The sequence below is a fragment of the Acomys minous genome (genome assembly GCF_964271855.1).
Source record: "Acomys minous genome assembly, chromosome: 7".
NCBI lineage: Eukaryota > Metazoa > Chordata > Mammalia > Rodentia > Muridae > Acomys > Acomys minous.
This window is the reverse complement of record NC_140488.1, coordinates 82,079,061-82,367,418: the sequence shown is the minus strand read 5'-3', so window position 1 is coordinate 82,367,418 and position 288,358 is coordinate 82,079,061. Positions and strand designations below refer to the sequence as shown.

The window sequence follows — 288,358 nt, the reverse complement described above, 5'->3', positions numbered from 1 at the left end:
ACTAGTACTAAAGGACTTTGAAAAGCCAAATGGAGACCCACAACTGGACAGTGTGCAGAGAACTAGAGTCTTGGAGCACTCAGTCTTCATCAAACCCCTTCCCTCAAGGCTCAAGGATCTATGTAGAAGAGGAGGAAAGACTGTAACAGCCAGAGGTGGTGGATGACTCCAAGGAAACAAGTGTCTTCCAGACACAGCAGGACTGATGCACACATGAACACAAAGACACTGTGGTTATACAGACAAAACATGCACAGGTTCAAACCACACAAGCCCCAAGCATGAGAAGGGGAAAATAAGAAATTATTTTCAATTGATACTTGCTGGCAAAGGGAGGATTCGTTTTCTCCAATGGCATGTTACTAGGTATATCAGCCATACTCGGGGGGTGGGGCCCATACCCAAGAGAAGTTGGCCAAGATGAAATACACTCTATGGACTTGTTTTTCCTCTATGCGTACAATTTTTGTTTTGTTTTGATTTGTGATTTGTCTGAATTTTTGTATTTGCTGTCCTACTTTCTTAAGTAAGTTTGTTTCCATTATCTTTTCTTTTGCTTTTTGAGAGAGATTGGGAGAGAGAAAAATATGAACTTGGGTGGTTATAGAGGTGGGGAGAGTCGGAAAGGAATCTGGAGAGGGGAAAGAATATGATAAAAATATACTGTATAAAATAATTTAATACAATTTTAAAATGAAAGAGCTATTTGTTAGCCATTTGTGTTAACCTTTGTGACTCAGTACTCAGATTCTTGTAGTCAGCATTTTTTGGAGTATAGTACAGAAACTCTGAGTCTCTGGTTTCTAACTTTCACTTCCTAGTATACTTAACTTGTATGAGATTCCTTTGTCATATTAGCAAATTGGAAACAGCCTTATCTGCCTTTCCACATACTAAAGTGCTCTGAAGAACAAGGTAGGTAATATCAGTGAAAGCACTAGGTAGGCTAAGTAACAGGTTACTCAAGTCACAGACATGATTTAGAAGAATGGTATGGACAGTAAGGCAAAGTAACCATATCTCCATTATGAATTTTCAGCAGCATATCATTATAAGGTTGTTATTGTGCCATAAAATTATTTAATGACATGTTAAAAGATTTATATGTCTTGAAAATGTGGGTTGCTCTCAAAGTACATCAATACAAATACTATGTTACATGAAACATAATATTGGTTTTTATGTAATGCCTTATGGTCCCTTTTATTGAAACTAAAATGATGCATTTTATCTTTGAAAAAGCTCTTTTGTCTTTTATTTCATAGAGACTTCTATGTAGAAAAATGTGTGTGAAGTGTCTCTTGCAAAGACAACATCTGCTGAAAGATGTCCATGGATCACATTACAAAAATTCTTTAGCTCTACTATGAAAATTCAGACCTTCTTTCCCAAAGTAAACCTGTACCTACACTACATATAATAATGAGAACATAGTTTATTATTTGAGAAAAGAAATCACAGATAAGTCAACATGCTTTTTCCATCTGACCAGTCATAGGAAAGGAAAAATCGACTCTAAAACAAAAGAGAATAGGACATGGAAGGAAACAAGAGATGAAAAATAAAGGTATGATTAGAAAGTTTTTCAGTGTTTAATAGCAAACTTAAAAATAATGTTTGTTGTGCTAGCTAGGGTATGTCAATTTGACACACACTAGTCATTTGTGAATAAGGAATCTTAATCAAGAAAATGCCTCCATAGTGTTTGACTATAGGCAAGTCTGTAGAGCATTTTCATGGTTGATGATTGATGTGAGAGGGCCCAGATCACTGTGGGCAGGGCCATCTCTGAGCAGGTTGTTGGTCATGGGTTGCCTTAAAAAACAAAAACAAACAAAAACCCCCAAACAACAAACAACAAAATAGAACAACAACAACAAAACAGGTTGAGTAGGACATGGGGAACAAGCCAGTAAGCAGAACTTAGCTGTTTTATAGCCCATGCATCATTTCCTGCCTCCTGGTCCTGCCTTAAGTTCCTGTCCTGGCTTCCCTTCAATGATGGAGTTCAAGCTGTAAGACAAGATAAATCCTTCCTCTCCAAACTGCAAGTCATGGTGTTTAATTGCAACAATAGAAACCTTAAGACACTCATTAATTAAGCAATGGTTTTACCTAGAAATAGCTGGCTAACTAGCAGTTCAATCATCAATAAAATATCAACTATAACTAATGATGCTCTATGCTGTGTTTAGAACATTAAGGATTCTTGAAAATTAGAGTCTATGTCATTTCATATCTAATGGTGCATATTTTGCTACAAGACATTAGAAGGTGTTTTCTCTGTGAAAAATTGCCTTTGAGGCAAATTGTCAGGCTGACACTTAACTTATAGCTTGTTCTTTTACAGCTTCTGTAACAGCAAGCTCTTACATTCCAGAATTCTGGCTGTACATTTTATTACAGTAATAAAGTAATAGGAACCTAATCTCTTTTGAAAGGGCTTGCAGAAAGGATGAGGACAACATTAGTACAGGACAGATTCTCTGACCTCTCTCTGGTGAAGTACAGACAATTGAGGTCTCAGACAATCTGATTTTTTTCTCCTAACCTGCCTTTATTCCAGTATGTCCTAATGTCTTATGTAGAAATGTCTAGTATCCATTACTATTTCAGAGCAATAGGACATATTTAATATAATATTTGAGTCAATTCCACTAGGTTGCTACATCAATACTGAATTTCAAAGGACTTCAGTGTTTTGGGGCCGAGTTTTCTTCACTCCACAGAATACGGATAACTCTTTTGATCAGGCAAACCATCAGAGAAAATGTGCAAAGGGAGATTTGTCATGACCTCAGCAGACCTCTGCCTTTGACTGGGAGATAAGACACACACATCAGGAAATCACATATAATAGTTCTGCTTGCTCCACATCACCCAGTACACTCTTCTATCAAACACTTGACCAGGTTTTCAAATTACTACACCCTTTTCTCCATCTTTGTAATATTTTAACAAACCAGACATTAGAACAATTATGATGTTGGAAGTTCAACGGTTTTCATGTTTAGGGCTGGGGAGGTGACTCAATGGGTAAGAGTACCTGCTGCCCAAGTATAAAGACCTGAGTTCAGATCACTAGCACTCACATAAAGAAGCCATGTGCCACACACTAGGAATCACAATACTGAGGGGACATTCAGAGAAAAAGGATCACTAGAGCTTTCAGGCTACCAACCTAGGCACTAGACAGCAAGTTCCAGCTGCTTCAGTGAGAGGACCTAGCTGAAGTGGCTAAGGAAGTGTTAGAGGAAGATATCCAACAACCTCCTCTGGTCTCCAGACACATACATGGAAGCAAAAAAAGCTGCGTACACACACAGACACATGGGCACATCGGCTCCCACACACTTTTCATCTTTAGTAAAATCATGCAATAAAGCTAAAGGTGGAGGTAAAAACAGATGCCACAACTGGATTTAAATCCTTTGTGACATTTGGTAGCTTCCTGTTGTGGTTTAAATACCAGTCCTAGGCTCCTTTGCATCAAAACTTATTTCCCAGCGGGTGGCACTATTTCGGAGTATTATGGAAGCTTTCAGAGGGCCTCACTAAAAGAATAAGTGAGTCATCTGAGAATGGGCCAACTTCTTTTCTTCTCTATGCTTCCTGGCTAGACACACAACGTGACAAGAATTACCTCATGTTCCTACCACCATGCCTTTCGCCTCAAGATAAATTGTGTTCCTTCTGAAACTGTAAGCCCCAATAAACTTTTCTTCCCTAGTAGCTTCTTGTTATTATTTGGACACAATAACAAAATTAGCTAAGAAAACTGGTTTTAAGAACCGGGGTAGGCGGGGGCACAGAGCTATGAAAATCCTGACTGTTGGATGATACTTTGGGCTATAAAAGTCTTAGAGTGTTGTAAATAGATAATAATAGCTCAATGAGATGGCATTTTGGAAGATCAGGAAAAAAAAACACCAACAACTGAGATCTCCTCCTGGGGGTTCAGAGGGAATGAGGACTGGGCTAGAGGTCATTCATGTTACCTATGGCAGAGAATCTGGATGCAGTTTGCTCATGACCTGAGAAGTCTAGTTAGGCTCATTTAAAAAGTAATGGACTAATTTATTTCCTGGAAGAAATAGTACAGTAGTTGCCCTGTGCCATGATTATTATTCTCTGTTTTACAATGAGGAAGAACAAGTGGGACAAGAAAATATGAAAAAAAACTGTGTCAATTGACAAGGAAAGGAATGGATTTAAGGCTATCGACAAAGCAGCTGCAAAGGCAGTAATAATTGTTAAAGGCATTAATATCAAAGAGAAACATAGTGCTCCACAGAGGAATGGTAGAAAAACCACCCTAAGAGCAAGACCTTCCCAGCCCAAAATGAAAATTAATTTAAAAGGATAGAGCCTAAAGTGAGAATGCCACTGACAGGATTCAACAACTGCTCAAAACCAGTGACCTAGTAAAGTGTTTCCCCAGGATCTGCCTGGAATGTACACAAAAGGCAATGCAACTATGGTCCAAAGACAAAGTCAAGTGGCTAAATTTAGTAAGATGGCATGAGAAAATGAACTTTAAATAGCAAGTCAACTAGTAAACAGTGTAGCAGTGCACAGGAATACACACTCACGGAAAGGAACGTAAGCCTTCACACTAGGGATGGAGCTCAGTTGGGGGAGTCCTTGCTTAGCTTGTATGAAGACCTGAGTCAATGCCTATCATGCCATAAACCAGCTTTGGTAGCATATAACCTTATTATATGCATTGGGGGTGACAAGCAATAGGGTCAAAGTTCAATATAATCAGCAGCTACGTAGTAAATGCGAGGTCCACCTGGGCTACAGGTAATCCCTTGTGTGTGTGTGTGTGTGTGTGTGTGTGTGTGTGTGTGTGTGTGTGTGTGTGTGTGTCTGTGTGTGTGTGTGCCTGTGCGCACACACATGAGTGGGACAATGTATGTACTCTGTAGTAAAAACTTACTACAGAATATTTTTGAAAAAAATCTTGTTGGAATCTCAAAATTCAGCCTCAAAGCTAAAATTGTAATAATCAAGTGGCACACCAAACAATCCATGGAACTAATTCACTGAACTAATCTAAACATAGAAGAAATATTAAACAACTGACTCCTCAAGTATAAAATAATGACCATCTTACTATCCTTTAATCTTAATTTTTATTCAAGTTTTTTCAGATTTCAATCTATTAAAAGATTAAAATCCATTTACTTATTTTAATTTTATGTGCACCCTGTGTGCAAGCTCAGGACCTGTGGAGGGCAGAAGATGGCATCAGATCCCCTAGAATTGGAATAACAGAAGCCGTGAGCCATCAATGTGTGTGTACTGGAAACCAAATCTAGGTTCTCAGAAAGAGCAGCAAGGGGTCTTAACTGCTGAGGCCATGTTTCTCTAAATTTTTCAGATTTTAATCAATTAGAAGCTTAAAGTTATTTTTCTTCTCTCTTATTTCTTACCAGCATTTGGTTTTACTTATTATCTTTTTGTGAAAAACAAAAATGAGTAGAACTGCAGCATGTTGCTGTTCTCTTCCCTCCTCCAGCTCCTTCTTTTAAATCCATGTTTTCACTATCCATTTATTTAGCTAATACTTAATGGTGTTTAAACACATTCTCTCCACCAGGCATTGTCTTTGCTACCTGAAGTGAAAAAAAAAGTAATGATTTAGAACTTCACACATTTGTGATCGCTTTTGTAGAAAGAGATATTTATATTAGTATTTACACACTTTCGACAAATACCACAAATATCTCTAGAACTTGTTATAATATTTAGTTAAGCTACAATGAGGGTTACATAAAGGAGAACAGGATGGGAGAAATTATGTGAACTGGGATTGAGAGATTATTTCAAGGAAAATACTACAAGGAGAAATAAGAGGGCTGACAATTAAATATTAGCAAGACCAATGTAAGCAGATACTTGAAAAGGCAATTGTGCATATCTCTTTGCTCTTCTGGGCCCCCATGGCTCAAGTCTGAAGGTATACTTGGACCAGGCTGTGGGAAGAATGCAAAAGAAGTACACTAGTAAAACCTAATTGTCTCAGTTAGTCTCTCTATTAGATCAGTCATCCCCTAGGCCAAACCCGTGGGAGTACAGGTGACACTACCACAGGGCATAAATATATAGAAGCAAGTTCAAAATTTAGGCATATAATCAATCTCTTAGGATCAAAATATCCAAATAAGTGAAAAAGAACAACATTGAATTTAAGCATTTTACAATGTGACTCACAAAATTAATCCACTTTAAAGAATGATGAATGCAATCAAAATTCTAACTCTTTAAAGGGAGGAAATGGGAAACAGCATCCAGCTCTTTATTTAGCTAAAACAATATTGTTTCTATTTCTAGTACCCTGTTAGTCATAAGACATAGGACTTTTACTTTCTTATCGGTTGCTATCATTGCCTCCTCTCTCATTATTACCATGCATTTGTGTTTTTCTGATAGCTTACCAATACAATTTACTCAAGTAATAAAAAATTCTTAGGGAGGAATATTCTATTGATGTTTCCAGACAGGGTCTCACTACAGAAACCTTCGTTGGCCTGGAACTTGCTACGTCATCACACATTTCATTGATGCGATTTTATTAACACTATCTCATTTTACTCTTACAAGAGCCACATTCAGAAGGTAGAACTTCTAGTTCCATTTTGCAAATTAAATAACTTTTTGACAGCAGCTTATAAAACACAAGCATGACAAGAGAACTTGGGCTTGAATTCAGGCCTTACCATTAAACAGACTACATCTGTCTGGTAGTGAATTATACTCTGTTTATAGAGTCACTCTTTAAAACATGAGACGAATATATTCAATGCTATGAAATCCTATTGGACATTTCTCTTTTTTTCTCAAATCGTTTCATTATATTGTGTATCTAATACTTATAAATCTTATTCAATTAAAAAAACAAATTAGTACATTTCTAACACAAAGCATTTAAGAACCAGATTTGTAATGAAAACAAGCTTTGTGTCTTTGTGGATACTTGTATATCCAAAATGTATTACAAACCATCCCCAAATATAACTGCTTGTAGACAATGAAAACACAATGAAAAATTTGGGAAGATTTGACTTTACACATTAAAAAAGACTTTATATGTTAAAGAAAAAAATCAATCTCATCAAATGGAGAAACTCCATATGTGAATTGCCTTTGCTGTGAATATGTGAATAGAGAAGAATTGTAGTGATGTGTGTCAATAGATCTATTTCTTTGTCTTAAGGATCTACCATATTTTATGTCTTATAGCCTCTGTGTCCAAATAGAATCTGTATTTATTCCTGTGTTATCTTCCACCATTTACAAGAGTCAGGTGCCTTTTTATCAGTTGGTAGCAACCTTATTCTGAAGGTCTCAATGTCCTTCAATCAAAACATTATGTGAGCTGTTTTCTTAAGTCATCTGTGATTAGAAATTAATTTGAATTTTCTGTGACCTCTATCAAGAGGACAATTCTCTCATCAATGCTACTGTTCCCAAAGGAAATGCCCTGAACTTAAATGCACAGTAATGTTTTACCTCACAATCCTAGGCTTTGGTACCATGTAGACCTTGAATCTTAGTAATGCCATCATATTTACATGAAGGGAAATGCAGTGTGGGAGCTGACAAAAAATGGGAAAGAAGTAAATAAAACACAGAAAGAAAGCCATTATGGTTTTACTTCCCACCTCCCTCTCTTCATTCAGTGAGCATCCCTAGTGCCTCAGTTACTATGTATGGATTGGTGTTCATTGCAAGGTTGCCATCACATTTTGTAGTGACTTTAGATGGATAAGGTATTAAGCAACATAAAGTTCTTCGAAAAAACAGGGCATGGTCTTTGTGCTCTTGGGAGAACAGAGGCAGAACCTTATAATCGCTTGCTAATTACGCCGAATAAAGTAATTTGTTTTATCTGTCTGCCATTTGGTTCCTGCAAAGTGAGGGGGAAAACTATTACAGGATTTTGCTCAAACTAATTACTACTATTTTATCATGAAGTCTGTTCAAGCGTAATCTTCTTTGCTTGGCTTGCTTTCTCCTTGAATTTCAACTCTTATAGAAAGCCAAGAAGGAGTTTAAACATCCCAGACTGTAACAGATCCTCCTGATTTCTGGCCTCCCACTATAATAATGTGCAATGATACCTTGGTAATGTAAGTCACCAGCTGCTAATAAGTGGTTTATGTGGCTTTTCTTAGTATAAGGTTATAGAATGTTTTATGGGCTCATAACAAAGCATTCATAAATGCCATAGTTACATAGCACAATTTAAAATAGATGAAGTGCTCTCAGATACCCAATTTCATAGAATTCTCAGCTGTAGTGGGGTGTTAAGTATTGTAGATTATACTAGATTATCTTTCAGAAAGTATTCATGTCATATAAAATGTAGGTCCTCATCCCATTAATATTGAATGAGTGACTTGCTTTGCATAGTAGGATGTTAGCAGACATGATGAAGGCAAAGGCTTGAGAGGGGTGTATATAGTTATGCTTTTACCATCACCATGAAGAGAACATGCCCCAGAATGCTGGTATCAGAAGAATAAGGAGGCAATGTTGCTGACCCAGACCCAACTTGAGCTTGGAAACAACTTCAGTAGAGCCCATGTCACCCTGCTGATATGCTGACATATAAAGTAGAATAATATGTTTTCTTATAAGCCTCAGAAATACTATTGCTATTATGTAATATAATCTGATATTCATGACATCATCATTCCAATTTTACAGCAAATGAGAGCATCATTCAGAGAAGTAACACAACCAGAGTCTCTTGGAAATTGAATAGCTGTTACAGTTATCTATTTGAAAAAGAAGAGAAAGGGCCAGCAATGGGTAAATGCTGCTGTGCCAGGGCAATTTTAATCCCCAGAACCAATTAAAGGAGAGAATGAGGAGAATAGACGTTACAAAGTTGTCCTCTGACCTTCACACACACACTTTCTTTCTCCTCCTCATCCTCCTTTTCTTATTTACTCTTTCTATTACTCTCCTACATGCAATAAGTAATAATAATTTTTAAAGGAAGAGAACACCTGGTGGTGGTGGCACACACCTTTAATCCCAGCCCTCTGGAGGCAGAGGCAGGAGGTTATCTGTGAGTTTGAGACCAGCCTGGTCTACAAAGTGAGACCAGAACAGCCAAGGTTACACAAAGAAACCCTGCCTTGAAAACCTAAAAATAAATAAATAAATAAAATAGAATAAAAATAAAAAATAAAGGAAGATAAAAAGGAAAGGCCAATGACATTTATGCCATACACGACATATGTTTTTATATGCTTTTGATACCATGACAGAGAAATCTACGTGTTGCTGAATGAGAAATAATATAAAGCTGGTTTTCCCTTTTGTCTTATCTAGTCAAGATGAGTTCTAAACACTGATAGCTTTAAAAATGGATACTGACAGTCTCAGTCACAATATTAATGAAATATATTGGCGAATAGAAAGTGCTGAAGTGCTATATCCTTTGTTGAGCCCATTAAGATGGCATCCAGCTCTGGCAGTGTTCTCTCACTTAAAAGGCTGGTGTGCTTTCCCTGACTGAAATGACTGCTCTGTTGAGTTGAATGAATGACACTGCTAAAAAAAGTACTCTGTCAAATATTGGTAGCTAATTAGATGGGTTTTATCATAATAATCAAGTATACACACACACACCACACACACACAGAGAGAGAGAGAGAGAGAGAGAGAGAGAGAGAGAGAGAGAGAGAGAGAGAGAGGAGAGAGAGGGAGGGAGAGAGAGAGAGATTAAAGATCTTGACAAGAAAATAAACTGAGCCCTAGTACTGTGCTGTTTATTCAAAGTTCATTTCTAAGTTTACCAACCAAGTAGAGAGATGTTTACAAAAATCAGTGAAAGAAAATGGAAGCTCTCCCTACCAACCCACACCAGCTCATGAAGTGGGGCATGGGGAATGTGGGAAGAGTGAGGGAAAGGTGAGCCCAGGAGGAGAGGAGGGAGGGGGATTAATTAATTAAATTTAAAAAGCAAAGGGAAGCTGGTAAAATCAATTTTAGTACTGTTTATTTAACCCAACACACTACAGCATTGTCAACTTGATGTAATTGATTATAAAAATTGAGATGTTTTAAAATGAAAGCAGTGAAAGATAAAACCAAGGATATTTCTAAAAATGACTTCATTAGTAAAGTTATATTTATTGGAGAATTTCTGAAATTCTTTACTAACTAGCTTTTTAGAATCTGTGCAATTTTCCAGTTGCTAACACTGTTCTTGCTTGCTTGCTTTTGGGAGTTAGCTTCCTGCATTTTTAGAAACAACCCAGGGAAGATTTTAGTTTTCATTTGTGAACAGCCAAATGACTTCAGTAGTTTCACTAGGAAGTTGCCATGGTGAACTAAGTAGAAGGCCAAGCTCTCACAACAAATGACAAATATCAGGGGGGAAAAAAGGATGATCTAGAAGCAGGAAGGCCAACAGAAAAAAAGGGGGGGAAACAGATGGATGAACACTGAGATTGTTGAATGAATTTTCATTTTCAGACATCTGGCTCAAATTACCATAAATAAAGCTACTCTCTGCTCTTCAGACTACACTGGGAATTAAAACAAATACCACAGGCTGGGATGACTTGAACGATAAAGTGCTTGCTATGCAAGAATCAGGACCTGAGCTCTGACCCCCAGAACCCATGTAAAAATCTGGGAGTATCATCAGGCTTCTGCAATCTCAGGATGACAGAGACAGAGAAAGGAGGATCCGTGAAGCTCATAACCTGAAGTCTAGGCCATCAGTGAACTTGAGATTCAGTGAGAGACCTGGTCTCTAAAATAAGATTAAAAGTTACTGAGAAGACACCGAACTTAACTCTGATTGCCATATGAGCACCAGGATGTGCTTGTGAACACACCCACACAAACATGTGCACCATAGTCAACAAAAGAAATAATAAAAATAACAATGCCTATAAAACATTGAACCATAAGAAGGCTTTGAGGCAGCTCAATTGGATGCTGCTCCTCAGATTCAAGAATTATTATCAAATACACACAGATCACTTAGCCAATTCGTAGGTTTCCTTTCAATATTCCCTTGTTATAGCATTTTCTCCTCTACTGTGAACTGCACTGCAAAGAATAATGAAGGAAGAGATTACAAAGTAGATTTAACAAAATGCATGATTGATAGACTAGGTGATAGTATTAATAGAAATACCATTATTTCTTGTATGTTGAATATTTGCATGCCCGATAAAGATTGCTTTGCAGTCAACAAGAAAAAAAGAGTTGCTTTCACAGTGTATACTTACGTTAAAGTATCGTATTAGGCTATATATCACAAATATATGTAACTTATGTCTCACTAATTGTATAAAAATGTAGAGTGACTAAAAATGACATTTAGAGACTTTTCTAAGTTCCCACTCAAACCTACATATTCAACATACCAAACTCCTAATAATATAGAGTGATTTTCTTTTTTCCTTTTTATTGAAAATAATGTTCTTATTATAGCCTGATGGCAGTTTCCCCTCCCTCAACTCCTCCAAGCTCTTCTCCACCTCCCTTCCCATCAAAATTTTCTTGAGTTAATGAAAAACACATTAAGGTTTAAAATTTTCAGAACTTCAGTTTTTCTGAGCATAGTACCTATATGTGCCATTCATCAACCTCAGCATACTGCCCCCAATCCTGATGACATTTATAAGGTACTCTGCCTAATGTGTTAGACCAGGAGTCAGGAAGTTACAGTCCAACAGCACAATTCAGCCTTTAGCATTTAAAAAAAATGTTTCATTGGGACACAGGCATATGCGTCCATCTATATACTAACTGGCTTTTTGTGAACTACAATGGCAGGGCTTTGTTGTTGCAATAAAGACCTTGTAGCCTGCAAATCCTCAGCTATTTACTAGATGTCCCTTTATTGAAAATCTTTTTCTTATCCTTGGATTATGAGATGTTTTTAGAATGTTTACCTGGTTTCATGAAAATCTTGTGTTATTTTCATCAAAAACATCCCCATGATCTTATACAATGACCTTATAATACTTAAAATAATGCCCAGAAAACCATACTATCTTTTGTCAAGTAAAGTAAAAGCTGATCTAAGTGAGATCCTTCTGTAAGTCTACTGCTTGTTTGTTTCTTTGCTTGCTTCCTTGCTTGTCTTCAATATCACTCTAAGCCAGATGTTATAGTACAGAAAGATTTCTAATTTCAGGCAAGCCTGGGCTCCATATTGAGAATTCATCTTCCAAAAAGATAATGAAAATACTTAGTTATTGATGCCAAAAGTTATTCATCTCCTTCAAGCAGTAAGTATCTATAAAGAAAAGACGCTTTTGTGAGAGATGTAAAATTTACTTTAAACAAGATATAAGAATACTCTCTAAACTCCTGTACTCTGGAATAAACAGTAAGAATACTAATATAATATGAAGTGGTTAACAAGATATATCAAAGCATGATGTAGCAGAATTTCATCTAGAGGCTTCTTTTGGGGGAGGGCGTGGTTGAGACAGGGTTTCTCTGTGTAGCCTTGGCTGTCCTGGACTCGCTTTATAGACCAGGCTGACCTCGAACTCACAGCGATCCACTTACCTCTGCCTCCCGAGTGCTGGAATTAAAGGCGTGCGCCACCACTGCCCGGCCCAGAGGCTTCTTAACACCCCATCGACTTCACTGAAATGCTACAACGAGCATATTCACAGTGATGCTTCAAGTCTGAAAGCGGGCTCCCTCAGCTAGCTTTCCCAGGTAGACGTAGCAGTTACCTTTAACGCTCTTTTGTTTTCACATGCCCTGAGAACTTTCTCACACATTCCCACACACAGTGTCTGTTGATCTAGGCAACATTGTTCCAGACTGAAGCTTCTATAAATCAAACGTTACGGTTTGGAAGATTGGGTTATCTTCAATGATACAATGATGTTCTAATATCTTTACAGCATGACGTATTTTGATAATGGGCCTGTGAGAAAATGCAAAAGTTAAATAAGGGCATGGGAACAAGGTCCTAATCTTGTAATATTGATGTCCTTAATAAGAGAAACAGAGACTAGAATTGTCTCTCTTCTCATACACAAACAAGGGGTGATGTGAGCACACAGTAAGAAAAAGCCATCTGTAAACTAGGAAGAGAGGTTTCACTGGGAACTGGATCCTTGAATTCCTACTCATGAATTTCTACCTGCCAGAATTGTGAGAAATTACACTTTTCGTTGTGTATACTTCACATTATCTGGTGTTTTGTTCTATTGGCTAGAGCAAATCAATACATACAAAGCTTTAAAAAGTGATATTTGGGGGCTGGAACATGGTTAAGAATAGCCTGGTGGTTAAAAATGCTTGCTGCATAATTATGAGGACTAGAGTTTAGAATCCAGCATCCATGTAACAAGCTGGACATCCTGTTTACACCTATAGCATCAGCTCTGAGGGCAAAAACAGGACTTCTGGGGCTTGCTGGCTTCTAGCCTTACTGAGAAAATGGCAGCTCCAGGTCCAGGCACAGACCCTGCCTCATAGAAATAGGAAGAGCATGATAGGGGAGGACATCAGATGCCCTCTTCTGTTTCCATGTGTGTACACAGGCTCATGCATCCACATACAAATGTGCACATACAGACATATACACAGATAGATAAATAGAGTTATAAATAAATAAAAGTAGCACTTTGAGTATGTCACTTTTCCCTCAAGAGCACACATTATCAGAAATATCTCTATCAATTTTGTCATCTTTAAAATTCTTTTCTTCTTGATAGCATTAGTCAACTATAGAAGCCTACACTTACATCTTCTTCTGAATGAAGCCTATTGCATAAATCACTCATTTATACTAATCATAGACATTAAAATAAAGCAAGTCTGGGTTTAAAATGATTTTTTGATCCACCAGCAACATAGAATATATAAGGGGGATAAATAAGAAAGAAATTCTGTGATAGGCACTATAGAAAGGCTGAGTTATTGAATATATTTAATATATTTCAAATACTTCCAAATTAAAGTATATTAACAAACAATATTAGACTCTTAATGTAATCATTTGACTCAATGAAATTATCCTAAGTCTTATTAAGCATAAAAAGATCCTAACAAGTAGTAATATTTGTAGTAATGGAAGGCTCAGGGGAATTGGCTATGTTAACTATTAAACAACAATGAAATTTAATAAACATTTGTATTGCCAAGTGAGACAACCATATAAGCATACTACATAATTTACAAACAAGTGGTACTCTATGAAAGATTTGGGGATTTAGAAGCAAGAGGGTCAGGAATTCAAAAGTCTCATAGGGGAAACAATAACAACAAAGAAGTTTAATATTTCCTTATTTAAATATCCCTAGTCTACGGCCAGAACACAATTGATTATAATTTAAGAATAATGGCTTCTGGGAAATCATAGACACATGACATTAAATCAAACAAGACAATATGACCAACTTTAAAAATTAAAGCACAAAATAGGATGAACCAGGCATAGTGGTGTATGCCCATATAAAATTAAGAACATTTAAGCAGAAAATCACATATTCAGTATGTACCATATATCAGCAGACAGTTAGAAGCTAGAATTTAAAAATCCATTGTTTGTATCCTGCCTTAAATAACCTGTGTTGAAAATTAAACTGTCATTGGATTTGGGTTTTAAGAATAGAGTAAAATTTAAGCCACCATTCTAACAGTTATAAATAGACTACTTTTTACCTCTTTCATATGGCAATGTCAATACAATGGAAAAAACCTAAGTATTTCCCCATTGTGTTAAGTTTCTCAGCCTATTAAGTGTTACAGAGAAGTAAACAGGCAATTATGGCACAGAACAATTTGGGCTGGAATGAACACATAAAGCTTTGATGGCACAATAAGGGCCATTTATCTCAGATACAAGTGGACAAGACAATTTTTTAAAAAAAGAATATACTTTTAACCTGAGACCTGCAACAGAATGTCTTAGTTGGATTTTGTGCTACTGTGACCACATGCCTGAAATTTTAATTTAAAGGAAGAAATAGTCATCTTGGTTCACAATTTGAGGAGTCTCTGTGCATACTTGATTTAATTGATTTTGGTCTCAAGCAGTGATGCAGAACACCATGGCAGGGTGGAACAAAGTGGACAAGAGGCAGAGATAAAGCCCAAGGACGGCACTGAAAAGACATACAAGATGTATCCTTCAAAGACTAATCCCCAGTTCTTAATCTCTTCCCACCAGGCCTGACCTTCAGATGAATAGCACATTGTGTATGAGCTCAGCAGGAGTGCACCAGTGGAGCCACATGATCCAATCAACTCTCCCTAGTGCCACTAGCTGGGGATCAAGACCTAAACAGGGCTTTGCTTTGGGGGCAAGCACTTCACATCCAAACAACAACAGAAGCAAATATATATATATATATTATGAAGAAAAGAATTATAGGCAGAGAAAAATTTATGAATGCAAAATAACCTAGGAAAACATGCAGCTCATTATTGGAGCATAGAATATGCAAAAAATGGTGAGAAAGGAGGAAGAGTTTAATAAAGGCAAAAATTTGGATTTATTTTTAAAGAGGTTTAAAAGTTTTTATCCATGTGTATGTGTTATGTGCTCATGGAGGCTGGAAGAGAGTCAGATCCCTTGAAGCTAAAGTTGCAGGCTTTGTGTTGTGAACTGCCCTATGAGCATGCTGGAAACCCAACTCAGGTTTGCTGAGCCACCTCCCTAATTCCTGGATTATTATTATTATTATTAAAATTTATTTATGTGTATGAGTGTTTTACTTGCATGTAGTCTGTGCACCATGTCCTTGCTTGCCTGGGGCCCTCAGAGGTAAGAGGAGACACTACAGAATGCCACAACTGCAAAAAATGCAGGGTAAACCTGACCATGGAATGCCCAACCCCAATTGATACATCTACACTGAAACCCCTACACCTTCGGCTCAGGAAACATTGCAGAAAAGGTGAGAGAAAGATTATGAGCCAGCAGACTAGGACATCTGCTGAGAGATAGTCTTTCTTTAAAAAGAGAAGAAGTGGGAGTAAATATAATCAAAACACATTGTATGATGCTCTCAAAGAATTAATAAAGCATTATATTAATGAAAAGTTAAAAATAAAATTAGAAGGATGCTTTTAAGTCTTTTAAAGCCATCTTTCCCCTATTTAATTAGTACCTGCTGATTCCAGCTGAGATGACTCAAAGTATAATGTGCTTTTCAACATTACCCTTTGACCTGAGCAACTTAGAGCCCTTGTCCAGGTTTCCCATTTTGGAAGTATTAGCTCCGACCTTCACAGAAACTCAAAAACTTAAATCATATGCATGGATGGAGGTAAAACTTCAGGGAAAATACCAGGCTTCATTCCTTTATCCTTGTTTCACCTACTTCCTTTCATTATTCAGTAGGTGGCTGTTGAATAGTCCGTCAATATAAACCGATAAGGCCACGAAAAGCTAAGGAACTAAGAACCATCCTTCTTCCTCCAAGTTACATGGGTCAAGTACCATATCTTAAAGAAAAATAAGAGGAATTACAAGATCTAAATCCATCTTCTTTTTAAACCTTCTTTCAATCTCCCGTTTTACATTCTGATAGTATTTAACAGTTATTTTTGATAATTTCATTCACGTTTAGAATGGATTCTTATCATATTCATGCCCCATTACCTCTCCTGTTCTTCTCCTTCACTTGCTGACTCCCCTTCTCTCCTATTAAGTGAAAAATTAAAAAAAATAAACAGGATTATTAAGTACTTCTGTGCTTAACACAAAGCAATAGTAAAAGTCGGGGAATATGAGAGACTGCTGGATTCCAATTAACTTTGCCACTTAACTCTGATTGCTGTGTTACTCTTGGTGAACTCAGTGTTTATTAGTAAATAGGGGTGAAGATCTCAAAAATTAATGATGGCACTGATTGCAGCTACACAATGAGACCCAGATGTTGCTATACTTACTACTTCCTCTCCTTGACCCTCTTTCCTACAATTACTACAGAGAAAACACAAATATGGCATTTAGTAAGCTGAGCTACTGAGGTGGTTAGGATTTAAACTTTCAATAATACTTTGTCATAAACTCAGATTTCATAAGCTACAAAACACCATATCAGAAATACTAAAAGGAAGAAAAAAGCCAAGCTTCATATTTGAATGCAGGCACAGGTAAAACTAAAGGCAAACTGAACGTCCATAGTTATCTGACATTAAAACTAGGCAACTAAGGAATGCTGGGTGCTAGGGAAGAGCACACCAATTTGTTTTCCAATGCCAAATGGTCAGCCCTGAAAACATAAACAAGTAACATTACGTTGATCAGGGCATACTTATGTATTTAAGAATATATGTATATACGCATATGTGTGTAAAACAATTGCTTTAAAATGAGACCATGAATATGAAAGAAACCAAAGAAGGATATAAGGGATGGTTTGGAAGGAGGAAAGGGAATGAAACAATATATAATTATAATGCAAAAAATCATATAAAAAATTAAAAACTAGTAAAACCACCATTTTGTATGAACCTTAGTCTTATTAAATTATATTGTTTATGGACTTCCAGGTAGCTCGCATTTGGGGGGGCATAATTTTTACAGCAGTATAACAGGCTCTCTATTGTTACATTCTGATGAGAAAATTTCTCAGACTATTTTCAATTTTTCCCCTATTTACAAAATTTTCTTCCCTTTACCTAATTTCTAATATATATCCATATTTTGTTATTGGATTTCTTTCACAAGTACTGTAAATGGCTTCTATTATTTTCCTAGCATAAGAAACCATAATAGCATGGGGCAGATGTTTTTATATTTCTGAGTTGACAATTAGAGAAATACAGAAAACTGAAGGGAAGGTAAGAGAACGCTTTTTTTTTATAGTTTACCTTTTTAAATTTAATTTTATTAATTTATTCGTGTTACATCTCAATGGTTATCCCATCCCTTGTATCCTCCCATTCTTCCCTCCCTCTCATTTTCCCCTTATTCCCCTCCCCTATGACTGTGACTGAGGGGGACTTCCTCCCCCTGTGTATGCTCATAGGGTATCAAGTCTCTTCTTGGTAGCCTGCTATCCTTCCTCTGAGTGCCACCAGGTCTCCCCATTTCTTAAGAGAATAAATTTCCTGCCCATAATATAATGTTAGTTGAGGAATTTTAGAAGTTATCCAGCCTACCTAGAGTGGTCATCAAATTTTATTGCATTGTATCAAAAGTTCTTACCAAATATCTGAACCCACAGTATTTACAATGTAAACTTCAGAGTAATCTACAGGAATGAACACAAAGAGAAATTACTGGTACTCACCAAACTTGCTTTATTTTTATTTTATTTATTCTTCTTATGTACCTAGTCCTCTTGCAATTAGGTAGGACCATGGGATAAATTCTGGAAAATGGAACTGTATATGGAAGGGAATGAGAAAAACTCTGCTTTTCACAGGTTTTTTTTTGTTTGTTTGTTTTTCAAGACAGGGTTTCTCTGTGTAGCCTTGGCTGTCCTAGACTAACTTTGTAGACCAGGCTAGCCTCGAACTCACAGCGATCCACCTGCCTCTGCCTCCCAGGTGCTGGGATTAAAGGCATGCGCCACCACTGCCCAGCTGCTTTTCACACTTTGAAAGACATTATCTTTCTACCCTTATGTCTGTCCTTAGCAAACGTGTTAGAGTCACTCTCTGCTAGAAGGAAGCATCCCAGGAGAATGTCTGAAAGTACAGCAAACCTATGTGACTTAGAATTGTATGGTTCTGAGTGGTAAAGGAAATCATTAGACTAATTTGTTACCAAGTTGATTTGATAGTATACATAAAGTACATATCCATGTATATGTGGCCATATATGCTAAATTTTTGTATCAATCCAAAACAAGCCTCTAAAATCTATGAAATTTCTTTGCTTTGATTGATATTTTATTTTGAGGACCTACTCCCTAGAATCACCCTGAGGAATTTCTGGCATCATAAATCCAATCACTGAGTTTTATTTTCCTTAAAAAGAAAAGAACAAAGTATCAGATACTTTAATATATTGGAGCTGCATTCCACATGCAAATACATGTTTCCATTTCACATGTGTGTTCATGCATAGGCACACAGAGACTTGGGAAAAGGTATGTCATTGACTCTCTGTCAAGAGTTACATTCAAGCTGGGCGTGATGGCACATGCCTTTAATCCCAGTACTCAGAAGGCAGAGGCAGGCTGATTGACATGAGTTCAAGGCCAGCCTGGTCTACAAAGCGACTCTAGGACGGCCAAGGCTAACACAGAGAGAACCTGTCTTGAAAAACCAAAAAAGAAAAAGAGTTACATTCAAGAAACACAGATTAAATAAAGCGTCATCACTCACTGCCCTCCAGGAGGAACAAGGATCAAACCCATAAAACAATCAGAATAATTTTAAGGAAGGAAAACCTGTGCTCTGAAAGTACAATGGGAGGTGAGTGGAAAACTCACACTAATTCTATCCAGAGGGAAATGAAGATGGCTTCACGGAAGTGAGCAAAGCTGAGTCAAGAAGAATAAGAATGTTCTGGGTGGGCGGGGGGAAAGGTATATTTAGGAAAAGGCACAGCACAAGCAGCGTGCACTCACAAAAGAACTCAGTAAGTGTTTAAAGACTGGCTTAAATAGTGTGCCTGTAGGATAATTGTAAAATGATAGTTAAAAGCAGGTCAGAAGAGAGCAAAAGGTATATTTTAAGCCAAGTTCTCAGCTCAAAACTGTGGTGTAAAACAATAGTTCAGTGTTATTTGTCCTGTTTCTCGTTCATTTTTCATATGTCCTGCTTTTATTATTATTTTTTGACTGGGCTCATGGCTGGTTCTTTTCTGAACTTTTGTGTACTGAGATGTTGCAGTCAAATATTGACTGAGAATGCAGTTCATATGAAACCCTCATCAACTGCATCAACTGGCCTAGCGGTTCAAGATTGCTTAATCCCAAGACTATCAGTCGAAGCTGAGAGCACATCTGGAGCTGTAAACTGGAACACATATACATGACCTTTCCAAATGGCCTGCAGTTTGCATAACTGCATTACAAGAGGGAATATCCTAAGAGAAAGTGGTCCAAGAAACAAAAATTACAAACAGCCAATTCCTTAACTCATGAGCCAAGAAACATGAACAGCTTTACATTAGTCATATTTATTTTTTCATGAAAACTCTCACAAAGTCCACCCATATGCAACAGAAGAGAGCACAGAACACTGCTGCTCAATGATACAAGGTCCAAAGAATTTTAATGTGTGGTGTGGGACTTTTCCTGGAAAGATATGGACAAAAGTCTGTTCACCTCAGATAGGGTACTAATAACAGAACAAAGAAACATTTACAACCAAATGCAATTTAGCATTTGATCATTACTTACAGGAGTATGGGCAAGGGGTTACTTACCCGGACAGCTTGGATGTCTCACAGCCAGCTGATCAACAAAAATCCCACTATAGCATGGGTGACGACTCACCAAAGCTGCATCGCTGGAGCTCCTTTCATGACTTGCAGGCAGCTCTGCTGGGCGGAGAGTCTCCTTTGTCCAGCAAGTGTTACTGTTTAGATAACCTTGGAAAGGAGCCTTATGAATCTTATAAGTTCCGGGGCGTTCTGAAACTTGTTAGTTTATTTACTTCCTGGGTCTTACGAGCCTCCCTCCCTCCTTCAGGATGGAATGTTTCAGTTGCTACACAACAGTCTACCACATAGCTCCATCAGTGAGTTTCATTATGAAGGCTTCCAAACAGGAGAGTGTTATGACAGTTACATCTGAGGAAGATGACAGACAGCACAGGGAAGATTAATTGGATGGTGATGGAGACAAACATAAGATAATGATTAAGAAAAAGTGAGTTCACATTAGCCAGCTTCTATACAGTTGGAGAGGAGAGAATGTAAAAGAAAATTCTCGGAGGCACAAGTAACATGACGTGATAGGGACAAGGACAAGAGAAGACAAACATCCAGGAATCTAGGCTAATAGCTAAGTGAATAGTAATCTTGTTGTGTGAAATAAAGATATCCAAGAAAAGTAGAATGGTGAAGATGACAAGGATGAATTACCAATGCAGATTCATTCTCTTTATAAATCCATAAAAGTATCTTCCAGCAGACAGAAAACTTTATTCTCATAGGAATAAGCATTGGATATTTTATGTCTCCAGGGCTCAGTTATCTTATTTATATTAAAAAGTAGATATTTCCATTCTCTTTTAATTTTATCCATAAAAAATCACTAGCAAAACAACCACATTTTATTACATAGAAAAATTGAATTAAAAACACCATTATTAAAAATAGAATATTTAATAAATTCTAAATAGATAATTCAATATTAAAAACATTTCTTTTCATACAAGGAAGTTTTCCACTACCTGCCAACTTCAAAGCTATCTTTCAATACATACCCACTTTACACTTTTGATCATCTATAAGCAATTAGCTTTAGCCATTTCAGGTAAACCTTCACTTGAACTTCCTGGCAGCAAAAGACTGAGATCAATATTTGCCATAAACATCTACCCAGCCAACCTAGCAATGTTCATTTATTGTGAGTAGGATGCCAGCTACAAGAATAGACAATCCAGAAATAAAATACATACTACAAACAAGATTTTGACAAGGATCCCAAGACTACACAACGGAAGAAGGACAGTCTAACTACTATTGTGGTAAAGTGGGCATTCTTGTGCAGATCAATGAGATCGATCATCATCTCACATAGTTGTATGCTCAATTTTCTTAACCAATATATTTTATTAACAACTTAGTGACCAAGCATACATCACTTATAACCCAACTAACCAAAACAATAGGAAATGAGGATTAATGGACACAATAACAAAACCGTAAGGATATCAGTTCCGAGTAATGATTCTCCTGGCACAATCTGCAGGATTTCTTCTGTTGGAACCCAGAGTAACCAAAACCCAGAACCTCAGCAGGAGCCAGAGCCCCGAAGCCTTCCCTCGAGCAGTTCTCTCTAGGACCGTCTCGAAGTGAAGCGATGAACAGCCAAAACTATCCCAAGTCTCCAAAAGGCCCCGCCTCCAGTTCTGGGCTCATTTATATATCTCTTCCCAGAGTCTGATCACAGGATCTTTTCAGCTGGCAACAATCAAGCTCCTGCACCAGGTAGTCGGTCTTCTAGTGGATTAACCTCACCTGTTCTCTCACAAGACTGTTCCAATCCCACACTTGGGATCCTAAAAAACAGGTTTATCTCTCCTTCACATAGTATACAAAAAAAATCAATCCAAAATGAACCAGAGGCTTAAATGTGACCCAAAATTAAGAGAAACTTACAGGGTATCAAGTCCCTTCTTGGTAGCCTGCTATCCTTCCTCTGACCCTATGAGCATATACAGGGGGAGGAGGTCCCCCTCAGTCACAGTCATAGGGGAGGGGAGTAAGGGGAGAATGATAGGGAGGGAGGAATGGGAGGATACAAGGGATGGGATAACAATTGAGATGTAATACAAATAAATTAATAAAATATATTTTAAAAAAAGAAAAACTTACAGGAAGAAAACATTAGAGAATAAATACCTCCATTACATTGGCAGTGGAGGACAACCACAGTGGATACCCCTGACAAATGAATATCTGTGCAAAACTCCTCAATATAATACTAACAAACAGAATTGAACAATATATAAAGAAGATTAACCACCATGAACAAGTAAGATGGCATGCTTTGAATACAAGTATAAACACATGATAATTAGTGCTATCCATCACATTAGCCAAATGGAAGATAAAAATTACACAATCATCTAAATAATGGACAAAAATTAACAAAGTCCAACATTGCTCCCCAGTAAGACAATAAACTAAAAAAAGAAGGAAATTATAGCTATACAATAAAAGGTATATATAAGAGGCACATAGCTAACAACACATTTAATATGGGAAAACTGAAGGATTTCACTTTAAGATAAAAAAAAAAAGGTTGTCTGCTTCTGCCATCCCTATTCAACATAGCATTGGGAGTCCTAGCTCCAGCAATGGGATAGGCATAATATGGTCCTGCAAATCATTAACAAAGAAATGTAAATATCTTTGTTCACGTATGACATGATCATCTGTGTACAAATACCTAAATTCTATTGTGCCATTTTGATACCTGAAGGTTTTTTTGTCAAATTGTATACTCAACCCCTCCTCCTGTTGCCCCTCCCCCTCCCCCTCTCCCCTCCTCCTCTTCTTCTTCTTTGATTTTTTTTTTTGATGAGACAAGATTTCTCTGTGTAGACCCAGCTGCCCTGGACTCGTTTTTGTAGACCAGGCTGACCTTGAACTTACAGAGATCTGCCTGCCTCTGCCTTCCCAACCTTTGGTATTAAAGGCATGTGCCACCACACCGCGGTAACTATACTTCTAAATAACCAATTTGTATCTTTCTCCACTATAATTTCTTTGCATTTCCATGAATTTTATTCCTAGATGCTGATCAACAAACGCTAAGAAAATAAAAACACTACAAGCAATTAGCAAGATGCATAACTGACACTCTAAATCAAATATTGATAGTTTGAAGTGAGTGCACACACAAGGTATTCTACGTGTATGGTGTTTATGTAGTGTGTGCATGTGGATGCACATATATGTGGCCAAAGGTCAACACCAGGTAACTCTTCCTCAGTCAACTTCCCATATGACAGTTTACAACCATCTGTAACTACAAATTCACGGGATCTGATGCCCTCCTCTTATTTCTGCAAGCACCAGACATGCACAGGGTACACACGCACGCACACACACACACACACACACACACACACACACACACACACACACGAAGCAAAAACTCTCATACACACAACAGAAAATAGTAAGAATATTTTAAAATGCAACATTAGGAGATATCACAACTCCATAGGCAAGTAAATCCCTTTGGGAAGCCCTTCACTACTGTCCAGTTTTACTGATATCAGAGTGGACTTATTATCAATGTCCTCAAGCATACTCGGACTAATAACATGCCACTTTTTGTTTTGTTTTGTTTGTAGATAATTAATTTGCACATATGGGACAGAGAGTTAGAGGTCATGAAGGCAGAGGGACTCTATAGTAGCAGGAGCCAGAAAATGATGACACACATCTTGAACCATAAGTAAAAGCATAAAGAGTGAGTTTTTAACCTCTGAAAGCCTACTTTTATTAAGGCCACAATTTTCCCCTCTATCTGGAAATATTTTCTTTTCTCTTCCAAGTGACTATCTCCTACTAATCCCTCATGATGCAGCCTAAATCTGCTATATACTTCTAAAAGCATAGTTCTCTAGCTCCAAGAAGTGTATGTGCATATATTTGGAAATATACTTTCCTTATCTCTCATTCCTCTATAAGTAACCACCTAGCATTCGTCTCTCATAGACTATAAGATTTTCAAAGGCAAGGAATGTAGAAGAATCTTTCTAGCTCTGAGCCCCATTTCTTAATTGGGTTATTTGGTTTGGTGGTGTTCAATTTCATGAGCTCTTTATATATTTTGGATATTAGCCCTTTGTCAGATATAGGGTTGGTGAAGATCTTTTCCCAGTCTGCAGGCTGTCGCTTTGTTCTGTTGACAGTGTCTTCTGCCTTACAGAAGCTTCTCAGCCTCATGAGGTTCCATTTATTAATTGTTGACCTTAGAGCCTGAGTTGCTGGTGCTCTGTTCAGGAAGTTGTCTCCTGTGCCAATGAGTTAAAGGCTCTTCTCCACTTTTTCTTCTAAAAGATTTAGTGTATCCGGTTTTATGTTGAGCTCTGTAATCCACTTGAACTTGAGTTTGTGCATGGTGGTAAATATGGATCTATATGCATTTTTCTACATGTAGACATCCAGACATCCAGTTAGACCAGCACCATTTGTTGAAGATGCTCTCCTTTTTCCATTATATAGATTTGGCTTCTTTGTCAAAAAAAAAATCAAATGTCCGTAGGTGTATTGATTTATTTCCTGGGTCTTTGATTCAATTCCATTGATCAATCAACCTATTTCTATGCCAGCACCATGCTGTTTTAATTACTATTGCTCTATAGTACAGCTTGAGATGAGGGACGGCGATTTCTCTGGAGGATCTTTTATTGTACAGGATTGTTTTAGCTATTCTAGGTTTTTGTGGAGGCCTGGCACACAGAGGAAGGGGAAGTAGGCTATTTAGATGAGACCTGATAGGCTGTGATCATATGGTGGGGAAGGAGGTCCCCTTCTGTCACAGGTCTAGGGGAGTGGAATAGAGGGGGGAATGGGAATATACAAGTGAGGGGATAACAAACAGAATGTAATCTGAATAATAAAATTTAATAAAATTAAAAATCTTTCTAGACCCTACAGTTGAAAAAAATTCCTGGTATACAAAGCTCTTCAATAAACTCACTTGGTTTGGTTGGTGAATTTATTAATGTCTAGTGATTACTGAGTGCAATATTAATTTATTGTGCTAAAAAGTTTTAACTTACTAAGACCTGCAACAACACCCTGAGTTAATAATTATGACCAATTTGTGGATTGGTAAACTTAGGTTAATAGGACCTAACTTTAGTGTTAGAGGTGAGAATATAAATTCAAGTTCGATATTGCTTCAAAACTTCCTGGTTTATTTATTATTTATTATGCATATATGTGTGTGTGTGCATAGGTACATATAAGTATAAATTCACCTACTATATAGATAATTGGATAGTCTCAGTAGAAACTGTATAGCCTACAGAAATTAATATGCTCATTAATATGGTGTCTTCTGCAAAAGATCACTAAAATTCTTACCTAGGAAAATAAGTGAACCAAGTCAGAAAGGCAAAGAAAAATTCTGCAAATGAGTATGGCTCACAATCATGCCTTGATTTAAACCATGACTGGTTTAAAGTGAGAATAGAAAGTAAATTTATTCAAAAATTGGTGCACAAAATACAGTGGATTAGTCAAACAGGCAGTAAGTCAATAAGGAACAGAAAACTATATTTACAAACTGATAAGCAATAATATAAAAAATAGGAGAAATGTACTCTGAAAAGAACTCAGAAAATACCTAAATGACAGGACACAGCAATAAATGTAAGCAGAAATTGGAAGAGAATTCAGACCATACATTCTAAGTTAAAGAGATGTAACCACTTACATGATTGATGGAAATTATGCAACAGAGTGAACGTTCCAGGAAGAAAAAATACAGGAAAAGTGCAATAGGATTAGACTATGAAAAAACAATGATCTGAGGCCAGGCATGGTGGCACACACCTTTAATCCCAGCACTCGGGAGGCAGAGGCAGGTGAATCGCTGTGAGTTCAAGGCCAGCCCGGTCCACAAAGCTAGTCGAGGACAGCCAAGGTTAAACAGAGACAATCTCTCTTGAAAAACCAAAAAAAAATCATTAAAAGTTTATTCCCAAATAATTTCCTAACATTGTAAAAGTATTCTCATTTTATATGCTCCTTTAAAAACCCTTTTTGAGCACAGGAGAGATATTTCATCTTTTAGAAGAGTAGATTCATGGCCATTCGAGATTCCTCTGTTGAGAATCCTGTTTAGCTTTGTACCTGATTTTAAATTTGATTATTTTGTTTGGTGGTGTTTAATTTCTTTTTATTAAATATTTCTGATATTAGTCCTTTGTTGAATGAAGGGCTGGTGGAGATCTTTTCCCAGTCTTTAGACTGCCATTTTATTCTATTGACAGTGTCCTTTGCCTTTAAAAAGCTGTTCATTTCAAGAGGTCCCATTTATTAATTGTTGATCTTAGAGCCTGAGCTATTGGTGTTCATGAAGTTGTCTCCTGTGCCAATGAGTTCAAGGCTCTTCCCTACTTTTTCTACGAATCAAAACGATTCTAAGATTCCATCTTACACCCATCAGAATGGCTAAGATCAAAAACTCAAATGACAGCACATGCTGGCAAGCATGTGGAGAAAGGGGAACACTCCTTCATTGCTGGTGGGAGTGTAAAATTGTACAACCACTTTGAAAATCAATATGGCACTTTCTCAGAAAATTGGCATTAGCTCTACCTCAAGACCCAGCTATACCACTCCTGGGCATACACCCAAAAGATGCTCCACCATACAACAAGGGCAGCTTTATTTGTAATAACCAGAATATGGAAACAATCTAGATGTCCCTCAACCAAGGAATGGGTATTGAAATTGTGGTACATTTACACAATGGAATATTACTCAGCTATTAAAAACAAGAAAATCATGAAAATTTCAGGCAAATGTGTAGAACTAGAAAAGATAATCCTGAGTGAGGTAACCCAGACTCAGAAAGCCACACATGGTACATTCTCACCTATAAGCTATTTAGTACTTCAGTTTATAGACCCAAAGAAAAGTAACATGGAGGACCCAAGGGAGGATGCTTAAATCTCACTCAGAAGGGAAAATAGAATAGACAACAGAAGTGGTTGAAGACAGGGTGCAAGGTAGGAAAGGAAACACTGGGAGAAATGAGGGTGCAGGTCAGACCTGGGGAGAGTGGAGCAGGAGAACAGAGGGCCTACAGGGAGAAGAGAAACAGTGGGCAGGGACATCTCTGTAACAAGATGGAGACCTATGACAGCATAGGCTTCTGGAAGGATATGGGTGTGATTCTGAGACTCCTAGTAGCAGGGGCCATGGATGCTAAGGAGGACATCCTCTAACTGGACAGGACTCCTAGTGGAGGCAGGGGAACACCAACCCACCCAACAAACTTCAACCCAAAATTTACCCTGCCTAAAAGATATGCAGGGATAAAGATAGAGCAGAGATTGAGGGAATGTCCAACCAATGCCTGGCCCAACCTGAGACCCACTCCAGGAGATAGAGCCACCCCTGACACTATTAATGATAGTTTGCTGTGCTGGCAGACAGGAGCCAAGCATAGCTATCCTATGAGAAGCTCCACCTAGCAGTGGTTCGAAACATGCTAAGACTCACAGCAAAACATTGGTCAAAGCAGTAGGGAGTCTTGTGGGAAAGTGAGGGGAAGTAAGTTCCACAAGAAGACCAACAGAGCCAACTAACCAGAGCCCAGAGGGGCTTGCGAAGACTGAAGCACCAACCAAGGACCATGCATGGACTGGACCAAGGCTACCTACACGTATGTACCAGATGGGCAGCTTGGTCTTCATGTGGATTCTCTGGTAAGTGGAACGGGGGCTCTCTCTTACATGGACTCTGTTGCCTGCTTTTCAATCACTTCTCCCTGGCAGGGCTGCCTTGCCTGGCCACAGGGTAAGAGGATGAGCTCAGTCCTGATGCTACTTGATGTGCTAGTGTGGGTTGGGGGGGAACTCCCCTTTTCTGAGGAATGAGGGGGTAAGTGGGGGAAGAATAAGGGAGAGCAGGACCTGGAGGTGAGGAGGGAGGGGCCTACAATTGGAATGTAAAGTGAATAAATAAATTTAAAATAAAATAAAAATACTAGATTCACACACTAATTTCTTACTGAATATCTAGCAAGTATAACATATTGGACCAAATAGTGGAGTGACATAGTTTACAGTACTCAAACGAATTCAACATATTAGCGAAATATAGGGAAGTTTTAAAAGACTCATGAATCTGGATGGCAAATTGGGCAAGAATAAATATGGAGATGGTTGAACAAACAAATAACCTCAGAGTGGTTACAATTAATGTGGAATCATTAAAAATCTCAATGTATTGCTCCATTGTAGTTGAAGAGAATGGTCCCAATTTCAGAGAGATGAAAGTGATAGCTCTTATACCTTAGTCATCTTCTCTATACAGCCAATAATACATACATTAAATATCTTCACAGAAGTACAACAGGAGCACCAATACACTGATTTTGAGTTATGATTCCCCACCCACCCTATAACATACACTTTGAGTTATTTTTTTCAGTGATGCTCTACTTAACACAATTTTTGCCCATTCATTATTCTGCTCTTTCATGAAGTAAAGTAAATTTATCAATTAACCCCACAATATAGATGCCTTCTCAACTATCAAAAACCCAAGGCATTAAGGTATCAAAGCTCACCCCAACTGTGCTCCTTTTCTTCAAGATAATGACAGAATTGCAATACAATAAGGAGAACATTTTTCTTTAGAACTGAATTTTAATAGCATTGTTTTATGATGTAAAGACAAAAGCAGCTTATGCTGACTCTGAGTCCTTGGCCCCTCCTGAGGATGCTGTACTTTCACTGCTCTACCTCTCTTAAGATTATCCAAGGGTAAGGAATAAATGTATTGAAATATGATACATACTGCTTATAGAGTGTGTAAGAAAAAATATGCAAAACTTCCATTCTTAGACAAATACTCTGATCAAACAAAACAAACAAACAAACAAACAAAAACACTACCAACAACAAAAGCTTGACAGACCAATTAAGAAAAAAGCACTACTTTTGAAGTGACGCAACTGCTAGAGAATTTTTCACAGATGATAACAGTCGTAAGGATGGAGAGGGAACATTATACTTTAAAATGTAATGCCGTTAGGACAGATGTGGCTAGGAGAAGAAAAACAAACACTAAAATAGAGAGGAAAATGCTTGCTTCGCTTATTTTTCTAAGATGTCATGCATTTATACATTTTTAGTTAAGGAGAAAATGGTTTCCATCGAAAATATCCTCCCTGCTAACAGGTTAAAACATGATCAACAGTTCAACGAACTATCACAAGCCTGTGGAATTTTATGTCATTCAATTATTTACTGCCACTAAAGGTCCTCTTTCCCCATATAACAGGAAATTGACTTCCTTAGAAATGAAAAACATCCATCAATCTTGCAATAAAAGTTTTATATACACATAAAAATCCATATAATACCCCCAGCCAATGTTTCATGGGGTCATACCACCCTGGCTAACCAAGAGTGACGTTGGAGAACTAGAGTTTCTAGAACAGTATTCACATAGTTAAAACCTTCATGGATTTCTAATTCACAAGCCATATAACAAATGAGTTACCTAGGGAATTTAGGTCCAAGTATGGCTTGATTTTACATTTCCTTTAAGGAGAAAGACTAAATAATTTCTCCCCCCATACCCAGAGCTTCTTAGATTAGGCCTAGCAAAAGCTAAGATGGGAACTGGATTTGAGATGGATCTAGAAGATCTAAAGTTGAAAATAACTTTAGTAAAGTTATTTTTGTTTCATTAAAAACATAGTTCTATCATATGATACATAAAACATCTCACTGGAGAATCAGATGTGGAGGGAAAGATAGTGCATATTGAAAGCTCTTCAGAGTCTTTATTTTAAATAAAGGAACATTGGCAAGCATGTGATGATGTGAACAAATCTTTTGTTTATTCACAAAGGATATGCAGTATGAGATTATACACAAATTTTAGTTCATGTAACCACATCAGTCAAGTGTCTAAAGTAGGCAGCTTGTATTTGAGAACAACTTGGCCACCCTTTGTGCCCCTCCAGAGATCACAAGGTTGATTTGGCAAAGCTATTTTGCAGGTGTTTCCTTCTTTTTTTTCACATGTATTTCTCCAGAAGCTATGTAATTCATCATGGAAGGGACACACATTTCTCAGGCAAAGAACAAAAGCAGCCAAGTGTTGGGGTCATCCATTTTTCATGGTGCCTTCCAATCCTCTTTGCAATCTACCACTTTTCCAAACCCCACCACCAGAAAATGTATAGTTACTATCTTGGCACTACTGAGTAAAAGTGATTGCAGTGATTTATATCTGTAACTACTTTGAGTTGATTATTCTTATAATTTTACATTAAACTTTCTACCTTCTTACTTTAAAATAAAAACTTAACTATTGGGACACTGTGGTATTTGACAGTGGCTACATACTTCAGTCATTTCCATCATAAGAGACTTTCTCATTGTGAATGATGACTATTTCTCATTACACATTGCTTGTATAAATAATTCCTGCCAAATTCATCTTTGAAGCCTCCAGTCTGGAATGATTCTACTCCATAACATCTGATTTTAGAAAGCAAATATTTAATTCTAATATTTTAGTTTCATAAATAAAAATATATTTCTTGGTTCTTGGAACACATGCTATTAACCTTAATAAATAGCTACACAATTTATTGTTCTCAAATGCCAATATAAAGTGAATCAACATATTAACTACTACACATTAAAGTTACAATTCACCTGAACAACACACATTGTATGTTCTTACCACCAATAATGCTATTATTTGGGAAAGCCAAGAAACACTGTATTTAGTGAGGAAACAGTTTACTTAGAAATTGACCTATAACAGAATCTAAAGAATAAGGTGTTTTAATTTCAGTGATTGAATTATTATTTAAAGGGGGAACTGGGAGAAGTGGAGGGAAGGTAAACTGCACTCTAGATGTATTGAAAAATAAGAAAATAAAATAAAAATAAATTCATAATTATTTTAGGCTTTAAAAGTCCTAGAGTACAGATGCCACAAAGGTGATTACTGAACTTCACTTTATTGCTACAGAAACAAAATATCTCAAAGGAAGTAGCAAAAACACACACAATAATTCAGCAAGATAGCATCAAGGGTCAAGTGTACAATAAGATAATCTTGATTAAACTCTCTGAGCAATCAAAGAAGTATATTCCGCAGAATAAACATGAGACAGCCATGCAATTCAAAACTGTCAACAACTCAGAATTCTGCAAAATCTGCATTTTCATATTGCAAAGGATGGATCTCATGTACTGATTACAATACCAAAAATGTTAGAATGTTACTTTCCAATAACTTGGAGGGGAAACCTAGTGCTTACATTTTGTTTTCTTTCATATGGACACTTTTAATTATTATTTTAATTTTGTGTACTTATGGGGTACAGTATGGTATATTGATGCAGGTGTACAATGTTTAATGATTAGATTATGTGTATTTACATACAATTATATTTTATTGTATATTTGAAAAAATGGTAATTTCCTATATAAATAATTAAGATCAATTTGTGCTTGGTTAGAGGTGGTTACCTTTAATGAGTCAAAAGAACAGTAACAGAAGCCACAATAGAAATAAATTTTTAATCCTTTTTGAGATTTTTGGCAGAGCATTCTAACTGAAATCAACAATAATAAAACTAATGTAACATCAGCTTACATGAAATTGTATCAATATGAAATCATTCCTTGTCATCATTTTCTTCAGATTGGGAGGGGCTGCATTTGTGTTTATGTTTCTCTTTTGAGAGCATGCAGAGTATCTCCCTATAACAAAGACACTAGATCTTACCGATGAGGGCTCTGTGGAGGCACCAGCTCAATTTCTCCATGTTCAATGAATTGTGTAGATGTTGTCTTCAGCAATAAGGCCTTGCTGTTAGTTTGTGGAGAGCAACCTACAGTCTTGGCAGTGTTCTGTTTTTTGGGGGAGTTCCCGTGGGGCCGCTTTGACCAACAACTCTAATAGATGTAACCCAGTCCTAGCACAGGAAGCATCATTGAATGACAGGAGACATCTTGTTGGAATTCTATCTCCATCATTATTTATTTATTTATTTATTTATTTATTTATTTATATTTACAGGCATATGCAAGGCTTTTCTTTAATCAAAGATTCAGAAGTATAAAAGGTCCAATCATGAATAACCCATATACTTCTTTCATTAAAAATAAATAAGATATATGTTGTATCCTGTTGACAAAATTACAGCATGGAAATCCTTTAGAAAATAAAATGCTAAGTGCAAGCATCTTAAAGCACAAGGCACACCAGAATCCACGAAACAGGGTAGGTTACTTCAGTCATAGCTGAGGACAGATACCTAGTTTCCTATTTTCAAATGTTAAGTCCATATATATATATTCCATTTCCAAATGACAAAGTAAAATTTATACACGAATCTTAGTGGGTAATCACAAGGAGGAATAAGTTTTCTGGCTTTAATATGTACCATTTTATTAACACTATATTCTACTGAATATCTGCTTAACATTCTGATTATTTCCTACTTAGAAAACCAAGCCCCTTTCTACTAGTGAACATAAGAAAATAAACGGAAACGATTTAAAAATAATGATTGATCCTTGTTAAAATAAGACTACATCTGTAAAATATCCTTGCTTTATAAATACTTTAATAAAATCTCATAGTAAATTTTAACTTTGATTTAAAGTTATATATAATATGTTTATATCTATTACACCATATCAATTAAGTTAGATTTATTCCAGTTCCTTACACTTAGTAAGAAGGAATTATTTTTGTGTGATTGAGGGTAAATCTTTCTACAAACATAAATAAAATTTGTAAACTTTTGTTTCAAATTTTGTTTTTCCTAATTTCAGTTACATTTGTAATTTAATTTAAAAAAAAATACATTTATTTTATTACACATGTATAAAACAGTTTGTTCATCTTGAAGTAAACGTCTTTCCTGTCTTCTTGGGTCTAAATTTCTGAATGAAATTCAATATCTATCCTATCTCAACTCTTATAACTTAACTTCTTTATCTTGATCTAAAAAGATCTTATCCCCTAACCAATTAAACTTGATTGTAAAATTATACTATCTGGCTTTCAATGCCCCTCAGAGACTTGAGAAGGAATAAAACTTAAATTCCTTAGTGAACCAGCAGTGCAGGTTAGCAACTTCCAAAATGTATAAATTGACAGAGACGGTTTACTGCCCTGAACGGTCACCCAAAACTCTCTATAACGTTGGAGCATCTTCTTCAGCCTTCTGGCCCAATATATATGACAGACATATTTGTGAGGCAAGAACTATTGAGGACTTGTTTATCCTGTCTTGGCAGAGTGCGGCCCTCGACTCTGCCTGCATCAGATAACCTTTATAATGCACATGTTTTATGAAGCTTATACTGTAGTAGGCTTCCGTACTACCCTAAAATACCCCTTAATTGTAGCTGTTTCACCCTCTTTTCCCTCTGCCCTCTCTTTCCTCCCCTCTCTGCTTGATCCTCTGATTCTAGTCCTTATTATCCATCCATAACTATCTATTCTATTTCTCTTTCCTAGGGAGATCTTTCTATCCCTCCATAGTATTTTACCCCATCCTTAAGCTCTGCTATTCTACAGATTGTAGCTTGGTTATCATTGACTTAACAGCTCATATCACATATGAGAAAATAGATAACATATTTACTTTTCTGGTTACTTCACCTGGAATGAGTTCTCTCTAGTTTCATTCATTTGCCCATATATTTCATGATATCATTTTAAATATATTTTATTAATTTATTCATATTACATCTCAATTGTTATCCCATCCCTTGTATCCTCCCATTCCTCCCTCCCTCCCATTTTCCCCTTACTCCTCTCCTCTATGACTGTGACTGAGGGGGACCTCCTCCCCCTGTATATGTTCATAGGATATCAAGTCTCTTCTTGGAAGCCTGCTATCCTTCCTCTGAGTGCCACCAGGCCTCCCCATCCGGGGGACATGGTCATATATGGGGCAACAGAGTTCGTATGAAAGTCAGAACCCACTCTCCACTCAATTGTGGAGAATGTCCTGTCCATTGGCTAGATCTGTGTAGGGGTTTGAAACTGCACGTATTGTTCTTGTCTGGTGCTGTAGTTTGAGCAGGACCCCTGGGCCCAGATCTGCCCAGCACACTCCTTCATTGCTGGTGGGAATGCAAGCTAGTACAGCCACTTTGGAAATCTATCTGGTGTTATCTCAGAAAACTGGGAATAGGGCTTCCTCAAGACCCAGATATTCTTCTCCCTGGAATATACCCAGAAGATGCTCTAGCACACAAGAACATTTGCTCAACCATGTTCATAGCAGCCTTATTCATAACAGCCAGAACCTGGAAACAGCCTAAGTGTCCTTCAGTAGAAGAATGGATAAAGAAACTGTCATACATTTACACTATGGAATACTACTCAGCTATTAAAAACAAGGAATTCCCTAAATTTGTGGACAAATGGATCGAACTAGAAATGATCATAATGAGTGAGTTAACCCAGAAGCAGAAAGTGGTATATACTCACTTATATCTGGACACTAGCCCAAGGGATATGTACCATAAAAGTCTTCTCTTACCAGGAAAGTGGGACAGAGGGGAGGACATCTTTTTGGGACTCTAGGTGAGAGAAGCATGAGAGAATGGGGAAATAGAAGGATCCAGAGGGTCCTAGAAACCAACATGATATCATTTTTAACGGTTGAATATTACTCCATTATGTAAATGTACCACATTTTCTTTATCTAGTCTTCTGTTGAGAGACATAAAGATTGCTTCCAATTTCTGAATAGAGCAGCAATGAACATGGTTAAGCAGGTATCCTGTTGTAGGATGAAGTATCCCTTTGAGTTTGTACAAAAAGTAATATAGTTGGTTCTTGAGGTAGATTGATTCCCACCTTTCTCAGGAACTATAATACTGATTTCCATAGTTTCTCTACAAGTTTGCACTCCCATCAGCAATGGAGGAGTGTTCTCCTTGCTCCACATCCTTGCCAGCATGAGTTAGCATTTGTGGTTTTGATCTTAATCATTCTGATGGGTGAAAGATGGAATCATAAAGATGTTTTGATTTGCATTTCCCTGATGGCCAAGGATGTTGAACATTTTAAGTGAGTCTTAGACATTGGGGTTTCTTCTTTTAAGAACTCTCTGTTTAAGCCTGCACCAATTTCAGTAGAGTTATTTGTTTTCTTGATATGTCATTTTTTATTTTTTAATATATTTTATTAATTTGTTCATATTACATCTCAATTGTTATCCCATCCCTTGTACCCTCCCATTCCTCCCTCCCTCCCATTTTCCATTTACTCCCCCCCCCTATGACTGTGACTGAGGGGGACGTCCTCCCCCTGTATATGCTTATAGAGTATCAAGTCTCTTCTTGGTAGCCTGCTATATGTAGATTTTTAAGTTCATTCTCTATTTGGATATTACCCCTTCTATCAGATGTGGAGTTGGTAGGAATCTTTTTTCATTCTATAGGCTGCTTCTTTGTACAAATGACAGAGTCCTTTGCCACATAGTTTTTCAATTTCATGAAGTCCTACTCTTAGTTGTTGATCATAATGCCTATGCTTATAGTGTTCTTTTCAGAAAGGCTTTCCTTGTGCCAAACAGTTCAAGGCTATTCCCCCACTATGTCTTCTATTGGGTTTAGTATATCTGATTTATTTTGAGGTCTTTGATCTATTTGGATTTGAGTTTTGTGTGGGATGGTTAAGCATGCATCTATTTGCATTCTTCTACATGCACCCACCCAGTATGACCACCATTTGTCCAAGATGCTGTCTTTCTTCCAAAGTGAATTTCTGGCTTCTTTAACAAAAATCAATTGTCCATAGCTATGTGGGTGATCACTTCAATACCTTTGATAGATATGTCTGTTTTGTGATGATACCACACTGTTTTTTTATTAATATACCTCTGGAGTACAACTTGAAATCAGGCATAGTGATATCTCCAGCAGTTCTTTGATTATGTAGGATTGCTTGTGTGTGTGGAGGGGGGGGGGTTCCATATGAAGCTAAAAATTGTTCTTTCAATACCTGTGAAGATTTTTTTCCTTTGAAGAGGATGTAGTATGTTTCCTGGTCTCTGGTCTCTTCTGATTAGTTTTGGGTTGAAGTCTATTTTGTCAGATGTTAAAATAGTGCACCAGTTTCCTTCTTAGGTTCATTTCCTTGTAGTATCTTTTTCCATCCTTTTGCCCTGAAGTGAAATCTATCTTTGATGTTAAGGTGTATTATATCTTGGATATAATACAAGGCTGTTTAGCCTGTGTCTTTTTTGGGGGGAAATGAGACCACAAATATTGAGAGCTATCAGTGAGCAGTGTCTGTTGATTCCTGTTATTTTGCTGTTGTTGTTGCTATTGCTGCTGTGGTGGTGGAGGCAGGAGGTGGCAGCGTGTGTAGGTACATGTTCCCCCTTTTTTGGGACTAGAAGATTGGCAGGGAGAGGTGAAGATTTGTCTACCTGTTTCCCTGAAGATAGTCTCAGATATTTTCTTTCTTTCTTTCTTTTTTGTTTGTTTTTTGAGACAAGGTTTCTCTGTGTATCCTTGGTTGTCCTGGACTCCTTTTGTAGAAGCTGCGAGTTGAGTTGTATACAAGAGATGGGGATGGAAGGACGGGCTGGGGGTGTCAGAAGCTCCACAGACTATCAAGGCTGACAGATCTGGATCCAGGGGGGCCTGCACAAACTGCTGTACCAACCAAGGACATTGTAAACAGAGAACATAGACCCCCTGTTCAGATGTAGCCAATGGACACCTCATTCTCCACATGGAGAAGGGGAGGGGAGAGTGGAGGACTGCCTTTGACATGAACTCTGGTGCTCGCGATTTGATAGCTGTTCCTTGGTGGAGAGGCCCTGTGGGAACACAGAGGAAAGGGGATGCAGGCTATTCAGATGAGACCTGATAGGCTGTGGTCAGATGGTGGGGAAAGAGGACTCCACCTGTGAGGCGTCTAGGGGAGGGGAATAGGGCAGAAGAGGAGAAGAGGGAGGGAGAGTGAGAACCGGAAGATAAGAGTAAGGCAGAGAGCAATCGGGACATAATGTACATAAATTATAATTTAATAAATAACCTACACCACAAACACACACACACACACACACACACAGAGAGAGAGAGAGAGAGAGAGAGAGAGAGAGAGAGAGAGAGGGAGAGAGAGAGAATGCAAATATTCTAGAAGAGGCAAAACATTCCCCAGGGATGCAGATCTCATACGTGATGAGTTTCTGTGTGAAAAAAAAAAGTGTCCTGTAGATATTGTGCCAGTGGCTCCAAACGATGCCTCGAAGTTAGATGTCAGCCATCAACAATCCCCAAAGCCTGCATTATTTATATATGACAATATGAGTTTTCCTACTGATAGTCAATAAACTTGATTTGTATTTTTTTCAGTGCCTCCACATTCTTGTTAATGCTATCAAAGAGTAGTCTTTTTCTTATGATAGAAAAAACCTTCTTAAGAGACACAAAAATGAAATTCTATCAGTATCTGATTAGCAATCCTGGGGGAAAATCATAATTTAACCGAACATGTCTTGCATCAAAGACATTTGATCTAACTATACTTCATCTCTGGTATCCTTGGGGGCTGCCCTCAAAAGGAAACCATTTAAGTCAACTAAGCTTCTTTAGTTTTCACTAGAATTTCCCACTACCAACAACTGTTGCCGTGTAAATTCTTATGCAAAATTTTATTTTCCCGGTTTTGATTGGAGACATGCAAAAATTAGCTCATAGAAGCTTGCTACTCAATGTATGCAATGCCTTCCAATGTCACATTTTGTAGCATTATGTTGAGAACTTGCAATCACAATGGGAGTAATTGTACCATGAAAATCAGGGAGAATGGTGGATCAATGTTTCTTAAAACAAAGACCCAGATTTTAAACATTAACTAGTACACAATTGCTCTGACTCAAAATTTTTCAAAAAAGTTTCCACCTTCACACAAAAGAAATTTCTATTTTTTGTCAGTACTTACAATTTTTTATTCATCCAACTTTTGCTTGAATTTTATAATAGTTCACATGTAGAAAAGACTGTATTTAATAGTCCATTATATTTCTAGAAATAGTTTCTAAGCAGCTAACCTCTGGTTGTTTCAAGATTTCACCACTTATAAGGTCCTTCAAACAGATGTGGGTTATTCTATTACATACTCACAACATATCCAAGTATCTTTTACAAGTATAACATTTGAGAGATATTTTTCTTTTAGCATTACAGCATTCAATGAGTGGTCTTTTTATGATTTCTCTCCACATATTACATTATGCAATAACCTCCCTGATTTGAAGGAAAGATCTTTGTTAAGTAACATTTGAACAGCCAGTAGCTGACCCTTGTTTCCTGTTGTTCTCAAAAATCATTGTTCTCATCATTCTTCCAGAGACATGTTTCTGCTATGATTGTTTTTCAAGATGGAGTTTCTTTGTTCCTGGTTGTCCTGGAACTTGCTCTGTAGACAACACTGGCCTAGAACATAGAGATCTGCCTGCCTCTGCCTACCAAGCGCTGGGATTAAAGGCATGCACCACCGTATTTGGCAACTATAAAATGTTTATAATCTAGTTCTACTTAATCTACACCTCTTCCTTTTAGTCACATGAATATTTCAAGTAACTCCTTATAGTCTTTGTTTCAATCTTCAGCCCTGCTCTTACCTTGTGCAGCAGAACATCCTTGTGACCCTCTCATACAGTTCCAGTCTATTCCTGTAATGTTCTTTGGAGGACCCACATAGTCCTAGCATCAGCAATGTTCTGAGATTTCCACTGCAGCTGAAGCTTCACACTCACAGCTTCATGCCATGCCTTCTCAGAGCCTCTTTTCAGGGACTCTGGCTCGGTCTCATATTGCCACATTAGGTCCTTTCTGAAACTCAGCACCATCTCAGTCTTCCATATTCCATGCTTGCAAAACCAGTACCATCTGGAAAAACACAGTCACTATCTGCTGCTAGCTTGAGATGGAGCCTGGTCCCCTTCGATCAAAGTTGTATCAGCTTTTAGGTACTGAAACAGAGAGACCACTGCTCTAGGCAATGCTTTGGAGGAGCACGGCATACCGTCAGCTAAATTCTTAGTTCAGGCTTTCTCCTTTCACATAAATTTTCATCTTTCAATTGGGGAACTTTAATGAGTATAATCTTGCTCACATGATACATTTTCTATTTTCTCAGTGGAGAATGCTAGGTTTCTCTTTAGTGCTGCTAACTTCTTAACGGTTGCAGCAAATTTGTTGACTGAGTCCTTCTTGTCCAGGACAGAACCATGTTTATGCAGCTTTCCTGTACCAAATACATTATTAGTCCATTATCTTTATAGTCAATTTCAGTCAAGTTTTCAGGGCAAGAACAAAATGAAGCCAGATTCTTGGCCAAAATTAAGCATGAATGGCTTCTAGGTTACTTCCTGATAAAGATCTTGTTTTCTTGTGAAACTTCACAAGCCACACCCCCACTGTCTTTATGTCTCACAGCATACTTTTCTCCCAAGCTCTGACAAGAATGGACCATTCTGGTTGAGAATTCAACAATTGGTTGAGCATTTAGAGAATGGTCTGACTTTATGACTTTTCTAAAGCAAAATTTCAGGTTCTTCCACATTCCAGCCACAAAACAGGGCTGAAGAAACACATGATCAGGTTTATCACAGCAATAACCCCACTGCTAACTACCGATTTTAATCTGCCTTAGCTTTTTTTCTTGTTGCTGTAGTCAGATATAGTAAGGAGAGCATCCTAAGAGAGGAAGGTTTACTTTGGTTCACAGTTCAAGGGCTCAGTCCACCATGATGGGAAAGTCAGGGTAGCAGGAACTTGAGGTAGCTAGTCACAGTGCATCCACAATCATGAATACAGAGTGATAAGTCAATACTGCTGCCCGGATCCCTTTTACATTTATACAATCCAGGATCCCAGCCAAGAAATGATGTCACTTATTGTAGGTATCTTTTTTCATCCACCTAAACTTACACAATCAAGATGATTCTCTGCACACATTCCCATGTGATTCTAGATTCTGCCAAACTGATTAACAGTAAACATTAACACTAAGGTATAACCCAACCAAAGCTACATGTGTCTTTCTTTTCTTCCCAGATCAGAGCCACACATTTATCCACTGAATTTCAAATCCTAAGACTCATTTTAAGTATATTTGGCAACATTTCCAGATAAGTCAAGTTTCTGTGCTTCAATAGCAATTACCTTGATATCACTAAGCTTGTAAGAGGAAGTAGGAGTTACCCTCTCCCCTCAAATATCTGGCCTGTGGAGTCTGCTGAGAGAAAGAAAAAGAAATCTTTGTTCAGAGAAGTTTGATGGAAGAGTCATGATCTCTAACTGCAGGTTGTCCCCGTGTTTGCCAAGCTCTAAGTTTTTGCTTTCATTGTTGTAGTAAAACATGTACCATATTTATAATTTAAGTATCATGCATTAAAATTTAAAGATGCTTTTCTGAACATACACAATTCTCTTTGAAACCTTTATTATTCTTTTCAATTTTTAGCAAAAAAAAAAACTTTATAATTGAATATATAACCTGAAGTATCCAAAGAAGCCAGAAAAGTAAAAGGAGACTCTGGGGGAAGGGGTGAAACAGAAGTGCTGGAGAGGGAGATAGTAGGTACAAGTACTGATGGAGCAATGGAAATAATTGGGGGAATTTAAATTGGGGAGTGGGGAAAGAGTGTGATAAAAGAGAAAACAAGGAATAAATAACACTAAGGAGGTTTGAAAAAAGTGAGACAACATAATATTGTATAAGCCTACTTAAAATAATACATATGTATATACAAATATATGTATGTGCACACATATATTTTTAAATGGATTTATGCCCCATGAGGTAATAATACACCCCCAAAGATCAAGTCACTATCTAATAAAACCTTTAGGGCAAAGCATGGGAAACCCCCCTTCAAGTTGTTGGTTGGAAGATTATAAGCATTTCTTAAAACAATAATGGGTATTGCCATTGGCCTTCATTGCTTTCCAGAACTTGAAGGTAAGACTCTATGGTTGAAGACACCATATATTTAAGACATAGGAGAAAGGCAATCACCAGTCTTACCCAGTTGAGAACCATTATGATCTACAATAAATGCACACTAGTCAAATAGCACGAATATCATGGGAGTGATCATCTACTATCTTATTGGATTTAAGGCCTACTTTGCAAGTAGAATCCCATACTTAGCAACATCATCAGACTAGAACCCATGGCTAGAAAGGTCATAGAGTAGAACCAACTACTATTACTTTGCTAAACAGGCACAGTATTAAATTGATTTCTAATGGGTCCCTTTTAGACCTGTCAATTAGTGTATCTATCACCACTTATCAGAGAAGATTCTATCTACAGAAGATGGTGTTGAATACAGAGACCTACAACAGGTTAAGACTTGAGGCCAGGGGTGGTAGAGCACTCTTCTGATCCCAGCACTCAGAGGCAGAGGTAAGTGGATCACTGTGAGTTTGAGGCCAGCCTGGTCTACAGAGTGAGTTCAGGACAGCCAGGGCCACACAGAGAAACCCTGTCTAGAAAAACAAAACAAAACAAACAAATGAACAAGATTGAGAGACTTGGAATAGTCAGCCCTAAATGGAGCACTTACACTACACTTTCTCCTTCAAGATTCAGAGATCTTTGCAAAGAAGAGCAGAAAGATTGTAAGAGCCAGAGGCACTGGATGAGTACAAGGAAACAGTGTCTTCTGGACAGTGTATAGCAGTTATACATATGAATTCATAGTAATTGTAAAAGCAATACCTACTCCAGTTCAAAGGAGATAAATCCTCAGCATGAAGAAGGGAAGAGGTCTTACCTATAGCTAAGGACCTATTTATAATAGGTGCTGGAAGAGGGAAAGTCAATCTTCTAAATAATGTGGACTCCTGGAATGTATACCATGCTACAGTGGAAGGCCACACATTCAAGTGTATACATGCAACACAAACTGTATTTATTTTTTAAAAAAGAAGACACAAAGCTGTTTGGATAAAGAAGAAGGTGTGGGTCTAGGAAGAATTGAGTTATAGTGGTGAATATGATAAAAAACATATTGTAAGAAATTCTCAAAGAATTAACAAAAACGAAGGGTTAAAAGCTCAGTAGAAAGCCTCCACAACAGAATGAGCATGTGGAAAACAGAATATCTGGGCTATAAGGCAATGTAGCAAAATTGTCTCATTCAACACAGGTAAATCATAAACTTTGAAAATGTATGAATAGAACATGGGAGATCCCTGGGACCTCATAAAAAGACAAAATCTTGAATTATGGGCATAAAGCAAGGAGAAGAATACCATACTGAAGACATAGAAAATATTTTTAATATAATCATAGATGAAAATCTAGAAAAAGAGATGCTCAGCTAGGCTTACATAACACCAAAATAGAAAGGACAAGAAAAGAAACTTCCCACAACATATTATATAAAACCTAAAATTATAGACAAAAGAAAGGATATTAAAACTATGAGATGAACATGAACTATTATAAAGACAGGCCAATCAGAACAACTCTTGATTATTCAACAGAAGCATTTAAAACCAGAAAGGCATGGGAAGATAACATTCCAAGTGCTGGAAGACCACAGCTGCCAACCCAGACTATTAAATCAGCAAAGCAATATATTAAAATTGAGAGATAAATAAAAAGTTTTAACAATAAAAATAGACTAAAGGAATTTATGATCACTTCTATAGAAAATACTGGAAGGCTGAAAAGAATGATAAACACATCTGGAGTGAAACTTCACTTGGAAAAAAATTCCTTAGTAAGGCTCTGGTCTTTTGCCTTGGTCTTCATATGCGCTTAGAACAGAAACTTCAAGTTATTCTGCTTTGTGACTTAGTGAAGCACTCAACATTCTCCCTTTGTTTTTACACATAAATACCTCATCACTTATATTGATAAAGAAAAATCATGCTGTGCATTTTTGTAATATGCTGCCATGTTATATAAAGTGTATACATTTAAATAGGGTAAATATCAGATTGTTTGCTCTAAGATTAAATGCATAGCAAACCCTGCTTATTAAAAAAAAGGTGATTATTAAATACTACCTTAGAACATTCATCTCTCCCATAATATATATATAAAATAAATAAGAAAGGAGAAGGAAGTTACTACATAGGTAACTAAATTTTGATTTTATGCTATATCAAAATACAAATCTTGCAGCTTAATGTGTGTAAAGAGTTAAAATTGTCAGTGTTAAAAACTCAAAAACTTCTGTGTATATCAATCAGTTTTTCCTGCGTAACAAAATTGCTCCACATTTTCTTGAAATACATCATGAGGCATTTATTTTCTTGTCATGTCATTTGATTGACTAGATATTAACCATTCTAGACTAAGTTCACACTTAATTCAAATTTGAAGGTTGGGTTCAAAATGTGCTTTACATAAACACACCAAAGAACTAGTTAAAACAAGAGTGATTCATAACAGCAGCACAGGTACATGTGACATGCCCAAATGCATGGGAATATTTTAGCCTGTATTCATATCTCATTCGGCTGTATTCTATGGGCCACATCAAGTAATGTGGCCATACCCAACATGAACGATATAATATAGTATGTAGTCCCGTTTACACATATAGGGAGAGACTGAAAAGTGGGTCAGCAATAGGCTATTTTACCCTAAGAGAGAACAGTCTGTTGATTTCTACTAAGAATGACCCTCTCCCCACAAGAACTGGACACAATTAGAGCACAGATGTTCTTCTATTTGCGATGGGATTTTAACCTGTTCAGAATACTTAGCCTATAGGTAGACAAAATCACCTAATATGAACTTTGTTTCATGAAACAGGTTGAGCTTTCTCATGTAATTAACTAAACACAGTATTGGAAATACAATATTATATTGATTTTCTGGGGAAATTTTCCTGCTATTGTGAAGTTAAGAGGTCAACAGTTGAACTGTTTCATTTCTGGGACTGTCTGTACAATCAACAGTTACGACTGTGCTAGTCTGGTCTATGAATATTTTGTAAACAACATCTAATTCATCTTCACATTTCTGTGTTTTATAAACAGTTCAACAAATTAGATGTCAAAACGTCCTAAGGGCGGAAGTTTCCTGATAAGAGGAATCTCATAAAGAAATTATGGTATTTTTAGAAACCAGAATGACATTTCCATCTTTTATTTGTTTACCACTTGAACTTTAGAAACTATATGGCAATGCATTAAAAGTCTTCCCAGTCATTTTCTTGGTGGATTTCCAGCCTGCTGAAAAATTATAAATCCAACAATAGTTCAAGGACTTCACAATTCATGAAAATTGTCTAAACTTCTGGAAAAGCTTTTTCTTCCCCCCAAATATTCAGGACTTATAGCCTCTAAAACTATGATCACCTTTCAGCTTGAAGTCTTTCTCAACCTGTGGAATGTATTAATAAACCCATTATGTTCCATTTATCTTTAATTTTAGCATATTTAAATTATGGTAAAGAGATAAAAAGTGTTTCTGATTTTTGAGATGTCATCAATAACAGCAGTCTTTCCTGCAATGGCAATTCCAATTACAGACATGACCAGTGGCTATAAAAGTGCCTCTATACATAAGCCCCATGAAGGTGCCCCAACATAATGGAACAATTAAAGGAGCCGTTGGGTCTGTTTTGTTTAGTTTTGTTTTACTGGTACGTGTCCTCACATTTTGGGGGATTTATTTATACCTTTCTTCCCCCAGCACTCTTTAGATTTTTGATTGGTGATGTTTTATTCTAGATAGGGAAAAATACTTCATTAAATACTTAAAAGTTTTGACTTCAGCTGTAACTTTAGTGATTTTATCACAACATGGGCAAAGGAGGGAGAGAAGCCAACATGAAGTAGTGAAAGAGAACTATCAGAGGGTAAGAGGGCAAAAATTTTTAGTGACAAAATTATGTTGCACAGGATGCACACAAAGTACAATGTACAGCACAAATAATCTATGGAAAAATCTGGGATTTAGATGTCATCTTTGATTCTAAGAATTCAAGAAACTTTGCAGATATAATGTACACTTTCCTAGCAACATTCATGTGAGTTAAGAAGCAAGTATTTCAGAGTATTTGCAACATACACTTGCAACAAAGTCAACAAGAACATGTGAGTTGTCTTATCAAGTAGAAACATTGAGACTCAAGATTCTTAATATTACATATAATACTTTATACAAACCAATGAACATTAATCTGTTTAAAATCAAGTGATTCTAGAATAGTAGAGTATGACAAACAAGATTATGAGTATGTCAAGGAGCAGTGGCCTTCATCTCAATCAGCAGAAATCATAAACTGCAAATATTTTTTCCAAGGGGGATAGTTTGGCATTTTTGAACATTGAAAGTCACTGTAAGAGAGGACTTCATTTGGGTACTGTTTCTGAAAGAAATCTCACAAAATACTCACAAACACACAGACACACACACAAACACACCAGATTCACCATTATGATTCAATATTTAAATGTCAAGAATATTGGTAAGATTTAGTAAGCAATTAACTAAATAGAAAAATTGCAGAAATAAAATAAAAATTAAAGTAAATTGAGTAAAACTCAGTGCTAACATAATTAGCTGTGTCATCTATTAAAACAGATTAATTTTACTTATTGTGATATTTAGTTTTTAGATAAAATTTATAATCAATGTTAATAAGCAGACAAATAATAATCAGACTTTTTATGAAAATGTAATACAGAATAAGAAACTTCATTGTGACATTTTGATGTTGATATATTTTTTAATTGATCCCTGACCCACCTTCTTGATCCCCTCCTACCAGTAACCTCCTTTGAAGGGAACTGAATTTTTCATTTGCAAGTGGTTATCAGTTGGAGATTGTTTCTGAGTTAGGGATGTGTACATCTGCCTACTTCTCTTCTCAGCTCTAGTACCTTATCTGGTGCAGAACCATGCAAGCCCTTTCCATAATGCTTCAGTATCTTTAAGTTTATATGAGTTTTGCTCATGTTGATTGAGAGATCCTTGTTTTCACGATGCCCTCTATCCTCTCTGGTTCTTACATTCTTTCTGCCTCTTCTTTTTTTTTCTTCTATTTTAAAATATATTTTATTAATTTATGCATATTACATCTAAATTGTTATCCCATCCCTTGTATCCTCCCATTCCTCCCTCCCTCCCATTTTCCCCTTATTCCCCTCCCCTATGACTGTGACTAAGGGGGACCTCTTCCCCCTGTATATGCTCATAGGGTATCCTTTCTGCCTCTTCTTAAACAGGGTTCCCAGAGCCCTGATGTGTGGGATGTGATGGAAATATCTCATTTAGGGCTGAGTGTTCAAAGCTCTGTCTCTCTCTCTCTCTCTCTCTCTCTCTCTCTCTCTCTCTCTCTCTCTCTCTCTCTCTCTCTCTCTCTGCAATATCTGGCTATAGGTCTCTGTGTTTGTTCCCATTTTCTGAAGGAGGAAACTTCTCTCAAGATGGCTGAAAAGGGCATTGTTCTGTAAGTATAGCAGAATGTCACTAGAAGCCATTTTATTTTTTTTGTTTGTTTGCTTGTTTTGTTTTTAAAGAACTGTATCTTTTGGTTTTACCCTAGGACCCTGAGCTAGCTAGTCTCAGGTTATTGGTCACTCAAGCAGTGAGGTATGGTTCCACCCCACAGAGTGGGTCTTAAGTCAAATCAGATATTGGTTGATTACTCCCATGAGCTTTGTGCCACTATTACTCTAGTGTATTGCCAAAAAGCAGACATATTGATCAATGCAATTGAATCGAAGATCCAGACACAAATACACACTCATGATTTTTGATCAAAGAATCAGAAATAAACATTGGGAAAAGATAGCGACTTCAACACATGGTTCTGGCCAAACTCGACAGCTGCATATAGAAGAATGTAAAGAGATCCATACTTATCACCCTACACAAGACTCAAGTCCAAATGAATCAAAGACCTCAACATAAAACCAGATACACTGAACCTGGTAGAAGAGAAAATGGCACATTTCATTGAACTCATTGGCACAGGAAAAACCTTTCTGAACAGAATAGAGTTAGCATGGGCCTCTTAGAACCACCTTCATTGTGTCTCAGAAGTTTGGGCATGTAGTATATTAATTTTCATTCAATTCTGTAGAGAACTGGTCAGTTTTCATGAGATTGTAAGCTTCCTCTTGTTGATACCCAGCTTTAATCAATCCATGATGATCATATAGGATGCAGGGTATTATGTGAATTTCTTGTATCTGCTGAGTCTTGTTTTGTGTAAAAGTATATGGTCATTTTTGGAGAAAGTTTCATGAGGTTCTGAGAAGAAGGTATCTTCTTTTGCATTTGGGTAAAATGTTCTGTAACTATCCATTAGGTCCATTTGATTTATACCATCAGTTATCTCAAGCATTTTCCTTTATAGTTTTTGCTTGGATGCCCTGTTTATTGGCAATAGTGGGAAATGGAAAACTGCTATAATCAGTATGTGAGAGTCAGTGTATGATTTAAGCTTTTGTAGTGTTTCTTTTATAAACTCAGGTACCCTAGTGTTTCATGCATACAAGTTAAAATGCAATAGGATATTTCATTTGATGAGTATGTAGTGCCCTTTCATATCTCTTCTGATTAGTTTTTGTTTGAAGTCTATTTTGTCAGATATTAAAATTGTTACTCCAGCTTGCTTCTTAGGTCTACTTACTTGGATCTTTTCCCATCTTTTCCCCCTGAGATGATGCCTATCATTGAGGTTAAAGTATGTTTCTTGGATACAGCACAAAAATGGGTTCTGTTTTTAGTATCCATTCTGTTAGTCTGTGTCTTTTATTGAGGAATTGAGATCATTGATGCTGAGAAACACCAAGGACAAGTGTTTGATGATTCCTGTTATTTTCTTCTTGGGTGTGGTTAACCTCTTAGCAATTTTCCTTCTAGTGTTTTCTGTAGGGCTGCTTAAATTTGGTTTCATCATGGAATGTCTTAATTTTTCCATCTATTTAAAATTTTGGTTGGTATATTAGTCTGGCATGTGTTCTCTTAGAGTCTGTAACACATCTGTCTGGGACCTTCTGGCTTTTAGAGTCACCATTAAAAACTCTGGTGTAATTCTGCCTGTTTGTTATTTGGTCTTTTTCCATTGCAACTTTCAATATTCTTATGTTACTTTTATGTAAATGTATCAAATGTTTTTGAGACCAATGTTAATACTCTCAAAAAACTGTGTACATATTGCCATCGAGAATTCAACACCTGGAGCAATTAAGATGGCTGAATGCCCATTGTTTTCCTAGCTTCTACCCCTTATTAGCCCTCTAATTATCTTGTTTTATTTTGATGCTTGCCCCTTGCCTCATACAGTTCCTCTGCTAACAGATTACCACCATTGCTAGAAACACCACCAAACAGGCTATGGTATATTACCAGACCCTAGATATCTCTGATATAGATGATAGATTTCTCAAAGCTCATGATGACAATTCTACATTATAAAATAAAACAGGGGAAGATGTTAGAAGGACCCTGCTGTGTGAGGTTGCAGTCCTCTCAGTCCACATAGCCTTTGTGAGCTTGGCACTAGATAGAGGACCCCCTCTCACCAGCAGGGACTCCTACTCTCTGCTTGACCTCATCTGGAGAGGGTGTTTAGGCAAAGACGCTCTTAACCACATTTGATTTATGGACTTGACACAGTTCCCTGCTAGCTCTTCTCTCCCTGTGCCTATAGGATAATTAGGTGTTGTGTTCCTGTTCATATAATTAGGAATCTGCTGCCAATGCAAATCAAGCATCCTTGAAGTGCCTAGTTTTAATCAATTATGTACACTTATCCTGAGAGCCCCCCCCACTCACTTTCCAAGAACTATATAGCCTTTGTTCTCTCTAAATAAAGTTGAACTATCTCCATGCAGTGGTTCCTGGAGATCATTCTCTGTCTTGCTTGTGACTTTCTGAGCCCTGCACCTCACCTTCTTCCCACCTTCATGGGCTGGCAGCCAACAGCCCCCAGGGAAGAGGAGACCTACAGTTCTGTTCAATTACTGTTTTAATTATTATGTGCCAAAGGGACTTTCTTTTCTGGCTCAGTCTATTTGGTGTCCTGTAGGATTCTTGTGCCTTGGTAGGGATCTTCTTGTTTAGGTTAGGGAAATTTTCTTCCATGATGACATTTAAAATATTTTCTGTGTCTTTGAGCTTGGTTTCTTCTCCTGCTTCTATACATTTTATTCTTAGATTTGGCCTTTTAATAGTGTTCCAGATTTCCTAGATGTTTTGTGCCAGGAGTGTTTTAGATATAACTTTTGTTTGTTTGTTTAGATATAACTTTTGTTGTTTGTTTCTCTTTCTTTGTTTGTTTATTCACTTTACATCCTGGTTGTAGCTCCATCCCTCCTCATCTCCCAGTCCCACCCTCTTTCCTTCACCTCCATTCCCCTCCCCTATTCCTCAGAAAAAGGGAGCCCTCCTTTCCATCCACCCAAGCTCATTAAATTGTATCAGGGCTGTGCTTGTCTTCTTCCTCTGTGGCTGACAAGACAGTTTCCCCAGGGAACTGCTGGCAAGAGAATCTATGTTGGAGAGAGTCCCACTCCCTTCACTATGGGGATCCACATGAAGCCTCAGCTGCCCGTAGGCTACATCTGTGTAGGGAGTCTAGATCCAGTTCATGCATGGTCCTTGGTTGGTGCTTCAGTCTCTATAAGGCCCCCTGGGCCCTGGTTAGTTGGCTCTGTTTGTCTTCTTGGGAAGCTTCTATCACTTTCAGGTCCTTTTCTCCTTCCCCCCCACTTTTCCACAAGACTCCCTATGCATCGCCCTATGTTTGGATATGAGTCTCAGCATCTGTTTCAAACCACTGCTGAATGGAGTCTCTCAGAGGACAACTCTGGTTGAATCTTGTCTGCAAGCATAGCAGAGTATCATTAATAGCGTTAGGGGTGATTCTCTCTCCTGGGGTGGGGCTTAGGTTGGGCCAGGCATTGGTTGGTTCTTTCCCCAATCTTTGCTCTATCTGCTCTACCTATTCCTGCATGTCTTGTAGGCAGGGTGAATTTTGAGTCAAAGTTTTTGTGGGTGAGTTGGTGTTCTCCTCCCATGGGAGTATGAGGCCTAAGTCTTAGCCTGACTTAGGTCTCCAGCTTGTCACAGAGATGCCCCTGGCCACAGTTTCTCTTTTCTCTGCAGGACTTTTGTCCTCCCACCCCCACTCTCCCCAGGTTTGGAGTCTATCTTCATATCTCTCTATGCTCCCTTTCCTACATTGTACCCTCTCTTCAAACACTACCTCTGTCTATTCTAGTTCCCCTTCTGAGTGAGATTTAAGCATCCTCCCGTGGGTCCTCCTTGCTACTTATCTTCTTTGAGTCTCTGCATTGTAGTATGTTTATCCTATACCAAATGGATAAAATTTACTTATAAGTGAATACATACCATGTGTGTCTTTCTGGGTCTGAGTTACCTCACTCAGGATGATCTTTTCTAGTTCTAGCCATTTGCCTGCAAATTTCATGATTTATTTGTTTTAACAGCTAAATAGTATTCCATTGTGTAAATGTACCACAGTTTCTTTACTATTCTTCTGTTAAGGGACATCCAGATTGTTTCCAGGTTCTGGCTATTATGAATAAGGCTGCTATGAACATAGTTGAGCAAATGTCCTTGTTATATTGTGGTGCATCTTTTGAGTATATGCCCAGGAGTGGTATAGCTGGGTCTTGAGGTAGAATTATTTCTAATTTTCTGAGAAAGTGCCATATTGATTTCCAATTTTGCACTCCCACCAGCATGTGCTGTGCTGTCACTTGAGTCGGCCATAGCACCCTGAATGCGCCCAATTTCATCCAACCTCAGAAGCTAAGCAGGATTGGGCCTGGTTCATGCTTGGATGGGAGATTAGCCTTATTTTGACTGATATATCCATTTCTTCTATAATGTCTTCAATGCCTTAGATTATTCCTTTTATCTCTTGTAATCTGTTGGTGAGGCTTGCCTCTGAGGTTCCTATCCAAGTTCCTAAATTTTGTATTCCCATATTTCCCTAAATTTGGGTTTTCTTTATTGATTTCCACTTTTATGTTTTGAACTTTTTCTTCATTTTCTTCCATTATTTGTGGTTTTTATAGATCTCTTTAAGGGGCTTATTCATTTTCTCTTTAAGCACCTCTACCATATTCATCAAGGGCATTTTAAATGGTCTTTTTTGTGCTTTAGCTACGTTGAAATACTCAAGGCGTTCTGAGGTATGGTTGCTGTGCTCTAGTAGAGACATATTCTGATGGCTCTTATTATATTTTTATGTGGTCGTCTAGGCATCTGGGTTTGGGAAGATTGTAATTTCAGATTCTGATATCTGGTCTTGTCTTTGTTGGGTGGATATTTTGTTCCTTGGTTTCTGTTGACTTGTAGGAAATTCTTCTGGGTTACAGATAGGTGGGGTTGCTGGGAGTTCCAGGTAAAATGTGTTTCTAGGTATTGAGAAGTAACACTTGGGGATGTGGATGGGCTACGAGGTGGGCACAGGGGATGTGAGAGAGTCCACAAGAGAGATGAAGCTGGGTGTTCCACCAGGAGGACCTTCTTAGTCCCCTGGGATTGGGGCAGAGAGTGAGGAGCGGCAGCAGCAGGTGGTCTGCTGGAGAGCTGTGGCTGAGACTAGGGTGTCGGATTTGAGGGGAAGGAGGGAGAGTGAAGATCTGAAGCTTGCCTACCTACTTGCTTCTCTGACAGGCTTCACTCATGGGTTTTTAAAGAACGCCTGCTGGAATTGGTGGTTAATATATTGTGAGTTGGAAGAAGGAAGTTTGAAGAAGATATTGTGTTCCACTGGAGATGGGGGCAGGAAGAAAGGGGAAGCCTTAGCTGGTCTTCTGCTATAGAGATGGGGTTGAGGCTGGGGGAATTGGATTTTGGAGAGGAGGAGATGTGAAGATCTGCAGTTAGCCTCCCTCCTTCCCTAGCTGGGGTGGCTTATAGTTTTCCAGGAAATGCCTACTGGAGTTGGGGGTTAGGATAAACCAATAAATGGAGGAAAGGAAGTGACTGGAGTTGCTAGCGGGAGAGGAAGGAAAGCTGCAGGAGGCAGTCTGCTACTGAGCTGGGATGAGACTGGCAAATGAGTGCAGGGAGGGAAGCTTGTGTGATCCACTGGTTATTTCCTATATGCAATGTATTAGGATATTTTCCTTTCAAGTAGCTAATACTATTTACAAAAATTACAATGTTAACATTACACAGTTCAATCTTGTGTGCACAAATGAATAAAACAGCAGCACCAAAAATTATCAATGTTTATTTTATAGAGGTCTTGAATAAATTTCTTATACTGTGTATAAACCAATTTGACATATTTTCTCACCATCCATTGAATACTTTTGATAAAAATAAAGTCTATGAAAAGATTTATAATGCTAATAGAAATGCATTTTAAAAGCATCCACTGTTTCTTATTTTGTTTTGTATTTTAACCAGAGGGCAGGGAAGGGTATTGTAGTTCTTGCTGGAGTTTATGTGCCAGAAATCACACACACACACACACACACACACACACACACACACACACACACACACACACACAGAGAGAGAGAGAGAGAGAGAGAGAGAGAGAGAGAGAGAGAGAGAGAGAGAGACAGAGAGAGAGAGAGACAGAGAGAGAGACAGAGACAGAGAGAGACAGAGAGAGAGAGAGAGAGAGAGAGAGAGAGAGAGAATTAGTTTTCAAAAGGAATTTACAATACTTATCTGTCATCCACAAAAGTAGAATAACAAAATAAAGACAGATGGCAAAGAATTAATCTAACACCTATCTCTAACACTTTTCAGCTCTGTTATCATTACATACTTCTCTATGGTACTAATTCAGACTTCATCTTGACATTGACTACAAAGTTGTATGCATGTATTCAACACCATCTGCTGCATAAGTGAAATTCAAGGGGTTGGGCATAGCCACCATGGGATGGCAACAATAAAAGCTGATTCCAGGCTAACATCTCTCTAGTGGAAAAAAGGTAGACATCGTTGTGTTCCCAATTATTGACTAAAATCCACTGGCACTTCTCCTCTTCAAATGATTTTGAAAAAACAGAGAGGCAAAATGCAAACAGTTGTTTCTAATTTATATATCTTTAAAGTTAGTTTTCCACTTGAATTGAAAAATCAATAAAGTTTTATAAACAGACATTTCAGTTGCTTTTTCCTGTCAGAAAGATTTCAAGCCAACAGAGAACAAGGAGATTTTAAGTGTGCCAAATGTGGAAATTGGACTGAGTATTCTGTGTACACAAAGCTCAAAACACGCATGCAAACCAAATGCCATGCTTCCAAACAAACATCAGTAGCACCAAGCTTTCCAGAGAACCCTTACCTGCCCTTACCAGATTATTCACTCAACACCCTAGGGAAAATATAGAATTTTGAGCTCATTCTTAGTCAGGATTCAGGTTGTAGCAATGTCAACAATTACATACGAATCATGCATTTTAGGCTGCCCATGGAAGAGAAAATGAGACATTCGATCATGATGATGCAGGGATGTTTAATGCACTGTTTTGACAGTCCTCAAATACTTAAAGTAAGAGAAAACCTTTTAATAATCAAGCAGAAACAAAAATGAAAATATAGAGGCAACAAAGACTATAATGGAATATATTTGAATATATTTTGACACTTCCCCCAATAGCACTCTTCTTGGAAATTTGTAAACTTAAGCAAATGTATTAATGAAATGAAGAGAGAAAACAACAAAAACATTTAAAAAATAGTTTTATTACCCTACCAAGCAGTATATTTCCAACATTAGCACTAAACATAACTAGGGAAAAAAAGGAAAGGAAAGGAAAGGAAGAAAAGATTGTGACACAGTTTTAGTTTTATTGGAATACCCATAGTAACCATGTATAATTCAATAAACCCCAAAAGACCCATACAAAGTATCCTCTTTCTACATTCTTATTTATAAGTAAAACTATTGAGTAATTAATGCAAATAACCAATACCCCAGGAAAGATGCTTTAAGGATACCTTTACCAACATTTACTCAACCCTACTTCCAAAATAATCTAGAGTATTAGAAAACTTAAATTCCCTTGCCAAGACTATAGGTTGTTTTCCACAAACAGAATTGAAGACCCCATTGTTGAAGGCAACACTTACACAATTCATTAGACATAGATAAAATTGAGCTTTTACCTACATTGAGCTTTCACCCCCAAGTTCTAGTGTCTTTGGTACAGAAAAGTACACTGTAGGCTACCAAAAGAGAAAATTTATACATCAATCCAGCCACAAACCCTTTCATCTACATTGGTGTTCTGCCTACAAAATATTCTAGGATAATGGTGGCACAAAGCTTGTGGGATTAACCAACCAATATCTGTTTTGACTTAAGTCCCAAACCATAAGATAGAACTCATATTGGACACTGCTTAGGTGATGAAGAACTTGAGACTAGATAGCACAGAGACCTAAGGTACAATGGAATACTACTGTTCTTAACATCAAAAAACAAAGCTGTAGCAATAAAATGACTCCTAATGGCATTCTGTTATACTCATAGACCAGTGCCTTGCTTAGCCATTATCAGAGAAGCTTCTTCCTGCAACATATGGGAACAAATACAAAGACACACAGGACAGACATCATGCAGAGAGAGAGAGACCTTGGAACACTTAGGCCTAAATGGGATGTTTTTATTAAATCCCTCCTCTCAGGGATCAGGGGACCTTGCAGAAGAAGAGGCAGAAAGAATGTAAGAGACAGAGAGGAAGGAGAACCCCCCAAGAAAACAAGGCCCCATAATTCAACACGCACAAAGCTCATATGAATTCACAGACAATGAAGCGGCATGCGCGGGGCCTGCATGGGTCTGCACCAGGGCCCTCTTCATAAATATGATGACTTCCAGTTAAGTGTTTTTATGGGATTCCTGACTACATAAATGAGTGAGTCCCTGATTCTTGTGCCTTCTCTTGGGCTCTTTTTCGGCTATTGGTGTGTCTTGTCTAATTGTGATGTATAGGGTTTTGTTTTATTTATTTATTATCCTAAGGGATAAGCCTGTTTGTTTTCTAATGAAAGACATAAAGGGAGTGGATCCAGTTTGGAGGGAATGTCGGGAGGAACTGATTGGAGTACAGGGAAGGGATACTATAACCAGGATATATTATGCGAGAAAACAAATCTATTTTCATTAAAAGCGAAAAAGAGAAAAAGGTTTCCCCAACATCTTATCAAATAAAGAGTCAAATAAATTATTCTCCTTATAAAAAGATTTCCTGTATTACAAAAGGATTAACATAAAACAACACCTGAGTGCAGCTTTTAGCTGGTTGGTTGGCTCGGTTTGGTTGGCTGGTGTGTGTCAGTGCTGAGGGTCAAATCTAGGTTTTGCCATACACTGGGCAAGTACTCCACCACTGAGTGACATCCCCAACCTTTCATTTAACATTTTCTCAGTGTATTCATGACCCAGAGGGGGTTATCTACCAACCAGAAATTACAGTAAATGTTAAAGCAGCAGGCAGAATTACTGAACTGTAACTCTTGTGTGAATATTCTAAAAGAAAGTGTGCATTGAACTGCCTTGTTTATTTTAATGTGTTTGCTGTTTTGTTTTTAATATGAAAGTACCCAGTAGGGAAGTGAGAAGAAGACTGTGTCTGACCTGTTGCTGAGATGTGCTGCAACATAATCTCAGGAAAGGCCTCCCTGTATGGTACCCGGGGTGTGGGCTTGATTCACAGGCCTGGTAGACTTTGCAGCTCTGCTTTGTGATCTGCTTGACATTTCCAGTGTTAAGGACGAATTCAAAGGAGCCAGCATGATGTGATAGTGGCTTTAGGGCTCTTCTGAGTCAAATGTGGGTTTTCAGTCCCCTGGAGCAATCCTGGGATATGAATATTAAACTGAACACCAAATAACTTTTATACTCACATACTGGGTTTTGACAATGAAAAATTTCAAATTATAAGTATCTGTCAACTACTTTGATGTGATAATACATAAAAGGATGCAATCTAAAAAAAATCCTAACAATCATATAAGGTAACAGTTAAAGGCTCTGATATTTTCTTGGGCTACATGGCCTACTGTGAAATTCAAAGAGATTATGTTTGTCTGAGGTGTTGCATTGATAAAAATATAAATACAAAATTAAATGTTAAAATATATGATTCATGGCCTCATTGTGCTTTATTCTTAGGTGAACTAAAATGTTGTGTGCATACAAATGTGTATACTTTGCTTCTATTTGGAGACAGCAAATAATATTACCTAGCCTTGTAAACTATGCTTGCCTGAAGAAATTCAGCCATGTTCACTGAAATGTACTGGAGGTGTTTTCTTTCCATCACATTTAAAAATGAACCTGTTCCTATTTAATTTACAACAATAAGACTAGCAGTTTATAAGCATTTCATAACTTTTGATAAAATTATGGCTTCATTTTAAGAAAACTTTAGTTTCACTGTCTATGCAAATAATTCACAAAGGTTATTCAAACACCCCCAGGAAACTCCCTATAGCTCTGTATGAGAAACTGGAATGGAGTAAAACTGCAGTAAACCCTTCCCTCTATAAAAGCTTTTTATGAACTTGTAAAGGTTTACTTGTACATTGTGAAAATACATGGGCAAGTAAGTATAAAATGGGTTTCTAAGCCAGGGCAAAAACCAAGGAAGACCAAGAGGATGCCAAAACACTCCCAAAACCATGCATGAAATTAGAAATACTTTTGCACACCTTGTGGTACATTGTAGAAAGTGGGTATTCTGAATGTTAACAAGCAGAAAGATTAAAAAATATGTAAGAAGTGCAATGATTTGATAAATTTGTGTGTGTTATACATTAATATCTCTCTCTGTGTGTGTGTGTGTGTGTGTGTGTGTGTGTGTGTGTGTCTGTGTGTGTGTCTGTGTGTGTGTTGGGGCATGTGTGATGTACTTTAAAGCCTCATAAAGGCTTTTTTTCTATGAAAGGTAATACATTTCATTGCTCTTTAATATAGGTGGAAAAAACTGAACTAAAAACTAAGGAGTGCTAGTCATTTGAAAAATTCTTAGCCTCCCTGCTTTTTCAGTAGAGGGCACTCTGCAATGAAAAGTGACTGGAAGTCAAAGATGCTGTATTTCTAATGTATTATCCAAGAATACAGTAAACTGAGAGATAGATGCAAGAGATTTGCCTCCCCGCCTTAGCTCATCTACGTAACATGATAATAATCATGCTTCAGTGGTCAGAATTATTCTGTTGCTCACTCTCAGTTCCAATGTTCCCTAAGCCTTACACGCTGCCTTTTTTGTTCTATTATGGACATGTATGTGTAGCAAACAGATCAACGAATCAATCCTACGAAAGCTGAGAAATCACTAGAAATTGCTAAACATGTCAATGCTCCTACACATACACACACACACACACACACACACACACACACACACACACACACAAATGCTTAATAAAAAAGATGGCTTTATATGAACAATCCTATAGAATTAAGCCTTTTGTTTTGTAGCAAAACAATACTGGAAGTAGAATATCCCTTTGCTATATTTTCCTAGCTCCATTATATGATTATGCTTACTCCTGTGCTGTAACTTTCACTGATGACACAATTGGGAACACAGAGAATGCTGTGCAAGAGGCACATCTTAATAAACAATAGTCCAGGCCCAAGATCTACTGATTATTTACCTAGTCTGTGACTTGGAACAACTTAGTTAACTTTAACCTTATAATAGTTTAGTTCCTTCTCAACTTTTTAAGAAAGAAGTATCTTTAAGGAAATCAGGTTTTAATTTAAATATAAAAACTTAAATAATACAATATATGTCAAGGGCCCAGTCTTTGATACAGCAAGTACTCTGGATATTTCAGTACTTATCATTATTAATAATTATCGTTATCATGTCCATCTCTGCTGTTCATCATTTCTTTATTTCACCCTTGAAACATATCCATTTTCCTTGTTAAGTACTTATTTGGATACTTTTAGAATAAAACATTATCTTATTTACATAAACATTTTAACAATAAATGGCCTAAAATAAAGATTTCACTGTCCATCTCTCTACATTTACTTATTGATATAATGTTATCAACATAGCACTAAAATTTAGAGTTTACATCCCCATAAATTTTAAATTATATGTGTGTGTTGATTTTATGATCAATTATTGAACATTATACACACACACACACACACACACACACACACACACACACATATATACCACATCATAATTTGTCCTTTCTGTATAAAGGTTCGCTGTACATGGATTCATTGAACTATATATAGAAAACATTCCAGAAAAATTAAATTGTTACAGACATGAACTATTTAGTTAGGCTAAAGATGTATATAAACAATGTCTTTCTTCCTTGTCAATATTCCATAAACATCTAGAGATGACTTAAAGCGTACAGGCAATCATGCGTACTTTATACACAAAACACAGCCCATTTTATACGGGAAAAACTACACACTGACTTTGTTAGTATTGTACTACTATTTTGGGGATATAATCTATGATTTCAATCAAAATGCAGAAGTTTTAAAAGCAAAATCATAACCTTTCCTACTTTAGTTAATCTTTTACATAGATAGGGATACATTTGCCTTATAGACTATTTCTCTCATAAATGCTCTCAAGATTTATTAACTTGGTGAGCAACTAATGGAAACTCTAGAGAGATGAGAGAAGTAAATGACTTCTACAATGTATCTATAGGGCTGTATATAAATTAACAGTAGCACACTTGTATAAGGCTCAAGATTTAATCCCCAGTACTACCCAAAAAAGTATTTAGGAAAGCTTAATGCTGTATAAAAGCTTATTCCTTTTTCTTTCTTTCTTTTTAAAACTCTTTTCATATCTCTCTTTAGTTTCTATAAAAGTATTATCTGCCAATAGTTTCAGAGACCAATTGTCATAAGAAATGTGGCCTGACTAAACTTCTTTTCCAAACTTGGAGTTTAGCATGCAGGTTTTTTTTTTTTTGTTTTTTTTGTTTGTTTGTTTTTTGGTGTGTGTTTTTTTTTTGTTTTTTTTGTTTTTTGTTTTTTTTTTGTCACTGTAGTGCACTGAGTCATCAGGTGGTGGCACATTAGTGGCTTCAGAAACATTACCAAGACTAAATTACTCCCCAAAATTTTTGGATGGAGAAATTACTATCAATTAATGCAATTAGGATCAATCTAAAAGCCTGCATGAGGTAGCATTTGAACTGTTCACACCCCAGTAATTCAGATTTGGCAAAAAGTTAAATGGAGCACCGAAAATAGGCCAGAGAATTGTCGGCAGGTATTATAAAGCATTTCAGTGATCCTGAGAGCAACAGAGTACTGTTCTACCAATTACACAAGGTGGCAGCTAATGGCTTAAGGAGCTACAGTATTGGGTGACAACTTGCAGCATTTAAAATGCCACCTATTAATTTTGTTGTCTGTTATTTATTTTAAATATTAGTCAAAGAGTGTCAACTGGACTTCAGGCTACTCGAAATCCTCTAGATAGTATAATTTCTCTGACAGGAAATTTACTTATCAGTTTATCATTTAATGACATTTGTCATCTCTGACTGATGGTGAGAAGTGAGATGTTTTGACTCTTCAAAGGGTGCTGACTTATTTGCATTTTCTCATATTTCAGATTCAAATTGTGTAGAGCATTCTTCTTTAGTGTGTGTTTATATAAAGCTTAAACAAATGACTACTAGGAAATAGAAACTTCGAGCACCTAAACATACCTCAGACCCATCCTCCCAGGCTCTGAATGCCTGTCATTGCATTTTACCCTTACCACAATCAAAACAAATTAGTACCGATATGTTTTTCACACATACGGAAGTGGATACAGTGAATCTGAGTGATTTGGTCAGGGATTCCAGCATATTATCTGCCTTCCCAGCTCAGATGCTCTTCCTACTGCACTGCTACTTTTTCTGCAACTATCAAAACTTCAAGAAAATCTTTTTAAATAAGAGCCTAAGCAAAAAGGAGACAGCATTTTAATTTCTGGGAATATTTAGCATTGAAATTAGCCAGTTCCCCCAATCAAGAAGGAAAGATAAGGAATGATGAATGCAAATGCCTGATTCACAAACAGACAGAGGAACACTGAACATCATTAGTCAATTATGGATTGCTTACACTAACAGAACAGAGCAGACAATCTGGGAATACAATCTTCTTAAAATTATATTTGACCTTGGACTGCTTATTTTCTCATTTGAATCTTATTTCCTACACATTAACATTTTGTTAAAGGAACATTTGTTCCAGACTGCATCTATCTGCTTCAGAGGCAATCTATAGCATTTCCCATGCAGGCCTCAAGTTCTACAATCAAACCACATGCTGACTTTAAGGACATATAAGGCCTACAGAAATGGCTCAGTAGGTAAAGGCACCTGTAGTCAAGTAAACAACCGAAGTTGCATCCCTGGAACCTCATGCTGGAAGGAGAGAAGTAACTCCTACAAATTGTCCTCTGGCTTACACACACACACACACACACACACACACACACACACACAGAGAGAGAGAGAGAGAGAGAGAGAGAGAGAGAGAGAGAGAGAGAGAGAGAGAGAATGAATATTTAAAAAACACATCTCAACACAAATCTGATTTTAGAAACACAAAATATAGGCAAAATAAACTAGATAAAACATCACAGCTGATCTTATTAATTTATCCACGTAACAGCCGGGCGTGGTGGCGCACGTCTTTAATCCAAGCACTCGGGAGGCAGAGGCAGGCGAATCCTGTGAGTTTGAGGCCAGCCTGGTCTACAAAGCGAGTCCAGGATGGCCAAGGCTAACACAGAGAGACCCTGTCTTGAAGAAAAAAAAATAGAAAAACAAAACAAAAAAAGAAAAATTTATCCATGTAATATGCATTGATTAAAATAAGTAAAAAAGGAAATGGCCAAGTATAAATCAATGAAAATGTAAAATATTATGCAGCTTGAATGAGGTAACTAACAGGAAATACCTACTAGATGATAGATTTAATATATTTGCTATCCATATGTAAATATAGAAAATTAAATATATATATGTGTATATAAAGAATTCTATACTCAAATTTTTGTACAAAGAACAACACAGCTCAGGAAAGGTGTGACTGCACAATTCCGAGCATTGGAAGCTCTTCACTGATTTCAGTCTGCTGTACTGAACTCAGTTTTCTAGTTCATTCTTAGGATAATAAACTCTAATTAAGGTCTTCAGTCCTTTGAATTATTTCATCCAAAGATAAAATGAGAACACTATTTTAAGTTGCAAATTGCTTTTAAAATTTCACAACAGACTTTTAAGTTTACTTTTAATAGTTGTATAATAATGGCGAATTTATAAGAAGAGAATTTTTAGGTATGGCTACAAACTCTACTGCCAATAGTACTAAAGGTGGAAATATTTTCTTCATTCATTCACATCTCATTACCTTATAAAAGAAGATTCTTATTAGTCTGTGTATTAAGAGTTATGCAATTAAATAAAATAGAATAATTCCAAGTGAGCCAGTGGCTTTGAGAGAAAGAGCACGGTAAGTGGAATACTTACTATGAACAATACAATCTACTAAGTACTTTCTATGTTTTTTTTTTCGATACTTAAGACAATCCTCTGAGGAAAGTAGAAGTATCCCACATATTAGGAGGGGAGAAGATGAGTTTGAGAGAAGTTATGTACTGCATCCTGCTGGCAAATACAGCAAATAGCAGCTACCTGCTGTCTATTTCATCACACATATTGAAAGAAAAATGAGGCAGAAGTTAGAGTAAGATATGTCAGGTACAGCTGCTGGTCCACAATTTTATAATTGAGTGACCTTATGACCTTTAAGATAATTAACATAACTTTTTAATATCCTATTTTGTAATAGACCAAAAGATTAATATGGATACAAAGGCTGAATGAGTATATATTTAATATATACAAGCAATATTGTGAATTTTAAAAGGACTTTACATCCTACTACAGAGATGCTTCCTCATCCTCATTTATTTCTGCTTAGTCACATTAGCTAGAAGTTGGAAATGGCTTAGCTGTCCATCAACTGATAAATTGATGAGTAAAATGTGGTGCATTTATACACTGGAATATTATTCAGAGGACTATCCACAAATCTTTACTTTTCAACATTTGAAAAGACTTTTCTGTTTTCCCATATTTTCTTTAATGAATAAAATTGTGTTTCAGTTAAGTATATTTTAAATCTAAATATTCAAATTTCTCATTGCCAGTTTTAAATAAATCAAAAGTATTCTACTGAATACAAGGCATTCCTCATCCTTTTAATAATCTTGAGAAGTCTGTCAGAAAATTGGGACCACTTATTCCAACTGACCTTGGATTGAGGCCCAGAGTCATCTTATAGCTATAAAACAAAACAAAACAAAAATCAAGACATGCAGACTCACTTAGCAAAAATTTTGGTGGGAACTTCTATATAGTTTATTAAATAAAAAATAAAAATGTCAGTCTTGGATCCAAACTAATGGAGGCCCATAGATAGGAAAACCATGTGGTGAAGTTATAATAAGAGGCAGTTTTAAGGCAGAAAAACAACTCTGAAGGTATAATTCGGGAAGGCTTTTGTCATAGCACAATTAGTAGAAAGAGAACCAGTTTTGGGTCTTCATTATACCACTGCTGATAGAGCAAGGTAACTGAAGATAAAGAAAGTGTTCCTTATTTTCCAAGAAAAGATTCAGTAGTCATGCCTTTTTGAAGAATGAAATAACTTTAGGCTTTTAGTGAATTCTTTGAGCATACAAATAGGTAAAAAAGTAAATTTTCTTTTCCTTTCTTTCCCTTTCTCTTCTTTCTTTCTTTCTTTCTTTCTTTCATTCTCTTCTTTCTTTCTTTCTTTCTCTTTCTTTCTTTCGGCAGGATCATACCGTGTACCTTCAGCTGACCTGGAACTTACTATGTAGACCAGGCCATGAACTCATAGAGATTCTGCCTGTCTCTGCCTCCCAAATGCTGTGATTAAAGGTGTGTACCTACTCAGCAAAATGTAAAAGTTACACTTTAATGGGAAGATTGTCAGGCTCATTTAGGAGGATCTACCACTAATTATCTGGAATAATTAGCTAAATCTCATAATAAACTGGAGTTTGTTTTATATATAGTTGAAAATTAATATTTGTGCTTTTCTTTGAACAGTACCTCTCACTTCTTGGAATACTTTTTTATACTATCTCATTTCATCCTAACAATAAAGTGATAAAATGAACCAGGCAGTGATTATCTCCCTTTCGTAAGTGAGGAAATGTAGCTTATAGAATGCCTTTAATTCAGGTTGGATTACGTAGCCAGTAAGTTGAAAGTGTGAGTCTGATCTTAGGTTTTCTGACTTAGTTCTGTGCTTGTCACACATCGTCACAAAGCTATCTGGAGATGCCTTGCAGCCCTAAATCCCATTACCCTTTGACTAAGAAATGGCTTTGAAATTTTAAATTCAAATCTTCTCTCTCCATCTACATAAATAGGAATGTTCCACTGAAAAGAAGTCAATATGTTTTTCTAGTTCAAAATGAGAAAAGAGATTGGAGGTTTTAAAAGCATAACAATCAATCATAATTTTATCATCTCTCATAGATTTAAAAGATTTTATATGCTTCACAAAAATGTGGAGCAATTCCTCAAAAGAGCATTAATAACACTGCAATCAAATTTTAGACAATGTATTATCACAAGACAATAGAATCCAAAGAGTTCGTGATTTCATTTTGTCCCTTAGTCTAAACTATAGTAGGTGATAGACAACAATTCTTATAGGAACTTAAATGTAATTTTTTAAAAGACAAGGAAGCAGCTGCTTTCCTTCATAAATCATGGTTTGATACTACTACTATTTTTTATTTTGGCATGTCAACTATAAAATGAGAATCTGGGAAATGATAATTAAATTACAAAAAGTGAAAAAAATAAATCCAGAGAAAATTCTGACACTGTCACTCTATAATTATTGATTTCACAATTACTAATTTCAATTTGTGCTAATTGATAATCTAAAGAATTTTAATTACCTTAGTAATTTACAATATGAGATGGGTTGGCCTTAAAGATATTAGATCTGTCTTAAAATAGCTACAAGTTTAAAGATATAAAATTGTTACTAGTAAGAGAAAATACATGCAAACAACTCCATCCTCAAATAGGATTTAAAATCCAGAAAATGTAACAATACAAATCTATGTTAGTGCTACGAGTGTTAGGAGGTTAGTGCTAGGAGGCTACTGTCCTGGACAGTAGAGAAATTCCCAAAGACAGAAAGCATCTCAAATTTGCAAAAAAGTACAAAACTATTGAATTCATAAATATGTCAAGAAAACAGGGTAGCAATGTGAATTTTCCCAGCTGAAGCCTGAAATAATTGTGACAAAAGAAGCCATGGTGGCTGAGAATTATCAATCAAAAATTGTAGAGTTGAATGTATCCCCTAACCACAGAGACAAGACTATTGCATTTGCTTCATACATTAAAACACTTGGGCCATCTCTATACAAGTTCTGAAAAGTAACCCTGGTGTGTTTCATGGGGTGGGAAAAGTAGGACAGTACCTGGAGATCATGTTAGGCCATTATGAGAGAAAAGAAGTTCCCACACCCAGAAAACAAAATACATTCACAAACTATTATAAAAAATGAGAGGGGACCAGCTGTATAAACTCAGAATCCTCCACATAAGTGTTGCATTCAGGAATCATACCATCAAATGTTCACTCATTGTCAGGGAAACAGGACCTCTCCTCATATTATGCCTCTAGAAATAGTTATCAGTTTATTCTGGCAACTATAACTCTGAACAGACAACGAAGAACAAGAAACCGTTTGAGGGAAAATTACAGAATTTTTAAAAAAGCACCAAATACACACAAATGGTAAGAAACAATACCACACACAAAATAAAATAGAAGAATCATCTAAACAACTATTAAATACAGAACATTTAGTGAGGCTGATCTATTTAAAAATAGTAATCGTCTCTGAAAATGAAGCAACAAAACATCTGAAAATTTTCAAATTTCACAGCTACTTCTTAACATCTCAGTGGGTTGGCTAAGATTATATTTAAAATAAGAAAAATCAAATTAAGAAATTTCCCTGAGTAAAATGCAGAGGGATAAAAGTAGGACACAAAAACTAAAAGGCATGTGGGATAAAATCACTGGTTCCCATACTAGAGGTTGTGGTGGTGAGGTGGGGGTGGGGGGCAGATTGAGAGAGATAAAGGAGAAAACATTTGTTGGGCTAAGGAAAGTCAACTCTTCAAATTGTAACATCCAGAAAGTGTTAAGCAGTAATAATCAAATAACATGTAGATACAATTCAATTACTGGTAAGAATTTCTAAAACATAATAAAAGCTATCTGAAAGGTAATGGCGGCAATAGGACTGACATAGTTTTTGCCAGTGGCATGGGATTTGAAAAAAACTAAAGAAAAAAGTCTTTAAATTACACAAGTATATTTCTTCAGAGTATAAATTGATAACATATACAGTGATCAATCTAGTCATAGATACCAAAGTTAAAATAAAATATTCTTTAACAACCCAGCTCTACTCATAGGAATTTATCCTACTAGTGCATTTACACAGATCCAAATTATATACAGAGAATCATACTGACCTGGTTAACTAGAGTAGGCAAACATGCCTATGCCAGTTGCAGTTACCTAGTAATCACTCTTTCACTACCTCCATTTCTTCAGACATCCAACAAGCTAACTACATTATTTCTTACCCCAAAATTCATCTTAGACTCCCAAATTCATTCCCATATTTACCAAACTTCCTGAGCTTGTGAATATTTGTTCACAACTGTAAATAGTGTAACTATAAGCTATAGTGTTTGGGAAGCATATTTTATCTACATCAACATATTTTTCTTTCAAGGTAACTAGTAATACTGGAGGATGCCAACCTGGAGGAATCCAAAAGATAAGCTTTCCTCATATTGAATAAATATATCTTAATTGTCCTATCTAAATTTATGAGTTTCCTTTTAAAAAATAGTACAAATAATGGCTGTTACAGGCCACCCTAAATAGTAAAATATATCTACACATAGTCTAAAGGGATAAAAGAATACAAGTATAAGACGAGAAAAAACAGAAAGAAGAGACTGAAAAATTAAGTCTACAAACTCCAGGTTGCCTGGAAAGAGTAGGAGGATCTCTTGTATGAGCTCAGCGTGGGTCTGTTTTAAGTTAATTCAAACCCCTTCCAAATGAGCTTATTAGATTCTAATTTGGTGGCTCAGAACCTAATAAGAATTCAGATCAAACTGTTCTTCTTTCTTGAGGAGACAGCATTGTCAAAGAGCCAAAATTGGAGTGGGTGTTTGGGGGATTGAGTTATACAGCTTTCACATTATGATTCACCTCTCCACAGCAAAACCCTTCCCCTGCTGCAATAACATCTGTCATACATTTTTATTCAAATTCCTCACTACTAAGGGCAATCAGAAGCTGAAGAGATGCTCCTACAGAAGTGACCCCAGCAAAAATAGAAGTCAATAACATGGCCAGCTGACATAGAAGATGTCAGGAAGTGTGACATGATGAGGGCAAAGAAAAAAGGAAAACCTATGTAAGGCAGAAAAGTAATGATCACAGGACAGGATGAAAAATTAGGGCAATTATGTGGATAATTCAGCCTCAAAACTCTCTTCCTGATGATTGACATAAATGTGTATTTTCTTCTCTCAGCTCCATTTTCACAGTAGATGGCACACTGGAGCTGCAATAAACAGCATTCTATTCTTCATCATTGATATTTGTAAGAGGTTTAAAGGAAATACACCTTCTTCACTCACTTCAAGCTTTATATCTACTCTGAATAAATGTTTTAAAAATATGATGTTATGTGACAGTATAGAAAAAAGATAAAATTACCTTCTTGCCTGGGCTGTTTCTTGCCTGTGTTATCTGAATAGTGATTCCACTTCTCCAATTCTACTGACGTCTAGAACTAGGTTACAAGGAGTTATACGTTTAAAGCCAACTTGTAGATGATGAAGAAGTAAAATAGGGCCTGTGCCACTACCATTTCCATTGTAGTTCCACTTTACACAAATTTGCATACACCTCTCATATGGACACATCCTCAAAGCATTCATGATATTGGTGAATTATAATCTTACTTTACAAAAATGGAGAGTAGGAGGAGATGAACCAGTATTTGCTAAGCATCTAATTTATCCCATGTTCAATCTGTCCTAGTATGTTATTTATCATTAAATCTTTGTATGCAGAAGGTACAATCAGATAAATAAGTAAAGCTAACAAAATTCCAATAGCTCAACTTAAGTCAGACACCTAGTAAATGGCATGGTCAAGAGAGCAAATGAGAGTATTCTTGCTCTGTAGCCTGCATGTCTACTAATAGGTAAATGAGGAAAATTATATATATATATATATGGAAATTTTATTCAGCCAAATATAAAAGTGAAATCAGGATATTTGCAGGAAAAATGATACAACTGGACATCATTATGTTAAGTGAGAAATAAGTCTGATTCAGAAAGATAAATACTACATTACCATATTATTTCTCTCAAATGTGGAACTTAGGAGAGAGAGAAAGAGCAAGAAGAGAAAGAGGGTGAGGAAGAAAGGGGAAAGACATATTAAAGGAGATGGAGAGAGGAATAAAAGAGAGAACAATGGAATATATATGGCATGAAAGAAGAAAAGAGAATCTATTTGTGGGGGCGGAAAGGACCAGTAAAAGGTAGAGTATTAACTGAGAGTACCTCATTTATAAGCCAACTAACCTAAACAATAGGAAAAGAAGATTAAAGAATAATGAAATCGTAAGGATATCAGTTCCAAGGAACGATTCTCCTGGCGTAATCAGCAGGATTTCTTCTGCTGGAACCTGGAGCAACCAGAACCCAGAACCTCAGCAGGAGCCTGGAGCCCCGGAGCCTTCCCACCATTGGTTCTCTCTAGGAGCATCTCAGAAGTGGAGAGATGAACAGCCAAAACTATCCCAAGTCTCCAAAGGCCCCGCCTCTTGTTTTGGGCTCACATTTATACCTCCTCTCAGAATTTGTTCAAGGATGTTTTTCAGCTGGTTAATAACCAATCTCTCCCACATGGTGGTTCGACTTTCAAGGGGATAAACATCACCTGCTCTCTCAGAAGTCTTTTCTCATCCTGCACTTGTGATCTAAACAAAAAACGTGTTTATCTCTCCTCCAGTAAAACATGGACAGAAAGGAGGAGTAGGGTGGTGGTGGAGAAAAAGAATGAATGAGAACAAAATAGAATGCCATATATATGAAAATATCATTGTATGTTAGCTTTAAAATATTTTAAAATTCTAAAATCAGATTCACAGATACTCAAGACCATTAAGGGATGTATACAGGTATCTAAGGACACATGAAGTGACATAAAAAGGAAATATAGTGTCCAAATAGAATGTGAAAATCCTTTAGTTTCTGTTTGAGCAAAATGGCATCTTGGCATCAGCAGTGGTGACATGAGTATAGAAGGGAAATGCCTTTCCTTCTCTTTTAGGTTGTAAACATGTACAGACTCCAGCAAACAATCAACAATCTCAGATTTTCAACAAACACATTCTGCTCTTCCCAAGAGACACTACAGACCTATGACACAGAATAACTCAAGTTACCCTGAAGTACAAACATGAACTAAAGACCAGGAGGATAAGGATAAGCAAAGACAAGTCAGTTAATGATTAAACCTAGTCTACTGTTGAGTGTTCTCCTCCATGTGCTGTTATCTGTAACGGATCCTATGTTTATAGTGATGCAGTTGTAGGATGATATGGTAGCTACTCATGGACCTCAAGACTATTATAGGTGAGAAGGGAGAGACCCACTAAAATGAAGAGTTGGCCTCCTAGATTAAGTCTATAAAGAGAAGCTTAGTTAGCTACTATATTGGTTATATTTATCATTATTATGATCAAAGACCTGACAAGCAGCTGTTTAAATGAGACAAGGTTTATTTTGGCTCCCATTTTGAATGTATGTTCCATCATTGCGAGAAGCATGATGCATCTAGGCAATTGCTTTCTTAGACAGGAAACAGAGGCGAGTACTAGAGTTTTATTTATTCTGTCTAGGACCACAGCCCACTGCCAACATTCATGATGGGTCTTCCCACCTTATTTTATATGCTCTGAGTAATCCCTCATCTGTATGCCAAGAGATGTGTCTCCTAGGTGGTTTCAAATCCGGTTAAGTTGACAATAAAGATTAACTATCACAGCTACTGTTAAGAAAAGTTGTAGTATTTCCTATACCTTATCACTTCCCAGACTAAGACACTGGAATGTAATGTACACTTGTACACATTGCTCCTATTGAACTCTGTGTTGGGTGCAGGGTAAATCAACAGGCATTTCATTTCCCAGAGTTACTGGGGCTAATGAAGTGGAATTGACTCCAGATGACATTCTATACTGATTGACATCTGCTCATTTTCTAATAACTATTGTCCAAACATACAAATGATCCATGGGTAGCTGACTCTTATCATGGCTGCTGTACTAAGAAACCTTGTCAGTTGCCTTGGGTTTTGTTATTGTTATTGTTGATATAATACAATGCCTGATATCCTCACTATGGGTTCTGAGAACAAACCCAAGACATCAGAGCCTCTCACGCAGTTCTTCTGCCTGGCAGCTCCAGTGACCTGAGGTGACTTAGTCAGTGTAAATATTATCCTATGGTTGAGCCCACTCTGGGTCTGGCACTCTGAGGGTCTAGATGAGACTGACTCCACCCACTCCCACTCTCCCTACTTTTTACCAGGGTCTGGTCTCAGCAGTTCTGTGTATGAGTTTCCCAGACGATTGCTGGTCTTGGTGGTGTAGAGCACAGGTAGAGACTCTGGCCTTTCTACACCAAGAGGATCACAGGGTTACCACTGATCTGGGTTGCAGCTGAAGCTCTGGAAAGGTGTTTCATGATGAAGTACTGGAGAACCAGAAGGAAAGCAGCTGGAGTCAGGATAGCAAAGAATTCTGAGGTGTCTCAGCAATGGCATCAGGGCCTGGTGCTACTCCTGTCTTTTTATGCATCCATACTTATCCTACTCCTCAGGTTTGAAGTAGCTCTTGTTATTCTTGTAGCACTCCTCTACCCTGGGTAGACACGAAACAACAACCCTTCATCTGATTGAGTAATTTATAAATAAAAAATGATTATTTTGCCTCATGGTTCTTGAAGCTAGGAAGTCTAAAAAGGTCACAGCAGCAACTTTTGGTTTCTGGCAAGGGTCTTGTGCTGCCTTACCTTATGGCAGAAAGTGGAAAGGAGAAAAGGAGGGTGAACTGTAAGAGTTAGCCCATTCTCAAAGAAAAGGCATGAGCTCATTCACAAAGTCTCTGCCCGTATTACATACCTCACAATACACCTCACCTCTCATCATTTCTACATTGAAAAACCGAGGCATAACATTAGGGTATTGGTGGAATAAATCCATATTCCATATATAGCCACAGTCTCTCTTACCATCCAATGATTCACATCCAGTGGGAATCACATGGATAAATTGGATATTCTCCCCCAGTGAATCAAAAATAATTGTATTAGGCACTCCAGTAGTGAGGTGGAAAATGAAGAGAAAGTCTTTCTTTTTTGTTCATTTTAAGGTAAATTGTTCAGCTCCAGAATCAGCAGGCAAATTAAACTTAATTTCAATATATTAACCAAAATGAATGTCTGCATATTTGTTTCTGAATATTAGTAAGGGAGTGTCCTAACAGATATAGACAGGATTTCTCTTTTTACGCAACAGAAAAGACAATATGTTAGAAGTATTGAAAGTATGGCAACTTTTTGTGGTACTGTGGATCAAACTTGGGGCCTCAAAAAGACACCTGCCAAAACAGGATATGAGACTAGAAAGCTAGCTTATCTAAATCATTTCCCAGCTCTGATAAGCTGGTTGCTATTATGGCTGCAAACCAAATGCCAACCTCCTCATCTCGGAAAATAACAAATGACATTCATGATGATGATCTACTAATGTAATTCAGGTCCATCGACTTTTATTTTCTGTTAAACTAATATATATTTAACTCAATAAAAATGATACTTATAGTGAAATTAAGTATATCTACTAATCATATAGACTTATAATATACAAAACACTAAAAAAAGTATATCAAATATTGATAATGTGTCATGGTCCCTAACATGTGACAATGCAAAGGGGCAAATAAATTAACTTTCATCCACTAAGTTTAATCAATACCTAACCCTATGTTGAATTTTAGCTGAATCCAATTCTGCATAGCTTTATCACAAAATCATAGTTAACTTCCAGAAAGGAAGTAGCTTACCCTACTCCTAACTTTTATGATTAACTGTCTGCACAAACAAGTGGGGAATTGTCTTTTTGTCAAATACTGTATGAGTTCTTTTAAGCATAACTCATAGAACAATGCATCAAGATTGGCGTTATAGTACATTAAATGCAGAATCAGCTTGGTACTCCTCTTCTCATTGTCAAGTAAGAAACTGTGAAGATAAATGAACCCTGGGAATTTCAAGATCTTCAATGTGGTGCCAGCTGGTGCATGGAGGAAACAAATTCAATCAGGCTACCTGATGCTTCCTGCTGCTGCCTGGAGCAGGGCAGTCTGCAAGCTTGTAAAAGGACCCAATTTATCCTTGTCTTGCTTGTGGTTTAAGTGTGAAGAGAAAAAGGCCTCCAACTCTGCTGATAAGGAGGGGAAATGTATAAACTGGTGGAAACTTTCTAACAGGCCTAATACACTTCATTTTGGAGACTGAGAAGAAATTTTGACAAGTGATTTTAACAGTTATGGTCTGGCACATCGGAAAGCTAGCATTGCACAATGGCTAATGTTTAAAAGATGGAGATGCGTTTTTCAGACTTTCCTTGTGCACTTAACCCTCTGGTTTTTATAAAAGCTATGAGTCAACAGAATGATAAAAACGGGATTTCAGATGTTTGAATGAACTGTACTGTCTTACTAAGCATTTTCATTCATTTTGCATCTTTGCTTTTACAGATTTTCTGAAATCCATTTGTGTGAGAATCATGCATTAACTACCTAGCCTGTAGTGAATACTGTGCTGAATGTTCAAAATAGAAAGTTAAATAAGATAGGCTTACTCCAGAGGCCTAAAGTTTCTAGCACACGGAGAAGCTGAAAACTAAACCACATATCTATCAGTCCGCTGTTTCACAAAACCATGTGGCAATAGCAAAGAAAATATGTAGTGTGACTTTTAAAATGGTATAGAGGTGCCGTTAAATCTAGAATGGAAACCAGTATGACTTTTCAGTCTACAAGGAATTGTCAGAGGAAGTTGATGCTTCCTTCAAGTGTACAAAAGTGGGAAAAGACATAAAGTTCAAATTAATCATGATCATCCTGTAAGACAAAGCCTCCTGCTTCTCTCTGTTATGATTTCTTCCTTAGAGACCTGCTTCATAGCCATCATCTATACCACCGTCCACCCTTTCAGGACAATGAACTAACCTTATTGTCTCACATTGTTTCTAAAGAATCTGTAACAGACTATTTGAGGTAGTGATTTAGAAAAAGAAGAGGTTTGTAAGGCTCACAGCTTTGGATGCCGGAAACTTCCGGCTTGTGGTTGAAGGTAAATCCCTCATGCTCCATCCTAATACCATGGAAAGGGCAGCGGTGAGCAGGCTTCTGCCCAAAGGACAGAACTCCCAAGGGAGCAGACTTGTTTTCTAACAACCCATTCACCGAGCAGCCAATCTAGTCCTGTGACAGCAAGATCTCCCTCCTCCTTCCTAGAATTAAGCCACTCATATAAGAGAGGCATTAATATCTCATGAAGTTCACAGCAGCAGAAATCAGATTTCTATATGACTATGAAAAGAGGCAAAGCACACTCCAATTACAGCACTTATTCTTTGCCTTGTGTTAAACAATTGTGCTAAGATGTCCTACCATTATTAGTTCAGATCTAGCATAATACAAAAATTACCACCTGAATCCCCAAGACAGCTCTTGCCTACTCTATTTTTTGTTATGCCATTCTTAAATTCATTCAGATGTAAAACTCTGGTATTACCTTTGACATTGTTTCCTTCTGTACAATGAAAAATGTCACCAAATTCCCTCAAATCCTCTGAAGTCAGTGTACTTTTCCCTTTTTACTCTTGCCATGCAGACCCAGCGTATATAATATAATTAAAGTGCAACAGTACCCTCTCAGTTGGTATCTGGTCTTATAACTCTCCAATCTCCTTGTTTTTGAAAAAAGGCCTCCTTGGTGTACAAGAAGAGTATTGCTAAATAAATTTATGCCAAGATAATTTTTCTAAATTAAGTTCACAGCAATTCTCTCTATCCAGTCAGTCTCTAACAAGTCATTGTCCAGTTCTGTAAATATGAAGTGAAGCTTCCTAAGTAGGCATTAATAATTCTCCTCTATAAGTTGTCAAGATGCTTTTCCTTCATTTTTCTTCCTGAAGTACCCTCCATATAGACCTATGCCCCTCCTGAAATCAGACCTTCTATTACTACTTTCCAAAGTCATCCTGATTCATCCACATCCTTTGAGTTGCTTTAATTCACATTCAAAGTTTATTGCGTGCTCTTCTTTGCTGTTTACACTATATGAATGCTTAAGTTGAACCATAAGAAACTGACAGTATCCTACCAAATTTTACCCAAAAATTAACTAGCAAAATAAGAGTTTCAAATAGTTTATCATGATAAATGTCATTTTATTATTCACCAGAGTTCCTAGACTGATATGATAAAGTATCAGTTTTCTTTATTATTCTTATCTGTAAGCTGAGCAAGTGAGTGAGAAAATTGTAATTTCCTAGGAGAGAAACAACAGTCTCCCTCCAATCTGATAGTCCTTCATCACTTACCACAGTTTCGACTAAGTTACATTAGCACTTCCACACTGAAAACACTATTTTCTGCTTCACTTAGGATAAGGTGGCCCATTTGGATAGGATTCTTCAGTCATAACCCTCTGGCTACCATAATAGGTTCTGTAATAGTTTCCAAGGGCTGCTATAATGAGATACCAAAAACTTATTTAAAATAACAGAAATCTATTATTTTGTAGTGCTGAAAGTGTAAGTCTGAAATCAAAGTGTCTATGGGGCCATGCCCACCGAGACCCTGCAGTGACTACTTCTTGCCTCTTCTTAGTTCCCGGAGGTGATTGCTGAGCATTGGTGATCCTTGACTTCAATGTGCAGCACTCAACCACTGCCTCCATCATCACATAATGTTAATTCTCCACTCATGTTTCTGTGCCCTACTCTTTTCTCTTCACAACGGACTGAGGATCCATATGGTATTGTAACCTCATATTGATTGATTAAATCTTCAATGACCCAATTTCTCGATAAAAACTATATTGTGAGGTAGTACCTCTTAGTAATAGTTAGGGCCTCAACCCATATAAAAAATTCAACCACTAACAGGTTCCTTCTTGAAAGGTGAAATTCATCTAAACTGAGAACAGCATGTTTTTCATGTGAATGCATACAGATATATTTTTTGAGACACAGGTTCACTATAGAGCCCTGACTGACAATGAGCTAAGACTCCTATTAATGGGGGATATAGAACATGGTCTGACCATCTCCTATAACAGGAAAGACTTCGAGTGGAGGGTTTGGGACACCAACCCAGTCACAAAACCTTAGACCTACAATTTATCATGCTAGTATGATGTGCTGGGGTAATGCTGGCACAAAAATTTTACTAGTAGCTAACCAATGACTGGTCCAGCTTGAGACCCATGCCACAAGAGGAGTCTATCCCTGACGCTGCCTGGAAGGCCAGAAACCAGAGGCCAGATGGCCCAGAGATCTAGAATAGAACCAAAGACAACTGGCAAAAAAATAAAATGCCAATGAGATGATCCCTAATGATATTGTGTTATAACTCATAGATTTGTGCCTAACACAATTGCCATCAGAGAGGCTTTATCCAGCAACTGATGGAAACAGATGTAGAGACCCACAGCATAATATTAGGTGGAGCTTGGGGAATCATGCAGAAGGGCGTGTGGAAAGGATTATAGGAGTCAGAGCAGTCAAGGACACCAAAAGAAAATCCGCATAATCAACTAACCTGGGCTCATAGTGGCTCACAGATATGGCTGACAATCAGGAATCCTACATGGGTCTGACCTGGGCCCTCTGCATATATGTTATAGTTGTATAACTTGCTGTTCTTGTGGGACTCCTAACAGGGGAAGCAGGGGCTGTTTCTGATGCTTTTGTCTGCTTTGGGGACCCTTTTCCTCCTACTGGGTTGACTTGTCCAATTTTAACACGAGGAGTGGCGCCTAATCTTATTGCAACTTGATATGCCACATTTGGTTGAGAACCCTGGGAGGTCTGCCTTTTTCTGAAGAGAAATGGAGAAGGAATGGATGGGGCACGGAGGAGGTGGGGAGTAGTGAAAAGGAGGGGAAACTGCAGTTGGAAGGTAATATACGAAAGAATAAATTAATAATAAAAATAAAATTTAAAAAGTAAAGAAGGTAGGAAGAAAGAAAGAAATCCACAGACTACTGTATTAAACCATAGGAAATTTAAGCATTTTTATTGTAAGGTCAAATTCCTGGTAGTGTCCATCTCACCCCCAAGTTCAATCCTTAACATCATAAAAAAGTTCTTAAAATGTAAAAACTACATTTCTATGAATTTCAGCACATCTATAGATGTAGTGCAACTTAAAGATTGGTTTTATTGTCAGTTCTGTCGGGAAAGAGAAATTTTAAAAATGCTTTCATTGCTAAGATGCACTCAAAGACTATTTTAAAATATTTTGCATTGACTGACAATCAAAGTAGCACATATGAAACACTGCATTGCCAGCCAAATAATACTTAGAGGAAACTTCACTGCCTTTAAAAAAAGGTTGTATTTAGAAAGCAAAAATGCTTAAAATAGCATCACTCCTAAATGCTTTAAATAGTCGACAAAATAATTACAACAATAAATTTAAACATCCACTTACAGGAAATGAGAAGAAAATTATTAGGATATAGATGACCTCAACAACAGTGGCAGCCTACTTGATCTGATTGGCATTTATAGAACATTTTTTTCAAATGCATGCCAGGACAGACCATCTTTAAAACCATAAAATAAAACTTAATAGATTTAAAGGAATTAAAATCATGCAAACAAAATCCTCTGAGAACAAAAGAATTGAACCATTTATAAACTTTAAGTAGAACACATCTAGTTCCTGCTGATTTCCTCAAAAAGGCTCATTAAAGTTATATATTTCCAAGGCCACAGAAGCCAGAAAAAAACAAGCAGATTGGGGAAGCTGAAAGTAAATGAACAGCCAGTTCTTGGTGTTATCAAAACTGAGAATGCTGATCCATAGGAAGAAGTACAGGAGGCACCTTATCTTACAGAAAGAGTAAGATTTGTTCTCATTAACTTCTAAAGACAAAGTACAGATAAAAGAAGATAAAGTCATATGCAGTGACATAATGGAGCTTTCCTCTCCATAAAGCCAACTTAACTCCCTCCATAGCTCTGAAAGAACACTATTTGGGATTCTCTGCAGGGGAAAAGACCCAGGTTCTTTGAGCTTGCTGTTCTCACACAGAGTTGAAAGAAGGCTACCATATAAATTGAGTGGATGGTATTGGAGGTAAGTATAAAGACTGAGTGAGCATTTGCAAGCAAAGAAGTGTGGACAAGAGGGTAGACTGTGGGACTCACTGTGAGACACTACAGCGTCCATGACAAGATTTCTTTTTCTGCAGGGGAGGGCTGCAAGGGCAGAGGGTGGGTATGAAGGGATGGGGATAGGAGTGGGATTGGGGTGCATGATGTGATCTTCACAAAGAATCAATCAAAAGTTAACCAGATAGTTTAGTTTTACAATTGAGCTTAGTTGTTTAGGGGTTAAGATGTTTTTAGGTCTAGGTAGATGGTTTAAGTTGATAATGATGAGATATGATAGATACTGATTTACATTCAGAATTTTAGAGGCACCAAGATTGGAAATATGTTTTCTTCAAGGCTGCCAAATACAAATAGCCAAAACACTATGAATGTAACATTTATATAATTCCTGATTGTTTCATGATTTTTCTTGCTGTAGGTAGTTTATTGTATATATGTGTAATAATATAAATATATATGTAAAAACTAAAAAAATGAAAAGAAAAAGTTAACTAAAAATAAAGGATTTCTAACCTTCTTCCTCTACTAAGTTCTCAAAATGTAGTAGCCAGACTTAGACTCTCCAGGGAGAAAATATAAAGAACACTTTTCTACAAAATCTGACTCACAGAAAGAACTTTTTAAAAATTGATATGGCACACTCTATTTTCAAGTATGCTTGTCTGGAAGCCACAATTAAGCCTTGATATCAAGTTACCAGTGAGTGTTTTTAGTGAAACTGAAATGTGCAAGTGAACAGCCCCATCCTGATGTGGAGCTCATACACTCACCTAGACATTCTAAAAGCAATTTGGAAGTAGACCATATACGACAAAGGAAGCTTAAATGAAAGCCTTATTTACCTGAACAGGCAAAAAGAAGATATGGCTTTCATGAAAGAACAAAAGTATTCTATGAAAAGAAGATCAAAGAGCTCTTGGAAATATAGAAGAGATAATATATGGGTCACAATTTTAGCAAAAGAACTGAAAATATTGTTGCAGATATTTTAAAAGACTCCAAGTAAAGAAATGGAAAAGGAGAAAGAAAATAAAATCATAAGACTCTTCGAAGAGTTTTTGGCATCCTAGAGAAGAAAAAGAAAAGAGAAAACAGAGATTAAAATATTAATAAAAAATATTTCCTTTATGGCCAAAAAGATTGTGCAGTGGTTAAGAACACTAGCTGCTCTTCTAGAGGACCCAGGTTCAATTCCCAGCACCATATAGCAGCTTGCAAACATGTGTAACTCCAGTCCCAGGGGATCTGATGTTTTTTCTGGACTCTGTGGCCACAAGCATGCACAGGATGCACAAACATACATACAGGCATATCACCCATACACATAAAAATAAAATATAAGTTTTTCTTATAACTAAAGAGCCTGAGTTTCTAGATAGAAATAACCTATTAGATAAAATAGATTCCCCTCAAACCACATCATCATAAAATAGAAACACTAAGGAGAAGATCCTTAATATTTTTCAGACAAGAAGAGTAGATTTCATTTGAAATGATGATTTCAGACTTCTTAGCAGTATTACTGAAAATTAGAAAGCAATAAAGTGGGGTGCTACGTTTTAAATTCTCATTAAATGACTTCTATTTCACATTTAATTTTTGTCTTTACTTTTGAAAACTCAATACATGTATATAATGAAACATGGTCAATATCTACACCTGCCAACTTCTCTAGATCCCCTCCAATATGCCGGTTCCCTCTCAACTTTGTCTTTGTTTCGTATAATCTTCTAAGTTCAGGTAAAGCTGCCCATGTGTTCATGAGTGAGGCACCATTTACTGGATCATGGGAGAGCTACCAGTGGCCATATCCTCTATAAGAAATAATTCTTCCTCTCCAGCAACTATCCACTGCCAATATATACTGTAACTCTGGTCTAAACCATATCTCTATAACCAGGTAAATTAAAGTGTATAAACAACATTGAAAACTTCATAGTAGAGAAATATTTTATAGCAAAGCTATTAGGGGACTTGGTCTAATAATGAGGGTATACCAAGAAAGAGGAAAGGAAAAGATCCAATATACTTAAGCTCCAACTGGAAAGAGGGAAAGATCCCCAGATAGTGGTGGAGTAACGATGTACACGCTAGACAACCAGCAAGTCAGGAAGACAAAACCTTTTCAAAAGGCCATATAACTGATTTCCAAGAAGAAACTAAGTATTCAATGCATGTGTATGTGTTGAGAAGATTTTAAAGTTAAACCAGGAATAAGGATGTAAAAAATTAAGCAAATATAAAACCAAGATAATTATTAGTTCCAAAGAAAATTAAAGGGCTTTCTATAAAAGAAAGCAGAGCCATCAGTTGTGAATAGCCATTCCTTGGATCACAACCTTGGCTGAATATTAGAATTGCTGAAGAAGCTTTATAAAAATATGCCCAAGCCACACATGGATCATCACACCAAAAACAGGCATTGGTATTTTTAAGCTCCCCATGCATTGTAAATGGGCACACAATATGACAATGATTATGCAGAATACAATGAATATCAATGTAAGCACGACTATAATAAATTGGAAGCATAGCAAGTTAGTAGAAAAGTGTGGTGGGATAAGGACAGGCAGTAGTGAGACAGAAAGCTAATTTGTGACTTCTGTGATAGGAAATCAGTTTGAACTGCCCCAAGCTGAGCGTTCAGGATGTAGACTGATCAAAAGGCACATAACAATTGATTCACCTGAAACAGAGTGTGTTTGTCCATGAAAACTGGAAAACAGAAGGGTGTTCAATGTTTCTCATAATATGCTTTATAGAAATGCTTGACTCTAAACTGTATACATATATGACTAACTTTTAAAAAGTAAATTAAATTACAAATAAAAGCTAAAATAATTTAAAACCTAAATAAGGAAACCTTGGGCTGAGAAACAAAACACATATAGATATATGTATATAGAGAATACACATACATACATATGTGCATATATACACACACAATCCATTCCGCACACTCAAACCACCAGGTGACACATGAGTGATATGTAATATCAAATAAAATTGCAAAAAGTGATATAACATTTTATATTTAATTTGTGTTTTTATGGAATTTTCTCTGTGTGCAAATATATCTCTTTGTCTATATGTGTCTCTTTTGCTTCTCTTTGTTTTATTCTGGTTTAACTTTTATTCTGTTTTATCTTTTTTATTTCGTTTCATTTTTAGAGGTTTATTTTATAATGAGGGAGAGGGTATTAATTTAAATGAGAGGGAGGTGAAAAAAAGGAGGGAGGAGTTGGGAGAGGGAAATATATTGTATAAAAATAGATCTACTTTCACTAAAAGAAAAATAACTCAATAGAAAAAATGCTCATCTTAATATTAATCATAAAAGTAGAAAGTGAGAAACAACATAAATATCCATCAATATGAGAATGATCAACTATATCATGTTCAAACTGTTAACTGAAATACAATGCAGCAGGGGTTTTTTTTAATCCAATTTCTATTTTAAGTGATGTTAATTTACAGCACTTGAAGGGGAGGAGCTAATTCCACATAAAATGGAAGACTCTATAATGTACCCATTAAACTGCTTTTAAAAAATCACTTATATGGCCTTTTGAAAAATTTTTGTCTGGCTGGCTTGGTGGTTGTCTAACCTGTACACAGTCACTCTACCTCTATCTGGGGAGTGTCAGTGTTGTCCTTCCCTTTTTTCCTCACCATTATCTGAGGAATGCCATCCAACCCTGGGTACCGAGATCACCTCGGAATAGAAGAGTAAGGCTATAATAGAAGTCAGTTTAGATTCCTAGTGTCGTCAGGGTATGACTACAGTCATCTTCTCAGCTCACAGCTGGAGAACCCAGAAGCTATTTCATACTCTGGTGCAATGGCAAAAAAAAAGGGGGGAGGAATTTAAAAAAGAAGAATGAAAGAAAGAAAGTGAGAAAGAGGGAGAGGAAGGAAAGGGGAGGGGAGGGGAGGAAAGGAAACTACACAACAACACAAGAAAGAATTAAGTCCTGAATAACTGATTTCATCATGTCATGCCCACCTTCCTACCCTAAAATGGCACAAAAGAAATACCTAAGCAAACCTGATGGATACTTGGTTGTGTTGTCATTTTTTCCATGTCTGTAAATGTCAGTCGTACTCAGCTCATCTGTACTTGGTTTCCAGGCTGCTGTTCAATTTGGTGGTCTCTGTGTTGGTGGGGCCTGAGCTGATAAATGCTAATCCATTCTGAAACTTCGTTTTCAAATCAAGTTTTATTAAGCCAAAGCAGTAGCTCTTCGCGAAGACATCTCCGGGGGATTTTCCAAGATCATTATACATCAGGGGCACAGCCATTTTCTTGGAGGCAGTGACTGAGGGAACAGCGGCAGCTACTGCAGGGGTTGCAGTGAGGAGGTCCAATGTAACAGTTTCTAAAGAAAAGTGTACTTCAGTGAAAAGATATTGTTACACTACAAATATTTGTTGCCCAAATGACATGTTAAAACATAGATTTATTTTACAGTTGTTCATATATGTATTAAATTACATAGAAATAATTAAATGTATGCACATTAAGAACTTAATAATTGATGAACTAATAATTGTTGTAAGGTATGAGGAGAAAAACAGCAAGTGAAAAACATCTTCTGAAAATATCTCAGTGTGGGCTAAGGAGAAAGCTCAGTGAGGAGGTGTTTGCTATGCAGCCCTTAGGACCTGAGTTCAGATTCCCAGCACTCACATAAAAGTAGGGCACAGTACGCATTTGGAACCTGAGCCATGAGGGTAGCAGAGAAAGATGAGTCCCCAGGCTCTCACTGGCCAGCCAGTCTAGGCAAACCAGTGAATTACAGGTTCAGTGAGAAGTCCTGTTGGAAAAAAACAAGGTCATGAGTGATAGAGGAAGACACTTGGTAAAGATCTCTGGCCTCCACATGGGCAGGCATGGACAGTCATACCTCAAAAAAACCCCACATATCATACACACATTAAAACAACCTTTGTGATAATAAAATTAATGAATTAAAATGTAACAATCATGTACAAAGGTGGACTGAGGCTGAAAAGAAGAAATTTTGGCAAAGAAAATAATGACTTTGTTTTTATTTGTTTTAAGGTGGTGTGGTCTTATATATTTAAGATATATTTTAATTAAATAAAGAACTCAAAAACCAGTCAAGAAAACAAATGACTCATTATAAAATGGGCTAAGGATTTGAACAGAGGTTTTTCAATTGAAATAAAAACAACTAAGAAACACCTCAAATGGTGTTCATTATCATTAACAATTAGAGAAATGCAGACTAAAATAATATTGAGATTTTACCTTACCCCAGTCAGAATGGCTAAGATCAATAAAACAGGTGGTGAGGATGTGGGGAAAGAAGCATTCTCATTCACTCTTCCTGAGAATGCAAATTTGTATAGCTACTCTGCAAATCAGTATATAGAACTCTTCACAAGCTAAAAATAGATCTAGGGATCATATGACCCAGCTATACCACTCCTTACTATATGCCTAAAGGACTCAACATCCTATTCCACAGATATGTTAGCCAACTTCATTGCCTCCCTATTCACAATGGATAGGAAATGGAAACAACCTAAATGCCCTTCAATAAATGAATGGGTAAGGAAAGTGTGGTCCATGTATAGAATACTATTCAGCAGCAAAGAAAAAACTAAATCATGAAATTTGCAGGTAAATGAAGGGAATATTGTAAGAGGTAACCCAGACTGAGAAAGACAAACACCATATGTTCTCACTCATCTGTGGTTCTTAGCCCAAGTCTTCAGATGTAAGTATATAACATGAAATAAACACAGAGATCAGGAAAGTTTAAAGGGACTAAAGTTGGAGGAGGTTGTCTGGGAATAGAATAGTAGGATACAGGAAATATGAAGTAGAAAACAGAATAACTTGGAGGGTCTCCTAATGAGGAGGAAGGAGGGGAGCCAATACAGAAGGAGAAGGAGGGGCGGATGAGAGGCAAATAACACCAAGGTTGTTTGATAAAGTTCCAAGGAATTATATTTTATATTTACCTAAAATTATAATATATATATAAAAGAAATTCACACATATATATACTTAAAATGCACACACACACACACACACACACACACACACACACATACACACACACACACTTTAAGGGAGATATGCCACCACTTGTGCTGTCCTAACATTGCTCCCCACAAGAGTCATAGGCTATCTAACAAAAACCCCAGTACCAGTCATGACAAGCCTTCATTTGAGTTTTGTCAGGGTAGTCCTAGTGATTTCCAAAATATAGGATATTGCTTTTGCCCTTGGTCTTCTCTGAGAGGTGGATGATATGTCCCTATTACTGAAAACACTGCATACTTTAAGTACAGGACTTAGATGATTCAAGCTGGATCTAATATGAAAGACTCTTTGTGGTAGATTAGCTTACATAGTGTCAAAAAGTATATGCGAGCTACCAAGGGAGGAAAGCAATCAACAGTCATATTCAGCTGTGATGCCTATAAGCCACAACAATGACCAGCTTGGCATGATATTCCTAAAGGTACAATAGTGGAACTCATATATTGGTAGTAACCAACAGTGGTATAATTATACTTAAGGCCCACACAATAGGAGGGAAATCATGTCTGGTACTAGTATCATAGCCACCTACTCAGATAGTCAGGTTATGGGTCTTAGAAGAGAACCCACTATTGCCACTTTACTAAACAAACATAATTCCTAAAGAGATTCTAAAACTTTTACTTACACCCTCAGATAAACATAGCTCTTACCTGCATCAAAGAAGCTCATCCTTATTACAAATGGAGACTATTAAAGAAAAACACAAGTGGACACAGTTCAGAGATCATTGAATTGTGAGGAGTTAGCCAAAATTGATTGAAGACCCAGAAGACCAGGAAGTTTGCTGTTGACAGTATCTCTCTCCGGCAAATGGCTGCCTAAAAAGATATGAACAATAACAACATCAACAGACATGCTAATGCAGAATGGGAGAACCTTACTGCAAGGGTGTGTCCCTAGACAAAGAATGATGGGTAACTAATGACTTCTGAGATAAGAAGAAGTCATATGCACACAAACAACAAAAACTGGTTCAGCAGGCTGTATTTATATATGTGTGTGTTTATACATATATTTATTCATTAATAAAAATCAAAGAAAATTATTATCAAAGGTCATCAATTTGAGGGGTAATGAATGAGAAGACATGAGAGGCACTGAGTAGGGGGCATAGGAGTTGGAAGGAGGGAAGAGAAGGGGTAAGTGATGTAATTATATTTTAATTAAAATTATTTTACATGTAATTAAATTAAAAACTCAAAAGCAAAAAGTATTCTAAGGTTTTGTGTGAAGATGAATTTACAAAGCTGACTCAACTCACCAAGACTCTTAAATACTACTAAATATCATGAGAAGATTGTAGAAGTGCAAAAAAGCAACAAACAAATTTTCTTCCATTCCAAATTGTGCCAGATACACAGCCAATACAAATTACAAGCATTTCTTTGTAGTATGTAAAACTTTATATCTCTGTCCACAAATTGTGACAATATAGTGATCCCTGGGCCTGACCTAAGGCTATTTCTGGGTTCAAAGAAATATCTTCAAACTAAATAAGATGATTAAAAACAAACAAACAGCTTATTGTCTGATAATAGAGAATAGGAAATTGTTTATGGAGCATTTTCATCTTATTTGATATTAAATAAATCATCTGATCTATATTTTTTAAGTGTTACAAATCAATTCATGGGATGTAATGTAAAATACCTGACTTTGAGGCAGCCTCAGAGAGAAATAAATTTGGTAGAATCATAACCTGACTTTACCATCCTCAAAAAATCCAATCTTCATATAGTAAATTCTATATGTAATTGTGCATAGTTTTAAATATGTAGTTTTAAAAACATGGGAAGGGGATTAAATATAAAACTTTAGAAACAAAATTTCGTGATATTGACATCTGTTTTTGCCCTCTTACCAGTCTGTGGGCTGGAGAGATAATTCGGGGTTAAGAGCACTGACTGCTCTTGCAGAGGACCCAGGATAGATTCTGAGACCTCAAATGGTGGCTAACAATCATCTGGGCGCTAACCTGTACTCCCTGTCTTCTCAGGTAATCAATTTTATTCCTTCTCAAGTCTCTGATGGGTTTGAAGACCAGATAGTTTAGTTTTACAATTAAGCTTGGTTGTTTAGAGGTTAAGATGTTTTTAGGTCTAGATAGATGTTTTAAGTTGATAATGATGAGATATGATAGATACTGATTTACATTCAGAATTTTAGAGGCACCAAGATTGGAAATATGTTTTCTTCAAGGCTGCCAAATACAAATAGTCAAAGCACTATGAATGTAACATATATGTAATTCCTGATTATTTTGTGGTTCTTCTTGCTGTATGTAGTTATTGTATATATTTCTAATAATATAAATGCATATGTAAAAATATTTAATGAAAAAAAAACTTTTAAATCATCTGGGTCTGCAGCTCCAGGTGATAAGATGCCCTCTTCTGGTCTCTGATAGCACTGCATGTATGTTATGCACAGATATATACCCATACACAGAAAATAAACTATTTTAAACAACTAGAAACATGCCTTGCTTTTACAATATTTGTTATCCTGAGCTGCTACTCCTGTAGATATGTCAGCAGTTTCTTCCCACACAAATAACTGACTTGGACCAATATTAATCTCCAAGGTATACTTGCTACTGGTAAGACAGCAGATTGATATATTCTCCTTCTGGACATACCCTCACACTATCATTCTGGTTCTACAACTATATAAAGCATCAGAAGAAAGATAAGAAAGAGTACAGGGGGAAAGAGCAGTGTAGGAGGAGGGGAGCAAGGGGAAAGGAAGTGGTAGAACAGATGGGATTCCAGTCAGGAAGCTGGTTGGAACTAACTGCTTAATTATATCTCTTATTCACAAGTGTTATAACACAAACTTTATATGTTAGAAAGTCTTATAACACTGCAAGACAACATTGCCTTCAGTTAGCGTGTGGGAAATCTGAGCCTTTATATGATTAAATTCTATTCCAAATTTATATATACAGCAAGGAACGGAAATGACATATGAACTCATTTGTGACCTTCAAAGCCTATGTTTCTTCTGAAAGGGTGGGTTTCTTTCTCCACAGAGCACATTTCCCCTCACCATTATACATAAATCAGTGGACTGCTTCCAAATGTTTTTAAATGTTTAAATTGTAAGAGTAATTTACTTAATTGATCAATGAAAATCACTCCCAGAATGTGAACTTGAATATCATTTACCTGAACCATAGTAATAACTAGCAATTATTCAGAGTTCAGTATGTGTTTGACACCATTCTATTTATGTATATGAACTCATTTAATTCTATGAATCATAGAATTATCCATATTATCCAGATAATGTTAACATTCCTGTTTTACAGTTGAAGAAACCAAGGCCAGAGAGGTTAAATAAATTACTCAGGACCACACTGGTACAGATGTGATCAAAATCCATGCAATCCAGCTACAGGGCCCGAGCTATGTTTTACTCCCTCTCAACAATCAGAATAATTGTGCCAAACTCTCCACTTAACTTTGCATGTAGAAAAAAATGGAGAGTTCTAATCAATTCCTTTGATATCCGAAGCTACCAAAAACCATTTATGGAAAACTAAGAAGTGGCAAGTTGGTTGCAGTCAGGCTCCCTGATTACTCATCATGCGGATCTTTTCCTCCACAAAGACTGAAGCTATAAAATTCTACATGCTACTCTAGATGTCACACTTAATCTAAAGAGGATGTATTTTGGGATAAAGTGGAACCGCTTCCAAGAAAATAATTTCTGCTACTATAAAATTAATATTACGTCTCTGAGTAGAAGTCTTCAATTCTGGCAGGAGGGAGTACACTGAAGTCAGAGTTTTTCAAAATAGCTTCAAAATAAAGTAGTTTGCCTACCACTTTGAAAATCTGAAAAAGAAATTATATGCTACATACTCAAAATTCTGTACATCATAACTTTCTGTTGTGAACAACAATTAAATAAAGTACTTAAATTCTGCAAATCAGGCTTGTATTGTTTTTATATTGTATGAATCAGTGTCAGGCACATGTAAAGTAAGAAAGTGAGCTTATAAAGCATAGTAATCTCCAAGGTAATCGTTACTCATTTACTGAAGGGACAATATGCTCACTACATGAGACTTTCTTATAAAAGATGCCAAGCTACAATTAACAATATAGAGATCTCATTTGCTTTGAATTAGTAAGTACTCTGATTCTAATAAATTTTGATACCTATACACATTATTATTCTGATTATTTTTAATCTAGTGTTCTTTGCCTGTGTCCAAATACCAACTGAATGTATTTTTCTATATTTCTTGTACATATACAGAGGGAGGTATTTGAACCAAAATAATGTCAAAACACATTCATTTCTTAGAGAAACTGACAATATTTCCACAAACCTCTTAAGCTGAACATATACTCATCACAATAATTCTATGATAAACAGTATTTAAATTGCCCTTAGCTAATTAAAAAACCTCCTAAAGGAATTCTAAATAATTAGAAAAAATAGTGCATTTGGCCTTATTTTGAATTATTTCTATTATATTATAATCCAAATATAAACTGTGATATTTCAAAAATATTAGCTGTATACAACATTAATTTTCACATATGTAAATGTAATTGTCCTAAAGATATGACTGTATGGGCAGAATGGAAAATATAAAAACTCATTTTATCATTTCATTTACCATAACAAAATAAGTATTATTTTACTATTCCTGGTAGCCATTAAGCCTTAATAATTGCAAGGTGGAAAAATTATCAAAGGACTCAAACTTGAGACAAAGACGACTGAATGTATGCTAGATTTTGGAATAAAAACATTCATTAGGCTAAGTTCACAGAAAGCTTTGTCAGTGTTATAGGCATGAATCTCAAACAAAGGCCTAGAGATGAAGTATGTAAAATAGATAATGCAAATAGCTCTTGACTTTAGTGACATCTTCCTTGAAACTCTTGTACCATGAGAGTCAAACGGAGGAAGAAGTGAATGTGTAAGCTGGAGAGCAAGAGAAGAAAGATAAGGCAGAAGTTCAAATATATTAGCCTGGGCACTCACGAAAGCTGGAGGAGCAAAGTTAAGTGATGTTGAAGGCCAGGACACCAGTACAAGTTGTTGAACTGTATGCTGCTGTTAGTAATAAGTCTCAGTGCATCTTGGACATCAACATCTGCTCGCTGAGACCACCTGAGAGATTGACTACCTTCCTTACAACCAAAACAGTCCTGGTGGCCCATGCCCTGGATTTTTGGCATTCTGGACTAGTTCTAGTCTCACTTGTGACCAAGTGTAACTCATGTACAATATATTATCTTTCTCACTGTCTCAGCTGGAAAAAAAAGAAGAAAAAGAAGAACGTAAGTAGAGTTCAAGACCCAAGAGTTGAAAGTTTATAAAGATTTGGGCAAGATGAAGTTCTCATCCTGGGAGCATCTCTCCTTTTAAATAAGAAGAGGTCATCCTAACTGTACAGATCAATAGAGTCAATGTCTGTAATGCAAAAACAGAACAAGAAGTTTGTTGAAGCAAAAAATCTATCATAGGTCCCTCAGAGTAAAAATGTCACTTCAGGAGGTATCCCAAAACTCATTTCCTTCTGATTGGACTTTCTAAAAATATAGATGATGATCATCCTCCACCCAGTGATGGTGTGGTGGTGGTATCTCGTCTAGCACATTATAGCACAGAGTGGCACACATTGGGGGAAAACTAAAGTCATTATCCAAGATGGTAATATAAATCCAAGAAAGGGCACAAGGGACCTGTAGGTATAGGAAGAAAACCCAGGTACTTCAACACATGTGCCATGTGCCCCACCAGAACAGATCAGATCATGTCCCTGGGCTGATGAGATGGCTGAGGGTGGGAGAGAACAGTAATGGTGATTGCTTTCAAGTCCGAAGACATGAGTTCTCCCCCAGGCACACATGGTAAAATGAAAGCACTATCTTCTGCAAATGTTCTCAGCCCTTCACACAAGCATATGGTGTGTGTGTGTGTGTGTGTGTGTGTGTGTGTGTGTGTGTGTGTGTGTGTATGTGTGTATGTGTGTGTGTGTTTTGTGTGTGTAGAGATGTAGAGAAGTGTAAGAGGGAGGGAGGGTAGGAGAGGGAGGGAGGGAATGTAATAATTTTAAAAATTACATCTAAAATACTGGGAAGACTGCTATGAAAAATCCTTCTTCTAGCACCTGTGACATTAAAAAGCATTCTTTGCAGAACTCTGAAAGGCAGCAGATCATTAAAGGCATTTGTTATCATACCCTACCAACCGCAATTGAAATGCATCTGCCAAGCAGATAAAGAAAATACTTTTTGCGTGTTTTTTTTTATGAGATGTGAGCTCACATCATAGTAAAAGTAATTGGAGGATTGGGCAATTTTATCCCCGCCCCCCAGCAAAAGTTATTTTTTTCTGCCCTCTCATGTAAAACATTAATGAAATTATTTTAATCTAGTTTTGGTAATGAACTGTCTCCATTCTGAATATCAAGAGTCAGTCTTTTACTTCTTTTAGGGTCTGTTGTCTTTCTCCAACATAGAAAACAAATGCTCACCCCCTGCCATTGTCAGTTTCCTATCTCTATCAGCCTTGCATATACTTTCTAGAATAGGCTTCTCAGTTACCATATTTAAGGCACAAAACATATGCAAATGCATTAAATTAACATATTTAAATACATTGATATTAGAATAAAGTCCCACATTTGTTTTGACTTTACTTATTTCCTTGCTTAAAGCTTTTAAAATTTCTCAGCAGCAACACCACTTTTTTCAAAGATTTTTTTAAAACACACGGTAATTTATACAGCAAAATAAGAAAAAATAAAATTGAAAAAAAGACAAAATCATAGTAATAAGATCAAGTAAAATATAATTCAGATTTTGTGGATAAATCCAAATGTGCAAAAAAGTAAAACATATCTGACCTAAAGTATAACCAGAAACTATCTGAAAACAAATAGAAACTCATGATCTGTCAGATAATATTGAGACGTTTAATACATTAGCCTTAATTGGCATTACAAAAAAAAAAAACCAGAGAGATAAATACAAAAATTATTCAATAATGGCTGAAAGTTTTCTAAAATTATGAAAACTTTAAATCCACATAACCAAGAATGCCACCAAATTATAAGGAAGATAAACAACAACCACAAAAAGGAAATCACACAAAGACATACCATGATAAAATTTCTGAAAAGAAACAATAAAGACAAAGTAGTCAATGGAATCACAAGAGAGTAAGCAAACTGTGTATAGTTATTAGGAAAGAAAAATAACTTCAAATTTGTTATTAAAATCTATTCAAGCCTAAAGGCACTATAAATGTATCTTTAAAGCATTGAAAGATCTAAAATTGCACACTTAATAAAAATATCTTTTAGCCAGGCATGGTGGTGCACACCTTTAATCCCAGTACTCAGGAGGCTGAGGCAGGCAGATCTCTGTGAGTTCGAGGCCAGCCTGGTGTATAAAACAAGTCCAGGATAGCCAGGGTTACACACAGAAACCCTGTCTCAAAAAAACAAAAACCAGCAACAACAACAACAAAAATCTTTCAAAACTCAAGATGGAAGAGACCTAGTTTCAATTGCAACATGTAAAGAGTTTAAAAAGTCATCATTACCATCCTTTCAACAAGATAATCTTGGACAAATTAAAAACCAAGACTTTGTAAATCCATCAAGGAGTTGCGGTCACAAGAGCAAGAAGGAATGATGGTAGTTTTGACAAGTTGAGGGGTACTGTGTATTAGACTGAGATAAGAGCAAACAATGCCTGGGAGTCAAGAGTTAGAGAAACTCACATTCTTATGAGATTTTATCTTCAGCAAGCTCATCCAGTTCTCAAGATAAACTTACTTACAGCTCTGGCAGAGGAATAGGGGGGCAGACAAAATCAGCAGGAAAAGCATTCTGCAGCATTTTCAACAGTGAAAGCCGACTCTCCATATACAAAGGCCTTTCTATAGCTTTATCACACCTGGCAAAAGTATTTCTCCCACTCCAACCACTTTTGAATCTCATCTCAAAAACTGGATAAGTTTTGCTACAAAAAGCCTTATTTTCATTTGGTCCAACATCATGGAAAGGTGCCAATGTATTAAAAAGATGTACAGTGCCTGGGGATAGAGGCTTAAGCTAGGCCCGAGAGCCAGGAGCTAGAGAGGACCTGCTCAGAGGCTACTGGGATTAAAACATTCTAGTGATGCTTGAGGGTGAAATTCTTTTTTAAAAAGTATTAATAACTTTACATCCCTATCACAGCCAACTCTTTCCTCTCCTCCTAGTGCCATTCTCCCTCCCTCGTACCTTTTTCCCTTCCTTGCACACTAACCCACCTCGCACATCAAGTCACATCAGGACTAAGCACATCCTCTGAGTATGAAACTTTTTTATTATAAAAATTTAAACTTATGCATTGATATTATTACACATAAATAAAATAAACTACACACAGCAGGAAGAACCATGAAACAATGAGGAATTATATAAATATTACATTCATGGTGATTTGGCTATTTGTGGCAAACTTGAAGTAAACATCTTTCCTATCTTGTTGAGTCTAAAATTCTGAATGAAAATCAATATCCATCATATCTCATCTCTATTAGCTTAAAACATCTATCTAGATGTAAAAGCATCTTAACCTCTAACCAACTGAGCTTAATTGTAAGATTAAACTATCTGGTCTTCAACCTCATCAGAGACTTGAGAAGGAATAAAACTTAATTATCTGAGTGAACTGGAAGCGCAGGTTAGCAGCTTCCAAAGTGAAAAAAAAAAATGACAGAGACAGTTTAGTGCCTGAATAGTTACCCAAATATATCTGACAGACATATTTGCAAAGCAGAAACTATTGAGGACTTGCTTACCCTGTATTGGCAGAGTTTGGCCATCGGCTCTGCCTGCATCCAAGCTTGCCCATTTTCAGGCAGAATTCTGTCTGTGGCAGAGATGAGGACCTTTTGTCCAGTGGCTGGTTTGCCAGATTTGAAGCCATCTCCATAAGGAGGTTCACTGATGCTCAGCATCTTCTTTGAGGTAGGCTGGGTGTTGTCAGGAATTAACCTGTCTTGTTGTCAAAGAATCTTTAGAATAAAAAAAAAATTTAAATGCCCTATTCTGTAGGTCCCTGAGGTTTTTGCAGACCTTAGCTATTTTGTCTTATATATCTATAGAATCATATCTATCTGTTATACCTAGAAAGTATGAAACTCTTTTAAAGACAAATCTATTCCATAGTATCAAAAATCAGAGAAGTGATTATTTGGGGGAAGAGAGGCAGAGGCACAAAATAAACAAAAGAAAAAAATGTTTATGTCATAGAAATGTTCCAAAAAGTTACTTTGGTAATGAATGTTTACCGTGATACAGAAAAAAACTAACAATTAAAATTTGTGCATTCAGACAATATTTAGACAGGGGTTCAGAATTGAAAACTGAGCATTTGAAACTTAAAATTGTTTAACTTTAACAAATAATAATAATTCATCTTGTTCTTTTTTTAAAAACTACTCTTCACTAATGCTTATCTTTCCTCAACCAAATGATTTCTAGAGTTGAAGTTACCAACCTAGTAACCCCACATCCTTCTCACCTTGAAGTAAAGCAAGGGGAGTTAGATTAATCTTTGTTATTCCTTGAATTTTTCAAGCCCTTAAATTACTTTGATTGCTTTCTTTGTATTACCACCATAAATTAGAATTTTTGGAGGCCAGGGGGTGCTCTGAAAATTCCTGTCTATTGTTTCTCATACCATGAGTAGATATTTTATTTTAAATTACTTATTTAAATGAATACACTATAATTTTTAATGATCTTAAATTATATGTAAAAGTACTAAGAGGCAGCGAAGATATTGTTCTTCGTTATGGCTAAAAACACATATATTTTTACTTTAAGTTAAAATTTACATTTTTGTGAACTATCCTCATTTCATCTTCTACCAAACAAACTTGATAATCTATTTTAATTGGTTGATTTGGAGTTTTGATGTCTCTGGAATCAAACCCAAGGCCTCTCGTACTCTATGCAATTAGGTGCTCAGTGTACCATTCAGCTACCCAACCCAAGCTCTTGCTAAACAGTCTCTTACTTCTTATCTCTGGCTTCTTTTCTGGTTTGGGTTTCTTTTGAGTAGTACAAACATTTTTTAAGAGGAAAAAGAAATCTTTGCTCACAAACACCTTATCTTCTCCTTTGAAAGCAAACCTTTTGCTAATGTCTTTCTTTCCTGTTTTTTAGAAATTATATGAAAGATCCCTTAACTGAAGAGACTATCTCTTTACCAGCCAGTACATTTATAACTTCTCTATAATATATCCCTCATAAATAATGGTAATGAGTTCATAAATAATGACAGTGGGCTTCCCTCTGTTCCAATGACTATATGTCATTTATATTGAGCCCTGAACATCTAGTATCTATTGCTTAATTTGTAAATGAAACTTCTTAATGAAATGAATGATTAAAAAATGCCTATTTCACATCCTAAAGTCTACTACATGTTACATGCTCTTAAGCCAATCACCAGCTACCATTAGCTAAATAGATACTAATTTATATAATGCTTATAGTCACCATACTACATAACTGTGTGCAGTGTCTTTGTAGAGCACAATATACATCTAGAGCCTATGAAAAGAAATTAAAGTAACCCTTTATTCAATCTGCCAAGGGACTATGGAACCTTGTAATTATCTGGCTTTAGATAGAAGAGATACATTGCAATTGGGTACATACAAGGGCACAGGTTTATGCCTCTGATGACAGATGGCGGGGAAAAAAACTCCAGAGTGCAAGCTTTCTACCAGACCTTTTTAATTTATTTTCCCCAAATGCATCACATTTTAATGCTGGCTCTCTGACCCAGTATGTTAGCTTTTTATGAACTTATGATTAACTAGTACCATGGTTGTAAGAGTGAAATTGTCTTCCATTTAAAACTAAATTTCACTCATAAAAGTTATAACCCTTAAACACTGGGTGAAAGAGACCAAATGAGGAATGAAAGTATTTTAAAAGGACAAATGAGAACAGAAATTGTAGTCTAGTACTATAATTATCAGAGCATCTGGAATTCCGTGAGCCAAATTTAGTCAGTTATAGGCCTAGACAATTCAATCTGAGAAGCAACATTAAAGAATTAACCATAGCAACCACTGCCAAACAGCTCAATCCCCCAAATACAGATGATACTCCCAAGGTATTGTTGTAACATAGTGAAAACTAAAATCACTCTTACATTCCATAAGATGAAGTGCTATAACTCAAGTGCCTAAATCATGTGAATCAAATATGGACTTCCAAACACATGTCAAGAATATGAGCTTGGCTAATAGTTTGTCATGAAAAGAGGAGCTGGGTTAAGTTGTCAAGCATTTGGTAGGCTTCTGGCCAGATAGTTTGTCATTTTGAACACTCTTCCTGTGCATAACTCTTTCTAGTTATTGTGAAAATAATTTGGAAAATAACTACTATATGTCATAAATATAACACAATGAAAAAGCTTTCCATGTGGATAACTAATTACTGCATAACTTTAAAGAAAATACATTATTGTCAAAATTGAACAAAGGGCTCATGATATGCCTCAGTGGGTACAGGTGCTTGCTGTCAAGGCCAATGACCTGAGTCATCATACTGGCAGGAAAGAACCAACACCTGAAAGTTGTTCTCTGACCATCTTAGCTACACTGTGACACATGCGCGCGCGCACACACACACACACACACACACACACACACAGAATAAATAAATAACATGTATGTTTAAAATGTGAATAAGCACCCAAATGAACTAATCTTCTTTAATTGTTTTGTTATCATTCTAGTCTGTTTTATAACGCCAGTCATATACATTTCAAAACCTCTTTCAATACCAATCTCTACCAGCAATTCCACTACAACTAATTTCTCAAATTATTTTCTTTTTTAAGAAACAAGTCCTTTGATGTAATTATATTTTTATTTCAAAAATTAAGAAACTAGAGTACGTGTGAAAGTCATACCCCACTCTCCACTCTACTGTGGAGAGTGTTCTGTCCATTGTCTAGATCTGGGTAGGGGTTTAACGTTTACTGCCTGTATTGTCCTTGGCTGGTGCCTTAGTTTGAGCAGGACCCCTGGGCCCAAATCTGCCTATCATAATGTTCTACTTGTAGGTTTCTAGGACCCTGTGGATCCTTCTACTTTGCTATTCTTTCATGCTTCTCTCATCTAGAGTCCTAATAGGCTGTCCTCCCCTCTGTCCCAGTTTCCTGGTAAGTGAAGGCTTTCGTGGGACATGCCCCTTGGGCTAGTATGCAGATATAAGTGAGTATATACCATTTAACTCTTTCTGCTTCTGGGTTAACTCACTCTCTGGTGCCCCATATTTGACCATGTTCCCTGGAGGGGGAGACCTGGTGGCACTTAGAGGAAGGATAGCAGGTTACCAAGAAGAGACTTGATACCCTATGAGCATATACAGGGGGAGGAAGTCCCCCTCAGTCACAGCCATAGGGGAGGGGAATAAGGGGAAAATGGGAGGGAGGGAGGAATGGCAGGATACAAGGGATGGGATAACCATTGAGATGTAACAAGAATAAATTAATAAAAAAATTTAAAAAATTAAGAAACTAAAGTCTCTTTGTGTATTAGTAAATATTTGAAATTAAATTTACTCTCAATAATAAAATATAGAATTATATTAAAAATCTAAAAAAGAGATCAACTTCCAGAATTCCCAAGAATTTATGACAAGTTTTGGTGTTCATTTTTTAAAAACTGGTTAATTTTCTCTCAGGCTTTACAGAAAAACTAGATGTGTTGGCTGTTACACATAAGTGAACTATCTCAAATTCTCTTTAGTTTTTCTATGATATCTACCTTCCCAAAATTCATAATTAATAATATTTACTGTAATTTTTATCATGTTCATGTAAATTAAAGTACATCCTATATGTGTATTAAACATTTCTATTTACTAGAAATAGGAAAAGAAATAAAACATGGTTTCTGTCCTTAAATATCTCACCATCTCAAGAGAAGTAAGTAGTAGGTCTAAGCAACTAGATATTTATGATATTGTATGATAATATGTCTCTGTCATCATTACTGCCATGATGGGTTGAGTCCTTACTACATGCCAGGCACTAGTATAAGAACATAAACTGTACTATTTTAAGTTGCACACTTGCTATAGCATTAAGACATAGGTTAGCATTTTACAAAGAAGGGAAGGAGATCATGAAAAGAATGAGCAATGCACTGAAAGAAATCTAATTGGTGACTGCATTAAAGCCTAACTTTAAACTCCAAAAGTCATGATTGCAGAAGTCCAAATTCAAAAGAACTAGACAGTAATGTGTCTTATAACTCACAATTAAGTCTGTTAGTGGCTTAGGATAAAAGACCAAAGGAAAGAGTTTCAGCCACTCTCAACCAGCGAAGGTCACTACAAAATATCTTCCAACATCAGAGACATCAAAATGACAAGAGGACAACGAAAGAATGCTAACAAAAACCAAAACAGTTTGGCATCTCCAGATCCCAGCATTCCCAATGAAAACAACCTGGAGAACCTAACAGCAATGGATAGTCAAGAAAAGGACCTCAAAGCCCTAGTAAAGACAATGATAAAGGAAGAAACAATTAAAATCTGTAAACAATTGCAGGAGGAGGCAAACAAGAGGGCTGAAGAGTTAAAAGAATCATATAAAGAGGCATTTGAAGAATTTCAGAAAAATATAAATAACCAGATGAAGGAAATCATTAAAACAGTCCAAGACATGAAGATAAAAATGGAAGCTATGATACAGGAACACACAGAAGAAAAACGTGATCAAGAGGCATCAAAGAAGAAAACAAAGATCTCAGAGGTGGCATTATCTAACAGATTGCAAGAGATGGAAGAACGAATATCGGGACTTGAAGATACAATCGCAGAACTGGAATCAACCATCCAGGAAAATGCTAAATCTGAAAAGCTCCTGACACAAAGCATTCATGAAATAAAAGATAACATGAAAAGACAAAACTTGAGAATAATAGGGATAGAGGAAAGAGAAGGCAACCGACTCCACAGTCCAGAAAATATCTTTAATCGAATAATAGAAGAAAATTTCCCCAATTTGAAGAAGGAGATGCATACGAGCATACAAGAGGCCTACAGAACACCAAACAGAATAGACTTGAAAAGAAAATCTTCCCGTCACATAATAATAACAACGCAAAATATACAGAACAAGGAAAAAATATTAAAAGCGGCAAGAGAAAAAGGCCGAGTAACGTATGAAGGCAAACCTATCAGAATTACTCCTGACTTCTCAGCAGAGACCATGAAAGCCAGAAGGGCCTGGACAGGGGTTCTGCAAACCCTAAGAGAACACAGATACCAGGCAAGACTACTATATCCAGCAAAATTATCAATAACCATTGATGGTGAAAACAAGATATTCCATGACAAAAACAAATTCAAACAGTACCTAGCCACAAATCCGACTTTACAGAAGTTACTAGAAGGAAAACTCTACCCCAACTGGTCTACAACCAAAACTACATAGGAAATGGGTAACTATACCATTGCAAAATCACAACCTCACAAAATCTTGACTCTTACAAATACCAAAAATGAAGGGACTTACCAATCACTGGTCATTAATATCTCTCAATGTCAATGGTCTCAATTCTCCAATAAAAAGACACAGACTAATGGAGTGGTTGCATAAACACGACCCAACATTCTTCTGCATTCAAGAAACACATCTCAACCACAAGGACAGACATTGCCTCAGAGTAAAGGGTTGGGGGAAAATATTCCAAGCAAATGGTCACAAGAAACAAGCTGTGGTAGCCATTCTAATATCTAATAAAATAGACTTTCAACCAAAATTAATCAAAAGGGATGAGGATGGACACTTCGTACTCGTCAAAGGTAAAGTCAACCAAGAAGACATCACGATTTTGAACATCTATGCTCCAAATACAAGGGCTCCCACATTTGTAAAAGAGTTATTAACAAAGCTTGCCCCACTTATTGATACCCACACATTAATAGTGGGCGACTTCAATACCCCACTTTCACTCAAGGATAGGTCTTTGATTCAAAAACTAAGCCAGGAAATAACCTCATTAACCAATGTCATGAATCAAATGGATCTAACAGATATCTACAGAACTTTCCACCCAAACGCAAAGGAGTATACCTTTTTCTCAGCACCCCATGGAACATTCTCTAAAATTGATCACATAGTTGGTCACGAAGCAAACCTCAACAGATACAAGAAGATTGAAATAATACCTTGTATCTTATCAGATCACCATGGTCTAAGGCTGGACTTCAATAACAACAGAAATAACAAAAAGCATACTAACACGTGGAAACTAAACAACTTTCTACTTAATGACACATGGGTCATGGAAGAAATAAGGGAAGAAATTAAAGACTTCCTGAAACTCAATGAAAATGATGGAACAACATATTCAAATTTGTGGGACACACTGAAAGCAGTGCTAAGAGGAAAATTCATAGCACTAAGTGCCTTTAAAAAGAAAATGGAATCATCCCACATAAACAACTTAACAACACATCTGGAAGCTCTCGAAAAAAAAAGAAGCAGAAACACCCAAGAGGAGTAGACGCCTAGAAATAATCAAACTCAGGGCTGAAATCAATAAATTAGAAACAAAGAGAACAATCCAAAGAATCAACAAAACCAAGAGCTGGTTCTTTGAGAAAATTAACAAGATAGACAAACCGTTAGCCAACCTAACGAAAAGACAGAGAAACACTATCCAAATTAACAAAATCAGAAATGAAAAGGGAGACATAACAACAGATACTGAAGAAATACAAAGAATCGTAAGAACCTACTTTAAAGGCATTTATGCCACAAAATTCGAAAATTTAAGGGAAATGGACAAATTTCTCGACCGATTCCATTTGCCAAAATTGAACCAAGACCAGATAAACAAATTAAATAGCCCTATTTCGCCTATAGAAATAGAAGCAACCATTGATAGTCTTCCAACCAAAAAAAGCCCAGGGCCAGATGGCTTCAGCGCAGAATTCTACCAGTCCTTCAAAGAGGAGTTAATACCGATACTAGTCAAGCTATTCCGAAAGATAGAAATGGACGGAACATTACCAAATTCCTTCTATGAGGCCACAATTACATTGATACCTAAACCTCACAAAGACCCAACAAAAAAAGAGAATTTCAGACCAATTTCTCTTATGAACATTGATGCAAAAATACTCAACAAAATACTCGCAAAGCGATTACAACAGCATATCAAAGACATTATCCACCATGACCAGGTAGGATTCATTCCAGGCATGCAGGGATGGTTTAACATACGGAAATCCATCAATGTAATCCATCATATAAACAAACTGAAAGAGAAAAACCACATGATCATCTCTCTTGATGCAGAAAAAGCATTTGACAAAATCCAACACCCATTTATGTTTAAAGTTCTGGAGAGATCGGGAATACAAGGCACTTATCTAAACATAATAAAGGCTATTTACAGCAAACCAACAGCCAACATTAAATTAAATGGAGAGATACTCAAGGAAATCCCTCTAAAATCGGGAACCAGACAAGGCTGCCCTCTGTCCCCATATCTCTTCAATATAGTTCTTGAAGTTCTAGCCAGAGCAATAAGACATCAAAAGGAGATCATGGGGATCCAAATGGGAAAGGAAGAAGTCAAATTATCCCTATTTGCAGATGATATGATAGTGTACATAAGCGATCCCCAAAATTCCACCAGAGAACTCCTGCAGCTGATAAACACCTTCAGCAAATTGGCAGGATACAAAATAAACTCGAAAAAGTCAGTAGCCTTTCTGTATACAAATGACAAACAGGCAGAGGAAGAAATTAGGAAAACTACTCCCTTCACGATAGCCACAAACAATATAAAATATCTAGGAATAACTTTAACCAAGAAAGTGAAGGACTTATTTGAAAAAAACTTCAAACCTTTGAAGAAAGAGATTGAAAATGACATCAGAAGATGGAGGGATTTACCTTGTTCATGGATCGGGAGAATTAACATAGTAAAAATGGCCATCTTACCAAAAGCAATTTACAAATTCAATGCAATCCCTATCAAAATACCTACAAAATATTTTGAAGATATTGAAAGATTAATTCTCAAATTCATATGGAGAAATAAAAAACCCAGAATAGCAAAAACAATCCTATACAATAAAAGATCCTCCGGAGGAATCTCCATACCTGATCTCAAGCTGTACTACAGAGCAACAGTAATTAAAACAGCATGGTACTGGCAAAGTAATAGGCTGGTGGATCAATGGAATCGAATTGAAGACCCGGAGATGAACCCACACACATTTGCTCACTTGATTTTTGACAAAGAAGCCAAATCTATTCAATGGAAAAATGATAGCATCTTCAACAAATGGTGCTGGTCTAACTGGATGTCTACATGTAGAAAAATGCAATTAGACCCTTATTTGTCACCATGCACAAAACTCAAGTCCAAGTGGATTAAAGACCTCAACTTAAAACCAGAGACATTAACTCAGTTAGAGGAAAAAGTGGGGAAGAGTCTGGGACACATAGGCACAGGAAACAACTTCCTGAACAGTACACCCACAGCCCAGGCCTTAATGTCAACAATTAATAAATGGGACCTTATGAGGCTGAGAAGCTTCTGTAAGGCAGCAGACACTGTCAAGAGAACAAAGCGACAGCCTACTGACTGGGAAAAGATCTTCACCAACCCTTCATCTGACAAAGGTTTAATATCCAAAATATATAAAGAACTCAAGAAATTAAACACCACAAAACCAAACAACCCAATTGCAAAATGGGGCTTAGAACTAAACAGAGAATTCTCAACAGAGGAATATCAAATGGCTGAGAAACACTTAAAGAAATGCTCATCCTCGTTAGGCATCAGAGAAATGCAAATCAAAACGACACTGAGATTCCATCTTACACCCATCAGAATGGCTAAGATCAAAAACTCAAATGACACCACATGTTGGCGAGGATGTGGAGAGAGAGGAACACTCCTTCACTGCTGGTGGGAATGCAAACTAGTACAACCACTTTGGAAAGCTATCTGGCGTTTTCTCAGAAAAATGGGAATAGGGCTTCCTCAAGACCCAGCTATCCCACTCCTTGGAATATACCCAGAAAATGCTCGAACACACAACAGGGACATATGCTCAACCATGTTCATAGCTGCTTTATACACAATAGCCAGAACATGGAAACAGCCTAAGTGTCCCTCAGTAGAAGAATGGACTAAGAAACTATGGTACATTTACACTATGGAGTATTACTCAGCTATTAAAAACGAGGAATTCCTGAAATTTGTGGACAAATGGATTGACCTAGAAATTATCATAATGAGTGAGTTCACCCAGAAGCAAAAAGAGACAAACGGTATATACTCACTTATATCAAAACACTAGTCCAAGGGATATGTCCCATGAAAAACCTTACTTACCAAGAAAGTGGGTCAGAGGAGAGGACATCCTATTGAGACTTTAGGCGAGAGTAGCATGGAAGAATGGGGAAATAACAGGACCCACAGGGTCCTGGAAACCTACAAGAAGAACTTTATGACAGGCAGATCTGGGTCCTGGGGTCCTCCTCAAACTAAGGCACCAGCCAAGGAGAAATAGGCAGTAAACTTCGAACCCCTACCAAGACCTAGCCGACGAACACGATATTCTCCACTGTTGAGTGGAGAGTGAGATCTGATTCTCACGTGAACTCTGGTGCCCCTTTTCTGACCATGTCCCCTGGATGGGGAGGCCTGGTGGCACTCAGAAGAAGGATAGCAAGTTACCAAGAAGAGACTCAATAATCTTAGAGCATACATAGGGGGAAGAAGTCTCCCTCAATCACAGACATAGGGGAGGGGAGAAGGGGGGAAGTGGGAGGGAGGGAGGAATGGGAGGAAACAGGGGAAGGGCTAACAATCAAGATGTAATATGAATAAATTAATTAAAAAAAATAAAATAAAAAGAGAAAAAAAAAAGAATGGAAGGATATGAAAGAAAGTAAAAAAAAAAAAAAAGAGTTTCAGAAAAGGTGGTTTGTTATGGACAACTCAAGGACAAAATATACCTTGAATCTTCAGCCATATCTTTATATCTAACTAACTTCTGAAATTCAAGTTTTGTTTTGTAATTACTTCAGATAATAAAAATTAAGGGTTAAACATCTAGATAGAAAAAGAGCAAAAAGAAATCCCATGTCATTTTTACTTATTTCTGATGAAAAACAAATGGACAGAAGTGTGAGGAAAAAATGATGTATACTGTTCAAGTAAAGTCTTCAACAAATATAACCTTCAGTACTATATGAGGATTCACGGTCAACGCAATTTAAGAAAGAAACATTTAAAACAGTCCACCTCAATTCTGTACATGCCTTTCCAGTCTTACCACCATGAGGTTTAATATTTAAATGTGCTTCCATGTTTGCCTGCTCTTGCAGGAATATTCCCTTTGCCTGAGTCTCTCTTCAGACTCTCTTCTCAGCTGAAGAGCTGGGACATGATTTGTATTCATCCTGAAACCACTGGCATTAATTGCTTTACTGCTTTCTGATTACTGTGTCAGCAAAGTATTATAATTTAAATTCTAGAAGGAAGGGGTTCCTATTTGGCAAGAGTTAACTAATTCAGGGTGAAAATGGAGAGGAAGGGTCCCTGCAAATTATACAGTAAGCTTTCAGTAAAGATTATCTTAAATTTATTTTTGATTTTTTATTAATCACATGAGTTTTAAATCCTTAATTTTAAACATTAATCTCAGTTTTTTATACATTAAAATTATAATTCCAAATACCTGTTTGGTGGTAGGTATCTTAACATTTTTATTACACAGAGAACTATTGCTGACTTGACTTAGAAATTACAGTCTATTTTCCTTGTTTCAAAACAAAACCACATGGAAAACCACTACTGCAGAAGCTTCCTAAAATATAAACCTATACATATATAAAAAGAACTTAAATAGAGTTACCCTTTAATGGGGCAACAATTCCCCTACCAGACATCACTGGCTATCAACAATAACAACAACAAGAATTTCCAATGTCAGAAATGGGTTACCTTTTTTGGAATTGTTGGTTAGTGATGCCGGATGGATCCTCAGTTATTATATGCTATTTCCATTATTATTGGCTACTCTCCAAAACAGCCAGACCCTATTGCTGAAGATACCACATACTTGATTCATAGAACATGGAGAAAAATCATGCTAGCATTGATCTGGAAGCTTCAAGCCTAATGACCAGCTTTTATAGTGCTGGAAAGTGCTATACATGCTACCAGAGGAGAAAAGGAATTATTAGCCTTATCCAGATGTGAATTCTGTGGGTGACAATAACAGCCTGCCTGCTAAAATATGCCCACTGGTACAATAGTAACTTGAATGTCATGGGAGTAACCAACTACTTTCTGGTTGGATTTAAGTCCTGCTCCACAATATCAAACCACAGCTCATACAGTTATTTGGGTCAAATACCTATGGCTAGACAAGTCATTGGCTGTAGAGGAGACCCTACTATAACCTCCTCTCCTCCTAGTTCCATCCTCCCTTCTTCTCCCTCCCCCACTACCAAACCACCTCAGCATATCAAGTCAAGTAAGGACTAAACATATCCTCTTTCCCTGTGGTCCAGAGAGGCAGCCACACCAGGAGGAAGTGACCAAAAATCAGGCAACAGAGTCCATGTCAGAAACATCACCAGCTCCCCTTACTAGATGACCCATATAAAGCATGAGCTGCCCATCGGCTACATCTGTGTAGGGGACCTAGGTCCAGTCCATGCATGGCCCTTGGTTGGTGCTTCAGTCTCATCAAGCCCCTCTGGGCCCTGGTTAGTTGGCTCTGTTGGTCTTTTTGTGGAGCTCCTGTCACCTCCAGGTCCTTTTATTCTCCCCCCAACCACTTTTCCAGAAGAATCCTTACATTTTGCCCAGTGTTTGGCTGTGGGTGTCTGCATCTATTTCAATCTACTGCTGGATGGAGCTTCTCATAGGACAGCAATACTAGTCTCCTGTCTGTAAACATAGCAGAGTATCATTAATAGTGTCAGGAATTGGCTCTCTCCCATAGGGTGGGTCTCAGGTTGGACCAGGCATTAGTTGGACATTCCCTCAATCTCTGTTCCATCTTTATCTCTGTACATCTTGTAGGCAAGACAAATTTTGGGTTGAAGGTTTTGTGAGTGGGTTGGTATCCCCATCCCTCCACTGGAAGTCCCACCTGGCTACAGGAGGTGGCAACTTTAGGCTCCATGTCCCCTGCATTTTAATGGTATAAAAATATAGCTTCAGGTGTTTTTCTATGTAGTAAATGACAATGTTTTCTGTTCCTTATTATTGAAATAACTATTATTCCATGCGTGGCATTCCAAAAGGATATTGGACTTAAAAATTTAATCCTATTCAGTACTTTTTAATAATGGAAGAATCTGTGACTTTTTTTTAAAATCACCTTGCTGTATCATTTACAATAAAAGAACAGGAAACTATTTACAAAATAATCTTATCTTCTGACTAACAGATACACAGAGGAAAATAATAAATATTTTTTTAAAAAATTCAGGTAACTTACCTTTGCATTTCCACAATACATTTGTCAAAACTAAAAAGGCCATCATAGGAACATAAAATTTTTATTTATATTTTACTGCTATTTCCTGTAGTAATATCTTTCTTTTTCAGGATTGTCCCATGATACCAGACTGAATAAATCACTTGTCACCTCTCACCAGTCTCTGGACTCTAACAGTTTATTAGTTTTTTTTTTTGTTTTATTTTATTTCGTTCCATGTTTCTCTCATACTGATATGATATCCTGTAGAAAGTACCTCAAAGTGGATTTGTTTGACGTTTCTCTTATGACTAGACTAATATTAGGTATTTGGGGTAAGAGTATTATAAAGATGGAGTACCTTTCTCATCACATTACATTGGGGATATTAGATATCCCCAGTTATTTATATTTATCACCTAATAACTTAATAATTCTCAAATTTCCTAACTGAAAATTTACTGTCTTTTTCTTTAGTATATACTTTGAAAATAAGCCAGTAAATTTTCATTGCTATCTTATAACTGTAATTTTGCTAGTATTATGAATTATAATATAAATATATGATATGCAGGATATATGATATACAACCCACAAATGTGTTGCAACCCACAGGTTGAGAACTCCTGCCATAGTGGACGGTATTTGAGTAGGGTTAGTAAAAAAGTGAACACATACAAATACAAGACTGTAGTTTTCTTGTTGCCAGCATTTGAAGAAATGTAGTTAATGCTGATGTGACCACTACTACTGCTGCTGCATGATTTCTTCTGCAGAGCATGTGGAATACATGAATTGGCAGGGCACAGAGTGTGTTTATAGCACTGAAACTATTCTGTGTGGTACAATAAAGTTGCACACATGTCCAAACCCAAAGTATGTGCTGTATCAGGAGCCAGGCTTAATGTAAACTGTGGGCTATGGGTGATAATGGTGTATTAGTTTAAGTTCACACAATTAGGATAAAGTACCATTCCAGTGGAGAGATGTTGTTAATAAGAGAAGGCTTTGCATATTGAGGAAGGGGTCAATGAGTTCCATTCAATTTTCTGGCAACATAAAACTGCTCCCTTAAAAAGAATGTCTATTGTTCCCAAAGCAAAGGCCCATGAACCCATATTATTTTATAATAGATAAAAAGATCTACTTTAAAGTTTTACTAAATTGATTGCATGTGAATACCAACAGTGTATTTGTTCTGAAATCTTCCTCTCAATAATTCTTCTGCCTTTTTGTCTCCTCTTCCAAGCTAAGAAGGTCACTCGTTCTTATGATAGTTCAGCCACTGATAGTTTTGTCTTAAATATTAGTCATCAAATTAGTCATTTCCAACTTCCTTAAAGCAATATTAAAACACTCATTCCCAAATTATTACCTGCTATGACTAGAACTGAAATCATCCCTTCTTGACTCCTAGGCCTGCCAAATTCTCAACCCATTATGTACTGGAGGTATATGTGAAATGGAGTATGCCCAGAGGAGAGAAAATAGCATATGGAAACAAGTGACACAGTATACTATTGCAACTCTGCCGAGAATAATCCCTCATCAGGAAGAAATTTTCTTTCCACTGCACAATTTTCTCAGCGGCTAAGCTACTACTTTGCAAAATTAAATAAGAGTTATGCTTTAAAAAAAAAAGCTGAGTGTTTCATTGAGCCGCAAGAGATGTGTATTGTGGCACACAGTACCATTTTTTAAAGAGAGAAAGACATCCCCATACCACTCCCCCAAACAATATGATTGTTTCAGAAGATCTAAGTTTGCATTTCAATTTCTTCCTAACACACAGTGGAAAAATTGTAAAACTGGAGCTTGAAACCAGAAAGTCATGCAGGGCTTTGTGTGTGCTTTGAAGGGAAAGGGAAAGTGATGAACAGAAAGGAAGCAGAAACCCATTGTGCTGCTCTGGTCTGCAGCCAACCCACCCCACTTATTCCTGTTTCTGGTACCTCAGGGAGTTTGTTTCTTTCAAGCTTTTGTGGCAAAAAGAAAAAAAATGTATTGGGAAATAGGGGAAAATCTACTTTGCAAAATGATATTATTTAGTCCAATCCTAGCAATTGGTGATACTACAAAAAAGAAAGCATTGAACTGACTTTTAGAAAATTGTATGTGAAAGACTTTTGTATGTAATTGTTGTAGCCTCTAAAGATCAAATAACAGTTCGCTGATGCTAAAGATTAGCTTTTAATTTTTCTCAACAACTATATGAGAGTCTTTTGTCCCCACCTTGCAATTTTGCAAGTAGAAAAAATGGTTCCTGTGGGCTTTCTAGGAGTGAGTCACATAGAGCTACTTGCTTCATAAATTCATGGTAGAACAGATGAGTACCATGTTGAAACACCAAAGTCCATCAGTGCACTTGAGCATCCTGAAAGGTCATCTCTCATCCAGTTCATTCTTCTTAAGGCCAAGACCTTCTCTTGGCCTGTAATCTTTGAAATTCTGTAATTTCTGGAAATTCTGTCAACCTAGAAAAATACGAAGTTTCAAAAGTCATCTAGCTCTGTCATATGTCAAACTAGTATTTTTTTATAGGAAAGAAGTCATAAATTATCCATTTACACATTTTGAATAAATGTTATAAGAACATAACAACATTATAAAATGAATCATTTGGTCACAGTCTTTCCTACAATAACTTCCCTGGAAAGATGACAAATGTACAAATATATAAGTATATACATACATATATATATACATACTCATAAACATTTACCCACATGATAATTTATAGCAAATATCTGTTATATACAGATGTATATCTATGTCTAATATGGTATTCATTATTCATTTATGTATATTATAATTGCATTTCAAGCATCTAGCAATAATTTAACGACTTCTAATTTTCTCAAATGTATGAAAATGTGAACTAAATTATGTGAAAATATGACTAAAGTATAGCTTGGTGATAGAGTACATGCCTAGCATAGATGAGACTGTAGTTTCCATTCCTAGTATAAAAAAATAATGCAGATCATTTCTAGTGAGCAAAAAAAAAATACTAATGGGAATGCAACTTGTACTTTTATAAATGCAGTATTACATAAGGAGTAAATAAGAGATACTTTAGATCTAGGTAAACAAAATAAGGTGACAACACAGAATCTCTAGCCACCAACCAATTGATTTATATCTATATATTGTCAGAAAGCTTTGTGTTACTCTAACAGATGCTCCACTGAGAATCGTTCCTATGGACTACTAAGATGGCTAATTCCTACCAATGAAGATGCTACATTCTAAAACTTCAACTGCCCAGTGTGCACATTGAACTTTGAAATAAAGCACCAGTAAGTAGTTTGAGATCCATTAGGCAAATAAGTGTTCATTTTGAGTAGATTCAATTAATGGCAGTATTTTCAGGGGTATGGAAATACATTAAACCACATGGCACTGACAGAGATTAAGTTAACTTCACCAAAAACCCATTCATTCACTCATCCTTTTTTAAATATTTAAAAATGCCATATGTCATGCCATATTTGCTCTAAACTTTGTCCTTCAATGTTTCACTAAACAAAGTTTTTTTTCCATTGGGTTTCACTGAGAATTTAAGAAGCTTTAGACTTACAAAGGAACAAAAATAACATTTTCTCTTTTATTTGTCATTATTTATGTCATTAAAGTTATATAATATAAAATATTTATGTCAGACATTTATGGCATTGGAATCCCCTCTAACCTTCAACCTCTCTTCCTTGTAATAATTTCTTATGATTAATCTCTCAAATATCACTTTATTTTAGCTCCTCCAAAATAGCTGTGATCATTTTTCTCTTATCTTTCCTTTAGACTTCATCCTGTGGTGGTTATCAAAACCGTGGCTTTTTATGTTGCAAAATTCTGCAGAAATAGATGCAAACTGAGTAACCATAAGAATATTAATGTTTGATTCTAGAACTGAGAACACAACACTTGAAATATAAATAAGGAAATTTCCACGCCCTTTCCGGAGTAAATTCAGAACATAATAGCAGAAAGTAGAACCAAGGGAATGAGCCACCAGACTTCTTTCAAGGTAATTTATATGGACAACTTATCAGTCCTCACCTATTTAAGAAGTATCCTTGAAGTAAAAAAAAAAAGAAGGAAACCTGAGAAGCTACAAAAGTAACTGTTCCAGAAGAAGGAACTGTCATGGCTTCAAACCTCAAACAGCATACCTTAAAAAGGCTTTGCCTGCTCTTGGGACCCTTTTCCTCCTAGTGGGTTATCTTGTCCAGCCTTGGTTTGAGGAGAGGTACCTAGTCTGATTGTAACTTGTTTATGTCATGTTAAGTTGATATCTCCCAGAGGCCTGACCTTTTCTAAAGGGAAACGGAGGAGGAGTGGATCTGGAGAGAAGAGAGTTGGGGGTGGAGCACCGGGAGATGTAGAGGAAGGGGAAACTTCAGTTGGGTTGTAGTGTATGAGAGAGGAACAACTAAGAAAAAAAAAGAAAGAAAAGGCAAATCCCCAGCCTTCTTAGGCCTATTTTAAGGCCACAAAGTCATTGAAGTAGTGACATTTTACTTTGTGTTCCACTGAGAAACTTACCTCTTCATAGATATTAAGAAGTCACCTACTTCAAATGTCAGTCACTACTATTAGAACTTCCTGCCCTTGCTTGCTATGCTGTGACGAATCTACTGATTCTTTTCTTTCTGATTTACCCGTTTGACCTTTTCCACTCTCTCCACACCAATTTATGTTGCATCTGTACTATAATAATTAGTATAAGCCAAACTCTTGTCTATATCAACCTGAGTTTTAGAAATATGGAAACACTCAGTTTTAGGCTTACAGGGATATCAAGCACATAAAGCCATCGGTACACGCGAGTCAGCGCCTTAGCTTAGATGTTTGGTAGAGCAATATTCCTAAGTAAAGCAAAGTCTTCATTCCTAGTCTGAATAGATACACAGAGACAAATGAACACAAGATAAATATGCTAATGATGTCCTCAAACACTTTGGCTTGATAATGTTCGACAATCTCACTGGCCTTAACAGCATATGTCTTAAAGGCAAAATTTCCCTCTCCAGTCTTTGGGTGTTACAGGGTAGATGATTGATCCTAAACCTTTCTGGCTGCCTAAGAGAGAAGGATATAAGTTGCATTTATTATCTCTGCAGTGCAGAAGTCTGGGAAATGAAGAGGCTAGAGCAGAGAGACTCAATCCAGCTAGCGTTCCTTTTTGTTTTTCAAGCTGCCCTGACAATAATGCAGCAGGGTGAAAAGATCAGGAGCACTTTATACACATTGTGCTAATTACTGCAAGTACTTAAAGTTGTAATTAGCTTATTATACTGCAGAGATCCTAACATGGCATGTCTTTCAAAAGAATTTCTCTCCAGATCATTAGTGGGAAAGCTAACAACATCTGCTTCAAATAAAATCAACCAATTAGCACAGGCAACTCCACATAGTTTGCAATCAGAGAATTATATTGTGCCAAGTGCTAATTTCAATGTGAATGCTATCTCCTTCTCATATCCCACGCTTCTCTGCCAGCACAGCTGGTGTTTAACACCACTGACTTCAGCGAAGTCTCCAAAAACTTATGTTAATTTGAAATAACCTAATCAGAAGTGTGCAATACAGACTGAGGTTGATCTCAGCTTAATTAAAACTGACCTTGTCATTTCACTGCCTGTAAAACACCATTATCTCACCATTTATCACTCAACTACCACAAATATTCCATTTACATGAAAACCCAGGAAGATGGGTCCCAAGCCACTAGAGCTATTTTCAGGAGTACTGTGAGCACTGGAGCTTAATGGAAGGAGAGGTCTGCCTATAAGTATGGGGTAACAATAAAAGTAATTCAGCACACTCAAAATAACTTGTCAGGCCTACCCATGAAGGCTGATCTGCCCACTTCCGTTGGCTCGAATGACATATTCACTCCAGAGACTGACAGGCATTAGCAGATGTGAAGGCTTTCATTTTAAAATTAATATCTCACCCAGTACCTTTCAGGGAGCTGAATCGTTCAATCAATAAGCATGACATGGCAGGTGTGATGTGTACAAGGCACTAAATTCTTCTGCCAAAGGTACTAGAAAACATCTGTTCACATGCGTGTGTGTGCATGTCAATGGATTAACTGCTGAGGAAAAAAAAGTGATTGCAAGTAAAATGTGAAATATACTTAGATTCACTAAAATAAAATTAAAAACAAAGGAACATCATATTTGTAGAGCATACATACCATCAAATATACCTTGCTGAGCCTGCATAAAGTCCCCAACCCTGTACTCTCTCTCTCTGTGTGTGTGTGTGTGTGTGTGTGTGTGTGTGTGTGTGTGTGTGTGTGTGTGTACAACTGCCTGTCAAATTAAACAGTTGCCATTCTTGTTTTCTGCATATCGATATGAAGTTAAAAATGGCTTCAGGTTCTCGTTCCAAGTTTTGTTTTAATATTTTCATACATCTCAGCCAAAACCATATTGAACGCAAGGCTAAAAGCATTATTTTATTTGTGAAACCATTACAATCAGGAAAAGTAAATAAAATAAATTTTTAATTGATTATTTACTTTACACCCAACCATAGTTTCACCTCCCTCCTCTCCTCCCAGTCCTTCCCCCCACCTCTCCGTACTCCCATCCACTCTCCCTCCAGTTTTCTTCAGAAAATGGCAGGCCTCCCATGGATAGCAACTAGCCCTGGCATATCAACTTGCAGTAAAACTAAGTGAATCTTTCCTATTGGCTGGATGAGGGGGCTCAGTAGGAGGAAATGGTCTCAAAGGCAGGCAACAGAGTCAGAGACAGCCCCTGCTTTCACTGTTAGGAGTCCTACTTGAAAACAAAGCTACATGACTGTAACATATGTGCAGAGGGCCAAAGTCAGTCTCCTGCAGGCCCTCTGGTTGGTAGTTAAGTCTCTGTGAGCCCCTACGGGCCCAGGTTAGTTAATTCTGTAAATCTTGTGAGGTTCTTGATCACTCTGGCTCCTCCAATCTGTTCTCCCCGTCTTCTTCTGAATTCCCCAAGATCTGCCTAATATTTAGCTGGGGGTCTCTATATCTATTTCCATCTATTTCTAGTGAGGCCTTTCTGATGATTATACCCCTGTTTGTATCATTAACAGTGTCAGGGGTTGGCTCCCTCTCATGGCATGTGTCTCAAGCTGGACCAGTCATTGGTTGGCCACTCCCTCAATTTCTGTTCCATTTTTACCCCTGCACATCTTGTAGGCAAGACAAACTACAGGTCAAAGGTTGTGTGGCTGGATTGGTGTCCCAATCTTTTCATTGGAAGTCTTGCCTGGCTACAGGAGATAGCCAGTTCAGGCTCCATATCCACCATTGCTACTGGTCTTAGCTATAGTCACCCTCATAGATTCCTGGGAGTTTTCATTGCCCTTGGTTTCTAGCTCATCCCAGAGATGCCTCCCCAATTCCAGTTGCCTTTCCTGGTACTCTCTCCCTCTGTCCTCCTCCAATCCAATTCCTCCTGTTCCCACCTCCACTCCTATCAGGTTCCCTCTCCCTGTCTAACCATGATGTTTATTCTCTTTCCCCAGTGAGATTCATGTTCCCCACGCTGAGCCTTCCTTGTTACTTAGCTTGTTTGGATTTGTGGATTGTAGAATGGTTATCCTTTACTCCATGGCTAATATCCTCTTATAAGTGGGTACATACCATGCTTATCTTTCTGGGTCTGGAAGGCCTCACAGAATGATCTTTCCTATTTTCATCCACTTGCCTGCAAATTTCATCCTGCCATTGTTTTTAATAGCTGAGTAATACCCCATTGTGTAAAAGTACTACATTTTCTTTATCTAGTCTTCAGTTGACAGACATCTAGGTTGTTTCTAGTTTCTGGTTGTTGCCAATAAAGTGTCCTTGCTATAGGTGAAGCATCCTTTGGATGCCCAGGAATTGCATAGCTGGGTGTTGAGGTATATTGATTGCCAATTTTCTGAGAAACTACCAAATTGATTTCCAAAGTGGTTGTACAACTTTGCACTCCCACCCTTGTTCCACATCCTCACCAGCATGTGCTGTCACTTGAGTTTTTATCTTAGCCATTCTGACAGGTGTAAGATGGAATTTCAGAGTCGTTTTCATTTGTATTTCCCTGATGGCTAAGGATATTGAACATTTCTTTAAGTGTTTCTCGGCTATTTGGGATTCCTCTATTGAAAATTATCTGTTTAGCTCTATACCCTATTTTTAATTGGATTATTTGGTTTGTTGATGTCTAGTTTCTTGAGTTCTTTATATATTTTGAATATCAGCCCTCTGTTGGATGTGGGGTTGGTAAAGAACTTTTCCCAGTCTGTAGGCTGCAACTTTGTCCTAGGAAGTTTTATTTGTCCTTAAATCACATGATTACCATCAACTCAACATAATTGCTAATGTTTTCCTCCATTCAAGGAAATGTCTGTTTTGGTTTTGTTCTCCTCACAGTCAATCTAATCCAATCAATATTACCATTGACCACATAAACTCTAACCCTGTAGCACTTATGTACTGGATTAATGCAGATATTAACTATCTTGAATTGTTTAATGTGTGGCAGTGTATTCTTATTTCATATATATGACAGTTGTGTCTGTGTATCACATGCATGTCTGCTATATACTCAGATTAGAAGAGGGCATCAGATCCCCTGGAACTATAGTTACAGATGGGTGGGAACTAACCCTGGGTCCTCTGTAAGAACAGCCAGAGCTCTTAACTGCTAAGACATCTCTCCAGCTCCATTTGTGGCAATTTTATCTTAGCCATACTTTAGGAGGCATATACTCTTAATTTATGCAAATATTTGTTCTTGTTGGGTAAATAATGGTCACAGTATAAAAAAATTGAATCTAATTTTTCCTGAGTATATGACCTTAGACAAATGTGATCTTGAACCACATGTCAAATTTTCCAAGTTCAAATTTGTACATGAGATGAATAATATCCACTTTAGACTGTTCAAGTTTTTTTTTAAAGAATGGTTATAAATGCACCTAAAACAAAGAGTACAATAGATATTTACTGAATGAGTCCCATAGAAAGTAGCCAAACATTCAGTGAAATATAAAACAAAAGAAAATGTAAGACCACTTAAGGAATTTTGTAAGGAAAAATGAAGTAGCCATTGCATATCACTCATATGATAAGCCTATAGGCAAATAAAAGGAAAACAAATACATTGACAACATTATTTTTAAGCTGGACATAGCTGGATATGCCTTTAATCTCAGCACTTAGGAGGTGAAGGCAAGACTATCAGGAATTCAAGCTCGTCTTCAGATTGATAGTAAATTTCAGGTCAGCCTTGGCCATATGAGATCCTGTCTCAAAGGACAAAAGTACCCACTGTTTTGAAAATTGAAAAGTGATGTTCAGGCTTAAATGTATCATTAAAAATACCAATTTGATTTCGGCCAATACAGGTGGTAAACTTTAAACCCCTACCCAGATCTAGCCAATGGACAGAACATTCTCCACAGTTGAGTGGAGAGTGGGGTATGACTTTCACACATACTCTGGTGCCTCATATTTGACCATGTCCCCTGGAGGGGGAGACCTTGTGGCACTCAGAGGAAGGACAGCAGGTTACCAAGAAGAGACTTGATACCCTATGAGCATATACAGGGGGAGGTAATCCCCCTCAGTCACAGTCATAGGGGAGGGGAATAAGGGGAAAATGGGATGGAGGGAAGAATGGGAGGATATAAGGGATGGGATAACCATTGAGATGTAACAAGAATAAATTAATAAAAAATTAAAAACAAAACAAAACAAAAAAAAAAACAAAGAAATAAGTCAACATGTCTTTTTCCACCCAGAAGATAATGGTCCTGTGAGAGGTTACTGTAATTGGTAGGATGTTTTGTAATGCTAAGGGATAGCCTTCCTAAAAGAAGACTAGATGGACAGCTTCTGATTCCTTCCAAAGAGAAGTGGAAAATACTTAGGCCATATTGTTAGATAATGTTATATTAGTCACACAATCTCTCAAGACATTATAATTTGATGGTGAGATATTTCATCTCCCATTTTATGAATGTTGTGTGATCCCATTCATCAAATGTTTTCTGCCTCTGTGATCCTGGGGAAATTGTTCCAAAAATTTCAGTCTTCTTATAATAGCATCATCTATCATTCTGGTTAGTAGATAAAATAGTTTATGTCAAGTATTCAGTGTTTTGCCTCTGGAAAACAGCTACTGTTGGTATTTTTGCTGTATCTACTACCCCTGCTGTGACAAAAGAGTAACATTTCTTAGAATAATCCTGAACATTGCTCCCTTGTGACATATCATATATCACCTTCTCTGTGTCTTCCACATCCAGGCTGGATTATTCACTCTCTCTTTGATTTCATAGAACTTTGTGCATATTTTACTGAAAGGTTTTGTAATGATTTGTGTACTTGTCATTTTTCGTATCACTGCTTTCCTGCCAAACTTTTTGAACTATTCAAGAGCAGGAATTTGCATCCTTAATCTTGATCAAGTATTTCACATAGTAGAAATACAATAAGTATTTATGGAGTGAATGGATGATGAATAGAAGTATTAATATGTTATATAAAGATACATAAGCATTGCATGCATTCTTTGAAATACCAAAGTCTTAAGTTCATACCAATCTCAGAATTTCAAGAACTTAAACTACACACAAAGTATAAATTTTACTTATATATTTATTTATTCATGTTATATCCTGGTAGTAGCCCCCTGTCTACTCTCCTCCCAGGCCCTCCCTATTTCACTTCCCCTATTCCTCAGAAAGCTCTCTTCCCATATATCTAAGCTTATCAAGTCACAACAGGATTGAGTTTGTCCTCTTCCACTGAGGCCAGGCAAAGCCATCCTACCAGGGAGAAGTGATTGAAAACCAGGAACAGAGTCCATGTCAGTAACAGCCCCTGATCCCCTTACTAGTGGACCCACATGAAGCCTACACTGCCCATTGGCTACATTTGTGTAGGGGGCCTAGGTTCACTCTATTCATTGTCCTTAGTTGGTACTTCAGTCTCAGCAGGCCCCACTGGGCACTGGTTACTTGGCTTTGTTGTCACAAGGTGTAAATTTAACCTTCAGAAATTCCAAAAGTTTTCCCCCCAGTATTGTGTTTCTTTTAGAATTCTTTGACTTTCACATGTACTCTGGTGCCTCATATTTGACCACGTCCCCTGAATGGGGAGACCTGGTGGCACTCAGAGGAAGGATAGCAGGTTACCAAGAAGAGACTTGATACCCTATGAGCTTATATAGGGGGAGGAAGTCCCCGTCAGTCACAGTCATAGGGGAGGGGAGTAAGGGGAAAATGGGAGGGAGGGAGGAATGGGAAGATACAAGGGAAGGGATAACCATTGAGATGTAATATGAATAAATTAATAAAATAAAATTTAAAAAAAGAAAAAAATCTTTGTGAACTCAATGAGAGACTATCAAAAGAGTTCTCTTGAAAATTTTCATCCTTGTTAGCAGTAAGGCAATTAAATAAAGGACTTTCCTACATGAGAATTTCTTCCCTCAAAAGGTCTACTTTTGTGAGTATAGCTATTATATGGCAAGACAACACATGAACAAAATAAATAACTTAATACAATTAAAATAAAAACAAAATAAATAACATGTAGACTGGATAATTGTTTTCACTGGCATTCAATCCTATGTTAAATTTACTATGAATAATGCTATGGCTACTCTTATCACAAATTATCTTAGAATTTTATAGTATGAACTCTAAATCAGAAATTAAGAATTCACAACCATCTCTCTTCCCTCCCTCTTCCTCTATATTAATCTACCTCTTTGGTTGACGGTCTCTTTTACTTTCCTTGCTCCTGTGTTTATATCAGGTTATAAACTCAAATCTAAGATTTAGAGTTATACAAATAAGAGAGAACATGAGGTGTTTGTTTTTCTTAGGGTGGGTTACATAACTCAGTATATTATTATTTACAGTCCTATCCTTAAGTGAGATGAGAGAGAGAGAGAGAGAGAGAGAGAGAGAGAGAGAGAGAGAGAGAGAGAGAGAGAGAGAAATAATTAACAAAGAGGAGCTCATGAACTTGAGAACAATTGAGGGAGACTTGGGAGGAGTTGGAGGAAGAGATGAAGGGGTAGAAATGAAATACAGCATGTATTAAGTCCTCAAAAATATGAAAATTGAAAAAGAATTTGCAACTAGTCCATCTTTTAAAAACCCACTTCATCATTTCTCAGAGAATCTATTAGACAAAAAGTATAACTGGAATTAGGGCAAAATAATTTTTGGCTTTGGTGCTTGCTGTAGAATTCAGGATATTGTACATAGTCATCAACATACTATTGCAGTAAACTACAGTCCCAGGCTCTGCACTGAAGACATTTTAATTGTACCCACTGAAGTACAATTTATACAAAAGACACAAACTAAAACATCCCAATTTTCAAACAATATTTTAAATATTGCTCATATGACCTGAGGTTTTCAGACCACCAGATAAACTGTGTTCTGTAGATTGAAACCAAGTGTATTTAATCATATATTAATATTAATGAGATTAAAATGTATACAGCTGAACTGAATGGTGACTATTTTGGCTTTTCTAGGATTGGCTAAATTTTCTGTGTTCTGTCATTGCCTAAGTGGGTATGTATTCCTTAAACAAAATATTCAAAGTTAGAATGTAAAATCTTTGACATTCATATATAATTACAAGTCATCAGTTAATTAGGATATGCACTAAACCTGAAACTCTATTTTCCAGATATTGATATTGTACTTCTAAACTTAAAATCCGATTTGTGTTTTTAAAACAAATATTTGTGGGCCACCTGTATGCCACTGAATCCATGGATTCATCCAAAACTTACAAGAGATCTCAACAATGGATTTAGGGCAACATTTCTTCAGTATAGAATGGTGATGGAGATAATCCTCTATCGTCTTTTTTTTTTTTTTTTTTTTTGTCTTATTAGCTCTCTTTTTCCTTCCATTTTTCTCACTGCATGGTAAACCTTCTTACTGCCCATGTTATAACAAGCTCAGACAATGGATGATGTTTACTTTTTGTTTGCAAACAACAGAATCCACAGCATTGCCAGCAGATGCCCTTGATTCACAGTGAATGAGAAATGGAATTATAGGAAATCAGTGTGTATTGTGTGTCCAGCTGAGATGGATACTGGCAGAGCAGACTCCAGGAAATATTTTAGAGCACAAATGTGTATCCTTAAGACCTTTCTCACTCTAGGGCAACTCTTTGAAGGTGACCATCTCCTTCATACTTTTGTTCAATATGTATCCACCTCTCAATTCTTAAAAATAATTTTTTGTTTCTGTAGACCTTCTGTGCTATTTCATCAGATAAAATTAAGATGGATAACTAAGGCCATACTTTCAGATAATGTTATTCTTTGTTAGAAAACATCTGAAGGTTTAAGATCCTAAAATCAAGCAATGGGTTTCTAAATATGTCAAATAACTTATATCTCTCAAGTCAGTGAAGAAGTATTTATCAATAACTATGAAAGGCATGAGATTTTACACACTTATAAGCTGAGAAAGTAGCTTGCCATGGTTTCTCAAAAGCTGGTGAGAGACAAGAGACTCCTGGATCAGAGACAAAAAAATTCGGCCTACCAACAAGTGAGTGTTAGGTATGTATCATTTCCCCTTCATCAGCAAGTCACACAGTATGACACAGAAGTGTCATGCATGACTTCAATCGGTATTCAGAACAGCAGAGGAACACTGGGCATAGGGAATCTTAATTTTTTTTTCAAGACAGGGTTTCCCTGTATAGCCTTGGCTGTCTTGGACTTGCTTTGTAGATCAGGCTGGCCTCGAACTCACAGAGATCCACCTGCTTTTGTCTCCCCCAAAGTGCTGGGATTACAGGTGTGTGCCACGGTGCCTGGCTAGGAATCTGAATTTTTATGATGAGAAGCATAAGATGTGTAATTCATGAAAGACGGAAAGAGAATGACCTCTGACCTGTATGAGGAAGATGCATTTACCAGGTGTCCCAAATAATAATCTTATAGACTGCTACTGGCACATGGAAAAGCAATAAACATGCATGTACATGGGCCACAGATACAGAGGTTTTAGTTCTGTGGATCTGGTGTGCATCCCAACCATATGAATTTGTAAAAAGATCCCAAGGACAGTTGACGTTGCTACTTCCAACAATAACCAGTCTTCTATGTCATCTATGCTAGTATATTTTACTGATTTTATAGAAAAAAATGAATTAGAATGGAAGATGACAAAGCAAGTACATATACATAACAAAAACAAAGACAAAGAAGTAAAAGGGAGAACTGACCTCTACTCTTACTCATGGTAAACATTAATGGCATGTGACTTCCAAGCCTGTACACATGACGTAAGTTCCTATTTTTTGACTTTCATCTGGGAAATAATAAGATTGCTTTGCTCTCCTGAGCTCAGAACCCAGAAGCAGGAAGTTATGATCCTATACACTAGTGGAAAGTGAAGGTAATATCCATACCTAGTAAATGTCCTTGACCTCGACTATATGTGTGTGAGTGTGAATGTATATCTTATAACTCATGAAGTTTTAAGTGTGATATAGTTTGCATTAGTCTATAGTTCATACCCTCTAAGATCAAAATTCAAACTGCCACATGGACTCAAGGATGCAAGACCTATACCCTTTGCCATCAGAGAGATACAATTAACCCATTCATTTTAGTCTTTGTCGTTTTTAACATTTTTGCTGTTTGATATCACTCATGTACATTTTGAGGTATGCCCTTCTTTTCCAAGACATTAATTTATAGAGTATTTATATGATTATTTTATCATTTAAGTAAAATGGACTCTTGTCTATCACTTTTCTAAAAGACAAGTAATAAAAAAATTAAAAATCAATTAATTACCCTAAACCATATCACTCAGAAAAAATCATTAATACTATATGATTAATATTCCAAACATCTCACTATACTTTCAGAGTAGGATAAAAAATGGATAAATATAATGTTAGAAAAAAACACCAATGAAGAAACATTAACTAGGAAAAGACAGATTAACAGAGACTACTTCATAAATGTGACAATATTCCAAATGGTTTTAATATGATATATTAAGACTATACAAATTAAAAAGAAAAAACCAGGGAGCTTCCCGACTTAAATTGACAGGTTGAACACAGACATTTACCTTCAATATATCTGATATGTGACCCCTGTAAAAGAGTTCTTCAACCTTTCTAAAGGGGTCTTGACCCTCAGGTTGAGAACCACTGTCTTAAAGCCTAATTAAAATAATAATGAATCACTATTTCTATGATCACTATTTCTATAATAATAAAGAAATTGGTTGTGAAACAATAGCCTAAAACTTTGTGTACATAGAAATGAATACCTATAGCCAAGGCCGTGGAAAATAAATCACTAAAATATGACTTGGCTCCTTTGATACTACAGTTAGTGACAGAGAAGGTGGGGTTCACACACTGAAAGTCTCAAGTATAGCACGAAATTAGAAACCTCATCTACTATAATTGTAAAATAATGCAACTTACTCTTCAAAATAATCTGTCAGCATCACCAGCAGCTAACCTCAAAGTTACTTACTATGTGACTTAGTAATTCCACTCTTAAGAAAATTGGACACATACCCACACAAAAATATACACAAAAATATTCATAGGGCAGTGCTGTTTATAATACCTAAAGATAGGAATAACCCTTATGCTCACCAACTGGGTGAACCGCTTGTTGTATAGCCATACAATGGAATATTATTCAGTCATTAAAAGAAGAAAGAGTTGACATACGTTACGATATATAGAGGCCATAGATACATCATCCTAAATGAATGACACAAATCAGAGAAAAGGTCAATTACATGATTATATTTATATAAAGTATATTCTATCTGGCAAATGTACCCAGCCAGAAATGATCTGATTAATATTTGTCTAGTGCTAGATTCTGGGGTGAATAGTGAATAAGTGCTCATGAGTGAAAGATTTTGTTTGAGAGGGAAAATCTTGTTCTAAAGTTGATTATAGCTATGTTTATATAAAGTGGATGTGTTAAAATGTTATATTTTAAAAGTGTGAATTATATTTCTTTAAAGCTATTTTTAAAACAAAAACAAGATAAAGAGAAGTGCAGTTAGTTACCTTCCCAGATAGCTTCTCCAATTCAGCATTTCAATCCACTGCCTCACCCACCTTCCGAAGATCAGATGCTTGTCTTCTGGTAAGGATAAACTTACAAGCTTCTAGAATGAATGACAGGGAGTCAAGTCAAGGTAAATGCAGGGGAAGAAAATTAAAACCAAGTGCACATGTTTGTTGCTGAGCTCTCAGATCCCCATAACCCTGGCTAATAGTCATGCTCTGTAAAAGGGTGCTCTAAGACATCAAGTTCAGGGCCAACCTGCAGCCACACTGCAGAAAGTTTGTGAGCAGATAGTAGAATATGCATGTTCTATGTACTGAGTGTGGGTCTGAAATCTCTCCACTGTTAACACACTAGCTGTGATGGCTATTCTTGGTTGCCAACTTGATTATATCTGAAATGAACTAAAACCCCAAAATAGAGGGCACACCTGTGAGGAATTTCTGCTTAATTTGAGTGGGAAAATCTACTTCTAATCAGGAACTTTGAAGTAGGAAGGCACACCTTTAATCCAGACCTTTAATCCAGATCTAATCAGGGACACACCTTTTGCAGGAAGCCTATATAAGAACACAGACAAGGAACCTTTTGCTCATTGCCTGCTTGCTAGTCTATTCCTTCACTTGGCATCAGAGCCTACTTCTTTGGAATTCCAGCACCTATTGAAAACCAACTGAGATATCCAGCCTTGAAAACTGAGCAAGCCAGTAAACAGCACTCTCACCATAGCCTCTGCATCAGCTCCTGCCTCCAGGTCCCTGCCCTGCTTGAGTTCATGTCCTGACTTCCTTTGATGTTGAACTTTGATATGGAAGATGTACTGTTTTGGATGAAAATGGCCTCCATAGGCTCATAGGGAATGGCAATATTGGAGGTGTGGCCTAATTAAAGTAGGAGTGACCTTGGTGGAGGAAGTATGTCACAGAGGGTAGGCTTTGAAATTTCAGAAGCATAAGGCAGGCCTAGTAGATCAGGGCCTCTTCCTGATGTCTGCTGATCTGGATGTAGAACTCTCAGCTACCTCTCCAACACCATATCTAACTACACACCACCTTGCTCCCCACCATGGTGGAAATGAATTAAATACATGAACCTGTAAGCCAGCCCCAATTACATGCTTTCTTTTATAAAGGTAACCATGGTCATGATGTTTCTTCACAGCAATAAAAACCTAACACAGTTATCCTGATACCTAATCACATAAAGATGCAACAAAGAAAAGGAATTATAGAAAATTTCCCTTAAGAAAATGGATGCAAAACTTCTCAGAAAGAGGATCCAGATGGTCCTAGAAACCTACAAGAACATCATGATGGGTGGCTCTGGACCCAGTCGGGGGTCTGCTCTAACTACTGCACCAACCAAGGGCAATACATGTAGTAAATATTTAACCCCTGTTCAGATCTAGCCAATGGACAGGACATTCTCCACAGTTATGTGGAGAGTGGGGACTGACTCTGACACGAACTCTGGTGCCCCATATTTGATCACTTCCCCATGGTGGGAAGGCCTGATGGCACTCAGAGGAAGAATAACCAGGCTACCAAGATGAGACTTCATAGCCTATGACCATAGAGTGGGGGAAGAGGGCCCCCTCAGTCACAGTCATAGGGGAGGGGAATAGGGTGAAAGAGGGAGGGAGGGAGGGATACAAGTGAGGAGATAACAATGGAGACGTAGTCCAAATAAATTACTTTAAAAAAGTCTCAGGAAAAAAACTTGAAAACTGAGTCCAAGAACACCACAAAAAGATCATTATGGCATTTTTGAACTACAGGGAGGGAGTGAAATCCTTGGTGGATGTGTACCATTGTCAAAGCACTTTTGTGTCAGGGACCCCAATGCCTCTGAGTCAGAGATGTGGCAAAGTCTTCTGCAGATAAGGCTCAGGGATCTGGCAAGCCTTTCCTCAGGTACAAATGTGAATATTACAGTTTACAGAAAATACCCGTTTTATTTTTATCCTCTGAGATGTTCACAGCCTGAAGTCTGCTACCCTACAGAGACTGCTCCTACAAAGTTTAGGTAACTGCGCCTCTGTGTTCAGCTGTATACCATAATCCTTGCCCCCTTGTTTATCTGTATATAATAATGCCTCCTCCTTGCCTAACTGTATAGAAGAAACATACTGAGTCTCTGGGGAGCTGTGGCTTTTCCATCAAAGAAACTAGTCTACTTATCCCAGCTTCTCTGGGTGTCCATGCATTTGCTTTTTCTTCATTTTCTCACTGTTCCAGTTAGGTCAATCCCTTAAGTCATGAGAAGACTAGACAGTGAATATTGTTTATTTTTCTTGGCCCCTTTTTTTTTGTCTCCCACACCTTGGCCCCTTTTATACTTTTCTGCTCTCAGTAGTTTCCTTTCTGCTTTCACATGCATTTTTGTTCCCCGTCCCACACACACTTCTTGAACATCTCTTTTTTTCCCCCTCTAGGGTCTTTTTTCCAATTTTATTAACTATAGTTATACTCATAACCACATATACACATATACATGCACATAATAAACATTAAAAGCTATAACCTGCATAATAGAAAAAACAGAAGTCATCATTCTGAGTCTGGGGCACTTTACTTAACTTAAAACTTCCATATACATTCATTTTCCTGGAAATATCATAATTTAATCTTTCTTTACAGAATAATAAATTTCCATTTTGCAAAAATATCGCATTTTCAGTATCTGTCTTTCTATTCATGGGCATATAGCCTGGTTAAATTTCTTTGCTAATATAAATATTGAGACAATAAACATGGGTGTGCAAGTATCTCTGTCATATAATAGTCCTTTGGTATATGCTCAGGAAAGGTATAGGCGGTCACACCATAGTTCATTTTTCTTTTTTTCTTTTTCTTTTGAAACCATGACCCTCTGTGAAGCCTAGCTGGCCTCAAACTTGATGTAAAGACCAGGCTGGCCTCGAACTCACAAAGTTCTACATGCCTCTGCCTCCAGAGTGCGAAAATTAAAGGCATATGCACCACGGTACTCATTGGGCCCATTTTTAATTTTTTGAGAAACCTCTATGATGTTTTGTATAATTGTTGCACCAAATTGCACTACCACTAACAGCATCATTTTTAAAAGGATAAAAAGAACATATGGGGAAAGAGGAACACTTATTTGCTGCAATTTTCCTTCTTATTCCACTTAACAAGTGTCTGTTTTATCTTTCTTGTTCTGGTACCTGGAGGCATATCATGTTAAACTCATATTTTACTTAGTATCCAGTGAAGTGTCTTGCACACAGTTAGTATGTTCATTATTTATTCGCCAACTCAATAGAAAACTATTTTATGTCAAATGTGCATTGAGACCTACTAAGGAGAATGTAAACAGGCCTAGATATGGAGTCAAAAGATTTGCATCCCAAACTGTGGTGTGTGTAAGTCTGGGCAAATTGTTTAACCATAGTAGGCTTCTGTTTCCCCATAATAAAATGTGGATGTCATAGGTTAGTGATTCCAATGAACCATAATATAAGTACTTATGTACAAGCAATTTATTAAGAAAAATATTACAAAGTGGAAGAGGAAGGAAGGAAGACAAATAATGGAAGAAGCAGAAATGATATTGAGATTAATTGGTTGGCCCAAGGCTAGGCCCAACTACGTCTGTCACAGTTTGGACCCCTCTCACCTGTGAGTCACCAGTACTGGTGTTTTGTGGTTTTCACATCAGTCCTTAGGTTGCTGTATAGTCACTGCTGCCCTGCTAATCAAACAAGGTGTGTTTTCGCCACCCCCATCTTGGATACTCCTAGTATTCGTTTCAGAGGAAGTGGAAATTTGTTTTTGTAGCAGTTGAATGTCTGTTAACCTTCTCTTTTTCCTTTATAGACAAGGCCTCATTATATAGCCCAAATGGAGTGAGACGTATGCTATTCTAGTATCTGCCTCCTGTGTGTTAGGACTGCAGCTCTATGAAGCCAAATCCCTCAAGCAAAATTCCTTTTCCTTATCATAGCCTGACCTGTTTTATATTCCATGCAACCAAGAACCTTAAAAGATTCAAACCTCAACCCAAATGTGATATCTTCTTTCAACATTGTAGACCAAATTCATCTTCCAAACCATTAACACTCAAATAGGGCATCACTTTTACAACTTCGTCTTCCTTACCACCCTGTCATTTCTGTCTCTTTACTGTGTCAAACACCTGTCTGAAATAAATGCATTTTTCTGTGAAATTATAGAATCAGACAAACCTGTTTAATTCTTATTCATCTTTTGAAAACTAATTCAACATCAGCTCTTGCCCTTGCTTTATCTTTTATACTTTGCCAAATAGAGCCATGCCTCACTCTGAACTTTTACAGGGCAATTTCACTGTTTATCTGCCCTTCTTAAAGTATTTGACTAAATTTTATTGTTCAACCAGCACGTTTTAGATTTTTTTTTCCTTAGAGCTGAAAATACAGAAATAAACCAAGTAAACATCATCCACTGTGTAGTGGGGAGACAAACAGTGAGCAAAATGATAAGTGCACTGCAAAGGAGGTTAAATGGTGATAGCCACTAAAGAGGAAAAATCAAACAGAGAAGAGGCTAAAAAAAAATGCCACTGAGTGTGCCACTTCTGATAAGATGAGCACAAAGGGGTTTATAGAAGAGATGACATTTAAGAACAAGACATAAGTGAGGTAGCAGAGCAAGTGGTTATAGGAGAAAATATCATTCAAGGCAGAGGAAACAGCAAGTGCAAAGTTCCAAAGTCTGAAACCTTCTACACTTGTTATGGAAAAATGGGAATTCAAAGGGGAAAAAAAGAGGAGAGTAGGATGAGAGGTAAAAGAGGTAGGATTCTGAAGAACCTTACTGATCTTAGTAAGGATCTTGGCTTTCTCGGAATCAGATTGGGAGTCATTAAAGAGGTTTCCAAGAATGTGGTCTAACATAGCTTCAGTGAATCATTCTATGTCCATGTAAACTGTGGTAGATGAAGACAGAAGGAAGATGGTAAGAAATTATCATACTTTATCAATATGTTGATGGGAATTGCATAGACTTGAGAGCTGCTTGAGCTCCTTTTAAAAATGGAAAAAGCAACTAGGACAGCATATGAAAACTGGGGAAAGACAGACATTCAAAGGCCACGTGGTTAACTTTCCATTAAGCAAGAATATAGGATGGCGGCAAGGGAAATTTGGGGATAGAAGCTCTACAGAAAATCAGGAATGGCATGGAGATTTATATTACTGCTGAGAGCAAGGGAAAACAGATATTGCCAAAATTAATTACCATGCAAAGGAGGAGAATTCTCAGTCTCCCATTTGAAATGAATGCAGGGGGACTGTCAAGCCCAATAGGGCCACTAAGAAAGCAAAGAACTCCACTGTAAGGACCACCTCCAAGGAAGGATCTCTGGATTAAAGAGTAAAATAAGAAACAAAATGGAGCAAAAAAAAATGTTGTGGCGATGGATACACATTTCAATAATAACTGAAGAGACAAGAGAGGGGTCTACCAAGAGATCATGTTTTTGTTGATGTTGTTCTTTTCAATATGCTAAAACATAATGCTAGAAAAAGAAGCTAGAGATGGAAAATCACCAAGGTCCAGTCCTCAGGAAAAATCCTTGTAAAGGCACAATTACATGTATCTTACCTGAAGGAATTCACACTACTCTGAAAAGAAACCACGTGTATACTATTTGGAAACATGAACACTAGCTTATTTGGAAGCATTAGCTTGTTATGGAAGTGTATGGAAATGTGACAGGATCAGCCCCTCCATATGCTTCTAGGAGTTTAATATAAATGATTTACATAGGAGACAAAAGATTTGTTGCATAGAAATCAATGGCTACTTTTTTTAAGCACGAGAGTTGTTAATAGCTTGCAAAAGGTAGAATTGCTGAATAGAGGAAATGTGGGCTTGAAATTGAACAGACTTTATTGAGTTACAGTGGATAAAATTTGACCTTCTCTGAGCTTCTAATTTTCCTGTCTCTACAAGCTCTCACACACACATTCACAATCTTTGTAAGCAAACGCATGTTGTGGTGTCAGACACATACAAGTCTCCAGGTCCTCCCGTCTCCCATACTCAGCATACTCCTTAAGCTTGAAATGAACAAGCATAACAATATCGTGACACTTTGGACAACCATGCCTTGATTTGTCCTCAGTGCTTAAAATCGGTAGCTCTCAAAAGATGTAGTTTTCTAAAATCTTCAAATTTGTTTGTTAACTAATACTTGCTATTTAAAGTAAATGTGGATGCTTATTTAGCAGCTGTTTATAGCTCCTGTTACATAGTGTTTTCCCATGTTCCATTAAACAGTTGTTACATTCCTTTAGTGATTAAAGACTTTGACTGTGTTGTATTGGTTGTCAGATCATGTGGAGAAACCCCTGGGTAAAAGAGTCCTCAGCAGTGCAATCTATCCTTTCAGAAGAGTCCACTCTCTGGGCATATAGGATTGAATCTAATTAAGGGCATTTGCATCATTCAGTTCTCGTAAAAGCAAGGTTGCCATTCTGTCACATTAATTTCATTCTGTCACTTTTATGTTTAATGCCTGCATCCCAAAAGCTATGCTGCTTGGCTGTGTTGGAGAAAATTAAGGAAGATGTTGGGAACATTCTCATCATTTACCTCGCACTTGTTGGCTCCCCACATTCAGCTCTCATAGTATTTAGACAGCCATGGGAATCCAATTGCATAGCTTTCCACAATGTAGTCCAGCTCCAGGAGAATGGAAAATTGCTCTCAGTAGACAAATACACAAAACAGGCTGATTAAGAGAAATCAGGCAATGTGTGTGCTATAGCTTTGAGGGGAAAGCCTTCCCCCAAAGTGTTACAGTTCTGAGGAGACAGGCTTCTCCAACAGAAGTGTTATGGCTCTGCTCCAGGGGGTGGGGGCGGGGGCACTGCAAGTGTTATCAGTTCTGGTCAGGTGGGGGAAGGTTTCTCGAAAGTGTTACCGCTCTGGGTTTCCTGGCAGTGGAGGTGGGGGAAGGTTTTCTCCAAAGTGTTACAGCTCTGGGTTTCCTGGCCATGGGGAGCCAAAGTCACACCACACAGCAAACCTCACACCCGGGAGGGTGGCTGCCTCTGCTGAGGCAAAAAGCAGCAAAGAACTGAGAAGACAAGGTTTACATAGGATATCTTGGATGGTGCGGAGCTTTCCAGAGGGGAGATTTCCAGGGTGGGGATTGGTGGGATGTCAAGTCCTAAGCTTGTCTTTTTTACTCTGTAGGGTGTGGCCTGGGTGTGGCTGTTAGGGCAATTAGAGTGCTCTGTGGGTAGCACCTGGCAGTTGGAGGTCCTCAGGGGAGGGGCCTGGCCACACTGAGTCTCAGAGGCTTACAATGTAACCTTTTTCTGCTTACAAAGTAAAAGAGGAGTATCAAAGAGTTGCCAGATAACAACTAACCACTACATCTAACTTGAAGAAACAGCTATTTGCAAATAAGCACATTGCCCTTACAGGGGCTAAATACACTTCACCCGAAAGGCCAAATTTCCATGACTTGTTTCCTTATTTCATAACTGTCCTCACTGACCTTACTGTTAAACCAGAATCCTTAGTGTGTGTGTGTGTGACTTACAACATGGATTTGAAATTGAGGTCTAATGTCCATTGATAAATAGCAGGAAATCCAGGCCTGTATGTCAGGAAACAGTAAGAAGTAGGTGGGGGGGGGGGGGGTGGTACCAAGGCTGCCTGTACCACAGCAGTTCTACCTGAGCTATCCTAAGTAGACTTACTGCAGTACTGAGAGACCTTCTGGCTGTTCAAATGACTATAAAAAGCCAGACATTTTTTATTGAACTTTGAACAATGTAAGATCAAAATACTGCTTAAGCCAAAATTATAAACAAACAAAAGCAAATATAGCTTATAAATCACTATTTTATAAATTTTATACAGAACCAAAAGAAGAGAAGGACAGAAGGGATGGAGGATAGAGGAAGAATAGGAGGGAGGAAGGAGGGAAAAGAAAAGAGGGAGAGAATAATTTGTGTAGGTACATTGTAAACAATCGCTATATGAGAGAATCTCCAAACCAAAGCATGAACATATAATGAGAACAAAATTTGCATCGTCTTTAACATTTTTGACCATTTAGGCTGAAGTATCAAAGAGAAAGTAAGATTTTAAATGAGCAAGTCCATAAGTAAATTCTTAATTTTATCCAGTTAACTATACCAAGAAACCACTACATATACATGAACATATAAAACACAGTTTTGGATTGGTCAAGACAAAAATATCATTAAAGCATATATTACATTGGTGTTTTTGTCATATGTTCAATATAACCCAGTATTCTTAATTACTCTAAGACCTTAACAGTTCAAATATTTTACTAACTTACACAGATATCTCCTGACATTAATTTAAAGTAAAAATTTTCCAGCTAACTCTGACTTTAATACTTTTGACTTTTTCATACCAAACTTAAAATCAAATTTAAAAAATTGCTTCAAGTAACTTGGGTTTTTCTTCCTCAGGATTGGAAAACTGACTGAATTTCATAAGAGATAGCAATCGGTATACTCATTTGCTAGTTCTCTGGTAACTTAAAGTATGACTGTTCCTTTTCACATGACATTAAATAGCTGTGAAGAAATTTCAGAAAAATTTCAAAGATGGAAGTAAGGCCTTTAAACTGAGCCCTCTGGGAGCAGAGGCAGGAAGAACTCTGTGAGTTCCAGGCCCTTCAGGTCTACAGAGTGAGACTGTCTCAATATGAAAACACCATCTCCACAAGGGAAATGGGTGAAAAATAAAGTTGTTTGAATGTCTGAGTCACAGATCATTTGTATGCATCTGCGTAGGCCAGCCATGAACCTTAAGTGTCATTCCTCAGGAGCAAGCTCCATTGCTTTTTGTTCTGGAGCCTAATCCAGTTAGGCTGGATGACCAGTGAGCCTCAGAGATCAGCCTGTCTCCACCTCCCCAGAACTAGGATTAAAAATGAGCACTACCATGAAGTTTCCCCCTAGCGTTTTTACAGTTTTGGGTCATACACACCACCTGGCTCTTTTACTGCAGTTTCGGGAATTGAACTTCAGAACCTCATGCTTCCATGGCAAACATTTTACCAACAGTTATCTTCCCAGCTCCACTATTTTTAAACACCTTATTTCTTTGTGCTTACATTTTCAACAGTAAAAGCTGGTAAAGGTGAAAGGGAATACTTTTGCATTTATGATTCTCACCAGGTAAAGATAAATAACAAATCAATCCTTGTGAATGTAAGGGTTCTTACCATTTCCTCATGAATGAATTCTTCATCACTGAGTGATTAGATAATGAACTATTGGCCTGAATAAGCAACTTAGTATATTATGCAACAGTAGGAATTAAAACTTAATACATTGCTACATTTTTAAACACTTGTTTACATTTGTTTACATTAAAAACTATTTTAAATTTTTCTCACAGCTACAGAAATAAAGCTGGAATGATTTATGATTGCTGAATTGAAGTCTTATACTATAGGTTTCTAAATAATCTCCAGTACTTAACAAATGGAGCAGGAGAATGAATTACCTAAACAGAAAAACTGGGCCAGGCCATAGAAGTCTCTAGGATGATACAGGCATTTATATGTAGATACTATCATCATGAAAAATGCCAGAGTTTCTCTGGGTCACCCAATGTCTGCAATGATGAGTGTTGGTGTCTTCTAATTCAGGCACAAATATAAGGACATCAACAGGTACCCTTTTATTTTATAGTTATTATTGCCTAATGGGGACAAAAATGATTACTGAGAATCTGCCAAGTTGATAAAAAGCTGCCATTATCCCGACCCTATGATACCTATTGTCCCTTTAATAGGTGTGTGAGCCAGTGGTGGTGCACACCTTTAATCCCATCACTCAGGAGGCAGAGACAGGTGGAGCTCTGTGAGTAGAATAGCCTGATCCATAGAGGGAGTTCCAGGACAGCCAGTGCTCCACAGAGAAACTCTGCCTGGGGAGGGGTGGGTGGCGGGGGTGTAAATGGAAACTTCTCAAAGCAAAATGACTTAAAAGTCAGCAGTTTTAGGATATATTTTATTTAGGGTTTCTGTTCTTGCAATAACAAAAAAGTGAAAGTGGCTTTCTTATTTCAGACAAACTTACGCATACAAAGATATGTAATTGTTTGACTTGGAAACAAAATGTATTGTTCCAAACCATTATAGTCTCATCATGCTGGTACTAAAGATTGGAAAGGCTTCAAATTTTGAATGTTCATTTGCCAAATGAGTGTCTAACACAATATGACTTTCTGATATACTGCTAAAAGTACTTACTATTATAGATTCGCTTCTTCTACTTTTTGTACCATCTTAACCATGTTAAGGGTACAATTCAGTGGTGTTAAATAAGTGATGGCATTGTATAACCACCACCTCCACAGCTCTTTTCATCTCATGATACTGAAACTCTCAATTCATTAAAGGATAATTTAATGTTTGTCTCTCACTGAAGCACCTGGAGTTTATCATAGAGCTCATAGAGGTTCTGTGATATTAAATATTTGAAGCACTTCATATAAGAGACTCATATGATGTATTTGTCTTTTTTGATTGGGTTATATCACTCACCATAATGTCCTCTAGGTTTATCTATAGTATAGCATGGCTCAGAATTAAGGTTGAATACAATTCTGTCATATGTATTTTGTCAACTAATCCATCAAGCCATGAACACATGGATTGCTTCTACATTTTACCTACTATAAAATGCTGTTATGAAAATGATACAAAGTATCTGTTAAGACCCCACTTTTGACTTAAGGTACCATGGTAGGTTGGGACCCCTTAGGGGCCTCCCTTTCTCTGAGAAGAAGGAGCAGGGAGAAAGGGGAAGTGGGTGCATGAGGATGGGTCTAGGAGGAGAGGAGGGAGAGGGCTGGTATTGGGCTGTAAAGTGATTAAATAAATAAAATTAAAAACCAATAATGGGTAAGTACCTCTGTGTTCATGGACCTTACAGTGTAATGATCTTATTAGCACCTTTCATAATAACTATATTATTTCTCTTTACATTACCTAATTTGTCAACATACGGAGAAAACCAACAAAGGGAACGACATATCTGTTCACTGTTCATCTCTGTAGATAATCTAATATCCTTTGGACCATCACACTCCAAAAGTTAAGAATGTCCTCAAATAATACCTAAAAGCCATGTAGTTTTTCCTGGTTTGCTGTAACTCACCTACCTGTTATTCCCACTGATGTGTTTGGAGAACACCTTGGTTTGTGACTTTTTGGTTTAATAACTGTAGAGTTCATGTAACAAATTCCATATTGGAACATGTCATTCAGAGATACCCAAATCCATTTTCCCAGATCATGCTTACACACATCTGGCTCAGAAAATGAGTGGTTAATCCCTTAGAGGCCAGATAGGTGCTTTGTTGTTGACAACTATAACCCCAATATGGAATAATATATAGCCAGAATGTACTTACACAACTGAACTTTCTTTTTTATTTATTTACTTTTATTTTATATGTATGGGTGTGTTTTGCTAGCATGTATGTCTGTGCATTATTAGAAATAACAAAATACCCAATGCTCTATATTTTCAAATGCAAAGTAAAACAGGAAAGTTTAAAAAGCAGAATAAGGAAGGTCTCAAGTCCACACAGGAAGGATTGATTTGAGGAGCGCTCCCCTTCTAGTGAGAGGGAGCACAGCAGAGGGCAGAAATCAGAGATTAAGACAGAGAACTTAAAAACCTCTGCACTATACTTTCAGTACCAGATGTTTTGAATAGCTGGAGCAGATGGAGACAAAAGTTGCATGTGGCAGCAGTAGAGGGAGGAGAAATTCCAGGAAAACACTCTTGTTTAACACTCCCCCAGTACAATTGCAAGAAACATTTTTGAAATATTTCCTCCTAGTTTCATTCATCTACCTGCAAGTTTCATGATTTCCTCATTTTTAATAGCTGAGTAATAATCCACTGTGTAAATGTACCATATTTTCTTTCTCACATTTTTGGTTGAGGGGCATCTAGGCTGTTCCCAGGTTCTGGCTATTACAAATAAAGCTGCTTTGAACATAGTTAACCAAGTGTCCTTGTGATAGGATGAAGTGTCCTTTGAGTATATGCCCAGGAGTGATATAGCTGGGTCTTGAGGTAGACCTATTCCCATCTACCTAAGGAAACACCACACTGATTTCTATTGTGGCTGTATGAGTTTTCACTTCTACCAGTAATGGAGGAGTGTTCCCCTTGCTCCACCAGCATGTGCTATCACATATGTTATTAATCTTATCCATTCTGACAGTTGTAAGATGTCTCAAAGTAATTCTAATTTGAATTTCCCTGGTGACTAAGGATGTTGAGCATCTCATTATGCGCATCTCAGCCATTTGAGATCCCTCCACTGAGTGAGGCAATCCAGATCCAGAAAGATAAACATGATTGATGCCTAGCCCAATTGTCATCAGAGAGGCTTCCTCCTGCAGCTGATGGGAGCAGATGCAGAGACCCACAGCCAGACATTAGGCAGAGCTCTGGGAACACCATGAAAGAGGAACAGGAAGGATTATAAGGAGACAGAGGAGTCACAGACACCATGAGAACATGGCCCACAAAATCAACTAAGCAGGGTTCATAGGGGCTCACAGAGACTGAAGCAGCAATCTTCATGTTATGAAGTCATGTTATGGTTGTTAAGCTGGGAGTTTTGTGTGAGCCCTCACATTGGGAGTGTGGGTGTCTCTGACTCTTTTGACTGTTTTTGGGACCCTTTTCTTCCTACTGAGTTGCCTCATCCAGCCTTGATATGAAGGTTTGTGCGCAGTCTCAATGCATCTTGTATGCTGTGTTTGGTTGATATCCCTTGCAGGCCAGCTCTTTTCTGAAGGGAAATGAAGGAGTGTCTCTGGTAGAGATGGGAGGCTTGGGGAGTGTCTGGGAGGAGTGGAGGGAGGAGAGGCTGCAGTTGGGATATATTATATGAGAGAAGAATAAGTAAAAAGAAAATGAGGAGAGTTTCCTCCTAATTGACTGGCTTGGCTGGCCTACCACTTCCATGAACCACATTCTCAAGAAATTCAGAGCAAGTGTCACAAGACTACACAGAACCTGAGGCTACAGGATACCTCTATGCTGTAGGGGAAAATTTTGTATCAGAACTGCACAGTATTCAGCAAGGAAGAAGCCTAGAATAAGACAGAGACTGCAGGAGAATATGGACACAAGATCTAAGGCAAGCATTGGAACACAGGGAAGGACCACCACCCAGGCCGGTGACCAGTATTAGAAACCCAACAAGGGAAGCTTCTGTGATCTGCCTATAAAAGTGGCTCTCCATGGGGTATCACTGGAATCTGGAAACCATAAAAGGAATATCATGGCTCAAGAGTTGAGTCTGGAATAGGCAAGCAGGCAAGAGTCTCATTAAGACTCTATACCTTAATCCAGGTCTCTCCACTTCATATTAATTCTCATTTTTTTCATACGCAATGCCATTTAACAAGCCAGCTCTGTCCTCTTATGTTTTTTCCTCCCTTGATTTTTTTTTCCCTCCTTTGATTTCTTTATTCTTTGGTACAATACTGATCTCAGTATTTCTCGGCATACCTGGTAATTAATAAACACAAATTACTCCAGGATGTTATAATAGAATATTTCCTTATAACATTAGTGGTTCAATAAAATTTATGACATATGAAAAACTAAGAAATGAGAAAAATTTGATCAAGAATATCCACACAGAACACACAAATCCAGAGGAAATAATATACCAACAAAATAGAGAATTGATAAAATATGAGGAACTATTTGAAAAATATTCATCTGAGAAGGAGTTAATATTAATATGTAGAATACATTAAGTCTCAAAAAAAACTCAAGAAGGAAAAAGAGCAATAGGTGAATGGAAGTCAAGGCTATAACTCAGTCAGTAAAAGAAAGCCTGACAACCTGAGTTAGAGTTCCAGGACCCACACAAAAAGCTGTATGTGGTGTTGCACCTCTGTAATTCCAGCACTCCTGTGCTGAGATGGGAGACAGAAACAACAGAAGCAGCCAGATGGTGCCTGGCCAGGTAGAATTGAGTGTGCACTATAGCAGCAAAACCAAGTGGAACCCTGTGTAAACAAGGCAGAAGGAAAAAAATGTCTCCTGAAAGATTGCCTCTGATCCCCACACAGCACATGCTCACAGATGTGTGTATGCATACACATAGACATAATAAATAAACATAAATAAATTTCAATGGATAAATTATCTTAACTCACATGTTTAAAAATACATTGATTACAAGTATTTGAAAATTTTTAACATATTAATCTAAGACTATGCTGTATTAGGTACTATCATTAAGAAGACAAAATTGCTGATGAGCTTATGGAGGCAGGAGAAAGATAGATATGTTGTTCAGGAGTGGTAATTAATATGTGCATTATGAACATATACAGGGGGAGGTAATCCCCCTCAGTCACAGTCATAGGGGAGGGGAATAAGGGGAAAATGGGAGGGAGGGAAGAATGGGAGGATACAAGGGATGGGATAACCATTGAGATGTAACAAGAATAAATTAATAAAGGAGGAAAAAAAATAAAATAAAAAAAACCCCTACCCAGATCTAGCCAATGGACAGAACATTCTCCACAGTTGAGTGGAGAGTGGGATATTACTTTCTTACATACTCTGGTGCCTCACCTTTGACCATGTCCCCTGGAGGGGGAGACCAGGTGGCACTCAGAGGAAGGACAGCAGGTTACCAAGAAGAGACTTGATACCCTATGAACATGTACAGGGGGAGGTAATCCCCCTCAGGAACAGTCATAGGGGAGGGGAATAAGGGGAAAATGGGAGGGAGGGAAGAATGGGAGGATACAAGGGATGAGATAACCATTGAGATGTAACAAGAATAAATTAATAAAGAAAAATGCAAAAAATAAAAAGAAAAAAAAAAGAAATTGAAGAGACCTTATACTAGCAACTTAACAGCATACCTAAGATCTCTAGAAGAAAACAAAGAAACCATACCCAACTGAAATAGATGGTTAAAAAATAATCATGCTCTAAACTGAAATAAGCAGAAGCAAATAAAATAATCAATACAAAGAATCAATGAAACAAAGTGTTAGTTCTTTGAGAAAATCGATACAATTGACAAACCCATATCCAAATTAACTAAAAGGTAGGAAAAGAAGATTCAAATTAACAAAATCAGAAATTAAAGTGGATATAACAACAGATACCAAGGAACTCCAGAGAATCTTAAAGATGTACTTTTTAAAGGTATATTCTGCCATATTATAAAAACTAAAGGAAATAGTTTTTTTTTATTAAAATCAAGATCATATAAGCAATTTAACCAGACCTTTTGTCCCCGCTGAAATAGAAGCAACCATTAAAATATCCCAAACCAAAAAAAGCCCAGGGCCAGATAGTTTTGGTACAGAATTCTACCAGAGTTTCAATGAATAGTTAATACCAACGCTGTTTAAATTTTTCCACAAAATAGAAAGAGGAAGAACATTGCTCAATTCATTTTATAAGGTCACAGTTATCCCGATACTCAAACCACATAAAGACCCAACAAAGAAAGAGAATTACAGGCCAATTTCCCTTATGAACAAAGATGCAAAAATACTCAAGGGACAATAGAAATGACACAGGGAGTGGTTGGGTACAGGGAACACAGTAGGAGAGGGAGCGCAGAGAGATACGAGGGTGGAGCTCAGACCTGGGGAGGGCAGGGGCGGGAGGACAGAAGGCCTGTAGAGAAAAGAGAAACTGTGGCAGGGGCATCTCTGTGACAAGCTGGAGACCTAAGTCAGGGCCGGCTCCTCGGAGGATATGAGGGTGACTCTAGCAGAGACTCCTAGTAGCAGAGGCCCAGAGGCCATAGTGACTAAAAAGGATACCCTCTAACTAGACAAGACTCCCAGTAGAAGGAGCGGAACACCAATCCACCCACAAAAACTTGGACTCAAAGTTTACCCTGCCTATAAGATGTGTGGTGTGATAAAGATAGAACAGAAATATCAGAGACTGAATGTCCAACCAATGCCTAGCCCAACCCAAAACCCACCCCATGGGAGAAAGCATGGCACTATTAATGATACTCTCCTATGATTGCAGAAAGTAGCCTAGCAGAGTTGTCCTCTGAAAGGCTCCACCCAGCAGTGGTTTAAAACAGATGCTGAGACTCACAGCCAAACATTGGGCAATGCATAGTGAGACTTGTGGAAAACTGGGAGGAAGGAGAAAAGGACCTGGAGGAGACAGGAGCTTCACAAGAAGACCAACAGAACCAACTAAGCAGGGCCTAGAGGGGCTTGCTGAGACTGAAGCATCAACCAGAGATCATGCATAGACTGTTCTCTAGCCTCCACATGCACATTTACATTGGCATACAAACAAAAATAATGAAAATAATGAATAATTTGTAAAGCCAACATGGTGCTACAGTCCTATGATGGGAGATGGGAGGCTGAGACAGGCAGACCCTAGGAACTCACTAGCTAGCCGCTCTAGAGCCCCAGCTTCAGTGAGAGAACCTGTCTCAAAAATTAAGATGAAAGGTGATAGAGGAAGAGACTTGCAGTCAACATTCAGCCTTCACAAACACACATAGGCACACACACACACACACACACACACACACACACACACACACACACACACGTGTACAGAAACATACAAAAGAAAGGGTGCAATTAATGCATCTAGGAAGAGGAAAGAGGAAGAACTATGATACTAACCCCTCTAGCTCTTTTCCTTCTTTAAGGAATACTTTTAACATCCACTTCAAGAGCCCCCAGTTGAATACAAACCTCTGCAGCTTTGTGCACCTCGGCAGCAACTCTCTGCACTGTTGTAAAACAAATGTTAAATTCCTGAATGATGGAAGGATATAAACTGTTGAAATCCAGTAGCAAAATGAACTTGTCATAAAAACCTGAAACAAAAAAAGCCACATAATGTCAAAAAAAAATCTAAAATGCCATCAAAATATCTCATTAGAAGTACCATATATAGAAAATATATACCATCCCACACTGTAAAGAATATAAAATGAGGGGAAGTCAACTACAAATCCATAAAATGACTCAGATTACAATAAAAACAAATCACAAAATGAAGGGTGAAAAGACTGCCTTTCTTTGGAACCAGTGACAACCAACTTGTTCCCCAGAGCTTCCAAAGCACACCCATATTATATGCCAACACCTTCTCTTGTCAACTGTTATGGAAATGGATCATGTTCATTTCCAAAAATAGTTAAGCATTCTTTCCCACTACTCTGTCACCGCAAAACAAATAACAAATAAACTCAGTGAGTAGTTGTATGTATATACCCACATACATACATATACACACTGTGCTTAAGATCGGCCAAGAAAAAGATACATAAATGTCAGTAGTGAAACGATCCATCCTCTCTTCACACAAAGGATGAACAGGAAGCTACTCAACTTCCCCAGAACATTTATGAAAAGTTCTCTTCACCTTTAGAAGAAACTGACATATAAGTAAGTGCCCAGGGAAACAACACTAACTGCAAACACGCACTGGTAGCTTACTCCTCGTCTCTAGACCACACAATCCCACTTACTCCTTCTGTTCCTCTGTGCTAGATGCTATCATCTCCTTTTCATAGAAAAAGAAAGTGAGGTTAAGGGGCATTAAATAGGCAGCACCCAAACCAATATCTAACTCCAAAGTATCACTCCTTGTCATTGCAACTAATCAAATTGCTTAACCTACAAGAAGAACATCATGATGGGAGGATCTGGACCCAGGGGGCGGGGTCTGCTCAAACTACTGCAACAACCAAGGACAATATATACAATAAATGTTGAACCCCTACTTAGATCTAGCCAAGGGACAGGACATTACCCACAGCCATCTGGAGAGCAGGGACAGACTCTGACATGAACTCTGATACCCCATATTTGACCACCTCCCCTTGGTGGGGAGGCCTGGTAGCACTCAGAGAAAGAATAAGATGGCTACCAAGATGAGACTTGATAGGCTGTGACCATATGGTGAGGGAAGAGGTCCCCTTCTGTCATAGACTTAGGGGACAGGAATAGGGTGAAAGAGGGAGGGAGGGAGGGAGGAAGAGGAGGAGACAAGCAACGGGATAACAATTGAGATGTAATCCGAATAAATTAATTAAAAATGCCTCCTCAGCCAGGCAGTTGTGTGTGGCATACCCCTTTAATCCCAGCACTCCAAGGCAGAGGCAGGCAGATCTCTGTGAATTCCAGCCCAGCCTGGTCTACGGGGCTAGTCCAGGATAGCCAGGGATACACGGAGAAACCCTGTCTCAAAAAGCAAACAAACAAAAGAAAATGGATCCTCATTGAGACTCCACTGGTTATGCTGTTGTTGCCCTATGTCATGGAGATCTTGAGTCTTTGGATCAGCGGGACTGGCCCTTTCACATGTCCCAACCACTCACAGATGATAAAGATTTTGCGGTGGGCCAGCTCAGAGCCCTGGATCTGGGCCTGGGTGGTAGCAGAACTGTTCAGCCCACTGCCTTTCCCTTATCCACACCAGCTGGCCACCCGATGCTGTCATCAGCAGGAAGTAGAGTCAGCTCATACCCAGGCTTCCAGAGCCAGCTCTACTCTACTTCTCAGTCAAGGCAAGTGGCCCACTCTCCCAAGTGCTGCAGTTCTTGGGCTAGGCTAGTTCTCCCACTCTCATTCCCTGGGGGTGGGGCTATCTCACCTGTGCCTTCCCCCCACTGTGTTACTCAGGAAAGGTGCAGGCCCACTCTTCGAGTGTTATAGCCAGTGAGGGAGCAGGGCCAGCACTCCTGACTACTGAAGGTGATGAGGGGGGAGAGGAAACGGCATCACCTTCACACCTTTGCTACCTTGGGGCCAGCTCTCCCATGCTTTTACTTTCAGGGTGGATCACCTGCACCCACTCCATCAGGCTCAGCTCTACTGTGCTGCCCAAGCAAGGTGCAGGACCTGCTCTCCTGAATGCTACAGCTGGCAAGGGACACGGCCAGCTCATCCCATCTGTTCTCATGGCCCTGGGACCAGCTCTCTTGACTGCCACAGGTGGTGAGGGGTAGGAGGAAAAGGCATTACCCCCGTACCCATCTCATCTCATGGCAAACATATAGTGGTGTCACCTTTCACTTACTCTACTCTTCGGGGCTGGCTTATCCACACCCCCTCCACCAGGGCCAGTTCTACTGTGGTGCACAGGCAAGGTACAGGGCCCGATTTCCCAAATGCTGCAGCAGGCAAGGGACAGAAACAGCTCACTGGCTCTCATGAGCCTGGGGCCAGTTCTCCCAACTGCCTCGGGTAGGGGCATCACCCTGCACCCATGCCATCTCATGGCAGGTGATTGGCTAAGCCAGCTTTTCCACACTCTGGCCCTCGGGGGTGGCTCACCACCAGGCAAGGTTCAGGACCAGCTCTCACAATTGCTGCAGCTGGTGAGGGGCACGGGTAGCTCTCCCAAGCTCATGACCTTGTGTGTAGCTTTCCCGACTACCTGGGCAAGGCACAGGGCCCACTATCCCACGTGCTGTCAACAAAGAGATGGGGCCAGTTCTCCGGAGCACCACATCCAGTGAGGGGCAGGGCCAGTCTTGTGCAGCCAATAACATCTAGGTAGTCCCTGGCAGCGGTCCTGACCAGGCACATCCTTATGTTCTCTAGTGGAAATATGAGCCAAAGACATCAACGTCTATCTCTGCCGTGGCATAGCAATAGATTCAGACATGGCCCTCAGTGGCAGCTCAGGTTGGGACCTCACCATGGCTCCATATGGTAGGCTACTCCTCTCCACCCTCCAGTTCCATCTCTCTTCATAATGCTCAAGCTGCTCCACTTTTCTTTCTTTCCCATCTGACCACCACATACTCACACATTGTGGTGGCTCCAGCTGGTGGCAGATCTCTGGATGACATCCTCCAACCGTGCTATGTAGTATTGTGGCAAGTGGATGGATGTCTGTGGCCCACCTGTACCATGTGCTGGAGGGCAAGTCTGGGTTGAATGGTGGTCTGCAGGTCTCTGTCTTCCTCCTCCTGTGCTGCATTGCCTGGATTTGATTTGATTTGATTAGTCCTGGGCATAAAACAGTTTTGGCCAACAAGTTAGGCATCAAGCTAGGGTAAACAAAGGCCTGCTATCTGGCTGATAGAGAATACTATCAACAACAAGGTGTCTCTTTGCCCATTGCCAGGGTATTTAAAATTTATTATTTTATATGATAATTTAAGAGTTAGTAAAAAGAAAAGGCAAGACTTTTCTTTATTTATATATTTACATAGCCATACTCTGTTATTAAGCTTATAAAAGAAACAGATCCTCTCATATTCCTAATGCAGGGGCCCCTTTTAGTCTTTTAATTACCAACTCTGATGTTGTCACTTTTTCAGAGTAGATTTCATTTTCTGCCCAACCCAAGGAATCTAAAATAGTCTTGCTAATTTGTTTAATTGCTCGTTTCTTTACACTATTGTAATAAATAAGCTCACTGGAGACAGAGACTCTGATGGCCTCATTAGATTTTGCATTTACATAATAAATGTTCAACAACAACACAATGAAGGAAGGACTGAAAGAGACTAAAATGAAAGTTAAGTGAGGAAGATTACAAAAGTCTTTTAACAATCATATATCTTTTAAAAATCATGTATATAATACTCAGCAACTTTAGAAGGCAGAATTTATTGTAGAAATATGGTTTCAGAATTCTGAAGGCTGTTCTAAATATTAGTATTTCTTAAAACATAGAAATGGAGCAGGAACAAGTTTCCAGTTTCTGTAGGTTACCCTTAACATTCCTTCATGGATCTATGATGACTTTTTCTCGTTAAGTACTCATTATATATTGCATTTACAAGCCTTTAGAATCACGTATCACTGCTTCTTTAGAAAATATAGTGAGGATATTATCTCTGGGTGTTTTGTTTTGTTTTCTCCTGGGGACTATTGGAATTGAGTGCGAATTATTTTTGCAATAGGAACAAGGAATAAGTGCTATGCTTTCAAAGGGTGAAAAGGGGGTATGGTTCAAAAAAGAAAATGAGGTTTAATTTTGGTGTGAATAAATTTTATTGCAGTCTACCAGGTCAAGCAGCATAGCTGTGAAGAAAAATCTGGATGTTTGCTTTTCAGTTAATTCAGCTCAGTGCAGACATCATTTTAAAAATATTTCTCCCAAATGCTGAGAACTGAGACCTGATCACGCAAGAAATCTACTTGGTAAAAAAAAAAAAAAACTTCCCCTTTCAATATATACACCAAGTGTTTTTCAAAGGAGTAGAATTAAGTTTACAACCTTGGGTGCTTATTAAAAATTCGCATTCTTAAATCCCATCACAGCATCGTGGGAAAACTCTTTGAGATCAGTCTAGTGCAGCAAATAGGGAACCACACCCTGGTACAAGCTTGCTCCAAGCTTTCATCTACCTCAAGAACCCTGTGAGGGATGGTTTTTTTTTTTAAAGTCTAGGTTTTCCCCTGCAAATGTAGTAGTTGTTTTCCTCTCAAACCCTAGGCTTGTCAAACGGCATTGTACAGCACATGCCAAAAGGAAAGTAGACACCAACAGAGTCTCTGAGCTCATCACAATAGATGACTCCTCATATATTGCAGGAAAGTGATTTTCACATTTTATTTTTGTCTAACTTCCTAAAATGGTTATTTGATTATTCAGTAATCTTTCCTGTGAGCATTTAGAGCTTTTTAGATTCTCTAACAAATCAATATGATTTTTCTATAGCCTCGAGGGAGAATAAAAACCTTGTCATCAGTTATCAACAGAGCATTCTGCCACATTGATGCTGTCTTCTCGAATATCTCCAGACAGAGTGCTTCCAAATGCTCATCAGTTCCTCTGTTGCCTGTGATGCTTGGAGAAAGGAAAAGGCTGGGCTTGCCCGTTTCTCCTTACTGCCATTATGCATTCTTTGAAACTCATGTGTTTGCATGTGCCCTGAAAGAAAACTAATGAAATCCATTTCTTCACTGACGGCAATCGGAGCTGAGCCCAGGCAGCAGTGATGCAATTGGTGTTTGATTCATCATGCCCACAGTTCTGCACCTGTGCCACTGCCAGCAGGGGCGAGGCAGTACAACATAACACTTTGCTCATCCACAGCCCCAGGGACAGGAGAGTGTACACAGCAAGGAAAACAAATTCCTGATGCAAATGCTTTCTGTTAACAACCAATGTGTACAGTTTACTAGAGCTGTGCCCTAACACCTTGTATTTTGTTACAGTGTTTATACAGGATTGTATAAATATCTGTAGCTTGTCTGCTCAGCATAAGGATTCAAACTGACAAGGCTGTGGAGTTTTTTTTTTCCCCTGGCTATCAACAAGGCCTCCCATGGTTTAAAGGCCAGAATAGATGGGCTATCACAGATTCCTGAACCAGTTCTCACGGTTTAACTAGAGACACCAACCCCACATGGATTCAGTAATCTGTTCCATTTTCTTTGAGACAGTAATCAAAAGGGCTCTTCCTCCTTGATTACTTCTGCTCCAGTAAGACAAATCTCCTGTCCATACCACATCTCTAAAATCGAGTCCTAACAGAAGGGTCTTGAAGGGTACCAGTGCCCAAGCACTCTTCACGTCTGGGGGGTCATCTTGCCTACAGCTCACTCTCGCCCCACACAGTCACACACCTGAGAACAGTACAGAGCCAGAAATCCCGTTGCTGCTACCACAGCTAGACCTCCTTTTCCTATGCTCTCTTCCTCCTCCATCCAAATGTAGTCACTGCAGTTAAGATTAGAGACAAAGGGGAAAAATCTGCTTGAGGGTTAAAGTTGACCATACATTCAAAAGAAGCTGTGTCACTCCTTTCAGAAAAGAAACAAAACCAATCATTTTGAATAGGAAAAATATAAGAACCGATAGCTAGTAAAAGAGGTTAACTCCTAAACATACAAAGTCTACTTCTCAGGAATACCAGAATAGGGAAGATGAAGAACAGGATTTCCCTCTAGACTTTAAGGAAAATATGAAAGACTGAGTTTGTTCCCATGGCAGCTGACTAGCAGAGATCACTGAGGTGTCACCGACATGGCTGGTTCAGGATGGTGAAGAAGAGCCTACCCATTAAATTTCTACAGAAACCTGAATGCTGCTCAGTCTCTCATACACCACTGACAACACGAGCAATCCTCTTCCACTGTGATGCCTTGTAATACACCTACAATGCCCTCTACTGACAAGGTTTATGCTGTGCCTACTGGCAGATTAAATGTTTACAAGAACAAGCTCCCAGGTTATTCACAAAGCATATATTCTCACATTCCTATTCAGCCTTAGAGAATGAATTAAATATATAATTATTGAAGCAAAGATTATAACTGCCTTTGTTTCTACAGGATATAATTGTCTTCGTGGAAAATGATAAAATAAATATATAAATGAAACCTTTTGGAACTAATGAAAAAATATATAAAAGTACAGTACAGAATATCAACTTAATATATAAAAACCAATAGGTTCCTATACATTTTAATGAACAACTGTAAATTTGAAACTAAAAATACAATATTATTCACATTAGCCCCTAAAAATAAAATAGTTGGGCACAAGTATATATATATATATATATATATATATATATATATATATATATATATATATCCATGTTCATGGATAAAAAGACTCAATATAGTCCAAGTGTTTGTTCTGCCCAGCTGAGCTATATATTCAACCCAAAGCAAATAAAACCCCAAGTGACTTTGTGTATGGTAACAAATTTATTCAAAAGTTTATGTGGACAACAAAAACCTCCAAAGATCTAAGATACAATATTGAGGAAAAATATCACTTGAGAACTGGCACTACCACATATTAATACTGTGGGACTACAATGACTGTGTGATGTTGGTAAAAGAATAGACAAACAGATCAGTGGGTTAAAATAGAGATCCCAGAATTAGATTCATATACTCAATTAATCTTTGACAGAAGAGAAAATGCCATTCAGTTAGGCAAGGATAATCATTCCAGTCAAAGACCTTCCTATGCGATAAAATTAATTTATAACCCAACTTTACATATTTTCAAAACTTAAACCTCTCACAAAACAGACTATAGCCTTAAGTACAAAATGCAACACAAATTTCTAAAAGAAAATATAATAGAAAGTCCAGGTTTGGGGGTTAATGAAAGTTTTTAGATCCAACACTAAAAGCATAGTCCATAAAGGAATATATTGGAAAATTGATTTCATTAAAATTAAAAACCTCTGCCAATGACACTGAAGAGAATGAAAAGATATACCACAGACTATGATGACGTATAGCTGCAAAATATTTATCTGACAAAGATGTATTTGGGTGTGTGTTAAGAATAACACTGATGGCCAGAATATAGGATTGCCTAAGATGTGAACCTCTAAGAGAATCTAGACTTGAGGTGGAAAGATACATCCTAAATATGGGTAAAACCGTTCCACAGATATTGGACTGCACAAAAAGGAGAAAGGAAGCTTAATAACATTCATCGCTCTTTTCCCCTCTGACTGCACTACAATATGACTAGTTGCCTAGTACGCCTATGGCTACACCCTCCCAGCAAGGATGGGTTATATCTTCCAACTATAAGCTTCCCTCAAGTTACTTTTGTTAGGCACTTAATCACATCAGTGAGAAAAGTACCTAACATAGTGTGTTTTTATTTGTATGCATATAGCTATAACGAGATATGGACATGTATCTAAAGTATACAAATACTTCTCAAAACCAAACAGTAAGAAAACCATCTATTTCAAAAGTGGGTGAAATTTGGAAACTTCGTGAATATATGCAAGCAGAATATAAGCATATTGAATGGGTGTTCAATATATATCAGGAGAGAATTGTAAATTGTAAACAATTAGATGCCACTAAATACTTACTAGAAGAGCTAAAGTGCAGCACACTGAACACCAAATTCTGGCAAGGATATGAAACAAAAAAGAAAAAACTCTTTGAAAGACAGTTTGACACCTACTTATCATGATCCACCAATTACATTAATTGATCATAATGTAACTATGAGAAACTTAGCACATATTTATGATCGCTTTCTTAATGATTGTTTAAACTTGAAAACAACCAAGATACCCTCCAGTTGGTAAATGGACAAGCTATATATAGTACAGCTATACAATAAAAAGAAATTAATTATTAGGCCAGGAAAATCATGGAAAAATAACCATGCCTAAGTGTGAAAAGGCACACACTAGGTGATTCCAACTATAGATAGTGTATAAAAGGCAGTATATAGAAATCAGAGAAAGGTCAGTGGTTATCCAAAGATCTAAACAAAAGATAGGAGAACAGGTAAATAGCTGGAATGCAGGAGACTTTTAGGAAATTGAAATTATATGAGGCTATATTATTAGGCATATACAGTATAGATTCATCAAAATCCATTAAACTAAACCATGCATGATGGTGCACATTTTAATGAAATTTTTCCACTAATGGGAAGATAATCACAGAAAACTTCAGGGAAGAAAAAAGTATATAGGAATTCTTTTTTTTTTTTCTTTTTTGGACAGGGTTTCTCTGTGCAGCCTTGGTTGTCCTGGACTCCCTTTGTAGACCAGGCTGCCCTCCAACTGACAGTGATCTGCTTGCCTCTGCCTCCCAAGTGCTGGGATTAAAGGTGTGAGCCACCACTTTGTGCTATCTCAGTTTTCCTGTAAACCTAAAAGTGCTCTGTAAAACAAAGTCACCTCTTCTTATAGAGTAGGCAGATAAAGTTGGATGTAGAACTGAGGCAATAAGCTGAAACCTCACACAAATGCTCTTTTGGCTGCTGTGACTGCTCATAAAACAGATTACACCATCAAATACACTATGAAAAAAAAAAGACATAACCAGTGTTTCCATATAAGGTCAGACAATAAGTGGAACATTACAGTCAGTTTATGCAGGCTATTGGTCTAATAAAAAGTATCCAGACTGGTTAGAAGCCCAAAACTCCTAGCTGGTTAGAGCATTTGAGGAAATTCACAAGTTTATCTTGGAAAAAAACAAATGTCAAAACATATAACAGTTGTCTTCAAATACTAGAAATATGGTCCCTTGATGATAATAAACCAATAAATATATTTATTAATATATTAAAACATTGACTACCCAAGTGGATTAACTTCTCTTAAATATATGTGTAAACATGTGCATGTATATGTGTATTATAATTAGAGGTAAATATAAAATAATATGATTCCTTGGAAGTTATAGTGACTCAAACTCAGCATTTAAAACTGCACCACTTAGCCATGTTTTGATCTCCTCTAAGTCTGTTTTTGGTTCATGTTCTGTTCTTCTACCCTCTGCTCAGACTTCTAGTCTGAAGTGTCATCTTCTATCTCTCTACTGATGTAAATTCTATTTTCATTTAACAATTATCTAGAGTCTAGTCTTCCACATGACCTAAGCCATTTTAATAAATTCCTATAAAAAAAACCCTATGCTGTTGCAACTTAAGTGCCACCTGGTAGTGTTAATACTAGCATCTTGTTAAGTAGAAGTGAGGTCTTTACAGAAAGTTCTATTTTAAAAAAAACAGTATGATTCTTCAGTACCTCATTTGAGCTACCTTTACATTGATGGTAATGTGTAAAACATCACCACATATATTAAGGCTTGGGTAAATATTAATTGACTTATAATAAGAACAAAATAAATAATATTGATTAATAATTTATGTTCCGGATGCCTCTACAAAATCATGTGACCATGTAAATTTGGGGAGGGGGCGGTCTGGATAGTATCATATTTCTTTAATCCTAATGCTTGGGAGGCAAAGACAGGTAAATCTCCATGAGTTCAAGGCCAGCCTGGTCTACATACTGAGTTACAGGACAGCCAGAACTATATAGTAAGACCCTGTTTTGAAAAAACAAGAGATAAAAACTAAGTAACTTACTAAATGAATGAATGAATAAATAAAAATAGTTTGTGTTCTGGATCAATAGCAGACACATTGCTTGCTATACAGAATTTCTATCACAAAATAAGAATAATTAAGAATTTGAACTGCTGGGTTGTTTTAAACATCCATAAAAATTAAACAAAAATAAATAAAAAGGTTAGGCAAGGTAACAGAAGATAGTTTAACACATAGTAAAGCTCAAAACTAGTGGTATTATTGCCATCAATAAGATGCAGCATGATCCTCATCCTGCCTATAAAACTACTGCAACTTTTTAGAAATGAGGAAGTTTTATTAACCAATAAACACACATGAACCTCCAGAATGATACTTCACTCTCTGGATTTGTAAAAGCTAATTTAAAATTCATTCTTTAGAATTTCCAAAACGGGCTTAGCATGTCCAAAGGGGGGAAATCCTGTATAAAGAATACTAGATGATACTAATAATGAGCTTTCTGCATAATTCTGCTTTCCTACTATTAACATGCATCATGTCTAATATGTTAAAATAAAAATCCAAGGAAATAAGTGCATTCAAGAGAATCATAACTTGTTGAATTGCTGGATCTGTGTTTTATCATCAAATACACGGTTTCTTGTTTTGTATGATATGATTTTACCTCTGACTAAGTGCAATGCTATCCATGACTACATTTTCATTTAATTCAATGATCATGAAACATAAACTAGATAAGATTCAAGGCAATGGCTTGGACCAGTGGTTCTCAAACTGTGGGCCATGACTCCTTTGGCAAATCTTCATCTCCAAAAATATTTATATTCTAATTCTTTTTTAGTGCTTTATGAAATAAGTGATTTTTATTAGATATTTTATTTTTTACATATTTATTTACATTATTATACATATGTACAATAATCTACATACAGCATGAAGAACCATGAAACAACCAGAAATTATATAAGTATTACATTCATAGTGTTTCGCCTATTTGTATTTGGCAGCCTTGAAGATAAACATCTTTCCTATCGTGATGAGTCTAATACATTCCAATTTTTAACAATAGCAAAAGTTACAGTTATGAAGTAGCAACAAATAATAATAATAATGTTATGGTTGGGGATCACAACATAAGGAACTGTATTAAAGGGTTACAGTATTAGGAAGGTTGAGAACCACTGTTCTAGACTGTCTGAAGCATTTGATGATGAATATATTTTCTCTTATAGGAAATTAAACAATATTCAAATATCCATAATTGGCATAGGGTGTTATATTATTTATTAGCTTTGTATTGCTACGGTCAAATACCCGAGAGAACTCAATAAACAGAAAATGTCTTCATTCTGGTGAGAATCTCAAAGAAAATCTTAGATGGTAATGACAAGAACAGATGTTGGCACACATAGTCACATCTTGAAGAGGAGAAAAAGAGAACAGGTGAGACACACTTGGCTTCTGTTATAATAATGCCTTACTGAGATCAAAGAGGTTCTTGTGTGAAATGTCTCATCCCCCAGTGATATGAGTGGCTTCCAGTAGGTCCCACCACCCAAAGGTTTCACCAACTCCCAGAACCACTTTAGTTCACATATATTATCACAATTGACCCTTGGGGGACATAAACCATATTCAAACCATAGTAGCTATGAAAAAGAGAAAGCTAACAGAATTCAAACAAAAAGTAAACTGCTTCCGGATGAAAGAGCAAATAAAACTGCAGGAGAATCTGAAATGACTCTGAATTCCCAGAGAATCAGGAACATCTGTAAGAAACTTTCCCAAATAAGATACATCAGATGATGTGTTTACCTCTTCAAACCTGAATCTACTGCAATACTGTTGGATATAACCAATATATAGGTTGTAATTAACACTAGCAAATGTTTTTGCTAAATATAATGTAAGTAGAACACTAATTATGAATTCTGTTATAGATTCAGTAATTTGAAGACTTTGGCACGAATAGGTAAATAATTAATTTGTAAAAAAAATTATAACAGAACCTTGATAGCAGCAGACATATTTTGAATCAAGGAACACACACACACACACACACACACACACACACACACACACACACACACGGCCCTTGAATTCTTCGCACTTATTTAAAATCTGAGAGGAGATACTGTTCATCTTATTTCTCTATCTTCTAGAATTTTATTATATACAGCTCCCACCAAGCAATGAATCATGCATTGTAAAGACAATATATGGAAACGATATCCAATCCTAGTCATGTTACAATTTAAGGACACTGACAAATAGTCATTTGCACAAAAGAATGGCCAGAACAGTGGGTGCCTAGAAACCATAGTCTGATAAATGAATGGGATAAGAGTACATGGAAAAAACACAAGGAGAAGGCAAGGGATGGGATATTACAGCTATTTTCAAAACCTTAACAAACTGTGTTTTGTTCTGCAGATGGGTCGCATACCAGTTTTTATTTGTAAACATTTGCAAATGATTTACTTCAACATAAGCTACAAATGGGTCGCTTTACAATGTTACCAAGCTGTGCTGAGGCTCTGAAATGCTTCTCTCTCTCTCTCTCTCTCTCTCTCTCTCTCTCTCTCTCTCTCTCTCTCTCTCTCTCTCTCTCTCTCCCTCCCTCCCTCCCTCTGTGTATGTGTGTGTGTGTGTGTGTGTGTGTGTGTGTGTGTCTGTTTGTCTGTCTATCTGTCACCCTTCCATACCTTCCGTCTCTCTTTATTACTTTCTTAAATTATCTGAAATGTAGTCACACTAAAGCCAGCTGCCTATATTAAGCTATATTATTAGGTGCTTGTCAGATAGTCTCTAAGACTAAAAGACTTTTAAAGATATAACCAGTATAACCAGGATGATACTTACTGCTCTAGAGGTATTCAAGAAGCAGGTATATTTGAGCTCAATTGAACAAATAAACTGAATTGTTCCATCCTGGAAAAAAAAATCTTCCTCGAAAGTATTAAGGTTCCCCACAATTAAAGTATCTCATGAGTCTACAAGGCAATCTGGCAGATTGCAAAAAGGGTCAACATATTCTGAATGGAGAATAATGAATAATTTATAATATTTTAATAAATATATGAAAATATCTGAGATATACTATAGCTCTTTAATTATAAATCAAATGCTTCTGAAGGACAAATAATATAGCAATATTTCAGTTCTTTTTCACTAATTGTATTTACTATGTGTTTTAGTATCATTATTTTATGTGTATAAGCATTTTGTCTACATGTCTGTGTACCACATGTGTGCCTGGTGCCCATGAAGGTAAGAAGAGGGCCCTGGAACCCCTCGTTTTATAGTTTCACATAGTTGTGAGCCATCACGTATATGCTGGGAATAGGCCTGTGTCCTCTGGAGGAGTAGCCAGTGTTCCTAACCACTCAGTCATCTCTCTAGCCCCTCTTTCCACTTTATGAAGGGTTCAGTGAAGGTAAACTTTACAACTATGTGTCCTATTTCTTACTTGTAATATCTTTGAACTCGATTACAAATACAGCATCAGAGGAAATGCTGACAATCACAACTTTTTTTAAAAGAAAGGGAATATAGTTTCTCTGTGGAAAAATCATACAGAACCAACATAAGAAATTATGTGAATAAGGGGCAATCCACAGATAATTTGTTTAAAAATCTTAATTGTTTTGTCAAGCATAGGAAGATGAATTAAAGACAGGCAATCAAAGGCAGTGATTATAAACTACTTATCCAGTTGGCATCATGCTAACAATGGGATCCCCTAGCCATCATGTAGCACTGATATTATTTTGACATTTTTATAAACAATGTGTGAGAGAAAGACGTCTTCAGATTTAAAGAATACATTAAGCTATTGCAAGTACTGAACTGTCAAACTAGTTGGGGGAAAACTGCCTTAAAATGTCATATGATTGAAGGAGTGGGATGCAGATAAGAGGCAGATGGGCTTCAAGGTAAAGTTTCTAGGCAAAAATTACTGCAAAGGATCAAGAATCTAATAATTCCCAACTTCTGTTCATGAAGACCAGGCTTGTAAAGCCATCTCCCAGTTACATATTTCCAACTGTGTGGCTCATATACTTATCAAACTCAAGATATCATCATCTGTATTTATCTTCCCATACACATATACACATTTTAATTTTGGATTTTATTATCTCTAACATGTTGGCTAACAATGTCATTCACTCAAGATAGACACACAGGAATCACAATGTTCTATCTGTAACAAAGGCCATCAACTGTCTACCATAGAACTCACCAGAACAATATCTTTAATTATTCTCCTATTTAAATAATTTTCCTGTTTAAAATCACCCAAAGCTCCAGCATACTGGGTCTCTCACTTCTCTCTAAACTCATGATATGGCCTTCCAAACTATATCATCCATACTCATAAAATGCAAGGATCTCTGTTTTAGAAATACTGAACTGTTTCTCAATACCACATTGCTTTCTAGAGCTGATTTTATTCTGCCAAAGCTATTTCTTTCTCTTCAAAGGGATACAATAAATTTTGAGATATATATATATATATATATATATATATATATATATATATATATAGTGTGTGTATGTGTGTTTAAAAATGGATAGACTTCTTATTAAGAGCTATTCATTGAAGCACTGTGTGCATTGGTAAACAGTTGGCAACAAATCAAATGCATATCCACAAGACAATGCATAAATGAATTATGATATATTTATATAACCCTAAAGCAATAAAGTAAATGACACATGAGTGTGAATAAATCTGAAATACATGCTGATGAGGGGAACTGTCAAAGAAAAATTTACATAATATCACTGAAACACACAAAATAATATTTACTATGGAAATAAAGTGTGCTTGGTATCATACTTCTGGTGAATGAGGCAAGTAAATGATGTCAGGAAGGTGGATATAGGCAACTTCAAGCATGCATTTAATATTTCAGTTCTAAGAAAGGATCTAAAGCAAATGTTGCAATATCAAAGATATTGGTGCAAAACAACAGGGTGGTGTTATACAAGAATGTTTGTCTAAACATTTAAATATGTTCCAAAATATATTTGTAATCCTGGTATGGTTGTATGTACCTGTAATTCCAGTACTGAGAAGTGCAGGCAAACTTTCTTAGTTGCATGACTAGCCAAAGTACTGAAAACAAGAGATTGTGAGTCCTCACTTCTAAAGGGAACATCTGTATTACTCCTACCCCGACTAAGACTCAGGGAACAACTTGGAAGAAGGGGTGAAAAGATTGTAAGAGTCTGAAGATTGGAAGGAATGCAATGAAATGCTGTCTTCTGGACATGACATAGGTATCACACTCATGAACTAATAGCAGTTAAGGTTACCTGCACAAGACCTTCACAAGATCAAACTATCCAAAGGTCCAGGATGGAGGAGCTTCTCTCCAGGACCAACTCCTAACTGAGGAGTTATTGAAAGTTGATTGTTGCTGGAAAGGGGGAGAGTTATTATTTTTTGACAGTGCAGCTACTGATAGGTTTCCCATGCTATAGTGGATGGCCCCATACCTGCGCACATATAGGTATCACTAATTGGATGTGGTGGGTTATCAAAAAGACAAAAAAGAGAGATGGAGAAAGAAGGAAAGAAAGAAAGAAAGAAAGAAAGAAAGAAAGAAAGAAAGAAAAGAAATAATAAGGAAGGAAGGAAGCTGGAAAGGGGACATAAAGGGTATGCTTGATATTATTATGTCAACTTGATATGAGCTAGAGTCATTTTGGAAGAGGGAACTTTAATTGAGAAAGTGCTTCCATAGTATTGTCCTATAAGTAAGTTTGTTGGGGATTTGTTGTTGTTGTTGTTGTTGTTGTTGTTTGATAATTGATGTGGAAGGCCCCAAATCATTGTGGGAAGTACATTCTTTGGGCCTAGATAGTATAGTCCTAGATAGTATAAAAAAGCAAGCTGAGCAAGCCATGCGGAGCAAGGCAGTAAGCAATACTCCTCCATGGCCTCTGCAGCGATTTTTTGCCTTGAAGGTTCCTTTGGGTCCCTGCCCTGAATTTCAGGGATGATACACTATAAGCTGTAAAATGCAAAAACCCTTTACTCCTCAAAATGCTTTTGGTCTTGGTGTTCTATCACAGCAATTCAAACTTAACTAAGACATAGGAGTGTATGAGGAGAATTAGAGGGAAAAATCAGGATATATGTGAATATATATGAAAATCTCCAAGGAATAAAACAATAAGAAACAAGAAGTATGGTGAGTAGTCTTGGCTATGCAGCATAAAAACATACATGTGCATTACATATTATATACAATGTAATTTTAATTTCCCTTCCCTCTTTTAGCACATTAAAACTGGCTCTATGACCAATGGTCAATGGCCAGAATAATAATGAAGAACTGGTCTCTAGATTGCAGAAAAGATATAAGCTAAGGAAAGTTCACATAAAGTGAGTAAAACAGTGCTGCATACTGAGAAAACAATGAAGAAGCTTTTTAAATGTTCATAAGTCTATACATTTATATTACCTGTAGCAAAGTGGCTTTGCCATGGATATTGAACACACAGAGAATAGAGGTAAAGAGACTGAGTCAATTGACTAGGCTTTTTAAGGAACTGTTTTGAGCTATTCATAAAGGCTTCAAGGAATATCAAATGGTTAATTTCCTAACCAGTTGGCTATTATTTTGTGTTGCACTGGTGTTTTTGTTTGGGGTTTGGGTTTGGTTTGGGGGTTTTGTTTTGTTTGTTGAGACTGGGTTTCACTTAGTAGCCCAGGCTGGCATCAAACCTGTTCTTTTTAAGTTTTATATGTAACAGGAAATATGAGCCATAAGGTTTCCCTATAAAATCTCTAACATTTAATTTCTACTTAAATAGCAGCAAAAGTGTTGCTAGGTTGTTACAACTAGCTTGCTACATAAGACTAAATCTGGCTTTCCATGTATAAATCAAATAATTTCAAAAGGTCTAAATAAAGTTAATAAAAAACACTCAAGCAGGAGTGTGTGTGTGTGTGTGTGTGTGTGTGTGTGTGTGAGAGAGAGAGAGAGAGAGAGAGAGAGAGAGAGAGAGAGAGAGAGAGAGAGAGAGAGAGAGATATTTTAGGTGTGAACAGGCAAGTTTATGCTAACCAACGCTAATCAGGTTGTTTCTGATTACTGAGTGTAAAAAGTCACAATAAACATGAAACAAGTATCTCATTGCAGATTTTCCTAAACACACATATCTTGGTTAGTACAATGATTTGATTATATCAATCACTAATGTTGTGAAACTCTATCATAAATTAGGAATATACTAGGATTCTGAGTACTTATTGTGTGTGGGTCAACACTAGCTTAATTATAATCTCACCATGCCTTTAAATCATAGCTTAATTAGGGAGGAAAGGAGGTTTGCAGAGAATTCTGAGAAGAAATAAATCTAAATTTATGAAGTGAGACAAGACACAGAAATATTCCATGATACAAACAGATGGAGAAAGTGGCAAATCTTCTAACTACTGATTAAAAGCATCACCTACTGTAAATTTCAGTTTTCTTAAATATCATTAACCTTGAAATTAACTGGAAACCTAAATATCATGTTTGTTCTGATTCATAGAACACTGCTTAAGAACACTGGTATGCCACAGTCGGATTTATAATTATTTATTAACCTCTGCACTGCCCATAATGTGCAATATAAAAATTCTATGGAGTTGCAAGATGGGTTGCTCAATGCTATTGACTGCTTGCCTGTAAACTATCAATCTACAACTCCTCCCAGAATGCCAAAGGAGAGAGATGATGACAACCAAAACAACTGTGTTAGAATGGCTCATTTACTAGAACTTATAGTTGATATTAGAATTTTAAAACTCGTCCTGTGGTTCCATTCAGAAAAAAATATATGAAGCATATGTGTTCTCTTAGGAACTGGAAACACACAGCAATGCAAATTTCTCCTTCTCCCTCATAAAACCAGTTGCCACATTTCATAAATTCTGCTTCATCTCATGGTTGTCATCTTGTTTTTTTCCTCTTCTTCCAAGATGTCAACAAATTAGTTCTAAATGTTTATATCTGGTCAAATTAACACACACACACACACACACACACACACACACACACACACACACACACACACACATACACACACATTTTGTTCATCATAGCATTGTTTTAAATTGTAGTGACTGATTATAGTACAGATATCTACATAATCATTAATAGGAAACAAGCTAATACATTGTTGGTTCAATAATGGAATTTAAAGAGGCTATCAAGAGCAAAAAAACACAGCTGGAAAGATGGCTCAGCTGTTCAGAGCAGTGTCTGCTTCCAGAGGCTGTAGGTTAGATCCCCAACACCCACACTGCAGCTCACAACCATCTGTATCACTCCTATGGGGTCTGATGCCCTCTTATGGCCTCTGTGGTTACTGCATGAATGTAATGTATAACATATGTTTAGGCAAAATGCCCATGTGAATAAAAAGAAACTTTAACTACAACAAAATTTGATCTGTTTATGAGTCTTTGTTTCCCACTAAAGGTCTCATATTGTATGAAATTTATATTAAATATATCTGAGTTCTTTTTCTTGTTAATCTTTATTTTATTATATAAACTTTAGTTGTAAACCTAGATCAGATGAACCAACCTTTCCTCCACTACAAAGCATACTACAGACATACATTTTGCTTTCTTCACAGAATATATCATAGAAGTCTATCAATATCAGTATATAATTATTTCCTGCTTCATTTTAGTGGCAGTGATATTTAGCACAATACTCATTTGTTAAATAAATGAACTTCCAGGATTGAAACAATACAACTGAACTTCCATTGAATTCTCTCTAGAGATATAACTTCATACAATGACTGTGATTAAAAATTTTCTAAGAAAATACAGCATGAGGATTAAAGGAATTAGGTGAGGATTTTTCCCCAGGGGAACCCCATGTGCACTGAGGCTGGATATTAAGTACATCTTTTTGAAGATCATTCACACACACACACAAAAAAATGGTTTGGATTGGATGAGAAGCCATTCTCCCTATAAAAGGAATCAGCATTGTAAGGCTGAGATGTATGTGTTTCTCAGAGAGGCAAGTTATTCCGGGCAAGCTCTCATAAGAATCATGCTAAAGACATGCGGGCATTGTTTGCTTCTATGTGCTTTCTATGCTCTGTGGGCGATTGTCACTCCCCATTCTCTACCATACCCCAGCAATCCAGCTTTTCATTAGAAAAGCTAACATGTCATCTTAGTGAGATGGGAACACCCCATTCTCATAGTTTTTCTGTATAAATAAGCTAGGACCTATGATTTCTACTCATCATCTTAATTGCCTGGGGAAGAAGGATAAACCATTAGTGGATGTTGTTGTCCCCAAATTTTGCACACAGAAAACTTTTAGTGATACACCCTTGATAACTTAATCACAGCTGAAGGACCTATATGTGCTAAGATATATTTATTTGTAGACAAGAAAGTGAGAGGAGCCTTTGAATACATCAAACAGGGACAGCCTATTTGATTTGCTTGTGAGGTGACTCATGTACCCAAATAACAATATTTATACTTCTACTAACGAATTTTAGGAAGTGAGGAAAGAGAAAGGAGGAATCTCAAGATAATTCTTGAAAACTGAACCTGGAATGTAAAATAAACAATGTTTAAGTGTTACCCCCAAACACCAGGCATTTCAAACCGTGGGGTTCAGTTTCTGGCTTGTTGGATTGTTTTGGGAGCTTTCACAACTTATATTGATTATTGTAACCCTCCTTTTGAAGGAACATGATATTATGAGATATTAATTTCACAGGTGATCGAACTTGACATGTAATGACAATATTCAGAAGGGCTTTCAGCGCCAGAGGGCTGGCAAGAATTTCAGAGTCCATTTGCTTTGTTAAATCCCTTCTCCAAAGCTTCCCATTCCAATTGCACTGGATACTGTTTTGTTGTTGCTGTTGTTGTTGTTGTTGTTTTAACTATCTTGTGTCAGTGACCACTTGTGTCAGTGAAGTGGTCCACTTCAGCAACTGCACCAGCAGTTTGTTCCTTTGTAAATGAATGATGGCTATAAAGCAACCAATGCTGTGACTAGGAGCAAAATCAAGCTGAGACTTTAAGCAGCCCTCTTGCTACTCTTTGAAATGACATGACCCTGTAAGATCAATTTGCAAAGATCTCTCCATTCTCCAAGCATGATTTTTATCATATACTTTAGTTTCTATTCACCTGTAACCCTTTGGAGTTATTAACCACAAATAACACATTGATTAATATGTTGAATTGATGGATATGATATATTTGAGGGATTTGCCTCTTCCTTGGCAACCATAGATTGAAGGAAATGTTTCAAGCATCATCTCAACCTTTGAAAAACATAAAATTCAATAAAAAGTCAGCTAGATTTATCTTTAATTTTAATTTATTAAATTTTATTCAGATTACATCTTAATTGTTATCCCCTCCCTTGTATCTTCCCATTCCTACCTTCCCTCCCTCTTCTGCCCTATTCCCCTCCCCTAGACTTCTGACAGAAGAGGACCTCCTTCCCCACCATATAACCACAGCCTATCAGGTCTCATTGAGATAACCTGTATTCCTTTCCTCTGAGTGCCACCAGGCCTCCCCACCAAGGGGAAGTGATCAAATAGGGGGCACCAGAGATCATGCCAGAGTCAGTCTCCGCTTTCCCCACAACCGTGGAGAATGCACTGTCCATTTGCTAGATCTGAACAAGGGGTCTAGGTTTACTACATGCATTGTCCTTGGTTGGTACAGCAGTTTGTGCAGGCCCCCCTGGGTCCAGATACACTGGCCTTGATGGTCTCCTTGTGGAACTCCATAAAAAACATAAAATTCAATAAAAAGTGGGGTAGATTTAAATAATAATTCTCCCCCATATTTCCTGTCTCTACAGCTACTATAATTGTTCCCACATATGTTGAAATTTGGTAATAAGAAGGAAATAGATGGAACTATATAAGCCAAATACATTTTCATAAAAACAAAGATTTCTGGGAAATGATGTCTCTAATGTTTAACAAAAAGGTAAAACCTGGTTTAAAAGAAGTTCAATGCTACATGAAATGCTACATGAAAGATGTATTGAAAACAGAGGAAAGAAACAAAATTCTGAAACAAAACAGCATAGGGCAGCAACCATCAGGACCTAAGTTGTAATTAAAACATCCTAGAAATTATCACATTTCTAATATCTGACAAAATTAACTTCAGTTTAAAACCAGTAAGAAAGGAAAATAGGGTCACTTCATATTGATAAGGAAGCACTTCATCAAGAAGATATTATGATTCAAAACATGTATGTCCCAAACCTAGGTGCAAATGATGAAGCAAACCCTGACCTCATGCTGCACAGTCTACCAAAGGTTTTTATTTTATTCAAATTCACTCACCTGAACTGGGGCCTCAGTTTCCACAGGCAACTCTGTTTAATGGCAGACAAGCTGAATTCATGAGGAGGTAACATAGCCAATTACATTTAAGGATAACAACATTTTCATTTCAGTACCATAATCATTTTAATCTGCTTACGTTTTTCACAGATTGACTTGGGTGCCTGAAAGTGGTGAGGAGGGAAGTCAGGACAGATCTACCACATAGTGCTAGTGAGGCCTTAGGGAGTTGAATCTGAGATTCCATTTCTTTTCCTGTGAAAACTGAAGCTATAAATGTATAAAGTTATAAGGGGATAGTTAAGTTTTAAAGCCTAAAAATCATTGAGAACAACCTGTGAAGCGCAGTAGAAACCAAATGTTTGCTATTGATTTTGTTTTAATTGAACTACCTCTGTCAAAAACATAATTTATTGAGATCGATTTTGACATCATTATAAGTTCCACTGTGATCAAGGTAGTATAAAATGCACAAAATATCTCTAAACTATGCAAGCTGTTAATAAAATAATAAAATATTTACAAGTAGGGTGAGTCCTTTTTGGCCTAAAAATTACACAAGAAAATTAGCTCTTTAATCTTTTTGATAAATGAAACTCAGTATATGTGGTTATATTACAAGTAACTAAAGGCATATAATAAGAGATTTGTAGTCACCAAATTGGACGGTCTTATTACAAAAGTGTAGACTGTTCTGATTAGCCTTGAGGCAAAGAACTTAAAGTAGCTTAACTGCTTGTTACTTTTTCTCTACTTTTCTATTGATAAACATGATGATAAAAGAGAGCAAATTTGATTTCCTCAGGCAAAGAGAGCAGATGGTATGTGCTGTAAATTTTGCTAAAAGCCTGTGAGATACAAGAATGCATTTACATGGTTTTCTAATTATTTCCAATTTTATTTATGTGGTACAAGTAGAAACATTGGGAAAGTTTTGCTTTTTTCTGGACAGTGCTGATTAACTCAATCTAAAGCATCTCCCATTAAATGAATCACCCTGAAGACATGTTCTTTATGGCCTCTAATGTTTCTGTGACACAAAGAAAACTTAGAATCATAGATTTCAGATAAGAGCCAGAGAAGAAGCCAAGGAAACAGAAGGCTATTTAAAATAAATGAGAATAAAAACAATTTTTAGATTAAACTTGTATTCTTTAGGGTTAAAATTCTCAAGAGAAGAGAATAACTTATCCATCCCAGTAAAGAGTGATTTGCTATACACAGCCTGAAAGTGGATAGCTAGAAATCAGAAAAATGTAATAGAGAAGGAAAACATTTGAGAGTATAATTATATATTATATATATATTATATATATTATTATAATGTGAGCTTTAAAAGAAACTCTGCTGTTCCTCGAATTTTCAACCTCTAAAATTCTCCTCAAAGAAATATAATCTGCAGGTTTCATAGTCACAGAAAAATTAAAAACACTTATTCTTCAATCCTTCAATTTAATCCCAGATAAAAAAGGATGCTTATAACATTAAACACCCAAACAGAATCAGGTCAAGTGATACAATATAACAGTAAGTGTTTGAGTTATACCCGAAGTTGATATTGAAATTTTATTCTGGAAACCTATAAGCATTTTAGAAACCTAAGTTTGTAAGTAATTTTGTTCCAGGTGTTGGTATAAGGAGTCAAAATATTAAAGGCCAAATTTATTATTAAATGCTAATATTATAATGTCAATACTAATTAAGTGTTGTATAATACTTATTAGTCTTTGAATACAGGGTAAAATCCTTTATACATATCACCTATCTATTCCTTCATAAAATTCGTAGGAGGTATACATTATTATGTCTGTTTCACAGATGAAAAAAAAAAAAAAACCTCCAGGGTCCCAGCAATTAATTACCTGAAAGTTGGAGAATTTGTGTGACTTCACAATTCCATTCCAAGACCACTGTTCTCCTCCAGCAAACACCTTTAAGGGCCTATAAGATATTGGAATAGACAAATAGAAATGTAGGAACCACCCTTATCTTCTCTTTCTACGGTTTCAGTTACCCATGGTCAACTAAATTTCTAAAGTATTAAGTGGAAAATTATACAAAGAATTCATGCTTTGGGGACTGGAGAGACAGTTCAGTGGTTAAGAGCACTGGCTGTTCTTCTAGTGGTAGGTTCAAGTCTCATCTCCCACAGAGAGGCTTACAACCATCTGTAATTCTAATCCCAGGAGATGCAATGCCTTCTTCTACCTTCAGTGGGCACTGTTATACATGGTACCCAGTCATACATTCAGAAAAACCCTCATACACATGAACTAACAATATCAAAAAGAAAGAATAATTTGTGATTTATTACCCAGTTGTTAATCTTTAAAACTACAAAATGTAGGCAACATAATGGCACTACTTACTGTTATAGAAATAACAAACTTCTTTCTGCTTAGATTTGAGGCCTACTCCCCAGGAAAGAATCCACACCCAGTATTGTAAAACTAGTCAAAAATCCATGATAGGGAAGATCATGGGCCCTAAGAAAGAACTGAAAATTGTTGTTTAAATAACTTACCATTGTGCCGAACTGCCTTCCAGATATTTATTTGCACCCATAGACAAATGCTACTCTCAGTTTTAAACAGAGAAGCTCCTCTTTCCAGTAAACAGTGGAAACTCATGGCTCTAAAAGGTACTGAGAATTGGTGACAGATGATTGTTCAGCCCTAACAAGATATTATTATCATCACTTCTATGGAAGAGAAGGCAGAGAATGTGTAAGAGCCAGAAGATAGAAAGGAGGGTTATAAAATGTCATCTTCTGAGCAAGATCTAGTCATTGCAATCATGAACTCACAGCAGCTGCAGATGCCTACATTGGGCCTGAACAAGATTCAGCCCAACAACTGTCAGATAGGATGGAGGAAGGGTTCATGGGACCCTATCTCTCACTGATAAATTATTTGCTACTAAAAGAGTCAGGTAGGTACTCCCCGATAACTCCACCAGGCTCCATTACAGCTCTCACACAGATATCCCTGATTAAATTAAATGGGTCATACAAAAATATAAAAAAAGTAATGAATCTGGAAAAGAGATTGGGGGAATCATTGACAGGGGTGGGAGAAAGATAATAGAGGGTGGGGAGAGAGTAATCAGAATCTATTACTTACATGTATGAAAATATCAAAGAACACAAAATTAATCCATAAAAAATTGATGTTGTAATTGATTCTATTACCACATATTGAGGTTATTGTCCTTCTTTATTAGTTGCTATTTCTTACTATATTTAATTTATGTATTAAACTTCGTAATAGGTGTGGAAGTATAAGTAGGAGGGAGATAAAAGAATGCACTACATACATGTATAAAATTGTCAGTGAAAAAATATTTAATTTTTAAAGTTTTTTTTTTAATAACAAAAATTTTGAGCAAGAGGAACAATCCCCCACTGCTGGTGGGAGTGCAAACTTGTACAACCACAATGGAAATCAATCTAAAGGTTTCTCAGTAAATTGGGAATAGATCTACCTCAAGATCCAGATCTACCACTCCAGGGCATATACCCAAAAGATGCTCCACCACAAGGATACTTGATCAACCATGTTCATAGAAGCTTTATTTGTAATAGCCAAAAACTGGAAGCAACCTAAATGTTCCTCAACTGAAGACTTGCTAAAGAAACTGTGGTACATATACACAATTGAATACTACTCAGCTATTAAAAACAAAGACATCATGCAATTTTCAGGCAAATGGATGAAAGACAGTGAGGTAACCCAGACCCCAGACCCAGAAAGACACACATGGTATATACTCACTTATAAGTGGACATTAGCCATAATGTACAGGATAACCATGCTACAACCCACAGACCCAAAGAAGCCAAGGAGGGTCCAAGGAAAGATGTTTGAATATCATGCAGAAGAAGAAATAAAATTGACATCTGAAGCAGATAGAGGGAGAAAGTTGTGTGGGAGATGGGACTGGGAGAGTAATGGAGGCAAGAATCAGGTGTGGGGAAAACAGAGGAAGGGGGAGGATGGGGAAAGAGAATGGAAATCAGTGGGGGAAACATCGCTGGGACAGGGGCGGCCCCTGGGAGTCTATGGGGGTGACCCTAGTTAAGACTTCCAGCAAGGAGTCTTCAGTTAAGACTTCAGTTAAGGAGCCTGAAGTTGCCATCTACTGTAGCCAGGTGGGACTTCCTGGAGGGAGGGCGACATCAACCCACCCATAAAACTTTTAATCCTGCCTTCAAGAAGTGTGGGACTAAAGATGGAGCAGAGAGTGAGGGAATGGCAAACCAATGATTGGCCTAACTTGAGACCCACTCCATGGGAGAGAGCCAACCCCTGACACTATTAATGATACTCTGTTTGCTATGCTTGCAGGCAGGAGCCTAGAGTACTGTCTGCTTAGAGGCTTCATTAAGCAGCTGATAGAAACAGATGCAGAGACCCACAGCCAAACAATAAACGGAGCGTGGGGGGTGAGTCTTGTGGAAGAGTGGGAGGGTGGATTAAGGGAGCTAAAGGAGTCAAGGACATCACAAGAAGACTTAAGAGTAACTAACCTGGTTCCATGGGGGCTTTACAGAGACTGAACCACCAACCAAAGAGCTGGCATGGACCAAACCCAGACCCCCTACACATATGTGCAGGTGTGCAGCTTTGTCAACATGTGGGTCCCCTAACAATGGGAGTAGGGGCTGTCTCTGACTCTGTTGCCTGCCACTGGATCCCTTTCACCTAGCTAGGCTGCATTGTCTGGACTAAGTGGGAGAAGATGCACTTAGTTCAGCTATGACTTGAGGTACCAGGGTGGGTTGGTATCTATTAAGGGTCTCCCCTTTTTGAGGGGAAAAAGAGGGGGAAGTGGTGGGGAGTGGGATGTGAGGGTAGGACTAGGAGGGAAGGAGGGGGTGGGCTAGGATTTGACAGTAAAGTGATTAAATAAATATTTCTTTAATTCTTCTTTAAACTGAAAAAAGGGGGAAATATTATACAGGACTCAATAGTATTCACTTTTTCAGGCACCTCCTGGAAGATTTGCAACATATACCTTATGGGTAAGGGAAACTACTGTGAACTTATCAAAGCAGTATTTCATAAAGAGTCATTTTGCTGACTATATTTTTCTGACTTTGAGGTACAGGAATCTTGGCACACATGGTCTGTAAGTTACTTCTGGTCTACAGTACAATTTCTGTTAATAAACTACACCTGGATCCTCACTATAGAATAAAGTAGTTGACCATTGATCAAGCAAAACAGTGTAACAACTGTCTAGCTTGTAGATAGGGTGTTCCGGGTGTGGCTTTTTTGAAGTAAGAGTCAATCACTGACATAGGATCTTCATGGTTCACATCCTGGGTGTCATGTCCTTCAGAAAACAACTTCTCAGAAGTATAATTTTTTAAAAAGAGTTCTCCATAATATCTTCTAGGCTCTTCTTGTTCTGCCACACCCACCCTATTTTACCATTCTTCTTCAAGGTGGTATAAGATTTAAATCCAAACTCGGTGTCTGAAAACCTTCTTAAACTTTTTAAACTGCAAAATGTAGTGAAAAGGAAAATGGCAAGCAGGGCAGCAAAGATAAGAATGAAGAAGAAAGGGGGTCACACTTAATAGAGCAAAGCAAAACGCAGGAATAAGCTAGCAGGAAATGTGACCCTAAGGGCACCCTAACTCTGTCTGGGTCTTGTTGGTCTAGGCAGGGCTCCAAAACCATCCCTGTGGTGTCTGGGTCTCAATATTCAGGCTGTTTTGAGCATCCATCTATCCTCCCACCAGCCGAAAGTTCCCCACCCCTTAGTGAACTTCAGACCTAATGTTGAGTCTAAAGCCCTAACAGCATGGCACTTAGGATTCCTGTCTTAAAGCTTCACTGTGGCACTAGTAGGGAAAATATTTGAAATTATAAGCTTTCAAATTGCTTGATTCTAGGTACTATTATATTTATTCAGATTAACATTACCCAAATGATTTTGCTTGAGATTTTAAACAATGAAATTAAATAATAGAAAGAAATTTAGGTATATTAGCTAAAGAAAAAGAACACAATATATCTTGAGTTGCTGTTGATATGGTTATATACCTGGAATATCTAAGAGAATCCACTGGAAAACAAGTAGAGCATTAAAATTAATACTCAGAAACAGCCGTCCTACATATAGACAAAAACTGGAAGATAAGACCAAATATGCGAGCAACCCTTAAGCCTGCCCAACTGGATGGGGAAGTTGCACCCATACCCCTAAGGTGGAGCGGCTGCTATGGCCAAGTACCTGCCCCAGATCACTGTGATGGGTGTACAGGTGGTGGGCAGAGCCTTTGCCTGGGCCCTGAGGCAGGAGTTTTCAGCAAGCCAAGCAGCCGCTGATGCTCAGGGTCATGCTGGGCACCAGTCTGGAGCTGCATCCAGTCTCTCCGGCCTCAGCCTACAGGAAGCCCAGCAGATTCTCAACATCTCCAAGCTGAGCCCTGAGGAGGTCCAAAAGAATTATGGACACCTGTTTAAAGTAAATGATGAGTCCGTGGGTGGTTCCTTCTACCTTCTGTCAAAGATTGTCCGTGCAAAAGAACGCCTAGATGAGGAGCTCTGAATACAAGCTCAGGAGACAGAGAGAAAGGGCAGATGCCCAAAACAGGACCGCTGGGTTCTCCCCACCCCACCCACTGCCTCATAATTTATAGCCTGGTAATAAATGTCTCTTCCAGGTTTCTCTAGGGCGTATTTTAAAAAGATTATATATGCAAGAGTAACAGAGGGGATAAACACATTGGGAAGGTGATTTGACAAATTAAAAGCCTGTGTGAATTGGGAAGGTAATTTGACAAATTAAAAACCTATACCAAAAAAACTTATAAATCATCTCAAAAGATAAAAAATCAACTTGGAAAAATTAACATTATTGCACCAATGATATTTTTAGTTTGATTTGATTTGTTTACTTGTTTGTTTATTGTAAAACAAGGTCTTACTATGTAGATCAGGCTGTCACCCAACTCAAAAAGATCCATGTACCTGTCCCCCAAATGTTGAGATTAAAGATGAATGCCACCATAGGTGACTATACCATGTTCTTGATTATAAACACATTACTTGTTCTAAAATAGTCTTTAAATTTACTATAATCCTTATTTTAAAACAAAACCAACATATGAGATTGCAGGAAAGCTCAGCAGGTAAAGACGCTTGCTGCTAAGACTGAGAACATGAATTTAATCATGTAGTAGAAAGAGACAACCAATGCCACAAATTATCCTTGGACCTCCACAGTGGCAGATACACAGATACACAAAAAATAAATATGACTGGTCCAGCTTGAGACCCAAGCCACAAGAGGGAGCCCACCCCTGATACTGCCTGAAGGGACAGGACACAGAGGCTGGATAACTCACCACTGGCAAAAAAAAAAAAAAAAAAAAAAAAAAAAAGTCCATGAAATGCATCTTAATGGATGTTCTGCTGTACTCGTAGATTGGTGCCTAGCCCAATTGTCATCAGAGAGGCTTCATCTAGCAGCTAATGGAAACAGATAGAGACTCACAGTCTAGCATTAGGCAGAGCTCGGTAATCTTGTAAGAGAGAGGAGGAAGGATTGTAGGAGCCAGAGGATTCAAGGATACCGTAAGAAAACTCAGAGAATCAAGTAACCTGGGCTCATAGCGGCTCACAGAGACTGAACGGACAACCAGAGAGCCTTCATGGGTCTGACCTTGGCCTTCTGCATATGTGTTACAGTTGTGTAGTTTGGTCTTCTTGTGGGACTCCTAACAATGGGAGCAGGGGCTATCTCTGACTCTTTTGTCTGCTTTGGGGATCCTTTTCCTCCTACTGAGTCACCTTGTCTAGCCTTAAAAGAGAAGGAGGTGCCTAGTGCACCTTGATATGCTATGTTTGTTGATGTTTATGGGAGAATTGGCCTTTTCTGAAGAGAAACAGAGAGGAGGACTACATGAGGGGGTGGGAACAGAGTAGAGGCTGGGGGAGGGACTAGGAGGAAAGGAGGGAGGGGAAACTGCAGTTGGGATAATAATAATAAGATAAAGTTGGGATAAAAATAATAAGATTGTTTTAAACAATTTTTAAGTTACTACTGTTTAGTGGCTGCAGAGATGACTCAGTGATGAAGAACACTTGCTGTTCCCAACACCTATGTTGGGTGACTCACAACTGCTTGTAACTACATCTCTAGAGGATCCAATACCTCTGGTCTCTGGGCACCTGCATAAGCATGCACATAGTCACAAACAAACAAACAAACACACACACACACACACACACACACACACACACACAATTAAAACAATAAAAGTCATTCTTAAAAGTACCAATATTTAATACCTGACATTTACAGGCTGATTCTAAAATCCATATGGGGAAAAATGGAGCAAGATCAGGAAAAGCAGTCTAAAGAATGGAGAATTGGCAATAAAAGATATGTTAGTAGCTATTTTGTGTGTGTGTGTGTGTGTGTGTGTTGATCTATATAGCACATGATATACTATTACAAAATGAAATGCCAAACTGTCATGTGTATATCCCTAAACCTTAAATCACTAAAGTACTAAAAGAACATGTGAAGGTGAGGTTTATAACTTTACTGTGGTGAAGGCCTTTCTTTTTTATGTTTATATTAGATACCCTGCGGCTGGGGCCGTAGATAGTTGTGTTTTGACTTAGATCACATCCCTAAGAAACGGCACTAGTTGGATCCTGCATCTTCTAATTAGTGGTTTGAGACCATTTCCATCTATGGTTATTATAGAGTGGGGCTTTCCATTTCCTATAACTTTGTGGGTTGCTGATCTGGTTAGTTAGGTTCGGGAAAGTTCTTTTGTCCTTCTATTAATATTAGGGCTTTAGCAATACTGTGTTGGACATGATTGCTTCCCTCTCATCTATCCTATGCTTATCTAGTCTCTTAATCAGATGTATTCTTTCCTGTGCTTTCATGAATGAGACTATCTTCCCTATACCATTGTGTGTACTATTCCTTTACATAGTTTCTGTAGTGGTGACTTGATTGTCTTGAATTGCTAGAACTTGTGTTTATTTTGAAATGTTCTTATTTCTCCATCAATTTTAAGAGATAGCTTTGTTGGGTATAGTAATTTTGGTTGACAGTTATTTACTTTCAAAGCTTGAAATATATTGTTCCATGCTATCTTGGTTTTCAGTATTGCTGACAAGAGCGCTAATATTATGCTGATATTTCTGTCTTTGAATATGATTTGCTGTTTTTCCCTTACAGCTTTTAATGTTGTTTGTTTGCTTTGTATTTTTGACATCTTAACTATGATATATTGTGAGAAAGTCTTCTCTAGTTATGTCCATTTAGAGTTATAAATACATCTTGTATTTGAATGTCCATTTTTTCTGAGTTTTTAAATTTTTTTGCTATAATTTTATTGAATGTCTCTTTTTTTTTTTTTACTTTATCTTAGCTCCTCCTTGTACTCTCAGGGATTGTTATTCTGGGTCTCTTAAATGTAATACTTAAGGAATGCTAAGAGGAGAATTAGTCTTCCACAGAGAAGGACATATCAATTAGCTATCCAACACAAAATGGTCACCCATAACAACATGCACACAAGTCACTCTATACAAACTGAACAGGTTATATTTCAGAATATGTGTATATATATATATGTGTGTGTGTGTGTGTGTGTGTGTGTGTGTGTGTGTGTGTGTAATTAAAGAAAAATAAGGCATGAATTTGAAACAGAAGTGTCCCAGTTAGGGTTTCTATTGCTGTGATAAAATATCTATGATTAAATACAACTTGGAGAGGAAATAGATTATTTATTTGGTTTACACTTGCATATCATAGGCCGTAATTGAAGGAAGTCAGGGCAGGAACTGAAAAAAGGCAGGATCCTGGAAGCAGGAGCTGATGCAGTGGTCATGGAGTTGTGCTGCTTACTGGCTTTCTCCCGCTGCCTTGCTCAGCTTGCCCTCTTGTAGAACACAGGGCCACCATCACAGAAATGGCAGTAATTGAAAGTATCCCATTAATAAAATATATTTAAAAAATAAAATAAAGTATCCCAACTTTTTTTAAAAGCCCAAGGCAAAATGCTATTAGCACAGAATTCTACCAAACTTTCAAATAAAGTCAATACTTCCCAAATTATTACACAAAATAGAAATAGAAGGAACATTAGCTAATTTGTTTTATAAGGCCATAATTATTCTGATACCCAAACCACATAAAGACCCAATAATTGAAAGAGGGTTACAAACCAATTTCCCTTATGAGCATAGATGCAAAGATGCTCAATAAAAAATTGCCAAACCAAATCCTAGAACATATCAAAAATATCATCAGCTATGATCAAGCAGGCTTCATCCCAGGGATGTAGGAGTAGTTTAGCATATGGAAATCAATAAATGTAATATACACAATAAATGTGATGTAAACAAATTAAAAGACAAAAACAACATAATCATCTCAGTGGATGCAGAAAAGGACTTTGACAAATCCCAACACTCCTTTATGATAGAAGTCCTGGAGAAATTAGGGATACAAAGGGCATACCTAAGAATAATAAAGGCAATTTACAGCAAGCCCATAACTAACATCAAATTTAACGGAAAGAAACTCAAACAATTCCACTAAAATCAGGAACAAAACAAGGTTGTCCACTCTCTTCATACCTATTCAATATAGTGTGAAGTTTTACCTAGAGCAATAAGACAACTGAAGGAGATCATTGGGAATACAAACCGGAAAGAAATCAAAGTATCTTTATTTGTAGATGACACATAAGTAACCTTAAAAATTCTACCAAGAAACTTCTATATATACTAAAGATTTCAGCAGAGTAGCTGTATATAAGATTAACTCAGTAAAAGTAATAGTACCCCTATATAAAAATGACAAATGAGTGTCCTGACAGCTGCATCCTGGCCTGAGAGTCTGTCAGAGATGTGCCCCGCTGATGCCCCCAGTTTAGACTGGTGTGAGAAGTCGGAAGAAACTCATGCACGCCAGGTAGATATTGAGCCGGTCATCATGTCAGCCCAGGAATCTTCCAATCCTTCACAGTACTTTTGGCCAAGAGACTTGGTGCTGGTGGTATTTCCTGGGCCCATGAGCCCGGAAGGCTGCTGCCAGTTTACTTGTGAACTTCTAAAGCATATTGTGTACCAACGCCAACAGCTTCTTCTGATCTATGAACAGCTAAAGCACTTCTATTGAAAGTCTTCTCCTGAGGCAGAGGACACAGCAAGGAAGAAATCTCGGGTTACCACTGAGGTGAGCAGCCAGAAGTGTCAGCAGGCTCTGGCGGAACTGCAGAGCGTCCTCAGTCACCTAGAAGACTTCTTTGCCGAACAACACGAATGTTGATCTTGCTTGGAGGCAATGCCCTCAGCCCTAAGTAATTCTATGAACTCGACTTGTCCAGGCTGGCCCCCTTCAGTGTGGACCAAAGTCTGAACTCAGCCTCTTGTTTGCCGCGTCTTTTCCGAGCTATCTTCCTGGCTGATGCGTTTAGTGAGCTTCAGGCTCTTCCCCTCATGGGTACCATTGTCATGGTACAGGGGCACCGTGACTGTGGAGAAGATTGGTTTTGACCCAAGCTCAACTACCGAGTGCCCAGCTGGGGCCACAAATGCACTGTGACGCTGTCCTGTGGCAGACCTTCCATCCCAACCATGGCTTCAGAGGATTATATCTGGTTCCAGGCACCAGTGATACTTAAAGGCTTCCATGAATAAATGAATAAGGATGATGGCTGAATTCTCTCCTGTGGTACCACGCACCTATCTCCTGTTTGGGATTGAAGCTGCTTCCTAGTGAAGGAGGAGGCTCTGTCCTAGCTATGTGCCTCTTCTCCCCAGACTTCCTGGTGATTGATGGTGCAAAGCTGTGATTGTGATATCATCGAGCAAAGTCCGTGCATGAATCAACAATTGACTCACAGAGGCCCCTGGGCTAGGTGGTTGTCTTTGGGATTAGTAAGCAAAGATGAGTCAGTAGACCGTCATGGAGGTGGCCCTTCTTTGCCCTGTGCTATGACCTTTCAAAACTGTTACCAGAGTCATAATGTGGGTGTAATTCATGAATTTTGATATGAGATGAATAGAGTTGTATTAAATTTTCCTAAGACTTTTCTCAAAATGACAAATGGTCTGAGAAAAAATTCAGGGAAACACCTGTCACATTATTCTCAAATAATAAAAAATATGTTGGGGTAATGGTAGCCCTAACTAAGCAAGTGGAAAGCCTTGTATGACAAAAACTTTAAGACATTGAAGAAAGAAATTGAAGAAGATATCAGAAAATGGAAAGATCCCTCGTACTCATGGATCAGTAGGATAAAATGGCAAAAATAGCCATCTTACCAGCAGCAATCTACAGATTCAATGCCATTCCCATCAAAAGTCCAACACAACAATTTTTGCCTTCATATGGAAACACACAAAACACAGATGGCTGCACATAGAAAAATTCAAATAGATCCATACTTATCAGCCTGCTCAAAATTCAACTCCAAATGGATAAAAGTACATAAGACCAAATGTACTGAATCTGATAGAATAGAAAATGGGGAATAGACTTGAACTCGGTGGTACAGAAAAAGACTTTCTGAATGGAACACCACTAGCACAAGCACTAAAATCAACAATTAATAAATGTGACCTCAAAAAATTGAAAAGCTTCTGTAAGGCAAAGGAACACCATCATTTGGACAAAGAAGCAACCTACAGAATAGGAAAATATTTTTAACAAGTACACATCCTATAGAAAGCTAATATCCAAAATATATGAAGAACTCAAAAGCTAGATATCAAAAAACAAATAATATTTTTAAATTGGGTATAGATTTAAACAAAATTCTCAAAAGAAGAAACTCAAATGGCTGAGAAACAGAAATGTTCAACATCTCTAGTCATTAGGTAAATGCAATTCAGAACTACTTTGAGATTTCCCCCTTACAACCTTCAGAATAGCTAAGATCAATAAAAATAAGTGACAGCTCAGACTGGTGATAATATGGAGTAAGAGGAACTTTCATCCATTGCTAGTGGGAATGAAAACTTGTACAGCCACTATGAAAACTAGTGTGGTGGTTTTCAGGAAGATGAGAAGTGATCTAACTCAAGAATCAGCTATATCAAAGAACACTTCATCCTACTACAAAGATACTTGCATAACTATGTTCATTCCTGCTCTTTTCATAATAGCCAGAATCTGGAAACAACCTAGATTTCTGTCATTGAATGAATGGATAAAGAAAATGCAGTACACTTACACAATGAAATCATTAAAAAAGAAAATTATGAAATTTGCTGCTAAATGGGTGAAACTAGAAAAATTCATCCTGAGTGACGTATCCCAGATCCAGAAAGACAAATACTGTATGTATTCACTTACATGTAGATATTAGCTGATAAGTCAATGATAACCAAGCTACAACCCATAGAACCACAGAAGTTAGGCATAGAGTAAGGGACTAGGGGCACAGATAGATCTCTTTAGGAAAGGTAGATAAAATAGAATTATGGTATGGAGGCGTTAGAGACCTGGAACAAAAAGATCAAATGGAGAGAAGAGGGGGCTGTGGGAAGGAATACAGGAATGGACAGCTAAAATTAAGGGATATTTGATGAGTTGTACAAAAATGTAATACATATTAGATTATAAATCCTAAAATATATACATATAAACTGGGTGCAGTGGTACATGCCTGTAATCCCAGCACTCGGGGAGGCAGAGGCAGGGAGATCTCTGTGAGGTTGAGGCCAGCCTCATCTATAAAGCAAGTCTAGGACAGCCAAAGCTATGCAAAGAAACCCTGTCTTAAGAAACAAACAAAACAACAAATGATATATACATATATGAAGACAATCTAAATGAAATGCCAAATAATGGAAGACACAGCCCCTACTATCCATCTCATCATCAAATGAAGCTTCCAATACCAGGATTTGGTTATATCTAATTGAACTGTTGGCCAAAGAGGTCCCATGGGAATTCTCAAACAGTCCAGGCAAGTTCAAGGCCAGCCTGGGCCATTTATGATCCTGGCTCAAAGAATCTAAATGGTGGTTCATGTCTGCAATCTGGGTGCTTGGGAGGTAGAAGCAGGATTCATTACGACTTGAGGCCAACCTACTCTACACAGTTTTAGGCCATCCATGCTACATATTTAGACCTTCTTAAACAAAAGAAAAAATAAAACTACATTTAATCAAATAAAATTGTGCCTTTGGTTGTACTTTACTTTTGTTCAGTATATTAAGTTAGTAATTTTCTACCTTTTAAATACCTTTACTAGTGATTTGCTCTGACTTCTTCCTCAGTAAGTTTTATTATTTGAGTACATTTCAAGATACTTCATTGAACCAGCTGCACATAGTCTATACTGCATATAAAATCCCAAGCCTTTGTTAGCTTGCTGTTATCAAAATTGTAACATGCAGAGCAATAAAGAATTCACACATCAAGTACATAAGAGATCAATGTCTACCAGAGAAAATAAGAATTGTGAACCTAAAAAAATAGTGCCTATAATATTCTCAAAAACATTGTTCTTCTACATTTTCTTCAAGTGATAATTTTCTAATTCATGTATAACTCTGACATCAACTGGAGGGCTACAATAAAACACTAACAAAATGAAATAAATTATTTTTATCTCATCTTCAACCACTGTGAGTATAACTTTTGAGAATGAATTGTCTGGGTTGGTAAGTATTGAAACAGGGAAGTTTTGTGTAAGCATTGAGGACATTTCTATCCACACATTTGTCAGTTTCCTTGTGTGAAAAGGATATAGAATACCTTCCCTGCCTACCTCTCAATGAGGTTGTTGAGAATCAGCTAAGTTGGTAATTTTGAAACCTATTAAGTATTTTAACCTTTATGTGATGTTCATGTGTGTATGCATGTTCATGCATGAGGGTAAAAGCATGTGCGTGACACAGCATCTTGGGTGTTGGTCCTTATCTGAGGCAAGGTCTCTTATTCTACAGTGCATATGCTAGGCTGGTTGTCCCATGAGCTTCAGGAGATTCACCTATCTATATTTACCTCCCATCTTATAAGAGGAGCACAGATATTATAGGCATACACCACTACATCCAGCTTTACATGAGTTCTGTGGCTCCAAACACTGGTCCTTGTATTTAACATGGTAGATATTTTATCCACTGAGCCATGTCTTCATCTTAAAACTTGTATGATATTTGACAATATAATGCCCACATTATATTAATTTCAGAATGAAGTAGTTTATTCCCAGACATAGACAAGTGGGTGAGCCATCAACAACCATTTGCATTAAAGAGTCCAACTTTCTTAAGAAACTGCATTCATTCCTCAGTAAACTAAATGCTAGGGCAATGCCTAGTAAGATGGGAAACAGAACCATATGTCTAGAGCATATTAAAAATTTCACCAAAGGTTTGGGACTATTTGAAAAGAAGTTTATGTATTCAACAGATTAGAGAGAAGTATCTAATTTTCTAGAGATAAAATTAAAACACTAATTTTTCAAAATGTGAGAAATAATAAAGATATCAAAAAGTTGTAAGTTGTATACAAGCTAGTATCTTATAAACTACATGGTGTTCTGAGTTCAGACAGCCAATATCTAATGATAGCTTTCTCCTTGCTGAAAACTGTAGTAAAGGTCATGCTCATTACGAGTCTGAACATTTCAATTGAAAGCAATTTATTCTAACTGAGCCAAAAAGTCTTGAATGATCCCTTAAGTAATTGTATAGCATTGACTTCATCAATGTTTCATTCTAGTCAACTAAGGTAAGGTCTTCGCTCTTTCTCTGTCTTTCAAAGATGCAAGCAAATTTTCACTTTTTCTGAGAGCATGGTATAGGGAGGTTAGGACATCCCTAATGGGAAGAAGTCTTTTAGAATAACAATGTTAAAAATAAAAATAAAAGTTGCAAAGTTCAACTTTTAGAGGAAAAAAAATCTTCTACTAAGGAAGCACAGAACACAGTCTAAGAAATATAGTGACATTACTCTGCCATAAAAGATAAATAAAAAGAGTTGAACACCCAAAGTAGACATTAATACTGAATTGCCAGTTTGGTTACACAAGTCAAATAAATTTACTTCAAAATTCTCAGGGTTAAAAGATTTACTCCTAAGAAACTCTGTACCTGAAAATGTTATTGTTGAGAACAGACTTTAAATGCACTAAGCATATTCATAAAACTAAACAGAAAAATAACAACACTAATTGGGCTGACCCTCTTACCTCTGGAAAGTATATATGTTTGACAGGTAATTAAATGCAACATTCTAAAATGAGAGATAAATCAACAGAGAAACTCTACAGAATACCAATGGCAGAGTAGCTTGTTTCTCTTACTTTCTTATGACTTCCACATAATTCTTTCCACTAAAGCACCATTAAAACAGACATCTTAGCCTCTGAGAAAAAGAGCTTCTCTTTATAATTAATGTACATTTTGTATGATGAGGCAGCATTATGATACAAAAACATTGAGTGGACACAGGCCCAAATTCTAGCATTGTCACTTAGCAGTGCATAATGTAGAGTTATTTAATCTCTCCAAGCCTTAGAGTTTTTCCTCAATAAAATAAGAACAGTATATTCTTTGCAAAACTGTTAGAATAGGAAATTTTCTGATTATTGTTATAAACCATTACAGTGCCAGAGCAAAATATTGTCACAATAAACGTTTTCTTTATATATATATATATATATATATATATATATATATATATATATATATATATATAGAGAGAGAGAGAGAGAGAGAGAGAGAGAGAGAGAGAGAGTTAGTCTCAGAAGATACCCCCTCAAAAAAAATACCACCATCATTGCAATGATAATAGCTATTCTTTTCCTGAAAAGGATATAGTTAACTTCTATTGGGACTATTTTTAGCACCAATAGCTTTCAAACACAGCTCTAACTTTTGCTCTTAGCACTCAGTCCCATCAACAAGCACAGTTAATCCCTGTTAGTCTTCTCTTTAAAAAGGATTATGATGGTATCAAACACTGAAAGTTTTGATTGGATAACTCAAAGAATTTCCTTCCTGCTGTGATTCTGATTTGTTGAGTGGAAAAAATAAACCAGATACATGTGGGTTGACCTACAAAACTCATTTTTCAAAAAAAAATGGACAATAGGATTTGCAAATGAAATAGGAGTGTTATGCTACATTCACCATTTAAGGGCACAGAAAATGCTAATGTTATTTTTAAGTCTAAAATCATCATAAAATAAAGATACATTAAAAGGAAGTCTACAAAAAACCTGCTCAAATAATTAGAGAACACTTCAGACATTTATTGAGTATTATAGGCCAATGAGTAAGTCTGCTTGGGTTTAACAACAATAAAAAAAATGTATGGCCTATTTGTGGTGATTTCCTTCAGTTTGAACATGGACAAATTTTCTCTCCACTAAGAATGGATTCTTTTATTCTCAGTTTCATTCAAGTAATAGTGGACTCAACTTTTCCTTAGTGCTGCAGGATACCATGCTGTGGAAATGGCTCTACATAATGAGCACTGGAAGGGTTGCTGAAATGCTGCTCATGTTTACACTGGAACACAGGTACAAACAAAAGCTCCAGCACACCAGCAGCATTCTGTTGATCTGCTGATTTTCTCCAATATGGTTCCTGCCGAGACACAATAACAAGGGAAAATAACAAAAAGTCAGCTAAAAGATCCGTTATGGGGATGGTGAGCAGCGTCTTTTTAGAATAAGACTGTAATATGCTCATATAGTGCTGAAATTCAGCCAGACTGCTCAAAATAATTCATGAAGATGAAGTTTCAAGTCTATTGAAAATATTCCCACAGGGAACTCTATTGCTGTACACATGTCAAAAAATAGAGTCCAAGGGTGTAAGCTGGTCTAAAGGAGATGCTAGTTGTCTATGCTAGTCCTCCTATCCAGCCTTCTTACACAGAACCCTCCTCTAGGGTATTGTGAGGGAGCTACAATTGGTCATGTGGCCATAAATAGTCACAGCTTATAATGGGTGTACTGTGCATAACATGAACATGGTCATTTTAGGACTGAGGTATATCATGGCCATTTCCCCTTTTGTGAAATGGTAGCAATTTCTATTAATTTACGAGAAATTAAGCCTACTTCCTATCAGGAGGCTTAAGTCAATGTCATTATATAGAACTGACCTCCCCATCTAAAAGATCGTTAATTTTGTATGATCCTTTATCAAGGATTAAAGTTTTATAACCTTTAGAGAAAAGGAAAGGAAAGACTTAATCTGGGATTTTTATTTCTATAAATCATTTTGCTGTTCAACCTCAACATCAGTTACCACAATAGAAGGCATAGCAAATTTGGAAGTTATTTGTTCTGATATCTTAGCAATTAATCAATAGCTGTCACTAGTACTGATACAGACATAACAACAACAACAATCCTAGGCATAGGAAGATGGCTGGCCTTAACCCTCAAATTGTTAGGTGATGGAATAAAAACGAAAGCAACACAAGAAGCCATGTAATGAATTTAATGACACTCAAATAGCCTGGTCTCTGCTGGATGCTACTGGCCTCACTCTAAACATCCTATTCATGCTACTCACAATACCAGTAGCATCACTTTTACTGACAATTTTCAATTTGCCCTGACTCTGGACCAATTCTACCATCCAATCACTCTAACTGAGAGTTGGAACAAAGTAAGTCAGTGGTTTAAAGTAGCAAGTGATTTTTATTTCTATGTTCTTCTTCCTCTTTCTCTACCATTATGACTTTCCCCTCCATACTATCCTAATTTGCATCCTTCTTTCTACTATATATGTGGTAGTTATATATAGGAAAAGTCAAAGAGAAATAGAAGTCTGGGCAGAGGAGAGCAATCCAGTAATTAATGATTGATAACACCCAATACCAGAATCTGTGGTGTTATTCTATCAAAAACTCAGAAATAATTTTCTCAATAAAAGCCTGCCATGGAATAGTCTTGACTTTTTCATTTGACATTACTTAAACTCATACATTCTTAGATAGGAAAGCAATTGAGACCTAAAGGAATTGAAGTTTAGTAGGAGTGGTTTATTATGACATCTTCCATTGCAACTAATAAGAATCTAATACATCATGGCTCAAATGAAGCAAATAATAGTGTTTTAAATTTTTAATTCAAATTTCATGGAGAATGGTTTGAAATTTCAGGAATGGTTTGAACTGAGGACTGAAACAATGTCCTGAGGACTCCATTTCTCCCCCAGTCTCCGTCTTCATTTCTGTTTTCCTCTGGAGATTATTTCCTACTCTTTAACCTACCAGTTAGATGTTGCAGAAGGAGAAAAATAAAGCTTTACCTTTTCAATATTTGCAATGAAATGTGAAGGTGCATCAGGGCAAAGTCACATACAATTCCCTATTGCAAAGAAACGTATAGAGAAACATGGTCTGAGAGTTTTCCAAAGGAAAATTGAAGTGCTGTGACGTCAACAGAAAGGAAAGAGCACAAGTCAGAACAAAGTAAAAATATTCACCATGTAAGACTACATATTTAAGGGTAAAATTCATCTAGATATATATAATTTTGTTAAAATAACAGAAAAACTATGATCTTCCAGTGTCTGTGTTCTTTCCTTTGCTAACAGTCTTCAACAGTTTAATTTGATATGCGGCTGGCTACCCTAACAGCTAGGTGTAGCTGTTTGACCAAGATTGGGCTGATGACTGTATTTAAAAAAAAAAAAAAAAGTCTTAACGCGCAACTCTCAATTCATCTCAAAATGTTTCTATGGATAACGTCTATCTCTCTTCTTGCTAAGAAACAGCTGTAACTATAGCTGCCTCTTTGGATCAGAACCCACATATTGAACATGGAATAGTTTATCCACTAGCCCAAATCACAGAATAGCTGGCGTGTTCCCTTCAGGTTGATGTGATGAAATGAAGTTGGGAAAGGAAGTGTTTCTATCACAGTTCAAGGGTACAGTGTGTTGTAGTGAGGAAGTCTTGGTGGTAGGATCTTGGAGTGGATTCTGTCATCTTGAAGGTCAGGAAGCAGGGAATGATGAACACTGGTGCTCAACTCTCTCTCTCTCTCTCTCTCTCTCTCTCTCTCTCTCTCTCTCTCTCTCTCTCTCCCTCCCTCCCTCCCTCCCTCCCTCCCTCCCTCCATCCCTCCCCCTCCCCTCCCCCTCCCTCCTCTCCCCCTCTCTCTTTCTCAGAGTCCAGGACCTAAGCTCAGGGAATAGTCCTGGCCACTTGCCACTTGTAGGATGGGTCTTCCCCCTCAATTGAACTATACAAAATAATCCCTAACCGGCAAGACCAGAGGCTAACTAAATCAAGATAATCCCTCACTGTTGTGTCTAGAGCTTTGTCTCCAAGATGGGTCCTGTCAAATTAACATTCAATGCTACCATCCTTCCTGTTGAAACAGAAATGACTTTTCAAAAGTCTAAATTACCTCTGGATTTTTACCTGAGAGGGAAATGAACATTTTATAACTACCTTCTATCTTATTTAAGCTGCTATATTTGGGTATATTCATTTTGTTTAACTTATACTTTAAAAATTATTAAAAGACTCAATATGGAAAAATAATAGAAGAAATTGACACAGGTGTGTTAAAATAATGAAACTATAATGCTTTCTGAGTTCATGTATATTTTGTATAACTACAATATTGGGATATTTAATAAGAACATCTTCCTTAATCTAAGACTTCTGTCTTCAGCCCTAAACAGAACATAGCCCTACCACCAGCAGACTCAAGGAATATTGTGGAAGAGGAAGGTAGAAAGAATATTTGAGTCAGGAGATGAGAAGGAGTACAGTCTTTTGAACGTAGCATGGATATTGCAGTCATGATCTCACAGTAGCTGAGGTTACCTGCACAAGACCTATACAAGATCAAGTCAGCCAAAATCTCAGCATGGTTATGGCAAATTATTTCCACATTCCACCTTATACTGAGAAGCTACTGGCAATGGATAGTTGCTGCTGGAGGAAGGAGAATCAGTTTTTACTGACTATATAGCCATTGGTAGGTTGTCTATGTTCTAGTTGATGGTCCCACACCCATTCACATTTAAACATCTCTAACTGGACTTAATGGATTATAAAAAATAAATGAAATTGGGAGAAGGAATATTGGGAAAGTTATAGGGTGAGTTATGGTGTGAAAGAGGGAGTAGATATGATCATATTTCACTATATACATGAATGGGATTTTCAAAAAATGAATTTTTCCAAATTAAAATAGAAAATAAATTAAATAAACAAATATAACATATTTCTTATGTTAGATTCTTACAAAGTAACAGAATAATATTTATCGCTGGCTGAAAAAATTAGACATTATTTTGAATCTGGCTTCCTACATTTATTCATTAGAAGTTTTCTAAAATTAACTTATGTTTGAAGTAAAACAGGAGCTTTTATCAATCTTATAAAACAGAAGAAAATGGCTTTTCCAAGGGAATTCTGTTTAGAAAATTAATATACATTTACAAATCATTGAGAAGTGGCACAGTAATGGTCACCAAACAAACATATAATCGTAGATACCATGATAGACTGCAAAAAAAAAATAGGAGAAGTTTTGTCCCTTTCTGTCTATACTCCTTTTGCAATGTGACTTTGCAGCTCTTCCCATCAAAAACTGAAATCTATCTCCTGATCCCTTGAAATTGGAGCTTGGTCAAGAGACTGGCTTTGGCTATAGGGCAACAACAAATGCACTGTCAGCTGAAGATTGAAATGCACGGACACTGAGTTTGCTTTCTCAGTGTTCTTTGGAACCTCAAATATACAATATGTGGAACCAGTAATAAAAAGACTCGGTGAGTAAAGGTGCCTCCTGCCATGACTGATCATCTGAGCTTGATCCCCTGGACCATGTAAAGGTAGGAGGAGAGGAATGACTACTGCAAACTGTTCTATGAACTACATAGGTACGCACATACACACACACATGCATGTGCACATGTGTGTGTACACATACCCACATATAATATACCCATGTGGAGGGTCTCTAAAAACATAAGAAAAAGGAAAATCTAGCCTACCTAATTAAAACACTTGTCCAAGTTATCCCCATTATCTCAAGTAACATCAATCAAACCATCAAATATGTGGAATGAAATCATACTATGCTGACCTAGACCACTAGAGTCAGCTATATAATCCACATAAGTGAGAGACACAATCAAATTGTATTACAGATGATAGTTATGAATGGTGTTAAATACAGAACATCCTATAATTTAATCATTTAAAATAGTAAAGTATATGTTATGCACATTTCACTTATAAAAACAACAAATTCATCAGCACACACACACATATACATCTATTTGAATTCATTTGGTCTAAATCACAGAAAAAAATTAAAGCAGAAAATTTAAATAAAGAAAGAAGTATAATAATAATAACAAAACATTTAAAATGATATAAAATTTAAGAAATAGGTAAAAAAAACATATGTTCACAACAAACAAAATGGAAAGGAAATCAGAGATGTTTTGAACTAGAAACAAATTTAGGATTGATATGGCTTGTGCACCTTGCTCTACAGCTGAGGAAACAGGAACAGAAAGGTTAATAGCTCCTTTATGTTTTACAAGCCTTACACCAACTCTTAAAAAAAAAGTTCTGGTGCCCACTATTTGACCCCTTCCCCTTGGTGTGGAGGCCTGGTGGCACTCAGAGGAAGGAGAAGCAGGCTGTCCAGATGAGATCTGATAGGCTATGATCATATGGTGGGGGAGGAGGTCCCCTTCTGTCATAGGTCTAGGGGTGAGGAGGAGAGTGAAAGAGAGAGGAAGGGGGGAACAAGAAGATACAATTGAGGGGATAACCATCACGATGTAATCTGAATAAATTATTTAAAAAATAAAAATAAAAAAAGTTCTACGGCACTGTGAATGCCTCTTGATTCTAACCCCCAATCATATAGCAATTTCAGAACCTTGGGGAAATTGAGTTTTGGAGTTTTAAATCAAAAAAACTGTCTGACACTTAGTAAGAGTTCAACACATGAAAATCACAGAGAACTAAATGATGCAACAAGCTCACAGCTAATCCAAGGAGCTCTCCATAAACATGGGCTCAATTCCAAAATTGTGCCCTTGTGCTCTTCATTTGAAATACAGGGAAAAAAAACAACTAAAGTAGACACAATTTTGGAAGTGGGGAGGATAGATGCATTCTTATTGGCAATCAGAGATAAAAAGAACTTTGTTAAAGCCTTAGAATTCTTTTATGTGCCAAGCACTCCTAATGGAAAAAAAAATGTGCACAGCTGAGGTAAAACTCCTCTAGAATTATGCATTCAGTTTATTGCTATAAACCAACCACCTCACAACTCAGTGGCTTAAAACAACAATTTATCACTGCACACAATCCTATATGGTAATTCTGTACTTCTTCTGCTGATCTCTACGGGACTTACATTCGACCAGCTATGAACTGGTTCAGCCAAAACTCATAGCAGAGCTATGTGAGTCTTCGTTTTACTCCTTTTGTAATGTTAGTCCCAAGGCAGCGAGTAAAGTGAATGAAGGCTGAAGCCTGCACACCACATTCTGTTAGTCAAGAAAAGCTAAATGGCAACTCATACTAAAGGGGTATGGCAAAAGTATGAAAAACCCCAAAAGTCTGTGCCTCTCTTTTCTTTTTTTATGAACGAACACATACTTTATATGTTTCTCAAGTAAACAGTCTTTATTGCTCTATTTACAGAAAACCATATAGCATTAGCCAAATGTTCCTATTTGTGCAGCTGTCCTTTGGCTTATCTAACCCTGTGACATTTTTTTTTTAACTTTGGTCGAATAATCGCAGAGGACAGCCCTTTACTAGCTATATAGCTCTAATAAAACACAATAATACAAACTATCCCTCAAAGATAAGAAAAGTTTGCCCCAAGTATTTAGTCAATAACCACTACAACAGCCCAGATTTTACATTAATCTTCCCTTAAGTCTCAGATTATGCCACCCTTTCCAACCTATCGAAACCAACTCTGAGCTGTGTTCAGCTGTCTAGTTTTCTAACATAGCTGGAATGAGAATCCTCTGTTATTGTACAACTAAATGTACCAATTGCACCAAACCCATCTTTATTCTACAGCAGCAGTGTATTTGCCTTAATATGATTGTCAAATGCCAAAAACCTTCATGAATAATATGTTTCATCATCCCAGGATGTTTCCAACATCAGCATCACCAATAAAAATGTAGCCAAAAAAGTGCTAGAGTTTTTCAATCTACAAGATTTAAGATTTGAATCTCAAAAAGGGCTTTTTTTTTTTTTAAAGAAAAGATCTTTAGCAGAAGATCTTTAGCAGAAGATCTTTTTTAGGCATGAAATACAGGCAGAAAGGTCAGGTATAAAAACCTGATAGATACAAGACATCTTTTTTTGCTTAGGTTTTAGTTTGGGGGGCTTTTTGTTTTATTTACATTTTTGTTTTGTTTTGTTTTTGTTTTTGTTTTTTGAGATGGATCTTGCTAGGTAGTTCAGGCTGGCCTCAAACCTGAGATGCTTTGTTCAGCTTTCTAGGCGTTGGGGCTACAGCTGTGTACTACCACACTCTACCTGAAAAAGACTAACTGATATATCACAGTGAACAAGTGTGCTGGCTGCTTGTGTGTGTCAACTTGAAAAAAGCTACATCAGAGAGGATGTAGCCCCAGCTGAGGAGATGCCTCCATGAGATCCATCTGTAAGGCATTTCTCAGTTAGTGATCAATCAAGGAGGTCCAGACCATGGTGGGTGGTGCCATCCCTGGGCTGATTGTCCTGAGATGTATAAGAAAGGAGACTGATCAAGCCACCAAGAGCAAGCCAGCAAACAGCAGGATCCCTCCATGGCCTCTGCATGTACCAATTTCTGCTTCTAGGTTCCTGCCCTCACTTCCTTCAATGACAGGCTACAATGTGAAAGTGTAATCCTAATAAACCCCTTTCTCTCCAACTTGCTTTTTAGTCATGCTGTTTCATTGCAGCAATAGAAACCCTAACTAAGACAGCAAGTAATTAAAAAATAACAACCATTTATGGTGTTTACTAAGTGCCAAGTACTGTTCTAAATATTTTATAATTTGAGTCATTGTATCCCTCAGTAGCTCCATGAAGTTGATATTATTTTCAGGCAAGTAGACTAATGTACAAAATTTCTGTACTAATGTAACAGAAATCAAGGTTGGTTGCTAAACGGCAGAGCTAGTTTTTGAACCAAAACCTTCCCACTTTCAGGATTTCAATTCCTAATCCCAGAGTCCTACAAAAGACTGGGAAACATGACAAAATATTTATGAAGGAAACTTAATATCATGGGTAGGGTAAGGTTTCTTGGAAACAAAAAGAAACATGAAAGTGTACTGGACAAGGTCTGTGAACGACAATGCAAAAGAAGAAAATATAAGATGCCCTGTAAAACATGAGAGCATTTGATTATTAGCCAATAGAGCAAAGACAAAGAGAATGATCATGTCTATTGATACTATCTCCATGCTTGTTGAGAGATAAATTAGTTATAAACTCTTCCTAAGTGCTCTGAATATGTACATGTATTCAATTATAAGTACTTGAGTAGGTATAGAGTTTGACCCAACTATTTCACTTGTAGTGATTTTCCATAAAAATAATCAGATAAGGGATGAGTTGATGACACACAATCTTAATCCCAGCACTCAAGAGGCAGAGGCAGGCAAATCTTCATGAGTTCAAGGTCAGCCTGGTCTACATACCATGAAGTGGGCAAGCACAGCTATACAGTGAGACCCATCTCAAAAAACAAACAAAAAGCAGCAATAAAGAATCTTGTACCCGTAGTCTAATTAAACTTACTCAACAATTATTTATAATATTTACCAAATATGGTGAAATGAAAGACATATTGCCACTTAATGACATATATAGAGGATCATAAGATACTGTTAAAGAAAACAGTAGGTTTATAAAACTGTTTAAGTAGTATAATCCCACTTATAAACTTAGATATATGTTGCATGTGTTTGCACATTATATACCCTTTTAGGGGGTTCTAGAAAGTTTTTAAACTTTTATAAATGTTATATTTTAGTGTCTCTATTACTTTTCATATATTCATGTATCACTTTTCTAACCATGTAAAAATCCAATAGCCTCATTTCTAAAAGTTTAGAGAACTGAAAGTTTTCTTATATAACATGATTCCTTCCTTCAAAGAAACACTGAGAAAGGAGACTTTTTGTTCCTCATCTCAGTAAATGTTTACATGGCTGATTTTGCTAGAAATATGGGAAATCATATTAACTGTTACACAATTAGGGGCTGCTTGATAGTAGGCCATTGGGCCATGACTTCATGACCTCTAACACCATATCTCCTACTTTGTCTGCTTTCTAATCACCAGTCATCTAAGAGCTAAAAATAAATCATAGATATGACAAGTCACAGCTGCCCAGAGCTCATCAGCCAATCCAATTCAGGAGACAAAATCAGCCCAGTGATATAAACTTTAAAATGGGTCTGGAGGGAGACAATGAGAGCCTAAGAAAACTCACTTCATAAGTGCAGGCAATTAGCAGTCACCACATTGCAGGCCTTCTTAAGCAAAGATGTCACATGCTTAGAGCCAAGGACAGTGAGAAACTGCAGACTGTCTTCGCCTGCTGACTGATGAAAATGACTGACGCTGGGGTGCCAGCTGAAAAATCAATTATTCACATATCCCAGACAGCTGCCCCCTACACAGCAAGCAACAGCAGGTCGAAGGAAGGGGAGAGCGTTGTGGTTTGTTGTTAACATGCACTATCCATTTCTCTGGACTTGGAGCTCAACAACAGCAAAATCAATAGGCTGCTCCAAACTAAAGAAGAAAAAAAAAAACAGTTGAGCACCACCTGCATAACAACTAACAATGCAGTCTTGTACTACTGGCAAGGAATCCTTATCTAACCATCATTCTGGATTAGATGCCTATTGTATCTCCTAGAGCAATAAGAACTGAGAGGTTTGTGGCATTCCTGATTACTAGATTACTTCTGCTACAAAAATAATTCATTATAATAAATATTCATGTTCAAAAACTCATTAGCCATTTTTCTTATTATTTCACCCATGTCCTTTCAGTACCTTGTGTCCTGTTGGTCCAAAAGTTACTTTTTATAGATGTAAGGATTTCTTGTCAAAGACCAAACATAGTAAGGTTAAGAAGCTCCAAAAATGAATGAGCAAGGAAATATAGCTTCTTTGGTCAGATTATTTATGTTTGGAGTGTATTTTAGAAAAATGTTTATTTGTATGGTTCTAATATCCACTGATACTTACAAACACCTAATATGACTTCCTTGTGGGGAAATGTTGGAGTGCAAAATAGTACATACATCTTATAAAAATCATTTGGCAGTTTCTTATAGGTATAGTCTCAGCATGCTATTGGCCTCCCACTCTGAGATGATTTTCATTAATGTTCACATAAAAACTTGAGCATGGCTGATGACAGTAGCTTTCTTCACAATATCTCCAAAGTGGGAATAACTAAATTTCCTCTTGCTGATAGATGGGGGAATGGACAAATATTGTGCATAAACAGATTAGAATATTGGTCAGTAATAACTAGGAATAAACTACTGATACAAACAAATAGAATGGATGAATCTGATACATCATACCACTGGTCCTCAATCTGTGGGTTGCTACCCATTTGGCAAACCTAAATCTCCAAAAATATTTACATTTTGATTAATGACAGTAGCAAAATTAGTTATAAAGTAGCAACAAAATAATTTTATCGTTGGGAGTCACTACAACATGAGGAACTGTATTAGGAATGTTGAGAACCATGGTATTAGACTAAAAGATGAAAGGTACATTCTAAAGATACATACTATGTGATTCCACTCACATGATATTCTTGGTAAGTCAAAATTGTAAGACTGGACAAGAGACTATTAACTTAACAGGCAGTGCAGGCATGGGGAAGAGGAGGCAGAGCACTAATGGCTAGCTGTCAGGAGTTGTTTAGAACAAATAAAACTGTTTTGTATCTTTATTGTGGTAGAAGTTATATGATTGTATGCATTTGTGAAACCCCACAGAGATATAGCCTAGCAAAGCAAATTTTACTATATGTAAAGTATACTTCACTATTCTTAATTGAAAAAACTAAGGTGGGTAAAAGAACTCCAGGAATCCTCACTTTGGCAGCACATATACTAAAATCGGAATGATTACACAGATCAGCATCGCCCTTTTTGCAAGCATGATGTGAAAATGCATGAATCGTTTCATATTTTTTTAAGTAGAACTCTAGGAATCCATCTACAAATCTAAATCGCTTTATTGCGCATACCAGTACATTTAGCTTGCATTTCATCATCTTTATTTAGCCTCATTCTCCTGTCACATCTGCAGCTGGAGCAGACAGGACTCTGGAGAATGTATTTCTCCTGGCAGAGCTCTATTTCCATGAAGAGAACCTCCAGCCAGGGCCTAATACATTCATGGCTGCTCAATTTTTAAAGACTTTGCCCAGAAAACTTCGTGAAAGCATTAAAAGAAACAGGCAAGTCTGTGACGTAGAGTGATGGGCAAAAATTCATAAGTTGGGTGGATTTACCAAATTTGTTCCTGCTTCCCAGAATGATCTTCAACAAATGCTTCATATTTTCTATCATCAAGGTTTCAGGAGAGAAAATGGCAACAACAGAACCCATGTCAAATGACTCAAGAGATTTCCAAAAGTGCAGGTAGAATGAAAGGAATCCACAGGAGCTAAGGAAACACCCTGAAGTTAGCAATAATCGGAAGCCTTTAACACAAGCCAATGATACTAGGGGAGGAAAGGCTAGCTCTGCCAGGGACTCAGTGAGATTATGTAGCTATAGAGGAGGATTTTCCTGGCATTGATTGTGATCATGAAAAATGACCCAAAACCAAAATTGCAGGCCCCAGGTTGGGAGACAACAGGAAATATAAAATCTGCCATTTCTCTTCTATATTACTCCAGGTTCTTAGAGTTGCTTTCCATCGACCAAATCTAATCTAAGAGTTGCTGGTGATGGAAGCTGTAGTGACAACGGCCTTGGTGATCAGCCTCTAGCATCAAGACCAGAAAGGGAAAGAGAAAAGACCGTAGAAGGAATAAAATCAGAAGCATAAACTAAGAATAGCGAGGGCTTACTTAATCAAAAGTGGTATGTTTTTATAACTTTTAAAATTCTTTGAGCACTCTGTAAAAATTCCCCTCTATAGTCTTCAGAACCCCACCCTCACATGGAATAACTCATAATTCCTCAAAAACGTGATTATCTTCACCTGCTTGGCTGAACTTTGTCTTTGATCCAGGTAGATTGGATTTTATTCAGGGTGTGTCCTTAGCATCAGAGCTTGAAGTTTGCTGAAAAAATCTCTTAGAGTGATTATTGGTAGCCTATCAAAGATTTAACCAAGAGGCTACAAAAGAATAAACATGGGAATGTTAGCGCTACAGAGATGAGGACCCAGATATTGGTTCCAGAAAAGGTTGCATTCATCTGGTAGGACTTCCTTGCTTACTTTAACATCTCACATATAGAATTATGGATATATGTACAAACAGAATAGGGCATGAAGCAGACAGAGTCTAGAATCATTTCATTATATTTTTCACTCTATATGTTGTAGTTCTTTCCTGACTCTATAACTCTGTAAGAAGCCATAGATAAAAACATATATACCTATATAAATATCATATATATTATAACACACACACACACACACACAGAGAGAGAGAGAGAGAGAGAGAGAGAGAGAGAGAGAGAGAGAGAGAGAGAGAGAGAGAGAGAGAGAGATACATGGCAAACCAGTTCATTTTCTGTTTGAAACACTGCTTAGGATTGACAAATTAACATATCTCCTTTGATTTTATTCCCCCAAAATTTCCAAAGTGAAATGCTTCATTCTTCTATTTGACTTTGACAACTCTTCTTAATCTGTATATATTTCTAGCCACAATAGGAATGAAAAACACCATGATGCAAGACCAAGAACTATAAAAAGAGAGCACTTCAAATATAACCTCAAGCAATTTAACCTCTGTTGTCCTCAGAAGTCCACAAACTACATTTGTGATGGCACTGGTGCTGCCACCCAACAGATCATAAGCCCTCCAGCTCTCCCACTGGACTCACAGTGGTGGTCATGTCCAGGGCAGTTCTTGAGAGGATCTGAATAGTACCGGGACTAATCATTCTGTCAAAACTTTAATGCTTTTTGTCCGTCAGGTATTGAGCTATTTGGCTGATGTTTCTAAGTGTAACCGTGCATTAAGCAGGTGTACACATTGAAAAAGAGGAGAAAAATAGTGCAAAATTGTTCATACCATTTCCAATTAGAGTCTTCTTCCAATTTAAGGGCTGCCAGAATTACACAGAACCAAATAACCAATGTAGTCTTTCAATGGTTATGTAGCCAGCAATCCTCATGTTACTTGCCAATTTAACAACTGCTAGAATTAAAACACAGCCAGATAACCAATGATGAGTTTAGAGCCACACTGACTTCTAAAAAGCTGGCTCCATAGAGTGAGAAACTATTTGGTTTATTTGTCTCATAACTGTATAGCAGAGGTTCTGTGGCAGTATTGAAAGAGCTACAGTGGGTAGAATTTTGTTTGTTGTCAATGTTGTTACTTTTAGACAATTCTATTATTTCCCACCCCTATTACCATCCTTCTGAGCTCCTCCTTTACCTCAACCAGTGCCCCTTCCACTTTCATGTTATTAGCCAAGGAGAGAGAGAGAGAGAGAGAGAGAGAGAGAGAGAGAGAGAGAGAGAGAGAGAGAGAGAGAGAGAGAGAGAGATATTCATTAGAGTGGCTTACAGGCTGTGTGGTCTAACTAGTCCAACAGTGGCTGCCTCCCAATAGAAAGGTCAAGAATCTGATAGTTGTTCAGGCCATGAGGTTGGATACCTCAGCTGGTCTTTAATAAATTTTGGAATCCCAAAGAAGTAGGTTCTAAATGTCAATGCCTAAGCAGCACAATAGATGAACTGTCATCAAGATTGAGGGCAAGCAGTCAAAAAGCAAAAGCTTCCTTATTCCATGTCCTTTTATGTAGGCTGCTACCAGAAGGTGTGACCCAAATTTAGTGTAGGTCTTCCAACCTCAAATGATCCAATCAAGAAAATCATTCATTCAATGGTGTTCCCAACAGTTTATGTTTTAGTTGATGCCATAGGTAGTCAAATTACCAACCAATACTAGGCATCACACATGTCATTTCTTTCATTCTTTTTTGACCCACTAAGCATGTAAAGTATCTCCAGCCCACAAGTGGCCACATCATGGAATAAAAGGACAATTCCTACTGTGGTACTCATCGATTGCTAGTGGTTTCTCAAAAAGAAGTGCTGCCTTATAATCCCCCCTTCATCATAATGGACTACTAACCAGGCCAATCTTGAGGAGGCCCTGTGCAAAAAACCATAACTGATGGGTGTTTATGTTTGTAACACTGTTTCACATCCAGATGGCAGAATTTCAAGCACTCATCTCCACCCCTTTCTCTTTTTTTCTGTCCCCTCTTCTGCTATGTTCCATGGACATTAGAAGAAGTGACATACTAATCAAGGACAATACAAGTAGTAAACATCAAACCCCTACTCTGATCTACCCAATGGACAGGACATTCTCCACAGTTATGTGGAGAGTGGGGACTGACTCTGACTTGAACTCTGGTGCCCCATATTTGACCACTTTCCCTTGGTGGGGAGGCCTGGTGGCACTCAGAGGAAGAATAAGCAGGCTACCAAGATGAGACTTGATAGCCTATGACCATATAGTGGGGGAGGAGGTCCCCTTCGGTCATAGACCTAGGGGAGGGGAATAGGGTGAAAGCTGGAGGGAAGGAGGAATGGGGGGATACAAGTGAGGGGATAACAATTGAGATGTAATCTGAATAAACTAATTAAAAACACTGATAAAAAAGAAGTAACATAGATGTCCCATTCAAGGCTGAGCACTCAGAAGTCCCCCATTCTCAAAACATTGGGCAGAGTAATCATTGTCTATCACAAACTAGAGCTTCTCTGTCCAAGGCTAAAAACTTCCTTGGTCTGTGGATATGACCATAATTACTTAGAAGGCAATTTTGGTAACATGTTAGAAAACTAGATTACCAGGTTCCTCCCTAGTGCCTATGATTTACTCAGCCATAGGTTTTCTGAGTTTTCAGTACCTAAGGTATTCATTCTCTGTCATGGAATAAATTTCAAATCCAATCAGAAAACAGTTGGCTACTCCCAAAACAACCATGTCACTATTCTACCAGTGGGCATATTTTTCCTGGAATATCAGTATTATAGCCTCAGGGACCACAGCTGGGTAAGACTGCTAATGATTTTTCTTCACTAACAGCCTAAATAGTACTTCTGATGCTATAAACTCTAGCCAGCAGGGAGGAAGCTCCCAGCTTAGTTCCAGCTTGATTTTTTCAATGTCCTATGTGTGATTATTTTCAGCAATAAGATCTTACTTTCTAGTTCTTATGGGCAAACAAGAACACTGACAATGCCCTTCATTATTTGAAAGGGAGAGTCTTTGGTCAGAGAAATTCATGGGAAGTTGTATGTACCTACCACTGGGATTTTCATTTACAAACTATGGATTGAGGAAGCAGGATTTTGCACCCATACATGATAGGCATTTTCCAAACTGTTTTGAATTATATTTTCTTATCTTACAAAGTAGTAAGTTTCTAATTTGTTTTTAATACATCCTTAAATTTCTCCCCTACTCCACCCATCCCCCACTATCCTGCCTGATCTCTGTTTAAACCTTTCTACATATTCCTCATACTCTATTCTTTTTCAAGACAGGGTTTAACTGTGTAGCCCTGGCTATCTGAAATTCCCTCTGTGGAGTTTGAGGCTGCCCTTGAACTCACAGAGACCCATCTGCCTCTTCCTCCCAAGTGCTGGGATTAAAGGCATGTCCCACCACCTGGCTCCCTCATAATTCTATATCCCAGGTATTTTAATATCCAAAGCATCATAATGCCTCCCCTTATGGCTTCTTTCAAGATTCCTGGGCTCTTCAGACACTCACTCCAACTGACCCTCAAAATTCAAAACCTTGAAAATAGAATATGCTTATATAATACTATGTAGACATTTTCCTAAAAATTTATAATGCTATTTTCTGTAGTCATGATTAGAAATCCACTTTTCTGTGCTATATTTCCATTTTCTATGCTTCATTTAATGGACATCTAGGCTGATTCCATTTCACAGAGAGCAGGAATAAATATAGATGTGCAACTATCTATACAGTAAGATACAGAATTCTTTAGGTATATCCAGCCATATTGTTAGTATCACAAAAATAATTAAAATTCTGTTCTTGTAAACACCTTTCTGTGTGTGAGTGAGTGTGTGGTATAAATGTGTGCATATGTGATTAGATCTGTGTATGCACTCCTCTACACATGCAGAAAACAGATACCATTAGGTGTCTTCTATCATACTTCACTTTATCTTTTAAAGACAGAATCTAGCATTTCTTTCTTTTTTTCTTAGCTAGATGATGGCTATGAAGTCCACGTTATCCCCTTGTCTCTACCTCAGTGCTGGAGTTACAGGTATGGGCAGGCACACTAGGCTTTTTAATGTGGGTCCTCTGGAGCCAAACTCAAGTCCTCATGACTTTGTACTAAGCATTCTTGCCCACTGAGCCATCTCTCTAGCCTCTATTTCTTTCTTTTTGAAGTGCTCTTCCTTGCATCTCCAGCCACTCTTTTTTCCTACCTTCCTGATCCTGCCTTTATAGTAATCTGTGGCTCTCAAAATTATCAATTGGTAACATACTCATGGGTGGCTAGCCTTCCCATAAATACTCCCTTGGTTTAAAATCATTTATCTTTTTCTCCTTAATAACTCCATAAAATGCATATGACTGAGAAATATGTGAATTTGATAATATCATACTTGACAAAAAATAAAATTGCTTCCTGCTTCCTAAAGCAAAGACAATGGAGAGGGAAGGAACTCTCCATCACACCAAACTTTCTCAATGGGAGAACAGAAGTTAGATGTCTTCCAAAAAGTTCCCTCCTTCCAAAAGCTATCATCCACTTTGTTATGAACAAAGTTCTAGTTATTCATTGAATTGATCTCAATAATGATATTGAAATACCATTTTGTAGTTGTTTATCAAATGTGCATCACAGATCTCCTATCTCCAAATGTATGCTACTAATTACATAATTTCAAATTACTGTTTCTCAATTAACCTCAATTATGGGGATAGTTTCTCTCACATAATTATTCTAGATTTCAGTTTTCTTCCATGTAATCTATCTTAAATAACTTCTGGAAGTAGAAAAGCTGTAAGTAAATATTAGTATAATATTTTAATATATTTGCTTTATTATGATTTATTCACCCATTACATTCAGATTGTTATCCCCTCACTCTTATCTTCATGTGTCCACTCTCCCTTCCTCTTCTGCCCTATTCTCCCTTAAACCTCTGATAGGGGGGCCCTCATACCCCACTGTCTGGCCATAGCCTATCAGGTCTCATCAGGATAGCCTGCATCCCCTTCCTCTTTGTGCCAGCAAGGCTGTCCTGCCAAGGGCACAGAAGCGTATATCAGAAGTTCAGTGGCAGTCCCCCTTCCCAACTCCCACTTGGAGAATCAGCTGTCTAGGTTCTCTGCATGCATTGTCCTTGGCTGTGAGTCAGTTTGTACAGGCCCTCTGGGTCGAGATCTGCAGGCCTTGATGGTCTCCCTGCAGAGCTCCTGAACCCTCCCAATCCTTCCATGCCCCCACTCTCAGTGCTCTGCCCAGAGTCCAGCTGCAAGTTGCAGTATCTGTCCCAATCTCTCAGAAGACATCTATGTTGAGCTAGTATCTGTTTATAAGTGAGTATATACTATTTGACTCTTTCTATTTCTGGGTTAACTCACTCAAGATGATCATTTCTAGTTCCATCCATTTGCCTGCACATTTTAAGATTTCCTTGTTTTTTATAGATGAGTAGTATCCCATTGTGCAAATGTGCCACCGTTTCTTTATCCATTCTTCAGTTGAGGGACATCTAGGATGTTACCAGATTTTGGCTATATATGAATAAAGCTGCTATGAACATAGCTGAGCAAACGTCCTTGGTGTATGGTAGAGTATCTTTCAGGTATATGCCCAGAAGTGGTATAGCTTAGTCTTGAGGTAACCCTATTCCCAATTTTCTCAGAAAGTGCCAGATTGATTTCCAAAGTGGTTGTATAAGTCTGCACTTGCACCAGTAATGGAGAGTGTTCCCCTCTCTCCACATCCTCACCAGCATGTGCTGTCAACTTTCGTCCTTAGAGATGTGTCCATCTAAAATGGTATCTCAACTTCCCTACCAACGGCATCCTGCTCCTACGAACACTTTCAAAATGTGAGATTATCATAGAACATTCATTGTCATATTGGGAGTTTTTTGAAAGAGACGGTAAGATTGGCAAATGGCTCCTAAAATCTATTAAATAAATCTACCAACAAATTGCAGAATAAGCATGAAAAATACTGAAGCCATTGCTGAATGAAGCAGATGGCTTGGCAACCCTAAAAGACTAATATCAAAACAAACATTCATTCGAGTCTTCATCAAGCTTCACTAAATTAGTATGTGAATTCAAACATTTGTCTTTCTACATTTCTTTCCCAGTGAGAGGAACTGTATGAGTAAGGACCACTAGCAAGAGGAGGAGGAAATGTTAACCAAAGAAAAGGGTACTTGTGAGTGATGCTGACACTAAGCCTTCTGGTGATATAATAGAAACTACTGGAGACCTTCCATCTATACCTCAAAGCCCTAAGGACATATTTGAGTTCTTTCCTCATGTGTAATTATCCATAATTAACATTGCAAGTTTCTCAAACTTTGCCACCACACTCTCCTTGTATTGAAGTGGAATCTTGGTCATGCTATTGGTGAATTAGTCTTCAGTGCTAAATGCATTCACAAAGAGGAAAAACACATTTTAGGTTACACGAAAGTTCACAGAGCAGTATGTGTGGTGGGGAGAAAACTTCTTGATCTTGCTCATAAAATAAGTAATACAGTCATATTAAAAGAACATATCCTTCCAAGATTTCAACATTTTGAAATCTGGCCACTGAACTATGCAAAGAATATAGTGAGGATGCCTGTGTGTATCCCACAAGATTCACTTAGACTTCCACATTCACACACAAGATATAGTCAATACATTAAATCTTTATATCATAAAGTATAATTCAGAATTTAATGGAAAAGCTACTATTGAAGCAAGGATTTGCCATTCACCCTGGGAGAGTTGGAGTGTATTTAAAATGTATCAATAGAGCATGTGAGGGGCATTAAAGGCAAATTAAAGGTGGTGGTTTTAATATCTTTGGGGAGCTGTCAGTCAAAAGTATGCCTATACCTTTCTAGCTATCACACAGAAGTCATGGTCCTAATGCAAAGAAACATGATGATATATAAGCATAGCCTATTGGCACATGTCTTTGGGGAATTAGTATTTCTAGTTACAGAAGAACTAGCCTAATTAAAGGCCTCTTCCCGATATCCAAGTTGTGATTGTGTATAATCTGGGACCAAAATCTGAAAGATTCATCAGGTGATTGACTTTCCAATAAACATAGAGGTGATTCTTACAATATATGTATATATTATTCCATCTGTTGTGAAACTAAATGAAATTACCTGTTTGTTTTTTTTAAGAAGTGGTAAAGAATCTATTTTGTCTTTCCCTGGACTAAAGGCAACTGGGTAAAAAAAAAAAGAAAGAAAGAAAGAAAAGGTTTTCTTCATATTTTTCCTTCTCTTTGTGTGTGTATGGGAGGCACTGATTATAGTATTTTTGATTATTTGTTTATGGTTTTTGAAACAAGCTCTCAGTGCAGAAGTCATGCAGGCTCACCTCAAGTTCATATTCCTGAGATTCTGGCTTCTTGAGTGCTACAATTACAGACATATTTTACTACACTTGATAATGTATGCTCATTCTAAGGCATTTTCAAATAAAACACAATAAACACTGCAATATTTCAAATAACTTAAATGTCCAACAATAGGAAGTATTTAAATATTCTCTGGAACATCCACTTAATACAACGACATTTGTGGTTTATCTTAGTAGAACAAAAAAAAGCAAAAAATAGAGGTCACCTCAGTACACATATATAGTAGTCATTGGCATTCTTTGCCAAATTTTTACAGTTTTCTCATTGTCTCACCAGATAACATGATTGTGCTTCCTGACCCACATGGTCAGTAATTCTGGACAATAAGTTGTAAGTAAAAGTGGTGTCTGTCACTTCAGACCAGAACATTTCATTTCAGGTATAAGAGCCTCCAGGGCTTTTTTTTTCCTCTCAGCCACAGCAACTTCCAAATAACAACTTTCTATCAGCCTAACTACAGTGCTGAGAAAACGGCACTATGGAGCAAAGCACTCAACATGTCTGTGACAGACCTGCAGCAGGAGTGCACTGCTTAAACCCCCATTGATTTGAAGGTTGTGTATTATATTAGTGTGTCCTACCATATTTTGACAATAATAAGCTATATACTGAATTATCACTTATGAGGAGATTTTACCTAGAAGCAAATACACTAATATGCTAATGTAGGATAAACATCCTTGGGTGAGACATGGATAAATCTTTATCAACATTCTGAGTCCCCATAGCTTCATAATGCCTATATAACTTCATAATTAAAAAAATACAGTCTATGCTTCTAAATGGTAAGATATATTCTAGAGGTAAATTCTTTTCATTGGTTTCCATATTTTCCAATTAGGTGAATTAGACCAGCTTCTACCATACAACTCTCCCATGAAATGAAGCAGACTTTTCCTAGTATCACTAAAAGTTCTTTTTGTAATTCTTTGCACAAATTCCAGGATAGCCAGAGTTACAGAAAGAAACCCTGTCTAGAAAAGCCAATGAATAATAAATAAATAAACCCTCCACATGAAATGCCAAATGAAGAAGGTGTTTCTTTGCTTGAATTTTTAAGTGTCCAAGGCATCCTCTGCATATAGAATTATAAGTCAGAGACTGAAATGCAAAAAAGTTTCTGTGTTAGCTCTATTTCTTATGGAACACAGACCTAATAAAGGAGGTGTTAATAGATAAAAGCTTTTTCTTCTAGATACCAATTGTATTACATCGATTACAATGTAAAGCTCAAGTATATAGAAATTCACTTGACAGCTACTAAACAAGACAGCATGAACAAGAGTAATCTAATATATACTAATTTCAGCATAGAAAATAAATGTTTGTGGGAGAGGGAATTTAAAGTGGCATTTAAATATAAGTACCACTGTAAGTATTATTTCACTGCAAGTTCCCACTGTTTCATACAATGCTCCGTACACAGTAACTAGTCAAGTGGTTTAGTGGAAAGAACATTGCATTAAAAGGCAACAGGCCTGGGTTTTTGCTCCAGCTTCACTAATATGCAATTAGCTAGGTTTTAATCTACCGTTTTATCCATTTCATCAGTGAGTCAGGAATGGAATCTACACTGCCTTCATCACATTTGGAGAGTAAGATGATGAAGACAGTGAACGATTTGTATAAAGTTATAAAGAAAGGATAAGTTTATATCCTTTTATATAGCCTTGATGTACAAAGAAAACCTTATAAAATTTCATTTTACCTTCACTAAGATCAATAATAATCAAACATGACATGCTTCTATAAGTGAATCTTGGGACATTAACTACTTAGATGTTAATAACTCAAAGATACGGAGGTCTGCTCTTCATGCTACTTGAAATTCCTACTTACTACATTTTTTTGTCTCTGTCATCTTCTCATTTGGAAAGCTACTAACCCGCACTCCGGGCATAATCAGGTAATCAAGTTTATTCCTTCTCAAGTCTCTAATGGAGTTGAAGACCAGGTAGCTTAATTTCACAGTGAAGCTTAGTTGTTTAGGGGTTAAGATGGTTTTAGGTATAGATAGATGTTTTAGGTTAATAATGATGAGATATGATAGATAATGATTTATATTCAGAATTTTAGATGCACCAAGATAGGAAAGGTATTTTCTTCAAGGCTGTCAAATACAAATAGTCAAAACACTAAGAATGTAACATTTATATAATTCCTGGTTCTTCTTGCAACAGGTAGTTTATTGTATACATGTGTAACAATATGTAAAAAATAAAAATATATTTTTTAAAGAAACAGTCTCTTTTCTGAAAATCAAGCCAATGTCATTGCTTAATGTTTTGACAATTAACATAGTACAGTAGTTCATTTCTTCTATCAAACATCTACTGCAGAGTGCTACAGCTATCTTCCTTTAATACAGAGTATTGGTGCTAATATATCCTAAGTAATCTATTTTTATTTCTATCTGGAATGACAGAAGGACACTGGAAAGAGTTAGAGGTAACATAAGAGCACTGCAAAGACTGAACAAACAATAAAAATTAATAAGACTGAATCAATAAAATGTCTCCTATAAAAAATCTTATTACTAGATAGTTTCATGTTGCTTCTTACCAAACTTGTGAAGAAGTAATACCAATATCTCTCCAATTACTCCAAAAGATCAGTAAATACATTCTTTTGAACTCATATGAAGCTAAATCTCTGATGAATATGGATGCAAAAATATTCACCAAAACATTCAATTCTTCAGCAAACCAAATACAATATATTATCAAAAGTATTGTTTACCATGATCAAGTGGTATTTTTTCAAAAGATATAAGGATGATTCACAAGCAATCAGTAACTAAGATAAGCTATGTCAACAGAACCAAGTACAAAAGCCATATAAACATCTCAGCAGAAACATTAAAAGCATTTGATAGGAGTTCCTTGGTAGAATTCCTGGGGTCAGTTATGTATACTATCATCTGTGACTGGTGATTCTTTGACTTCTTCCTTTCCAATCTGTATCCCTTTGATCTCCTTTAGTTGTCTTATTGCTCTAGCTAGTAATATATTGAAGAAATACAGAAAGAGTGGAAAGCCTTGTCATGCACCTGATTTCAGTGGAATTTATCTAAGTTTCTCTCCATTTAGTTTGATATTGGCTATAGGCATGTTGTATATTCCCTTTACTATATTAGGTATGTACCTTGTATCCCTGATCTCTCCAAGACTTTTTTTTTTTTTTTAATACATTTTTATTAATTTATACATATTACATCTCAGTTGTTAGCCCATCCCATGTATCCTCCCATCCCTCCCTTCCTCCCACTTCCCCCCCCTACTCCCCTCCCCTATGTCTGTGTCTGAGGGGGATCTCCTCCCCCTGAATATGCTCATACGGTATCAAGTCTCTCCTTGGTGACCTATTATCTTTCCTCTGAGTGCCACCAGGCATCTCCATCCAAGGGACATGATCAAATATGGGGCACCAGAGTTTGTGTGAGAGTTAGATCTTCTTCTCCACTCAACAGTGGAGAATGTCCATCGGCTAGTCCGGGTAGGGGTTCAAGGTTTTTACTGCCTATTTTTTCCTTGGCTGTTGCCACAGTTTGCGGAGGACCCCAGGGCCCAGACTCGCCTGTAGTTTTCCAGGACCCACTGGATCCTTCCATTTCCTCTTTCTCCCAGGCTTCTCACACCTAAAGATTCAATAGGATGTCCTCCCCTCTTACCCATTATTCTGGTAGGTACAGTTTTTCATGGGGACGTACACCTTGGGCTAGTGTCTCGATATAAGTGAGTATATACCATTTAGCTCTTTTTGCTTCTGTGTGAACTCACTCATTATGACAATTTCTAGTTCAATCCATTTGTCCACAAATTTTGGAAATTCCTTGTTTTTAATAGCTGAGTAGTATTCCATAGTGTAAATGTACCACAGTTTCTTTATCCATTCTTCTGTTGAGGGACACGTAGGTTGTTTCCAAGTTCTGGCTATTATGAATAAGGCAGCTATGAACATGGTTGAGCATATGTCCCTGTTGTGTGGTAGTACATCCTCTGGGTATATTCCAAGGAGTGGAATAGCTGGGTCTTGAGGAAGCCCTATTCCCATTTTTCTGAGAAAGCACCAGATAGCTTTCCAAAGTGGTTGTACTAGTTTGCATTCCCACCATCAATGCAGGAGTGTTCCTCTTTCTCCACACCCTCGCCAGCATGAGGTGTCAGTTGAGTTATTGATCTTAGCCATTCTGATGGGTGTAAGATGGAATCTCAGTGTCGTTTTGATTTGCATTTCTCTGATGACTAAGGAGGTCGAGCATTTCTTTAAGTGTTTCTCAGCCATTTGATATTCCTCTGTTGAGAATTCTCTGTTTAGCTCTGCGCCCCATTTCTCTATTGGGTTATTTGGTTTGGTGGTGTTTAATTTCTTAAGTTCTTTATATATTTTGGATATTAGACCTTTGTCAGATGAAGAGTCGGTGATGATCTTTTCCCAGTCTGTAGGCTGTCGCTTTGTTCTCTTGACAGTGTCACCAGCCTTACAGAAGCTTCTCAGCCTCAGAACACCAACAGCTCTCCAAGACTTTTAACATGAATAGGTGTTGAATTTTGTCAAATGCTTTTTCAGCATCAGAAATGATCATATGGTTTTGTTCTTTCGGTTTGTTTATATGATGGATTACATTGATGGAATTCCATATATTGAACCACCTGTGCATGCCTTGGATGAAGCCTACTTGGTCACAGTGAATGACATTTTTATGTGTTCTTGGAATCAGTTTGTGAGTATTTTATTGAGTACTTTTACATCAATGTTCATAAGGGAAATTGGTCTGAGATTCTCTTTTTTTGTTTGGTCCTAGTGTGGTTTAGGTATCAAGATGCTAATGGAGCCAACAAATCTGGTTGGGAGGGAAGAGTGCACAGAGACTGATGTACCAACCAAGGACTGTGCATGGTGATGACCTAGACCCTCTGCTCAGATGTAGTAGATAGGCAGCACAGTCTCCTTGTAGGTTCTATAATATGGGGAATAGAGGCTACCTCTGACATGAACTCTGATGCCCACTCGTTGATAACATCCCCTGGTGGGGTGGCCTTCTTGCCAGGTCACAGAGAAAGAAGATGCAGGCAGTCCTGATAAGACTTGATAGGCTAAGGTCAGAAGATACAGGAGAGGGTCTCCCTTTTCTGAGGACTAGGGTGGGGGTAAAAGGGAGGGAGGATACTGGGAGGAGATGAGGAAAGGGGCTCCAATTGGGATATAAAGTGAACAAATTTATAAAGCATTTGATAAAATTCATTATTCTGTTTTAATAAAAGTGGTGAAATAAGCAAAGAAAGAATAAATGTCAGTATAAGAAAGACCACATACAAGTCAACAGCTACAATTATGTTTAGTGGGAAAAAAATCTAAAAGGTTTATAAGATCTAGAAGAAGACAATCAATATATCACTGAAAGTCCCAATTAGGCAAGAGAACACTAAATTGTTTGCAGATAAGTCTTTTTACTTATTCTTTAGCACTTTCATACATATATAATGTACTTTGATCATATTTCCCTCTCTCCCATTATCTTCTATTATCCTCACCACTAAATCCCTTCTTCTGTTTAGAATTCTCATTCATTTATTTAGCATGATTTTTTCTCATATATTACATCCTGACTGCTGTTTCCCCCTTTCTTCTCCTCTCTCCCCACCATCACACCCATCTATTCTTCCTCCTTACCCTTCAGAAAAGGCCAAGCCTCCCATGGATATCAACCAAGCCATGAATATCAAGTTGCACTGAGACTAGGCACCTCCCCTTGTGTTAAAGCTGGACCAGGCAAGCCAGTGGGAGGAAAGGAATCCCAAAAGCAGGCAAGAGTCAGTTACAGGCCTTGTTCCTACTGTTAGGAGTCCCACAAGAAGACCAAGCTATACAACCATAATGTATTAGCAGAGGGACTAGGTCAGGCTTACACAGCCACCCTGGTTGGTGGTTCAGTCTCTCTGAGTCCCTATGAGCCCAGGTTAATGAATTCTGTGGATTTTTTTTGTGGTGCCCTCTGCTTTTTTCCTCCCCTTCTTCAGTAGGATTCTTGGAGATTCACCTAATGTTTGGTTGTGGGTCTCTGCATTTGTTTCCATCAGTGACTGGATGAAGCCTCTCTAATGACAGTTATGCTAGGCTCCTGTCTGCAAGTATAGAAAAAATATCATTAGACCCATTAGAAATCATTTCGTTAAATTGTTTGTTTTTGCTGGTCATGTTTGGTTCTATCCTATTCTGCCCCTGGTTGCTGGCCCTCCAGCCAGTGGCAGGCTCCCTCTTATAGGATGGATCTCAAGCTGGAACAGTCATTGGTTGGCCATTCCTACAATTTCTTTGCCACCTTTACCCCAGCACATGTTGCAGGCAGGACAAATTATAGGTTGAAGATTTAGTGACTTTGTTGGTGTTCCAGTCCCTCCACTGAAGACTTGTCTGGTTACAGGAAATGACCAGTTCAGGCTCTTTATACCACATTGATAGGAGTCACCCTCATAGACTCCTGGGAGTTTCTATCACACTAGGTTTCTAGCTTGTCCTGAGATGCCTGCCCCCAATTCAAGTTGTTTCTCCCAGTACTCTCTCCCTTAGTCTTCCCCCAAAACTGATCCCTGTGCCATTTCCGCCTGTCCCCAGTCTACCTGCCCCTTCTTATTCTTAACAAGCAGTTTTATACATGAAAATAATCCCAAAGAGTCCATTAAAAACCTTTAGAATTAAAGCAATACTTTTTCAACAAAGTTGTAGGATACAAAACCAACATCCAAAAAAAGTCTGTAGTTTTTTCTTTTACTTTGTTTGTTGTTTTTGTTTTTTTTCTACAGAACACAGCTAAAAGTGAACTGGTGTTCTTCATTCTTCACCTTGTCTGGCTCTTATATGATGCCCAAAGTGAAGGAGTCATTGGTTATGGTGAGAATACATTTTTATTGCTTTGCCGTCTGCTTAAACATTAAGTGATCTATTAATTTCCTTCTAGATTTTTCTGAAATTTGCTGCCAAATTGAATATCCAGCTGATGCAATTGTGTATAGAGAAGAAATTGTGCTTTTAAAATAATCAAATTAGCTTAAATTTATTGAGTTCTCAGGATATAATCCCTGCTGGGAAAAGGCTGTGTTTCTTCTAATTTCTCCATCATAATTATGATTTAGAACAATGTATTCTTACCAAGCATGAAAATAACTTTCTTTTCAGTTAGAGTTTACTTTTCAAAATAATTGTACTGATGGAAAAGTCTGTTGAAACTTAATCGTATTTTAATGTTCACCAAAAAAGCTAACACTTAAAACAAACTGTTGGAGAGAATAATTGTATATAAAAGGGAAATACATTTAATTTAGCTTAAGCCCAAGTACTCAAATTATCAGACTAACTTAACTGAGGCCTGTTTTTACAGATTTTAATGATCAGCTAGGAATTAAATAAGTTTTTTTCCTAAAGGACTATCATGCAGAAAGTTTATACAGATAGGATGTATGTGTGTGTGTGTGTGTGTGTGTGAGAGAGAGAGAGAGAGAGAGAGAGAGAGAGAGAGAGAGAGAGAGAGAGAGAGAGAGAGAGAGAGAGAGACAGATAGGTCTTTCAAAGTTTTTGGCAGGATTTCCCCACCTGAAAGGCGTCTCAAGCTAAGCAGCCACCACACATCTAAGTACCACCAATTTCCATCTGAAAGCCCAGCCAACAGAACTTGTAGTGTTAGAGCAGACAGGAATATTGCTTTGGGGGCTATTTGAGATTCCTCTGTTGAGAATTTTCTGTCTAGATCTGTACCCTCATTTTGAATTGAATTATTTGGTTTGTTGATATCTAATTTCCTGAGTTTAAATTCTTTATATATTTTGCATACTAGTCCCTATCAGGTATGGAACTGGTAAAAACAAAACAAAACAAAAACAAAAAACTCTTCCCGTTCTGTAGGTTGCTGCTTTGTCCAATTATTGACAGTGTCTTCTGACTTACAGAAGCTTTTCAGTTTTGTGGTGCCCCATTTGTTAATTGTTGTTCTTAGTGCCTGCACCTTCAGTGTTCAGGTTAGGAAGCTGTTTCATGTACCAATGAATTCAAGGTTATTCCTCACTTTCTCTTCTATCAGGTTCATTGTATCTGGTTTTATAAAGAGGTCATTGATTCACTTAGACTTGAGTTTTCCGCAGCGTAATAGATACAGATCTGCTTGCATTCTTTCTTACATGCAGATGTCTACTTAGACCAGCACCATTTATTGAAGATGCTTTCTTTTCTTTGGCGTGTTTTTCTAAGTTCTTTATCAAAACATCAGGTGTCCATAGGTATATAAATTTGTGTTTGTATCTACAATTTTATTTCATTGATAAACCTGTCCGTTTTTATTACTATTGCTCTGTGTTATAGCTGGAAATCAGGTATGGTGATAACTCTAGCAGCTCTATTATTATTCAGGATTGTTTTAGCTATCCTGAGTATTTGTTTTTCCATATGAAGTTGAAAATGCTTCTTTCAAGGTCTATAAAGAATTGTGTTGGTTTGATGGGATTGCATTGAACCTGTACATTGCTTTTGGTAAAATGACCATTTTTTTTTACTATGTTAATCCTACTGATCCATGAGTATGAGAGATCTTTGCATCTTCTGATAACCTCTTCAATTTCTTTCTTCAAAGACTGGAAGTTATTACCATATAGGTCTTTCACATGCTTGGTTAGAGTTACCCCAAGATATTTTATATTATTTGAGGCTATTGTGAAGAGTGTTGTTTCCCTGGTTTCTTTATTTTTCCATTTGTATGTATATGTATATATTTGTTGGGGATGTGTATAAATATATATTACTAATACTTTCAGTTAATCTTGTATCCAATCACTTTGCTGAAAGTGATCAATGTTTCTATTAGAATTTTTAGGGCCACTTATGTATACTATCATAACATCTGTAAATAAAAATACTTTGACTTCTTCCTTTCTAATTTGTATCCCCTTGTCTAATTCAGTTGTCTTATTGGTCTAGCAAAGACTTCAAATACTATGTTGAATAGATATGGGGAAAGTACAAAGTCTTGCCTTGTTCCTGATTTTAGTGAAATTGCTTTGAGTTCATCTCTATTTAATTTGACACTGGCTGTAGTGCCTTTATTATATTTAGTTGTGTCTCTTATATCCCTAATCTCTCGAGGACTTTTATCATGAAGGAGTGTTGGTTTTTGTCGAAGGTTTTTTTTTGTTTTTTTGTTTTTTTTGGCACTTAATGAGATGATCATGTGTCTTCTTTTCTTTTAGATTATTTATATGGTCGGGATTTTTGCATGTTGAGCCACACCTGCCTCTCTGATATGAAGCCTACTTGATTGTGGTGAATGACCTTTTTCAATGTGTTCTTGGATTCAGTTTGCAAGTATTTTATTGACTACTTTTGCATCTATGTTCTTAAGGGAAATTGGTCTCTAATTCTCTTTATTTGTTGAATCTTTATGTGGTTTGGGTATCAGGGTAATTGTGACCTCATAAAATGATTTAGCTAATGTTCCATCTGTTTCTATTTTGTGGAATAATTTAAGAACTATTATTAACTTTAACTCTTTTTTGAGAGTCTGGCAGAATTCCGCTCTAAACCTATCTGGCCCCAGGCTTTTGGGGAAAAGGGATAAGACTTTCAATGACTGCTTCTATTTTACTAGGTGTTTTAAGTATATTTAAATTGTTTGGTCTTGATTTAACTTTAGTAAGTGATAGCTATTAGGAAAAAGTTCTATTTCTTTTAGATTTTCCAATTTGGTGGAGTATGGTGCTTTGTTGGTTTTTTTTGTTTTGTTTTGTTTTTGGTTTTTTGTTGTTGTTGTTGTTGTTTTGGGTTTTTTTTTTTTAGTATATTCTTAGGATTCTTTGGGTTTCCTCAATTTTTCCTGTTATATTCGTGTTTTGTGTATGATTTATTAATTTGGATATTATCCTTCCATCATTTAGTTAGTTTGGATAAGGGTTTATCTATATTGTTGATTTTCTCAAAGAACTAACTATTTGTTCCATTGATTCTTTGTATTGTTCTCGTTGTTTTATTGATTTCAGCCATCAGTTTGATTATTTCCTGCCATCTGTTCCTCTTAGGTCTGCTTACTTCTTTTTGTCCTAGAGCTTTCAGGTGTGCTGTTAAGTTCTTAGTATGTGGTCTTTCTAATTTTTTTTATGTAGGCACTTAGTGCTATGAACTTTCCTTTTTGTACTGCTTTCATTATGTCCCATAGGTTTGGGTATGCTGTGTATTCATTTTCATTGAATTCTAGGAAGTCTTTAATTTCTTTATTTCTGTCTTGACTTTTTTTTTTATTCAGTAGAGATGTGTTCAGTTTCCATGGATTTGTAATCTTTCTATTGTTGTTAATAAAGTTTTAATCCATAGTAGTCTGAAAGGATATAGGGTATTACTTCAATTTTCTTATGTCTATTGACACTTGCTTTGTATCTCATGGTCAATTTTGGAGAAAGTTCCATGGGATGATGAGAAGAAGGTATATTCTTTTGTTTCTTGGTGGAATGTTCTATAAATATCTGTTAGGTTCCTTTGGTTTATAAAGTCTGTTAGCTCCATTATTTCTGTGTTTAGTTTTTGTCTGGATGGCCATTGGTGAGAATGGGTTATTGAAGTTTCCCACTATCAGTGTGTAAGGGTCAATATGTGATTTAAGCTGTAGTAGTGCTTCTTTTACAAAAGTGGATGCCTTTTTCTTTGGAGTACAGATGATAAAATTGAATTGTCATCTTGGTAAATTTTTCTTTGATGAGTAGGCAGTGTCCCCTATATCTTTTGAATAATTTTGAATTGAAGTCTATTTTGTTATATATTTAAATAGCTACACCAGCTTGTTTCTTAGGTCCATTTCCTTAGAATATCTTTTTCTAACTCTTTACCCTGAGATGAAGTTCATCCTTATGTTGAGGTATACTTCTTGGATACAGCAGAAGGATGGATCCTGTTTTTACAGGCATTCTGTTAATCTCTATCTTTTTATTGGGGAAATGAGACCATTGATATTGACAGACAGTTATTAATTCCCATCATTTTGATGGTGGTGGTGATGGTTGTGGTGATGCTGGTGCTGGCGCTGGTGGTGGTAGTGGTGGTGGTGGTGGTGGTGGTGGTGTGTGTGTGTGTGTGTGTGTGTGTGTGTGTTTTTCCTTTACTTTGGTTTTGTCTATGTAAGATTATTTATTTCCTCTGTTTTCATGGGTATAGTGAATCTCCTTAGATTGAGATTTTTCTCTTTTTTAATTTAGTTGTTTAAATTTATTTACTTTACATGCCCATTGCAGCAGCCTCAATCATCTCCTCTTGATACTACCTTTCCTCTCCTTTTCCCCTTTCCCCCTCCTTTAGTCCTCAGAAAGGGGGAGCCCTCCTCATCTACCATTTGACCCTAGCCTATCAAGTCTCATCTGTACTGCTTGAATCCTCTTCCTCTGTGGTCTGGTAGGAACACTCCACCAGGAGGAAGTGATCAATGAGTAAACAAGAGAGTCCATGACAGAGGCAGCCCCTACTCCCCATATTATGGGACTCACATGGGGACTGTGCTACCTATTGACTACATATGAGCAAGGAGTCTAGGTCCTTACCACTCATGGTCCTTAGTTGGTGCATCAGTCTCCACAGGTCCCACGGGACCCAGATTTGTTGCCTCTGTTGTTCTCCTTATAGAGCCCCTGACCCCTTCAGATAAAATCAGACACACTAAATCTGTTAGAAGAAAAAGTGGGGAAGAACCTTGAAGTCATTGGCCACAGGAGACAACTTCCTAAACAGAACAGCAGAAGCCCAAGCTATAAGATCAACCATTAGTAAATGGGACCTCATGAAACTGAAAAGCTTCTGTAAGGCAAAGGACGCTGTCAACAGAACAAAGCAACAGCCTATAGACTGGGAAAAGATCTTCACCAACCCTACATCTGACAAAGGGCTAATATCCAAAATATATAAAGAACTCAAGAAATTAAACACAATAAACCAAATAATCCAATTAAAAATTGGGGTACAGAGCAAAACAGAGATTTCTCAACAGAGGAATATCAAATGGCTGAGAAGCACTTTTAAAATGCTTAATATCCTTAATCATTGAGGAAATGCAACTCTGAGATTCCATCTTACACTCATCAGAATGGTTAAGATAAAAAAACTCAGATGACAGCAGATGCCAGTGAGGAGATGGAGAAAGGGGAATACACCTCCATTGCTAGTGGGAGTGCAGACTTGGACAACCACTTTGCACATCAATCTGGTGTTTTCTCAGAAAATTGGAAATAGCTCTACCTCAAGACCCAGCCATATCACCCCTGGGCATATACTGAAAAGATGTTCCACCATACAAGAAGGACATTTGCTCAACTATGTTCATAGCAGCCTTATTCATAAGAGTCAGAATCTGGAAACAACCTAGATGTCTCTCAACTGAAGAATGGACAAAGATATTGTGGTACATTTACACAATGGAATACTACTCAGTTATTAAGAACAAGGAAATCTTGAAATTTGCAAGCAAATGGATGGAACTAGAAATGATCATCCTGAGTGAGGTAACCCAGACCCAGAAAGACACACATAGTATATACATACTTAAAAGTGGATAGCCACACTACAATACACAGATCTAAAGAAGCTAAATAACAAGGAGGACTATAGGAATGCTACTTAATTTTCATTCAGAAGGGCAAATAGAATAGGCACTAGAAGCTGTTGAAGAGAAAGAACAGGAAGAGAGCTTACAATAGAGGTCTATGAAAGACTCCACCCAGTAGGGGATCAAAGCAGATATTGAGATTCATGGCCAAACTTTGGAGTGGAATGCAGGAAATCTTATGAAAGAGTTGGGTGATCTAAAGACCTTGAGGGGACAGAGGCACCACAAGGAGACCAATGGAGCCAACAAATCTGACTGGAGGTGCAAGAGCATGCTGCAGAGACTGATGCACCAACCAAGGACCATGCTTGGTGAGGACCTCGACCCTCTTCTCAGATGTAGTTGATAGGCAGCAGAGTCTCCTTGTGGGTCTCATAATATGGGGAGTAGGGACTAGTTCTGACATGGACTCTGGTGCCCACTCATTGATCACTTTCACACTGGTGGGGCAGCCTTGCCAGGCCAGAGAAGAAGAGGTTATATGCAGTCCAGATGAGACTTGATAGGCTAGGGTCAGATGATAGGGGAGGAAGGTTCCCCCTTTTCTGAGGACTAGAGGAGGGGAACCAGGAGGTATGGGCGATGGAAGGCGGGACTGGGAGGCAAAAAAGGAGGGGGCCTACAGTTGGGATGTAAAATGAATAAATTAAGAATAAAAATAAAATTAAAGCATTTGAATAATCAACTCTATGCCCCTAAAATATGTTTATTAAATAACATAGACTGAACTAGAAACCCTGAATATGTAAAGCCCCTGGGGGATGGAAAACTAGTTACATTATGGCACTGCTGAGGAAGCTTGGGACAGGTCAGGAAACCCTGATGCCTCTGGCTTAGCAGGTGCTCCTCAGAAAGCCAAAAAGGATCCTGGAGAATGATCTAATCACCCCAGAAACCAAATCAAACAGAAATCCCATACCTAAGATCTGAAAAGTGGTCCGGCTACTGGGAAAGATGAGTTTTAATTAAAATATAGGGAAAGGGAAACAGGAAGAGTCTTTCATGCTGTGAAGTGACAGAGCACCAGGCCCAGTCACCAAATGGAGACACAGAGGAGAACCCGCCGTTCCTAAGCCTTCCCACTGAGTAACATTTATAGCTGATTCCTTTCTTGCTGTTTGTAGAAAGCCTTTATAGATATCTCGAGAATACACTCAATATAGCATTCTTACTGCTAAACTATTGATATTTTGAGGAGAGTAAATGAAGTTCTCAGTACCAACTTGTTTTCTCCATGAGCTAAAATTCCCCAAAGATTAGTGAGTTTTCAGGGCATACGCAAAAGTAATTGTAAATCCAGTACCTAACTGGCATTTGTAGTTTATCAGCCTTTGAGAAGGAGGCAGCCTAACTGTATTCTTCCACTTTAAATCTGTCATCCCTCATCTTACACACAGGTACAACTGTACATCTTGACTTTTTTTTTAAAAAATGAAGACAAAAAAATGGGGATTTGTTTTTTTATTACCAATTGATATTTCTCCAAGAGAACTACCATAATCTGTTTGCCTACACTGAATAGTCTCTTTCATCCCACACAGTCCAGCTGTTATTCCCAGGTTGCTGAAATAATGCGCACCATTAAATAACAGTGTTGAAATGAACCACCATGGCTCATGACCACATTTGTTTCAATGCAAATTAAGGCTTCATTCAGAAGGGTGGTGTCCTTTTCCCCAGTGTCTCCACCCTCCAGTACCCACAATACCCCCCTTTTTAGCAATAGGAGGTTATTAAAGCAGCTGGGGAAAACATAGGTCAGTATTCCCCTTAGCAAGCCCGGACAGTAGGAATGAATCACAGACTCTCACAGTTCCCTCATTTGTTTCCTTAATATCACACCCACACAGTGGCCAATGTTTTGGCTAATGAAAGGCATAAGGACTTTTTTAGAGACTATATTCTTCATCTAGATAGACCACTATTAAGAGTTTTATCATCTTTGTAACCATTTTACCAGTTATCTTACAACAATGAGCTCACTGCATCCAGTCATCAACCGTACCTTAAGCATCCATTATGTAGTGGGCCCTATGGTATAGGTTATGACCCTATTGATTTCCTCCCTGACTTGTCACAACTTACCTTTAGTGGATAGATGGTGAGTTAAACAAGAAATCACAACAAAGCATTTTCAGTGGCTATAGAGAAGGTAATGGTGGCGATAGAAACAGAGTAAGGGTACTGAAACATAGAAAGGGGCTTTTTAGAGGAAATAGCATCTAAATTAAGACTTGAAACATGAATAGAAATCATTAGATGAGGGTACATCACAGGCAGAGGTAATGTCTTAGGTCACAATAAGTTTAAGTAATTTAACAATGTGTAGTGTGTCTGAAGCATGGAGTTATGAGGAGCCATACATTTAGATGTCTTTAAACAGTCCATTCCAATTTCTAGGGCATCTGTATTCCCAAAATTCAGTGTCTCTTTGTCTTAATCCATTATGCATCCTGATCTTTCTGAAAACAACCTTAATGCAGAGGAGTTTTAATCCAGCAACAAGACTGCTATGGCAAGGGATCACATCCAAAGACTTTCTAGGTCTATTTAATCCTGCTAAAATGCAGACATGCTACATACCTCTAATTCTCCTGGCTGGAATACAGACACACCCTTAGCACACACCTTTAATCCCAACCAATGTCATCTCATTGAGGGACAAATAAAGTGATGAATCAGAGAAAGATTTGACAGAGTGAATCTGAGAGGATATGTTCAATGTTCATGAGAACAGACAGGAAAAGGAAGCTACTTAAGAGTAGTGCAGAGAGAGTTTGTGGAGACAATACAGTAGAGTTCAGTGGAGTTCAGTTGAGTGCAGTTGAGTTCCTCCAGTTAAGATTGTGGTGTTCAGAGGCAGTTTTTCCAAGCAGAACAAAACAGTGAGAATCTGAGAGAAGTCTGTTTGAATCAGTCAGGTTGAAGATGAGTTTGAACCAGAACATCTGAGTTAAGCCAGCCAGCCAGAGTTCAGAAAGAACTGGAAAGGGTGAGCTTACTCAACTGTAAGTCCCAGAGGCTGAAAATATTCTAGGCCTAGGTTAGCAGACAGAGGCTAGAAGCAACTGAAGCCTTCAAGGTCTGGGCTTTCAGAAGATTAGTTTGTACAGAGGCTAGAAGCTTCCAGGCCTAAGCCATGTATTTGCCAAGTTTGGGAACAGCTCTCATCTTACCCCATCCTCTGAAGAAATAAAACCAACATTTAAATATTAGCTGATATTTATAGACAAAAGAGAAGCTACCAGACAAAACTTCTTACTTCTCCACCATCAAACATAGAAGCCACCATATTCAGTCCCAACCATCCTGAGTGTTCTCTCTAGCTCAATATTTCACATCAGACTTATATTCTTTTATGTTTTCAAACTTCCCTCATCAAATAAACAAGTTCCACAAATTTAAACCTGCTCAATTTTCTCCCATTTAAAAAACCCTGTCTCACCCTGTGGCACTCAGGGGAAGGATAGCAGGCTACCAAGAAGAGACTTGATACCCTATGAGCATATACAGGGGGAGGAGGTTCCCCTTAGTCAGATAGGGGAGAGGAATAGGGTGAAAGTGGGAGGGAGGGAGGAATGGGAGGATAACAATTGAGATGTAATATGAATGAATTAATAAATAAAATGTTAAAATAAAATTAAATTAAATTAAAAACCCTGTCCCATATCCTCCAAGTAATAAAATAAAATAAAATAAAAAACCCTGTCCCATATCCTCCAAGTAACAGTGATTTCCATCTTCTCCACAACAAAACTTTTCTCAATAGTCATGTATATTTGTTACCCTCACCTGCTCACAGCCCATTCTCCAACTCTAATGCAGTCACCTTCACCGTGTGACTTTACACTAAAGTCACCAATGGCAGCCATGTTCCTGCACCAAAAAGGCGCAGATTTACATCTTCATCTTCTTTAATGTCTAAAAGCACTAAACATGGCGAACCAACCAACTTTTAATATTCTTTCCTTGCCTTCATACCACTTTTAGTTTCTTCTGACCTTTACCTTGACTCTTTCTAGCTCCCCTTTTTCATAGTAAGTCAATAAATATCTAATTTCCATAGTAGTTGGTTTAGGACTCTTCTCTTTTCTTGAGGTAAAATAACTACTCCCTACCTAAAACTACATCACTGACTTTGATTGGTATTTTAGGCAAATAATGCATAAATTTATATCTTCAACCCAAAGAGCTCCCTTGTGGGTCTCATTGCAGTGTATATACCTATTTCGCTATTTAGCATTTCACCTATGTGTCTCAAATGCAGTTCAAACTCTATTTGTTCAAAACTGAATTCATATCTATCAACAACCTTCCTTACACACATAACTACATACCTAAAAAAATTCTTCAAGTATTTCTTATCTCAGCAGATGGTACTATCATTCATTCATTTTCTCAAGCTAGAATTATAGGAGACATCTTTTACTTTTCCCAATAATTCCCTACTTGTAGTTTATTCAAGACTCCAATAAATTCTACCTTGAGCATGTATCTTGAACTCATACTGTTCTTCACACTCCTGCCACCTTCCTAGTCAAAGCTATCACTACCTCCTACCTAAACTACAGTGATCTAGACATTAACTTCAGTGTTGCTCCTCTTATTTGGCACAATAGACTAATCTTTTCAAGACACAAATCGAAAATTCTACTGCTGGCCAAACTGGAATAAGCCTACTAAAATGTATTCTACCACTTACAACCAAAATAACACTCTAGATAAAAAGACAACTTCCTGAGGACACTGCAAGCACTATAATAGAAGGAGAATTTGGAAAAGAAGTAAAAGCTGAAGGAAGTAACCAACGTGATAGTAGATTTTCACATTATTTTCCTCTCACCTCTATCTCTGATATCAGTTATAGAACTGCAACAAAAGCAGGTCGTAAAATCTCCAAGAGCAGTCCTATGGTTTTTTTAAAGTTATTATTTGATTACAACATTTCTTCCTTCCCTTTCCTCCCTCCAAACCCTCCCATATACCCCTCCTCTCTCCTTCAAATTCACACTTTTTTTTTACTAAATGCTATTGCAGTCATATAAATATATATACACAGATATTCTTAAATATAACATATTCAGTTCATTGTTGAATAGAGAATCAGAGTAATGGGCTCTTCCAAGTGGAAAATACAGAAAACAGAAATAAATGTGAAGAAAATATTTTGGGGTAGGCAAGATGAGTCAATAGGCAAAGGCACGTGCTGCCAAGCCTGAGAACCTGAGATCAATCACCAGAATTCATGTTATGGGAGAACAGATTCCTATAAGTAGCACACACACACACACACACACACACACACACACACACACACACACACACACATACACACACACACACACACACACACACACACATACACACACACACACACACACACACACACACACACACACCAAATGCAAAAAGTGTAGAAAAATTGTACTTATCTGTGGGTCTGTGGGTTACCTACACTGGTTTCTGTAGTTTGTGTCTCTATTATCTTCCATTATGATTAACAATAAAGAGTTGTTTGGATGTTCCATGGCATCAGGTAGTGATCAACCCTTGGAAAGACTACATCAGTGAAATCACAACCATCTCTAAAGCCTCACATGGTCTTTCTGGACAGTAAAACATGGGAAATAAACTTTGACTCCAATGTGGGAAATAATGAAAAGACAATCTATCTGAAGTAAAAATTCTAATTAGTCAATCAGTCTCTGGTAAAATGTGCCCCATTTCCTGTTTTGTTCTGGTTACCACTAAAGAAAGGCATTTGGGAGCAGTCAGATATAATAGGAAGGTGTGACAAGACAAGATTGAATTTATCTCAGATACAGTTAGGTAGCTTTGTCAATTTCATGGTCTTGTCTTTCCCTAACTACCAGTTTCATCAATGTTCAAATAAACTTAAAAGCCAGATTCCTAACATTTTGGCTTCCACCCCAAAAGCTAGACAATCAGAAATTAATACAAAGCATTTTAGAGAGATGATGATTTTCATGTCCTTATAACATTTCTGCTAACACTGTTATTTACAATAACATCATGGAAGCCTATATCTATCACATCCCTTTATAGAAAATGCAAATCTTTTTAAACATTCTGGGTTTTATCCCTGTGAGAACATAACATACTGTCAGCCATTCTATAATGTTCTAAGTCAGACTGTATGATTGGAATTTTAAAGAGAAATGTCACCACTTTGCTGATTATTATCATTTTTATCTTCTGATGGTCCTGGGCAGCAAGTCAGATCACACCTGGGATACACCAAGGCTATTTGTCATTCTTCTAAGAAGATTTCATGATTAGGAGCCGAGGTAACAGACAGCACTGTGATATTGTGGACAATTGAGTTGCAGGATTTGGAGGCAGAATTGAATGTTGATTAGTGTCTGTTTCCTTTTTAGGAGAAGAAAAAGGATGTTAAGGTGTTCTTTTTCTTGCTTTTCCCAGATAAATGAGAGAAAAGGTAGCATGTCATAGCTAACAACTCTCTCTGCTCCATTACTCCTGGCCTAGCATCTGAGAGCAGTAAATGATTTCACTGATTAGAAAATGAATCTTGAAAATTCAAGAGCTGCACAGAATACTGGCCCAGAATTGTACAGGTATTTGAATGAATGCTGAGGAATAAATTCATTTAAAATTACCAATACACTATTAAAGGTGTGTATTTTGGTTAAGTGAATACTATTATTAATATGTTTAGGATGCTCATAATACTAAATCATTTTGATATTCTTATATGTTTTTTAAAATTATAAACCTATTTCTACTCATGTTGATAAATATGGATGCATGCTTTTATTACTGAAATATAGGCCCCTTTGGGGTTGAGAAAGTTTGTATTTCAATAGTATAAGAAAGTTTAAGAGAAGTTGTAAAAATGAAATGGTGATAATGATGATAATATTTTCATTTCTACAATATGTTAGATATGATAATATGGGAAATTAGTTGCTCCCTGGTATAAAGTAGAGACTTTGAGAGATACATTGACTTCTTTAGTCTACTTGTGCAGCATTTAGCAAATTGTATCCCCAGGTCGATAAATAGCACCACAATGGTGAGGAACAAAGTTAGAAAATGGGAAATGCATCATCTGTTATGCTGAAAGTAGTTACATTATCCCCATTAAATCTGGACAGTGATTATATAATACAAAGTACTAATAATTACTAATTTTGAATAAAGTATCATACACACACACACACACACACACACACACACACACACACACACGTCTTTGTGTGTATATGACATACTGAAGCAAATAATTAGACTACAAATGCTCAACAAGAAATAGTCAAAACTATTAAGTTTTGTTTAGATCTCATCTCTATCAATTATACCTTTTGGGAGGAGAGATACATGATCCATTCATCAGGAATTCTTCGCTCATTAGGACTCAACAATGAAAGAACATACCATATACAAACATCACTTGACAAATACCGCCACAGACAAAAATCAGTGGGTGTTTCCCCTATGCTGAAATTAAAACATGTGCCAAATCATATTTATCTCCAGGCTTACCAATGAGCATTAAATAATATAAAATAAAGACAAAATAGAAATTAACTGAATTAAAAAGATATAAGGAAATAAGCTTATCAGTAAAAGCAAGTTTGTGACAGTTTGATGGCAAAGTGATACAGTAGTTTGAGGATATCAGTCTAAATAAGAAAACCAAAGCTAGCAATAGAGCTGTGCAGATCAAATTCTAATGGAAAATAAGGCTTTAAGAGCCCAGTTTTGAATTTCTGTCATTTATCAAAGGAGGCTACTGAGATCCAGAGGATCAGAACAACTAGTAAAAAGTAACAGTATCGATCATTACAATGACTAGACTGAAGATCATACTGAAACTTTTTCTCTTTAGCATTAAAAAATGGCAAGGAAAAGCATAAACTGAGGGTAAAAATAACTTTTATTCGCCAGATGTAATTGACGTCTATGAGACTTACTACTGAATAACTGTTTCTTTTCTGAACTGTTCTTCTTTCTGAATTCGGGCTGGCTGGTTTAACTCAACTGTTGTGCCTCAAATTCCTTTCCAAGCTGACTGATTCAATCTGGTTTCTTTCAGCTACTCACTTAATAGCTAGCTCTGCTTAGCCTCAAACTAACTCTGGCAATTTGTTCTAATGTTTTGTCTCCTTCTTATTCTCTGGCTTCAGCTGCCTCTGCCTACTTGCACTGAATTACATAAACTCAATTGAACTCAACTCTCCCGTACTATCTTCTTGACTGAACTCTGTACTGTACTCAACTCTACTTAACTTCACCCCCCACTTCATTAAACTCAACTAACTGAACTGATCTGAACTGTCAGGAACTGAACTGTCACTATATTGCCTCTCAATTGACCCCTCATTGACTGCTAACTGACTGACTCAACTCAACTGCCTCTCCTTGAGCTTTCTTAAATCACCTCTCTTTCCTATGCTGTTCTTGTGAGGGTTGGACATATGCCATTCTTTCAAATCTTTCTCTGATTCATCACTTTGTCCTTCATTTAGATGTCATTGTTGGGATTAAAGGCGTGTGCTAAAGGTGAGTCTGCATTGCAGCCAGATCCCACAGACCTTTGGATGTGATCAGAGCAGCCATGTTGTTGCATTAAATTTCCTCTACAATTGTCCCTAACCATGAAGAAGCTAAGCTATTTGTCTGATGGTTTGAAACACTTTGACTCCTTCAACGGTACTATCTTTATACCAGCCAAATTCAAATTTCTGTGAATATAACACACTCTATTTACTTGTAATTTTAAAACACAATTCTAAAGTATCAGTAAATTTCCCAAAAATGAACTCAACCTGCTATGTGAAAACTAGTTCCTTGCCTTCATTGCTGCACTGTGTATTGAGCCCAGGGAAAAAAAGCAATGGTCTTCAAAGAACATAGCTAGCAGATTGTATTATTTAATACTCCTGATAGACGATAGTCATTTTTGTAAGTGGCATCCGGCCAAGATTGCAGGTCTCAAAGACTATCTCAACTGTGTTCAATCATTGCATCTCCCTCGATGAAAAAGCCATATTGAGATTTCTAGAACCCACAGCAATCAATCTGCTTGATTAATGAGGGTTTTTTTAAAAAGCTTTTTGTTTTCCTGGCACTGGCTCTCAAAAAAATGAGACACTCATTTCCTCCTCCATTTGTGGTTGCTAGGAAAGTGAGAGATTTGATGATAAATATTTATTATCTTCCAATTCCTGTCTCCCTTATGGTGGGGTTATTGCTTTATTCAGTTCCAGAGCTAAGGAAAATGTATTCCATGTCATTAATAATAAACAAAGCTGTGGTGTGTGTGCAATAATGAATTAAGCTCATCCCAGCCCATCTGTGCATCACTATTCACAGGCGTCTTGTCAAGTAAAGGTTCTGCAGAATCCACAGGTCCTTCATGCCCTCATTATGTAAGTAATTTGTGAGAGGAGGCGAGGTAAGTCATAAAACATTAGTATACAAAGTGAGCAACCTCTTTTCCCAAAGAAGCAGCTAGCTGCAAGCAAAATTCTGGCTTTTGTTGCTTCCAGTTTAAGGAGGGAGAAAATGGAAAAATCCAAAAAACTCAATTGATCTTGGAAAATCAACAGAGCAGCTTCCCATGTAAATTAGGTATCTAGGGAAGGCTGCAAATCAGTCTGGATTTGTTCACTTTTCCATTTCTTCACAAATTTAGAATGACTCCTGCAACATGCTAGTAAATCTTTCCCAAATTCCCCTCTGTAAAAGATTTTAGTTACAGCATTTCAGCTATTTCCCTCCATTAATCATTCTCCAATAGACAGCACTGGAAGGTTCACTGGTCTCTTTTACTTAAAGGCCTCCATACTTCCTTGACCTACCCTTAGCATAATACAGTATTTCTGATGCTGAGTCAGTTGGTCTGAGGTGAGGCGTGAGATTGGGCAGCTTGGAGCTTGCTAGGAATGTACTGCAGGCTTCTTCTTGAGGAGAAACATCTTCAGGAAGCCATCTCCCTGTTCATGCAATTTCACCCTGTCATATAAAAATAATAAGTGGAGAAGCCTCTATAAGCAAGCTAACTTTTAAAAATATTTTATATAAGTGAGCTGGATCTTTCTATCTAAAGCCACATCTCATTGTCTTATTTCTCTGTATATTATAATATCCTATGAACCCGTAGTCGGGGAAGTGCCACAAACTAATAAATAAGAAACAAAGTTCCCCTATGAGCGGTAATGCCGTGAAAGGGCTCTTGTAGTGTTTTTTTTTTCCCAGAATGTTTTCTTTTCACCTAGTTCACAAAGCTCCCTAAAGCAGCTAGAATCATGTACTAGTCCCTCACAGTCTTTCAAAAAAGCAATCCAACCAAAATTCCTGACTACTGACTCCATGACTAATGCCATGTTGGGCCCCAGAGATGCTAAAAAATTAACAAACAAATAACATATTCTCCAGGAGTTTAACAGAAAATGTAATGTTCTCCCTGAATCACTTCAACATAGCATGTTTCAGAAAGCAAAATAAAGGCAACACAGGCCAGACATGATCATTTCATGATATTTAGATAAATATATTAATTTTCAATTCTATTCCTTTAAATTCAAATTATTTCCTATACCTGTTTTTAAATTCTTTTGAAACTGTGAAAAAAAACTTCAAGAACCACAGCTCTTTTGTCAATCCAATGCTTCAGTCTGTCTATTATAGAAAAAGAAATGACAGCAATTCAAATGACCACATATAAACAAATGAGGGAAATGAAAATAACAAAAACTGTATTCTTAATTCTTGAGACGATTTGACAGCTGTAATATAGATGCATTCTATACCACTGGAGTGGAAAACTTCTATAAACAATCCATTTAAAAAGATGTTTTCTTTTACTTGTTACTTAGCAGTCCAGTCACACAAGGTTAAAAAATATAATTTCCATATTCCTTATCTAAGGGGACTCAAGCAAGCAAGACTCCTTTCAACCTTCATTGGGACGAAAGGAACAGATGTTAAAACATCTGTCCTACTTCAAAATAGTAATAATAAACCATCACTGTGATACCAAAGGCAGCTCTGGGTCACCCTATGAGGCTTTAGTCTCAGCAGTTTAAAAGTGTTTTAAAGATAGTTTTGTGGTGAAAATCTAGAATGACACAGTCCAACACTTTCATTATCAACCTGAAAACCTAGGTATTGGTCTTTTCTATCTCATCCGACAGCATTAACACTGATATTCCAACTGAAATTTTCTTATTTGCCTTTTGGGGAACTGAAAAAAAATGCCTGAATACTTGACATTTTCGGTGCAGCAACAGTGACATCCAGTGGGTAGCAAGATTACCCCAAAATTCTTTATAGACTCAGTAGAGAGTTAGGATATTCCCAAGGCTGCTGCTGGCTACACATGGTCATGCCATATGAGAATCATACATTTTTTAAGTCCTTTGAGATAACAATCTATTTTGTTATTACAGGAGTTAAAAGATGAACTAAAGTTGCATCTTGTCTAATTTACCAAGATGTTGCTACAGCTTCTTCTAGAGTAAATGCTGCTGGTAAAATAAATAAATAAATAAATAAATAAATAAATAAATAAATACAGGAAGTTACTTTATAAGCAACATTCTTTCAATATTTGCTTTGTTTCTCAATGGGTTATTTAATTTATACCATTTGATCGCCTGAAATATTTCTAATTATCAAAAGCTTCCTAAAATTTAAGTAAAGAAATTCAAATGTTAGATCTTTTTGTGTATATTTTCACTATGCATATATGTACAAGTATATATTATCTATAAGCATATAATGTATATTACATATGTCTTAAATATATATATAATAAGTTTTTATTTTATTTTAGGTTTGTAGTTAATAGAGTTATGTAAAGCAAATACAATGTTCATGGATTTTCAGACTTTTGTTTAGTCATCTGTTTCTATCCCTACTTCAAGTGATTGCTTCCATTTCAGTGTTAAGCCTTTTAATATAGTTCAATATAATTCCTGAGAAGTTTAATCACTTTGGAGAAAATAATTGTTATTCAGATATGATTTCCTCAGGCTTATTGGGAAGAAGTTAATTGCCCCCTGGGAACTTATCAGAAGAGCTATAGATATTTCTGACATTGCTTAGAAGGTAGAATTAGATTTTAAGGTCTTTTGTGGTAGAAACACTGTTATTGTACCTAAATATCAGTCTTTTGTTTTCTCACTTCATTGGCCTAAATAACCTCACTTTGAGGTGGGGAGTGAGATCTCTGATACAAAAATTTTAAAAAACGCTCAGTAATTTATCTGGATATACCTCCAAAAAAGTGTTTTCCATCAAATATGAGATCAGATTTACCATATAGAAAATCAAATTTTATGTGATTTCAAAACCTGTAAGAAGGTCTAAATTCCTAGGCTTTGCTATTAATGCAACAGTCTTTATAAGGCATTAAATAGGTCTATTCATTTTTTTAGATAAACTAAATGATCTTTATTACACGTGTAATAAAAGGTAAATAAACTAAGAAGTGCATGAGAACATTAAAGAAAATAATATCCTCAGATATTTAATCTGCTGAGCTCACCCATCTGTAGCATGGGTAATTTGGTCATTCTGGACTGGTATATTTAAATGTGTAAACTATATAGCAGATTTAAGACACTAATAAAAAATATAAAATAACTCATTAATAAATCACACAGAAAAATAAAAGCCATATATAACAAGCCTGCAGCTAATGTTATACTCACTAGGGAGATGATGAAAACTTCAGCCAAAACTAGGCAAAGATGCCCAGTTCATCATTTCTTCTCAATATAATATGAGAGGTCTAGAGAGGGCAATTACACAAAAGAAAGAAATGACATCCAAACTAGAAAGGATGAACCAAAACTATCCTTGTGTACAGATGACACACACACACAAAAAAAAGACCCTAATGTCTTCACTAAAAACAAAATGCTAAAATTAACAAATCCAGTAAGGTACCAGAGTACTAAAAGCAATCAGCATTCATTCTATATATCAACAGTGAGCTACATGGAGAAAATAAATAACACACATACAAACAAACAAAACTCTCTTTGGCCGGGTTTGGTGGCTTCCCAGCTCTTAGAAGGCAGAGGCAGGTGGATCTCTGTGAGTTAGAGACTAGCCAGAACAGCCAAGGCTACACAGGAAAAGTGTGTCTTTAAAAGCAAAATGATGATGATGATGATGATGATGATGATGATGATGATGATGATAGAAAAAGAGACGGAGAGAAGGAGGGAAGGAGGGAGGAAGGAAGGGAGGGAGGGAGGGAGGAAGGAAGGGAGGGAGGGAGGGAGGGAGGGAGAAAAAGAGAGAAAGAAGGAAGACTTAAGAAACAATGAACATTTCTCCAAAAAACAACATGGAGATAAGTCTAATTTTAAAATGAGGGCTTGTAAGACACCTCAGTACATAAAGGCACATGCCACCAATTCTGAGGGCCTGAATTTGCTCTCAAAGATACACCATGGTGGAAGTAGAGAAATTATTAGCAAAAGTTGTCCTCTGACGTGTGTGTGTGTGTGTGTGTGTGTGTGTGTGTGTGTGTGATGTGTAGTGTGTAGAGTATGTATACACACAATATGGAAAAATGAATAAGTAATTTGAGGTAAAAGAGCTGTACACTTTAAATTATAAAACACTGAAGAAAAAGTGAGGGGGAAAAATAAGTGGGATGCCGGGCTTGGTGGTGTGCACCTATAATCCCAGGGAGGCAGAAGCAGGCAGATCTCTGAGTTCAAGGCCAGCCTGGTCTACGAAGCAAATCCAGCACAGCCAAGGTTACACAGAGAAACCCTGTCTCGAAGGGGGGAAAAAAGGAAGAGGAAAGTAAGTGGTAAATGAAAATATACCACATACTCATGGATTGAAAGAATGTTATGCAAAAGCCCATACTACCTAAAGTTATAGATTTAATGTGATTCCTGTTAAAATATCAGTTATAGTCCTCACATAAATAGAAAAAATAATCTAAAATCCTTATGGAACTATAATAGATATTAAATAACCAAAGTATCCTAGAGGAAGATAGAAATTGAAATTATCACACAGCCTTAATTCAAAAGATATCATAATGCTATAGTGATCAAAATAACATTAGCTGTGCACAGCAATGCATATCTATAATCTTAATACTTGAGAAACTAAGGTATGAGAATTGCTATGAGTTCCAGGCCATCCTGAGCTACACAGGCTAACACCCCTGCCCTGCCCGCTCCCAAAAAGTTAAGCACAAGGTACTAAAGCTTTTATCTTCTAAATCCAGACCTTAGCTTAGCTCTAGTCAATGGCATAGCCACACATTATCACTCACCACACCTAAGAAAAGTCTGACACCAAAGGGGTGTGACTATGTCACCTCCTAATGAGGGCTCCTTGGCTAGCTAAGTAGCTGTCTCACTGCTTAAGTACATTATACAATAAGAAAGCACGGTAAGAAAAATGTACTCAAAGTCATGACTTCACACTCAAACTCATACAGTGGCTGCTTTCAGAGAAGAATTGGCAAAGGAATTATATAGCACATTGCTCACGAGACCACTGAGGGAAGACAAGTTCCTGATATGCTTGAACACATTGAAGACACTATATTGGATTAAATAAACGAGGTGCAAAAAGGGAAATATCATAAGAACTCATTTACATGCAGGAGTTGAAAAAAAGAGCTCATAAATGTACAATAAAATGATGGTCACCAAAGGCAGGGATACGAGGGGTAGTAGAAAGATGTCAGTCAAAGGTTAAAATTTTCAGTTAAATAAAAGGGATAAGTTCAGAAGATCTGCTGCACAATATGGTGATTATAGTTAATAATATATTGCATATTTGAAAATGATAAGAAAATGGGTTATAAAGTGTTTTACCACAAAAATGATAACTATGTGAGGAAATGCATATGTTAATCAGCTGGAGTTAGTCATTTAATGATGCATACATACTTCAAAAGATGATGTTGTACATAGTAAATAGATACATCTCTATGTCAACATAAAAATAAAACCTAAAGATGCAAAAATAATTAATATGTTGATTACATGATAAAATGACAGCATTTCAGATGCACTTGGGTAAATAAAATACGTTATCAAAATGATTTCAGGAGCTGGGGGTGCAGCTCAGGGGTAGAGCACTTTCCTAGCATATGCAAGACCACTTGTTCAATGGCCAGCATAAAAAGAAGTTGTGCTGTGTATTTACCCTTGTTTTACTGTGGTTGCTAAAATGGTTTAACTGCAGATGTGCTATCTATGATACATCTATTAGCATTGCTCAAAGTAATGAAGGATGAATACAGATAACTAATACACCATTATCACCTAAGTTATTCATCTACTCCTCACCTGCCTTGGGGATGCTTCTTGCTTTTGAAATTCACATGCATTATTTAAGTATATTTAAAATTAAAATTAGTGAGTACAGTTTTTGCAATTATCCCTTGGTCATATAGATACACGATAGAGAAGCTTAATTCAATGGTTAGGCTTATAGATCCTGAACCAAGTGTAATCAAAATCAAATTTTAGGCCTGCCCTTTACTAGTTGGGCATTGACAAGTAAATCATCCAAGTCTTTTGTGTCTGTTTTCTCAAATGGAAAATGAAAATAACAATTGAATATGCAGATGCATTGAGGATTACTACTTATATTAAATCACTCATGACAAAGGTTGTCAATTAGAAAACATTATTATTAAGTATATATTTGGTTTATTCTTTATCAACATCTTAAAGACAAACAATGAACATGTTATGCCTCCAAATATTTTGAGAAACAATGACTATACATACCTTTAAATTTTTTATTTCACTCGTCAAATAACATAATTTTTATAATAAGCTTTCCCATGGAAATAAATACTTGCAATGTTAACTAAATCCATAAGGTGTTCTTTTATTTTTTTCTATCAAATCACTTTTTCCTTTTCCTTTAACCTCTATCTTAAACCTATTTATTCCATCCTCACTAGTCAAAGTTTAAAGTTTATCTATTTGAACCTTTCATTCTTCTATATGGATCTAGAAAACAGTTTCTGCCTATTTCCTTTCTAATCCCAAATATTCCACCTTCTTATTCACATATGCCCCTTTTCCATTCTGATATAAGCACCCTGTCTCTTACAAATCTTTCTGTCCTCTTCAGCTGCCTTGCACTTCTTCCCAAATCCTCACATTTCTCATTCATTCAAATAATGCTTATTGCTTGCTTACATTATAATCATAATATCAAATACCCAGAAAAATAAAACAAGGTGACCATCAGAAGATGTAAAGATCTCCTATGCTAAGGATCAGGAGGATTGATATAGTTTAAAAAAAAAAAGGCATCCTACCAAAAGCAATCTACAGATTCAATGCAATTCCCATCAAGATCCAACATGATTTTTCACAGACCTTGAAAGGACAATTTTCAGCTTCATACATACATATATATATATATATATATATATATATATATATATATATATATAGAGAGAGAGAGAGAGAGAGAGAGAGAGAGAGAGAGAATAGCTAAAACAACCAGAATTTTAAAAAGAACTACTAAAGGTATCACCATCCCCAACCTCAAATTGCACTACAGAGTTATAAGTAATAAAAAATGCATAATATTGGCACAGAAACAGACATGTTTATCAATGGAATAAAATTGAAGACCCAGATGTTAAATCCACACATCCATTGTCACTTAATTTTTTGATAAAGAACCCAGAAATACATACTGGGAATATGACAGCATCTTCAACAAATGATCAAACTTATCTTCTGCATATAGAAGACTACAAATAGATCCATACTTGTTACCTTGTACAAAAATCAACTGCAAATAGATAAAAGACCTCAAGACAAGACCAGATATATTGAATTTGATAGAAGAAAAATGGGGTATAGCCTTGAACTCATTGGCACAGGAAAATATTTTTTGAACAGAACACCATTAGCATTGACAGTAAGATCGACAATTAATAAATGGGGCCTCATGAAACTGAGAAACTTCTGCATGGGTAAGGACACCATCATTCAAACAAAGTAGCAACCTACAGAATGGAAAAATATTTTTACCAAGTACACAGCCTGTAGAGGGCTAGTATCCAAAATATATAAAGAATTCAAATAACTAGATAGCAAAAAAACAAAAACCCAATTAAGATGGGTACAGATCTAAACAGAGAAATCTTAAAAGAGGAAATTCAAATGGCTGAAATGTTCAACATCTTTAGTCATCAGGGAAATGCAAATCAAAACTATGAGATTTAACCTTACATCCATCAGAATGGCTAAGATCCATAAGACAAGGGACAGCTCATGGCAGTGAGTATGTGGAGTAAGAGGAACACTCTATTGCTGGGAGGAGTGCAAACTTCTACACTTATTGTGGAAAACAGTGTGGTGGTTCCTCTGGAAGATGGGAATTGATCTACCTCAAGACCCACCTATAAGACTCAGGCATATACCCAAAGGATGCTTCATCCTACTACATAGACACTTAGTTCCTCAATCATATTCATTGCTACTCTATTCATAACAGCCAGAAACTGGAAAGAACCTAGGTGTCTCTCAACTGAAGAATGGCTAAAGAAAATGTGATACATTTACACAATAGAGTATTACTCAGCCATTAAAAAATGAAACCACAAATTTCACAGCTAAATGGATGAAACTAGAAAAAAGTCATCCTGAGTAAGTTATCCCAGAGCCAGAAATATAAAATATGATATGGGTTTGTTTATATGTGTATATTAGCTGCTAAGTCAATGATAAACAAGCCAAAATCTATAGAACCAGAGTAGGTATAGAGTAAGGAATTGAGGGCGGGATAGATCTCCCTAGGAAGGGAAAATAGAATGGGTAGTTATGGATGGACAAGGAAGGGAGACTGGTTCAGGGGGATCAAACAGGGAGGGAGATGAAAGAGGGCAATGACGAGAGAATGTGGGGAGGGACAGCTAAAATCAAGGGGCATCTGAAGGGCAGTATGGAAACCTAATACAGTAGAAACGTCCTAATATATACATATATGAAGGCATTCTAATGTAATCTCCAAATAACAAGGCAGAACCCTAAGCAGACATCACTTATCACCAAATGAAGCTTCTAGAAGTGGAATGAGTTACAGCTAATTGAGTTTCTGGCCAAAGGGATCCCATGGGACCCCGCCAAAAACCCAGGCTGTTGCCATAGCTATGGCATAGATCAGTGCCTTTTTCAGCCATCATCAAAGAAGCTTCTTCCTGCAGCAGATAGGAACAAATACAGAGACCCACAGCCAGACATTATGCTGGGAGTGAGAGACCTGGGAACACTCAGGCCTAAACTGGATGTCTCTTTCAAATCCCTCCCCTTAGGGCTCACAAAACCCTGGGGAAGAGGTGGTTAGGTGGAAAAAGGAGGTGAAAAGATGACTCCATGGTTAAGAACCCTGGCTGATCTTCCAGAGGATCCAAGATTGATTCCCAGCAACCACATGCTGGAATTACAACCATCTGTAATTCTAGTTCCAGAGGATCTGATGGCCTCTGTGGGCACAGCATGCAGGTGGTACACAGACATACATGCAGGCAAAACACCCAGACACATAAAAAATAAACAAATGAGTCTTTTTTAAAAAGAGTATAAGAACAAAAGGGTATGGAAACAAGGCCTTCTAAACACAGCAGCACATATGAATTCACAAAGAGTCTGGCATCACACACAGATGGAATCTGAGAGTTGAAAGGAAAAGTGGCTATATGCCCTCAACCCTACCAGATGCTATCTTCAGTTGATAGTCACTTGAAAATGAAAATTTTCGTTTCCTCCAAGGAGGTCTACCTGGGGAAACAAACTACTCTTAAGGTTAGGCCTTATGCCCAATAGTAGATGGCCAAGAGGAAATGAACGCAGCAGCATCTTTGGGGATTCTTTGTATTATAGGATTGTGTCAGGGCTTTTTTTAAAAAAACTTATAGGTCCTTTGCATATATATATCATGGCTTCCAATGTTGTGTTTTTATGAGGCTCCTGAGGGTGCAAACATGTATATCTTTGTGTCTACAAGTGTTTCTTATGCTTTTCCTCTGGCTCTTTTCCCTCTGCTTCTTTGTTTTGCCCTATTCAGATTATTTTGGTTTAGTTCTAATTTTATTTTAATATCATCTCTTAGATACCTGCTTGTTTTCTTATGAGAGGCAGAAAGGGGTATATCTGAATGGAAAAGGAAGTGAGGAGGAATTGGGAATTGGGGGAGGAGTAAACCATTATTAGAATATCTTATACAGAAAAAAATCTATTTTTGGTAAAATGATTTTTTTGAAAAAAATATCATCAGAGAAATGAGTATCATAAGACATAAAGCAGGGAACTAGAGTATTCCTTTAGTCACATGTTTGTGCTTTGAGTCAAACTGCTAAGTATGTTTTTCTTGTCCTTAATAATGAGACTGTAAGTGCTGGTTGAACAAATAAACATTAGCAATATTATTTTGTCATCTAGATGCCATCTTTCTTTTATATTCTCTGTCACTTTGGCCTCCCAAGACCCAACTTTTGCCCTTCATTACCACATGGAATAGAAGAAAAATAACCGTATTTATATGGTATAAGCTACACTCCCCCCCCCCACTCATAAAGCTACTGTGATATTTAGTGTTAATTCTCAACTTGTCAGGCTGCAGAATCAATCATCTATGAGACAAGCTTCCCCCACATGCATACCTGTGAGCGACTACCTAGGTTAGCTTAGCCTCTGGCAGTCTTGAGGGGCCTTATTTTTAATAGTGCTGAGGACTCAGCAGATGTGAGTAACATCATTCCTGGTACATGTAAGTAGAGCAAGAATCTATGGAGCAGCATGCGTTAATCCCTCTCTGCTTCCTGATTGTGGCTGTGATGTGAGCAGTTTTTTTCATTTTCCTGTTGCCTTGATTTCCCAATCATGATAGACTCTATTCTATTTTTAATTTTATTGAAAACAATTTACTTTTATACAATATATTCTGATCATTGTTTCCACTCCCTCATCTCCTCCTAGATCCTCTCCACATCCTCACTCATCCAACTCCATGACTACCCCTCTCTCTATTTCTCTCTCTCTCTCTCTCTCTCTCTCTCTCTCTCTGTCTGTCTCTCTGTCTCTCTCTCTCTCTCTGTCTCTGTCTCTCTCTGTCTCTCTCTCTCTCTCTCTCTCTCTCTCTCTCTCTCTCTCTCTCTCTCTCTCTCTCTCTCTCTCTCTCCCTATCTGTGTGTGTGTGAAAATAATAGAAACCAAGCCAGAATAAAATAACACAAACAAAATAAAAAACATGAGAATCACAACACACAGAGGACTGATGCACATATACACTCACAAGGTCTATAATCTTTAATTGTGAGATGAAATAAACTCTCCTTTGAGTTGCTTTTGTGGGGATATTTTATCAAAGCAATAGGAGAAAAAACTAAGGCACCTATCAATTATATATTTATGAGGCAAAGAGTCATGTAAGTATAAGATACTGATGCAAAGATCTTTAGTTCTTTAATATTCAGCAACTGTCTTCAAAGTGTTTAGTGCATAGCTGTTCTAAAAAAGCATATGTAGTTCAAAAACACAAATATAGTCATTGTTGACATTTTCATATAGATTTTTCTATCTTTATGCCATATACATGTATGTGCATACACATATATATTTATACATATTATTTTCTAAAATAAGGTCATAAAATATAATAATTAGAATCTGGAGAGATGGCTCAACAATTCAGAGCACTAGCTGCTCTTCCAGAGACTCCAGATTCAATTCCCGGCACTAGCATGACAATTCAGAACTATGTTTATCTCCCATTCTGTCCTCTGCAGGCACTACATGGAAATGTACACATACATACATGCAAAAACCGGCACACACATAAAATAGACAAATACTTCTGTAAAAACATCTTAGCCAACAATCAAGATGTAGTCAGAGAAGTTGAGGTCCTTTACCTAGTTTTTTTCCTCTTTTAAAATTTCTTTTATTAATTTATTCAGAATACATCTCAATTGTTATCCCCTCACTTTTATCTTCCTGTCCCTCCCTCCCTCTTCCACCCTTTTCCCCTCCCCTAAGCTTTACCTAGCTTTTAATGTAATTTTTAATAACAAACATGAGATGTTCCCTCTCACTGTAGGCTCTTAGCTCCAAATCTTCAGATGTGACTATATATATATTAAAGTAACTGCAGAAACAAGGAAAGAAAAATGGATCCTTGCTGGGGTAGGAGTGAGGAAAAATGGAGAGGAATAGGAGAGTACAAGTGAGTGATTTGTCAGAGAAATGGGAAAGAGAGGCTTTACTTAGGAAGAGAAACGGAGAAAAATACAGAGGAGGGAGGGAAGGTGGTAAAATAACAGGGTATCTGAAAAATTTATAAAGAATCATCCTATTAACTAAAATCTATAAACTACATAAGCCTATGAATAAATTCACATATGTACTTTAAATGAAATTTTCTCATCTAGCCGGCAATGTTCTCTCCAAGAGGCAAAGGCAATCTACCAAAAGTCCCAACACCAGGCATGAAAAGCCTTCTTTTGCAGTGTTGGTCAGGGTTGTCCAAGAGACTCTCAAAATATATTGGACTATTGCTACTCCCCTCGGTTGTCCACTAGAGGTGAAAGCTAAGTCCCTATTGCTAAAGACGCCATGTACTTCAGACATCTAAGAACCCCCTGAGCTGGAACTAATCTGAACGCCTCTTCCCTAAGGACTAGTTTTTATGGTACCATAAGGCACAATGCAAGCTTCCTGAAGGAGGGAGGTGACCAACAGGCCTACCCAGCTATAATGCCTATCAACCACAAAAAAACAATCAGTATGGCACAATAACCCTAAGATTATAATAGTAGCACACATACCTGGCCTTTTTCATTTAACTTAAAAACTTCTTAGCAAGAGGAACACCATGCCTGGTACTGGAAACCTAGCCAACTACTCAGTGCTAGTGAAGTCATGGATCTTGGAAGAGAACCTACAACCACAACTTTAGTCAACCAGCATAATTTCTAACAATCTAAACATTTGTCCTTATACCCACAAATACAATTAGTCTTTCCCCCTCGTTAAGGAAATTTCACTTTTCAATGGACAGAGACCACTACCAATCAAAATGCAGAACTATGAAGCTCAATTCCAATGGATACATGTAAAGAAACACCCCTACACCTGAAATTTAGGAACATAGCAGAAAAAGGGTGGAAATTTGTAAAAGCCAGCAGATCCGGGAGCTTTCTGTGAGATTATATCTTTTTTATTAATGACGGAAACTACACAAATAAAGTTTCATCAATATGAAGTGAAAGGAGGAAATTGTTTGTTTTGCTCACAGTTTGATATAACATAGCAGTTCAGCAGCAGCAGTGAGGGCAGGAACCTGGAGGCAGGAGCTGACGCAGAGACCACGGAGGGGTGCTGCTTACTGGCTTGCTCCCCATGGCTTCTTCAGCCTGCTTTCTTATAGAACCCAGAGATGGCACCACACACAGTGGACTGGGCCCTCCCCCATCAATCACTAACTAAGAAAATGCCCTACAGACTAGCCTACAGCTCCATTGTTTGGAATCATTTTCTCAGTTGAGGCTCCCTCCTTTCTGATGGCTATAGCTTGTGTCAAGTTGACATAAAATTAGCCAGTACAACTGACCCTTTGTTAACTTGACACACAAACATCACTTTTCAATTATAACCTTTCCTTTCTCATTTATCCCCAGGATGAAATGTTAATATTAATAATGCAATATAAAGCATAAAAAGAACTTTGAAAGTACCACAGTCCTTACAAATTCAAACACATTAAAAGTTCACTCACTTTAAAATACCTAATATCTTTTCAAATGCAAAATCTCTTATAAAAGTTCAGTCTTTAATCTGTGAGAATCTTGTAAAAAATAAGTTAAGTTAGATATTCTTCAAGAGGAAAGAACCAGGGGCGCAGTCACAATATGAACAAAACCAAAGCAAATGCCAACAGTGTAAAGAACTGAATATCCAATTGTCTGGAATTCACTCACGATCTTCTGTGGTCCTCCAAGGGGTTCGGGTCACTTCTCCAGCTCTGCATCCTGCAACACACACAGCTTGTCTTCTAGGCTCTGGCTGGCTCCACTCTGCTGCTGCTGCTGCTGCTGCTGCTGAGGCTGCTGCTGCTGCTGCTGTTCTTGGCAGTCATCCCATGGCACTGGCATCTCCAAAACGCTGGGGTTTTCTTCTGCAATTTGGCTTCCGTTTCACCATTAGGCCCTCCTGGGCTCTCTTCGGGAGCTCCAGCGCTGCCACACAATGCCAAGCCTCAGCTGCTCTCCATGATCCCTTCATGCCTTTAAAACCAGTACCACCTGGGTGACTCTTAGACCACCAAGTTCACCTGCCAGCACAAGGTACAACAAACTTGGCCACTTTCGGACCACAGCTTGTGTGTGCTGTCTCTCACGAAGCACTTCCTAGAAGATTTCAGCAATGCTCCTCTCGTCCCAATCACCGTTTATTCCTCAGCTCCATCTAAGCAGCATCAAGCATCCCCACAAAACAAAGGCTTCACTTTGGTAGCTCTGCTATCTTGTTAATCACAGCTGATTCTTCAGCCCCAGCTAAACAGAACTACTAAATCTTAGTTCAAAATGCAAATGGTCCTGATAGAGCCTTTACATTTCCTCTGAAACGCCACAAGCCAGGCCTCCACCTTAGGCACATTCTTCTCACCATTCTTGTCTGCCAACCTCCTACAGAACATCCCACTGAGCTCTCAGCATTCAATGGCTTTTCTAGCCCAAAGTTCCAAAATCCTTCCACAATCCTTTCCAATACAACATGATCATGTCTGTCACATCAATACCCCACTACCCAGGTACCAGCTTATCTTAGTTTGGGTTACTATTGCCGTGATGAAACGCCATAACTTGAGGAGGAAAGGGTTTATTTTGCTCACAGTTCTGAATAACAGTTTGCCGTAAAAAGCAGTGAGAGCAGGATCTTGGAGGCAGAAGCTGATACAAAGGTCATGGAGGGGTCCTGCTTACTGGCTTGCTTCCTGTGGCTTCCTCAGCCTGTTTTCTCATAGAACCCAGGACCACTATCGCAGGGATGGCACCACCCACAATAGGCTGAGCCCTCCCCCATTGATTACTAATTAAGAAAAGCCCTACTGCCACATGTTATAGAAGCATTTTGTCAACTGAGGCTCCTTGCTCTCCAATGAGACTACTTTGTATCAAGTTGACAAAAACTAGCTAGTACAAGAAGCAATATTATACAGACTGAATAGGTTATATTTAGAAATCTACTTGTATATACACATACAGATATCCATGTAACAACACTCAGTGAAAAAAGAGGTCATGAATTTGAAAGAGAGCAGGGAGGGGTATATGAAAGGGTTTGAGAAGAGATGAAAAATGATGTAATTATAACCCCCAAAATAAATGAAAAAAAGACATTAAAAGAAGTGGCCTAGTTTGGGAAATGTAGGAACAGTGGAGGTGAATGAACAAGAGAGGGTAAGGGTGTGGAGAATGAATATGATTAAAATATTGTGTACATGTATAAAATGAAATAATGAAACCCATTATTTTATATATAAATTTATATTAATAAAATACATTTAAAAATCTTAATAAATAAAATGATTTGATAAATTCAGGTCCTTTGCCTAGTTTTTGTTTTGTTTTGGTGTTTGTTTTTTTGTGACAGGGTCTCTCTGTGTAGTCTTGGCTGTCTGTAGATCAGGCTATCCTGGAACTCAGAGATTCAACTGCCTCTGCCTCCCAAGTGCTGGAATTAAAAGCATGTGCCACCACCACCCAGTTCTTTGCCCAGTTCTTTATTGTAATTTTACATATTACTAGTGCCTCCACAGACATGGTATAGGGCTGATCACTTGGGCCTTGGCAACCTAATAAGGGGCTTACCCCTGAAGAAAACTATTGCTCATCAGCTGTTGACTGCTTAAAGCTATTCAACTAGTGAGGCCTTGTGATGTCTTTTTCAATCCATGCTAGAATGTTTGATTGGTGTGGTCTTGCAGATCTTATGCATGCAATCATATTTTTGAGAATTAATGGACACAAAAGCGTTGTAATGCCCAGAAGACACTATTTTGTTGGTGGCCCTTGCAGTTTATCCAAAACTCTGGCTCTCAGAACCTTTCTAGGTCCCTGCCCAACATTCCATAACGTTCTCTCATTCTTGAGTATAAGAATGGTGTTATAGCTATTCCACTTGGGGATGGCCACTCCACAGTTACTTATTCTCTGCACTTTGACCAGTTCTCGTTCTCAATAATAGCCTCCATATGTTGAAAGGAAAAAAAAAGCTTATTTGATGGGAGAGAGTGTGGGACTCTGCCAGATAAGTTTGAAGTCTGACTTCTCCAGACAGCCATCTTGTGTTCAGTCTATGAAAGTGAACTCCCTTTTTTCAGCAGGTTGCACTCCACCGGATCTGGTAACCCCAGATTTTGTTAGAAGTATCACATAGCCCTCAAGGAAGATTAAAGGCCTGACCCTTTCCTGATAAGGAACTTGTTCAGCCAGCATAGGGAATTCCTGGAAGAATGCTGAGGAGATCCTAGCCTCCAGCAAATGACCTCTAATCCTACCTAGAAATTATCCCCTCACCTATAGAATAATTAAATACTGTTTTCTTCCTGTTGTGATAGGACTCCATGTTACTGCATGTAAATGAGGTGCTATACCACTGTATGCAGATAAAGTATCCTGGCACCCTAACTCCCAGCGAATCAAACACATTCACTCTCAAAACCCCTCTCCACTGCCCAAGGTTTATATATAAAGGCTGGCTAGCATGCTAAGGTGCTCTCTTGTTCACCATTCCTCCACCATGATCATCTGAGACTCCATTTATTCCATGGGGAACTGCTGTTGAATGCCTGGTGGTCAGGCAGCAATGGCGGAACTGCCTTTGCAGCCACTAGGGCCTGCTCCATCACCACTGCTGGCTCAGTGATGACCTCAGTGAAGCACTGCTGGGTCTGCACCTCACCAGATCAACTGATTCAAACAAGGAGCTGTAACACTTTGGTATCATCATGGGATTGTGGGGCTCCCAAGTCTCCATTGCTGTCTGGAACCTGCAGTCTCATTCTAAAAGAGCAAAAAAGTAATATCCCATAGAAAATTCATTTTCCCACCTCCTCCCAGAGAGGCCAGGAAGCTGGCCTAGTGCCCATGCCTTGAGCCCCATTCTGAGTGCTCTGATCTGTCCCAGAGCAAGAAATCAGACCTTAGGACCTTTGATCTCCAGATCCCTCCATTTCCTCCTGGAAGCAAGCAGCACCTGGACCAACCCACAGATGGTGAGACTCAGGCTACACAGCCAGATGCTGAACGACAGGAGAACTCTTCACTTGTCTCTGGGAAAAAGGATAAGTACTTAGAAGTTGGCTTGGCTAGATTTACAGTATCAGGCATGAACTCCCTCCTATTGAGTGGGATCTGAATATAATCAGAGGGCTATTGATTACCCCCAAGATATTAGGATAGCCTTTGATTATCCCCAAGATATTAGTGCAGCTATTACACTAATGGACAGCTTGTATGTATAGCACTGTCCAACATTATGAGAGCCAGACATTATCAGGGAGACTTTCATGCCAGTCCCAGCTTGATTTCTCCAACTCTTGTAACCAGTGTTTGTGGTGACCTTAGCAATAGCATCTTACCCTCAAGTTCTGTCAGGCAACCAAGAACAATGACAATAATGTATTATTGTTTGGGGGAGTCTCTTGGACTTCCCCAACCAACAACTTGAAAGATGTCCTTTTCCTGGCACTGGGTTTTTTGTTTGATAGACTATGGCTTCTGGTGGGTAGCATTATTATTCTCTTCCATGTGGGATGACTCCAATTAAATTATATTTTTAAAGAAAGCTTATAAAATAGTACATTTGCCTGTAGTTTTTCAAATCTGATATAGTAAGTATAAGTGCTTGAACGAGTCTAAATGTCTTAGAATACCATTACAGAAGTGTTTCTCTAACAGTGAAAGTCATCCTCTCCACACAATACATTGTAAAATTATCAATTATGCAGAATGACTTGGTATCTGCACCATTCATTAACCTGCTTGTAACAGACATAGCTCTTACTTTGCTTGGAAGATTGAACATTTCTTACTGCAACTCCTCATGAAATTGAAACACATTAATGAAATATCATTTCTTCTTTTATCAAGACTAGAATTTGTTGTTCAAATCCCTCCTAATGAATCAAAGGCAATAAGATAAATTTCCTTCTTTTATTTTGTACTCTACTCAGAAACAGTTTCTTTCAAAGAAAAAGTGGAGACCCACAACTCTTAAGTAATCAAGATGAGCTCTTGAGGAGCAAAAAGCTCCTGGAGTCTAAAGAGCAGTGAATCCAGCACACTGTGAACAACTCGTAAGTGTATTTGATCAATCCTTTGAAAAGGGAGCTGCCCATGTGTAGCTGATGATGATCACTCCCAGAAAAAGTAAAACCCCTAATAAAGACATGTCATTTGAAAGAGCATAAAAAGTCAGCTTTAAAAAATCAGTGTTGCTTTTTAAAAAAAAATAGTTACCATTCTCTTTTTCCTAAAGATAAAAATTTTCTCATGGTCACCTTGGAAGCCTGAAAATGATGAAGTCAAGAAGTTCAACAAAAGCAGTCTACCTGGTAAGACTTTGATTTGTTGCATTGTTGCAGGGATACCTAAGTCCACAGATACTTAAATATTCTTATGTGTTGTGTCTACGGTACAAGTTTGTTTGTACACATAATTGTGCAGTGTGTTGGGTCCAGTGATTGATATCAGATATCTTCCCCTATTGCTCTCCACCTTACTGTTTTATAAAAATATGTCAAAGAATCTAATTCTATTTTGACTAAACTGACTGGCCAGTGATCTTCCAGGATCTTTCTGCTCCATTCCTCTAACTCTGAAGTGACAGTTGCATCCACTTTTATGTGGGTTCTCAGGATCTGAACTCAGATCATCACAGTTACTCACCAAGCACTTTATCTACTTAGCCATCGTTCTATCCCGAGACTTAAAATGCCCTTCCGAAATAATACTACTGGCTAGTCATTGCCACGATACTGCACCAAAGAAATCACCTATGTGACTCCAAAGACACATAGCAGCATTATTTTTAACTCCAGTATCTACACAGAAGCCAGGTTTAACTGATAAAAGCAGAGTTCAGACTCTGTCCATAGCTATAATTTGGGTCCAACTCTGTTCCACATGGCTCTGTCTTTCCTGCCTGAAAAATATTCTTCTCAAGGTGAGAAGTAGAATTCAAAGAAGGCGAAACAAATTATATACACCTTTCAAATATGTTTCTTGAACTTTCATTAACACCTCTAGAGTGGGGACCTTCCTCTACCCTATTTCATTTACTGCTGGAGACTACAAATTGAACTGACAATAGACAGATAAGCAAAAATATAGCATACAAATCTTGTTAATTTTTAAGTTTTAAGCATATAGGGTCTCATAGAAAATAAGTGAAAACTAAAAAAGTAATTGGTTGCAGAGGCTCATATAGCAGTTTAATAAAGGGCAATAAATTATGGAGAAGAGATAAGAAAAGGGAAAGAGGAACTAGGCTCCAGTAAATTGTGAAAGCATGACTAGGAAATATATGAGGGAACCAAATAGAAGAGAAGGGTTAATTAGTAAAGTTTGTTTATACAGACTCATCTCAGCACTGGCTCCCTATCTCCAGCGGAAAGAATCATATAGATAGCCCACAATCACTTATTTTCTGCACTTTGACCAGCTGTGGTTCTCTGTAATAGCCTCCATCTGCTCCATTGAAGAAATATGATATAGGAAAAGAGATGAATCTTATACCACCCTCACAGGGGAAATTTTTACTCCAAATTTTAGGCAGCTAAAGGGAAGGCAGAGAACTTTTCCTACAACTGTTGATTCTTTTTCTTTTTTCTTTTGTATAGGAAATAAAAATTTTCATACACTATATTCTGGTCACAGTTTCCCTTGCCCTGAACTATTGATTCTTAATTGCCTTCTAATCAAAATAATTCTACGTCATTGTAGAATATTCTGAGATGAACTATTCTAAACTCCTTTACTTCTTGTTCACCTAAACAAATTCAATGCCAACTCAAAAATTAAACACTGAAGAACTCTAAGCCTCTCAAGACGTGTGAGTGGCCAGGCCCCTCCCCTGAGGACCTCCAACTGCCAGGTGCCACCCACAGAGCACTCTAACTGCCCTAACAGTCACATCCAGCCCACACCCTACAGAGTAAAAAGCCCAAGCTCAGGACTTGAAATCCCACCAATCCCCACCCTGGAGATCTTCACCCTCGAAAGCTCTGTCTCCAAGAAACACTACATAAGCCCTGTCTTCTCTTCCTGGGATTCCTGGAACATTCCTAGGATGTTCCCACCCAATAAATCCCTTGTGTGAAGTTTGTTGTATGGTGTGGCTTTGTGGTATCCCTTGTTGCCAAGAGCTGTCAAAATACCTTTCCCTTCAGAGCTGTAACACTTGCAGTGGAGAAAACTTCTCCCAACCCAGGAGCAGAGCTGTAACATTTCCATTGAGAATGCCCTTCCCCTTGGAGCTGTAACACAAGGACTAAGCCTATTGATGCAATCCACTGAGTCAGCCCAGGAATTGTATAGTCCTAAAAGTGACAATCTCTTTGAAGTAACTGAGTCAAATAAAGTCCTATCATTACAAAGGTATTTTGTCCTTCAGGACACCACAAAAGATTAAAAACTATGTCATTTAGACTATTTTACTTAGTAATGTGAAGTTAACAAACCCAACAATTTGATAAATATCACGATGCTATTGTAATATAAACTACATTTGCTTTATATTTATTTAGATCTTTTTAAATTACTGGTTCAAGAATATTTACTGATCTTCCTAAAATTATCAATATACTTTTACTTTCCAATTATCTATCAGTATCTCTATTGAACTATTTGAAGAATATTTATAATATACTTTATTTTTGAGATTTTCTTACATTTTAATGGAAATATAATTACATTATTTCCCCCTCCAGCGTCTCCTATGTTTACTTGTTTCAAACTCTCCAATGCCCCACGCAGTAAAATTGATAGATTCTTTTTCATTGATTATTGTCACATATATGTACAAATATATAACTACAACCCACCAAGTCTGTAAAAGTAACATTTATTCACCCAAGGTAATTGTTGCCTGAAAAAGCTCACCCTTTCTAGTTCTTTTTTAATTCTGGCTGGCTGCTTCAGCTCAGCTGTTCTGGCTCAAACTCCTCTCCAAGCTGACTGACTCAATCTGGCTTCTCAGTTTCTCCTGAATTGTTCTACTTGACCTCAAACAAACTCTGGAAATTTGTTCTAATCTTCTGGCTCCTTCTTATTCTCTTCAACTGTGTCTGCTGGCCTGCAATAAACTGCATGAACTCTACTGTACTCTACTCAACTGCACTCCACTGCATTGAACTCAGCTGACTGAACTGATTTGAATTACTACTGCACTGCCTCTCAACTGACTCCTCACTGCCAAGTGATTGACCTCAACTCAATTCAGCTGAACTGTCTTTCCCTGAACTCTCTTAAATAGCTTCTCTTTCCTGTGCTGTTCTCCTGAGAGTTAGATGTATCCTATCCTGTCAAATCTTTCTCTGTTTCGTCACTTTGTCTGTCCCTCAATTAGATGTCATTGTTTGGAATTAAAGGTATTTACTAAAAATATGTTTGTATTCCAGCCAGGAGAATTAGAGGTATGTAGCATGTCTGCTTTCCAGCAGGATAGACCTAGACAGTTTCGGGATGTGATCCCTTGCCAGAGCAGCCATGTTGCTGGATTAAAACTCCTATATAGCATCCATTTTTGTCACTTGTGTATATATGGTTTCAGTGCTGACCACTTTGTATTGAATAACCACCAATCAGGAATTTGGGAAAGCTAAATTTGTCCTCTCTCGCCTGTCATTGGTTGCCTATAGATTTTTATGTAGGGATGAGACCCCATGAGAAGTGCCCCCTCTACATTACTATGCATAGTGATACTGTGCATATAACCAGCTTGTCGTGTCAATAAAATGTTGTTTTGCTCCAGTTCTCTCTAACCTGAGAGATGTGCTAATCTAAATGAGTATAGGGTCTTTGCAGATGACGAAGTTAAGATGAAGCCATTATAATGAGTCTCATTTTAAAACAGGAATATGTGGACTCATAGACAAGCACTAACAGGAAAGATGATATAAAGACACAAGTAAGTTTTTGTATAAGTCTTCTTTATTTTGGGTACTCTGTTCCTGTTAGAATGGAAGCACTATGAGGGTTAGGATGTTAACTATTTTGCCCTCTACTGTATCATTAAGGGTATAAGTATGCCAGACCTATAAGAAGTATTAAGTCATTTTTTTCCAAATAATGAAATCAATCACCAAATATATAAAAATACTCTTAACTTGTCCATAGTCTTTTTGTTATGTATTCACTTCCTCCTTTGAACCACAACTGATAAACATGGATTTATTTTTTGTCTTCCTCAAAGGCAACATTGTAACAGGAAAATATGTTCCTTTGCCAGTTTTCCAATCATGATCAGCAGGAGCAGTTCCTCCATAAGGAAACTCCCAAGAGAGTCAATTATTGCAATAATGATCTCAGCCTGCAATGCTCTTGGGAGGGAAATTATTTCAAATGGACACCAAAGTTTCAAAGTAAAGTTGGAAAGACACAGACCCTGAAGCCAGATTGGATTTGGTTAGTGGAATGCTAACCGATAGCAATTAAAAAATGTCTGTGTCTTAGGTTCGTCCCATAAAATGAAGTGATTATTGCTTCCTTCACAGGGTGCTGTACTTTAAAATAAGACATATAGGAAGCTTCAAGAATCAGGCCTGGTGATGCTAAAAAATCTGAGCACAAATCTAAGGAATGTCACTATTATAGCCCATAGAAGGGAAAAGAGTTCCAGCAGAACCAAATATATGCCAACAATGAGTTTCTGAAAGTTCACCATGTGGTTTCTAGCTTTACTTAAAACTGTCATAAGCAAAATCACTGAGGCTGTTTGCTTCAGAGGGTGGAGAGAAGTTGAGTTTTTTTCTAGTCTCTGGAGACTGCATAGAGATCATTCTATGTTGAATGACGGCATTAGCTGAAGCAGTATTTAGCAGTTCAACACATGCTTGAGGAAAGCATGGGGGAGAATTAGATGATAGCATTTCAAGGGGAAATTGCCAATGAACAAAAATAGCAAGGAGGCAGTGCGGCCCAGAGTTTAGCTGTAGTGTTTTTAAAGAGGCAAAGTCACACACACACACACACACACACACACACACACACACACACACACAACCAAACCCCACAGAATCAAGAAACCTGGACTCACAGGGCATCACTGAGACCGAACTGATAATCCAGGAGCCTGTATGGCTCTGACTTAGGCCCTCTACATATATGTTACAATTGTGTAGCTTGGTCATCTTATGGGACTCCTAATGGTGAGAGCAGGAGCTCTTTCTGATGCTTTCGCCTACTTTTGAGGCTCTTGTCCTCCTTTTGGATTGCCTCGTCCAGTCTAAATATGAGGGGGGAGGTGCCTAATCTTATTGCCTGTGCTTTCTGAAGAGAAACCCAAGAGTGACCGGAAGCCAGTAGTAGAAGCAGATATTAATACAAGAGTTTATAGATTTGAACACTGAGAAGAAATTGGATTAGTACATTTTACCAAGGTTTAAGGAATTAAATACAGTATTGTCTTGAAAATTAAATATATATTTACTAAATATAATCACCAAAATGCTATGCTCAAAGAGAATACAAATACTAGTTTCCAGTGATGCAGATCAAGGCATCATTTAGAAAAAGAATTTTTACAACTAGATAAAATCGTTTTAATCATCTTAAAAGCATCAAATAGCTAAACTCAAAGACTAAACTGTGGATGAGAGACTATCCAGAGAGTAAAGTGGAAATGGAGTGCCAAGCTATTTCTGCCCAAAGAGCATTTACTCAAATCATTCTATACACTTAGGCCTTGGTTAAGAAGGGACAAATATAAAGACCCAGGGTCAGCCAAGTGTAAGAAGCATTATATGAAAATTCAGAACAACAGAAAGAAGACAAGATTCTAAAAGGATTGGGATCAGAATAGCATAACCTTTTATAACAAGAGACTCTAAAAGACCATGAAGCAATGTTTTCAAAATGCAAAGGAGAAAATTATTTTTCAATTAACAGCATAAAAAAGAATTCTAAATGTAGGCAAATTAAAAATGAACTCTATTTAGAATTACATCTTTTCAGTCATTTATTTCTTATGTTTCTTTTCTTGGAATGTTACCAGGGAAAATCTGTTCTAATAAATATACATAAACACACACATATAATATATATTATTATATATTTTATTATATATTATTATAGTCTATATTATTTATATAATATATTATATAAGTATATATAAATGTGTAAGCACATATAAATATACCTTTATATAATTATCCATAATTAACATATTATATATTTTTTAGTTTCTATATTTTCTAATCTACCTCCATCTCCAACTCTCCCTAAACCATCCTCACCTTCCCTAACCACTTGAATTCAGGTGTTTTGTTTTTTAGTCGTATGGAGTATAATTTGTGTTTCCCATATACTTTTGGATTTGGGGCCACACTCTGAAGTATAATCAACCTACCCTATCAGGGGTCATACTCTTAAAGAAAACTGACTCTTTTTCTCAGAAAAAAAATGTTTTTAAGTATGTTATAAATACAGGACACCAGAAACAGCTGTAATTTTTATAAGTGATTGTCTATGGACAACAGGCTTATAAGGAGAGAAAAGATAGACTATGAATTTTCCCACTATAAACCTTTAATAATCTTCATTTTATAAATTATGTGGGTGTATTGTGTTGAAAACAAAAATTTCATCTGAGGAGCTGGAGAGATGGCTCAGCAGAAGAGCAATGGCTGTTCCTGCAGAGGTCCTGGGTGCAATTTCCAGCACTCACATGGTGGCTGACAACTATCTATAACTCCAGTTCTAAGGGATGTAATGTCTTCTTCTGGTCTCAGTGGGTACCAGGCATGCAAGTGGCATACACACGTGCATATAAGCAACATATTCATACATATAAAATAAATAAATAAAATTTAAAAGTTTAATTAAAAATAATTCAAAAGTAAAAGATAGGCATACTCCTATTTTCCTATTTCAACTTAGTTTCTTAAGGAAGAAAAACATTGTATATAATACATTCCAGAAAATGGTGACTTCTAGGATTGGAAAGCACTTATTTTTCGTTTGCTTTCTGTTTCTTGGTTCGGGTAGGCAATAGTAGTAGTGAAGCTGTGTGGTGTAAATACTGAATATTCTTCTAAGTTGTGTGTATAAGTATTACACAGAATCATGACTATAACTTAATAAGTAAATTTTGTCATTCTTTGCTACAAAGGAGTAAACTAAGACTGGGAAGGATAACATGTCTTATCCATGTCCACAAAGCTAGGAAATGACAGTCAAGGTTCAATTCAGATTTGTAGGTTAGTATGCCTCTGAAGTGTATGCCTTTGCCATCTATGCTATCCCAGGTCTCAGAGGTACAGCCCCACTTTATATTCTCCAAAGCTTTATCCAACAGCTTATTATACTCCATTTCTCTTGCTATGTCCTGTAATTTCCTCCCAGTCAGACAAAGTGAAGCAGGAGATTTTCAGCCAAGTATTAAGGAAACAAAATAACACATTGTCTTCTAAGGAAGAAATGCTTTCAGATTATTAGATTTTGTTTGTGCTTTCCAATGCCCTGGCTGATGGCATTGCCATGAGAGGATAACATCAAAACAAAAGTGACTGGAGGAAAGCAGAGAAAGCATTTAAGGAAGATAGACCAGTTTCTGTAATGTAGGGCTTGTCTCAATATCATCTCTTCTTTCTTAGGACTCACCCCCAAACACCCAGTAATCACACTCTAATCATATCATGCCATGGTAAAATGGTATCACGTCTTAACAGTCCTTGACTATGTACTCTCACGTCTTCCCCACTGCTTGGTTTATAAAATCTCCTGGATAGTGTTTTTCTAGTCCATCCAGGGAGAAGCAAGCACTCCTCCTTGGCTTCTATGGTACTCTGCAAATCCACATATCAGAATCCATATAACACAGTATCATACATACTATGATCTTGTCTGTTTCTGACTTAATAAGCTGTATGCCTCCTAATGGCATATGTGTGTGTGTCTGCATCAGTGTGTGTGTGTGTGCAACTATTCATTTTCTTTCATAAAGGAAAGGTCATGTGATAAATATCATTAAAGAATGCTCATATGACATGCTAGCAGTGATAATCCTTGAGATGTTAAATCATGTGCTATTCATTGTTTCTGCATTTCTAAAATTTCTGTAATAAACATGTACTACTTTGGTAACCAGGAAAAGATACCATAGGATAACCTGAGTGCATTAAAATTACCACCTTCTGTTCATCTGAGATACAATTTCAACTGTAAGAGATGCAATCTGCATGTGTTATTGTGCCATACAGAAAAAGAACTCTCATGGATCAATAAGGAAGAGACAAACAAAAGAATATAAAGTGAGTCTGGAGCCTGGGTCTACTTCTTTCCTTTGGGGTATCCAAGCACCAATGCATACAAGTGCTGGACTTGAAGGAATGAAGCTTAGCCAGGTGAGCCAGTCTGCAGGATTGCAGTCTGGTGAGATGTGAATGCTCAGAGGAAGAAAGCCTTGTCCAATACAGCTTTTCTAGTGTCAGAGCTCTTTTAGCAACACAGGTCTCCCAGTGATACCAGCAATACAGCTCTTCCAGTGATACAGCAGGTCTTTATTGGGGGGAATGAGGGCTATATAAATCCTGGGGAACTAAGTAGGAGTTTTCAGGTGAGTGAACATCATTGGTTGGGGCCCGAGGTGCTAGAAAAGCTTCATTAGCATGGAGAGGAATTCCAGGTGCTAGGCTACATGACTACCTCAAGAATCATGAAGGGGGTTGCAGGACTATGTGCACCAGGGCATGTAGGCACAGAACAGGGAGGGAGTGATCCTTAATCCTGCTGGTCTCAAGATTGAGATTTTTATGGTTTAGACACCTCTTGACCTTGCTCTAGCTCCATGACAGTTTCCCCAGTGGTATAATCCATGTGCCCCACAATAAAGTAACAATTTTTAAAAGGAAAAATTGTGAATTTACCATGCATCTCAGTGATAGAACACTTGCTTAGCATGTATACAGCCCTGACTTTAATCCCAAACACTATGGTAATAAAGGGCAGATTGAATAACCAAAGAATATGGTTTACATATATACATATTTCAATATGTATTTTAAAGAGCTTAAAGTAATTAGTAATTCAAAAAGTAAAATTTAAAGCCTCAATGAGTTATTACATCATTTTGGCAAAACAATCAAAGCCCTACAATACTAAGTGTTGCAACAACAGAGAGCATCAAGAACTCCCAAACACAGAGGTCCTCTTCTGTCACCCACCTAGGGGAGGGGAATAGGGTGAAAGAAGGAGGGAGGGAGGAACAGGAAGATACAAGTGAGGGGATAACAATTGAGATGTAATCTGAATAAATTAATTCAATAAAAATTTAAAAAGAAAAGAACTCCCAAACACTAATGCTGAACTAAACTGGCTCAACCAGTGGGAAAACCAGTGGGAAACAGTGTAGCATACTCTACCAACATGAGGAAATATATTTCTTTAATCAGAAATACACACACACACACACACACACACACACACACACACACACACACATCAATTCTACATCTGACAGAAGGCTAATATCCAAAATGTATAAAGAATTCAAGAAATGAAACACCACCAAACCAAATAATCCAATTTTATAAACTGGGTACAGAACTAAACAGAGAATTCTAAACAAAGGAATATCTAATGGCCGAGAAACACTTAAAGAAATGCTCAACATCTATAGTCATCAGGGAAATGCAAATCAAAATGACTCTGAGATTCCATCTTCTGCCTATCAGAATGGCTAAGATTAAAAACTCAAGTGATTGTAAAGTGAAAGGAAATATTAAATCCTGGCTAGAAAAAAACAAACAAACAAACCTCAAGTGGCAGCTCATAATGGCAAGGATGTGGGGAAAGGGGAACAACCTTCCATTGCTAGTGGGAGTGCAAACTTGTACAACCACTGTGGAAATGAATTTGGCAGTTTCTCAGAAAATTGGGAATTATTCTACCTCAGGACCTAGCTATACCACTTCTGGGTACATACCCAAAAGATGCTCCACCATACCACAAAGACACTTGCTCAAGTCTGTTCATAGCAGCTTTATTCGTCATAGCCAGAAACTGGAAACAACCTAGATGTCCTTCAACCAAAGGATGGGTTAAGAAAATGTAGTATATGTACACAATGGAATATTACTCAGCTTTTTAAAACAATGACATCATGAAGTTTGCAGTCAAATGGCTGGAACTAGAAACAATCATCCTGAGTGAGGTAACCCAGACCGACCCACATTGTCATACATGGTTTATACTCACTCACTTTTAGCCAAAAAGTACAGGCTAACCATGCTACAATCTACAGACCCAGAGAAGCTAAGTAACAAGGTGGGATCAAGGGAAGATGCTTGAATCTCACTGAGAAGGGGAAATAAAATAGATATCTGAGGTGCGTGAAGGGAGGGAATTGGGCGGGAGAGGGAGTAGGAAGGAAAACAGGAGGGATCAAGTGTGGGAAAGAGAACTGGAAGGGAGGAGGATGGAAACCCCCAGGAATCTATGAGGGTGACCCTAGGTAAGACTCCTAACAATAGGGGATATGGAATCTGAAATAGCCATCTCTTGTGACCAGGCAAGGGTTCCAATGGAGGGATGGGGACACCAACCCAGGCACAAAACATTTGACCCACAATTTTTTCTGCCTATAAGGGGTCAGCGGTAAAGAAGGGACAGAAAAGGAGGCAATGGCCAATCAGTGACAGGCTCAACTTGAGTCTCATGCCATGAGAACCCACCACTAACAGTATTAATAATATTGTTATACTTGTATACAGGAGGCTAGTATAACTGTCCTCTGAGTAGTTTCACCCAGAAGCTGATGAAAACAGAAGCAGAGACCCACAGCCATACATTAGGCAGAGCTCAAAGAATGTCATGGAAAAGGGGAAGGAAGGATTGAAAGTGTCAGGGGGGTCAAGGACACCACAAGAAAACCTACAGAATCAACTAACCTGGGCCCATAGGGACTCCCAAAGACAGAACCACCAACCAGAGAGCATGCAGGGGATGGACCTACCACCCCCCTACACACACACACACACACACACACACCAGATATATATATATATCTATGATGTACAGCTTGGTCATCATGTGGGACTTCTAACAGCAGGAGCAGAGTCTGACTCTGTTGCCTGCCTTTGTCTAGCTTCAAGAGAAGAAGATGGGCCCAGTCCTAGTACAACATGATATGCCTAGGCAGGTTGATATATGTGGGAGGCCTCCCCTTCTCTAAGAATAATGGGAGTGGGGCATAGGAGAGGAGGGGAGAGGGAAGACATGAGAGGAGAGGAGAGGAGAGGAGAGGAGAGGAGAGGAGAGGAGAGGAGAAGAGAGGAGAGGAGAGGAGAGAGGAGAGAGGAGAGGAGGGAGGGGAAGTTCTGATCGGGATTAAAGTAAATAAAGCAATGAGAAAATAAATCTATACAGCATCAGTAACTCTTCCAACACCGTAATGAATCATCTTAGTAACTCTCTGAGGTACGTGCATCCCACTACTGAAAATCCTCTAACTCTATATATTTCTGAGCTCTAAAACTCCAAGGAAGAACTTCAAGGGACTTTTGCTTAGGATAGGAAAGTTGAATGTGTTCCAGACTCTCCACTGTAACTTCACTCATAGCAAGTCAGACTGCATCTTCCTGATGTATTTGGGGAGTTTGGAAATGATTTCAATAGGGAAAATGTTGCTCTGCAAAAAAAAAAATTACAAAAAAATAATAATAGGTTTGAAACCCACTTGTCTGGAGCACTCTTTTGGTGTGAGCCTCTGGGCGGCCTTTCATGCAGGTGGCATATGACATCACTCGGCCCCAGCTGTTCCTTATTAACTCAGCTTCCCGGCAAAAGATACAGTCTTTTACAACTTGACTTTTTTAAGGAGACAGCCCATTTTGCAAATCAACCAAACACATTAAACACAGCTAGATTGCAACATTCCATAAATACAAATTTGACAAATAAGTCCTGTCTTCCTAGCCTCCACTAAGACAAGGAACAATGTGAAGGTCTGTAGGACACCAAAGTTGGCGGAAAAAGCATCTCTGTTTCAACAGCATAAGGGAAATGCCTGCCAAGCAGTCTGTTGCAGACTGCTCCTCCAGTGGGTCAAAGCACAAGAATCACGCGGGAGTCTTAACCCTCACAGAGACCTCTAAACCATCTCTCCCAGGAGCTGACTTTGTAAAGATGTTCTTCGCCTGCTCGTAATGCCTAATTAGGCCCTGACCATGAGGCTAAGAGGTGGAAAAGAAAAGCCAGGCTGCCTGCAGGCTGCCACTTGAGTTCACAGCAAAATGACAAGCAGCATGTGTGATCCAAAGGGGAGAATCTGACAGTCACACTTCAATCTTTTAGCCACATTTTTTTTAAACATGGGGAGGCTGTGGCATCAATAGTGTCATCTTCTAATAGAAAGGACAACTGCATATAATGCATAATTGCTGGTCTAAATGACTTGTTATTTTGACTGCCTATTCTAAAATGTCTGTAATTGCTTCCAATGAGACTTTGAATAAATGATAAGTCAGCAGAGGCAATCACTGGTAGAGACATAGCAAGGCTTTGAAAAACTTAGTACAAATAATTTTGTCATGTGTCAGTTTCATCAATTCCTGATTATGATCACCAGGCATTTGCACTGCATTGTTGAATATATCTCCCAACTGTGTCCCACTTAGGCAACAGAAGGAGTGCCACACGTAGGTGTATAAAAGAAAAGGCAGTTTATTTTCAAGGGCAATGAGCAGACGCTGGCAGAGCCTGATAAATTAGTTGTATAGAATTTTAGCTTGTGCCAAATCCTGGCCCTTTCTGTAAAGCAGAACAAAATAAGGGAAAAGCATACCTCACTGAGAGTTATAGCCATCTCTCCAAATACTGCCCCCCCCCACCGCCCTATATGCTTGTTTGCCAAGTCTTAAAATAACAAATCACTTCTTTATAACAAAATTGTCTCCCTGGAATAATAGGCTTCAGTGGGAATTCTGATAGAGCACTAGCTCCTCTAAATGACAGCAAAGGCTTGCAGCAGGGATGTGAGGCACATCTATTTCAGGGCTTCCCATTAGTGCGAAAATCAGTTTGGTAAGAAATGAAGTCATTTCCTGACTCATTGGGATGCCATGTTTAAACTCAAGTTCTCAGCCTAAGGATACAAAGGCTGAGACAATGTGGGCTGAGCCTAAAAGAGATGAATCATTCCTTAAGGATGCAGGAAACCAACTTTTCTCCAGTCCTTCACACATGACTAGAACATATTAGATGGAAAAGGGGGTTGAGTAAGAGCCCCACCTATTTTTACATGATAAAAAGGCTCTCCATCCTATACCTTCTGTTAAAGTCAGTTTCATAAAAAAATCTACTGTATATGGCTATATTTGTAAATGTGGAAGTAAAAGAAACATCTCCATGTTTAAGAACCAGAAGCATCAAGGAGGAGGAATAGGGCTAGGAGTGTGTGAGGGTGGGACTGGGAGGAAAGAAGGGAGGGAGCTGGGATCAGACTATAAAATGATTAAAAGAAAATAAAAATTTTAAAAGGAATTAGAAACATCAAGTTACAGGGGAAAAGTGGATTTTCATGCTGTTAATTTTGTTTGTTTCTAAAGTCATTCAGGAGCTAAAGAGTTAGCTGAACACTTAATACTTGCTGGTCTTGTAAAGGCCCCAGGTTCAGTTCCCAGCATCAATTTGGTATCTCACAACTGTCTGTGACTCTAGTTCCAGGGGATCTAACACGTTCTTCTGGCCTCAGTGGGTACCAGGCCTTCATTATATCTATGGAACACAGATATAAATGTAGGCCAAACACGCACATATGTTTAAATAATTAAAATTTTAAACTGAAAAATAATATTTACTGAACTTCAGTATTTCATAGACTTCAAGAATCTAATTACATATTTCAAACATACAACGACACATATACATTACCACTCCAAAAAGACAGGAAACAGGATATAGTCAACAAGTACTAGAGCAAATCAATACTGAAAGCCAGCAAAGCAAATCCCAGATCCTCTAGCTCTATATCTGATGCCAAAGGAGTTAGATGGTTCTGTCATTTCCAGCTTTGTTGACTGCAGCTCACTCTCTCTATCTTGGGTTCACTCTACTCCCTGTCTGCAGCTTTCCTTGGCAGATATCACACAGCTCTGTCCATCTCTAACATCCTGGAGTCTCTAGTTCACGCAATGGCCTCTCAAGGCCTCCATGCAGGGACTCCCCTGACACGTATTTGTTATCAATGGCTCTCCCTTAATCTTGGAAGAAGATTTCACAACCCCTTCATCCCTGTATCCTTCATGATTCTAAAGCCATGTGGCCAATGCTGTCAAGTTCTATTGATCACTTGAGTGGGAGCCTGGTCCTCCCCTTGAATTACATTTGAACAAGCTTTAACATTCTCTTACGTTTTAGGAGCAGGTAATACCCTAGGTCTTTTCCTTTTACAAGTTGCACAACTTGATGGGTGGGGCACTGCCCTGAGGGTACCACTGCCTTTATTCCACTTAATCTTATCTCTTTCATCACAAACCAAGGCTACATTCCTTATTCTTTCTCTCCTCAAACTGTATATTTTGTAATTTTTTTTTGTCCTGCTTGCTTCTTTTCAGTGTAGATCTGCATTAAGAATGACCACTAATTACCACATAACATAGTAGGCTGTCTTAAAATCTCTACTGCCGATAAAATTAGTATTAACATTCTTCAAGTAAGCTTGAGGCAGATTCTTAAGACAAAGGCCACATTCTTATCACCAGAATGGTCTCTAGCCCAGCTCCTAATATTGTTTCTCTCTGAAGCTTCTTAAGCTGGGCCTTCCCTACTTCACATGGTTCTCAGCACTACTGTCTTCAAAGCTCCTACTAGAATATCCCATCAAGCTCCACTTACAATTTCACCCAATCCAAAGTCCAAAGTCTACATTTTTCTAAAAACCAGTATTCTCATTCCTGTCACAGCAATGGCCCACTCCCTGGTACCAACTTCCCTTTTAATTACTTTTTCCTATTGCTGTGATAAGATACTATGACCAATGCAACTTATAAAAGAAAATATTAGACTTTGGGGGTGGTCGTGGTTCTATAGCATTGGAGTCTATGAAAATCATGGCAGGAAGCATGGTGACAAGCAGGAAGGCATGGTGTTGAAATAGTAGCTGAGAGATTACAGCTGACCCATAGGCCTATGAGACAGAGAGGAAGAGAACAGAAATGGTCTGAGCTTTTGAAGAGTCAAGCCCATTCCCAATGGCACTCCCTCCTCCAACAAAGCTTTATCTCCGAATCCTTCCCCAAAAGTTTCATCAACTGTGGACCAAGTATTCATACATATGAGTCTGTGGAAGCTATTCTCATTCAAACCACCATAGCTTAATTCTTATAAAATGTTAAAAATGAAAGTGATTGGAGGAGTATCAGAAAAAGTTATACAGAACCAGATACCAAATCCAAAGAAAAAAGGCAAATTGGTGAAGAAGAAATATATAAGAAATGTAGTATGAAAAAAAGAAAAGAAATGGAGAATAGTGAGCCATAGTTTCCTCAATTTTATTGGAATATAAATAGCAAAAGTATCCTATTTTTAAATAATGTTATTATGTCAAAGAACCACTCTAGGAAACTGTATTCCCCAACAACTAAGACTTACTGGCTGTTTCCACATGTTTGTTACTATCAAATGAGTAAATGCACATACTAAGATAGTATTCTTGACCCTTTATAAATCCTTACATTTGCTTTATAGGATAATTCTACTGGGCCATTTGAACAGAACAGAGAAAGTGAACCAGAGCAGTTAAGTAGCTTGCATAAGCTCTTGCAGTTTGAAGGAGAAAGACCGGTGGCATACTCCCATGAGCTTCTAGGCCCAGGCTATATATTGCTATACATTGCTATATCTACTCAAGACAGTGTGGCTCTGTCCTCTGAAGTCCTACAGTTCCATCATCTATGCATCTTTAATACCGAACACTTACAATTTTTCATGTTTGTTGCATTTTGATGCACAACATGTCTTCCCAACTAGACTACAAAACATTGCATACAGTTCTGTAAATAATACTTCTCTGTAATCCCCACAGTACTTACCACTATTCCCTACTCATTATATAAGATTTAATTGGAACTCCAACAAAGAGATAACTTTCAAAACAACTATTCCAATAATTTTGCAATCAAACGAACTCTACCAACATCCTTTGCTAAGCAGCAGTCATCTTTTGAGATTGCTGGAAAATTTAAGTTGAGAAAAGAGATGTTAATGCTTTTTATCTCATTCTTTTCCTTTTGACTGATGAAACCAAAAATAATCACTTTGCATCTCCAAAGTGTTCCACCCCCGTGAAAGCAGGGGGAGAGTGAGCCATCACTAGCGCACAAATGTGTTCTGCTGAAAGCAATCAAATAAATCAAGCAACCCCCAAAATATAGTTAAAGCCAAGTGACTCAGAAACAGCTCATGTTTTTAGTCACTTAGAATCCAAAGTTACTCTGAAACATGAATATTTTTTAAAGCATTACTCATTTTGCTTTCTCTGATAAAACTAAAATAATCCAATACAATTATCTGAATGGTTGTAATTTAAAGATTTAAAATGCATGCTCAAAACCTAACATTTCAAATTAGTGCCACTCTTTAGGACAAACTCTAACTAATAATAATGATCTGGTATAAAAGTATCCTGGAGAAACTAATTTGCTACCATTTTCTTTTTATTAAACTAATCTGAAAATAAAAAGAGCATCCATGGGGCTATCCTAGAGAATGCACAGTACTGTAGAAACTGTGCATCCAAAAAATCATTACTCAAAATTGAAAGCCACTTTCCTTTCTCACCTACAAAAGCATTTATTCTCATGCTGAAAAATTAAATATGGTTCAAGACCTTTACTTAAAAATAATTGAGTTTCGCAAAATCAATAAACTCAAGCAATTTCCAAGTGACCTTATCAGTAGCTCAAGGATGACAAATAGGTTTAATCACACACCCCAACTCCTGCTGGTTGGTAATAGAGATGCGGATGCTGTGTTGAGAAAGATTCTGAGGCTATATCCAAGAGAAAACATCTTTAGATCAATCAGCAGGATCAACACTGTGTGGGAAAGAGGAACTATTGGCACCAAAAATTTTACGTTGACTGCCATAATCTCTTAAAGCTGAAATACAAGATCTCAACCTGGACATGAGTCCTGTATTTCAAAGGCGTCTGTTAATTGTTTGGCTCATTTCAATAGCAAATTCATTGGTCAGAAGTAGTCTAGCTCTATGAAGCTACAATTGAATATGAGTAAAAGAACAGGAAAGGAACTGAACATTGTTATTAGCTTACTATATGCCAAGCATGAATATATTAGCCTTACCTCAACCATAGACTTCCATGGCCATATCAAAGACTTCTATCATTATCAATAATAATGTTCCTCTGTTACTTTAATTTTAATCATATAACTCTCTAACTGCCATACCATCTCATATCTTTTTAGCTTACTCCACAAAGTGTCTATCCTTCCAATAACCCATCTACCGTACCCATATATCCAACCCATTGGATCCTTCCACTGTCATATCTATACCATGCTATCTCTCCTACTGAATTGCCACTCTTATGCCCATTGTCAGTTCCATTACTCCTTTCTTTATGCATTAAAATCGCCTAGCAATTATAAATCCAGTTCTCGGTTCACCCTAGGCCTGCATCCATGCACTATAAACATGGCCATAGAACTGATTACTCGTATTCACAAGTGATTATCTCAATCAGGTATTTGATAAGGTTGGCAGTCCTTCTATATTTCCTTTATTCACTTAGTCTTCCACTAGACATCTCTCTCACTCCTTCTGTGTTCAAGTCCCCACATTTCTTCCTCCTTAGTAGTCCCATTTCCTGATTAATAAGAAACACAGAAACAACCATATGGGAATGCACTCCAGTTTAAGCCTCTCCATCTACTTTTATGCCTCACTCTCTATTTTTTTTATCACTTTCTTTACATTTCTACCTTTATGACACAAGGGGTGGTTTGTTCATTCTGTTGTCAAAAGTCAAATCCTGTCTTCACTAATCAAAGTCATCCCCCAATAAATCATGGCCTCTCTACTAAATCATTCCTACTAGCATCCAGACTATATTCCATTGCCAATTCAGTAACCCCACTGAAATGTGATTTCATGGCATGTATCTCTAATTTTCAGGTCCAAAACTAAATTTTCACATTGCCCCAAAGCTGGAGTATCTGATACTGTTCTCTAGCTCAGGAAATAGCATCCTCTACCAATATAATTGCTCATTTAAAATAATTTGGCATCATCTTTGAATCCTTTACTCTCTAACCTTTCATTCCCAACCCACCAGTAAATCCTCTTCACTTTATATCTAAATCCAGTCATAACAAAAATGGCTACCCATTATCAATTCATAGTCCTAGACACCCTTACCAGTTTTTTTTTTTCATCTAACCTTGGCCCCACAACAATATTATTTTGACAAAGTGGCTAGGGACATCATTTTAAAAAACTCATATCATTTGTCCTCTAAGAGGATCCACCCAGCAGCAGTTTGAAACAGATGTTGAGACTCACAGCACATTGGGTGAAGCATAGGGAGCCTTGTGGAAAAGTGGAGAGGAGAAAAGGACCTGGAGGTGACAGGAGCTCCACAAGAAGACCAACAGAGCCAACTAACCAGGACCCAGAGTAGCTTGTTGAGACCAAAGCACCAACTAAACACCATGCAAGGACTAGACCTAGGTCCCTACACAGATGGGTAGCTCAAAGTTCATGTGGGTCCTCTAATAAGGGAAGCAGGGACTGTCCCTGACATGGATACTGTTGCCTGCTTTTTTTTTTTTTTACCACTTCCTCCTGATGGGACTGTCTTGCCATGCCACAGGGGAAGAGGACTTGCTCAGTCTTGAAGTGACTTGATGAGCTGGCGTGGGTGAGTAGATGAGTAGGGAGGGCTCCCCTTTACTGAGTAATGGGGAGTGGGAGGGGCCACAATGGAGGGAGGGTAGGACTGGGAGGAGAAGAGGGAGGAGACTACAACCAGGATCTAAAATGAATAAATTAATTAATTAAAAAAGCTAAACCTCCCCCCTCTCCAAAAAACCTCGTGTCATATCATTCTTCTGCTTAAGACCCTCTAGTGCAGTGCTCTCCATATGTGGGTTGTGACCCCTTTGGGGTCAAAAGACCCTTTCATAGAGGTCACATATCAGATATGTTGCATATCAGATATTTACATTACTATTCATGACAGTAGCAAAATTTCAGTTATGAAGTAGCAATGCAAGTAATTTTATGCTTAGTGATCACCACAACATGAAGGTTGAAAACCTCTGTTCCAATGGCTTCCTATCTCTTTCAAAATAAGATTTCAGTCTCGCCAAGTCCCTATAATACTATCCATATAGATGTCTCTCTAACTTTAGCTCTTCTTATATTCCCCTTATACCTCCAATTAAATCACATTGGCTTCCCTTTCTTTCTTTCTTTCTTTCTTTCTTTCTTTCTTTTATTCTTTCTTTCTTCTCTCTTTCTCTCTCTCTCTCTCTCTCTCTCTCTCTCTCTCTCTCTCTCTCTCTTCTCTCTAATTTTCCTTGAGACAAGGTCTCACTAGCTGGTCTGGAGCTTACTTATACTGTTGAGGCCAAGCCAGGTTGGCCTTTTAGAGATTTGCTTTCCACTACCTCTGAGTGCTAGGATTAAAAGGTCTGAGCCACCATACCCAGTCTCCTTTTCTTTAAATGCAACCTTTATCCCTCTGCCTCAAAGTCTTTTCATTTGCTATCCCCTCTTCCTGGAGTGCTCTTCACTCACATATACTCTGTCTGCTCTTTCATGCTTTTTAAGGACTTGAATCAAATTATTATCAAATACATAAATAAGTAAATCAACATGCTCTTTCACTGTTTTCATCATCAGGTACATTCTCTATCTTACATATGCATTTGTCTTTTTACCTTCAGCAGAACAAGATGTCTTACGTGGATACATGGATACTAATGGATATATACCCAGAATCCAGAGCAGTACCTAGCACAAAATAGACAATAAATAATTGCAGAATTAAAATTTCTGCACTGGATGCATCGCATTTTGTTTTTATCTAAATCTACTACAAGACAAATATTATATTTGTTTTATTGATTAAGAAAGTAATACTCAAATGGTTTAAATAACTTGCTTACTATCACATGTAGAGATTATAGAAATCAAGATTTAAATACACATACTTGAAGAATCAAGTATTTCCACTGTACCAGTGGAAAACCAAATGGAACATGAAGGGAAAGATCTTTTTCTGGAGCTTTTCAACTTATAAATAAAATAGACATTAGATATTTATTTTACAACTATTAATATAAGCATTGAGTATCACAGACTTCTAAACTATATCCATATTTTATGTAACTATTGATAAAGATCACACCACCAATAATTTTGCCAAATATATGAATACATATACACGTACATACATACATACATATATATACATACATGCATGCATACTATACATACATCTGAATCAGAGCAAATCTCTAAACTGGGCACTCTCAAGCTCAGCACTAATGATATTTGGAGGTGGATAAAACTTTTCAAGGTGGAGACTGGAGTTGTTCTATACATTGTAGGATGGATACCACTATCACTAGCCTCTACATATTAAATGAGATATTGGTAATACTACTAAATCCATCATAAAAACAAATTTTTCTCTAAAACACTGCTAATATTGCTCATGGAACTGAAAATTGTGCAAATAATCCCTACTTAACCATTGGTCTATATGCAACTATAATTTCATAGAAGAAACAGAGGACAAATGGATGTGATAAATTAAGCCACATGGATCCAATCCTCAAAATGGACAGTGAGAAACTGCACAGATCAAGTAATACACAGCATTTGACAAATGCATTTTGATGAATAAGTTTCTGGGATAAAAGGCAGAGATGGAAAGGATGCTTTGGATGAAAATATGCTTAGAGGACACATTTTAACAACAATAACAAAAAAACCCTTAATCTACAGGATTTACAGATGTAGTACTATGTGATAAAACTATAAATAAATACGGAAGAATAATTACTACAGAAGTCCAATAGGGAGTAGAGGGGGGTTGAAGTTGAAATGGGACACTTGGCTGGCCTTGGGACTTCTTAGATGACTAACAAGATTCTATTTCTTTTCTTTTCTTTTTTCTATTTGCAGCTAGGGGTAATGCTATTCTCCCCACCCCCGCCCGCCACCCCCACCAAGATTCCATTTCTTGACTCGGGTGGCATTTAAAAGAATGCTGACCTTATAATAATTACTTATGCTTTCTGATTGTCTTATCTTCCACTCTATGTCTATGTTTTTCCAGTGGAATGCATAAGTAAATGAAAACATAATAAATAAATAGAAGAATTTGTCTGACTTTATACTTCATGTAGGTTTGAATTCCATGAGAACTGTCCTTGAGAAGAGGGCTTAAGAGAATTTATAGAGTTCAGGTCGATGTTTATGTCCCCTCAGCCCAGAGGTGTAAATCCTCATCACTGCTTCAAAAGTGACTTTGGAAGTCATCGCAGAACTTATTACAACCCAGGACAAGTACAAGCCATATGTGCAATGTCCACTTCTTGGCCTACTTTTGAAGGACTGTCTCATGTCAAATCAACAAATACCTACCAGGGAGTCTTGTGATCCAGGCCGTCTGCCAGGCACAAAGAAGGAAGCAAAAAGCAAAGCAGTGAAGTCTTGGCACATGTGAACAAAGCCCATGAGAACTGCGTAGGCTGAGGCGAGGCAAAGACTTTTAGAAGAATTTGCAGGATAGAGGAGGGGGGAATAGAGAGAGGGAGAGGGGGACAGAGAGAGGGAGGAGGCAGAGAGAGACCAACAGACCACAGGTGTACCTCCTTTTTTGCAAAAGATCTGCTCCTGAGGAGTTCTGTGGTGATTAAAATTTTATAAATTTAATTATATTTTCTCATTGACTTACATTATAATCAGAGAGTGGCTTTATCTACATTTCGGATTAATCTTCAACTGGCAGTGGCTCCCAACAGTTTAAGTTTCCCTGCTTCTCTGTCAAGTAGCTAATAGTTTATAAACAAACATTTAAAGGCACTATTTAATGGTTCCCTTGAGTGAATCCTTTTGAACAACAAAGGATACTTCGGCAATATTTATAAATAATCATTAGATCAGAAGCTTATCAAGGTTCCCTGAAATAAAGCAGACTGGTACACAGACTCCAGTAGCCTTTCATTGGGTTTTATAATAATTTTACTGTAATGGAATCTGTAAACCTATTTGATGTGTATTTTAGGGCATCTGGCTTTACTGGCATGCCCCCTTTTTAATAGCATTCAGAAGATCATTTTGTACAGACACAGGGCGCACTACTAAACATAACTTTGTGCTTGAAGCAACAATTATGAAATAAAAATACAGTGTCACTAAATGCAGAAGAGAGGTGGTTTGAAATGACTGCTCTGCTGGCTGGTCTGCTTGCAACAGAAGATGCTGCGGCTGCTCACTTTAGCATTGGCGTTTGATAAGTAGACTGCCTGGAAATCTCAAGAGGGCTACTGGGGAGCTAGAGCAAAGGATGGAGCTTATTAGCTCTACCTATTCCAGCAGTGCCACCACAACTCTCCCACCACATCCTTTATACTCTGTGCCTTGTCTCCTTCTCATCTGTTCTCCATATCCACATTTGATGCTCACTCAGACCTCCCAGGGATATTTCTCCAATAAGCTAAAGAAAGATCTTACCCTTAATGTTAGTAGCATTAAAGCTCATTATACTTTATATCAATCAGGCTACACATGAGTCTAGCACATGGAAGAGGATTCCTAAACTACCACAGAATAGCAAAACGCCAGGACTATTGATGCTTCTGCATCCAGCTTAAAGAAGATTGCCTTTGTTTGTTTGTTTTCGAAACAGAATTTCTCTGTGTAGCCCTGGCTATCCTGGGCTCCCTTTGTAGACCATGCTGGCCTTGTAATCCCAGCATTCAGGAGGCAGAGGCAGACAAATCTCTGTGAGTTCAAGGCCAGCCTGGTTTACAAAGCAAGTCCAGGTTGCCTTTGCACTTCATCTTGACTGCAGTTTGTAAACAAGGTTTAAGCTCAGTCAGCTTAAAACATACTGAAAGGGGTATGATTTAGGAAAGGTTTTATCCTGGCTAGATTTGTTATTTCTAATTAAAGACCTCCATTTATTTTGGAGTAAATGGATAAAGGTTAGTGCACTGTTTTGTCCTCAGTGGCATGAATATAACTTACCATTGGTCCATTTACAGAAATAGTGGGGAAAAAAACTGGAGTGCCTCACAAAAGAATAAATCAAGAACAAATTTTGTTGTAGACAGTAAAACAGATGCTCTTGCCAAATCAATTACTTCCCATGAGTGATAACGCTGTTTCTCAAGAAGCAAACACTGTCTCCCACACTGTAATTAAGAATCTCCATCCATAAGGCATTTATCTAAGAATACATCAATACAACCTCATAGTTACAGTTCTATACTACATATGGGATTTGGCACATTTTGACAAGCATTCCACCATAGCCATTGTGGTAGACAATGTAACTTACATTCTTTTATAAACCTCGCTTCTTAACTGAGTTAGACACTATAAATTCTGTCTCACCAATGGAATATGGCAGAGGTATTTTCCAGATAATCAGCTGAATTCATTGCCCCAAAGGAAGATCACACCTGGGTGTAGCATTGCTCTCTATAATCCCTGATAATGCAGGAGGATCATGTTTTAGAGGCCAGCCAGGGGTGCATAGGCAAGCTCCTATCTGAAAAATTGGGGGAAGGTAACCTAAGTGTTCCCAACCTAATTAGATGGTGTCTTTAAAGAGAGTCTAGATGAAAAACTAAAGAAATGGAGGCTCTGTCTTTAGCTGACTTTGAAGACACAAACTTCCACTAGCTCTATAGCCTTAATGAAATGGATTCTGCCAATAAATGTGTCATCTTAATACATCTTTCTCTACTGAGTTCTTGAGATGAGAAGTCAGCCTAGATACACTTCAATTTCAGACTTACAGGACCCAGAATAAAAACCTCAACTAACCTGTATGAAAACTTCTGGTCCACAGAAACTATAATACAATGCGTGGCTTCTGTTTTAAGATTCTAGGTCTCTGACACCTTATTATGCAGCAATAGAAAACAAACATAGCCATGAAGAACTAACAGTAGAGAATCCTAACCCTTGAGAGTAATGGAGATGATAAAACCAAAAGTTAACACAAGTGTTAGCATTCTACTTTTTCAGGACTAAAAGCAAAGGCTTTTAGAGCCATAATATTCATTTCAAAATGGTTTTCCCTATTCAGCATTGCTCACTGACTATAGACCACTATTTTATAACATTTTTTTCTGGTTATTAATTTATTTTTTCATTTACTTATTTATTTAATCACTTTACAGACTAATTGTAACCCCTTCCCTCCTCTCGTTCCAGACACAATCTCACATCCTTCCTCCAATTCCCATACCTCCCACCCATATCCTTCTGTCAAGGGTATACAAGTGAGTAGCTGCACTCCCCTGCTACAACCTCCAAACAAACTCTCCAGGTTCATTCTGTACCATTTTAAAGACAATATCTCATGTATCTCAGGCTGTCCCCAAACTCACTATGCAGTTGAGATGACCTTTAGCTTCTGATCATCCTGCCTTCCCTTCCCCAGTCCTGCTACGAGAGTAATGGATCACAACACCTAGCCATGGATCCAACCCAGGTCTCTATCTATATTGAACAAACACTCTACCAACTGAGCCACATTCTGTGGCTCCCCATTCTGTGTGTTCTTTGCAAAAAGAAAAACAACCACATGTGCAATCTAGTCCTTAAATGCAAAGATAGGAAGGAACCAAATATGTCTCCAAACAAGTAAAATCATAAACTCAGTACACAACTATGCGAGAGAGGGAAAGAGAAATGGAGGGATGGTGAAAGGGAAAGAGGGGAGGGGAGGGGAGGGGGAAGGGGGAGAGAGGAGGGGAGAGGGAGAAGGAGAAAATTGGCCTGGTATGAGCTTTTGAAACCTCGAAGCCCACCTCCAATGACACACCTTTTCCAACAAGACCACACCTCCAATTTTATACATACATACATATATATATATATATATAATTTATTCAAATTATATCCTGATTGTAATCCTCCCACTTGTATCTTCCCATTCCCCCCTCCCTCCCTCTTTTACTCTATTTCCCTCCCCTAGGTCTGTGACCAAGGAGGACCTCCTTCCCCACTATATGCTATCAAGTCTCATCTTGGTAGCCTGCTTCCCCTTCCTCTGAGTGCTACCAGGCCTCCCCACCAAGGGAAAGTGGTCAAATTGGGGGCACCAGAGTTTATGTCCAAGGCAGTACCCGGTCTCCCCACAACTGTGAAGAATGAGCTGTCCATTGGCTAGATCTGAACAGGGGAGTAGGTTTACTGCATACATTGTCCTTGGTTGGTACAGGCCTCCCTGGGTCCACATCTCCTAATTCTTCCCAACAGTCCACCAACCTGGAACAAAGCATTTAAATCTATGAGCTTATGGGGTCATTCAGATTCAAATCACCATAGTGCCTGCCCACAGCTACATGAAGATGTACCGAAAGAAAAAAGACAAGAAGTTCCTTCCCAACATGTATCAGGTAGCTGGGATTTGCCTGTGCCTGGATGAATAAATAAAGAAAATCAAAAGGAGAGAGTTTATCATTGCAAAGGAGTAATAAATGTGAGACATGTGTAGTGTACTTGGTATGCTAAGTAATAATGAGTGACAGTTACAGAAAATCTTAATGCAAGAATCCAGAAGAGTTAACACAGCCCTGAAAAAAAATAATAAAGAGTTAACACAGCCACAGAGCAGTGGTTCTCAAAGTGTGGTCCTGGGTCCTGAAATAGCAGCTGTAGCACCTGGACTTTTCTTGGAGATGAAAATCCACTATCCCAGAGTGCATCAGAAATTCTGGGGAGAGGACTAGCATTAGATTTCAAGAACCATGTAAGTAGACAAATGAAGCAACCTTATGGAGTTGGATTATAAAAGAAGGAAGAACAGCAAATGGTCTTAACAGTACATATTAAAATCAGCTACCCAACTTCAACACTGCTACTGTTTAGGTGGACCCATGATCAGAAATTCCAATCTGGGTCATGTGAAATCGTGGCTGGGCATCCAAATTATTTACGAGCAATCTCTGGGTGATTCAAATGTGCAGCTAAAGCCCGGGACCTGTGATATGAATGGTGAGCTAAAGTATGAGGACATCACTATATAAATGACCTCTAAGAAACGTTTGACTCCCTTCCTGCTTTGGTGTTCTGCTGCCTCTAAAGTATTCACACATAGATTCCCAGCTGTCAACACCGCAATGCTTTTGCACAAGGCAAGGAAATTGCTTTTATTTTGGCAGTGCAGAAAAAAAAAAACGGCGGCAGCAGCTGGCCCTTTTCACAGTCCCTACTCACCCTCTGAGCTGGTTGAATACAGCAGCAGCAGCAGCAGCAACAACAACAACAGCAACAGCAGCAGCCCTCTCCTTCCCTGACCTCAGTCTATGCAGTGTTCCTGAGAGACTCTGAAGAGAAAAAAAAGCTGCAGTTTCTTGTACTTAACAGTGGCAACAGTCACTACAGGATCATTGTCATCCTTGGGCTCCAAACCTCCCTTAGGGCCTAAGCATACACAGGCAGATAATCTAAGATGTCTACACATTCCTTCAACAGCTTTGAGATGTGCCATGTCTATCTGAGATCTTAGAGAGAAAGGAAACACGCATCAAGTCCAGCTGGGAGAGACTTTAAATAAATGAGCTTTCAACTGTTTGGGAAATCACCACTGTTTCCTTCCAGGGCTCAGGGATAGCCTTTTAACTCTCTGAAAAACTTGAGTTTGCTTGGTTTAGTGGGTAAAGAGTAGCAGGAAAGCTCAAGCTCAGTATACCTCAGAATTCAGATCTCTGTGTAATTTACAAGTTCTGCATATATACATAAGGATTTTGCAGGTATGCCTGATACAAGTTGCTCCACCATTATCTGATACAGTGATGACATCACTGGATAGGGTCTCAAAACATGGATGACAACTAGGAACAAGCAATAATGTCTTATCCCAGAGACTCAAATTTTAATACACCATACCCGACAAAGATGACGCAACAAGATTTTCCACTGGGAATTTCCAGTTTTAAAACGTTCAAGATAAACCAGGTAGTGGTGGTGCATGTCTTTAATCTCAGCACTTGGAAGGCAGAGGCAAGCAGATCTCTGAGTTCAAGGTCAGCTTGGTCTACAAAGCAAATACCAGGACAGCCAAGACTACACAAAGAGAATCTGCCTCAGAAGAGTAAACCAGATGAAAACAAAACAAAGCAAAAATGTCAAGATGGTTATGGTGGTACAATTGGTAGATATGCTGAAGAGGCAGAGGCAGGAAAGTCATGAGTTCAAGACCAGCCTGTGCTACACTTTTAAGGACTGGCACGGTGGCCCACATCTTTAATCCTAGCACTCAGAAAGCAGAGGCAGGCAGATCTCTATGAGTTTGATCCTAGTATATATAGTGAGTTTTACCCCTGCTGGGGCTATATAATAAGGCTTTCAAAAGTGAATATGTAAAAAGAAGTTCAAACAAATATTTCAAAAAGTATAATCATGTGACTTCAGTAAAAGTGCCCAAGGGCAGCCAAAGAATGGATATTGAACAGGTGAAACACATGATGTTGCAGGTCAGGTCTTGTTATTGTTGTTGTTGTTTTGGTTTTGGTTTTCTCCAAGAACTAATAAACCAGATCTCAGGGTGGGGATTGCTATCTAGAGCAGTGGTTTTGGAGGCTGATTTTGCAGGGCACGGAACATTTGACAATGTTTAGAAGCATTTTGGTATAGAAGGGTGCTTCCAGTATCTAGTGGGACAGGGCACAGGATGGGCCCACAACAAAGAACCATCCATCCCGTTGGTATTCGTGGCCGGATTGTGAAACTCTGATATTATTGAATGCTTCCCCGATAAAAAGTAGAGGAGGAAAAGCCTGGTGGGTTTCATTTCTATGGACACTTTGGTTTCCACTGAGCATCACAGAGGAACAGAGATGGCCACTTTGAGGAATCGGATAAGTTTGTCTTGACGTTGTCTCACTCACCCCTGGGTTCAGGGACCTCGATGTATGAACCACACAGGCCACACAACTCTCTAGGCTCCCACTGGATAGCTTAATGAAGGAAAATGGAGACTCCACAGCATCCCTGTAACAACTCATTCCACCATATGCCTTCTTAGTGAATAAAACATTTTGCAGAATCACTTAAAGTTGCCAATGTTTCGTTGACTAAGGTCTTCAAGAGGGCAATTTAGTGTGATTCAACAAAAATATGTTCTCGTTGTGCTGTTGCTGAAGGTTGTTTAATCCTGTTGAACTTCCTCAGTTTTGTCTCCTACAAAATGGACTCAGCACTCCTTCCTTTCAGGAGCCATTTTCTTATGTTGGCTCTCTAGTCATTGCCCACACAGTGGGCAAATTACTCCCCCCCCCTCTCTCTCTGTGTCTCCCCCCCTCTCTCTACCTCTGTCTCTCCTCTCCCTCTCCCTCCTTACCCCCTCTCTCTCCTTCTCTCTCCCCCTCCATCTTTCTCGTGGTTTCAGTTATAATTTTATTTTATCCTGTAGAAAGGAATTAAAATAAACTAGTAATACTGCTTTGTGGACAGGGTCTTGGTACTTGAACAAATACAAACATCCATCAAGTCTTGTTCTCTTGGGTCTTTTGTATCCACTTTGGCTAATACAAACTTTATACTCATTTAAGCAATCTGACCTCTGATTACTTCTTTGTTCTCAGTAGGAGGAACTCACAACTACAAAATGCCCATGACATGCCAATGTGCTTCAATCTTTCACATAAGTTATGAATTCAACCTCATATACAAATCTGTAAGGAAGGAATACTAAGTCCATTTCATATGTGATAAGACTGAGGCACTTCAGCAAGATTAAACAACCTTCAGTACCAGCATTATGAGCCAAAATTGAGTGCAATGTTTCCCTTACCCTAAGCAGAATGAAATATATTTCTGTAGAGACCCATAATGCCAAAGTGGCCACTAGAGAAATACATTACATGGTTAGAAATAAATTTGCCTTTCCTTCATCATAGTGAAATATCTACTTACAAGAAAAGTTGTGCTGAATATAATCAAGATATCAGCATCATCTTCTTTCCTCATTTCAGGTTTTTTAAAATGGCCAATAAAACTGCCTATGAGCTGGGTTGGTTTTTTTTGTTTTTTTTAACCAAAAAAAAAAAATCTTGCTATATCCATTTTCAGCTGAAAGTATTATGTTGCCTTTCATTCAGCTCTTTCATAAAAAAGCATAAATTCACTGATTAAAGATGAAATCATACATATTCTTGTCTTCCAAAAACACTGCCTAATGTACTTAAAACTCTTTTCATAGGGGGGTCGGGGAGCACACAGTGGAAACAGTCTGTGCAGGTGGATGGGTGAACTGTGGCCACCTTGTGGCTAATTGCTATAGGGACAAAGGCAGAATGACCTCCAGCCCCTGGCATCTGCAAACTTGCTTCTTACTCTGAATTTATTTCTGAGCACAGTAATTGGGCATTGACTGAGTAGAGCTGTACTCTTCATAATGCGAGGTAGGGAAGCAGCTCAGCTTTGGAAAGTTCCACAGTCGCTACCTTTTCCAAGTTGCAACAGCTTAGGGTGTTTGATGCAATCTCCAGGGAGCATTTAAAAGCAAATTCCATTTCTTCTCACGACTGCTAGGGACATAAATTCTAGACTAGCCAGGAGTTATTTGCCCATGGTCTGAAATAAGATTATGTTGTGTACAAATGTATAATATGGTCATCCTAAAATAAATTCATTAGCTTCTAAATGTCAGAAGCAGAGAATGATTGTGCCTCTGTAAAAAGGTACTACTCTAGAGGAATTTTTTAAAAAAAGATTTCTACCAACCACACTTATCACCAGGTAAGTTTTAACTCTTCCTTGTTGTTTTCTTCCTTTCTTTTCTTTTCCTTTTTGTCAAGTCAGGGGTTCTCTGTGTAGCCCTGACTGTCCTGGAACTCACTTTGTAAACCAGGCTGGCCTCGGACTCATAGATCTACTGCCTCTGCCTCTTGAGTGGCAGGATTAAAGGCTTGCACCACCCCTGCCACCACCACCACTCAGCTCATCTTGTTTTCTTATGACTAAAGCAAAAGGCAACAAAACCAATAGGTTTTCACATGTTTACTTTAGCAGTAAATCCCTTTTTATTTTCAGAAAAAGTTTGCAGAACCTATATGTAGCAGCCCAATCAAAAGGCAGAAAGGCCAGCCACATCTACCACTACTATCCCTTTCTTAACCCTTGCCTCCCCACTATCCAAGCCCTTTAAGTCACCTCTAGTGAATCTTGGGCATCGGCTGATAACCACAGAACCAACTGATTTCCAGTATCCTTCATATCCTAAGCATCTAAAAAGACAAAGTTCTTAATAGGAAAACATTTTGCAAAGATGCCTTATATACACACATCCAACCTTTTGGCTTAGAAAAGCTTAAGCTCATTAAGTAATTAAAACCCATGTGCCTCTAGTAGAGAATACAAGAGAAGGTTCTTTGAAGAGCACTAGATGAATCACTCTTACAAAGTACCTGAAGTTCTGTGGCCTGAGCAACCTCACTGATTGTTTCCCCATCTTCTGTTCCCACTGGCTTTATGGTGGTTTGCTGCAGGCCATGTAAAGTACACAGGTAAGGCCTAATCCATCCAGTGATCTCCATTCAGAACAGGCCTTGTGCCTCCTTTAAACTCAGCTCATGCATTACAACAGCTGCCTTTATTACCACCACCTTTTTTTCTTGCACGAGTGATAAAATATGTTTGTATTTACCCTTTATCCCTGAAACCTAATTATTAAGCAATCTAAAGTGGGAGACATCATTTTATCTTGATGGGCTCTGAGGCCCCAAAGGAGAACTTAATATGAAAACAAAATCAACATTTTTATCCTGATGGAAATTGGCAAAATACATTGATTTAGGCAGATACATACTGTTGAAGAATACTAAAACTATTTTTGAAAAGCTATAATTCATTTAATAGTCAATTCAAGCAATTTTTTACCAAATATATACTATGGTTCAGGCACTATTGTAGCTAGGGAATTATTATAGTCTACAGGTCACTTACCCAAGTCCCTCACTCATGAAACAGATGAAACACAGCATGATAAGTTCAACAATTAAGAAAAATCATACGTGGGGTTGCAAAGAATAGCATTCCCAGTTTGAGCTGGCAAGGTTAGGAGGCATGACTCCTGAACTAGTGTCTAGAGGATGCTATAGTGAACACTGTTTTTCTATTGGCCATTGTGGCAGAAACCACTGTCACTCCTATTCTTTGGAGGAACATGGGAACATGAATCTTTTGAGGCTTCATTGCAGATTACAGTAAAATGTTACCACACTTCAGATCTGAATATAAGCATAAGTCATATGTACCACTTCCAAGTCTGGCAAAAAAAAAATCTCACATTTACACTCATTCTCTCTCATGATCCAAGATCTGGCTATGTGGGACCTGGGTACCATGAAACTGGGAGGAACAGGAGTGGGGTCAAGTCATGTCCAAGCCCATAAATCTTATCTGAAGAGCAGTAGGAGTGGGGACCACTCTCTCCCCTGCCCTGGCCTGCATGTCCCAGTGCACATAGCCCTATTCCTCCTACCTTTCTCCATACCGAAGAATGTCACATAGTCACAGCCAGGTTAAACTTCCTCTCTTCTTATAAGGTCATGTCCAGCAAGCACCTGGAATTCCTCTTCATACAAATAAGGCATTCCCATTACCTTAGCCCCAGCTAATGATGTACACTCACCCCGAAAGCCTCTATCCGCTACCCAAAGATTTAAATAGCCTTACACACACACACACACACACACACACATACACTAAATAATCTGTCCAACAAAGCCTACCTTCAGAGAGTCTGTTCATCAGGGCCTGAGGTCTCCTCACTCTGGCCATTCCTGCGTCCCTCTTCCTCCCCTCAGGATCATAGTGGGCTGACTGTGGGAAGGGCAGGGGAAAAGAGTCTGAATGGCATAGCTGAATGAAAAAGACTCCAAGGTTCTAGAAGATGGAGAAAATGGTAGAAGCCAGGGTTCCTGAATCTGTAAACATAGCACCAATCCCAATTGTTGGAGGTATTAGAAAATAGTTATAACTCCAAAAACTAAATAATAGTGCAAAATTTTGCTACTCACAATTTAATTATTAGACAATGGGTAACCTTTTGATTTTTTTTCTAATGGTTTTTCAAGATAGAATTTCTCTATGATGTAACCTTGGCTGTCCTGGACTCACTTTATAGATCAGGCTGGCACAGTGATCTGCCTGCCTCTGCCTCCCTGACTGCTGTGATTACAGGCATGTGCCATGATGCCTAGCCATTGAATGTTTTTGTACAAAGAAATAAACGCCCAGTGGGGCATGTCCCACGAAAGCCTTCACTTGCCAGGAAACTGAGACAGAGGGGAGGACATTCTAGTGGGACTCTAGATGAGAGAAGCATGGGAGAATGGCAAAGTAGAAGTCTCCAGAGGGTCCTAGAAGCCTACAAGTAGAACATTATGATAGGCAGATTTGGGCCCAGGGGTCCCGCTCAAACTAAGGCACCAGCCAAGGACAATACAGGCGGTAAACCTTAAACCCCTACCCAGATCTAGACAATGGACAGAACACTCTCCACAGTAGAGTGGAGAGTGGGATATTACTTTCTCACATACTCTGGTGCCTCAACTTTGACCATGTCCCCTAGAGGGGGAGACCTGGTGGCACTCAGAGGAAGGACAGCAGGTTACCAAGAAGAGACTTGATACCCTATGAGCATATACAGGGGGAGGTAATCCCCCTCAGGAACAGTCATAGGGGAGGGGAATAAGGGGAAAATGGGAGGGAGGGAAGAATGGGAGGATACAAGGGATGGGATAACCATTGAGATGTAACAAGAATAAATTAATAAAGGAAAAAAGTAAAAGTAAAAAAAAAAAAGAAATCAGACTTAGCTGGGCCTGGTGGTGCACGCTTTTAATCTCAGCACTCGGGAGGCTGTGAGTTTGAAGCCAGCCTGGTCTATAAAGTGAGTCCAGGACAGCCAAAGCTACACAGAGAAACCCTGTCTTTACAGAAAAAAAGAAAAAGAAAAAGAAATCAGACTCGGGTGGCAATATAAAACATAGATTAGGGAATGGGGCAAGAATAAAAGCAGAGACAACAAAAGAATAGAACCATGCATAAAGGCAAGAAGAAGGTGTGTGTGTGTGTGTGTGTGTGTGTGTGTGTGTGTGTGTGTGTGTGTGTGTGTGTGTGTGTTTGAATTTGTTCATTAGCAATGGGGACACAGAACAAGAAAAAGATTCAAGTGACACTATTAAAAGTCCCACTAGAACATGAATACATGCACAGAAGATTGGGAAGCCACATGCAAAATTTTAATTCCTGGGATTGATGAAGTTTCATTCACAAGAAATGAAGCACAAATGGTAAAGATCTGTATGACAGATCAGTGATCATTTTGAAAATGTTCAATATGCCACATAGGTTCAATATGCCAGAATACAATAGGACCATATATAGCTCTGTCAGAGAAAAGAAGGCCCAAACTGAACCTCAGATTTGCAAATCACTTGGCTAACATCATGCAATCTGATGAGCTGGCCCAAGAAGAATATGTACATTGAAAAAGTTAAAACCTAGAGAACACTTAAGAGAGCCTAAATGGAGAGCAGCCTGAGGAAAACTATAAGAAATGAGCTGAGAGGTAGAGGAAAAAACAAGAGAGGGGGCCAAACACAAGCAAAGTGCAAAGAGACTTTAACAGGGCTTATTAGAGAGTTCAGCTACTGAAAAGCAGTTGGCAGCAGGGAGAGGGAAAGAGAGAGGAGGTGGGGGAGAGGCTGTTCTCTGACCTCTCTCTTCCACTCTGCAATCATCTGCTAGTGCACCCCTGCTTGGAAATCAGAAATCAGAGGCAGCTGTTCACTACAAAATAAAATTGAAGAGAAGAATGTAAAAAAAAATGGATCTGAGAGCAAACAAGTAAACAACCTAGTCTGATCTCAACAGAAACAGTTCTAATGATACAGTAACAGAGGAGATGGGGAGGCTGGAATGTAGAGACAGCAGCTGTGGACATTTTCACAATTGTTATTAAAGACAAGCAGCCTGGAAGGAGGAACATACAACACATACATATGGACGGATGGACGGATGGCCAGACAGACAGACAGACAGACAGACAGACAGACAGACAGACAGACATGAACTATAGATAGATATATGATTAATTGCTAGAAGTAAAATTAGTCAATTCTTGGGAGAATGGAAGAGACCAAGTACTAAGGGAACAGACTGAATAGAAGTGGAGAAATAAGAAAAGCATACTCAGTTGAGTACATCTAGGCCGCAGTCCCTCCCCACCTCCTTTTCTCCACGGTGTTATCTTCGTTGTCAATTATATGGAGAGAAGGCTGTTCTTTAAAGGCCTTTAGGGATTTATTGGTTAAGAGAGCATGCTTCTTTTTCAGAGGCCCCAAGCTTACTTCCTAGCACCCACATATCCCTCTCCTCCCCTTCTCCTCACTTGTTCTCAAATGACCCTTTTGGCTTCTCTATTGTTTGTCTCAGTTTTTTCTCTAACCTGTAACTCTAGCTCCAGTGCCCTCTTTTGGTTCCTGTGGGCACTTGCACATAAGTGGAACTCAAACATACAGAGATAAACATTAATAAAAACAAATCATTATTTTAAAGGGGCCTTTAAATGGTATTTGGAAGGATTAGAAGCCTACCTAAAAGTTATTTAAAATAATAAAAATAACTCTTAATCTTCTGCTTAAGCTACATAAAATATAAAGTCTTATTTTGTCTGTCTGTGTGTCTGTTTGTGAGAAAGATAGAACCAAAGACTAGAGTTCAGTAGGTTAAGTGAAAAATTAATATCCAGAGTGTTTCTGTCCTATAGATAAAAAGGAAGTGTGTAGATCTGCCTCTTTTAGAGTCCCAACAGGTCATTAAAATATCTCATGCAATCCTGCTCTCACCAAATGGACTAAGGAAGATCTTCTTATTAAAAAATAATTGCTTTATAAAAGAGGAAAATCATTCATGAAACATTACCTAAGTCACACCCCAACCTAAGTATATTCCAAAGTTCTGTCCATCCGGGCAGATGGCTTATTTGCAATCCTTGATATACTAGCCCTGTTGATTGTGGTGTTCACAGTTAACTTGCATCATCACCCTAAACCTTATTAACTGCACTAACACTTCTGTAATATCCCTGGGGAAACTAGCAGGAGGATTTTAAATGGTGCAGACTCTCTCAAGGATACATGCTAAATTAGCCCTTCCCTCTTCTATACCCGTGTTACAGGACACTTAAGGGTAGCTGGCATGCCTCCAAACAGATGACCTCAGGAAGTACTGAGCAAGTCCTCTTCTGCACTTGAACAGTCCACTCATGAGTGTTTATTGTACTGTTGAAGTTAGTTAGGTCACCAGTTGTCCTGTCTGCTGGACTCCTTCAGGGAATGGATTTGTTGTTGTTTTCTCTCTAAATTTTACTACTAGCATTTCAGTATGAGCAGAGACTGTCTTTACAACTACTGGGAAAGACTCATGTGACCTCCCTTATGGAATGAGTGTGTCCCTATTGGTGGCCTAGTTTCAACATTAGTCATGATGACCCACAGAAGCACTCTGGGAGTAGAGGAAATTTCAATATGAAATAAACCACATACCTATGGTAGAAGGATGGAGGCAAGATATAGTTCCTTATCACTTTGGACATTGTGTGATAATAGCTGGGCAGTATAAATCTACAGCAGTCCACAGCAGCTGTTAACACATGCAAACGCTGAGCACAGTGATAACATCATACAGTTTTGAAGCACCAATGTGCTCCCCGAAGTGACCTTCAGAACCTAGAATCATGGGGAAAACAAAAGAAATAATACATTTATTATACAAACACATATACACACATTCATTAATCCCTTAATTTTTCAACAATAGTTTGTAAGAAGACTTTACTGAGCTTATTATAAATGCTGAAAACACAGAATTAGACAAAAGGGACCAAGTTTCTACCTTTAGGGTGCATATATTCATATGGGTGGCATCTAGGTTGAAATGCATACCTATCTCATATAACTAGGACATCCTAAGAGTGGAGTTTAGCTGTTGTAACACACTTTTTATGGGAAGACTCTCTTACATTGTTAGTCATACCAATTACTTCCATCTCAGAAGTTAATTTATTGTTATTAGTTAAATAGTGTGTCTCGCTTATAAAACCTGAATCTTAGATAAGCACACGTAGATGTTAAAGATGCTTCCTACCTTAGTCTAGGCACTTTACAATCATTATTTGACTTACTCATGCCTGCAGTACTAGAAGCCAATATTGAATACTATATCCAAATTTGACAGAATAGGAAAATGAGTCTAAAAGAGACAGTGTTGCTTTCCCAAACCTTATATACAAAGCTAAGATTCTACCACAAGTCCATCTGGTACTGGTGTCTTTGCTTTGTTCACTATACATTTTTAAGTGACTTTCAAATCACTCATTTTAATGTTCCATTTTTATCAAAGGAAACACCGCTAAGTGCTTCTAATGTACATCTATTTTCTTCAATCTTCTATTTAGTTACACTTGTTTTATGAACTATACCTTAAAAACTCCTTCTAGCTCTACAATCAATGAGAATACTAAATGGATTGAGCATCTGCCCTCAGCATTATTATTCTAGATAGGAAAATGATTACCAAATTCATGCCTGTGAGTTCACCTTTCAACATTCATTTAATCAAGATGAGTAATTACCCTAGCGGGCAGTAATTAGGTAATTAGTAAAACTAGTTAATACAAATAGCATATTAATATAACCAAATAAATGCTAGTATAATTTTTATAATTATTGTGGCATATAGGTCTACCTGATTTTTTTAAGTTAAAGACACATAATTTCTGGGCTATGTATTGTACAATTTCCACTTGCATGTGGGAATGCCTTTTGACATCTGTGACCCTGCAGAGTAAAAAGGAGATTGAGACAATTATCTCGGGTACTGAAGCAAAAGCCTGCTTGCACTAAAATTATCAGCCTAGACTTTGCCTGATTTTCTCTAAATGGTTGCTCCAATTTTATATATATATATATATATATATATATATATATATATATATATATATATATAGAGAGAGAGAGAGAGAGAGAGAGAGAGAGAGAGAGTCACCTTACAGCATTGTACCTAAATAGCTCTCTCTGCATTGAAATGAAAGAACAGCATCATAAGGATAATTTCTCCTGGACACACAAACAACTATGCACACTGGAAAAATAATCTATAAATTTTTGTTTATCTCCCCCAAGAGAAAAGATTTATCTTTAGCAACACTACCCTGTGGTTTCCCTACTCTCACCCCAACATGGAAAAACCTAAACCAAGTGTAATGAAGAAACAAATTCAAGAGAAAAAGTCAGTCTATCTTGCTATTACAATGCGTGCACGCACATGCACATGCGCGTGCGCGCGCACGCAGACACACACCCCTGCATCTTTATTTTCAGTAGTACATATTATATCACCACAATCACCATATCTTGTGATGGCTTTGTTCAAAATAGTTTTCAATCTTAGCATAATCTTCAGATAGGTATTGATCTACACACACAGGATAAAAAACAACATGGCAGGAAGAATTATAGAAATAGCTCATCTTTCGACTAAACGTGAACTGCCCATTGATTTACATGCATTCAGAAAGGCTGTGGGCCAAGAAGACTCTAGTTATGCCTCAAATCCTAGAGTGCCAGCCATATAGGAAACAATTTGCAAGGTCACTACCTGGCACCTAGTTTACGAGTCTCTTGTTTGAGGTAACCACTTAATGCTCCATTAGATTTATTTCATTGTTGTCCATGAACATAATAAATGTATTTAGTGTTCAGACCTTCTTTTAATGGCAGAAACCCTAGCTCAGTCAATATTTTTCCATACTGGCATCAGTAATAAAGGCATATACTTGAAATCTGGTTCATTAGTTTTCATGGTATCAGTCTTTCATAAGGGCCAAGGTTTCATCTTTACCTATAACTGCATATATGATAATATGATACAATTCAATTAAAACATGTTTTAATTCTTAAACATACAAATGCAATTATGCCTGGTGATTCTATTGCAATGTCTCTAAAATCAACTGTCCCCTTCTATATGATCCAACTTCATTAACTTTGGCTCAAGCATTAGTGATATGCAAAGCGACCTAAAATCTTGCCTGGATTCCCAAATCCAAGAAGCTAAATTTTTATATAATTTTTCTGTCATTGTTTCCAAGAAAAGGAATCATTTCTCAAACTCTGAGCTATTCGTTTGCATTTCCAGTCTGTAAATTGTGAAGAAGGCTTGTGGATATGAAACAAGAGAAGATAAATTGCAAATTGGAGCTAAAGAGAAAATAAATAGACGATCTTAGTGGATTCTAATTGTTTCCCACATATCATTGGAACAGCTATTATCCTTCCTTCTAAATTTATGTCATCTGTGCATTTATCTATATTCCTATTTGTCTGTCATCTGTCTTCCACCTGCCTGTTAGTGTCTATTTATTTGGCATGGCAAGTTGTGCTGTCTTTGTCTGCAAAGAAGAAAAGAAGGGAAAAAATGATGACAAATCTTGGTGAAGCATGAATAGCAACGAGGTAAGGCTGATGCCTGATGTGCGGATGAATCCTGTAAATGAAGTGGCCCTTGAATTAAATTAATTTAAAATCTGGCAAATATTACCCGGCATGTTTGTCAATGTGCTGTATAATTATTAATTTGTTCATTGAAGCAACTGTATAAATAAATAGAAAGCAGAATGTCATGATTAAGAAGCATTGAAAAATCCAGGGTCAAGGAGCCCTGCAATATACAGATCTCAATAGCTTTCCTGGGCCCTACTTTCACATCTCCTCGCAAAACCACATGTCGATAACAGCAAATTAATTGGCCCACATTTAGATGCCAACAGGGCTTTTGTATTCTCAGTGCACATTTTTGTCTTCTTGGAGTGAGATGTTAGTAACAGGGGTTTTAATATCACCCCTAGGGGAGCACCAGAAAGTCTTAACAATTTCCTTCACTAGAGTATTTTCATTAGCACTAAATGCCGTGCAATTTACATTTGAAATCAGGTGTAGGGGCAAGCAGAAATGTGACAAGACATGTTGCTGTGGAGCCTTTTTTTGCGGTTCTTCCAGTGCTCTTTATTTACTGCCATGAGGTCTCAGAATAAAAGCATACAAGTCGAAAATGAAATATTTCTGGATTTTTCTTTGCCCTTATATTTTAAGTGATGGGAAATCTATTTCCCTTGCACACTCAAAGCATATTCTACCAAGATTAAGGAACACTTAAAAAATAATAACAATGTACCTAAAGCAGAGTGACTACTGTCACATGACAGCTATGAACAGAGATTCCAGAAAAGAGGGAAACTCCTGTGAAGAAGGAAAGAGATAAAAGTCAATACAAACACTCCAAGTTTCTCAGTTTATGGCTATGCAGCTCAATTACATGACTAATTCTAACCTAAAATAATGAAAAGCTTACCTGGCATTATTTTTATTTTAACATAAAAACTTCAAGTAGAATTTGTATTGAGGACGTTAGGGTGAACTAAACTCTGGCTAATGCTATTTCAGTTGAACAAAAATATTTGATACCTCTCCTGGAATGGAGAAAATTTGCATATATGTTAAATTGGGGCACTGATTTTGCCATTATTTGAACAGTATCCACTTACTCTCTGTGTGTGTGTGTGTGTGTGTGTGTGTGTGTGTGTGTGTGTGTGTGTGTATTTATTTGGATTTTTATTTTTATTTTTATTGCTTTTAGTTTGGGCTTGGGGTTTTGACACACCATCTCAGTTCAAGGATGGCCTTGAACTTCTGATCTTCTCGCCTCTGCCTCTGAAGTGCCAGAGCTTGTGAGTTATCTAGTATCTCGGCTCCTAAGTGCTGTAGTTGAGCTTCTAAGTGCAATAATGTAGACAAAGCCAGGAGACTATAATACCTGGAGCCTAAGAACAGCCCTTTGTATCAAGAATGATTCTAGGTACTGAATGCAAACTTATAAAATCTAGTCCTAGCCCTAGAAGCTTGGTTCTGTCATTTCCAATTTTACAGATGTTAGAACCAAAGTACAAACATATTCACAGAAATTCAAGAACAATTTTCTTACGGTATCTACCAGACTTGCATACCAACTGCCATGGCATTCAAAGCACAAATAAAAGTCCAACTGATGGCATTAGGAATTAGCCAGCATTTACTCCTTGGTTGTAACCGACTTGGGATGGTCTCTCAATGTCTGAAAGATAAAGCTATTCTCCAAATCTCGCTGAGAGTAAAATTTATGTCTCCTATTTATAAGCCTGAGTTTTTCAGGTTACTCCCAGGCCTGCTGTCATGATAACAGAATAATGAGTTGACTTGTTTATGGCCTCATGTTCTCAAAAATGGCCCCAAAGTAGGCAAGGGCAAGATAATACACCAAGAGAGAATTTTCTAGCACAGGAGTCTCATTTTATCCCATATCAGAATCACCTTTTTAAAAAGCCCAAATCACAAGCCACATGTTACATTAACTAAGTCAAAATCTCTGAGCTGGAACCCAGGTATCAATAAATGCTTATTTAAATCAATAAACACAAATGCTGATCTGCTCTACTACCAATGAATACTAAAGAAATATATAATGTATAATTAATAAAGATACAACTGTTTACAAATGCCCACCTAGATTTAGGTTCATGGTACAAGAGTCAGAAAATGTCAGTCAACTCTACTACACTATCATCTCTATGATTTGGGGTAAATTCCAGAACCTTCTTATGTCTCAGTTTTCTCTTTTTTAAAATAATCTATTCAGATTACATCCCAACTGTTATTCCCTCACTTGTACCTTCCCCTTGCCCCCTCCCTCCCTCTTTCACCCTATTCCCCTCCCCTAGACCTGTGACAGAAGGGAACCTCCTCCCCCACCATATGATCACAGCCTATCAGGTCTCATCCAGACAGCCTGCTTCCCCTTCCTCTGAGTGCCACCAGGCCTCATCACCAAGGAGAAGTGGTCAAATAGGGGCACCAGAGTTCATGTCAGAAAATCAAACTTGTCTTTCCTCACAGAGAAAGTGCTATGTCAAACAAAACTGTTCAAATTTTAAACATTTCTCCCTGATTCCAGGCCTATAAATTGTGACCATTCACTGCTTAAAGTTGGCAGAGTTCCTTCCCCCCAGCTACAATTAATGTAAGTCACACTGAACTTTGTACCACCAGGGACCAGGAGCCAATTAGCATTTCAACTATACCCAAAAGTCTTTCCTCAGCTGTCAGCGCTGCTTTTTCTTTCCCACCCACTGCTGAAACTGCCTTTGAACACAAACATCTCATTTAGCTTCAGGATCGACTGCCTCATCTTCGGTGTCTCTCTTTTGCCTTTGTTCTTTCCTGTAGTGTGACGCCATCAACATTTTGTTACCACAAACAAACAAACAATGACAAAAAATAGAATAAAATAAAATCCCCTGCGGTTTCTTTCTTTTTTTCCTCAATCAGAAAAAAAGCATAGACAGCAAATTGTGGATAACATTTGCCTTTGCTTTGTTTTCTTTTGTCTTGTTTTGTGGAGTTGGGGCTTAAACCCAGGGTCTTTCCTATTTTAGTATGTCTAAAATTCTGAGTGTAAATCTATATCTATCTTATCTTGTCATTATCAACTTAAAACATCTAGCTAGACCTAAAAACATCTTAACATATAACTCAATTATAATACAAGGTTTACTTCCAATACTTTGAAAGTGTTATTGCAGGCTGTTTAGGATAAGTAATACAAGTTAATTGTTAGTTGATCAAATCATAGTCATATCAATTACTAGTCTATTTTTATCACAAGAATATCTTAGGTGCAACAGATAGATATGATTCTATAGTTAGATAAGGTCTTCAAAAACCTCAGAGACATACAGAATATGGCATTTATTTTAAAGATTTCACTGACAATGAGACAGGTTAAATCCTGGCAACACCCAGCCTACCTCAAAGAGCATCAAAGAACCTCCTTATGGAGATGGCTTCAAATGTGGCAAACAAGCTACTGGGGAAAATGTCCTCATTTCTACCACAGACAGAATTCTGCCTAAAAAAGAACAGGCATGGATGCAGGCAGAGTCAACGGCCAAACTCTGCCAAGACAGGGTAAGCAAGTCCTCCATATTTCCTGCCTCACAAATATGTCTGTCAGATATATTGTGCCAGAGGACTGAGGATGATACTCCAATGTTATAGCTTTTTGGGTGACTGTTCAGGTAGCAAACTGTCTCTGTCATCTTCTCACTTGAGAAGCTGCCAACTTGCATCCCCTGTATAATCAGGTAACTAATTTTATTCCTTCTCAAGTCTCTGATAGGCTTGAAGACCAGATAGTTTAGTTTTACGATTAAGCTGTCTATGCTCTCAAGTGGTAGATTTGAGAAATAAATGTAGAATTTGTTTGTTCAAGATAAGTTTTAGGGCTGTAGATGAAGTTTGATGGTAGAGCAATTGCCTGCACATGTGAGACCCTGGGTTTAATCCCTAACTCCATAAAACAAAACAAAACAAAACAAAACAAAAGGCAAATCTTAAATCCATAATTTGCTGTCCATGCTTTTTTTTCTGATTGAGGGGAAAAATAGAAACTGCAGGAGATTCTTTTTTGTTGTTGTCATTTGTTTGTTGTAGCAAAAATGTTGATGGCATCACACTACAGGAAAGAACAAAGGCCAAAACACTAAGAATGTTATATAATTCCTGATTGTTTCATGGTTTTCAATGCTGTAGGAAGTTTATTATATATATGTGTAATAATATAAATGTATATATAAAAAATTAAAAATATTTAATAAAAAAGAGCATAGACAGCTTCCTCAACAGCTTGATTTCCTCATCTGAGGGATGGGGATATCCTCAAACTGTCAAGAGGCTAATAAGAAACTTTGTCTCACAAAACAAAATGGATGACACCCAAGAAAAAAACAACCAGGATATTCACACACAAAGCTTTGGAAGTTAAAGCTATGTTGTTAATTTAAGATTTTTAAATTATGTGTATATGTTGCAAAGGGGGGATTTGTGCATGTGCAGGCAGTGGCCAAAGAGTACAGAAGGGGATATGGGATCCCCTGTAGTGGGAGTTTCAAGCAGTTGTGAGCTGCCTGATGTGGGTGCTGGGCACTGAACTTGGGTCCTTTGCAATAGAAGTAAGTATGTGCTCTTAACCACTGAGCAATATCCTCCAGCCCGGATGTTGTTAACTTTAAAAAATAATCATGAGATCTTCTGAATACCACTTTTTTCAATGTCTGCTAGCAGGGTCTTTTTGAGACTATAATATCATTAATGACATCATTTCCCCTGCCAAACCCTTCTGCATGTCCCTCCTTGCCTGCTTTCAAATTCAGCATTCCCTTTTTTCTTTCAGTTTTACAGGTAATTCCACCGTACCACCAAAAGTAGGAACTGCTTACCTAAGGCTCCTATGACACTTCCCTCCAGCTAATGACAAAAACAAACAAACAAACAAACAATGAAGTGCAGTTAAATATCCACATTGACATCTGATATGTCTATTGCATCTAGTCTCCGAGGGAAGTAGGGCTAGTGGTTCCAGTAATGGACTTAGGACAACAGTGTTCTGGTAAATCGGCTCTCAGAAGGAGTCCTGATTTGTAGCACTTGCTGAGTTTTACAGTGGAAAAGCTCTCTATACAGCTGATTTCAAGCATCCAAATAGACAAGGCCTCAGTGAATGTCAAGAAGAGAGGCAGGCATTTGGCCCTCAGAAAGCTGGTACAAACTGCCTTGTTGTAGCAGCAGTGACCTCAGTGATAGATAGTAGCAGCAGCGACCTCATCAAAATGATTATCTGGTATCATTTTGGCTACAGTCCCAGCTAACTAGCATCCCTTGTTTATCAACTTTATTTCCTGATCCTTCTGGGTCACTCTGAGAACTATGCAATATTCTAGTAAGTCATTATTTAACTCGACCCAGACACAGTATTTCTATTTCTTAAAGCAGAGCTCTGACTTTCCAAAGATTGAATGTGGAGGTTAAGAACCTAAAACCTAGAGTTTAACCTCCTGCAGTCCTAGGAAAGGTTTTGATTTAAGACATTTGCATCTGAAGAGGATGAAACTCTTAAACAAATGCTGCTCAAACTTTAATGAGAATCACCTGGGGAATCTTGTTAAACTGCAGATCTTCATTGCTTAGGACTCAATAGAAGCAGAAAATTGACACCTCTCACAGCCCCCTGGGGATGCTGATGATACTGGTCCAGAAGCATACCTTGGGGGAAGTCCTAAAACTGCAAAACTAAAGAGCTAATCATGGAGAGTCAGGTGTAGGTTCTTGCAGGCACCTCTAATTTCAAGCTACATAAAAGCTTGCCTATCTTCCTTTTTCTGATCAGCATCCCAGAACCTGGAATACCTGCCACTGTGACGTAGATGGGGACTGCTGCTGTGCCAATCTATCTCTAGCTGCCTGAGAAAGCATGACCAGTGCCATTTCACCATCTCTAACCACCTTTCTAAGTCCTAGTCCACAAGCCATAGATCTCAATTCACTTATGCAAGCACTCAACATGTCTTTATTTGTTGTTTAGTTTATTTTTATTTTGCCTTTTTTTTTTTAAAGACAATGTGACCCTGTAACCCAAGCAGGCCTTAAACTCCCCATCTTCCTGTCTTTGCCTTTACAGTCTTGGAATTTCAGGCATGCATCACCACGCCTGGAAATCAATAATATTTCTTATTTACCTTATTCTTAATGCTCCCCCCTAAGTTTAGATCATTCTTGATTATCCACCTGTGTGTTTTAAATAAGCTGAATTGGGAGCATTTACAATGCCATCATATGAGGACTGGATTTAGCACATGTAATACTAAGGTAAAGGTCAGGTGGCTCTGTGTCAGCAATGGAATGTTCCAAACCTGCCAGCAGTTTGGCTGTGGGAAACTGTGACTTGATAATCTGTCAACTCAAGCTGTCAATCAAAGCCTATTATTACTATTATACCACCCATCTGACATTAAATCAATAGGATAAGCACTTTCTGATGTCAGATCAATGATATGACTAAGTTTGGGGGTGACAGCTAAACAATTGCCTCTCTATCCTAGATATGTGACTGTTATTACCAAGAACATCAACTCAAAGTAAAATGATAAACCTCTTCCTGCATAGTGTTGTGAAAGAAATGTTCAAATCCCCAGAAATTCTTATGCTCCCACCTACGACAATAGAAAAGGTAAAGGGCGTGTTCATTTCTGCAATTTATAAAGTACCCAGCTTGCAACTGAGCTAATAGGGATGGTACATCTCACAGAGTCATAAGCTAGCAACTGAGCCCCCAGAGCTGAGAGAATAAGAGATTCTTGTCGTGCCATAGAATTGAAGAAGGTAAAGAAATTCACATGAAATGTGAATTTTTTTTTTTCATTTTCTTAACTGTAGCAGTTTCCTGTGCTTGAGCAGCTTTTATCTTAGAAGTTCAGGAATGAATCTTTGCTGAGACAGAAAAGAGGTAAAGGATTCCATACGAGTTTTCTCTCCCACAACTCTCAGAATGCACCTAAAATTCATGTGCTCGTCCCTCAGTGAATAGAAATCTGCTCCATATGGTAAACACTGTGTTGTGCTCTTAGAATATAAGAGTTTGGGAAATGGGTCACATAGTTGAAACACAAATGTAGTCTGAGAGAGATTTGAGAGATCGACATAAGGAAGTACTATTTAAACTAATGCCCAAATTAGGAGTGATATAATTACAAAGCCTAGAGTGAAGAAAGAACATTCCAAAAAGAAAAAGCATGGCGAGGCGTGGTGGTGCACACCACTGATCTCAGGACTTACAAGGCAGAAGCGGGAGGATCTCTGTGGGCCTGAGTCTAGCCTGGTCTACATAGTGAGCTGCAGACAAGCCAGGGCTACACACACACACACACACACACACACACACACACACACACACACACACACACACAAACACACACACACACACACCACTCAGAGAGACAGACAAAGACAGAGAGAGGGGGTGCGAAGAGAACATCCAAGGACTCTAGGGTTAGAGAAAATTAAGTATTTTGAAATAGACCCATGATGTAGGAGCACAGAAAGCAAAGGGAAGAATGAAGCTTGCCAAGATCGTGGACTCAGGCAGAGGCCAGAGCTGTGTGGCCGTCCATATGCACTCCTCACATACACACACCTGGGATGGCTAGTGGCTAATGTCCAAAGACAACTTTGATTCTAAGAGTCGGAGAAAAGACTTTGCTAAGAGTCAGCACATACCACAAAGACAAAGTGACCTCAGCTCCACTCTGTGATCTCCTAAGCACACTGTGAGGGAGGCAAGAGCCCAAATCTGTATCCCACTCCTATTCTCAATTTTTTCCTATAAGCTCCTGGGCCTTCTGAATAGCCCATTCCACTAATCTATACCAAATCACTCTAATGCTTAGAAGGGCAGCCAGTGATGGATCTTAGCCACACGAGTGCTTTTCTGGAGATAACTGACTTATTGGAAATATAGCAATGACAGAAAAGAATATGTAAAGAAAAGGAAAGAATGGAACCGTTTGCAGTATACATTGTTCTCATCATGTCAACTCATGTAATAATCTATTATTCAGCCATGTATTATATATCTTATTAAACATGCATTATATGTGTACAAGAGTATATGTTATGAATTATGACTGCATCCATGAATACATATGTGTATAGCCACACCCACATGTGTAACATCTTAAATGGATCTTGAGCTCTGATCACATACAGAGTTGCACACTCTGCTGAGGATATTTCATGTACAATTCCAGCTGGTTTTCATAATGGCCTAAAGTCATAGAGCCCTGTATTATACTCAATTTTCATATAAGTAAATTAAAGCTTAAAGTTTCTCAAAGCCTACCATGTCCTTAGTAATCTCACCCACTTTTCCAACTCATGAAAATTTTACTTTTGTGTCTTCATTAATTATAGAAGTGATCTGTTAGATGCCCTTGATGGGGAAGAAAAGTTATTATGTACTATCAAATTGATCCTAAATCCCAGGCTGGCTCAGCCTGCAGTAAAGACCTGTATTTCACAAGGTGAACAGTGGTATGACTTTTTAAAAAATACTGTCACATGGATCTTGGTAAGCACCTCACTCTAACAGTGTATATTCCTGCCATATGGTCAGTAAGTCCACCCCAGTGGAAGGGATGTGTCAGGAACAAAGTCCTGATGCCATGTTGCACTCATAAAGTATTCTGGAAAGCAGAGACTTGGATTCCAAATCAATCTACAATTTGTACTATTATAGACCTGAAATGATCTGGTCCAGAGAAGAGGGATAAGTTAGAGTGAATGTTCCGGCCATGCTCACATAGTAGGTAAAAGATGGATCCTAAAGTAAAGAGCACCCTTTATGCACATGGCTTTACAGATCTACTTACTAAAAGGCAATTTCACTTACCTTTTAAAGAGCCAGCATGCCACTTTATCATTAGGCAGTGATACCAGTGAAGAAATGTGCATTATTTAAAATACAGAGTGGAAAGGATGGCTGCCAAGAAAAAGCTCATTTCAAATGTTTCAAACTGCTATTCTCTGTCTGCTAACACAGGAGGCCTACAGGAGATAATGTTCATATAGCCCTGCAGATCACAGACTTTGGCATGCACCAGGATCTCCTGGTGAAGGCCTTGTACTAGCCAGGTCACTGAGTCCCAGCCAATGGGTGGAGCTCAATCAACAGGCATTTCATGTCCAAGGGATACTGTTACTGGAGCTGACGTTCCTGATTGCAGGGCTACATTTCGCAAAGCACTAGAGCAAACATTGCTAGCTCCACCCCACTAGCATTGTTAACAGTTCTCTAAAAGGTGGCCGAAATTAGCCTGCACAGCGGGATCCTTCAAGAGCCTTCAACCTAAAGAGTCATCTTGTCATAGTGAGGAATACAGATCTATAGACACCCCGATATTCATTCCCTCCAAGAAGAGTAAAGATACCAACTGAGTTGGGTAAAAGCCAGTGAAGCAACAAGGAGGAAAACAAGCATTACAGCGATCACACAAGAAATCCTCAGGCCTAGAGCAATGTATATGGGTTTTCTAAGTAGAGCACAGAAAGCCCAGAAAGATAGGACCAGCCTCTTTCTTCCTCTAAGCTACTCTGCCTAAAAGATGGCTGATAATGAACTAACAACTGTCTTTCTTCTCTGCTGATTTCGAAGGGAGCTTGTCGAAATAAGCTGTGCATAAGTGCCAAGGTCAGGTTTGGTTTCCCAGCAAATGACAAAATAGCTCATGCCAGGAAAATCAGAGTTTTACTGCCACCCCATTCTACCAGGATCCCCTGTGTCAAATCATATTCCCTAGGGTTTTTTTGGTTTTTTGGTTTTTTGTTGTTGTTGTTTGTTTGTTTGTTTGTTTGTTTGTTTTTGCCCTGTCTTCTGTGAATTAACCAGCCCTGGTATGAAATCAATTGCAAAGATGCCAGGCTGGGTCAGTATGCCTACAACAGCAGTCCCCTAGAGAACTTGCAAAGGAAAAGGTTACTGTCCAGCACCTATGCAAATGGGATTTTGGAAGGACAGAGAAAATAATATATTGCCCAGGAGATCTGGGATAAGTGTGACACCCCTTGGGTTTAGCTGAGCCTTGCTAATCCTTCCCACCATGAGTGTCTATCCTGTCAGGCTTTGTGATTGAGAGCTGCTTAAACAGGTGAGAAAATTTCAGGAAGCTAATATGTCCCATCTAATCAAGGGTAAGTGTTCCCTCTTTGCCCAAGCCCTCTTATTTGCATGAGTACCACATGGTAATGGGTAAATCATTTTTTTTCAAGGTTGTTTGAAATGCAGGCCCTTAAATAAGTGATCTTTGCTCTATTTCATCTAAAGGAGAGGTTACCCAGCAAGCCTCAAGATTTGTGCCCTCATCAATACTATTTCCAGCCAGGCCTCCTCCTTTAGGAAGCCAGCATACAATGGGGTTATAAACGAAGAGATTATGTGTTCCCATGTACCCAAATTCACCTTCTCTTTGAGGCCTGTAGTGACCAGCTTTTGTCTCTGGTCCTTTTATAGCATGGTTTCCTTTGTTTAATTTTTATTTTATGGCCTCCTCTTCCTCCTGTTGGTCCGTATATACTGTTTTTTTTAATACTTCTTTCATGCATCATCTGGGAGCAGAACTTTTGGCAAAGGGTTTTTTTGTGTGATCACACTAGGCTAAGCACTTGCATGGGTGGTCTCTGCACTCACAGCATCATCACCTGGGGACTTGTTAGACATGCAGATTCTCAGGCTCAGAAACTCAGGGTGGGGGTGGACTAGCCATCTGTCTTAAGAATTCCTCCTGGGGATTCTAATGTGTGCTACAGTGTGAGCAGCATCCTACCAGATGATGTGAGAACAACGAACAAATTGCAAAAACACAAGTGCAGAAGACAGGGTTATCTTGACCAACAGATATGTTTTCTTTGAGCCTTGGTTACTAGACCAAGTAAAAACAAATATGTTATACTAAGTAAAAGTATAAGCTTGCTATTATGTAAGCTGTTACTTCCTTTTTTTTCTTGTGACAATATGCCATTTTATTATGATATGTATATATTCTTAACAGGATGAGGTGCTGGAACCAACCCTGACAAGCTTGTGAGAGTCTATTATTGAATATCTAGGAATTTTCAAACCATTCAATATCTTTATTAAAGACTTATTTTCATTACTTATGCGAGAGGGGGAGGTAGGGGAGAGAGAGGGAGAATGGGTGTGCAGGTGCCCAAGGAGGCCAGAAGAGGGAGTCTGATCCTCTGGTGCTGGAGTTACAGGTAGCTGTAAAGATTGCACAGTGTATCTGGAAATAGAACTCTGGTGGACCCTTGAGAGCAGCAAGCATTCTTAACCACGGAGCCATCTGTCCACTTGCTATCTTAAGAACAGCAATGCAGAAAGTATTTACACCATGAAAATTAACAACTACTATAACTACTATATATCACTCTTACCCTGCAAATAAATTCGACAGCCCTAGCTTGCTTGCTGGGTTTGTTTTTGTTTTTGCTTTTCAAGGGTTGCCATATCTGTGTTGGGATATAAGGCAGTGACAGATAAGGAGTCGGGATCTGAAAGTGGAGAAGAGTACAGGAAACATTGTACACAAAGGGGAAGCGCAGTCCAAGGAAAAGGCTAGAAATTACGTAGTCAAGACAGAACTGGATGCTTTCAGCCAGAAATGGTACTGACAGATTTTTTGTGAGACAACACATTTAATGTGTATAATTTTATATTTGGAAAGTTGAAAACAGATTTTGTATTATCTCCTCAGCTAGTGGTGATGCAGTGATTCATTCATTTGTTTATCAAATATTTAGTAATTAGCTGCTACATACCAGGATCTATGCTAAGCTCTGCTGGTAGAATGGGGAAAAAAAACAAAGTCTTAAGCAACACAGAGCTTATACAACCAACAAATCAAGTACACACAGACAAAAAAAGGATACATAAACAACAAGCATATAGAAGAACAAATAAATAAGGTGACAATGACAAAAACCACAACGTGCACAGTTTAGCATTCCAGTGATGATAAAGGATTATTTGACATGTGTCTATATGGAGATGTTTGATAGAAGATGCTCATATCTGCTTCAGTGATAAAGTAACATTTGAACAGAGACTGAAAGAAAGTGAAAGAACAAGTCCGAGGGGAGAAATGATTCTCCACATGTGTCTTGCATTTTTTGTACAATTTCGAAGCAAAGCCCCTGACTGCCTTTTATTCTGGATAGCTTTTCATGGCTATGCATAAAGTGAACGTCCACAAACAGTAAAGGCAATGTGTCCTTACCAAGTGAAGGACAGATTTGCTCACTGTTCAACAAGCAACTAATAAAGATATTATATCCCTCTGGATGACAGCCACAGCCATTTGTCATTCTAGGCAACTCATGTTTCCTCATTTCAGAGCCCCTCTCCAGTTATATAACCCCCTACGTGTGCTACATCACCTGGCCCTCTCTGTGCCTCCTTGTGGGAAATGGGAAATCAGCCAAAGAAAATCCTGAGGCTCCAAACAATACTATTGTCACAATAAAGTCCATTGTCTCCTGCCCAGAAGCCTCAGATCTTACAGCAGCTGTGAGCTGGGGCAGACTAACTGCAGGGGAGATAAAGTAGGAATCCCCTCAGGGTTCAGGAAAACCACGGAAATAAATGAGAGACTTGTGTTGCAGGCAGCAGAAACAGCAAGGGTGGCCCCAGGAAGGATGCAAGTCTCCTTCTTCATTGTAATGAGGTGAGTTGACTTACTCGATTCCACTTATTCTCCCAAAGTCTGACTTTTACAACAGTACCACCTCATGCAGCAATATCACAGAATGCAGGAGGAACAAGGGAGAATCTTCTGTTCCCAGAGGCTATCATAGCAACATTGAGGACACATGGAACTTATCTAATTCGTAGAGTGAGGCAAACAGTCCAAGAATGGTATACATTGCCTGGAAGAGGCATTATAAAGAACAACAAGGATAAACAAGAACCAGTATCCCAAAGCAATACCCCAAATAGTAGATCTAATAAAAGAAAATAGAATACGCTTTAGAGAGTGCAGTCCTCATTCTCAGAGCTTTTGCTTTGCAGTCCAAAACAATCCACAACAAAGTAGACATGCTCACAATGGCAAAACAGTGGGACAACCTTGCTAATAAAAAAGCACGTAGGTTGAAGGAAATATTATCTGGTGTATCGATTCTAAAAGCCATGTTTGAATAAATCTCAAAAACAGTTTTTCAGAATACATCTTCCAATTTGATTACTAAATCATTAGAATTTTATACGCAGACATCTATGTTATGGATCACTCCCTAGACTAAATTAATGGCATGAAACACAGCTAGATATGGTGGTACAGGCCTGTAATCCTAGCTATTTGGAATGCTGAAACAGGAAAATAACAAGTTCAAGGCCACTCTGGAGCAATTGGTAAGACCCTTATTCAAAACAGAAAGTTTATTAAAGGTTGGCGTTATAACTCAATAGTAGAGAACCTATATCTATCACACATATACAAGGTTTTACATTCAATTCCAACTACCTCAGGAATGAAGGGGAGAAAGGAAGGAAAGAAGGGAAGGAGGGAAGGAAAGGGAGGGGAGGGACAGAAAGGGGGGCAGCCCACTGTGGGTGGTGTCAACCCTGGGTATGTAGGTTGTATAAGAAAGCAGGCTGAGCAAGCCATAGTGAGTAAGCCAATAAGCAGCACCCCTCCACAGCCTCTGCATCAGCTCCTGGCTACAGGTTTCTGCCATGACTTCCTTCAGTGATAGAGTATGACCTAAGAGTTCTAAAATAAAACAAATTCTTTCCTTCCCAAGTAGCTTTTGGCCATGGTGTTTTTTCATAGCAATAGAAACATGAATAAGACAATGACTTTAGTTTTCTAGTGTTTAAAAAAAAAAGAATGCTCAGCTAAGCCTAAGAAAAGACAGGCAGTCAATCTTTTCCTTTATGCTATGATTCAATTTACCAGGCCATTCTGAGG

General features: G+C 37.7%; 2 protein-coding genes and 1 pseudogene across 3 annotated transcripts; 2 read left to right on the top strand and 1 right to left on the bottom strand.

The window, feature by feature from the left end:
* Nucleotides 1-83,855: 83,855 nt before the first annotated feature.
* On the bottom strand, nucleotides 83,856-261,046 carry LOC311601688 (uncharacterized protein). Its single transcript, XM_084789362.1, has 8 exons — nucleotides 261,024-261,046; nucleotides 160,741-160,819; nucleotides 159,018-159,148; nucleotides 140,516-140,692; nucleotides 137,446-137,570; nucleotides 120,684-120,784; nucleotides 106,820-107,061; nucleotides 83,856-83,876 (listed from the first exon to the last, which is right to left on the bottom strand). The coding sequence occupies exons 3-6, from the start codon at nucleotides 159,123-159,125 to the stop codon at nucleotides 120,775-120,777; spliced, it is 420 nt and encodes a 139-aa protein (XP_084645488.1). The 5' UTR covers nucleotides 159,126-159,148; nucleotides 160,741-160,819; nucleotides 261,024-261,046; the 3' UTR covers nucleotides 83,856-83,876; nucleotides 106,820-107,061; nucleotides 120,684-120,774.
* On the top strand, nucleotides 165,072-165,447 carry LOC311602116 (mitochondrial import inner membrane translocase subunit TIM16-like). The gene has a single exon (XM_084789793.1). It carries the CDS (start codon nucleotides 165,110-165,112, stop codon nucleotides 165,437-165,439), a length of 330 nt encoding a protein of 109 aa, XP_084645919.1. The 5' UTR covers nucleotides 165,072-165,109; the 3' UTR covers nucleotides 165,440-165,447.
* LOC311602004 (MAD2L1-binding protein-like) lies at nucleotides 169,727-170,579 on the top strand (annotated as a pseudogene). Its single transcript has one exon. The product of its transcript is annotated as an MAD2L1-binding protein-like (transcript).
* Nucleotides 261,047-288,358: the final 27,312 nt, after the last annotated feature.

Excerpts from the sequence above, each read along its gene's own strand:
- LOC311601688 (XM_084789362.1), bottom strand. The coding sequence starts at position 159,125 with ATGGAATCTCAGATTCAACTCCCTAAGGCCTCACTAGCACTATGTGGT. Across the intron at positions 140,693-159,017 it reads CAAGTCAATCTGTGAAAAAC|GCAATGCAGCACAGGAGGAG; the intron begins GTAAGCAGATTA and ends AATCAAATCCAG. Across the intron at positions 137,571-140,515 it reads AGCTGGAGCCACCACAATGT|GTTTTTATGACAAGTTCATT; the intron begins GTGAGTATGTGG and ends TTTTTGTTTCAG.
- LOC311602116 (XM_084789793.1), top strand. The coding sequence starts at position 165,110 with ATGGCCAAGTACCTGCCCCAGATCACTGTGATGGGTGTACAGGTGGTG.